The sequence below is a fragment of the Ranitomeya variabilis genome, chromosome 4 (genome assembly GCF_051348905.1).
Source record: "Ranitomeya variabilis isolate aRanVar5 chromosome 4, aRanVar5.hap1, whole genome shotgun sequence".
Classification (NCBI taxonomy): domain Eukaryota; kingdom Metazoa; phylum Chordata; class Amphibia; order Anura; family Dendrobatidae; genus Ranitomeya; species Ranitomeya variabilis.
Window position 1 is genome coordinate 238,132,606 of NC_135235.1, and position 288,358 is coordinate 238,420,963.

General features: G+C 49.1%; 3 protein-coding genes across 12 annotated transcripts; 1 reads left to right on the forward strand and 2 right to left on the reverse strand.

Annotated features, from left to right (window-relative positions):
- Nucleotides 1–81,285: 81,285 nt before the first annotated feature.
- On the reverse strand, nt 81,286–171,380 carry ARHGEF10L (Rho guanine nucleotide exchange factor 10 like). 9 transcript variants are annotated; one of them, XM_077260355.1, is made up of 29 exons: nt 171,281–171,343; nt 168,415–168,480; nt 164,191–164,399; nt 128,775–128,834; nt 128,039–128,224; nt 125,038–125,068; nt 118,340–118,431; nt 117,933–118,013; nt 117,459–117,631; nt 102,848–102,956; nt 99,538–99,644; nt 99,387–99,464; nt 98,845–99,024; nt 98,620–98,736; nt 98,437–98,529; nt 98,191–98,364; nt 97,924–98,069; nt 97,645–97,823; nt 97,460–97,575; nt 97,237–97,370; nt 96,287–96,387; nt 94,815–94,936; nt 91,575–91,661; nt 91,176–91,390; nt 90,664–90,818; nt 87,995–88,137; nt 86,507–86,675; nt 85,603–85,725; nt 81,286–82,932 (listed from the first exon to the last, which is right to left on the reverse strand). In XM_077260355.1, exons 4-29 carry the CDS (start codon nt 128,815–128,817, stop codon nt 82,409–82,411), a joined length of 3,678 nt encoding a protein of 1,225 aa, XP_077116470.1. In that variant the 5' UTR covers nt 128,818–128,834; nt 164,191–164,399; nt 168,415–168,480; nt 171,281–171,343; the 3' UTR covers nt 81,286–82,408. The 9 variants fall into 9 exon arrangements, with proteins under 9 accessions (XP_077116470.1, XP_077116473.1, XP_077116467.1 ...); XM_077260358.1 differs by lacking the exon at nt 128,775–128,834 and having other exon boundaries at nt 164,269–164,399; nt 171,281–171,380; XM_077260352.1 differs by lacking the exons at nt 164,191–164,399; nt 168,415–168,480; nt 171,281–171,343 and adding exons at nt 111,668–111,784; nt 161,878–162,017.
- A 37-nt stretch (nt 171,381–171,417) lies between these two features.
- RCC2 (regulator of chromosome condensation 2) lies at nt 171,418–187,337 on the forward strand. 2 transcript variants are annotated; one of them, XM_077260361.1, is made up of 13 exons: nt 171,418–171,635; nt 180,828–181,102; nt 181,428–181,521; nt 181,656–181,799; nt 182,498–182,629; nt 183,030–183,118; nt 183,194–183,308; nt 183,399–183,565; nt 183,695–183,875; nt 183,948–184,053; nt 184,310–184,382; nt 184,784–184,861; nt 186,310–187,337. In XM_077260361.1, exons 2-13 carry the CDS (start codon nt 180,845–180,847, stop codon nt 186,412–186,414), a joined length of 1,542 nt encoding a protein of 513 aa, XP_077116476.1. In that variant the 5' UTR covers nt 171,418–171,635; nt 180,828–180,844; the 3' UTR covers nt 186,415–187,337. The 2 variants fall into 2 exon arrangements, with proteins under 2 accessions (XP_077116476.1, XP_077116477.1); XM_077260362.1 differs by lacking the exon at nt 171,418–171,635 and adding an exon at nt 171,690–171,807.
- Nucleotides 187,338–187,346: 9 nt separating this feature from the next.
- On the reverse strand, nt 187,347–240,183 carry LOC143770590 (protein-arginine deiminase type-1-like). The gene is made up of 16 exons (XM_077260360.1): nt 239,919–240,183; nt 203,688–203,868; nt 203,435–203,507; nt 203,178–203,239; nt 202,984–203,101; nt 202,780–202,905; nt 202,393–202,553; nt 201,292–201,383; nt 191,814–191,925; nt 191,272–191,379; nt 190,980–191,134; nt 190,075–190,216; nt 189,878–189,971; nt 189,719–189,795; nt 189,436–189,567; nt 187,347–188,407 (listed from the first exon to the last, which is right to left on the reverse strand). The coding sequence occupies exons 1-16, from the start codon at nt 240,035–240,037 to the stop codon at nt 188,174–188,176; spliced, it is 1,986 nt and encodes a 661-aa protein (XP_077116475.1). The 5' UTR covers nt 240,038–240,183; the 3' UTR covers nt 187,347–188,173.
- Nucleotides 240,184–288,358: the final 48,175 nt, after the last annotated feature.

Genomic DNA, 288,358 nt, shown 5'->3' on the forward strand with positions numbered 1-288,358 from the left:
ACCAGGAATCAAATTTATAGCACAATCACAGTCCTTATGAGGAGGAAGGGCACTGGACCTGGCCTCATTAAATACATCCTGAAAGTCTGACAAAAACTCAGGGATCTCAGAAGGAGTAGAAGAAGCAATAGACACCAATGGAGAATCGCCATGAATCCCCTGACACCCCCAACTAGACACAGTCATAGCTTTCCAATCTAAAACTGGATTATGGGCCTGTAACCATGGCAGACCCAAAACGACAACATCATGCATTTTATGCAGTACCAGAAAACGAATCACCTCCTGATGTATAGGAGTCATGCACATGGTCACTTGCGTCCAATACTGAGGTTTATTCTCTGCCAATGGCGTAGAATCAATTCCTCTAAGAGGAATAGGATTTTCCAAAGGCTCCAGGACAAAACCGCAGAGCTTGGCAAACGACAAATCCATCAGACTTAAAGCAGCACCAGAATCCACAAAAGCCATAACTGAGTAAGAAGATAATGAACAAATTAAAGTCACAGACAAAATAAACTTAGGCTGAAAAGTACCAATGGCGACAGGATTAACAATTTTTTTTAAGCGTTTAGAGCATGCTGAGATAACATGTGTTGAATCACCACAGTAGAAACACAACCCATTTTGACGTCTATGATTTTGTCGCTCGGCTCTGGTCAAAATTCTGTCACATTGCATAGAATCAGGTGACCGTTCAGACAGCACCGCCAAAGGATTAACAGATTTGCGCTCCCGCAAACGTCGATCAATTTGAATGGCCAGAGCCATTGAATCACTCAGACCTGTAGGGATAGGAAACCCCACCATCACATCTTTAATGGCTTCAGAAAGACCATTTCTGAAATTTGCAGCCAGTGCACACTCATTCCATTGAGTAAGCACGGACCATTTCCGAAATTTTTGACAATATACCTCAGCTTCGTCCTGACCCTGAGAGATAGCCAGCAACATCTTTTCAGCCTGATTTTCAAGATTAGGCTCCTCAACATTCACCAATGCAGGATCTCCTGGCGCCAGAGAGAAGGCCCAATCTTGAGGGTCGCCGCGCAAGAAGGAAATAACAATCTTAACTTGCTGAGCGGAATCACCAGAGGAACGAGGTTTCAGAGACAGAAACAATTTGCAATTATTCCTAAAATTCAGGAACTTAGATCTATCTCCAAAAAACGGCTCAGGAATAGGTATTTTTGGTTCAGACATAGGGCTATGGATAACAAAATCCTGAATGCTTTGCACCCTAGCAGCAAGCTGATCCACACTAGAAGTCAGAGTCTGGACATTCATATCTGCAGCAGAGTTCCAGCCACTCAGAGAAAAAGGGGATGGAAGAAGCTAGGCAAACTGCAGCAACAAAAAAAAAAAAAAACTCAGAACTTCTTTTTAATCCCGCTTCTGCGATGCAATAAACATTTTCTTTCGGCCTGGCATACTGTTATGATCCCCCAGTGGTAGAGGATCCCTGATATTCCGGCAAGATAGCAAAAACATAAATACTGCTCTAGGGAGGTGGAAACTGGGCTAACCGCATACCTGATCCTAACACACACACAACTAGAAGCAGCCGGTGAACGTGCCTACGTTGGTTCTAGACGTCTCGAGCCAGCCGGAGAACTGACTACCCCTAGAGGGAAAATAAGACCTCACTTGCCTCCAGAGAAATTGAACCCCAAAGATATAGAAAGCCCCCAACAAATAATAACGGTGAGGCAAGAGGAAAACACAAACGTAGAGATGAACTAGATTCAGCAAAGTGAGGCCCACTAGTCTAGATAGACAGAAAATAGACAATGGACTATGCGGTCAGCAAAAAACCCTACAAAAACATCCACGCTGAACATACAAGAACCCCCACACCGACTGACGGTGCGGAGGGAGAATATCAGCCCCCTAGAGCTTCCAGCGAGCCAGAAAATCAAATATTAAGCAAGCTGGACAAAGACACTGAAAAATGCAAACGATCCAAATTATACAAAACGGACTTAGCTTTTCTTGCATGAGACAGACTGAAAGGAATCCGGAGGAGACCATATAGGTCTGGATACAACGATGCCAGGCAAGAGACTGAGTCCGGAGGAGACTTAAATAGGGAACACTCGCTGCTTAACGACACAGCTGGAGCTCAGGCCTGCAACAAGACATGCCTAACACAATACCGTTAGTGACCACCAGAGGGAGCCCAGAAACACAGTTCACAACAATCTCCCTCCAATTGTTCTTTCAGAAGAAGGAGAGGCCCACAGACCTTCTGCTCCCACAAAATGACTTTGCAACTCCCCAATGTCATTTCCAAGGAGGATATCTGCAGGAAGTCCTCCCATAACGCCAATCCAACACAGTTTTTCTCCAAAACCGAAATCCAAACGTACCAAAGCTCTCTGTATATATTTGCGGACACCCCCCGCCAGGACAATAGGAATTCCCGGGCCCTGGTGAATTGCCTCGGGTCAAACCACACGGGGGTCAGCGATAGTCAGGAATGCCCCCGTGTCTCTAAATCCCGACACTTTGTATCCATCAATTAAGACATCCTGCAGGTGGCAAAGCCGATGCTGTGTATTTCTAATGGACAAAGGCCGGAGTCCGTATATTCCAGGAGGGGTAGCTATGGTGCCGTGGTCGGTGGTCCACTCTGGTGGGGGTGGTGGTAGCTCTTCCTCAGGCGGGATGGAGTGCACAAGATGCACTGGACGAGGTGGGGCTGCTTGGGGCTCCCTCCGAATCCTTGAAGGACAGCCAGACTGCAAATGTCCAGGTTGTCCAAACCCGTAACATCTCCTCTCTGTGATACCCCCAGGTCGTGGTCGGAACTGCTGGGGCCCAGGATTGTGAGCTGTGATTGTCATCGGCCTGCGGCTGAGTGGAGGGGCAGATATAATCAGAGGGGGACGGGGCGCAAGAGAAGGTCGTGGTTCATTGTCCAGAAGCCTCCTCCATTGCGGTCGGATAGTAAGGGCTTCATCGGCCAGGGCTGCAGCTCTATCCACGATGCATGGTGTGCGCTCCCGGACCCATTCCAGTACCTCTGCGGGGCACTTGGCAAGAAATTGTTCTATAAGGAACACCTGTATAACATCTTCCACAGTAAAGGCATTTTCTGCTTCCAGCCATCTCCGACATGCCTGAGACATCTTATGTGCATACATCCTAAACGATCCCCCCGTAGTGCATAGGAGGTCTCGGAAATTGGCCCTATATGAGTCTGGGGTGATAGCATGGTAATCCAGGATAGTCCGCTTTACAATGTTATAATCCCGATTCCGCTGTGAGTCAATGGTTCGGTAAGCTTCTGCCACGCTACCGTTCAGGAGTCCCACTAACAAACGCATCCAGCCAGAGTGGGGCACCTCCATCACAGCACACTGCTGCTCAAAGTCCTTGAAGAACCCCTCCACATCTCCGGAAGCCTCATCAAATGGCTTAAAGTCTGTCCGGGTGATCCGTACAGGCTCCCGGATCGTTGGGTTTACATTCCACATTGCGTTACTCCCTCTTTCAAGCTCCATTGCTTCTTGTCTCCGCTGTGCCCGGCGGGCAGCCTCCTCCTTGTACTCCTGAGAGATGCCTGGGCCCAGAACCGCCATCTCTTTTTCGTACCACACCACCCACTGGCTTTTTGGGGTGGGGGTCCTGGTCTCCAGTGCTCGTCCTTCAGACATATGGGAGTAGGTGGTCTGGCTAGCACCCACCAGTAGGTCAATTAAGGCCTCTTTAGTCAGTCCCTGGTAGTTCAGGCCCAGGTCTCTGGCTCTCTCCTGTAAACTGGATACAGTCCAATTTCTGTACTCACTCTGTGTGTGGTTCTCCATTAGGTTACGCTCTGTTGATCCTGCTGCTTGCCACCAGTTGTCACAGGGTCCTACACCAGTATCACACAATCAACAGAGCGAGAGATGAGTGAAAAGATCCAAGAATCTTTATTTAGGCAAAAACACGAAAGGTCCAGATATACGATCCACCACACAAAGGATAAAAAATAGTCCAGAACACGAATGCAGTTCAGTTACAGAATAAAAGTCCAACAATCCAGCACAGAGGATAACAGTCCATATTCCCTTCTTTCTCTCTGATATGCTCTTCACATCATGGTTCCACATCAGACTGATCTCTGTGTCTCACCTCTCTGATATTTACAAGTCTCCCCCCTCATTCACAGGTCAGGAGGGGGAAGGTCACAGGGACTCATTGTTTCAAAAAGCTAGGTCAACATGTCATTAGCATATTAGCAAACAACATTATTCACCTACCCTGTGGAGAGATAACAATACAGAACTGTGGGGAGAATATCAGATGGCAAATAACAATTCATCCTACAAGATACAGTAACACCATGATAATCAGTAAAATAGAAATATACACAAAAATGATACCCCCGTAGCATATCACACCATCACACGCAGTATTATAGTAGTTATATTCTTGTACATAGGGGCAGTATTATAGTAGTTATATTCTTGTACATAGGGGCAGTATTATAGTAGTTATATTCTTGTACATAGGGGCAGTATTATAGTAGTTATATTCTAGTACATAGGGGCAGTATTATAGTAGTTATATTCTTGCACATAGGGGCAGTATTATAGTAGTTATATTCTTGTACATAGGGGTAGTATTATAGCAGTTATATTCTTGTACATAGGGGCAGTATTATAGCAGTTATATTCTTGTACATAAGGGCAGTATTATAGCAGTTATATTCTTGTACATAGGGGCAGTATTATAGCAGTTATATTCTTGCACATAGGGGCAGTATTATAGCAGTTATATTCTTGCACATAGGGGCAGTATTATAGTCGTTATATTCTTGCACATAGGGGCAGTATTATAGTAGTTATATTCTTGTACATAGTAGCAGTATTACAGTAGTTATATTCTTGTACATATGGGCAGTATTACAGTAGTTATATTCTTGTACATATGGGCAGTATTATAGTCGTTATATTGTTGTACATAGGTGCAGTATTATAGTCATTATATTCTTGTACATAGGGGCAGTATTATAGTAGTTATATTCTTGTACATAGGGGCAGTATTATAGTAGTTATATTCTTGTATATAGGGGCAGTATTGTAGTAGTTATATTCTTGTACATAGAGGCAGTATTATAGTAGTTATATTCCTGTACATAGGAGCAGTATTATAGTAGTTATATTCTTGTACATAGGGGCAGTATTATAGCAGTTATAGTCTTGTACATAGGGGCAGTATTATAGTAGTTATATTTTTTACCATAGGAGCAGTATTATAGTAGTTATATTCTTGTACATAGAGGCAGGATTATAGTAGTTATATTCTTGTACATAGAGGCAGTATTATAGAAGTTATATTCTTGTACATAGAGGCAGTATTATAGTAATTATATTCTTGTACATAGGAGCAATATTATATTAGTTATATTCTTGTACATTGAGGCAGTATTATAGTAGTTATAGTCTTGTATATAGGGGCAGTATTATAGTTGTTATATTCTTGTACATAGGGGCAGTATTATAGTCGTTATATTCTTGTACATAGGGGCAGTATTATAGTAGTTATATTCTTGTACATAGGAGCAGTATTATAGTAGTTATATTCTTGTACATAGAGGCAGTATTATAGTAGTTATATTCTTGTATATAGGGGCAGTATTATAGTCATTATATTCTACTTAATCCCATCACCATTGTTTACCTTATCTTGATGTTGGACTGAAAGACCCTGGGTAATTCTAAAAATAGCTTACATGCCTTGGGTATAAAAAGACTCAGAGATCACATCCTGAGAGTCTGAAGTAATACATAGCTACCAGCCAGACATTCTGCAAACCACCCAACAGACAAGAGAAAGGACTGCAGCCAATTCATCATGGCACCATCACGAGGGACCAGTGGCGTAACTACAAAGTTATGGGCCCCGGTGCGAACTTCCAAATGGGGCCCCCCCCGCCATAAAATTCAATGTAACCCCCATAGAATACAATGCAGCCCCCCTCATAGTATAATGCAGCCCCTCCATACAGGGGCAGTGAGAAAGACACGAGCAAATGGTGACGAGGGGGCAGGGGAGAGGGCACAAGGGGGCAAGGAAGACAGGCACAAGGGGACACATGGGGGCTAGGAGGCAGGGGAGAAGGTTACAAGGGGACTAGTGGGCAAGGGAGACTGACACAATGGAGACACACAAGGGGCACACGGGGACAAGTGGGCAAGGGAGACTGACACAAAGGGCACACGGGGACTAGTGGACAAGGGAGACTGGCACACGGGGACACAGGGACTAGTGGGCAAGGGAGACTGACACACGGGGACTAGTGGGCAATGGAGACTGACACAAGGGGACACACGGGGACAAGGGACAAGGACAAGGGAGACAGGCACAAGGGGACACACAGGGACTAGTGGGCAAGAGACTGACACAAGGGGACAAGGGATACAAGCACAAGGGGACACACAGGGACAAGTGGGAAAGGGAGACTGACACACAGAGACTAGTGGGCAAAGGAGACTGACACAAGCACAAGGGGACAAAGGAGACTGACACAAGCACAAGGGGACATAGGAGACAGGCACATGGGGACACACAGGGACTAATGGGCAAGGGAGACTGGCACATGGGGACACAAGCATAAGGGAGACAGGCTCAAGGGGACACACGGCCCCCTGACCTGCCAGAGCCGCTTGCAGCTGCGACCGTGGTAGTTACGCCGCTGCCTCACACACACACATACTACAGATATCACACACACAAACATCATACTACAGATATCACACACACACATACTACAGTTATCACACACACACTACAGATATCACACACACACACACACACACACACACACACACACACACACACACACACACACACACACACACTACAGATATCACACACACACACACACACACACACTACAGATATCACACACACACACACACACACACCAGAGATACCAGCTCATATACACAACTCACAATCTCCTCTCTGGTACAGGGGTGGCTGATGTAAACCGGCTGCAGCTCCTCAGCTTCTCCTGACTAAAGCGGCTCTGTCCCGCACCTCCCCCCTGCTCTCACCTTCTGTCCCGGGGTTATTTTGGCTTTCTCTTAAATACGATCTCATTCAGACGTACATGAGATGTATGAGGGGGGAAAAATACAGACTCTGAAGCTGTCTCATCGTGATGACTGGAGCTGCTTCCTGTCTCTCACGTGCCCCGGCTGCCCCCTTCCCCTAGATACGCCTCGGACTGTTGCCATGCAGGAGGAATCACCTGCACTGCAACATGGTGTTGGGTGCCAACACAGCCCGCACAGTGGTCTATCCAGCACAGCCCGCACAGTGGTATATACAGCACAGCCCGCATCTCTCGCCCCCCCCCCCCCGAGAATACCCCCACAGTCCAGTAAAAAAACAAAAAAACACTCTCCTTACCTTTCCTCTTGCCAGCGTTGCTTCCTGCTCCGGTCTCAGGCTCGGCTGCAGTCTGCCCGGGACACAGCAGGTGCGCGCACCCGCAGTGTCAGAGGCAGAGCGGGGAATGATGGGAGAGGGAGCGTCTGTCATAGACGCCGGTATAGTTGAATGCGACGGCAGGAGGGGTGAGTCGGCGGCGGCGGGGGGAGGCGGATCGAGCGGCCCATGACTGGCACTGGCTCTTCTGGCATTTGCCAGAAGTGACCGATGGCCAGTCCGGCCCTGCCGGCCCCGGGCCCCTGACCTGCCGGGCCCGGTCGCAATGGTGACCGTGGTAGTTACGCCCCTGTCCATACTGTACAATGGCCACACATAGTGCTCTATACTGTACAATGGCAACACATGATGCTCCATACTGTACAATGGCCACACATGATATTGCCTACAGTATAATGGCCACACATAGTTACTCCTACACACGCGGCTCCCCTCCGTACACCTCGTACACACCCGGCTCCGCTCCGTACACCTCGTACACACCCAGCTCCGCTTCGTACACCTCGTACACACCAGGCTCCGCTCCGTACACCTCGTACACACCCAGCTTCGCCTTGTACACCTCATACACACACGGCTCCGCACCATACACCTCATACACACACGGCTCCGCTCCGTACACCTCATACACACCCAGCTCCGCTCCTTACACCTTGTACACACCCGGCTCCGCTCCGTACACCTCGTACACACCCGGCTCCGCTCCATACATCGCATGCACACCCAGCTCCGCCTTGTACACCTCATACACACACGGCTCCGCACCATACACCTCATACACACACGGCTCCGCTCCGTACACCTCATACACACCCAGCTCCGCTCCTTACACCTTGTACACACCCAGCTCCGCTCCGTACACCTCGTACACACCCGGCTCCGCTCCGTACACCTCGTACACACCCGGCTCCGCTCCGTACACCTCGTACACACCCAGCTCCACCTTGTACACCTCATACACGGCTCCGCACCATACACCTCATACACACATGGCTCCGCTCCATACACCGCATGCACACCCAGCTCCGCTCTGTACACCTCATACACACCCAGCTCCGCTCCTTACACCTCGTACACACCCAGCTCCGCTCCGTACACCTCGTACACACCCGGCTCCGCTCCGTACACCTCATACACACCCAGCTCCGCCTTGTACACCTCATACACACACGGCTCCGCTCCGTACACCTCATACACACACGGCTCCACTCTGTACACCTCATACACACACTGCTCTGCTACATCCACACAAACCCCTCCTGACCTCACACAAAAGCTTACCCTCCTCCAGCACGATGACAACCAGCACTGCACTACTGTCCTGCACTGCACTACTGTCCTGCACTGCACTACTGTCCTGCACTACACGGAAGCCCTTGATCATGTGACTCCGACTCCTCCCCTCCTGTGACCTCATCACAGGTCCTGTGCGCACAGAGCAGCTGCAGCCATAGTTGTGGTGTGCGGCTCTCTGCGGTGGAGGGGCTCTGCTGCGGGACAAGTGCAGTCCCACCCGTGATCGCGCATGCACTGAGAGAGTGCACGCGCACCAGGGCCTGTAAAGAAGATTTATTTAAAGGGCCGGCGGCCCATTTTGTAGCTCAGAGTTCTTAGGGGCCCGCCCAGTCTGCTGGACTGGGCGGGCCCCTAAGCACTGCGGGCCCCGTCGCAATTGCGACCCCTGCGACCGCAGTAGTTACGCCCCTGCGAGGGACACTGCTCTATGATTCTATAGGAAACAACCTAGGGGTTTTCGGCTCCGGTTGGAAGGACACAGATCTGATCCAGTGACCATCTCTGAACCATGGATATGTTTGGAGAAAGCCAGGTTTGGGACCCGCTAGTCGCCTGGTTCCATGGAGATGGTCAGATAAGCCAGGTGGTGACTCTCATGTCAACTGGCTTTGGACTTTGTATGGACTCTATGGACAGTTCTTAGTCATCTCCCTATGCTTGTCGTTACCCCTTCTCTGTGCGTTCATCCACAGATGGAGTAGCGACCCTGGGAGCTCTGACATCATGTCATACTGGAAATACGTGGAGACGCAGTGACCTTTTATATGCGCCCATGTAACCAAACAATTCCAGCCATGGTGGGATTGTTCTGTTTGCTATTGTGTGTTGTGGTTCAATAAAGTATTGCCACACTGTTTTACCTTAATTCTGTGTTGTCTGTGTAGTGTATTGCCCACGGGGAGATAGAGCGGGCGTTCAGTGGTATGAGCCGTGGTCCATGCAGTCTTGCTAAAGACAGCCGGGCCTGTGGACGAGAGCACCCACTGAGCCCGTTTCTCCACAGGCAGTATTATAGTAGTTATATTCTTGCACATAGGGGCAGTATTATAGTAGTTATCTAGTTATATTCCTTATTGATCTCTTGTTTTGGTCTCTGTGTACTACACGTACAGTGTTGGTTGCAGCTCTGAGGACAGGAGATTTCTCTTTTCTAGAACTTATTTGTTTTGCTGAGTTGTGAGTAGATTGTGCTGATTCCTGTCTTTTAGATATTATTATCATTATCAGTTATGTCTGGAGCTGAATATTTTTTCCTGTGGACTTTGCGCAGTTTGAGGATTGTGCCGTTCTCATATGTTGTAGTTGGTGTTTCGGAGCGGACAGAGGTGCGGAGGATGGGTGTTGTGGTGACAGATTGGATGTGACAGGGCGCAGTAGTTCAGGGCTCCAGTCCTGGAGGTTGTGTGCCATTATTAATGACTTTCCATCCAATAACAGTGCAGCTTCCGCTCTCCAGTGATCACTTCGTCCCTCGGAGCTGCGCTCTCTGTGCGAACGGTGAGCGCAGGACTCGTCCGCCATCATCTCTATTAATCTCTCCCACTTGTAAAAGTTACAAATAACCAGAACTTATGTTTTATTGATAAACTACAAAGTCGTCCGTGAAGTTCTCACATCTCACGGGTTTAATGAAGACGGCAGAACAGTAGAAGAAATCGCTGATCTCCGGATCCAGTGATGATTCCGACATCGGAGCCATTTTGTGATTCCACTTTGTTCCCGGAAATTTCCGTCCTGGAGTCGTCTCCGGTCATTTAGAGAAAGCAGAATATGACCGAGTGGTGGTCAGCGTCTAGTCCGGGATTCCCCGGCATGTGAAGGCCGGGGGTCATTAATGCCCCCCTAGTCAGGTATACATTTGGGTTTGGTGCCAGTTCTTGTTTTCTGTAGTCGGTTTGGGGGTCGGATGCGTCTCTGCAGTATTGTGTCCCCCATTACCTGCATCCTTGTGATTACCCATCCCCGGCCCATGGAGTAAGGACAACACAAGGTGACGGCTGCAAACAATGGCCGCCAAGGAAGCGTTGACGGCGAGCCCATGATTGAATCTTCAGACGTTCTGCGCCTCGGGCTCCACCTGGGATCGAGGCTTTGCCTGCTTCACTTCAAATCAATTACAGGCTGCGAAGCCCACCAGGACCACCTGGAGAGAAGCATGGCTTATCTCCACAACGCAGCAACCGCGGAAGACGGAGCGAGCAGAGCAGGCGCGGGCGCCGAGCGCAGCCACCGATATTAACCTCTTCATTAACGACACGTCTGCAAGTCTGGATGAACATTTGGTTTGGTAAAATGTAATTTCTCAGGGGGAAGACGACATTATTTGGGGACCAGTACGGCTCCGTCTGCAGAATAGAGCTCGAAACGCGTGGGGATGAGCGAATTTTATCTCTTCCAGGTTCTTGCAGCATCACTGAGGTCCATGGCGACACTTGGGGGTGCAGCTGCCTGGCACGACCCTCCTATTCATCCCCCTTTTGTGGCATTACACCGATTCTAGAACCATTTAATTTTGCTGTACAACTGGGGGTCTTTTCACTTGGGGAATATTGGGGGCCCTTCAGATGCCTCCTATTTATATTATGGCTCTATAGGAACCCCACAGCCCCCCGCCAGGAGTTCTGGGTTTGGGTCTCATAAGATAGTTTGTAAGACGAGAGTAAATGGACTTTATGTACGGTGACAGTTTGTCAAGGTCGGTCCTTGCTGTCAGTGAATGGGAACTTCTTGCTTCCCATGCAGGCCATCCTCTGCACCGTCAGCTCACACCTGTCCCTGGATAGTTTGCTACAATGTATCAGTGCATCAGAATGTATCCGCAGGAATTCTAGAACTGATACATTTGTATCCAACATTTCTGTTCAATGACAGCAAGCAGAGATCGATCGGGAGGAATTACAAAGTGATCACGCGGTATTCACATAAAATCACGAATTCCAGCTAACCTAGTGATCGCCTCCGTCCTCCCGCGTGTCGCAGAATTCGACAATTCAGGCCGTACATCAGAGCGGCAGATATTAAACTCGTCCCACGAGTGGCCGCCAGTAATTAGACAATAATTATAATGGGAGGATATTACGGTCACAGCGAGGGGACATGACATGAAGGGGAGCACAGTCCAGTGATAGCCCCCCTGCAGGAGGAGCAGGATGTATGGCTACTCGGAGGCTCCCTCTATAAGATGCTCATTATTAGAGGTGGGCCATGAATTCCTTGTGGGGTTTCAGTGTTGTCATAATATCCGGCGCTCACATGCACATAGGGGGCCGCTGCAGCGTTATTACATCCATACTAAATACAGAGGATGAACACCCCCCCCCCCCCCCCCCCGTACTTGTGAGATTTCTGAGTCAGGGGAAAAAAAAGTATTTAGTCAGCGACCAATTGTGCAAGTTCTCCCACTTACAAAGATGAGAGAGGCCTGTAATTGACATCATAGGTAGACCACAACTATGAGAGTCACAATGAGAAAACAAATCCAGAAAATCACCTTGTCTGATTTGGTAAGATTTATTTTGCTAATTACAGTATGGTGGAAAATAAGGATTTGGTCAGCTAAAAACATGCACGGTTTCTGGCTCTCACAGACCTGTAACTTCTTCTTTAAGAGGCTCCTCTGTCCTCCTCTCATCACCTATAGTAATGGCTCCTGTGTGACCTTCTTATCAGTATAAAAGACACCTGTCCACAACCTCAACAGTCACACTCAAAACTTCACTATGGTGAAGACCAAAGAGCTGTTGAAGGACACCAGAAACAAAATTGTAGCCCTGCACCAGGCTGGGAAGACTGAATCTGCAATAGGTAAGCAGCTTGGTGTGATGAAATCAACTGTGGGAGCAGTAATAAGAAAATGGAAGACATACAAGACCACTGATAATCTCCCTCGATCTGGGAATCCACGCAAGGTCTCACCATGTGGGGTAAAAATTATCACAAGAACGGTGAGCAAAAAACCCAGAGCCACACGGGGGGCCTAGTGAATGACCTGCATACAGCTGGGACGACCGTAGCAAAGGCTACCATCAGTAACACACTACGCCGCCAGGGACTCAGATCCTGCTGTGCCAGACATGTCCCCCTGCTTAAGCCGGTACATGTCCGTAATCCATTTGGATTATCCAGAAGAGTATTGGGAGAATGTCATATGATCTGATGAAACAAAGGTAGAACTGTTTGGTGGAAACAAAACTCGTCGTACTTGGAGGAGACAGAATGCGGAGTTGCATCCAAAGAACATCATACCTAATGTGAAGCATGGGGGTGGCAACATCATGCTTTGGTTCTGTTTCTCTGCAAAGGGACTAGGACGACTGATCCGTGTATATGAAAGAATGAATGGGGCCATGTTTTGTGAGATTTTGAGTGTAAACCTCCTTGCATCAGCAAGGGCATTGAAGATGAAATGTGGATGGGTCTTTCAGCATGATAAGGAGCCCAAGCACACCGCCAGGGCAACGAAGGAGTGGCTTCATAAGAAGCATATGAAGATCCTGGAGTGGCCTAGCCAGTCTCCAGATCTCAACCCCATAGAAAACCTTTAGAGGGAGATGAAAGTCCGTGTTGTTCAGTGACAGGCCCAAAACATCACTGCTCTAGAGGAGATCTGCATGGAGGATTGGGCCAGTTACCACCAACAGTGTGTGCCAACCTTGGGAAGACTTACAGGAAACGTGTGACCTCTGTCATTGCCAACAAAGGATAGAAAACAAAATATTGAGATGAACTTTTGTTAATGACCAAATACTTAATTTCCACCATAATTTGCAAAATAAATCTTCCAAATCAGACAAGGTGATTTTCTGGATTTGTTTTCTCATTGTGACTCTCATAGTTGTGGTTTACCTATGATGTCAATTACAGGTCTCTCTCATCTTTATTAGTGGGAGAACTTGCACAATTGGGGGCTGACTAAATACTTTTTTTCCCCACTGTAAGTGGGTGCATTACTGAGAACTATGCCCACTTGGATAACATGGCCTCCTCATCCCTGTATATGAACCCACCCTCATCTCAGGAACACAGAGGAACAAGAGCATGAGGAAAACAAACAGCAGGATTTACCCAAGGAAAAAGGCACATAGTGATGGCAAATGGCGGCTCCTCGCCAGTTCGCACTAACCTGCAGCTTAGAGGAAACGTCATCCAAGCACAAACGGCTGTAGACAGAATGAGCTCACTGCCCTCCCACTCATGACCTCACCAGAGACTGTGACCTCACTGCCCTCCCACTCATGACATCACCAGAGACTGTGACCTCACTGCCCTCCCACTCATGACATCACCAGAGACTGTGACCTCACTGCCCTCCAACTCATGATCTCACCAGACTGACCTCACTGCCCTCCCACTCATGACATCACCAGAGACTGTGACCTCACTGCCCTCCCACTCATGACCTCACCAGAGACTGTGACCTCACTGCCCTCCCACTCATGACCTCACCAGAGACTGTGACCTCACTGCCCTCCAACTCATGACCTCACCAGACTGTGACCTCACTGCCTTCCCACTCATGACCTCACCAGAGACTGTGACCTCACTGCCCTCCCACTCATGACCTCACCAGAGACTGTGACCTCACTGCCCTCCCACTCATGACCTCACCAGAGACTGTGACCTCACTGCCCTCCAACTCATGACCACCAGAGGCTGTGACCTCACTGCCCTCCCACTCATGACCTCACCAGAGACTGTGACCTCACTGCCCTCCCACTCATGACCTCACCAGAGACTGTGACCTCACTGCCCTCCCACTCATGACATCACCAGAGGCTGTGACCTCACTGCCCTCCAACTCATGACCTCACCAGAGACTGTGACCTCACTGCCTTCCCACTCATGACCTCACCAGAGACTGTGACCTCACTGCCCTCCCACTCATGACCTCACCAGAGACTGTGATCTCACTGCCCTCCCACTCATGACATCACCAGAGACTGTGACCTCACTGCCTTCCCACTCATGACATCACCAGAGACTGTGAACTCACTGCCCTCCCACTCATGACATCACCAGAGACTGTGACCTCACTGCCCTCCCACTCATGACATAATGACGCCTTCCCCTACAATCCCTGGCAGACGCGGCGGCTCTGATATGATGGGCACACCAGGGTCTCACATCCCCTCCCTTGGATATTTGGGGGTCTGATGTAATGGGGACACATTCACTGTCTTCACTTTTCATGTTTCTGCCAGGTCACCTGCTTGAAGGTGGATGATCCACTGCAGCGTCTCCCCCGATACCAGATCTGAGCATCTTCATCACAGTCATCACTAAACAGTAATTAGTGACCCTCGTAGCTGTAAGGAGCCCCCCGTAGTGACAATATGTCCCCCCCTCTAGGGGTCTGATTAGGATTTATCTTGATATTTCCTACAATTGTTGGAGGTTTTTGTTCTTGTGGGTTTTCTACACATGGAGCCAATGACACGTCATGTACGGTGGGAGTTTTTTCGTCTACGGTGGGAGTTGTGTTCTATTCCCCATTTTTTCTTCTTCCTCTTTCCTTTCCTGAACCCGGATGAGGGCGATGGCTAACATTTTGTTCCTGTCCCACAGATGTTCCCACCAATACAAGTAATTACATCGCGATACCCTAAACATGACGACGACCACCGGGGCTTCTATAGTAGGTGAGGTAGTAGAGCTGGAGATCCAGTGTATCTGACCAGTGCTGGTCAACTATGGGCGTGTTACAGGAACGCGAGTGTGGACGAAACCATCCGGATCCTGGGACCGCAGATGGCCGACACAGAGGTCTCTACAGAGTAAGATCCGTGTATTACTTACAATGATGTAGAAGGGGAAAATGTGTGCAGTCACTGAGTACATAGATTACTGATCCAGTGTTATCCTCCAGAGCTGCACTCACTATTCTGCTGGTGCAGTCACTGTGTACATACATTACTGATCCTGAGTTACATCCTGTATTATACCCCAGAGCTGCACTCACTATTCTGCTGGTGCAGTCACTGTGTACATACATTACATTACTGATCCTGAGTAACACCCTGTATTACACTCCAGAGCTGCACTCACTATTCTGCTGGTGCAGTCACTGTGTACATACATTACTGATCCTGAGTTACCTCCTGTATTATACCCCAGAGCTGCACTCACTATTCTGCTGGTGCACTCACTGTGTGCATACATTACATTACTGATCCTGAGTTAAATTATGTATTATACTCCAGAGCTGCACTCACTATTCTTCTGGTGCAGTCACTGTGTACATACATTACATTACTGATCCTGAGTTACATCATGTATTATACTCCAGAGCTGTGCTCACTATTCTGCTGGTGCAGTCACTGTGTACATACATTACATTACTGATCCTGAGTTACAATCTGTATTATACTCCAGAGCTGCACTCACTATTCTGCTGGTGCAGTCACTGTGTACATACATTACATTACTGATCCTGAGTAACACCCTGTATTACACTCCAGAGCTGCACTCACTATTCTGCAGGTGCAGTCACTGTGTACATACATTACATTACTGATCCTGAGTTACATCCTGTATTATACTCCAGAGCTGCACTCATTATTCTGCAGGTGCAGTCACTGTGTACATACATTACATTACTGATCCTGAGTTACATCATGTATTATACTCCAGAGCTGCACTCACTATTCTGCTGGTGCAGTCACTGTGTACATACATTACTGATCCTGAGTTACAGCCTGTATTATACTCCAGAGCGGCACTCACTATTCTGCTGGTGCAGTCACTGTGTACATACATTACATTATTGATCCTGAGTTACCTTCTGTATTATACTCCAGAGCTGCACTCATTATTCTGCTGGTGCAGTCACTGTGTACATACATTACATTACTGATCCTGAGTAACACCCTGTATTACACTCCAGAGCTGCACTCACTATTCTGCTGGTGCAGTCACTGCGTACATACATTACTGATCCTGAGTTACCTCCTGTATTATACCCCAGAGCTGCACTCACTATTCTGCTGGTGCAGTCACTGTGTACATACATTACATTACTGATCCTGAGTTACATCATGTATTATACTCCAGAGCTGCGCTCACTATTCTGCTGGTGCAGTCACTGTGTACATACATTACATTACTGATCCTGAGTTACATCCTGTATTATACTCCAGAGCTGCACTCACTATTCTGCTGGTGCAGTCACTGTGTACATTTCACGCTCCATCCTCCTCTACACTCTGTCCTCCTCACCCTCCACCATCCGTTCTTTTCCACCCTCCATCCTTCTCCGCCCTCCGTCTTTCTCCATCCTCCATCCTACTCACCCTTTGACCTCCTTCATTCTTTGCCCTGTGTCCTCCTCGCCCTCCATCCTCCTTGCCCTCAGTTTCTTTGCCCTTCTTCCTCCTTTGTCCTTTGTCTTCATCACCCTTTGTCCTCCTGTTCCCTCCGTCCTCCTTAGCTCTGTCCTTCTCGCCTTACACTATCCTCCTCATCCTTTGTTCTCCTCTGCCCTCCATCCTCCTTGCCCTTCACCCTCTGTCCTTCTCCTCATTTCTCACCTTACATCGTCCTTGTCCTCCGTCCTCCTCTTTGCCCTCTGTCCTCCTTGCCCTCCATTACTCCTCTTTCCGTCCTCCCTGCCCTCTGTCCTTCTTGCCTTCTACCCCTCTCGCCCTCATCCCTTGGTCCTTTTTTGCTCTCCATCCTCCTCGCCCTCCGTCCTCCTCGCCCTCCATCCTCCTCCGTCCTCCTCGCCCTCCGTCCTCCTTGCCCTCTTTTTCCTTCCATCCTGTAGATCACAATGAGAAGTTATGTGGGCTCCAGTCCTGAATCATGAATGGCGCGGCGTGTTCATCAGTTCTCGTCTTGCCCCCGGTGAGCACAGTGGACGTGGGATCAGTCTCATCATCTTTCCGTCATTAATCCATCGTCCCACCTAATCAAATTAAGGCTGCGGCGAGTAATGGAGCGGAGGGGAGTCATTACTCTACAAACGTCTCTAACAATTTACGGTGGGCAATAAACGGCTCGGTGTCACCGGCGGCTCCAGATGCAGATAAAAGCACCGCGGCAACATAAAAATAGAGAGGCGCTGCGAGACACCGCAAGGCCTTTATGGCGCGGCCGTCGTCTCCAGACATTCTGATACCGTCACGTCGTCTTCCGGTCAACAGGGGAAAAATCCGATATTATCAGCAATGACGAACACGCCACTAATCGGAACGTCCTATAATCCGCCGGTGAAGGCTGCCATTGTATCTCCTGGAAGTAGTCAGTAAGTGCTAGTACAGGATCACCAATCAGGATGAGCCCCCCACACTCACCGCTGCCCAGCGGGGTCTTGAATCTTCTGCTTCTGTTGCCATTTTTTCTCGGATTTGATTATCTGTGATCAGAAACTGAAAATCCTCGAAGAAAACGGAAAGTGCAGCACGGTGGCTCAGTAGTTAGCACAGCAGCGCTGGAGTCCTGGGTTTAAATCCCACCAAGGACAACATCTGCAAGGAGTTCGTATGTTCTCCCCGTGTCTGCGTGGGTTTCCTCTGGGTTCTCCGGTTTCCTCCCAAATTCCAGAGACATACTGATAGGGAATCTAGATTGTGAGCCCCATCGGGGACAGTGATGATAATGTGTGCAAACTGTAAAGCGCTGCGGAATATGTTAGCACTATATAAAAGCAAAGATTATTATTATTATTTATTAAGTGCAAAGCGTCTACTGCCAGAACGGGTGGGAATCTGCACGCAGACAGTGGGGGAGACGTCACCAGGCGGGTGGCTCAACAACTCGTCCTCCCTCTGGGTACGGGGCGACGCTCCGCACATAATCACCTTCTGGAAACTTCTCTGTCTCTATCCTTCAGTCACCTCCAGAGCTGCACTCACTATTCTGCTGCTATATCATGACTTATCCTCCAGTCACCTCCAGAGTGTGCATTCACTATTCTGCTGTTACATCGTGTCTTATCCTCCAGTCGCCTACAGAGCTGCATTCACTATTCTGCTGTTACATCATGTCTTATCCACCAGTCGCCTCCAGAGCTGCACTCAATATTCTGTTGTTACATCGTGTCTCATCCTCTAGTCAGCTCCAGAGCTGTACTCATTATTCTGCTGTTACATCGTGTCTTATCCTCCAGTCACCTCTAGAGCTGCAGTCACTATTCTGCTGTTACATCGTGTCTTATCCTCCAGGTCTTTTATTAAATAAAATAAAAATACTTTACATGACAATAACTATGATACATTACAAATAAAACACCACAGAACAAAACATAAGAACAAAGCTCCAATCAGACGACAAACAACGACAAAAATCACAAAGAAATAAACCAGAAATGGAACCAAAATGGAGAAAGTTCATGACCTACAAATCAGGGACGAGAAAGAAAAATTCCAACAAAAATAAAGCAAAACTAAAAGACAACAAACAAAATACTCATAACTACATGAATACCCCTGTAAAAATTTTACATAATAAATAGTATAAAATCATATAAGACCCCCGGCCCAGCTTCATTCATACTACTATATACAACCCCAACTACATTCACACCGTCCTATATACAATATTATATACAATATATACAGTATAAACACATTATACTAAACCAAATATTATACAACACCGCAAACACAATAAAACCCTACTGGTCCCACTGCCTTACCTTACAGCCACCCCCTTACACCACCACATTCACCCCACAACAAACCTAAATACAATACAGTGTACAAATTTTTTTTTTTTCTTTTTTTATATATATATATTTTTTTAATTATATTTTCATTTTTTTTTTTTTTTAAATATATATATATATATATATATATATACACACACACACACACACCTACTCTAACTATCCCGCCACCCCTGATCCAGCTCTGGCCACAAAGTTCAGGAATTATCCGAGCTAGGATCAGGCCCCAAAGTTTTTCCCCAGGCGGGGCCTGGGCCAGGCCAGATCAGTCTCTTATCACCGCCGTTGAACCCCCCAATCCCCCCACCCAACCTAACTAAGACCCTCTATTATACACACTATATACAATATATACAATACACTATATACAATATATACATAAACCAACTTCACAGAACACAACCTACATACTCACCACCCAAGGCTCAAGTTCGATGCCTGCAAACCTTCTATTCAGGGAACAGAAATACAAAACAAAAACCTAGGGTGTAAAGATATCAGCCCACCACCAGGATATAGGAGCGCTAACGGACTAAGGCACCCCGAAGGAGAAACCCCTCCAGAGATGGGCCGCCCTCCGGGCACCCAGTCTTTCGCACTCCAGAGAACGCACCTTCACCAGGGCACCTAGGATGCTGCTACAAACTTCATCTACACAGAGGATTTTACTCTGCGTCGTAACTAAAACTCGTGCGTTCCACGTGAAGTACCTGACCACTGCGCTGACTAAGAATAAAGTGACTCGGTCCCTTTTCCCGAGGTCTCTGAACGCTCCATAGGCCCACTCGGCATAGGACAGAGTGGCCAGCCGCGGCCAACCAATGGAAGCGCCCACCCTGTTGTACACCTCTGTATTAAAGGGACAATGAAGCAGGAAGTGCTCCATGCTTTCCAGCATGGTAGCACAAGCCTCACGGGGACAATTCCTGTCCACGGAGCTCCTGTGCTTCAAATTGTCCCTCACATACAACTTACCTTGGAAGCAGCGCCAAGTCAAGTCCCAATACTTCTTGGGGATCCTGCTAGAATTTAACAAACTTAACCCAACCTCTAGATCCCGACTCGGGCAGTCCTTGAGGACCAATGGTCTCTGAAAATGCGAAAGCAAGACCCGCATGTCGAGGAGTTTCCTCGGGAGGGACCTCACTTCCCACATTCCCAGACCCCACCGGCGCATCATCTTCAGAACCGGGGTAACATAAGCCGGGAGATGCCCGTGCGGTGTGCGAAGATCCTTCAATCTTCCCCCTGTCTCCCATTCCTGGAAGAAAGGCTGAAACCATCCCTTGCAGAAGAATACCCACGGAGGAGCCCTCTCTTTCCAGAGGTTTGCCACGTTAACTTTCAAAAAGGTGTTCACTAGGAACACCACGGGGTTTACCATATTCAACCCCCCTAGTCTCCTCGTGCGATAAGTGACCTCCCGTTTGACTAGGTTTAGTCTATTCCCCCATAACATCTGGAAGAACAGACTGTAGACCCGTGTCCAGAGAGGCTCCGGCAAGACACAGACGCTGCCCAGGTAGATTAACATGGGGAGCAGGAAAGCTTTGCACAGGTCAACCCTTTCCCTCAGGGTCAAAGACCAACCCTTCCATTGGTCCACTTTTTGGGCGACACCCTTGATTCTGCCTTCCCAGTTTTTCGTGGGGTAATCACCCTGGCCAAATTCGATGCCTAGGACTTTGGCATGTTCTTGGGGTTCGGGGAGGGTGTCCGGAAGATCAAACGTGGGATCCCCGCCTCCCAGCCAGAGACTCTCACACTTGTCCTGGTTGACCTTGGACCCGGATGCCTCCGAGTAGCTCTCCACTTCTGACATCACCACCATCGCCTCCTCTTGCGAAGAAACAAAGACAGTAACGTCGTCCACGTAGGCCACTACCCTCAGGATAGCCTCTGGCGCCAACCCGCCCATCCTCACCCCCGCCAACGGTCCACAATCAACCCTTCTGAAGAAGGGATCGATCGCAAACGCGTAAAGAAAAAAGGACTAAGAGGGCAGCCCTGGCGGACACCAGATCCCACCCCGAAAGGTTGTCCAATCCACCCGTTTACCAGAGGGAAAGTCTCAGCCCCTGCATACAAGGTCTTAAGCCAGTCCACAAACCCTCCAGGCAGACCATACCTCAAAAGAGTGGACCAGAGGTACTCGTGGTCGACCCGATCAAAGGCTTTTGCCTGATCCAGGGTCAGCAAGAACCCCTTCCAAAGGCCCGCCCTGCCCCGCTCCACGGCCTCTCGGACACCCAGAACAGCACTGAAAGTGCTACGGCCAGGAACGCAACAGTGCTGGGCCTCCGAAAGGAGCCGCGGTGCAAACTTCACCAGCCTATTGAAGAGTATCTTAGCCAAAACCTTCCTGTCCACATTGAGAAGTGATATGGGAGGCCAATTCTCAATGCGTGACGGGTCCTTACCCTTTGACAAAATGATCAAAGCCGACCTCCTTAATGATCTCGGCAGAGTGCCCGAGGAGAGACACTCATTAAACACCTGAGTCAAGAGGGGGACCAAAGAGTCCCTAAAGGTCTTAAAGAACTCGGATGTTAAGCCATCCGGACCTGGCGATTTTTTGGGCCGGAGCCCATCGATCGCCAGTCTCACTTCCTCTTCTTTGATCGCTTCTGCCAAACCGCCCAGCGAGAGGTCAGCCCCTGGCTCAGGAACAGCTTCAGCCAGGAAAGCCGACATCCTGTCACGATCCAGTTCCTTCCTTCCCAAGAGGTGCGAGTAGTATGAACTGACGACCTCCAAGATCCCTGATCTGGACCTTCTCAGGGATCCCGTACTGTCCATCAGCCCTGTCACTATCTTACTATTCACTGACATCTTGCAGCTTCTGTAAGGGTCGGGCAAGTAGTACTTCCCGTAGTCCCTCTCAAAAACCAAAGATGCGTGCCTATCGTACTGACACCTCTTTAGCAAGGATTTCACACTGGAGATTGCCTCGTGGCTACCGCCAGTCGAGACAAGATGCTCGAGTTTCCTCCTCAGGCTCTGATACAGGCGATCCCGGTTCAGGCTTCTGAGGTTCGAGAGTTGCCGGAAGAATCTCGCCACCCGATGTTTGAACATCTCCCACCACTCAGACTTAGTGTTACTTAGGCCCAGCAGCGGTACCTGGCTCTGAAGAAATTCCTCAAAGGACCGTCTTACAGCTTCTTCCTCAAGGAGTGACGAATTCAGCTTCCAATAACCTCTTCCCATCCGAGGAGTCTCTGTAATGCTCAGAGAAAACATAATCAAACAGTGATCGGAGAATTCCACCTCCACAACCGACAAGGGCGAGGAAACGGCCTCCTCCTTCAAATAAAACCTGTCTAACCTAGACCTGCACTGACTACCTCTAAAAAAGGTGAACTCCGAGTGGCCTGTGTTGTGCCGGATGTGGACATCCACCAGGCGTGCCTCACTTACTATCCTATTTAGCGCAACGCAATCGTAAGCCAGCCGGTCTCCGGAACCTCCTCTATCACAGGGTCTCGTGACGTTGTTGAAATCCCCTCCAAAGACCACCTGCCGACTTGAAAATAAGTAAGGTTTGATCTTCATGAAGAGACACTTGCGGTCCCACTTGGACTGGGGACCGTAGATGTTAATGAGCCGAAGCTCCTGTCCCCCCATGGAGACATCTAGGATCAAGCATCTCCCCATTTCTAACTCGATCAATCGTCTGCATTCAACCGCTGCGGTCTTAAAAAGGACCGCCACCCCGCTATACGGCTCGGCCGCAAGAGACCAGTAGGAGGGCCCGTGCCTCCACTCCCTCCTTGCTTTATGCATGGTTGATAGGTCGGTCAACCTGGTCTCCTGCAAAAACAAAATGTCGGCGTCAAGTTGGCCGAGAAAATGAAAGGCCGTGTACCTTGCCGCTTCTGACTTTATGCTGGCAACATTAATGGTTGCCAGCGTCAACGGGGTGGGTGCCGCCATCATGATTGATTGAATTAGATAGCCTTTTTGTTCCCACCCCCAACAGTTTCACCCTCTTCCTCTAACAATGATGGGTTTTTAGTGCGCTTAAGACAAACAGACTCATCCATTCTCTCCTTACATACACTCTGGCACTTGTCTGGTGGTCCTGAGTTAGTCCCCCCCCCCAGAAGGCTTTGTATTTGCCCCCTGAGAAGAAGACCCAGCGACCTCCTGAGCCCCAACAACCTTGTCCGCAACCTCCGGCCCCGGGTCCCCATCGCCCCCCTCTGGAGGGGAGTCCTGGAGGGCCCGGAACTGGTTAGAGAGATCCACCAGAGGGGGGGCGGCTGGACCTTCCAATGGCACCTGGATCAGGGCTACAGAGTCAGAGGGGTCGCACTCCAAGGAGGAGGCTCGAGGCCCGGACCCCCTCTTATCCTTAGTTGTTTTCCTGTTACCCTTTTTCTTTTGCTGTGACCACTCCCCCTCTCCCTCATCCAGACTGTCACCGGATGAAGGTTCCTGGGCAGACATGGCATCCTTTTGCTCCTCCCTTTCAAGTCTCTTGACTTCCTCTGTGCTGTTCAGTTTATTCTGATAGACTTTCAGCCATACATGGACATTTATGTAATAGTAATATACCTAGTTCTATCGTTTATTGTATTTGTTATACTTTGCTGCCATCTACTGGCCATTGCTGTATCACACTGTAATATTCCTTAAGGAACTTTCCCACAATGCCTTTCTGTCTTTAGTTCCTCCTATCTTCTTCCTTCTTTTCCTGTTTTGTACTCTGTGCCATCTTAGATCTCACATGTGCTGCAGAGCTGGAGAAAGGATTCTCTTGTTACCTCTAACCTGGAGCTTCTACTATCTCTATCTGGTGATCCTGTAATACCTCTAACCTACAGTCCTCATCTCACCAAGTACTGTAAATAAAACCTGTTGAATGTATCACTGCATCATCCTTCCGGATCACCACGCACAGCTGATAAGGACTAGGAGCACAGTTAGTGAGTAACGCTGTCCGCCATTGTTTATATAGCGATTTGTGATCACATCCCTCAGACACATCTCATCCACGTATATCGGTGGCAGAATAGTAACAAGAGACCTAAGTCTACAGTGTCTGTGTGCATATGCATTGTCTGCTAGCAAGTCTTAACCATCCACCATCTTAGCTAAAACATGTCCACAAAGGGCACCGTGGACCCATCTGCAAGCGAAGCACATCAGGTTCCCGACACCATAGATGCTGCAGGAGCAGAGTCCACACTTACTACAGAGCAGGATGTACGACCCAGACGTGTAACCAAGCCGACACAAAAGGCCAGAGAGAACTTTGAGACTACTAGAGACGAGTTCCATGATAACCTAGAACATTTATGGGGCAGAGTTAATCACTATTTAGCAGCTCTTCCACGCTATCACAGTGACGCCGCAGGTTTAACCGCCACATTGAAGAGTTTATCTGCCGCCTATGATCGCTACCAGAGACTGTCTGTAAAGTACATCACATTCCTGAGTAACTGTGACATGGAAGATGCCCCAGCAGAACTAACCGAAAGGGAAACTCTTCTCCAAGAAAAGACCTCATTAGTCCGAGATGCTCAGGATAAAGCAGAACTCCGCATCGCTCACCTCCAAGAGGTTAGGTCACATCGCACAACATCGACCAAAATCACAGCTCGGTCTTCCAGATCATCTCACTCCAGGAAGTCAACATTGTCCAACAAGCTACTGGAGATCCGTGCGGCTGCAGAAGAAGCTAGAGTAAAAAGCTCCTTTGCTAAGAGGGAGGCTGAAGTGGAAGTAGAAGCTCAAAGGAAATTAAAAATACTCCAAGCAGAAAGGGAAGAAGCAACAGCCCTTGCTAAACTGAAGGTCCTTGAACAAGCACTGGGACAAGATGATAATTCGGACTGTCTTATTCCAGAAGAAATGGAGGATGCAGCTGATCGCACCACTGACTACGTGCTAAGACATTCAACATCTGCACCAGCGCCACCTCCAGTTTCTAACACGGATGTGCCCGCCAGTCAAGAAATGTCGCCACCTACTGCCGACAAGGTAACTTCCAGCACTAACCCACAATTTAGGCAACAGCCAACAGAACCTTTAGAGACTAAACCGCAGTTTAACCCTTATGCCGCATCATTTCGTCCTGATTTGTCGCAGTCATATAAGCCAGAGAACTTACATCCCCTACGGATACCACAAGTTCATCCTGAAACAATGACCGGGAGATCGGACATGTCTGACTTCGCCAGATACATGATTCGCCGGGAGTTAATAAACATTAGTCTTTCAAAGTTTGATGATCGTGCTGAGAATTATAGAGCCTGGAAATCCACCTTTCAAGCAGTGATCCAAGACCTTAATCTCACCGGCAAGGAAAAACTGGATTTGCTTGTTAACTGGTTAGGCCCTGAATCAGCAGAGCGCATAAAGACAATAAGGGCAGTTCATGTGGACTATTCAGATGCAGGTCTTATTGCAGCCTGGGAGAGACTGGAACAAACCTATGGCAGCTCAGAAGCAATAGAAAGTTCCTTATTTAAAAGACTGCAAACCTTCCCAAAGATAACTAACAAGGACAATAGAAAACTTCAAGATTTGAGCGACCTGCTAAAGGAAATAGAATTGGCAAAATTAGACCCACGTCTTTCAGGACTGAGCTACCTAGATACTGCTCATGGCGTTAATCCAATAGTGTCCAAGTTGCCACACGGCATGCAGGATAAATGGGCAGACCACGGCTCACGGTATAAAAGGCAGTATGATGTGTCCTTTCCCCCCTTTTCATATTTTTCCAGGTTCATCAGTGACCAAGCTCGGAAGAAGAATGATCCCAGCTTCGACTTCACTGAGCCTACTTCACCAGCATCATCATCATCTACAAGGTATGATAACATTGCCAAACGTAGAGATTCAAGGAACACAGTATCTGTGAGAAAGACTGACGTTCCACTAAAGGTACCTTCACACGAAGCGACGCTGCAGCGATAGCGACAACGATGTCGATCGCTGCAGCGTCGCTGTTTGGTCGCTGGAGAGCTGTCACACAGACCGCTCTCCAGCGATCAACTATGCCGAGGTCCCCTGGTAACCAGGGTAAACATCGGGTAACTAAGCGCAGGGCCGCGCTTAGTAACCCGATGTTTACCCTGGTTACCAGCGTAAAATCTAAAAAAAACAAACAGCACATACTTACATTCACGTCCCCCTGCGTCCACTTCCTGACTGACTGAGCGCCGTACAGTGAGAGCAGAGCGGTGACGTCACCGCTGTGCTGCTTTCACTTTCACTTTGCGGCGCTGAGTCAGAGGAGGAAGCAGACTGCAGGGGACGCAATGTGAGTATGTGCTGTTTGTTTTTTTTACATTTTACGCTAGTAACCAGGGTAAACATCGGGTAACTAAGCGCGGCCCTGCGCTTAGTAACCCGATGTTTACCCTGGTTACCAGTGTAAAATATCGCTGGTATCGTTGCTTTTGCTTTCAAACACAACGATACACAGCGATCGGACGACCAAATAAAGTTCTGGACTTTATTCAGCGACCAGCGACATCACAGCAGGATCCTGATCGCTGCTGCGTGTCAAACGAAACGATATCGCTAGCGAGGACGCTGCAACGTCACGGATTGCTAGCGATATCGTTATAATGTCGTTTCGTGTGAAGGTACCTTTACTACACCTGCCTTCACTAAAACAAATAATGTTGCTCCTAAAGTCAGGGACAGTAACCGTATGTGCCCTATCCACAAAAGGCCTCACCCACTCAAAGAATGCTGTGGATTCAGAGCAAGAACTCTGCAGGAGCGTAAAGACACCCTCAAGGAGCTAGGGATATGTTATAAGTGTTGCACCTCCTCAGACCACCTCGCTAAGGACTGTAAGGCCGCCATTAAGTGCACTGAATGCAGCAGTGATAAACACATCACAGCCATGCATCCCACGCCAGCTCCACACAACTCACAACCTTCTGCAGCATCCGACCCTGCTCAAAAGCATGGCGGGGAGCCACAAGTCCCTGACCCAACTGCAACTGCTGTTTCCTCCTCATGTACTGAGGTATGTGGAGAAGGGATCATTCCTAAATGCTGTGCCAAGGTATGTCTGGTTAAGGTCTATCCAGAAGGACAACCCGACAAGGCCTCTAAAATGTATGCCATAATAGATGAGCAAAGTAACCGATCTCTAGCAAGGCCCAAATTCTTTGAGATCTTCAACATAAAGGGACAAACGACTCCATACACCCTCAACACCTGCTCTGGTCGTATTGAGACTTCTGGCAGGAGAGCCTCTGGGTACATAGTCTCTTCAATCAAGGGAAACGTGCATATACCCTTGCCAACCATAATTGAATGTGACCAGATACCTGATAACAGGGAGGAGATCCCCACTCCGGAAGCCGCACTTCATCATCGCCACTTGAGGCACCTGACTAATGAAATTCCTCCTCTGGACATGAATGCTGATATTCTAATCCTACTCGGAAGGGACATTCTGAAGGTCCACAAGGTACGCCAACAATGCAACGGCTCAGATGATGCTCCATACGCCCAAAGACTCGACCTAGGCTGGGTAATCGTGGGCGATGTATGTCTGGATAGGAGTCATAAGGCATCTGAAGTCAACGCCTGTAAAACGTATGTGCTCCAAAATGGTCGCGCAACTCACTTTAAGCCATGCCTTCATCACTACGAAGTGAAAGAAAGGTTCTCTGATTGCATCCAGGAGCCTGACATCATCCCCACTCCCTACGGTGATGACTTAGGGAGAACAGTGTTTCACACAACAAAAGATGATAACAAAGTCGCCTTATCCATAGAAGACAAGGAGTTTCTTAAAATCATGGACAGTGGATTCTTCAAAAATGAATCTGACCTCTGGGTTGCTCCCTTACCCTTCAAGGCTTCAAGGACCAGGCTTCCTAACAACAGAGAACAGGCCTTATCTAGATTCATCTCACTGCAGAGAACATTAAAGAACAAGCCTGAAATGAAGGAACATTTCATAGCTTTTATGGACAAGATATTTCGCAATGATCACGCAGAGCCAGCTCCACCATTGCAAGCTGATGAAGAATGCTGGTATCTACCTTCCTTTGGAGTGTATCATCCAAGAAAGCTGAAACAAATCAGAGTGGTGTTCGATTCTAGCGCCAAACATGACGGCGTATCTCTGAATGACGTTCTCCTCACTGGTCCGAACCTGACTAATAACCTGGTGGGAGTGCTCATGAGATTCAGAAAGGAACCTGTCGCCATTACCGCTGACATCGAACAAATGTTCCATTGTTTCATCGTGCAACAAGATCACAGAAATTATCTCCGTTTTCTATGGCACCAAGACAACGACACCAACAAGGAAATGATTGAATAACGCATGAAGGTGCACGTTTTCGGAAACAGTCCCTCTCCTGCAGTCGCTACATATGGCCTACGTAGGACCGCCTCCGATCGCGCCGCAGAGTTCGGGAAGGATGCCCAACAGTTCGTTGAAAAGGACTTCTACGTGGACGACGGCCTTAAATCCCTGCCTACAGCGGAGGAAGCCATAGATCTGCTCAAACGGACACAAGGTATGCTTTCTAAAGCTCATTTAAGATTGCATAAAATTGCCTCCAATAGTGCTGTTGTCATGAAGGCCTTTCACCCTAATGATCATGCCGCAGAATTTAGGGACTTGAACCTAGGCTCAGACAATCCACCAGTACAGAGAAGCCTAGGCCTGAGGTGGAATTTGCTAAAGGACTCCTTCAGCTTTCAGGTTAATGGTGCAGAAAAACCATTTACTAAGCGTGGGGTTCTGTCAGTGGTGAACAGTCTATATGATCCACTTGGGTTTGTCGCACCCCTGACTATACAAGGCAAGCTCCTGCTGAGACAACTCTCAGAGTGCATTAAGGACTGGGATATACCACTCCCTGCAGACAAACAACTAAGGTGGAAGTCGTGGAGAGAATCTTTTTGCGCCTTGGATAAGATCCACATACCACGTTGTTACACTCCGGCATCCCTAACTACGAGTCAAAGGAAAGAGATTCATGTATTAGCTGATGCCTCCACTGAAGCTATTGCCGCTGTCGCTTACTTGAAGGTTGTAGACTCTAATAATGAAGCCCATGTTGGATTTCTGTTTGGAAAGGCTAAACTGGCTCCTAAACCCGAGCACACCATACTCAGACTTGAGCTCTGCGGGGCTGTACTAGCCATAGAGATTGCAGACTTCATACAGAGTGAACTAGCTATTCACGTGGATGACACAAAATTCTACACAGACAGTAAGGTAGTTCTGGGCCACATATACAACCAGACGAAACGCTTCTACGTCTATGTCAGTAACCAAGTGGAAAGAATCAGGAAATCCTCCAAACCCCAGCAATGGCAGCACGTCCCATCCCATCTTAACCCTGCGGACCTTGCTACTAGACCAGTGTCTATTGGTGCCTTCGCAAGCTCTTCTTGGTTGACAGGACCAGAGTTCCTTCACGAACAGTGCGAAGAGACTGCCGTTGAAGACAGCTTCAGCCTTCAGGATCCAGATGTCGACCCAGAGATCCGTCCTGATGTCAGCACCTTCATCACCAAATCCAAGGAGAAGGTTGGCTTGGACTGTCGGCGTTTTGATCGCTTCTCAAGATGGACGAGACTGGTTCGTGCCATTGCAAGGTTAGTACACGTTGTATAATGCTATCGCAATAAGGACAGTAACACTGATTGTCACGGTTGGCATATCTGCCATAAGCCTCTCTCTGCAGAAGCCATTGCTCTGAGTGATACGCAATGTGCAGCAGAATGTTTTTTCACAAGGAACTTCAACCTTTGGATTACAAATGGGTTGGGGACAGTTTGGCCTAGCGCGGCTTCTCCAATCCGAAGATGGGTTATCCGTTGGATTACTTCAGGAACTCGTTATAGACATTTGTCTATTTTGTTATACAATATGTTATTGTTGCATTGCATGCATTGTTTTTATCTTACAGGTTGAGGTATCCCTCCATGCACTTCTGGTTAACACTCCCAATTCGAGACTTATGGTATAGTGAAATCCAAGGATTTCAGACGGGGAGTGTGCTGTTCAGTTTATTCTGATAGACTTTCAGCCATACATGGACATTTATGTAATAGTAATATACCTAGTTCTATCATTTATTGTATTTGTTATACTTTGCTGCCATCTACTGGCCATTGCTGTATCACACTGTAATATTCCTTAGGGAACTTTCCCACAATGCCTTTCTGTCTTTAGTTCCTCCTATCTTCTTCCTTCTTTTCCTGTTTTGTACTCTGTGCCATCTTAGATCTCACATGTGCTGCAGAGCTGGAGAAAGGATTCTCTTGTTACCTCTAACCTGGAGCTTCTACTATCTCTATCTGGTGATCCTGTAATACCTCTAACCTACAGTCCTCATCTCACCAAGGTACTGTAAATAAAACCTGTTGAATGTATCACTGCATCATCCTTCCGGATCACCACGCACAGCTGATAAGGACTAGGAGCACAGTTAGTGAGTAACGCTGTCCGCCATTGTTTATATAGCGATTTGTGATCACATCCCTCAGACACATCTCATCCACGTATATCGGTGGCAGAATATCCTCATTCAATTCGCCGTCTTTAGGATCCTCAGCTGCGAGTGAAGCACCCGGATCAGAGTTTAGGGTCATTACTCCCTGCCCCCTGTTCCCATGGCGCTGCTCCTGCCGCCTGATATTGGATGGCGGCAGCCTGCTCCTCACCGGTTCCCTGCCTCTGCTGCTCCCTTCACCGGCGAGATTAGTCCCGGCTTTCGCCTGTCCCGCACTCGCCGCTTTCAGGACCGCATTGGCAAAGGAACGCGGACAGCGACTGAACGGGTGACCGAGGTCACCACACAAGTTACACCTAATCCTGCCACAGGTAGCAGCAAGATGGCCGAGGTCCCCACACAGTGCGCATTTCTGGGTGGTACACTGCGCACTGAAGTGTGTGGGGCTGCCGCACCTGTGACAGACCTTAGGCTGCCCGCGGTAGAAAATCAAGATCCTGTCCCTCCCCAAAAATGTTGAGGAAGGGATATGGGTAACGGTGTTTCCTGAAACCTTCAATTTCACCATGAAGGTCCAGGCTCCTGACCATATACCATGCTCGTCGAGGGTCTTTTCAGGAATACCGACGATGTCGCCGTATCGTCCAACCCATGTGGAGATGTCGACACAGGAAAGTGACTCTGTTATGATCCTTAGTGGCTGAGGATCACGAATAGACCAGCAAGTGAATAAACTAAGGACAAGCTCTAGGGAGATGGTAACTGGACTGATCGCAAATCTGAACCTATCCAAAACAACTAGAGGTAGCCGGTGAACGTGCCTAAAAAATTCCTAGACGTCTCAAGCCAGCCTGAGGAACTAGCTACCCCTAAAGAGAAAGAAAGACCTCGCTTGCCTCCAGAGAAATAATCCCCAAAGATATAGAAGCCCCCAACAAATATTAACGGTGAAGTAAGAAGAAGGCACATACGTAGGGATGAAATCAGATTCAGCAAAAGAGGCCCACTAGTACTAGAAAGCAGAAAATAGAGCAGGGGTCTATGCGATCAATAAAAAACCCTTACAAAATATCCATCCTGAGATTTCAAGAACCCACGCACCAACTAATGGTGTGTGGGGAGAAACTCAGTCCACTAGAGCATCCAGCAAGTGAGGGAATCACATTTTAGCAAGCTGGACAAAAAAACATGATAAACACTGCTGATCAAAAAATGAGCAAACAAAACTTAGCTTGTCCTGGATGGACTGGGAGCAAGGTAGTCAGAAGGAATCTGAGTAGCACTGATTACATCGACAGCCGGCAACAAGTGGAAGTAAAAGAGAGCTATATAGGAACCTCCCAGAGGATAACGAACCAGCTGATAGCCAGAGACCAGCAGGATAACAAACAAAGCCACCAGGGGGAGCCCAAAGCAAAAGTCACACCATACCACCAGTGACCACAAGAGGGAGCCCGAAAACAGAGTTCACAACATGACTCGTTACTGGTCAAAACGGTCACCTTCCTGGCCGAATTCTGGCGGGATATTGCTACAGTTTGGAAACCCTGCCATTCGGGGCGGCCCCGAGCCAGCTCATGGCGAGACCAGAAAAGCTCAAGGCCCTCCGGTCTCACGAAGCTGACATCGAAGTAGGAGGTCCCATAGGGATGGATCAAGGCGAAGATGTCATATGCCACGAAGCCCATCCCCAGCAGGAGCTCAGCAACCTTTGACCGATCAGGACAGGCATCCTTGCTTACCCACTGGAGACGGGCCACGTTCCTACGGTTACTCCTCTGCCCCGGGGTCTGCAGAGACCAGACAGTCTCTGGCCCTCTATCTCGGAAGGTGGAAAGACCGTGTCTCTCTATCCAGAAAGACAGATCAACCTCCCTCCCCTCTACATTGATAGAACTCTCCCCTCTCCTCAGGGCGTCCAGGAAGCGCTGTTACAAGTCACCATCCTCAGGGTCACCAGACAAGGGCGCACTACTACCCCCAGCAGTGACAGCTCCTGAATAGCTTGGGGCTGGAGCCCCCGCCACCGCTGGGGGGGCAGCGGGACCACTACCTGCTTCCCCTCCACCAACACCAGTAAAGCTCTCCTTATTCACTCCACCACTACTCCCATCATTGGCAACGTCACTACTCCCATCATTCACTCCACCACTACTCCCACCATTCACTCCACCACTACTCCCATCATTCCCCTCACCACTTCCCATCACTTTATTACCAGTATTCTCACCACCATTTGTCCCAGTGTTCTCTGCACCTTCCACAGTAACATCCATTCCTTCCTCACTTGTGTCTGGCTTCTCTGCACTCACACCTGCTGGACCGGGGGAGGGGTGCAGCACCACACCCGTTTTCCCTTCATTGGTGTTTTGTTGTTTTTCTGAAGCTCCTTGCCCCCCTACTGCAGCAGTTTGTATTTTATTATTCTGGGCCCGCTGCATGTTGGGGGGCACCGCCTGCCCCGCACCCACAGACTTCGGGGTCCTGGTGTCACATTTGGGTGCTGGAGCACTCTGTCCTCCCGTCGCAGCAGGGCGCCCAGTGTTCCCTGCAGCTGATTTTTCCTTTTTTTTTTTTTCTTTTTGGACTCGCTGCTCCCCTATCGCAGCCGCATGCCTCTTCTCTGTTGAGGCACACTGCGCCCCTGTCACAACAGTGCGCCCCCCTTTCGCCGCACCAAGTTTCTCGGACCTGCCCCCCACAGCCCTGGCATCGGCCAGCTCAGCCGTAGTGAGCAGGGATGGAGTCTGCCCACACCGTCCCCCTTTCGCAACGGCGTGGACATCCCCCTCGCTCCCCTCAGCCCCGGTGATAACCGGCTTAGCCGCAGAGGGCAGAGAGGGAAACTCCTCGGGGTCCCCTATGTCCGGCGCCGTGAATACCTCCACAGCCTCGCCCCCTGCACTGTTCCCCGCACAGACGGCAGCACCGCCGGACGTCCTCCTCCTCTCCCCACCTTGCCTATGCCCCGGACCCACTGCAGAGCCCGTGCCTTTAGGTTTGGTGGGGTTTACACAGGAGGTGGTAGGTGTAACATCATCCATCAGTACATATCTGTAACTCACCACCTCCCGTGCGGTCTCCTTCGTTGTCTTCTTCCTCTTCTTTGTTTCCTCTGCTGGCTCGTCCTCACCAAAGGAGAAGCGGTCCAGGTTCACTGGAGACTCCAGCTGTCGGATCTCCTGTAGCAGACCGCCCTCCTCCTCTTCCTCCGCTGACACTCCAGCCTGTGCTGTCGGAGTCCTCTGCCGTGCCGGGAGGCCGCTTCGCTGTTGTCGGCTCTGCGACTCACTCTCCCGGCTGGTTCCAGCTTGTAGGACTCCAGTTACAGCCACGTCGTCATCCTCCTCGTCGCTTAGGACACCGGCTGGCGGCTCTCCTGAGGTATTTAACCCCTTCATTTCTGAGAACCGCCGCTGGTTCTTAAACCTCTCCAGGAAGGGACCTGCGCTTTTCTCAATCCCCTCCCGGAGGAGCACTAACCGGGCCACCTCATCTCTGAGGGCTCTGAACCTCTGGGAGGTCGCAGGTTTCTCCTTGTTAGAGGCACGGGTGTTCAGGATTCGAGCCTCCCGCAGCTTCTCCTTCAGCCCGGTCAGTGCTTTGCCGGCGTCCTCGTACTCACGTAGCATGGCGACCACTCGGGAGGAGAAGGTACTCGTGGACTCGCCGGAGCTCTTCTCCCCCCAGGATGTTCCTGGGCTCTCGTTCCTGGGGCCTGGGGTGCCCCTGTCTCCCTCTCTGGGCAGACGATGAGCCGTCTCAGGGTTGGAGTAGGTGGTTATGGTTTTCTTCACCCGTCCTGACCTCCTCAGTCCCTCTTGGGCCGGTTGCTGCTGCTGCTCTCTGTCCCCCGCCGGCACAGACCGGGGAACAGAAGCCTGGGAAGCCATGCCGGCCTCCCAGGAAGCCTGCCTCTCCCTGGGGAGAAGAGAGGCAGACTCTGGGCCTCCTGCTGGAAGTGCTGGAGCTCACAAGACAGGTGCTGCTCCTAGCAGGGTGTGACTGATTGTGCGCACCTGTCCTCCAGTCACCTCTAGAGCTGCAGTCACTATTCTGCTGTTACATCGTGTCTTATCCTCCAGGTCTTTTATTAAATAAAATAAAAATACTTTACATGACAATAACCAAGATACATTACAAATAAAACACCACAGAACAAAACATAAGAACAAAGCTCCAATCAGACGACAACAAACGAGAAAAATCACAAAAAAATAAACCAGAAATGGAACCAAAATAGAGAAAGTTCATGACCTACAAATCAGGGACGAGAAAGAAAAATTCCAATAAAAATAAAGCAAAACTAAAAGACAACAAACAAAATACTCATAACTACATGAATACCCCTGTAAAAATTTTACATAATAAATAGTATAAAATCATATAAGACCCCCGGCCCAGCTTCATTCATACTACTATATACAACCCCAACTACATTCACACCATCCTATATACAATATTATATACAATATATACACTATAAACACATTATACTAAACCAAATATTATGCAACACCGCAAACACAACAAAACCCTACTGGTCCCACTGCCTTACCTTACAGCCCCCCCTTACACCACCACATTCACCCTACAACAAACCTAATCACAACACAGTGTACAAAATTTTTTTTTTATATATATATATATATATATATATTTTTTTTTAAAATTATATTTTCATTTTTTTTTTTTATTATTATTATTTTTTTTAATTTATTTATTTATTTTTTTAAATATATATATACACACACACACACACACCTACTCTAACTAGCCTGCCACCCCTGATTCAGCTCTGGCCACAAAGTTCAGGAATTATCCGAGCTAGGATCAGGCCCCAAAGTTTTTCCCCAGGCGGGGCCTGGGCCAGGCCAGATCAGTCTCTTATCACCGCCGTTGAACCCCCCAATCCCCCCACCCAACCTAACTAAGACCCTCTATTATACACACTATATACAATATATACAATACACTATATACAATATATACATAAACCAACTTCACAGAACACAACCTACATACTCACCACCCAAGGCTCAAGTTCGATGCCTGCAAACCTTCTATTCAGGGAACAGAAATACAAAACAAAAACCTAGGGTGTAAAGATAACAGCCCACCACCAGGATATAGGAGCGCTAACGGACTAAGGCACCCCGAAGGAGAAACCCCTCCAGAGATGGGCCGCCCTCCGGCACCCAGTCTTTCGCACTCCAGAGAACGCACCTTCACCAGGGCACCTAGGATGCTGCTACAAACTTCATCTACACGGAGGATTTTACTCTGCGTCGTAACTAAAACTCGTGCGTTCCACGTGAAGTACCTGACCACTGCGCTGACTAAGAATAAAGTGACTCGGTCCCTTCTCCCGAGGTCTCTGAACGCTCCATAGGCCCACTCGGCATATGACAGAGTGGCCAGCCGCGGCCAACCAATGGAAGCGCCCACCCTGTTGTACACCTCTGTATTAAAGGGACAATGAAGCAGGAAGTGCTCCATGCTTTCCAGCATGGTAGCACAAGCCTCACGGGGCTTGAAATTGCTGCTTCAAATTGTCCCTCACATACAACTTACCTTGGAAGCAGCGCCAAGTCAAGTCCCAATACTTCTTGGGGATCCTGCTAGAATTTAACAAACTTAACCCAACCTCTAGATCCCAACTCGGGCAGTCCTTGAGGACCAATGGTCTCTGAAAATGCGAAAGCAAGACCCGCATGTCGAGGAGTTTCCTCGGGAGGGACCTCACTTCCCACATTCCCAGACCCCACCGGCGCATCATCTTCAGAACCGGGGTAACATAAGCCGGGAGATGCCCGTGCGGTGTGCGAAGATCCTTCAATCTTCCCCGTCTCCCATTCCTGGAAGAAAGGCTGAAACCATCCCATGCAGGAGAATACCCACGGAGGAGCCCTCTCTTTCCAGAGGTTTGCCACGTTAACTTTCAAAAAGGTGTTCACTAGGAACACCACGGGGTTTACCATATTCAACCCCCCTAGTCTCCTCGTGCGATAAGTGACCTCCCGTTTGACTAGGTTTAGTCTATTCCCCCATAACATCTGGAAGAACAGACTGTAGACCCGTGTCCAGAGAGGCTCCGGCAAGACACAGACGCTGCCCAGGTAGATTAACAAGGGGAGCAGGAAAGCCTTGCACAGGTCAACCCTTTCCCTCAGGGTCAAAGACCAACCCTTCCATTGGTCCACTTTTTGGGCGACACCCTTGATTCTGCCTTCCCAGTTTTTCGTGGGGTAATCACCCTGGCCAAATTCGATGCCTAGGACTTTGGCATATTCTTGGGATTCGGGGAGGGTGTCCGGAAGATCAAACGTGGGATCCCCGCCTCCCAGCCAGAGACTCTCACACTTGTCCTGGTTGACCTTGGACCCGGATGCCTCCGAGTAGCTCTCCACTTCTGACATCACCACCATCGCCTCCTCTTGCGAAGAAACAAAGACAGTAACGTCGTCCGCGTAGGCCACTGCCCTCAGGATAGCCTCTGGCGCCAACCCGCCCTGTTATGGTTCTCAATGGCAAGAGAACATAGCCCAGCAAACATAAGAACTAGCTCTTGGAAGGATGGAAACTAAACTGACCATGAACTAAACCTGCCGCACAACTAACAGTAGCCGGGTAGCGTTGCCTGCGTTTTATCCCTAGACGCCCAGCGCCGGCCGGAGGACTAACTAATCCTGGCAGAGGAAAATATAGTCCTGGCTCACCTCTAGAGAAATTTCCCCGAAAGGCAGACAGAGGCCCCCACATATATTGGCGGTGATTTTAGATGAAATGACAAACGTAGTATGAAAATAGGTTTAGCAAAATTGAGGTCCGCTTACTAGATAGCAGGAAGACAGAAAGGGCACTTTCATGGTCAGCTGAAAACCCTATCAAAATACCATCCTGAAATTACTTTAAGACTCTAGTATTAACTCATAACATCAGAGTGGCAATTTCAGATCACAAGAGCTTTCCAGACACAGAAACGAAACTACAGCTGTGAACTGGAACAAAATGCAAAAACAAACGAGGACTAAAGTCCAACTTAGCTGGAAGTTGTCTAGCAGCAGGAACATGCACAGAAAGGCTTCTGATTACAATGTTGACCGGCATGGAAGTGACAGAGGAGCAAGGCTAAATAGCGACTCCCACATCCTGATGGAAACAGGTGAACAGAGGGGATGATGCACACCAGTTCAATTCCACCAGTGGCCACCGGGGGAGCCCAAAATCCAATTTCACAACAGTACCCCCCCCTCAAGGAGGGGGCACCGAACCCTCACCAGAACCACCAGGGCGATCAGGATGAGCCCTATGAAAGGCACGGACCAGATCGGAGGCATGAACATCGGAGGCAGTCACCCAAGAATTATCCTCCTGACCGTATCCCTTCCATTTGACCAGATACTGGAGTTTCCGTCTGGAAACACGGGAGTCCAAGATTTTTTCCACAACGTACTCCAACTCGCCCTCAACCAACACCGGAGCAGGAGGCTCAACGGAAGGCACAACCGGTACCTCATACCTGCGCAATAATGACCGATGAAAAACATTATGAATAGAAAAAGATGCAGGGAGGTCCAAACGGAAGGACACAGGGTTAAGAATCTCCAATATCTTGTACGGGCCGATGAACCGAGGCTTAAACTTGGGAGAAGAAACCCTCATAGGGACAAAACGAGAAGACAACCACACCAAGTCCCCAACACAAAGCCGAGGACCAACCCGACGCCGGCGGTTGGCAAAAAGCTGAGTCTTCTCCTGGGACAACTTCAAATTGTCCACTACCTGCCCCCAAATCTGATGCAACCTCTCCACCACAGCATCCACTCCAGGACAATCCGAAGATTCCACCTGACCAGAAGAAAATCGAGGATGAAACCCCGAATTACAGAAAAAGGGAGACACCAAGGTGGCAGAGCTGGCCCGATTATTGAGGGCAAACTCCGCTAAAGGCAAAAAAGCAACCCAATCATCCTGATCTGCAGACACAAAACACCTCAAATATGTCTCCAAGGTCTGATTCGTCCGCTCGGTCTGGCCATTAGTCTGAGGATGGAAAGCAGACGAGAAAGACAAATCTATGCCCATCCTAGCACAGAATGCTCGCCAAAATCTAGACACGAATTGGGTACCTCTGTCAGAAACGATATTCTCCGGAATACCATGCAAACGGACCACATTTTGAAAAAACAGAGGAACCAACTCGGAAGAAGAAGGCAACTTAGGCAGGGGAACCAAATGGACCATCTTAGAGAAACGATCACACACCACCCAAATGACAGACATCTTCTGAGAAACAGGAAGATCCGAAATAAAATCCATCGAGATGTGTGTCCAGGGCCTCTTCGGGATAGGCAAGGGCAACAACAATCCACTAGCCCGAGAACAACAAGGCTTGGCCCGAGCACAAACGTCACAAGACTGCACAAAGCCTCGAACATCTCGAGACAGGGAAGGCCACCAGAAGGACCTTGCCACCAAATCCCTGGTACCAAAGATTCCAGGATGACCTGCCAACGCAGAAGAATGAACCTCAGAAATGACTTTACTGGTCCAATCATCAGGAACAAACAGTCTACCAGGTGGGCAACGATCAGGTCTATCCGCCTGAAACTCCTGCAAGGCCCGCCGCAGGTCTGGAGAAACGGCAGACAATATCACTCCATCCTTAAGGATACCTGTAGGTTCGGAATTACCAGGGGAGTCAGGCTCAAAACTCCTAGAAAGGGCATCCGCCTTAACATTCTTAGAACCCGGCAGGTAGGACACCACAAAATTAAACCGAGAGAAAAACAACGACCAGCGCGCCTGTCTAGGATTCAGGCGTCTGGCGGACTCAAGATAAATTAGATTTTTGTGGTCAGTCAATACCACCACCTGATGTCTAGCCCCCTCAAGCCAATGACGCCACTCCTCAAAAGCCCACTTCATGGCCAAAAGCTCCCGATTCCCAACATCATAATTCCGCTCGGCGGGCGAAAATTTACGCGAGAAAAAAGCACAAGGTCTCATCACGGAGCAATCGGAACTTCTCTGCGACAAAACCGCCCCAGCTCCGATTTCAGAAGCGTCGACCTCAACCTGAAAAGGAAGAGCAACATCAGGCTGACGCAACACAGGGGCGGAAGAAAAACGGCGCTTAAGCTCCCGAAAGGCCTCCACAGCAGCAGGGGACCAATCAGCAACATCAGCACCCTTCTTAGTCAAATCGGTCAGTGGTTTAACAACATCAGAAAAACCAGCAATAAATCGACGATAAAAGTTAGCAAAGCCCAAAAATTTCTGAAGACTCTTAAGAGAAGAGGGTTGCGTCCAATCACAAATAGCCTGAACCTTGACAGGATCCATCTCGATGGAAGAGGGGGAAAAAATATATCCCAAAAAGGAAATCTTTTGAACCCCAAAAACGCACTTAGAACCCTTCACACACAAGGAATTAGACCGCAAAACCTGAAAAACCCTCCTGACCTGCTGGACATGAGAGTCCCAGTCATCCGAAAAAATCAAAATATCATCCAGATACACAATCATAAATTTATCCAAATAATCACGGAAAATGTCATGCATAAAGGACTGAAAGACTGAAGGGGCATTTGAAAGACCAAAAGGCATCACCAAATACTCAAAGTGGCCCTCGGGCGTATTAAATGCGGTCTTCCACTCATCCCCCTGCTTAATTCGCACCAAATTATACGCCCCACGGAGATCTATCTTAGAGAACCACTTGGCCCCCTTTATGCGAGCAAACAAATCAGTCAGCAGTGGCAACGGATATTGATATTTAACCGTGAATTATTCAAAAGCCGATAATCAATACACGGCCTCAAAGAGCCATCTTTCTTAGCCACAAAGAAAAAACCGGCTCCTAAGGGAGATGACGAAGGACGAATATGTCCCTTTTCCAAGGACTCCTTTATATATTCTCGCATAGCAGCATGTTCAGGCACAGACAGATTAAATAAACGACCCTTAGGGTATTTACTACCCGGAATCAAATCTATGGCACAATCGCACTCCCGGTGCGGAGGTAATGAACCAAGCTTAGGTTCTTCAAAAACGTCACGATATTCAGTCAAGAATTCAGGAATCTCAGAGGGAATAGATGATGAGATGGAAACCACAGGTACGTCCCCATGTGTCCCCTTACATCCCCAGCTTAGCACAGACATAGCTTTCCAGTCAAGGACTGGGTTATGAGATTGCAGCCATGGCAATCCAAGCACCAGCACATCATGTAGGTTATACAGCACAAGAAAGCGAATAATCTCCTGGTGATCCGGATTAATCCGCATAGTTACTTGTGTCCAGTATTGTGGTTTATTGCTAGCCAATGGGGTGGAGTCAATCCCCTTCAGGGGTATAGGAGTTTCAAGAGGCTCCAAATCAAACCCACAGCGTTTGGCAAAGGACCAATCCATAAGACTCAAAGCGGCGCCAGAGTCGACATAGGCATCCGCGGTAATAGATGATAAAGAACAAATCAGGGTCACAGATAGAATAAACTTAGACTGTAAAGTGCCAATTGAAACAGACTTATCAAGCTTCTTAGTACGCTTAGAGCATGCTGATATAACATGAGTTGAATCACCGCAATAGAAGCACAACCCATTTTTTCGTCTAAAATTCTGCCGTTCACTTCTGGACAGAATTCTATCACATTGCATATTCTCTGGCGTCTTCTCAGTAGACACCGCCAAATGGTGCACAGGTTTGCGCTCCCGCAGACGCCTATCGATCTGGATAGCCATTGTCATGGACTCATTCAGACCCGCAGGCACAGGGAACCCCACCATAACATCCTTAATGGCATCAGAGAGACCCTCTCTGAAATTCGCCGCCAGGGTACACTCATTCCACTGAGTAAGCACAGCCCATTTACGGAATTTCTGGCAGTATATTTCAGCTTCGTCTTGCCCCTGAGATAGGGACATCAAGGCCTTTTCCGCCTGAAGCTCTAACTGAGGTTCCTCATAAAGCAACCCCAAGGCCAGAAAAAACGCATCCACATTGAGCAACGCAGGATCCCCTGGAGCTAATGCAAAAGCCCAATCCTGAGGGTCGCCCCGGAGCAAGGAAATCACAATCCTGACCTGCTGAGCAGGATCTCCAGCAGAGCGAAATTTCAGGGACAAAAACAACTTGCAATTATTTTTGAAATTTTGAAAGCAAGATCTATTTCCCGAGAAAAATTCAGGCAAAGGAATTCTAGGTTCAGATATAGGAACCTGAACAACAAAATCTTGTAAATTTTGAACTTTCGTGGTGAGATTATTCAAACCTGCAGCTAAACTCTGAATATCCATTTTAAACAGGTGAACACAGAGCCATTCCAGGATTAGAAGGAGAGAGAGAGAGAGAAAGGCTGCAATATAGGCAGACTTGCAAGAGATTCAATTACAAGCACACTCAGAACTGAAGGGGGGAAAAAAAAAAAAAAAAAAAAAATCTTCAGCAGACTTCTCTTTTCTCTCCTTTCTCTGTCAATTAATTTAACCCGTTGTGTCCGGTCAAACTGTTATGGTTCTCAATGGCAAGAGAACATAGCCCAGCAAACATAAGAACTAGCTCTTGGAAGGATGGAAACTAAACTGACCATGAACTAAACCTGCCGCACAACTAACAGTAGCCGGGTAGCGTTGCCTGCGTTTTATCCCTAGACGCCCAGCGCCGGCCGGAGGACTAACTAATCCTTGCAGAGGAAAATATAGTCCTGGCTCACCTCTAGAGAAATTTCCCCGAAAGGCAGACAGAGGCCCCCACATATATTGGCGGTGATTTTAGATGAAATGACAAACGTAGTATGAAAATAGGTTTAGCAAAATTGAGGTCCGCTTACTAGATAGCAGGAAGACAGAAAGGGCACTTTCATGGTCAGCTGAAAACCCTATCAAAATACCATCCTGAAATTACTTTAAGACTCTAGTATTAACTCATAACATCAGAGTGGCAATTTCAGATCACAAGAGCTTTCCAGACACAGAAACGAAACTACAGCTGTGAACTGGAACAAAATGCAAAAACAAACGAGGACTAAAGTCCAACTTAGCTGGAAGTTGTCTAGCAGCAGGAACATGCACAGAAAGGCTTCTGATTACAATGTTGACCGGCATGGAAGTGACAGAGGAGCAAGGCTAAATAGCGACTCCCACATCCTGATGGAAACAGGTGAACAGAGGGGATGATGCACACCAGTTCAATTCCACCAGTGGCCACCGGGGGAGCCCAAAATCCAATTTCACAACACCGCCCATCCTCACCCCCGCCAACGGTCCACAATCAACCCTTCTGAGGAAGGGATCGATTGCAAACGCGTAAAGCAAAGGACTAAGAGGGCAGCCCTGGCGGACACCAGATCCCACCCCGAAAGGTTGTCCAATCCACCCGTTTACCAGAGGGAAAGTCTCAGCCCCTGCGTACAAGGTCTTAAGCCAGTCCACAAACCCTCCAGGCAGACCATACCTCAAAAGAGTGGACCAGAGGTACTCGTGGTCGACCCGATCAAACGCTTTTGCCTGATCCAGGGTCAGCAAGAACCCCTTCCAAAGGCCCGCCCTTCCCCGCTCCACGGCCTCTCGGACACCCAGAACAGCACTGAAAGTGCTACGGCCAGGAACGCAACAGTGCTGGGCCTCCGAAAGGAGCCGCGGTGCAAACTTCACCAGCCTATTGAAGAGTATCTTAGCCAAAACCTTCCTGTCCACATTGAGAAGTAATATGGGAGGCCAATTCTCAATGCGTGACGGGTCCTTACCCTTTGACAAAATGATCAAAGCCGACCTCCTTAATGATCTCGGCAGAGTGCCCGAGGAGAGACACTCATTAAACACCTGAGTCAAGAGGGGGACCAAAGAGTCCCTAAAGGTCTTAAAGAACTCAGATGTTAAGCCATCCGGACCTGGCGATTTTTTGGGCCGGAGCCCATCGATCGCCAGTCTCACTTCCTCTTCTTTGATTGCTTCTGCCAAACCGCCCAGCGAGAGGTCAGCCCCTGGCTCAGGAACAGCTTCAGCCAGGAAAGCCGACATCCTGTCACGATCCAGTTCCTTCCTTCCCAAGAGGTGCGAGTAGTATGAACTGACGACCTCCAAGATCCCTGATCTGGACCTTCTCAGGGATCCCGTACTGTCCATCAGCCCTGTCACTATCTTACTATTCACTGACATCTTGCAGCTTCTGTAAGGGTCGGGCGAGTAGTACTTCCCGTAGTCCCTCTCAAAAACCAAAGATGCGTGCCTATCGTACTGACACCTCTTTAGCAAGGATTTCACACTGGAGATCGCCTCGCGGCTACCCCCAGTCGAGACAAGATGCTCGAGTTTCCTCCTCAGGCTCTGATACAGGCGATCCCGGTTCAGGCTTCTGAGGTTCGAGAGTTGCCGGAAGAATCTCGCCACCCGATGTATGAACATCTCCCACCACTCAGACTTAGTGTTACTTAGGCCCAGCAGCGGTACCTGGCTCTGAAGAAATTCCTCAAAGGACCGTCTTACAGCTTCTTCCTCAAGGAGTGATGAATTCAGCTTCCAATAACCTCTTCCCATCTGAGGAGTCTCTGTAACGCTCAGAGAAAACATAATCAAACAGTGATCGGAGAATTCCACTTCCACAACCGACAACGGCGAGGAAACGGCCTCCTCCTTCAAATAAAACCTGTCTAACCTAGACCTGCACTGACTACCTCTAAAAAAGGTGAACCCCGCGTGGCCTGTGTTGTGCCGGATGTGGACATCCACCAGGCGTGCCTCACTTACTATCCTATTTAGCGCGACGCAATCGTAAGCCAGCCGGTCTCCGGAACCTCCTCTATCACAGGGTCTCGTGACGTTGTTGAAATCCCCTCCAAAGACCACCTGCCGACTTGAAAATAAGTAAGGTTTGATCTTCATGAAGAGACACTTGCGGTCCCACTTGGACTGGGGACCGTAGATGTTAATGAGCCGAAGCTCCTGTCCCCCCATGGAGACATCTAGGATCAAGCATCTCCCCATTTCTAACTCGATCAATTGTCTGCATTCAACCGCTGCGGTCTTAAAAAGGACCGCCACCCTGCTATACGGCTCGGCCGCAAGAGACCAGTAGGAGGGCCCGTGCCTCCACTCCCTCCTTGCTTTATGCATGGTTGATAGGTCGGTCAACCTGGTCTCCTGCAAAAACAAAATGTCGGCGTCAAGTTGGCCGAGAAAATGAAAGGCCGTGTACCTTGCCGCTTCTGACTTTATGCTGGCAACATTAATGGTTGCCAGCGTCAACGGGGTGGGTGCCGCCATCATGATTGATTGAATTAGATAGCCTTTTTCTTCCCACCCCCAACAGTTTCACCCTCTTCCTCTGACAATGATGAGTTTTTAGCGCGCTTAAGACAAACAGACTCATCCATTCTCTCCTTACATACACTCTGGCACTTGTCTGGTGGTCCTGAGTTAGTCCCCCCCCAGAAGGCTTTGTATTTGCCCCCTGAGAAGAAGACCCAGCGACCTCCTGAGCCCCAACAACGTTGTCCGCAACCTCTGGCCCCGGGTCCCCATCGCCCCCCTCTGGAGGGGAGTCCTGGAGGGCCCGGAACCGGTTAGAGAGATCCACCAGAGGGGGGGCGGCTGGACCTTCCAATGGCACCTGGATCAGGGCTACGGAGTCAGAGGGGTCGCACTCCAAGGAGGAGGCTCGAGGCCCGGACCCCCTCTTATCCTTAGTTGTTTTCCTGTTACCCTTTTTCTTTTGCTGTGACCACTCCCCCTCTCCCTCATCCAGACTGTCACCGGATGAAGGTTCCTGGGCAGACATGGCGTCCTTTTGCTCCTCCCTTTCAAGTCTCTTGACTTCCTCGCTCAATTCGCCGTCTTTAGGATCCTCAGCTGCAAGTGAAGCACCCGGGTCAGAGTTTAGGGTCATTACTCCCTGCCCCCTGTTCCCATGGCGCTGCTCCTGCCGCCTGATATTGGATGGCGGCAGCCTGCTCCTCACCGGTTCCCTGCCTCCTCCGCCTCTGCTGGTCCCTTCACCGGCGAGATTAGTCCCGGCTTTCGCCTGTCCCGCACTCACCGCTTTCAGGACCGCATTGGCAAAGGAACGCGGACAGCGACTGAACGGGTGACCGAGGTCACCACACAGGTTACACCTAATCCTGCCACAGGTAGCAGCAAGATGGCCGAGGTCCCCACACAGTGCGCATTTCTGGGTGGTACACTGCGCACTGAAGTGTGTGGGGCTGCCGCACCTGTGACAGACCTTAGGCTGCCCCCGGTAGAAAATCAAGATCCTGTCCCTCCCCAAAAATGTTGAGGAAGGGATATGGGTAACGGTGTTTCCTGAAACCTTCAATTTCACCATGAAGGTCCAGGCTCCTGACCAGATACCATGCTCATCGAGGGTCTTCTCGGGAATACCGACGATGTCGCCGTATCGTCCAACCCAGGTGGAGATGTCGACACAGGAAAGTGACTCGTTACTGGTCAAAACGGTCACCTTCCTGACCGAGTTCTGGCGGGATATTGCTACAGCGAGGAAACCCTGCCATTCGGGGCGACCCCGAGCCAGCTCGTGGCGAGACCAGAAAAGCTCAAGGCCCTCCGGTCTCACGAAGCTGACATCGAAGTAGGAGGTCCCATAGGGATGGATCAAGGCAAAGATGTCATATGCCACGAAGCCCATCCCCAGCAGGAGCTCAGCAACCTTTGACCGATCAGGACAGGCATCCTTGCTTACCCACTGGAGACGGGCCACGTTCCTACGGTTACTCCTCTGCCCCGGTGTCGGCAGAGACCAGACAGTCTCTGCCCCTCTATCTCGGAAGGCGGAAAGACCGTGTCTCTCTATCCAGAAAGACAGATCAACCTCCCTCCCCTCTACATTGATAGAACTCTCCCCTCTCCTCAGGGCGTCCAGGAAGCGCTGTTGCAAGTCACCATCCTCAGGGTCACCAGACAAGGGCGCACTACTACCCCCAGCAGTGACAGCTCCTGAATAGCTTGGGGCTGATGCCCCCGCCACCACTGGGGGGGCAGCGGGACCACTACCTGCTTCCCCTCCACCAACACCCGTAATGCTCTCCTCATTCACTCCACCACTACTCCCATCATTTGTAACTTCACTACTCCCATCATTCACTCCACTACTACTCCCACCATTCACTCCGCCACTACTCCCATCATTTGTAACTTCACTACTCCCACCATTCGCTCCACCACTACTCCCACCATTCACTCCACCACTACTCCCATCATTCCCCTCACCACTTCCCATCACTTTATTACCAGTATTCTCACCACCATTTGTCCCAGTGTTCTCTGCACCTTCCACAGTAACATCCATTCCTTCCTCACTTGTGTCTGGCTTCTCTGCACTCACACCTGCTGGACCGGGGGAGGGGTGCAGCACCACACCCGTTTTCCCTTCATTGGTGTTTTGCTGTTTCTCTGGAGCTCCTTGCCCCCCTACTGCAGCAGTTTGTATTTTATTATTCTGGGCCTGCTGCTTGTTGGGGGGCACTGTCTGCCCCGCACTCACAGACTTCGGGGTCCTGGTGTCACATTTGGTTGCTGGAGCACTCTGTCCTCCCGTCGCAGCAGGGCGCCCAGTGTTCCCTGCAGCTGATTTTTCCTGCTTTTTTTTTTCTTTTTGGACTCGTTGCTCCCCTATCGCAGCCGCGTGCCTCTTCTCTGTTGAGGCGCACTGCGCCCCTGTCACAACAGTGCGCCCCCCTTTCGCCGCACCAAGTTTCTCGGACCTGCTCCCCACAGCCCCGGCGTCGGCCGGCTCAGCCGTAGTGAGCAGGGATGGAGTCTGCCCACACCGTCCCCCTTTCGCAACGGCGTGGCCATCCCCCTCGCCCTCCTTGGCCCCGGCGATAACCGGCTTAGCCGCGAAGGGCAGAGAGGGAAACTCCTCGGGGTCCCCTATGTCCGGCGCCGTGAGTACCTCCACAGCCTCACCCCCTGCACTGTTCCCCGCACAGACGGTAGCACCGCCGGACGTCCTCCTCCTCTCCCCACCTTGCCTATGCCCCGGACCCACTGCAGAGCCCGTGCCTTTAGGTTTGGTGGGGTTTACACAGGAGGTGGTAGGTGTAACATCATCCATCAGTACATATCTGTAACTCACCACCTCCCGTGCGGTCTCCTTAGTCGTCTTCTTCCTCTTCTTTGTTTCCTCTGCTGGCTCGTCCTCACCAAAGGAGAAGCGGTCCAGGTTCACTGGAGACTCCAGCTGTCGGATCTCCTGTAGCAGACCGCCCTCCTCCTCTTCCTCTGCTGACACTGCAGCCTGTGCTGTCGGAGTCCTCTGCCGTGCCGGGAGGCCGCTTCCCTGTTGTCGGCTCTGCGACTCACTCTCCCAGCTGGTTCCAGCTTGTAGGACTCCAGTCACAGCCACATCGTCGTCCTCCTCCTCGTCGCTTAGGACGCCGGCTGGCGGCTCTCCTGAGGTATTTAACCCCTTCATTTCTGAGAACCGCCGCTGGTTCTTAAACCTCTCCAGGAAGGGACCTGCGCTTTTCTCAATCCCCTCCCGGAGGAGCACTAACCGGGCCACCTCATCTCTGAGGGCTCTGAACCTCTGGGAGGTCACGGGTTTCTCCTTGTTAGAGGCACGGGTATTCAGGACCCGAGCCTCCCGCAGCTTCTCCTTCAGCCCGGTCAGTGCTTTGCCGGCGTCCTCGTACTCACGTAGCATGGCGACCACTCGGGAGGAGAAGGTACTCGTGGACTCGCCGGAGCTCCTCTCCCCCCAGGATGTTCCTGGGCTCTCCTTCCTGGGGCCTGGGGTGCCCCTGTCTCCCTCTCTGGGCGGACGATGAGCCGTCTCAGGGTTGGTGTAGGTGGGTAAGGTTTTCTTCACCCTTCCTGACCTCCTCAGTCCCTCTTGGGCCGGTTGCTGCTGCTGCTGCTCTCTGTCCCCCGCCGGCACAGACCGGGGAACAGAAGCCTGGGAAGCCATGCCGGCCTCCCAGGAAGCCTGCCTCTCCCTGGGGAGAAGAGAGGCAGACTCTGGGCCTCCTGCTGGAAGTGCTGGAGCTCACAAGACAGGTGCTGCTCCTAGCAGGGTGTGACTGATTGTGCGCACCTGTCCTCCAGTCACCTCCAGAGCTGCAGTCACTATTCTGCTGTTACATCATGTCTTATCCTCCAGTCACCTCTAGAGCTGCAGTCACTATTCTGCTGTTAGATCATGTCTCATCCTCCAGAGCTGTACTCACTATTCTGCTGCTCCATCCTGTCTCATCCTCCAGAGCTGCACTCACTGTTCTGCTGTTACATCGTGTCTTATCCTCGAGTCACCTCCAGAGCTGCAGTCACTATTCTGCTGTTACATCATGTCTCATCCTTCAGTCACCTCCAGAGCTGCAGTCACTATTCTGCTGTTACATCGTGTCTTATCCTCCAGTCACCTCCAGAGCTGCAGTTTGGCAGCACTAGTAGTTATACATGTTGGCGCTGTTTCATCCTCCACGTTCTCCTTTCTGACTACCTGACTAGTGGTGTTAACCCTTCGGTGGCAGAGGACTTCCAGGAGTCGCCAGTAATTTATGAGCTGCTGACACAGACTCGGGCGTCCCGCGGCCATAACATGGAAATTGCTAATATTCCTAGAATTAATGGCGACACCGAGGGACCAATAACCATTACCTGGCGGCGTATATCACACACGCACCTGTAATAAAGAGCGGGGGAGGGGCGGTAAATCAGTGACAAAACCTTTGTCACCAGTGACTGCAGAGCTGCGCTCATCAACAGGCGCCAGCACAGACTCAGGATCTCTGCTTACTGTCAGTGAACGGGAACAATCTGGGCTGAACACTGATCATCACAGCTGAGGGTCTGTTACAGATTGACTCAGTGTAGATAATCCAGGCACCAAAGCAGCAGAATTATAAACACAGCTTTGAATGTAACTGGAGTATTAGATAGAATGTCACAAAAGAATTTATACAGGAGCTCTGGAGGTGACTGGAGGATAAGACCGGATGTAACAGCAGAATAGTGACTGCAGCTCTGGAAGTGACTGGAGGATGAGACATGATACACGTTTCTAGCTGTAGAATGACGTTTTCTGTTGCTGATCTGGATAATAGTTGCGCCTTTGCTTCTGTCCCTTTAATTCGTCGGTCGCTGGCGGATTGCTGTAATGGACGCAGCGGAGATGACGGTTATTATATCAGCAGAGAATTGGCGCCATGGCGGGATACGCAGCCCTCCGAATTCTCAGGCAGCCGAAAGGGGCTCAGTTTTGGCCTCGATTCACCTCAATTTCCGTGCTGATTCCAGCAGTAACATCCCGGACGTCTCGGGCGCCGCCGACTTCTGCGCGGATCATCAGACCGAGCAATTTTACTGTAATCGTCTTGAAACGTCCCCCATTATCTTATCACAAAGTGACAAACAATGAAATTTCCATCTGCTCCGAGCATCAGCCGGGATAAAAGCCTCATTCCGACACGGGGTTATTTTTGGGTCTTTTTTCAGCATTTTCTTGTTGCTGTTTTTTTGTCTTTTTTGTTGACTAAGAAAGAAAAGTGAAAAAGAAAAGAGCCGGAAGATGGAGAGAAGAGAAACAATGTATCTATACTGTACAGAGAGTAGATACAATGCATCTATACTGTACAGAGAGTAGATACAATGTATCTATACCGTACAGAGAAGAGATGCAATGTATCTATACCGTACAGAGAGCAGATACAGTGCATCTATACTGTACAGAGAGCAGATACAATGTATCTATACCGTACAGAGAAGAGATGCAATGTATCTATACCGTACAGAGTGGAGATACAATGCATCTATACCGTACAGAGAGCAGATACAGTGCATCTATACCGTACAGAGAGGAGATACAATGCATCTATACCGTACAGAGAGCAGATACAGTGCATCTATACCATACAGAGAGCAGATACAATGCATCTATACCGTACAGAGAGTAGATACAATGCATCTATACTGTACAGAGAGTAGATACAATGCATCTATACTGTACAGAGAGCAGATACAATGTATCTATACCGTACAGAGAAGAGATGCAATGAATCTATACCGTACAGAGAGCAGATACAATGCATCTATACCGTACAGAGAGCAGATACAGTGCATCTATACCGTACAGAGAGGAGATACAATGCATCTATACCGTACAGAGAGTAGATACAATGCATCTATACCGTACAGAGAGCAGATACAATGCATCTATACCGTACAGAGAGTAGATACAATGCATCTATACCGTACAGAGAGTAGATACAATGCATCTATACCGTACAGAGAGCAGATACAATGCATCTATACCGTACAGAGAGTAGATACAATGCATCTATACCGTACAGAGAGTAGATACAATGCATCTATACCATACAGAGAGCAGATACAATGCATCTATACCGTACAGAGAGTAGATACAATGCATCTATACCGTACAGAGAGTAGATACAATGCATCTATACCGTACAGAGAGAAGATACAATGCATCTATACCGTACAGAGAGTAGATACAATGCATCTATACCGTACAGAGAGTAGATACAATGCATCTATACCATACAGAGAGCAGATACAATGCATCTATACCGTACAGAGAGTAGATACAATGCATCTATACCGTACAGAGAGTAGATACAATGCATCTATACCGTACAGAGAGCAGATACAATGCATCTATACCGTACAGAGAGTAGATACAATGCATCTATACCATACAGAGAGCAGATACAATGCATCTATACCGTACAGAGAGTAGATACAATGCATCTATACTGTACAGAGAGTAGATACAATGCATCTATACTGTACAGAGAGCAGATACAATGTATCTATACCGTACAGAGAAGAGATGCAATGTATCTATACCGTACAGAGAGCAGATACAATGCATCTATACCGTACAGAGAGCAGATACAGTGCATCTATACCGTACAGAGAGGAGATACAATGCATCTATACCGTACAGAGAGCAGATACAATGCATCTATACCGTACAGAGAGTAGATACAATGCATCTATACCATACAGAGAGCAGATACAATGCATCTATACCGTACAGAGAGTAGATACAATGCATCTATACCGTACAGAGAGTAGATACAATGCATCTATACTGTACAGAGAGTAGATACAATGCATCTATACCGTACAGAAAGTAGATACAATGCATCTATACTGTACAGAGAGTAGATACAATGCATCTATACTGTACAGCAGAGGTCCCCAACCTGTAGCTCGGGAGCCACATGTGGCTCACGATCCCATGAATTGTGGCTCGCGGCTGTCTGTCAGCTTGCTGCATTAGCTCCAGTTGTAGCAAAAAGTTATGAAGAGCACATCTGAAAAGGGTGAATTTTGTGAGCAGCCCTGCGCAGAAGAGCAGATCTGGATGCACATATACCATACCTCCCAACTTTTGAAGATGGGAAAGAGGGACAAAGTTTGCGGCGCGCAACGCGTGCCGCGGCAAATTTTAGGCCACTTCTCTGACCACACCCATTCATAAATAGTCACACCCATATCCACGTCCCAACCACACCCATTTAGCACTGCTGATCACACTGTTTCATATACAATATTTAAACAAAAAAATATGGCCACACAGTGCTCCATACTGTATAATGACTGCACATGATGCTCCATATTGTATAATGGCCGCACATGACGCTCCATATTGTATTATGATCGCACATGATGCTCCATACTGTATAATGGCCACACATGATGCTCCATACTGTATAATGACCGCACATGAGGCTGCATACTGTATAATGGCCACACATGATGCTCCATACTGTATAATGACCGCACATGATGCTCCATACTGTATAATGGCCACACATGATGCTCCATACTGTATAATGACCGCACATGATGCTCCATATTGTATAATGACCGCACATGATGCTCCATACTGTATAATGGCCACACATGATGCTCCATACTGTATAACGACCACACATGATGCTCCATATTGTATAATGACCACACATGATGCTCAATACTGTATAATGGCCACACACAGTTCTCCATACTGTATAATGATCCCACATGATGCTTAATACTGTATAATGACCCCCCCGCCTCCTGTATGCATGGCTCATCTCCCTCCCATCCCATATACATGGCTCATATTCCCCCCCTGTATGCATGGCTCATATTCCCGCTCCTGTATGCATGGCTCATATAACCCCCCCTGTATGCATGGCTCATATAACCCCCCCTGTATGCATGGCTCATATTCCCGCTCCTGTATGCATGGCTCTTATTCCCCCCCTGTATGCATGGCTCATATTCCCCCCCCCCCCCCCGTATGCATGGCTCATATCCCCCCCCTCCCTGAATGCATGGCTCATATTCCCCCTGGATGCATGGCTTATCTCTCCACCCCCCACGCCCCCGCGCCCGCTCCCTCATCTATACCGTACAGAGAGCAGATACAATGCATCTATACTGTACAGAGAGCAGATACAATGCATCTATACTGTACAGAGAGCAGATACAATGCATCTGTACTGTACAGAGAGCAGATACAATGCATCTGTACTGTACAGAGAGCAGATACAATGCATCTGTACTGTAGAGAGAGCAGATACAATGCATCTATACCGTACAGAGAGTAGATACAATGCATCTATAACGTACAGAGAGTAGATACAATGCATCTATATTCCACATATAATAGATACAATGCATCTATATTGCACAAGGGGGAGAGATACAATGTATCCATATTGACACAATGTGTTATGACCACTAAGAGTCACCCAACAAACCCACGAGGGTCACACAACTATCACATAACCCAATGAGACATAATGATAAAGATTAAAAAAATACAAAAAAAAGAAAACCGTGCATGAGTGTAAAGGGACAAGTGCTTACCCCTAAAGTAAAGTCCCTGTGTACGACTGCAACCTTAGTGCACGTTTCGCCTGGGCTTCCTCAGAGTGTCTGACTCGCGTCTGACTGATTCATTGTAGCAGACCATCAGGGCCGGACAGGTTTAGTGCGGAGCGAATAGAATATTGTCTTGATAAATCAATGAATCCTATAAAAAGTATTGTAATTAGCGGTAGAGATTTTCAACCCCTTCACGCTGCAACAAATTACCATTTTTGGGTTTCCAATTTTTGCTCCCCTTCTTCCCAGAGCCATAACTTTAATTTTGTTTCCACAGTGACATATCAGGGCTTGTTGTTTGCGGAAATAGTTATACTTTAGAATGACACCATTCATTTTACCACATTGCGTACTCAAAAATGGGGAAAAAATTTCAAGTGTGGTAAAATTATGAAAAAAAAACAATGATGACATTGTTTTTTGGGTATAGTTTTGATTGCGAACATTTTATGATAAAAATGACCTTGCACTAGGAGTCTCCTCATCAATACGAATACGGCAATACCAAACATGCCCAGTTTTTCTATTATTATTTTAGTGGAGAAAAAAAAATCAGAAGTTTGTAAAAAATAACAAAAACAACACATTTTTGGAGGTTGTGTCACCATAGTCCAAGACCTGTAACATTTTTATTTTTCACCCGATGGTGAAAAATAAATAGAAAAAAGAATCTCAGTTGTCATGTTGCCCACTAGAGGGCAGTATTCGGGGCTCATAGCTGGAGGACTGTGGATCCCAAACTCGTCATCTCTCCATTTATCACAAGCAGCAAATGCAGAAGAACATAAGAAAAACAAAACAAAAACATTCAGAATTGGAGTCTTAGATAACAAGTCTGCACTAATGAAACGGCTCCATTGAAATCACTAGAAAAATGAGGCTGCCAGAGAATGTTTTTCTCAATAGTCGCCTGAAAGATCTTCATAATTAAGATGCTATTCACTGCGCAGACGGAGGGGGGAGGGGAGCGGAGGAGATGAGCGACACCGGGACAAGAACGGCGATCACATATATCTACTATACTACCAATCTACTGTGTGAGCCTACAGCCCCTATGTAAAAAGGAAAATGACCCAATGCAAAAGTTTGGGCACCCTTTGAGATTTGTGTGCAAAGATAAATTTGACCAAGGTTTCAGACCTTAATTAGCCTGTTAGGGTTATGGCTCGTTCACTATCATCGTTAGGAAAGGCCAGATGATGCAAATTTCCCAGCTTTATAAAAACCCAGCCTCCTCTAACCCTGTGCCAAAAAGCAGCAATGAGTTCTTTTAAGCAGCTGCAGAGCACTCTGAAAATGGTGGAGGCCACAAAGCAGGAGAAGCTATAAGAAGAGAAAGCATTTTCAAGTCCCGTTTCCGCAGTTCAACTTGTAATTAAGAAATGGCCATTACCAGTAACAGTGGAGGTCAAGATAAGGTCTGGAAGACCAAGCAAAATGTCAGTGAGAGCTGCTTGTAGGATTGCTAGAGAGGAAAATCAGAACCCCCACTTGACTGCAAAAGACCTTCAGAAAGATGTATCAGACTCTGCAGTTGTGTTACGTTGTTCTACTGTTCAGAGATACCTGCACAAATATGGCCTTCATGGAAGTGTCATCAGAAGAAAACCTCTCCTGCATCCTCACCATAAAATTCAGCATCAGAAGTATGCAAAAGAACATCTAAACAAGTCTGATGCATTTCTGCAACAAGTCCTGTGGATCGACAAGAGTAAAAAAGAGATCTGGTCATGAGGATCACAGGTATGTGTGAAGAAAAAAGGGCACAGAATTTCAGGAAAAGAACATCTCACCAACCATTAAGCATGGGGGTGGATTAATCATGCTTTGAGGTTGCATTGACTCCAATGGCAGGTGGAACATTTCACGGGTAAAAGGAAGAATGGATTCAATGAAATTTAAGTAAATTTTTGATGGAAATATGACACCATCTGTAAAAAAGCTGAAAGTGAAAAGAGGAAGAGGATGGCTGCTACAAATGGATAATGACCCTAAACACAAGGCAAAATCCACAATAGATTACTTCAAAAACCGCAAGCTGAAGGTTTTACAATGGCCCTCACAGTCCCCTGATCTGATCATCATTGATAATCTGTGGCGAGACCTCAAAATAGCAGAGGATGGAAGACGCCCCAGGAATCTCACAGAACTGGAGGAATTCTCCAAGGAAGAAAGGAGGAAAATCCCTCAAAGAAGAACTGAAAGACTCTTGTCTGGATACAAAAAGCATCTACAAGCTGTGATACTTGAAAAAGGCGGCGCTACTGGGTACTAACCATGCAGGGTGCACAGACTTTAGCATAAGCACATTTCCCTTTTGAAATATTTTAAAATGTAAAATATGAAAATATCTTTATTTCCTAAAATACAAAGGAAATGTGTAATCTGTAACTTTAGGCCTTTTTGATCATTTCATCTTCAACTTGCTGAACTGTTAACAATAACAGGAATGTTGACCAGGGGTGCACAAACTTTCCATGCCTCTGTATCACTATTATAATACTTTCTCCTATGTGAAAGAATATAACTACTACAATACTGCTCCTATGTACAAGAATATATCTACTATAATACTGCTATGTACAAGAATATAACTACTATAATACTGCCCCCTATGTACAAGAATATAACTACTATAATACTGCTCCTATGTACAAGAATATAACTACTATAATACTGCCCCTCTGCACAAGAATATAACTACTATAATACTGCTCCTATGTACAAAAATATAACTACTATAATACTGCTCCTATGGTCAAGAATATAACTACTATAATACTGCTCCTATGTACAAGAATATAACTACTATAATACTGCCCCATGTGCAAGAATATAACTACTATAATACTGCTCCTATGTACAAGAATATAACTACTATAATACTGCCCCTATGTACAAGAATATAACTACTATAATACTGCTCCTATGTACAAGAATATAACTGCTATAATACTGCCCCCATGTACAAGAATATAACTACTATAATACTGCTCCTATGTACAAAAATATAACTGCTATAGTACTGCCCCCTATGTACAAGAATATAACTACTATAATACTGCTCCTATGTACAAGAATATAACTGCTATAATACTGCCCCCATGTACAAGAATATAACTACTATAATAATGCCCCTATGTACAAGAATATACTAGAATACTGCCCCTATATACAAGAATATAACTACTATACTACTGTCCCCTATGTACAAGAATATAATTACTATAATACTGCCCCTATGTACAGGAATATAACTACTATAATACTGCCCGTATGTACAAGAATATAATATAACTATTTTGTCAGTTATTAGTTCTGCACTGGATCTGATTTTTCAGAGACGTGATAACAATCTTATCTTTCCTTGATGGGTTGTGTGTTAGTTATGAATGATGATTGTTGTTTTTGTTGATTATTGTTTTTCTTGGTGGTGATATGACTATTGGGGTTATTATGATCTCCCGTTGCAGATCGGACACTTTTATTCCTAGTGTTACTGGTTTTTTAAATTTTGTAACATTGTAGCTGTCTGTATTATTTTTCTAGATTGGAGATAAAACAGTGAGTCTGTGACAACAGTGTCACCTGCAGCATGGACGGGGAACAGCAGGAACAGCTTGAGACAGAAAATAGGAGAGCAACAATGTAAGGCAAATCACAGGAGAAATGTATGTGACGCTTTCAATAAAGAACTGCCAGCAGTGGGCATTGGAGTAATAATCTGCAGGGTATATCACTGTGTATCTGTCAGGAGGTGGAGGAGCGATGCTCTGCAGAGAGGTCAGTGGTGTAATAATCTGCAGGATATATCACTCTGTATCTGTCAGGAGGTGGAGGAGCGATGCTCTGCAGAGAGGTCAGTGGTGTAATAATCTGCAGGATATATCACTGTGTATCTGTCAGGAGGTGGAGGAGCGATGCTCTGCAGAGAGGTCAGTGGTGTAATAATCTGCAGGATATATCACTGTGTATCTGTCAGGAGGAGGAGGAGCGATGCTCTGCAGAGAGGTCAGTGGTGTAATAATCTGCAGGATATATCACTGTATCTGTCAGGAGGAGGAGGAGCGATGCTCTGCAGAGAGGTCAGTGGTGCAATAATCTGCAGGATATATCACTGTGTATCTGTCAGGAGGTGGAGGAGCGATGCTCTGCAGGTAATTTGCAGCATACACCATCAGGTCTTGGTTACAGGTCTCGCACGGTATAGATTGACACTGGTTCCCCGAGGTCTTGTCGCCCGCCCGATGCCCCTGCCGGCACACGTGGCAGTAGCAGAGGCTTGTGTGTCTGATGCCCGCAGGCTCCGGCCTATTTCTGGCCCCTCGGTCGGTGAGCCGTTGGGGCGTTTGGGGCCCCAGGTGCTGCGCTCGTCTCCATCTGGCACTCGCAGTTTTGGGCCTCATGTTGCGCTGATCGCATGTGAATATTTCATAAGGATAATCTCTCACCCACTCCGTGTTCCCGGGGAGGAGCTTTGTCTCGTAGCCGACGCTAGCTCCTCGCCAGAGTTTATCCTGTTTTCAGGAACATTATAAATCTGGATGGAGAATTTACCGCTAAATTATTTAGTAATCAGATTTATTAACGTAGGAAAAGGCAAACGCCATCCCCGGACCCCCGCCCCTGTGATCGCCCTCATGTGAGTGGATCCATTTTTTTCTCATAGACTTGTATGACTGTTAGAGACTTGTAGACATGTTTCATCCGTCGTTCGCCGGATCCATCGAAAATTGTTGATCCGGCGGCCGGAGACAACGGACAAAGTAACGTTTTTTGTCTCTGTCAGCGACTGATCATGCTATGATTTTTTAGGATCCAATTAGCCGGATCAGCTAGTCGGATCTGGCGAAAAAACGGATCCGACGGATCAGTTGCTCGGTCGAGCCAACGGATTGCGACTGGTGGCAAAAAAATGATGTGTGAAAGGGGCGTTAGAAAGGTGCACATCTAATCCTCCAGTCACCTCCAGAGCTGCACTCACTATTCTGTGGTTATATCTTATCCTCCAGTCACCTCCAGAGCTGCACTCACTATTCTGTGGTTACATCTTATCCTCCAGGTCTTTTATTAAAGGGAACCTGTCACCTCGTTTTTTCGGTATGAGATAAAAATACTGTTAAATAGGGCCTGAGCTGTGCATTACAATAGTGTATTTTGTGGACCCCGATTCCCCACCTATGCTGCCAAAATACGTTACCAAAGTAGTCGTTTTCGCCTGTCAATCAGGCTGGTCAGGTCAGATGGGCGTGGTGTCTTCCCCCAGATCTTGCGTAGTTTTCCGTTGGTGGCGTAGTGGTGTGCGCATGTCCAAGGTCCCGAATCCTGCACAGGGGTGTGAAAATAGCAGCGATGTCCGTTATTCCATTGGTGGTCGGTGGGCGCGGCCATCTTGCTTTGGCCGCGCGTGCGCAGAAGCGGCGCTCTGCTGGCCGCGGCTTCAGGAAAATGGCCGCCGCGATAGCCATCTGCGCACGCGCGGATACCCGTGGCCATTTTCCTGAAGCCACGGCCAGCAGAGCGCCGCTTCTGCGCACGCGCGGCCAAAGCAAGATGGCCGCGCCCACCGACCACCAATGGAATAACGGACATTGCTGCTATTTTCACACCCCTGTGCAGGATTCGGGACCTTGGACATGCGCACACCACTACGCCACCAACGGAAAACTACGCAAGATCTGGGGGAAGACACCACGCCCATCTGACCTGACCAGCCTGATTGACAGGCGAAAACGACTACTTTGGTAACGTATTTTGGCAGCATAGGTGGGGAATCGGGGTCCACAAAATACACTATTGTAATGCACAGCTCAGGCCCTATTTAACAGTATTTTTATCTCATACCGAAAAAACGGGGTGACAGGTTCCCTTTAAATAAAATAAAAATGCTTTACATGACAATAACCAAGATACATTACAAATAAAACACCACAGAACAAAACATAAGAACAAAGCTCCAATCAGACGACAACAAATGACAAAAATCACAAAGAAATAAACCAGAAATGGAACCAAAATGGAGAAAGTTCATGACCTACAAATCAGGGACGAGAAAGAAAAATTCCAATAAAAATAAAGCAAAACTAAAAGACAACAAACAAAATACTCATAACTACATGAATACCCCTGTAAAAATTTTACATAATAAATAGTATAAAATCATATAAGACCCCCGGCCCAGCTTCATTCATACTACTATATACAACCCCAACTACATTCACACCGTCCTATATACAATATTATATACAATATATACACTATAAACACATTATACTAAACCAAATATTATACAACACCGCAAACACAACAAAACCCTACTGGTCCCACTGCCTTACCTTACAGCCACCCCCTTACACCACCACATTCACCCCACAACAAACCTAAATACAATACAGTGTACAAATTTTTTTTTTTTTTTAATTATATTTTCATTCATTTATTTTATTTTTTATTTATTTATGTTTAAAATATATATATATATATATATATATATATATATATATATATATATATATATATATATATATATATATATATATATATACGCACACCTACTCTAACTATCCCGCCGCCCCTGATCCAGCTCTGGCCACAAAGTTCAGGAATTATCCGAGCTAGGATCAGGCCCCAAAGTTTTTCCCCAGGCGGGGCCTGGGCCAGGCCAGATCAGTCTCTTATCACCGCCGTTGAACCCCCCAATCCCCCCACCCAACCTAACTAAGACCCTCTATTATACACACTATATACAATATATACAATACACTATATACAATATATACATAAACCAACTTCACAGAACACAACCTACATACTCACCACCCAAGGCTCAAGTTCGATGCCTGCAAACCTTCTATTCAGGGAACAGAAATACAAAACAAAAACCTAGGATATAGGAGCGCTAACGGACTAAGGCACCCCGAAGGAGAAACCCCTCCAGAGATGGGCCGCCCTCCGGGCACCCAGTCTTTCGCACTCCAGAGAACGCACCTTCACCAGGGCACCTAGGATGCTGCTACAAACTTCATCTACACGGAGGATTTTACTCTGCGTCGTAACTAAAACTCGTGCGTTCCACGTGAAGTACCTGACCACTGCGCTGACTAAGAATAAAGTGACTCGGTCCCTTCTCCCGAGGTCTCTGAACGCTCCATAGGCCCACTCGGCATAGGACAGAGTGGCCAGCCGCGGCCAACCAATGGAAGCGCCCACCCTGTTGTACACCTCTGTATTAAAGGGACAATGAAGCAGGAAGTGCTCCATGCTTTCCAGCATGGTAGCACAAGCCTCACGGGGACAATTCCTGTCCACGGAGCTCCTGTGCTTCAAATTGTCCCTCACATACAACTTACCTTGGAAGCAGCGCCAAGTCAAGTCCCAATACTTCTTGGGGATCCTGCTAGAATTTAACAAACTTAACCCAACCTCTAGATCCCGACTCGGGCAGTCCTTGAGGACCAATGGTCTCTGAAAATGCGAAAGCAAGACCCGCATGTCGAGGAGTTTCCTCGGGAGGGACCTCACTTCCCACATTCCCAGACCCCACCGGCGCATAATCTTCAGAACCGGGAGTAACATAAGCCGGGAGATGCCCGTGCGGTGTGCGAAGATCCTTCAATCTTCCCCCTGTCTCCCATTCCTGGAAGAAAGGCTGAAACCATCCCTTGCAGGAGAATACCCACGGAGGAGCCCTCTCTTTCCAGAGGTTTGCCACGTTAACTTTCAAAAAGGTGTTCACTAGGAACACCACGGGGTTTACCATATTCAACCCCCCTAGTCTCCTCGTGCGATAAGTGACCTCCCGTTTGACTAGGTTTAGTCTATTCCCCCATAACATCTGGAAGAACAGACTGTAGACCCGTGTCCAGAGTGGCTCTGGCAAGACACAGACGCTGCCCAGGTAGATTAACAAGGGGAGCAGGAAAGCTTTGCACAGGTCAACCCTTTCCCTCAGGGTCAAAGACCAACCCTTCCATTGGTCCACTTTTTGGGCGACACCCTTGATTCTGCCTTCCCAGTTTTTCGTGGGGTAATCACCCTGGCCAAATTCGATGCCTAGGACTTTGGCATGTTCTTGGGGTTCGGGGAGGGTGTCTGGAAGATCAAACGTGGGATCCCCGCCTCCCAGCCAGAGACTCTCACACTTGTCCTGGTTGACCTTGGACCCGGATGCCTCCGAGTAGCTCTCCACTTCTGACATCACCACCATCGCCTCCTCTTGCGAAGAAACAAAGACAGTAACGTCGTCCGCGTAGGCCACTACCCTCAGGATAGCCTCTGGCGCCAACCCGCCCATCCTCACCCCCGCCAACGGTCCACAATCAACCCTTCTGAGGAAGGGATCGATCGCAAACGCGTAAAGCAAAGGACTAAGAGGGCAGCCCTGGCGGACACCAGATCCCACCCCGAAAGGTTGTCCAATCCACCAGTTTACCAGAGAGAAAGTCTCAGCCCCTGCATACAAGGTCTTAAGCCAGTCCACAAACCCTCCAGGCAGACCATACCTCAAAAGAGTGGACCAGAGGTACTCATGGTCGACCCGATCAAAGGCTTTTGCCTGATCCAGGGTCAGCAAGAACCCCTTCCAAAGGCCCGCCCTTCCCCGCTCCACGGCCTCTTGGACACCCAGAACAGCACTGAAAGTGCTATGGCCAGGAACGCAACAGTGCTGGGCCTCCGAAAGGAGCCGCGGTGCAAACTTCACCAGCCTGTTGAAGAGTATCTTAGCCAAAACCTTCCTGTCCACATTGAGAAGTGATATGGGACGCCAATTTTCAATGCGTGACGGATCCTTACCCTTTGACAAAATGATCAAAGCCGACCTCCTTAATGATCTCGCCAGAGTGACCGAGGAGAGACACTCATTAAACACCTGAGTCAAGAGGGGGACCAAGGAGTCCCTAAAGGTCTTAAAGAACTCGGATGTTAAGCCATACGGACCTGGCGATTTTTTGGGCCGGAGCCCATCGATCGCCAGTCTCACTTCCTCTTCTTTGATTGCTTCTGCCAAACCGCCAAGCGAGAGGTCAGCCCCTGGCTCAGGAACAGCTTCAGCCAGGAAAGCCGACATCCTGTCACGATCCAGTTCCTTCCTTCCCAAGAAGTGCGAGTAGTATGAACTGACGACCTCCAAGATCCCTGATCTGGACCTTCTCAGGGATCCCGTACTGTCCATCAGCCCTGTCACTATCTTACTATTCACTGACATCTTGCAGCTTCTGTAAGGGTAGGGCGAGTAGTACTTCCCGTAGTCCCTCTCAAAAACCAAAGATGCGTGCCTATCGTACTGACACCTCTTTAGCAAGGATTTCACACTGGAGATCGCCTCGCGGCTACCCCCAGTCGAGAAAAGATGCTCGAGTTTCCTCCTCAGGCTCTGATACAGGCGATCCCGGTTCAGGCTTCTGAGGTTCGAGAGTTGTCGGAAGAATCTCGCCACCCGATGTTTGAACATCTCCCACCTCTCACACTTAGTGTTACTTAGGCCCAGCAGCGGTACCTGGCTCTGAAGAAATTCCTCAAAGGACCGTCTTACAGCTTCTTCCTCAAGGAGTGACGAATTCAGCTTCCAATAACCTCTTCCCATCTGAGGAGTCTCTGTAACGCTCAGAGAAAACATAATCAAACAGTGATCGGAGAATTCCACCTCCACAACCGACAACGGCGAGGAAACGGCCTCCTCCTTCAAATAAAACCTGTCTAACCTAGACCTGCACTGACTACCTCTAAAAAAGATGAACCCCGCGTGGCCTGTGTTGTGCCGGATGTGGACATCCACCAGGCGTGCCTCACTTACTATCCTATTTAGCGCGACGCAATCGTAAGCCAGCCGGTCTCCGGAACCTCCTCTATCACAGGGTCTTGTGACGTTGTTGAAATCCCCTCCAAAGACCACCTGCCGACTCGAAAATAAGTAAGGTTTGATCTTCATGAAGAGACACTTGCGGTCCCACTTGGACTGGGGACCGTAGATGTTAATGAGCCGAAGCTCCTGTCCCCCCATGGAGACATCTAGGATCAAGCATCTCCCCATTTCTAACTCGATCAATCGTCTGCATTCAACCGATGCGGTCTTAAAAAGGACCGCCACCCCGCTATACGGCTCGGCCGCAAGAGACCAGTAGGAGGGCCCGTGCCTCCACTCCCGCCTTGCTTTATGCATGGTTGATAGGTCAGTCAAAGACCCATCTGGGTCGAAACGTTGCATCGTGGCTAATAAAGAAATTCGTTTTTGAACACTTTCACCTGGACTGGATGCTGTCCTTCCTTTTCTATATGGTATGTGTATCTTCCATGGGGGTCCAGTGGAACTAGGACGTGCATCCACTTATCTGCTGTGCTGTCGGTCAGCTGTTATATTTCTAAGGTCAGTCAACCTGGTCTCCTGGAAAAACAAAATGTCGGCGTCAAGTTGGCCGAGAAAATGAAAGGCTGTGTACCTTGCCGCTTCTGACTTTATGTTGGCAGCATTAATGGTTGCCAGTGTCAACGGGGTGGGTGCCGCCATCATGATTGATTGAATTAGATAGCCTTTTCTTCCCACCCAACAGATTCACCCTCTTCCTCTGACAATGATGAGTTTTTGGTGCGCTTAAGACAAACCGACTCATCCATTCTCTCCTTACATACACTCTGGCCCTCGTCTGGTGGTCCTGACGTAGTCCCCCCCCAGAAGGCTTTGTATTTGCCCCCTGAGAAGAAGACCCAGCGACCTCCTGAGCCCCAACAACCTTGTCCGCAACCTCCGGCCCCGGGTCCCCATCGCCATCGTCCTGGAGAGCCCGGAACCGGTTAGAGAGATCCACCAGAGGGGGGGCGGCTGGACCTTCCAATGGCACCTGGATCAGGGCTACGGAGTCAGAGGGGTCGCACTCCAAGGAGGAGGCTCGAGGCCCAGACCCCCTCTTATCCTTAGTGGTTTTCCTGTTACCCTTTTTCTTTTGCTGTGACCACTCCCCCTCTCCCTCATCCAGACTGTCACCAGATGAAGGTTCCTGGGCAGACATGGCGTCCTTTTGCTCCTCCCTTTCAAGTCTCTTGACTTCCTCGCTCAATTCGCCGTCTTTAGGATCCTCAGTTGCAAGTGAACCACGCGGGTCCGAGTTTAGGGCCATTACTCCCTGCCCCTTGTTCCCATGGCGCTGCTCCTGCCACCTGATATTGGATGGCGGCAGCCTGCTCCTCACCGGTTCTCTGCCTCCTCTGCTGGTCCCTTCACCGGCGAGATTAGTCCCGGTTTTCACCTGTCCCGCACTCACCGCTTTCAGGACCGCATTGGCAAAGGAACGCGGACAGCGACTGAACGGGTGACCGAGGTCACCACACAAGTTACACCTAATTCTGCCACAGGTAGAAGCGAGATGGCCGAGGTCCCCACACAGTGCGCATTTCTGGGTGGTACACTGCGCACTGAAGTGTGTGGGGCTGCCGCACCTGTGACAGACCTTAGGCTGCCCCCGGTAGAAAATCAAGATCCTGTCCCTCCCCAAAAATGTTGAGGAAGGGATATGCGTAACGGTGTTTCCTGAAACCTTCAATTTCACCATGAAGGTCCAGGCTTCTGACCAGATACCATGCTCGTCGAGGGTCTTCTCGGTAATACCGACGATGTCGCCGTATCGTCCAACCCAGGTGGAGATGTCGACACAGGAAAGTGATTCGTTACTGGTCAAAACGGTCACCTTCCTGACTGAGTTCTGGCGGGATATTGCTACGGCGAGGAAACCCTGCCATTCGGGGCGACCCCGAGCCAGTTCATGGCAAGACCAGAAAAGCTCAAGGCCCTCCAGTCTCACGAAGCTGACATCGCAGTAGGAGGTCCCATAGGGATGGATCAAGGCGAAGATGTCATATGCCGCGAAGCCCATCCCCAGCAGGAGCTCAGCAACCTTTGACCGATCAGGACAGGCATCCTTGCTTACCCACTGGAGACGGGCCACGTTCCTACGGTTACTCCTCTGCCCCGGGGTCTGCAGAGACCAGACAGTCTCTGCCCCTCTATCTCGGAAGGCGGAAAGACCGTGTCTCTCTATCCAGAAAGACAGATCAACCTCCCTCCCCTCTACATTGATAGAACTCTCTCCTTTCCTTAGGGCGTCCAGGAAGCGCTGTTGCAAGTCACCATCCTCAGGGTCACCAGACAAGGGCGCACTACTACCCCCAGCAGTGACAGCTCCTGAATAGCTTGGGGCTGAAGACCCCGCCACCGCTGGGGGGGCAGCAGGACCACTACCTGCTTCCCCTCCACCAACACCAGTAATGCTCTCCTCATTCACTCCGCCACTACTCCCACCATTCCCCTTACCACTGCCACCACTTCCCGTCACTTTATTACCTGTATTGTCACCACCATTTGTCCCAGTGTTCTCTGCACCTTCCACAGTCACCTCCATTCCTTCCTCACTTGTGTCTGGCTTCTCTGCTCTCACACCTGCTGGACCGGAGGAGGGGTGCAGCACCACACCCGCTTTCCCTTGATTGATGCTCTGTTGTGTCTCTGGAGCGCCTTGCCCCCCTACTGCAGCAGTTTGTACTTTATTATTCTGGGCCTGCTGCCCTTCGGGGGGCGCCGCCTGCCCCGCACCCACAGACTTCGGGGTCCTGGTGTCACGCTTGGTTGCTGGAGCACTCTGTCCTCCCGCCACAGCAGGGCGCCCAGTGTTCCCTGCAGATGATTTGTCCTGATTTTTCTGTCCTTTTAGGACTCGCTGCTCCCCTGTCGTAACCGCGTGCCTCTTCTCTGTTGAGGCGCACTGCGCCCCTGTCACAACAGTGCGCCCCCCTTTCGCCGCACCATGTTTCTCGGACTTGCTCCCCACAGCCCCGGCGTCGGCCGGCTCAGCCGTAGTGAGCAGGGATGGAGTCTGCCCACACCGTCCCCCTTTCGCAACGGCATGGACATCCCCCTCGCCCTCCTTGGCCCCGGTGATAACCGGCTTAGCCGCAGAGGGCAGAGAGGGAAACTCCTCGGGGTCCCCTATGTCCGGCGCCGTGAGTACCTCCACAGCCTCGCCCCCTGCACTGTTCCCCGCACAGACGGCAGCACCGCCGGACGTCCTCCTCTCCCCACCTTGCCTATGCCCCGGACCCACTGCAGAGCCCGTGCCTTTAGGTTTGGTGGGGTTTACACAGGAGGTGGTAGGTGTAGCATCAGCCATAGGTACATATTTGTAACTCACCACCTCCCGTGCAGTCTCCTTCGTCGTCTTCTTCCTCTTCTTGTTTTCCTCTGCTGTCTCGTCCTCACCAAAGGAAAAGCGGTCGAGGTTCACTGGAGACTCCAGCTGTCGGATCTCCTCTAGCAGACCGCCCTCCTCCTCTTCCTCCGCTGACACTGCATCCTGTGCTGTCGGAGTCCTCTGCCGTGCCGGGAGGCCGCTTCCCTGTTGTTGGCTCTGCGACTCCCTCTGCCGTGTCGGGAGGCCGCTTCCCTGTTGTTGGCTCTGCGACTCACTCTCCCGGCTGGTTTCAGCTTGTAGGACTCCAGTCACAACCACATCGGCGTCCTCCTCCTCGTCGCTTAGGACGCCGGATGGCGGTATTTAACCCCTTCATTTCTGAGAACCGTCGCTGGTTCTTAAACCTCTCCAGGAAGGGACCTGCGCTTTTCTCAATCCCCTCCCGGAGGAGCACTAACCGGGCCACCTCATCTCTGAGGGCTCTGAACATCTGGGAGGTCACGGGTTTCTCCTTGTTAGAGGCTCGGGTGTTCAGGATCCGATCCTCCCGCAGCTCCTCCTTCAGCCCGGACAGTGCTTTGCCGGCGTCCTCATACTCACGTAGCATGGCTACCACTCGGGAGGAGAAGGTACTCGTGGACTCGCCGGAGCTCTTCTCCCTCCAGGATGTTCCTGGGCTCTCCTTCCTGGGGCCTGGGGTGCCCCTGTCTCCCTCTCTGGGCGGACGATGAGCCGTCTCAGGGTTGGAGTAGGTGGGTATGTTTCTTCTCACCCGTCCCGACCTCCTCCGTCCCTCTTGGGTCGGTTGCTGCTGCTGCTCTCTGTCCCCCGCCGGCACAGACCGGAGAACAGAAGCCTGGGAAGCCATGCCGGCCTCCCAGGAAGCCTGCCTCTCCCTGGGGAGAAGAGCGGCAGACTCTGAGCCTCCTGCTGGAAGTGCTGGAGCTCACAAGACAGGTGCTGCTCCTAGCAGGGTGTGACTGATTGTGGGCACCTGTCCTCCAGTCACCTCCAGAGCTGCACACTATTCTGTGGTTACATTTTATTTTATCCTCCAGAGCTGCAGTCACTATTCTGCTGTTACATCATGTCTCATCCTCCAGAGCTGCAGTCACTATTCTGCTGTTACATCATGTCTTATCCTCCAGTCGCCTCCAGAGCTGCACTCATCTTACTGCTGGATTGTTGTTGCTGCCCCCTGCAGGTTGTATCTGCCAGATACTGATTAGAGGTGGCCAGCAGGACTGTGGCCTCAGCTTTGGATGTGACTGGAGTATAACATGGCTGTCTGGGCTCTCGGTGGCTGTGATTGACAGCCTCTAGGGCTGCAGACTGTTTCTCCCCCGACGCGGACGTCTCGCATTGGTCTTATCGGTTGTCGGCTCGTGTTCTCCAGGCAGTAAAGCAGGTGTAAGAACATGAAGGGGGAGGGGAGCTGACAACACACGGATCACTCACCGTCCATCCACTCAGAATAATTACCAGCGAGGAAAGTCTCTCAATTCATTTATCATTTTAATTGAGATTTAATGGCGGCGCGCGGAGCCGGGGATCATCCATCACTCGCACGAGACGAGGCGCCGCTGCTGCTGGGATTTACAGGTAATCGCATTGTCAGGTGCAGGGACAAGTGCTGCAATGGCCGCAGCGTCAACCACCCCCATAGCGTCCTTCACCCCACTGCGACACCTACCCCACAGCGTATTCCATCCCGCGTTGTCCCCCATACCGCGGCGTCACCCTCCCCACAGCATCCCTCACACCACGTTGTCCCTCACCCCACGGTGTCCTCTTGGATTTGTGGTGTACAGTGCCGGGCGTTACCGCTCTCTTTATGTCGCAGAGCGCTCGCCCTTTGATGCCTCCACCGTCGCTCTCACGTCTGAACTTATCCCAAGAGCGCAACCTCCAAAGGCCGACAGAAAGGTGCGCGCTCTCCCCGCACTGCATCGCTCAGCCGGGAGCCACTTTGTTGTTTTTTTTTTTAATGCCGGGTTTTGAATCTGTCTCTAGATCTGCCAAGAAATCCTCAGCGACGAATAAAACATTCAAGAGCGACGTGCCAGCTGTCTGCACAGAGCCGCGCCAGCGAGAGCAGCATGTGCCGCTGTGCCGGGAGATACAGGCGCGGGTGACATGCACTGCCCAAACGGCAGCGGCCAAGAGCACAGGTGCCATAGGGGCCGAGGAGAGCAGGGGCCGCTCCGATTCTGCCCGTCACCCCGAGTGGGAAAAGCCTGAAGCTCCTCATCCTTCCCAGGGGTGTAGGGGTGACCACCACCAGCCGAGGGTCCCCTGCACAACATGCTCCACAGCCCAGACTCCGATGGCCCTGACTCTGACGGCCCCCACACACTTTTTTTTCCAGTTAGATGCAACATTTTTCACTCTACAAATGTAGAATATTTTTTGTCCACATGGAAACCATCAGCAAGCTGCTGTTGACAGTATCTATTCTTCATCCCGAGGCGCACTGCAGGGGTTAGTATCAGACAAATAGGTTGTTGGGCCGAGCTTCTTTGGGTACTCACAGATCCTTCAGCAGCATCTGCCCTGCTTGTTGATTATTTCCAGCGTCTAAGGACATTGAGATCATGTTATTTTCTTTGCTTCCTCACATTTAGCTGACTTGTGTGGATTTGTCTTTTTGCTGCCTCCTCTCCTCGTCCCTTCAGCAGATGTTCTCTTTGAAGAAGCAGCCAGGCGCCCATGTTTTATCATAAATGTTTCAGTCCTGTTTTCTATGAGAAGGAGCCCAAGATTGGCCCGAAGCCAAGAAGGAAGAGGAGAGATCCACGTCCACGAAGGATCCGGCTTCAACCAGTGTCAGATATGTGAGGATCTGGTGGAAGCACAAGGCTATGAAGGACCCTCTCTGCAATGTTCTGGGCCTTGGGATCTGACTGATCTTGTCCTAAATAATCCCAGGTAAACATGATCTCTTAGAAAACCCTGTGATTTCTGACCTCCAAAAAATTGTGGTTTATGCAGGGTCTCTGACTGCCTAGAACTTGTGATCTCCGCTGTGTATCTGACCTCCTAGAACTTGTGGGCTCTGCAAGGTCTCCAGCCTCCGAGAATTTGTGATCTCCTCAGGGTCTCCAGCCTCCAAGAACTTGTGGGCCCTGAGCTCCTAGAACTTGTGATCTCCGCTGTATCTCTGGCCTCCTATAACTTCTGATCTCCGCTGTGTCTGTGACCTCCTAGAACTTGTGATCTCCGCTGTGTCTGTGACCTCCTAGAACTTGGGATCTCAGCTGTGTCTGTGACCTCCTAGAACTTGGGATCTCCGCTGTGTCTGTGACCTCCTAGAACTTGGGATCTCCGCTGTGTCTGTGACCTCCTAGAACTTGGGATCTCCGCAGGGTCTTCGGCCTCCTAGAACTTGGGATCTCCGCAGGGTCTTCGACCTCCTAGAACTTGGGATCTCCGCAGGGTCTTCAGCCTCCTAGAACTTGGGATCTCCGCAGGGTCTTCAGCCTCTTAGAACTTGTGATCTCCACCGGGTCTTCAGCCTTTTAGAACTTGTGATCTCCGCAGGGTCTTCAGCCTCCTAGAACTTGTGATCTCCGCAGGGTCTTCAGCCTACTAGAACTTGTGATCTCTGCAGGGTCTTCAGCCTCCTTGAAGTTGTGATCTCCGCAGGGTCTTCAGCCTACTAGGACTTGTGATCTCCGCAGGGTCTTCAGCCTCCTAGAACTTGTGATCTCCGCAGGGGCTTCAGCCTCCTAGAACTTGTGATCTCCGCAGGGTCTTCAGCCTCCTAGAACTTGAGTGGAGAAGGAATTTGCAGTTGGTCTAGGAATAATTATTAATAAGCAGCCACTGAGGGCTCAGCCGGTGCACGTTGCAGATAGATGAGGTGTCGGTGCTGCAGACGAATGCAGTGAAGACGAAGGAGATACATAATTAAATAAACATAGGTGTCTGCGTGTGATCACAATTTACCATGTTCACAGTGCGAAAAGCTTCCATAAAACTCCAATTCTCCATCATCACTTTCCTGAGGCAGGAGGGGGACGATGCGCCCCGCACAATATTCCTGCAGACCCCCCATCATGCATGGATTCTGGAGTGACTGCCTTCTCGTGGCCAGGACCTCGTGGTTTTTTAGAGGAGGTTTCCCTTTTATAACCGTTAATAAACTCGAATTGTTGCAGAGCTTATTTCTCTTGCGAGCAGAAAATCAGAAGCTATAACCGGGGTCAGCGCCACATGCCGCGGTGGCAGCATTGTTACACCGCCGCCGCCTTAATCGTGGAATGGGAGTTTAATCATTGCAGCGATATCTTGTTTAGATCAAACGCACAGCAGAAAACGCTACCTGAGGATTTATTTGCTGCTGAGCATAATGTAATACAATGAAGAGAAGATGAAAGTGGAACATTATACATAAGAGAAGGCGCTGAATGGAGGAGCCGCCAGGAGCCCGGATCTGAGAGGTTATTTATTGAGAATATTGAGGCTTGGAATGAGTCCCTGAAGAGTCCTCGCTATATCCACCATTGATTAGTGAATGTATTGCCATTTACAAGGAGGGTTGTTCCACTCCCACCAAATGCACGCGCTCTACTGCTCCTTATACATAAAGGCTATGGTCACACAGTCAGTATTTGGTCAGTATTTTACATCAATATTTATAAGCCAAAATCAGGAGTGGGACAATCAGAGGAAAAGTGTATTAGCAACCAGTCACCACTTCTGTATTATCACCCACTCCTGGTTTTGGCTTACAGATACTGATGTGAAATACTGACCAAATACTGAAAGTGCACTTGGCCTTAGAAGTCTCTGGACAAAAATGAAGTCAACCGGCTGTGGGGAAATAAAAATCGGAATTATGTACATGTGGAAAAACTGTGGTGGATGTCACAGATCGTCCCCAGGAGAGCAAAGCATGAACATTATGATCCAAGGACCACGAAAGAAGGGAACATGGATAAAGCTCAGGATGGACAGAAATGTGTCCAGAGATTAGGAGGGATGGAACATGAAACATCTTCAAAGGCTAGGGGAGACAGGAAGAAGCTCAGAGACCTGGAGAGATGGGAACATCTCCGTCGAACGGGAGTGATGGGAACCGTTCCAGTGACAGCGGATCACGGGGAAATCAAAATCTAAACAAAGTGATCGAGAGACCAGAAGAAATGGGAATATGCCAAAAGACCGAGAGCAATGGAAGCATCTCCAGAAATCAATAGTAACAGAAATGTCTCCATAGGCCAAGAGTGACAGCATGATCTCCAAGATCAAGGAGTGACAGAAAGGTCAGCATAGGCCAAGATTGACCGCAGCATCTCCAAGAACTAGGAGTGAGAGAAAGGTCTCCATAGGCCAAGAGTGACCGCAGCATCACCAAGAACTAAGCGTGACAGAAAGGTGTCCATAGGCCAAGAGTGACCGCAAGATCTCCAAGAACTAGGAGTGACAGAAAAGTCTCCATAGGCGAAGAGTCACCACAGCATCTCCAAGAACTAGGCGTGACAGAAAGGTGTCCATAGGCCAAGAGTAACCGCAAGATCTCCAAGAACTAGGAGTGATAGAAATAACTCCATAGGCCAAGAGTGACCGCAGCATCTCCAAGAACTAAGAGTGACAAATGTCTCCATAGGCCAAGAGTTATACACAGCATCTCCAATAACTAGGAGAGACAGAAAGGTCTCCATAGGCCAAGAGTGACCACAGTGTGGTGAAATGTGTATATATATCTATATGTGTGTAGTGACATGTCTAGGGTTATATGTGTGACTAGTGATAATGTAACATCTGTCCTGAAGGCAAGTTGCACCTAGGTGTTAATAGGTACTTCTTTAGGACTAGTAGACATTGTGCCTCCAGGTCTCACCAGGAGGTCTGGCTAGGGCCAAGAAGAAAGGTAACATTTGGCACCTCCTAGGTCTTGGAGGGGAGATGTTAATTGCGGCCTGGGGGTATCTATTCCTGAGAACTTTTTCACAAGTGTCTCAAGAGAAAAATAATATATTCATTAGTAGCGCGGCTGTGGCCAATCAAAAAGCCAGCAATTATGATATTAACCTGAGGGGCCGGTCTAGAAACCTGACCTCCACACCAAAGTTATAAATTTAGGCTGCAGAGAATTGTGTTCACATGGTGGGGGCAGCCTGAGAAGCTGATGTGATCCAATCTACATTCGTCCTACCCTCAGGGAGCAGAAAGCAACTACCACTTAGATAATTTCTATGAGTTTCTCCTCTTTATTTTGATACTGTTTTGCATAAGTTGTATGTCTTTTTATTATCATATTTTTATACCTTTTTCTTATTGTAAGCATTGAACCTTTTGTTATTTAAGTATAAAACTTTAACAAGTTGAACCTTGAATGTTCTAAAAGAATCCATAGCCTAAGGTGTGTGAGCCTTGAGTGATAGACATTATTAGTATTCTTAGTTCCGGGACTCATCGCCCATGTATTCGATGAGTGGTGCCAGCGTGTATGAGCGGGTGTGTGGCCTGGGTCGGTGTGTGTGATTTATGCTCCCATTACAGCATAGGACAGAGGTTGAATGCTGGACTGAGAGTGGGGAGATAGATTAACCCTTGCAGGCACAACCCCAAGTCACGTGTGAGAGCAGGCACTTGACGAATAAGTGACACCACGGAGAAGGGATCCATGACACACAGCATCTCCAAGAACTAGGCGTGACAAAAATGTCACCAGAAAACAAGAATTACCTAAACATCTCCAGAGTCTAGAAGTGGCAGCAATGTTTCCAGAGAGCGGGATAGATAGAAATGTGCCCAGCCACCAATCGTAATGGAAACGTCTCCGTAGACCAGGAGAGACAGACGTTTCTGTCACCCTTGGTCTATGGAGAGGTTTTCACTTCTGTTGGTGTCGGGAATTGTAGCCTTCACTTTTGGTACAGAAACCTTTTTGTCACTCTAGTTTTCTGGAGACATCTTCAGAGACCAGGAAAGACTGGAAAATCTCAAGAAGTCAAGAGTGAAAGGAACAACTCCAACCATCGGGAATGATGGGAATGTCTAAAAAGAAATGCAATATTTAAAGAGATTGGTAGTGGCTGAATTGTCTCCAGGGATGGGAACATCTGAAGTGACCAAAAGTGCTGGAAATGCCAACATGGTGTTACGAGAAGCTCACTGGAGGCATAGCGCTTCGTCCGATGCACAGCGCTGCAGAACGTCTTTTCAGATGTATTTGCACTTTTGAGATTTTCCATATTTTGTGGGGGGTGAAGAACATTAAATGTAAAACTACTGCACTAAGTAAGAGGAGATGAGCGGAGACAGGAGTGAACGATCGTCCCCAGAGCAGAGTTGCGGGGGTCCTGGTTGCAGAACTGCCATGCTCGGAGTCCCCTGCTCATGCAGGCTTGAAGGTATCGCCCTCTGCGAGGTGGCGGTGGATGAGTGGGTGTCGAGTCCCTGCAGGGCGGTGTAGATGTCTTCAGTTCTCCAATACCCTGTAATTACTCATATTCCACCAATGCTACACAATAGAGTGCAGTCTAACAACCAGGCACCTGGGCTGATCTCCCTCTCTCCTCAATGTATGAACAACTGGGGGAAAAGGGGTTAAAAATCCAACAGCAAAGTCTGAAGAGGAAAATATTGCGGCGGCGTTGCTGACAATGTGTTACTAGGGATTATTTATAACAAGTCAATGAGATGCTGGGGCTGCCACGTCTCTGCTCGGAGCGTGCAGCATGGTGGGGGTTATCCATCAGCACAGCGTGTACCGCACAGTTCTTACCTGCAATATGTATATGAACCAGGAGGAACTGGATGAGCAGTCTAAGGGCTTCAGTTACCAGTGGCTACAATCAAAGTGTATGTGGAGGGGATACAGAAGTAGCAGTCGCCCCTGGATACCCATCGATGCTGGAGACCCCGTGTCATACAAGAAAACAGAATTATAAATGGTGGGTGAAGTCTTGCAAAAGGGCCCAAAAATTCAAGTTTTGTCTCTAGTTATAATCTTTGGGCGACGCTAGTGGGAGATACTGAGCTGTTAACCATCAGAGGAGGTAAGATGCCGAAATCCTGGCTCTCACTGGACTTGTGGACCTCTGATCGCACGTGATCGATATCGGTCTTGTAATAGAAGAGACTCCAGCGCCACCTGCTGAAGGGCACAGGTTACTACATGGAGTGCTGCCGAGGAAGCGGAAAAACGCGTTAGTGGGGCAGTTATGTTGGGATCCACTGTTATTCACTGCCTGAGTATAACCCTCCCTGTGGTCAGAGCAGCATCCTCTGGCCAAGGTTTTATGGCTCTACAGACATAAGAATGGGCCGTCACACCCTACTTATGATGCGGGATACGGCTCCGATGCAGGTGATAGCACTGACATACGAAGCACATAACGGAGCACACTGGATGCTCACCTTGGCCTCCAGGACATGTCCTCTCTCCTCATGTACCAGTCCTGACTTGTATTGTTTAAGATTATTGTACTTGTTTTTATTATGTATACACCTCCTCACATGTAAAGCGTCATGGAATAAATGGCGCTATAATAATAATAATAATATATATATATGTATATATACATACACACACACATATATACACCAGGGGTATATAGACGACGTTCTCGGCACCTGTGCAAGGTATTTTCAGGCTGACATTCCTTTTGAGTAATTAATAGTTCCCATCGTACTGTAATTAAAGGCTGGAAAAGGTCGATGATTTGTGAGCAGGTGTGTGTGGAGGAGCGGTAATCATACGAGAGCGCGCTGGCACATTACAAAATCGGCTTTCGCAGGCGGAGGAGCAGAACTTACCCCACATGTAGCACATAGTGCCTATAAGTCGGCTTGCTCAGTGATGGCACTGCAGCCTGGCAATGCTGGTGCTTTTTCTGTTCTAGGCCAGATCAGTCAGGGCACCAGATACTGCTCCGTATCTTTCCTTACTCCTGGCACCACAGGCGGGCATATAGATTAGCCTTGGCACCAGATACTGCTCTGTATCTCCCCTTACTCCTGGCACCACAAGTGGGCATATACATTAGCCTTGGCACCAGATGCTGCTCCGTATCTCCTCTTACTCCTGGCACCACAGGCGGCCATATAGATCAGCCTTGGCACCAGATACTGCTCCGTATCTCCCCTTACTCCTGGCACCACAGGAGGGCATATAGATTAGCCTTGGCACCAGATACTGCTCTGTATCTTCCCTTACTCCTGGCACCACAGGCGGGCATATAGATTAGTCTTACCAGATACTGCTGTGTATCTCCCTTACTCCTGGCACCACAGGCGGGCATATAGATTAGTCTCGGCACCAGATGCTGCTCCGTATCTCCCCTTACTCCTGGCACTACAGGCAGACATATAGATTAGCCTTGGCACCAGTTACTGCTCTGTATCTCCCCTTACTCCTGGCACCACAGGAGGGCATATAGATTAGCCTTGGCACCAGATACTGCTCCGTATCTCCCCTTACTCCTGGCACCACAGGCGGGCATACAGATCAGTCATGGCACCATATATTGCTCTGTATCTCCCCTTACTCCTGGCACCACAGGCGGGCATATAGATTAGTCTCGGCACCAGATGCTGCTCTTTATCTCCCCTTATTCCTGGATTCACAGGCGGGCATATAGATTAGTCTTGGCACCAGATACTGCTCTGTATCTCACCTTACTCCTGGCACCACAGGCGGGCATATAGATTAGCCTTGGCACCAGATACTGCTCTGTATCTTCCCTTACACCTGGCACCACAGGCGGGCATATAGATTAGTCTTACCAGATACTGCTGTGTATCTCCCTTACTCCTGGCACCACAGGCGGGCATATAGATTAGTCTCGGCACCAGATGCTGCTCCGTAACTCCTTACTCCTGGCACCACAGGCGGGCATATAGATTAGTCTTGGCACCAGATACTGCTCTGTATCTCTCCTTACTCCTGGCACCACAGGCGGGCATATAGATTAGCCTTGGCATCAGATGCTGCTCCGTATCTCCCCTTACTCCTGGGACCACAGGCGGGCATACAGATTAGCCTTGGCACCAAATGCTGCTCTGTATCTCCCCTTACTCCTGGCACCACAGGCGGGCATACAGATTAGCCTTGGCACCAGATGCTGCTCCTTATCTCCCCTTACTCCTGACACCACAGGTGGCCATATAGATTAGCCTTTGCACCAGATACTGCTGTGCATCTCCCTTACTCCTGACACCACAGGCGGGCATATAGATTAGTCTCGGCACCAGATGCTGCTCCGTATCTCCCCTTACTCCTGGCACCACAGGCGGGCATATAGATTAGCCTTGGCACCAGATACTGCTCTGTATCTCCCCTTACTCCTGGCACCACAGGCGGGCATATAGATTAGCCTTGGCACCAAATGCTGCTCTGTATCTCCCCTTACTCTTGGCACCACAGGCGGGCATATAGATTAGCCTGGCACCAGATACTGCTCCGCATCTCCGTTTACTCCTGGCACCACAGGCGGGCATATAGATTAGTCATGGCACCAGCTACTGTGCTGTATCTCCCCTTACTCCTGGCAACACAGGTGGGCATATAGGATTAGTATTGGCACCAGATACTGCTCTGTATCTCCCTTTACTCCTGGCACCACAGGCAGGCATATAGATTAGCCTTGGCACCAGATACTGCTGTGCATCTCTCTTACTCCTGACACCACAGGCGGGCATATAGATTAGTCTCGGCACCAGATGCTGCTCCGTATCTCCCCTTACTCCTGGCACCACAGGCGGGCATATAGATTAGTCTTGGCACCAGATACTGCTCTGTATCTCCCCTCACTCCTGGCACCACAGGCGGGCATATAGATTAGCCTTGGCACCAGATGCTGCTCTGTATCTCCCCTTACTCCTGGCACCACAGGTGGCCATATAGATTAGCCTTGGCACCAGATACTGCTCTGTATCTCCCCTTACTCCTGGCACCACAGGCGGGCATATAGATTAGCCTTGGCACCAGATGCTGCTCCGTATCTCCCCTTACTCCTGGCATCACAGGCGGGCATGTAGATTAGCCTTGTCACCAGATACTGCTCTGTATCTCCCCTTACTCTTGGCACCACAGGCGGGCATATAGATTAGCCTTGCACCAGATACTGCTCCGTATCTCCCCTTACTCCTGGCACCACAGGCGTGCATATAGATTAGTCATGGCACCAGCTACTGTGCTGTATCTCCCCTTACTCCTGGCACCACAGGTGGGCATATAGATTAGCCTTGGCACCAGATACTGCTCTGTATCTCCCCTTACTCCTGGCACCACAGGCGGGCATATAGAATAGCCTTGGCACCAGATGCTGCTCCGTATCTCCCCTTACTCATGGCACCACAGGCGGGCATATAGATTAGTCATGGCACCAGCTACTGTGCTGTATCTCCCCTGACTCCTGGCACCACAGGTGGGCATATAGGATTAGTATTGGCACCAGATACTGCTCTGTATCTCCTCTTACTCCTGGCACCACAGGCGGGCATATAGATTAGCCTTGGCACCAGATACTGCTCTGTATCTCCCCTTACTCCTGGCACCACAGGCGGGCATATAGATTAGCCTTGGCACCAGATGCTGCTCCGTATCTCCCCTTACTCCTGGCACCACAGGCAGGCATATAGATTAGCTTTGGCACCAGATACTGCTCCGTATCTCCCCTTACTCCTGGCACCACAGGCGGGCATATAGATTAGCCTTGGCACCAGATGCTGCTCCGTATCTCCCCTTACTCCTGGCACCACAGGTGGGCATGTAGATTAGCCTTGACACCAGATACTGCTCCGTATCTCCCCTTACTCCTGGCACCACAGGCAGGCATATAGATTAGCCTTGGCACCAGATACTGCTCTGTATCTCCCCTTACTCCTGGCACCACAGGCGGGCATATAGATTAGCCTTGGCACCAGATGCTGCTCCGTATCTCCCCTTACTCCTGGCACCACAGGCGGGCATGTAGATTAGCCTTGGCACCAGATACTGCTCTGTATCTCCTTACTCTTGGCACCACAGGCGGGCATATAGATTAGCCTTGGCACCAAATGCTGCTCTGTATCTCCCCTTACTCCTGGCACCACAGGCGGGCATATAGATAAGCCTTGGCACCAGATGCTGCTCTGTATCTCCCCTTACTCCTGGCACCACAGGTGGCCATATAGATTAGCCTTGGCACCAAATGCTGCTCTGTATCTCCCCTTACTCCTGGCACCACAGGCGGGCATATAAATTAGCCTGGTACCAGATACTGCTCCGTATCTCCCCTTACTCCTGGCACCACAGGCGGGCATATACACTCACCGGCCACTTTATTAGGTACACCTGTCCAACTTCTTGTTAACACTTAATTTCTAATCAGCCAATCACATGGCGGCAACTCAGTGCATTTAGGCATGTAGACATGGTCAAGACAATCTCCTGCAGTTCAAACCGAGCATCAGTATGGGGAAGAAAGGTGATTTGAGTGCCTTTGAACGTGGCATGGTTGTTGGTGCCAGAAGGGCTGGTCTGAGTATTTCAGAAACTGCTGATCTACTGGGATTTTCACGCACAACCATCTCTAGGGTTTACAGAGAATGGTCCGAAAAAGAAAAAAAATCCAGTGAGCGGCAGTTCTGTGGGCGGAAATGCCTTGTTGATGCCAGAGGTCAGAGGAGAATGGGCAGACTGGTTCGAGCTGATAGAAAGGCAACAGTGACTCAAATCGCCACCCGTTACAACCAAGGTAGGCCTAAGAGCATCTCTGAACGCACAGTGCGTCGAACTTTGAGGCAGATGGGCTACAGCAGCAGAAGACCACACCGGGTACCACTCCTTTCAGCTAAGAACAGGAAACTGAGGCTACAATTTGTACAAGCTCATCGAAATTGGACAGTAGAAGATTGGAAAAACGTTGCTTGGTCTGATGAGTCTCGATTTCTGCTGCGACATTCGGATGGTAGGGTCAGAATTTGGCGTAAACAACATGAAAGCATGGATCCATCCTGCCTTGTATGGAGCATCTTTGGGATGTGCAGCCGACAAATCTGCGGCAACTGTGTGATGCCATCATGTCAATATGGACCAAAATCTCTGAGGAATGCTTCCAGCACCTTGTTGAATCTATGCCACGAAGAATTGAGGCAGTTCTGAAGGCAAAAGGGGGTCCAACCCGTTACTAGCATGGTGTACCTAATAAAGTGGCCGGTGAGTGTAGATAAGTCTTCGTAACATAATGACTGGTGCCGTTTTTCTCGGATTAGTCCTGGCATCAGCTGCTATGCTCATCACTCCTGGACTACGGGTATCTAGCGCATGTACCGGAGCAGCTCTGCACCATTGTCCTTGGTGCTGGACGTTGCTCTGTAGCCCGTTCTTCTCTCCGCCATGTTCAGCGCATACGTTTGTGCAGTGGATGTTGATTCTTCTCCATCTTGATATGTTAGTTTTGGTAGTGGATGTTGATTCGTCTTGGCACCAGCTCCATCTCTGCTCATCACTTTAGGTCTAGCACCAGATGTTGGCATGGATTTGGTGGCAGCTCCATCTCTGCCCATCTCATTAGTTTGGTGCCAGTTGTTGGTCTGGAGATTACTCTTGGCGCAGCTTAATCCACAGCTTTCCTTCATGCAGAGGCCGGACCGACCCCGGACATTGGTGCACGTTCTCTTCCAGTCCTTTCTTCTTTCGATTCTTTATGTCTCCTGCTATAAAACAGAACAATTTCCCAAAGCCGAGAGGGACGAGTGCAGCCGCGCAGACCCGGCTTATGCTACATCAAAGCCACAGAAACATTGATGCAAAAAGTAATTTGGCCGCTTTCCAGGTAATTCGCTGAGCAATTTACAAAGAGATTACACAGAACAACAGGAGGACCTACCTGACGCACATAACAATGGCGTTTAGCAAACAATATCCGCCTTCTGCAGCCCCCACTCCCTGCGCAATACAAAGAGGGTCCCCGCGGCGAAGGATCTAATGTATGAAGTGCACATTAGACAGTAAATGGCGATGTGGCAGTACCGCCGCTGGCTGCACGTCATCACCCAGGACATCAGGCACACAGAGAGGGTCCTGGACATTGGGAGCGGACAAATCACCGGCAATAAACCATCCCTCTAACATGGTTAATGCCCAGAAGAGCGGCGCATGTCGCATTTCAGTTTTATTTCTGTAAATCCTCTTGATGGTGAAGGGAGAAGGATGCAGAGACGCCATTCACCTCTTCCAGCCGCTCGGCGAGGGGGCAGGAGGGAGATGGAGCTGAAGCGCAGACCCCGATGTGCCTCGTCCATTGTATCTAGAATCCAGATCGGCAGCAGGAAGCTGAAGCCACGAGAGCCCCAGCGCCGTCCTTACAGGGAAAGCTGGGTAACAATATGGCCCCATCCCTCCCTCACGGACTCCGGAGCGGCACATCTGCCCACACAGAACGATCAGTTTCAGGTTTATTGGAGTGATATTACACACAGTCCCCCGGGACGAGCAGCGGACCCCGGGATTGCAGCCTCGTGGGCGATATATACATTTGTACATGTAGAAATCTGTATATTTACACTCACATATGTACAGGACTGGGGAACAGCTGCTCGGTACAATCACATCTGCACACGAGCTGCTAATTGCGTCTCCGTCTCTTCCCTCCCGCTGGGTCACATGGGGCCACTGCTGAACACATGACTAACCCTTCCGCCACCAGCCTGCTTATCCATAGGAGTCAGCGGTCCACGTGCCAGTCCTTAGTGCACTTACTGGATCAAGTCTTCAGGAAGCTTCTAGAACGTTACAGGCAACGACGTAACAGACGAGTCCCGTATTGCTCCCTATCCGCTTTCACGTGACGCTGTGATGCACGCACTCCTGCCAGCTCATAGGATCTGTATACAGCTCTGCAGATATTCTACTGTATCTAGTACTGACCTTATCCTCCAGAGCTGCACTCACCATTCTGCTGGCTGCCACACTACTGCTCTGCACTGCAGTGCACAGACCCAGGTGGAATCCTGAGAGCTAACAGGAAAGCAGCCACAGCAAACACTGGATCCAAAACTGTATGAAGAAATTCTACACAACCCTCGTAGTGTGAACAACACGCAGATCTATGGGCGTAGCAGCACAGGAGGCGTCCTCACGGTGGCGGATGGACACCACGGGCATCTGCAAGGCGCAGCCGGCCACCACTTTACCTGTGTCATTAGTTTACAGGGTCCGGACGTATGCCCAGTGTATACTATGACCTGGGGTGATGGGGTCCGGGCCTCATTCCTGCAGCTGCTGACCCCCATGCAGATGTGCGCTGCGGCATTAGATGCATTCCTGTAGGAGTGTATCCGAGAACTGGTGCAGGGAATATAACACTATACTGTATATATACTCAATAAATATCAGCTGACGGGTCACCTCCGGGGATGACAGACCCATCCACCTGCCTCCCTGCTCCACTGTGACGTCTCCTTCACCTGTGGCGCTCATCCTCAGAGGGGGTCCTGCAGCTAGAGGAGTGTAAACATGACCCCTGGTACCAGCATAGAGGGGGGCACTAGTGACGTCCCCCAGGGCTATAGGATGAGCGGCAGCTGCCACATGAGCAGAGAGCTGTCTGTGTCGCCCCCACACTGGGCATCCGCAGGGTTGAAGTTCCGATATCCCGGACCCCCTGATATGATGACCACAGAGGTGATCTCCTTACGATGAGCGTCCCTGGCACAAGGTCGGCTTCTGAACCACACGTCCGGGTCATCCGTCATCTCGTAGATCGAACCGTCCTCCTCCGTGGTCTCAGAAGTGTTGTCCGATCTGGAGCCTTCCCTGGCGGAGAGGTGGTGGCCGGGGAGGTGAGAGGTGCCGCGCAGCCGGTACTGGAGAAGGATCCCTTTAAGGCGTGATGGGGGGAGGTTCTCAGCAGGGGGGTCCTGCGATGGACCATTGGACGTGTCTTTAGCTTCTGCTGCCCCCTCACTTTCCCGGACGTCTTCTGATGACCCCTGCTCTGTCCTCAGGGCTTCAGGAAACATTGTACTGCAGGCCACCATGAGGAACTGCACCGGCCCACAATGCCCATTCAAAGAGACCATGCCCTTCCCTGGTGGAAAAGAGAAAGTCAGAGCAGCCAGAGGGGTCCGCACTGCCGAGCAAATTTCAGGAGTGCTATATGGGAGGGATGCAGGCATTGTGGGAGGTGGGCCATGCAGTAGTGCATTGTGGGAGGTGGGCCTTGCAGTGGTGCATTGTGGGAGGTGGGCCATGCAGCGGTGCATTGTCATTGTTGGTGGTGGGCTATGCAGCAGAGCATTGTGGGAGGTGGGCCATGCAGCGGTGCATTGTCATTGTGGGTGGTGGGGCATGCAGCCGAGCATTCTGGGTGGTGGGCCATGCAGCAGAGCATTGTGGGAGGTGGGCCATGCAGCGGTGCATTGTTATTGTAGGAGATGAGCCATGCAGTGGAGCATTATCGGAGGTAGGCCATGTAGCGGTGCATTGTGGGTGGTGGGGCATGCAGCGGTGCATTGTCACTGTGGGTGGTGGGCCATGCACCGGAGCATTGTGGGAGGTGGGCCATGCAGCGGTGCATTGTTATTGTGGGAGGTGAGCCATGCAGCGGAGCATTGTGGGAGGTGGGTCATGGAGCGGTGCATTGTCATTGTTGGTGGTGGGCCATACAGCGGAGCATTGTGGGTAGTGGGCCATGCAGCGGTGCATTGTCATTGTGGGAGGTGAGCCATGCAGCGGAGCATTATGGGAGGTAGGCCATGTAGCTGTGCATTGTGGGTGGTGGGGCATGCAGTGGTGTAGTGTCATTGTGGGTGGTGGGCCATGCAGCGGTGCATTGTGGGAGGTGGGCCATGCAGCGGAGCATTGTGGGAGGTGGGCCATGCAGCGGAGCATTGTGGGAGGTGGGCCATGCAGCGGAGCATTGTGGGAGGTGGGCCATGCAGCGGAGCATTGTGGGAGGTGGGCCATGCAGCGGAGCATTGTGGGAGGTGGGCCATGCAGCGGTGCATTGTGGGAGGTGGGCCATGCAGCGGTGCATTGTGGGTGGTGGGCCATGCAGCGGTGCATTGTTATTGTGGGAGGTAAGCCATGCAGCAGAGCATTGTGGGTGGTGGGCCATGCAGCGGAGCATTGTGGGTGGTGGGCCATGATGGCGGAGCATTGTGGGAGGTGGGCCATGCAGCGGAGCATTGTGAGTGGTGGGCCATGCAGCGGTGCATTTTGGGTGGTGGGCCATGCAGCGGAGCATTGTCATTGTGGGTGGTTGGCCATGCAGCGGTGCATTGTTATTGTGGGAGGTGAGCCATGCAGCAGAGCATTGTTGGTGGTGAGCGATGCAGCGGAGCATTGTGGGTAGTGGGCCATGCAGCGGTACATTGTCATTGTGGGAGGTGAGCCATGCAGCGGAGCATTATGGGAGGTAGGCCATGTAGCTGTGCATTGTGGGTGGTGGGGCATGCAGTGGTGTAGTGTCATTGTGGGTGGTGGGCCATGCAGCGGTGCATTGTGGGAGGTGGGCCATGCAGCGGAGCATTGTGGGAGGTGGGCCATGCAGCGGAGCATTGTGGGAGGTGGGCCATGCAGCGGAGCATTGTGGGAGGTGGGCCATGCAGCGGAGCATTGTGGGAGGTGGGCCATGCAGCGGAGCATTGTGGGAGGTGGGCCATGCAGCGGTGCATTGTGGGAGGTGGGCCATGCAGCGGTGCATTGTGGGTGGTGGGCCATGCAGCGGTGCATTGTTATTGTGGGAGGTAAGCCATGCAGCAGAGCATTGTGGGTGGTGGGCCATGCAGCGGAGCATTGTGGGTGGTGGGCCATGATGGCGGAGCATTGTGGGAGGTGGGCCATGCAGCGGAGCATTGTGAGTGGTGGGCCATGCAGCGGTGCATTTTGGGTGGTGGGCCATGCAGCGGAGCATTGTGGGAGGTGGGCCATGCAGCGGAGCATTGTGGGAGGTGGGCCATGCAGCGGAGCATTGTGGGAGGTGGTCCATGCAGCGGAGCATTGTGGGAGGTGGGCCATGCAGCGGAGCATTGTGGGAGGTGGGCCATGCAGCGGTGCATTGTGGGTGGTGGGCCATGCAGCGGTGCATTGTTATTGTGGGAGGTGAGCCATGCAGCAGAGCATTGTGGGTGGTGGGCCATGCAGCGGAGCATTGTGGGTGGTGGGCCATGATGGCGGAGCATTGTGGGAGGTGGGCCATGCCGCGGAGCATTGTGGGTGGTGGGCCATGCAGCGGTGCATTGTTATTGTGGGAGGTGAGCCATGCAGCAGAGCATTGTTGGTGGTGAGCGATGCAGCGGAGCATTGTGGGTAGTGGGCCATGCAGCGGTACATTGTCATTGTGGGAGGTGAGCCATGCAGCGGAGCATTATGGGAGGTAGGCCATGTAGCGGTGCATTGTGGGTGGTAGGGCATGCAGTGGTGCATTGTCATTGTGGGTGGTTGGCCATGCAGCGGTGCATTGTTATTGTGGGAGGTGAGCCATGCAGCGGTGCATTGTGGGTGGTGGGCCATGCAGCGGTGCATTGTCATTGTGGCAGGTGAGACATGCAGCGGAGCTTTGTGGGAGGTAAGCCATGCAGCGGAGCATTGTGGGTGGTGGGGCATGTAGCGGTGCATTGTCACTGTGGGTGGTGGGCCATGCAGCGTTGCATTGTGGCTGGTGGGCCATGCAGCAGAGCATTGTGGTTGGGGGGCCATGCAGCGGTGTATTGTGGGTGGTGGGCCATGCAGAGGTGCACCCACTAGTCATCCGTACCTGTGATTTTGGGGATGCCCTCCAGCTTCGGCACAGGTAAGGTGATGAGGATGCCCAGGTGCGTGCCCACCCACAGCAGCCCCTGGCAGATCAGCAGGCTGGTGACCCGCGGATTCTTCTGTCCTGTGGGGACATTCACACGATGGATTAAAATCGAGACTTCACAAACATCAGACGACACGAGACGCTCGGCCGCATCAGGGAGTGACATGTGGAGGGCTTCGGCTCGGATTAGACTCACCGGCCACTGAGGCGGGAGCCGGAATATGAGCTATAGATCATTAGTGGAGCCCCCTGTCCATGCAGCCTGCGGCCCACCCATCACAGTACCGCTCATCCCAGCTCTGACATCTCTGCTAATTACCGCTCCTCATACACAGACACAAAACATCTGCCTCCTGTGCGGAGGTTACATAATATGGGGGACACGGACCACCACAGGGGAGGCTGCGTCATTAACCTGACTGATGACATCTCCGTACTGACCAGTGAGCCACTGCAGGCGATAAAGGGAACCCCACCTGTACTGAGCCGAAGCCGCATCTCTTCACCTCCAGAGCTGCACTCACTATTCTGCTGTTACATCGTGTCTTATCCTCCAGTCACCTCCAGAGCTGCAGTCATTATTCTGCGGTTACATTGTGTCTTATCCTCCAGTCACCTCCAGAGCTGCATTCACTATTCGGCTGTTACATTGTGTCTTATCCTCCAGTCACCTCCAGAGCTGCAGTCACTTTCCTGCTGTTATATCATGTCTTATCCTCCAGTCACCTCCAGAGCTGCACTCACTATTCTGCTGTTACATTGTGTCTTATCCTCCAGTGACCTCCAGAGCTGTTTCTTTGCAGCTGTTGTAAGTATAGAGAAGAGCCATTGTTCTGCTCGGGGGTCCGCAGGTCGGTACCTGGCAGTAGCAGGGTGCGGGTGGAAATATTAATTTCTTGCAGCAGTTCCAGGGTCTCCGTGTGGAAGAGACGAATAGACGAGCCCTCGGAGAACGCCATCCAAACGCCTCCGCCGGCCCGGATCATGTGAGTGACACTCACACCCTCGTCCTGAATGGCCTCAAAACTCTGCGGGAACAGAACAGAAGAAAAAGTCAGAACGAGCCGAGAGCTCAGAGATGGAGAAGAAAATCCAAGAGAAAGTTGGAGAAACTCGGAGATTGCGCTCATTAACATAAATGTGGCCCCCGATATTGTACAGCGCCGTGTTCTTCGTGCAGCCGCCCCCGGGAACCAGGAAAGCAACTGCGGGCGACATTAGTTAATCCCCCCACCGTGCAGCTAATCAATACTTATAATTAAATCCTGGGTACAATTGTTACTGCGGTAAAGTGTGAACGCGTCATTAGCGGCAGAGGCATCAGAGCGGCGCCCTTCCTAGAGCGGGCACTGAGCACGACGCAACCAATCGCCAAAAAGATGAAAGGGAGGCGGCTGGAAAATCCAAGTGAGCGGAGACGAGCACGGGAGACCGAGGGTCAAAGGGGAACATTCATTAAATTCAGGTTTACAGATTATTTGCACTTGTAATTGAAGACGTAATGATACCACATGCAAATGGGCAACACCACCACACCTCAGCAGAGGGGTGACCATCCACCCAGACCTCAGCAGAGGGGCGACCATCCACCTAGACCTCAGCAGAGGGGTGACCATCCACCTAGACCTCAGCCGAGGGGCGACCACCCACACAGACCTCAGCAGAGGGGCGACCACCAACCCAGACCTCAGCAGAGGAGCGACCACCCACGCAGACCTCAGCAGAGGGGAGCCCACCCACACAGACCTCAGCAGAGGGGCGCCCACCCACCCAGACCTCAGCAGAGGAGCGCCCACCCAGACCTCAGCAGAGGGGCACCCACCCACCCAGACCTCAGCAGAGGGGCGCCCACCCACCCAGACCTCAGCAGAGGGGCGACTCCCCACAGATTGCAGCCCCGTAACCTGCTCTGCTTATTGCGGAGCTGCGGCGCTCTCTGGCCTCGCCATCTGTGCAGCTATGAGCACGGTTTCTTGCAGACAGGCCGAGCAGGTGACCGCTGCCACATCTGCTCTTACCCGCCATGACGTGCGCTCGCTGCATATTTTACGCGGCGGGCAGAGCGAGTGTGCGGCTCCGATAACGCCGCCCGATGTATTATTCATCATGAAGCGTCGCGCTGCGTTATGAGCGTTAATAGATGCAAACTTCGTTTGGACGGTAAAATATGCAAATGAGGGACGGAGGTAAATAATGGAGCGAGCGGCAGCAGAGGAGCGCCCAGGGGAGGGGGCCGCCACCAGCACAATGTTAACTCACTGCTGGCCGCCTCAGTACAATGGTCTCACTGACCGCAATGACCTTCAGGGTCAGAGACGGTGATGTGTCGGGGAAAGGCTGTGGTTACCTGGACTTTGAGGGGATCAGTCTCCAGCACAGTCACCCGATTCCTGCAGCTCGCCCACAAACAGTCATCTAGGGCCAACAGCGCCCGCACAGGACTGGTGCCAACACGAACTGTGGAGGGGTTCTCAGGGTCCACAAGACCACCTGGTGAGAGAACAAGATTCTTGTCAGTGCTATCATTCAATCCCCCAAGTGTCAGCATCACCGTCCCACCCCCGAGCAAAAGCATCACCATCCTGTCCCCTGAGCATCAGCATCACCATCCCGTCCCCCGAGCATCAGCATCACCATCCCGTCCCCCGAGCATCAGCATCACCATCCCGTCCCCCGAGCATCAGCATCACCATCCCGTCCGAGCGTCAGCATCACCATCCCATCCCTCGAGCGTCAGCATCACGACCCCTTCCCCCGAGTGTCAGCATCACCATCCCGTCCGAGCGTCAGCATCGCCATCCCGTCCCCCGAGCGTCAGCATCACCATCCCGTCCCCCGAGCATCCACATGACCACCCCGTCCCCCGAGCGACTGCATCACCATCCCGTCCCCCGAGCGTCAGCATCACCATCCCGTCCCCTGAGCGTCCGCATCACCATCCCGTCCCCCGAGCGTCCGCATCACCATCCCGTCCCCAGAGCGTCCGCACCACCACCCCGTCCCCCAAGTGTCACCGTCATTATACTGTACCCTGACTGTCAGCGTCATTATACTCTTCCATGAGGGTCAGCGTCATGATCATGTCATTACCCCACACACCGAGCGTCAGTATCACCATCCCATCCGCCCGAGCATCAGCCTCATTATCCTGTACCTCAAGCGTCAGCCTCATTATCATGTCCTCTGAACATCAGCGTCATAATCCCGTTCCCCGAGTGTTAAGTGACACTATAAAGTACTCCAAGCGTCAGTGTCATCATCCTGTAATACAAGCGTCAGTGTCATCATCCAGTCCAAGCGTCAGCATCACCATCCCGTCCCCCGAGCGTCAGCATCACCATCCCGCCCCCCGAGCATCAGCATCACCATCCCATCCCCCGAGCATCAGCATCCCATCCCCCAAGCATCAGCGTAATTATCCAGTACTCCGAGCATCAGCATCACCATGCCGTCCCCCGAGCATCAGCATCACCATCCCGTCCCCCGAGCGTCAGCATCACCATCCCGTCCCCCGAGCGTCAGCATCACCATCCCGTCCCTCGAGCGTCAGCATCACGACCCCTTCCCCCGAGCGTCAGCATCGCCATCCCGTCCCCCGAGTGTCAGCATCGCCATCCCGTCCCCCGAGCGTCAGCATCACCATCCCGTCCCCCGAGCGTCAGCATCACCATCCCGTCCCCCGAGCGTCAGCATCACCATCCCGTCCCCCGAGCGTCAGCATCACCATCCCGTCCCCCGAGCGTCAGCATCACCATCCCGTCCCCCGAGCGTCAGCATCACCATCCCGTCCCCCGAGCATCAGCATCCCATCCCCCAAGCATCAGCGTAATTATCCAGTACTCCGAGCATCAGCATCACCATGCCATCCCCCGAGCATCAGCATCACCATCCCGTCCCCCGAGCATCAGCATCACCATCCCGTCCCCCGAGCATCAGCATCACCATCCCGTCCCCCGAGCATCAGCATCACCATCCCGTCCCCCGAGTGTCAGCATCGCCATCCCGTCCCCCGAGCGTCAGCATCACCATCCCGTCCCCCGAGCGTCAGCATCACCATCCCGTCCCCCGAGCGTCAGCATCACCATCCCGTCCCCCGAGCGTCAGCATCACCATCCCGTCCCCCGAGCGTCAGCATCACCATCCCGTCCCCCGAGCGTCAGCATCACCATCCCGTCCCCCGAGCGTCAGCATCACCATCCCGTCCCCCGAGCGTCAGCATCACCATCCCGTCCCCCAAGCATCAGCATCCCATCCCCCAAGCATCAGCGTAATTATCCAGTACTCCGAGCATCAGCATCACCATCCCGTCCCCCGAGCATCAGCATCACCATCCCGTCCCCCGAGCATCAGCATCACCATCCCGTCCCCCGAGCATCAGCATCACCATCCCGTCCCCCGAGCATCAGCATCACCATCCCGTCCCCCGAGCGTCAGCATCACCATCCCGTCCCTCGAGCGTCAGCATCACGACCCCTTCCCCCGAGCGTCAGCATCACCATCCCGTCCCCCGAGCATCGCCATCCCGTCCCCCGAGCGTCAGCATCACCATCCCGTCCCCCGAACGTCCGCATCACCACCCCGTCCCCCAAGTGTCACCGTCATTATCCCGTATCCCAAGTGTCAGCGTCATTATACTGTACCCTGACTGTCAGCGTCATTATACTGTTCCATGAGGGTCAGCGTCATGATCATGTCATTACCCCACACACCGAGCGTCAGTATCACCATCCCATCCGCCCGAGCATCAGCCTCATTATCCTGTACCTCAAGCGTCAGCCTCATTATCATGTCCTCTGAACATCAGCGTCATAACCCCGTTCCCAGAGTGTTAAGTGACACTATAAAGTACCCCAAGCGTCAGTGTCATCATCCTGTAATACAAGCACCAGTGTCATCATCCAGTCACCCAAGCGTCAGTGTCATCATCCAGTCACCCAAGGGTCAGCGTCACTATACCATACCCTGAGTGTCAGTGTCATCATCCCGTCTCCCGAGTATCGTTATCCTGTGACTTACCTTTGTTTTGGGGGTACAGAGCTAAGGTGCCGTCTTGCAGACCTGCACACAGGTAGCTGGGGCTGAGCCGGAGGCACAGGACGGGCTGCAGGTCTGGACTCCTCAAGGCCATGAGACAGGTGGAGCCGGTGTCCACGCTGCTGTACACCAGGATACTGTGGAGAGAAAGCGGTGACCGCAGGTCTTAGAGGAGCGGATAATGGAAGCGTGAGAAGCCCAGTGATGGTGGCCAAGGGAACATCAGACACTTCAGAGCGGCCATAATCATACATAATATAATCACACACTGAGCTGCGGAGGATGATGGTAACAATCACACACTGAGCTGCGGAGGATGATGGTAACAATCACACACTGAGCTGCGGAGGATGATGGTAACAATCACACACTGAGCTGCGGAGGATGACCACGGCACCTGGTAGAATCAGGACGTCATAGGACAATCACTCTCATACTCCGCAGGAGTATTATCCACCCAAACCCTAATGTCCAGTGGTGTCGGTGCCCCTCACCTGCCGTCAAGGAGCCCCACGCACACGGCAGGCTGCACCGGAGAGGATGTACAGACCTCCTGGTTCTCGTCATCCTCGGCACTCGCTTTACTGCACACGTTTTCCACACACAGCACACGGGACGGCAATGGGAACGCCTTCAGCATCCGAGGAGTCGTGTGGTTCAAAGAGAAGATCTGAATCTGACCTGCGCCGTCCTCCTGACCCCCGCCAACCTAGACAGAGAGACGATGCCGTCATGTAAGCGGAATCCTCACCTTATTACTCCAGTTACAACCAGAGCTGCATTCACAAGTCCAATGGCTGTCATGGAATTTTGCACATCTGGATGTGACTGGAGCAGAAGACATGAGAGATAATGAGACTAAAAATATTACAAACGGAAGGAAGGAGACCTACCCATAAGTATCCCTGAGGAAGCGAGGTGCTGACAGAAGAGAAGCCCAGGAGCGAGCTCTGTACTGGGGTGTGAACAGCGCCACCTAGCTGCAAAAACAGACGAAAAACCTCCAGTGAAATCAGTCACATATGTAATGTCTGGAGGTTGTATCAGTACTGGAGCGTTCTAAGAGGGGCTGATATCAGTCACATATGGTGTAATGTCTGGAGGTTATATCAGTACTGGAGCGTTATAAGAGGGGCTGATATCAGTCACATATGGTGTAATGTCTGGGGGTTATATCAGTACTGGAGCGTTATAAGACGGGCTGATATCAGTCACATATGGTGTAATGTCTGGAGGTTATATCAGTACTGCAGCGTTATAAGAGGGGCTGATATCAGTCACATATGGTGTAATGTCTGGGGGTTATATCAGTACTGGAGCGTTATAAGACGGGCTGATATCAGTCACATATGGTGTAATGTCTGGAGGTTATATCAGTACTGCAGCGTTATAAGAGGGGCTGATATCAGTCACATATGGTGTAATGTCTGGAGGTTATATCAGTACTGGAGCGTTATAAGAGGGGCTGATATCAGTCACATATGGTGTAATGTCTGGAGGTTATATCAGTACTGCAGCGTTATAAGAGGGGCTGATATCAGTCACATATGGTGTAATGTCTGGAGGTTATATCAGTACTGCAGCGTTATAAGAGGGGCTGATATCAGTCACATATGGTGTAATGTCTGGAGGTTATATCAGTACTGGAGCGTTATAAGAGGGGCTGATATCAGTCACATATGGTGTAATGTCTGGAGGTTATATCAGTACTGCAGCGTTATAAGAGGGGCTGATATCAGTCACATATGGTGTAATGTCTGGAGGTTATATCAGTACTGGAGCGTTATAAGAGGGGCTGATATCAGTCACATATGGTGTAATGTCTGGGGGTTATATCAGTACTGCAGCGTTATAAGAGGGGCTGATATCAGTCACATATGGTGTAATGTCTGGAGGTTATATCAGTACTGGAGCGTTATAAGAGGCTGTTACTATTATACACATGGGTTTCAACACTGGATCTTGGAGGGTAAGGAGGTTTCTCTCACCAGACTGAAATGGCTGATAACAGGGAGCAAATGATTTCTTTCACATGCTCAGTAAATGACAATAAGAGAATTACAGATAGTTGGTGCCAGTCCAGGGATGGGCCCGGGATACCGGGGGCGCAGGGCAGCCGCGGTTTGGGTGGTACGAAGCAGAGGAGTCTAAACTTTTTGCAGAACACACAATAGGTCAGTAGCTTATAAATAAGTGACGCTGGGATATGTGTTGTTTTGTGCCCCACGCTCTGCCACACAGCTTCTGGCAGCATTTCTACAGGGCAGGGAAAACCATGGAGGGAAATTAAAAAACTTTACAGACATCCTTGTTGGATTCCATGAGTGTTGTACACCCGTCAACGGGGCGCAGAGGATCTGCCGCTCAGGACCAGAACCTCTCCGCGGACCTGTGCCAAATGACCAGTCACATCCCAGCTGTTACCAGGCATGGCGGTCCGAGGAGCGATGCCTCCCCGCAGCATAGGGAGAAACCCTTCTGTGTGTGCACACGATGCATATGGGTCCAGGTATAGTGGGAGGTGGGGGGGTATAGCGGCAGGTGCAGAAGGTGTTGCGGGAAGGGCAAGGGTGTAGCAGGAGGCGCAGAGGGTGTACAGGGAGGCACGGGAGGTGTACACGGAGGCGCAGGGGTGTACACGGAGGCGCGGGGGGTGTACACGGAGGCGCGGGGGGTGTACACGGAGGCGCGGGAGGTGTCCTCGGAGGCACGGGAGGTGTACACGGAGGTGTACACGGAGGCGCGGGGTGTGTACACGGAGGCGCGGGGTGTGTACACGGAGGCGCAGGGGTGTACACGGAGGCGTAGCGGGATGAGCTGAATGTCCATTTGAGAATAATGGATAATATTGCTCCTCTCCTTCCTCCATCGCGGCCCCCGGGATTACACCGCTCTGGATCTGCGGCTGCTCGTTTCCTCCTTCCATCTCATTTACTGCACATTACATCAGATTGGCCGCTGTCAGGTAATTACAATTTGCATTCATTTTTCCCCTCTTAAGAAGATGAGAGACGGATTTAACCTTGTCAGGATGTGAACCTGGAAACCGTGGAACGTGATGGAGGCTCAGTCCTCAGCCAATGTCACCACAATACAGTATGACACGAGCTGCAGGACCCCAAGATTTCAGAGAAGGAGCTCATGTGATGCTCATCAGAAATCCTCTCTCTGATAGACAAGTACTGAGAAGTCTGCAAATATGGAGGGAACCTGCCTGGAATGAGGGGGATCTGCCGGGCAAGGATGACCAGGCCATGCTAGGAGAGACCTCCCGAGATATAAAGGACCAAGCTGAGGGCGAACAAAGATAGGAGGAACCTGCCTAGATAAGCAGACAGGACAAAGTATGGAGGATCTACCGAGATAGGAACCATGCCAAAATATGGAGGGACCGCCCATGAGAGGAGAACCGGCCACACTGGGAGATACAGGGGACATTGCAAGTGAGGGGGTCCGGCCTAGAGAAGGAGGATCTGCAGAAAGATAAGATATGGGGGAGCTGCTGACATATGGGGAATCGGGGAATGGATGGATGCTCCTTTCTGAGGTAAGAGGAACCTGCTGATACATGGTGACCCTTGCTGAGATAGGAAGGACCTTCCAGGGTAGAGGGGGACATACTGAGGTACGTGATGGTGTCACACAGGACCTGCTATTAAGTAGGAACATGCGGTTATAATGACCAAAAAACAAAGAATGAAGAAAAAGAGCATGGCCGGCACCTCCAAAAATTAATGCGTTGATCTAATGCCGCTAGGCAAAACATATATAACTGAACATGAGGTTCTTGGTTTAACATTCCGACCAGACTGTATGAAGCCCACTGCCACGTCACGGCGAACCTCTCAGTGGGTCCTTATCGCCATAACGGAGCGGCGGCGTGTGCTAACCACCGCCGCAGTGAGAATGTAGTGGTCAGCGCACGATGCCGCTCCTTTAAGAAGTTCGCTGTGACGTGGCAGTGGGCTTCATACAGTCTAGTCAGAATGTTAAACCAAGAACCTCATGTTCAGCTATATATTTTGCCTGGCGGCATTGGATCACCGTGTGGTTTTCGGAGGTGCGGGCCATGCTCTTTATCAGCATATTGCATGAGCGGTTATAGTCGTCTGCACCCTCTCTTCCTGACTGACCTGTAAGTCGGAGGCCTTCGAGGAGAAAGCGGGGAGGCGACACACCAGTGTGGGAGACCAGAATGGGATTTTGGTTTTCCTCTCCTCCTCGGGGCACAGCCAGCCCGGCTGGTTCTCATCTCCTGGGAACAGGGAAGAGTCAGACAATCAGCAGGGAATCGTGTGTGCGGTAAACCCTGCTCCTCCAGCCAATCACAGCCCTTACTGGTGTCACATGACCTCGGTGCGCTTCCCGCCTGCTCTTTTGACTGCAGTGCGAGAACTTCTGGGCCAATCAGATTACAAGCTACGGCCGGTGCGGACCCGTTGCCGAGATCTCATTGATATTCCTCCTGCGTTTCTGCGGGGCCGGCTGTCTAATGTCCGCCGCGGAGCCCTGCTAGCGGCGGGATCACGAGACTCCTCTCCTGGGGGGACGTTCATTAATTAGCCGCTTTGTGAGTCATGTATAAATTATAATTAAAACCAAAATTTGGAAATTTGATCTTTAGAAAACGTCCGGAGATGAGTAAAATAGTATGGACAGGGAGGAGAGGCGACGCAGACGGCGTTAACCCATGCAGGGCCGGGGCGTGGGGACGGAGCGTCACAGCGGAGCCTCGAATGTGCGGAGTTACCAATCAAGCAGAAAAAAGCAATTTCTCCCCATTAGAGCTGAATGGGCTTTTTAACGAGTCGCTCTTCTCTTCTCTCTGGCTTTACAGATAAAAAAAAAAAAAAAGAGGAGTTAAGACCACGGCGCGCAATCATCCGGCGCTGAGACATCGGGGCATTAAGAAGTGCGTCTTCGGGATGATTTCAAACAAATTTCCTGCCATTTAGCTTCTTGGCGGCATCTGCGGGAGCCGAGAGGAAGATAACGATGAGCCGTGCGGGGCCAGAATCTTCTAGAAAGCCCTGATGAGGCAGCGGAGCGCAGGAGGCGCCCATTCACAGTGCCGACGCCTCGCTCGTTAGTGTGGAGGTGCGCGCTCGCCAAACGCTAAAACGCTTTCACAGTTGAAAACCTCTTTGTCCTTGCAATTTTCCGGAGAAGCCTCCGACTCCTCTCTGCTTTCTGAAGGGTCTTTTAAAGAGAGAACAAGCCACCTACTTGAGATTACGCCAGCAAAAGAAAAAAAAATCATAATTACTTTCCCAGGAGCGAGTTATTTAAAGGGGAGCTCGCGCTCCGGAGATGTCCTGACTCTCCTCCCCCAGCGACAGAGTATAGCTGCAAATATCCGCCAGAATTACTGCCCCGAAGACCCCAGAACATGTAGGATGGATGGATTATTAAAGGTGGTGAATTGTGGTGGTGGTCTGCGGGGGCGAGGGGCCCGGTCCTGGAAACGAGAAGCATTGCAGCCCCCTCAGGATGGGCCTGAGGGGAGGATGAGGGCACTTGTGTCACTTTTCTGCCCCCTTATGTGCACGCGCTTTAATGAGCAGTAACCCCTTATTTATAAGCGATTCATGGAGTCTCCACTTACTGAGAGCTATCTTGGCCAAGTGCATACGGTTCACCCAGGAAATCTTACTCAAGGGATTTGGTGTGAGGAAAAGGACCATGAAACTCATCGGACGTCCAGACCTGGGGGAAACAAAATACGAGTCAGGCGGCAGCAGCTAAACTAAGTGTTAATAAGAGAGGCTACACTAATGTACAAGCCTGGAGGACTGATGGCGTGGAGGAAGGACGGTGTGGAGGATGCAACCAGAGGGGCACAGAATGAAAAAGAAGGGTGGACAGCGCCACCTAGAGGCTGGATCAGTAGAGGCTGCGACTGCTGCGCGCTGATTGCAGGACAGCCCCCGGCAGCCCCACACTGCGCTCCCTCATGTAACCCCGGCCCCAGTTGCTAGGGCCACATCGTCATATTGAAGGACCACGTAAAAAAAAAAAAAAAAGTAAGATATTATCATCAGAGACAATAATAGCAAATTCATTGTGCATTGTGGGTGATGGGTGTATAGATGGCCGCCGCTGGGTTATATGCTGCTTTCTGCAGGACCACGCATTCTCCTGCTACATGGGGGACCACAGAGGTCTACACAGTTCCCCATGGGACCTTACCTCCGTCCGCTCACGGGCAGCTCCTCACACACAGAAGTATTTCTGTGCCCAGACGGTCGTGGGCCACACACACTGGAATTGCCGGCCACATCTGGTCCCCGGTGGGGAGTTCTGCACCCATCTTATGGGTCTCCTCTAGATGATACTTTGCGGTACGCCCTCACATACTGACTCCTGCATTGAGCAGGGGGTTGGACATGATGACCCCGGAGGTCCCTTCCATCTCTGCCATTATAAGATTCTATGATGTATGCTCTGTATGTGCAGGCGACACGTGGACTTCACCTTGGGTCTTACCAGACACTATCCTTACTAAACCCACCGGATCAGTTGCCACCTGGCCGCCATCACTTGCCCCAGACTCACTTATCGGATTTCCTCGGCATCTGCAGCTGGAGACGGAGGTGACATTTATTTGCAGACTGGATTTCCTCTTCTTTCAGTCGGATGAGTCTCTGTAAACCCAAACACCAATCCTGAGCCACCGTCATGTTCAGATTCTAGGCGAGGGAAGGAGGCGACACCGTGAGACGCAGAGTAAAGATTGTAGGGAAACTGTCAGCAGGGAGATGGGTAACATGATGATCACCTGATAGGTGCCGTGCAGGGTGCTGATGAGCTGTGTGATCTGCTCCACAACGTCTAGGTCTTTCTTTACATCCTGCAGCTCCTGGTAGAGGCGCGGGGACCCCAGAGACACTTTATCTAGGGGGCAGACAGGATTACAAAGACGCTTCTTCATATATAGACCCCCCCATGATTGACAGCACTCACTTTGTCCTGCAGAGGGCGACTGTTTCTTGCTGGCGGACTGTGGCCCCCCGGCTGCTTCCTTCTCATACACATTTCCGTCCTGACCAAACTCAGCCACTTGCAGCTGGGGTAAGGCAGCGTTCCACTTTAGCACATAGCGAGGCCCGAGAGGAACAAGGTTCCCAATATCCGGCTGCCCCCTGGTAAAAGGATAGTTCCTGAGACATTAGTGGTCTGGGCCACGGGTCACAATGTGCTTGTAGCCCCCTATTCTAGCACAGACCCCGCAGAGACACTCACTTGAAGTTGATGTTGGCGCACACGAGCACGTCATTGAGCAGGAAGAGCTTGCGCTCCTTGGATTTCAGCAGCTGCCCCTTCTCCCCGTACACCATCTCTGTAAGGGTCTCACATATGAGGAGCTGGTGCAGACCGGAGCTCAGATTCTGCAAGAAGAAGGAGAACAATCACATCCTGACCGTCACCCATCTTCAGTATCTCCTGGCCCCCAGACGGGGTGGTGTCATGAGCCCCCTTAATGTATGTACACCCCTTTCCTGTACCCACCTTGTACAGCGTGCTGCGGTCATTGATGCTCTTGCACAGCTGCTGGATCTCGGCCACTTGGTCGGCGACTCGCTTCTGCTCGTTCAGCTTCTCTGCCAGGGTCTCCAGTTCTGTGAGCGCCAGCTGGAGAGACAAGCGGTCCTGGTGTCCCCGAGGCGTGTTCTTCAACATGTCCTGGGGCACACAAGGGTCAATGATGGGTGGGGGGGATGGAGAAGATATTGGGGCAGGAGGGGCGACACTTACCTGTAATAGAAGAATGAACTGGGGAAAACGCTGGATCGGCTTCACCATCAGCCCGTAGAGCGTCACCCGGTCCGGACTGGCCGCCTGCTTCTTCTGCAAGACATGGAGGATTCTCCAGAGGTTGGGAAACTACAACTCCCAGCATCCTCCAGTTAGGAGGACACAATCAGGTGCGGCTCTCACCTTCAGGAACTCCAAGAAGGCCGGCTTGGTGAGACACGCTTTCTTGATCAGCGTCATGGCGTTGGTGAAGTTATTCACATAGTCGCTGTAGACATCGAGCACCATGGACTTAGAGAACTGGAGGAGAAAGGCGGGATTCAATGTGTATCTAATCCCATCCTGTGTGATACTGTCTGCTGAGCCGTGTAGCTAAGCCCCCAGCACAGGCTGCCCCCCGTCACTCACTGAGGCCACAAACAGGTCTCCGATCTTCTCGGTGGAGTCCCACTCTGCGACGCGGGAGGATAGTGCGATCTGGAAGATGGAGTGGCAGTGCAGGATCTCCTTCACCCGGGAGAACACCAGCTGACACTTCCGAGCGCTCAGGAGTTTGGGCTCCATCTCCAGCAGGGGGTTGCGGTAATCCTAGAAGATGATGAGGATGATGATGATGACGAGGATGACTAGATCAGTCCTTGCAGCATCCGCCGTACAAGCAGGAATCAAAACTCAGAAATGTGCTGACGCCGACATTCTCACTTCTGTTTTTTCGTGTCTCATATTCTCCACCCATCTCACTTCATTCTCTCCACCACCAATTGCTGCCATTACATGGGGGCCCAGCCAGCGACCCCCGGGGCAGGACACAAAGTCCCATCCTCTCTGACCCTTCTCTCCCTCTGTCCTTACCCTGGATTTCAGAACCAGGAGGATCAGGCTGAGCAGCGCCCCCTATAGACAGGTTGGAGCTAGAGTCCAGGACATCACTAATAGTGAAGAGGACTCACCTGCAAAACCCGCTGTAAGGACTCCACATAGCTGCACTCGCTCTGTACGATGGAGGACAGGATGTGACGCCGCAGGACCTGCGAGATGCACAAAGCTGCAATATCTGACCCGGCTCACAGCGCACCACGTCCGCCATAACGCAGCTCGTACCTGCTGGGCACTCAGCCCCTCTGGCATCGGCCCCAGCTCTGACGGTGGAGGGGTCATATCCAGATCACTCACTTCCAAGAAGCCCATCTCCTCTTCCTCCGAGTCTCCTAAAAGACGAAAGATTGCGTGAAGCAGGAGGAGATGGAGAGGGGCACCAAAACAGAAACAGGGGGGGGGGAAGCGGAACAGAAGAGGCCGAGGGGGAGAGAGTGGAACAGAAGAGGCTGAAGGGGGCAGCGGAGCAGAACAGGACCAGGAGGAAAGGGAAACAGAAGAGGCCGAGGGGAAGAAAGTGGAACAGGAGAGGCCGAAGGGGGCAGCGGAGCAGAAGAGGCCAAGGGGGGCAGCGGAACAGAAGAGGCCGAGGGGGAGAAAGTGGAACAGAAGAGGCCGAAGGAGGCAGCGGAGCAGAACAGGACCAGGGGGAAAGCGAAACAGAAGAGACCGAGGAGGAGAAAGTGGAACAGAAGAGGCCGAGGGGGCAGCGGAACTGAAGAGGCCAAAGGGGGGCAGCGGAACAGAAGAGGCCAAAGGGGGCAGCGGAACAGAAGAGGCCAAAGGGGGGCAGCGGAACAGAAGAGGCCAAAGGGGGGCAGCGGAACAGAAGAGGCCAAAGGGGGGCAGCGGAACAGAAGAGGCCAAGGGGGGAAGCGGAACAGAAGAGGACCAGGGGTAGAGCAGAAAAGGACAAGGGGGAGAGCGACCAGGGGAGAGCAGAACAGAAGAGGCCAAGGGGAAAAGCGGAACAGAAGAGGCCGAGGGGGAGAAAGTGGAACAGAAGAGGCCGAGGGGGTCAGCGGAACAGAAGAGGCCAAGAGGGCAAGCGGAACAGAAGAGGCCAAGGGGGCAAGAGAAACAGAAGAGGCCAAGGGGGCAAGAGGAACAGAAGAGGCCAAGGGGGCAAGCGGAACAGAAGAGGCCAAGGGGGCAAGCGAAACAGAAGAGGCCAAGGGGGCAAGCGGAACAGAAGAGGCCAAGGGGGCAAGCGGAACAGAAGAGGCCAAGCGGAACAGAAGAGGCCAAGGGGGCAACCGGAACAGAAGAGGCCAAGGGGGCAAGCGGAACAGACGGGGCCAAGGGGGAAAGCGGAACAGAAGACGCCAAGGGGGAAAGCGGAACAGAAGAGGCCAAGGGGGAAAGTGAAACAGAAGAGGCCGACGGGGACAGAGGAACAGGACTGGGGGGAAAGCGGTCAAGACCAGGGGGAACGTGGAACAGAAAAGGCCTAGGGGGGTAGTGGAACAGAAGAGGCCGAGGGGGAAAGTGGAACAGAAGAGGCCGAGGGGGGCAGCGGAACAGAAGAGGCCGAGGGAGCAGCAGAACAGAAGAGGCCGAGAAAGAAAGCGAAACAGGATCAGGGGGCGAGCGGAAGAGGCCGAGGGAGCGAGCAGAAGAGGCCGAGCGGAAGAGGCCGAGCGGAAGAGTCCGAGGGGGAGAGCGGAACAGGAAGAACAGAAGAGGCCAGAGAAAGATGGAAAGGAAGGTTAGTGGGGAAGCAGAGGAGGATGATGGAGGGGAGCAGACAAGCAGCGGGGGTAGGTCCTAGGGGGAAGATGGCGAGGGATGACAGTTACCCGAGGAGATGCTCTCGTCCGTATTGGTGTCGCTCTCTGACATGAGCTTTTTAGAGCGTGACTTCTGGAACCATGTTGTGGGTCTGACCATCCTGTGTCCCAGACTGAGCCTCAGAGCCATATTACTAGTGTGGGTCTTGGCGTCCATGGCTGGGTGTGACTACGGCACTGACTGAGGACACAGGGCTTGGGTGTCAGTGTCTGGAGAGGGGAAGAGGAGGAGGAGGCGTCCTGGATGCTGACAGCTGAGGTTTACACTGTGACTCACACATCACTTCCCTGTCCATAGAGAGATGTGGCAGATAATACCCGGTGTGTGCCAGCTGATACCACTGATGCCCACAGCCCCCTGGTATTAATCTAGAGTCCAAGGGTGTCTCCAGGATTAGAAAACCATTGGTGCTTTTTTCCATAAACAGCGCCACCCGTTGCTGCAGGTAGTGGCGGCTATTCCAGATCAGCTTCACTACAATGAGTGGAGCAAGCAGCAATACCCGACATAACCTGCGGGCAGGGGTGGTGCTGTTTTCAGAAGAAAGCTTCCATGCTAACAGAAAAAAAAAACCTTTAAATCTTATACTCAAGTTACAAGCGGAGCTGCAGTAAGAATTTGGTCGTGTGACACCGTGTACTTAAGTTCTTAGGGAAAATGTGGCTCTGGATGATGGTGACACAGGGGCCTAGAATTCACTGTGAGGCACAGGGGGCCCAGAATTGGTGAAAGGGGACACAGGGACCCAATAGGGGAACATGAGGACCCTGTAGGGAAAGGAAGACCCCGGGACCCCATAGGGAGAGGAGGACCCGGTAGGGAGAGGAGGACCCTGGGACCCGGTAAAGAGAGAAGGACCTCTGGACCCGGTAGAGAGAGGAGGACCCCAGGACCCCATAGGGAGGAGAGGAGGACCTCTGGACTCGGTAGAGAGAGGAGGACCCCTGGAACTGGTAGAGAGAGGAGGACCCCGATAGGGAGAGGAGGACCTTGGGACCCGGTAGAGAGAGGAGGACCCCTGGAAGTGGTAGAGAGAGGAGGACCACGGGACCCCATAGGGAGGAGAGGAGGACCTCGGGACCCGCTAGAGAGAGGAGGACCCCTGGACCCGGTAGGGAGAGGAGGACCCCTGGAACTGGTAGAGAGAGGAGGACCCCGGGACCCCATAGGGAGGAGAGGAGGACCTCAGGACCCGGTAGAGAGGAGGACCCCGGGACCCGGTAGGGAGAGGAGGACCCCTGGACCTAGCAGAGAGGGGAGGACCCCGGGACCCCATAGGGAGGAGAGGAGGACCTCGGGACCCGGTAGACAGAGAAGGACCTCTGGACCCGGTAGAGAGAGAAGCACCTCTGGACCCGCTAGAGAGAGGAGGACCCCTGGACCCGGTAGAGAGAGGAGGACCCCGGTAGAGAGAGGAGGACTCCTGGAACTGGTAGAGAGAGGAGGACCCCGGGACCCCATAGGGAGGAGAGGAGGACCTCAGGACCCAGTAGAGAGAGAAGGACCTCTGGACCCGGTAGGGAGAGGAGGACGCCTGGACCTGGTAGAGAAAGGAGGACTCCGGAACCCCATAGGGAGGAGAGGAGGACCTCGGGACCCGGTAGAGAGAGGAGGACCCTGGGACCCGGTAGGGAGAGGAGGAGCCTGGGACCTGGTAGCGAGAGGAGGACCCCGGGACCCAGTAGGGAGAGGAGGACCCCGGGACCCGGTAGGGAGAGCTTGGCCTGGAATCAGAGTCTTGTACCTGTGGTTTCTTTGCGCTGCAGGAAGGTCACTTTCCGCATGACGGCGATCCGCGTCTTCTCGAGTCCGTCCTTTGTGCCGCTACGAGCCGCCTTCATCAGCTGCGTCATCTGAAAAACACACTGAAAACTCCATATACAGATCGGTGCTGTGTAAGGGTGAGAACACGACAAGATGGTGAATAATGAGACACAATCCATGGGTATGAGACAGCACACGGGACATAATGTATGTGTACAGATGGAGGGGCAGCACGCGCACCGCCGGGGGACACGGATCTCCCAGGTCCGCAATTAACGATCACGACCATCAGTGACGGATCATTACATTATTAAATTAGGTTTCACTTGTCAGACCCAACACCGAGGGAATGTGCCACCCAGGACCGGAGCGGACGCTCCACCCGGCACAGAGTGCTAACAAGATGAGCACAGGAGGGTGGCAGAACACAGCAGTGCACCCGGCCCCCAATAACTGTACACCCCCATAATCACCCACCGTAAAAGAAGGATTCCACCTGAATATAAATCTTCCTGTCCTACATATATTATATACAGACGATGCCTAGGTTATACCAGCTGTAAATATACCATCATACACTCCCTGACAGAAGTTATGTCGCTTATCCATGTTATGTAAATAAAAGCTTATAACCTGACGTTAAGTTCATCCGTTGGTTGTATAAATTATTCTTTTGAAAGATGAAACCCTTCGAAATGTGGTTTAGGTTAAGAAAATAAATTGGCATCAATGCAGAAATATTGATCAGTTAATGGACACAGAATGGTCAGATTTTGGCAAGACAAAAGTTTTGTTGCCCGATCATATAATGTACCCAATCCTAGTTTCATCCTCACCTGTGCTCAGTGAATGATCGGTTAATTAGTGTGTGTGTATAAAAAGAAACCCAGCACCCCAGACCTTCACTTGAACTGCAACTTGAGCTCTGACAACATGCCAAAAATCCACCCTGCGACCAAAGCCTGGATTATCAAGAGACTGAAGACCAGATCCACTGTAGAGGTGGCTGGCACCTTTAATGTGTCTCAGCATCAAAGAATTAAAAAAAGATTTGAGGAGACTGGAGGTGTGTTTGACAAGCCCAGGTCCAGCAGACCCCGCAAGACAACTGCTCAGGAGGAACGTTTGTTGGTTAGAAAATCCAAAGCAAGCCCCTCTTCCACTGCAGCAGAGCTCCAACAGGCCTGGTCACCTCAAGTCCCTGTGTCAACTAGAACAGTTTGTAGGATTCTGTCTGGAAATGGCCTCCATGGTCGAATCAGTGCCCAGAAGCCAGCACTAAACAAAAGGCAAACAAAAAACCGTGTGGCATTTGCAAAGTCCCACAGCCTGCTAAACAGGTGGATGCTAGAAAAGTGGCAGAAGGTGGATTTCTCTGAGGAATCTTCAGTAGAATTACACCACAGCCACCGCAAATACTGCAGGAGACCTACTGGAGCCCGTATGGATCCAAAATACACCCAGAAAACAGTTACATTTGGTGGTGGAAAGATCATGGTCTGGGATTACATTCAGTATGGGGGTGTGCGAAACATTTGCATGGTGGAAGGCAATATCAATAGCGCAGTGAGCGCTGCCAGTCTGTCCTCATATGCAGTCTAGCTGACTACGCCTGTGCGGCCGCCCTGCCTGTGAATCCCAGCCCTGTAGTATGAATAAATAAGAAGACACTGCGGGGCTGGGATTCACAGGCAGGGCGGCCGCACAGGCGCAGTCAGCTAGACTGCATATGAAGACAGAGGACGGGCAGCGCTCCCTGCGCCTGCCCAAAGCAGGAGAAAAGAGCGCAGGCGCCGGCTGATTTCAAAACAGTGGTGAGGAGGCGGCGCCCGGCGCCAAGAAGACATGACTGACGGCTGTGCGGCGTCTGCAGCAGGGGGGAAAGGCCTGCCTCCTTGACTGAAGAAAAGGTATTTTGGACAAATAACAAAACTGATTATTTCGGCAGTTACAGCACCCAGAACTAAAAGAGCCACCTTGTCAGAATGCAGCATTAGTGCTGCACAAGTTGGCTCTTTTAGTTCAAAATGCCTGGGGGGGGGTGACAGGTTCCCTTTAAGTTAATTATTTGTTTCAATATCACATTACTTTCTGTGGGCGACAAAACTTTTGCCTTGCCAAAATCTGACCATTCTGTGTCCATTAACTGATCAATATTTCTGCATTGATGCCAATTTATTTTCTTAACCTAAACCACATTTTGGAGGGTTTGAGCTTTCAAAAGAATAATTTATACAACCAATGAATGAATTTAACGTCAGGTTATAAGCTTTTATTTACATAACATGGATAAGCGACCCAGGTTATACCGGCTGTACATATATAATTATATACAGGAGATGCCCAGGTTATACCAGCTGTACATATATAATTATATACAAGAGATGTCCTGGTATACCAGCTGTACATATATAATTATATACAGTAGATGCCCAGGTTATACCAGCTGTACATATATAATTATATACAGGAGATGCCCAGGTTATACCAGCTGTACATGTATAATTATATACAGGAGATCCCCAGGTTATACCAGCTGTACATGTATAATTATATACAGGAGATCCCCAGGTTATACCAGCTGTACATATATAATTATATACAGGAGATGCCCAGGTTATACCAGCTGTATATATATAATTATATACAGAAAATGCCCAGGTTATACCAGTGTCATGTCGGACGCTGTTCACACTAGGGCGTCCGACAGACAGCAGTAATTCCACTTACGTCCACTACACGCTCAGTGGTGTCGGCTAGATTTTATCCAGCTTGCTCGGGGTTAATCTAGCTGGTAATCAGGTTGGAGGCTGGGTCACGCCCACGGCTTTTAAATAGTCGCTCTGGACTTTGGGCGTCGCCGATTATAGCTTGTGCTTTATGCCTGGTGATTCCGGTCTGGAGTGGTGGTCTTGTTGCAGGAATATCGTATCTGGTGGTGTATAATCCTTTGTCATATTCCTCCTTCCTATTTGTATTTGTTTTGCCCTGTGCACATTATAGTGTATTCCTGTGTGTCTGCGGCGTGGTGCATTTTTCAGTTCTCCCTGTCTGTGCTTTCTGTGGGGATTGGTGTGTGGTCTCTTCACTGGGTGGCGGGTAGTGGTTTCAGCTTAGGGCTGAAACAGGAGTCAGGGTCAGGCCTGGCGGCCCAGACATGCACACCTTTACTGTAACTTATGGGAAAGGGACAGACAAGGTTTCCCTAGCCTGAGGGATATCGCAGGGGCCTGGGTAACCAACCTTAGTCTACCCAGTTCCCCCGTGACATTATAATCGGCCCCCCCCCCAAAAAAAAAAAAATATATATATTTTTTTGTATGTCATGGATCCCATGACTTCCATAAACCGCCAGTTGAGGGCGCTGTTTTTACAGGTCACTGAATTGAAGGGGGCAGTTCAGCAACAGGGTCTTGTGGTATCTAATGTGCAAGTGGAAACTGCAGGTAGAGTTGCAGAGCCAAAAATCTCTTTACCTGAGAGGTTTGCTGGGGAACGCAGTAAATTTGTTGTTTTCCGTAAAGCTTGCAAATTGTATTTTCGTATGCGCCCGCTTTCCTCAGGTAATGAGGCTCAGCGTGTGGGCTTGGTTTTGTCATTACTGAACGGAGACCCCCAAGCATGGGCGTTTTCATTACCTTCTGATTCAGCTGCATTTAACTCAGTAGAGATTTTTTTCTGCTCTTGGACTCATATTTGATGATCCTGACAGATTGGCTCTAGCAGAATCTAAAATACGCGCTCTCCGCCAGGGGGAGCGAATGGCGGAGGATTACTGTTCTGAATTTCACCGCTGGGCGGTGGACACACAATGGAATGACCCGGCGCTGCGGAGTCAGTTTGTATATGGGGTTTCGAGAAGGGTTAAACAAGCCCTTCTGATGTATGAGACTCCTGCTTGTCTAGAGTCTGCCATGAGTCTTGTTGTCCGCATTGATCGCCGTTTGTGTCAGGGGGCGCTAGAGACGCTGCCTATGGGGGAGGTTGTAGGTGCACGTGAGGTTGATGCAGGTGAGCCCACGGAGCCTATGCAAATCGCAGGGGTGTCACGTCATCAAGCCCCCTCGCTCAGGAAGCAGGGACTCTGTTTTTGCTGTGGTAAAAAGGGGCATGATGTAAATGCTTGTCCCCTATTTTCTAAAAAAAGCGCAACGGCGGAAATCTACTAAGCTCAGAGGGTGTGGAGGAGGCCAAACTGAGCTTATGCATATCCTCCATGGTGGGCTCTCAATGTATGCTCCCTGCCAGAGTTATGGTCGCTGGCAGAGAGCTGCCAATCACTGTTTTTGTGGATAGTGGTTCGGCCACTAATCTCATTGATGAGGAGTTTGCGCGCACGGCCAGGTTCACGGTCGAAAAATAGCCTCATCCTATCCGGGTGGTCACCCCTCTCCTACAGGGGGAGATTACGGAGTTTGTGGCTGAGGTTAAACTCCACATTGGGGTCCTACATTCTGAGCAGGTTACATGTAGGGTGCTCAGTAATCTTCCTGCACAAATGGTTCTGGGTTTTCCATGGTTATCTATGCACAACCCGGTTATTGACTGGAAAACTCAGGACATAATTCAGTGGAGCGGATTTTGCCAGGAGAATTGCCTGGCCACATGTGTGTCCGCTGTGACTCCAAGCATTCCTGAGTCACTGCTGGATTTCGCGGATGTGTTCTCAGAGAAGGGTTGCTCAGAATTGCCACCACATCGCCCCTATGACTGTACTATTAGGTTTAAACCAGGGGCTAAATTGCCGAAAGCAAGGATGTTCAACATCTCTGGTCCTGAGAGGCAAGCTTTAAAAGATTACATTGCTGAGAGTCTGAGCAAAGGGCACATCAGGCCGTCATCCTCGCCGGTGGCAGCGGGGTTCTTCTTCATTAAAAAGAAAGATGGCGGACTACGCCCGTGTCTGGATTTCAGGGAGTTAAACCAGATTACGGTTCGTGATCCATACCCTATGCCACTGATACCTGATTTGTTCAACCAGGTGGCTGGTGCTAAGTGGTTTTCCAAGCTTGACCTCAGGGGGGCTTACAACCTCATAAGAGTCCGTCAAGGTGATGAGTGGAAGATGGCTTTTAATACTCCTGAGGGTCATTTTGAAAATTTGGTAATGCCATTTGGGTTGACAAACGCGCCTGCAGTTTTTCAACATTTCATAAATGATGTATTCTCGCATGTTCTGGGGAAATTCGTTACTGTGTACACAGATGACATTCTCATTTAATCATGCGACCGTGATACTCATTTAGAGCATGTGAGGCAGGTATTACAGCTTCTCAGGGAAAATAAGCTCTATGCAAAACTTGAGAAATGTGTATTTTCGGTTCAGGAGTTGCCTTTCTTGGGTTATATTGTGTCTGCTTCAGGGTTTAAAATGGACGCCGCTAAGGTGCAAGCGGTGCTGCATTGGGAACGGCCTGACAACCTAAAAGCACTCCAGCGGTTCCTTGGATTTTCTAATTATTATAGAAAATTTATCAAAGATTTTTCTACCATTGCTAAACCGCTTACTGACATGACGAAAGAGGGTACCAATTTCTCTGCCTGGCCTCAGGCTGCTGTGCGCGCATTTGAATTTCTGAGAACAGTTTTGCTTCGGCCCCCATTCTGGTGCAACCGGACGTATCAAAACCATTTACCGTGGAAGTCGATGCGTCTGAGGTTGGAGTAGGGGCGGTGCTGTCACAAGGCTCATCCTTGGGCGAGTTGCGTCCTTGCGCCTACTTTTCCAAGAAGCTGTCGTCTGCCGAACATAATTACGATATCGGCAACAGGGAGTTGTTGGCTATCAAGTTGGCTTTTGAGGAGTGGCGACACTTTTTGGAGGGGTCGGTCCATCAGGTTACAGTTATCACCGACCATAAAAATCTGCTGTATTTGGAGTCAGCCAAGCGTCTGTCCCCCAGGCAGGCTCGCTGGGCATTGTTTTTCACGCGGTTCAACTTTTTTGTTACGTACCGACCGGTGTCTAAGAACACTAAAGCGGATGCTTTGTCCAGGTGTTTTCCGGGGGGGAGAACCTCGGGAAGATCCGGTACCCATCCTCCAAAAGGGTGTAGTGGTCTCGGCTCTCACGACCGAGGTTGAGGCTGAGATTGCCGAGGCTCAGGTGGAGGTACCACCAGAGCTTCCCATTAACAAATCGTTTGTACCGCTCCATCTTCGCCTAAAGGTGTTGGGTGAGCATCATGATGCTGTCCTGGCTGGCCATCCAGGGGTTAGGGGTACCTTGGAATTGGTGTCACGTCTGTTTTGGTGGCCCAAAATCCGACAGGACGTGGTCTCATACGTATCAGCATGTACCACGTGCGCTAGGGCTAAGACGTCCCGCTCTCGTCCTGCTGGCACACTACATCCTCTCGGGGTACCCAGTAGGCCATGGACGGAGATTTCCATGGATTTTATCACAGATTTGCCCTTCTCTGCTGGGAACACAGTCATTCTGGTGGTTGTTGATCGGTTCTCAAAGATGTCGCACTTTGTGTCTTTGCCTTCGTTGCCTAACGCTAAGACTCTGGCTCAGGTTTTTGTGCAGGAGGTGGTCAGACTTCATGGGGTCCCGTCTGACATCGTGTCTGATAGGGGTACTAAGTTTGTGGCAAAATTTTGGAAAGCTTTTTGCTCACGGCTGGGGATCAAGTTGTCGCATTCTTCTGCGTTTCATCCTCAGTCAAATGGTCAGACCGAGCGTATGAACCAGAATTTGGAGCAGTACTTACGCTGTTTTGTTTCTGACAATCAGGAGGAGTGGTCAACGTTCCTTCCTTTGGCTGAGTTTGCTATAAATAATCACCGTCAGGAATCGTCTGGGGAGTCCCCGTTCTTTTGTGTTTACGGGCTCCATCCTCAGTTTTATACTCTGCATCAGGGGGGCTCTACTGGCGTCCCGGAGGAGGACCAGTTAGGAGCACAACTGTCATCCGTTTGGAGGAGAGTGAAACAGCGCTTGTTAAGCGTAGGTGCAAGGTACAAATGAGTGGCTGACAGTAAACGTGTGACAGGTCCGGACCTGAGTGTGAGTGACTGGGTGCGGTTGTCCACAAAAAACATAAAACTCAAGATTCCATCCTTGAAATTGGGTCCAAGGTTTATTGGTCCATTTAGGGTTGCCGCCATCATTAACCCGGTAGCCTACCGTTTGGCGCTCCCTACGGTATATAAAATACACAACGTGTTCCACAGATCTTTATTAAAAAAGGTGGTGGGTTCTGTGGACACGGCGCCTATGCCACCTCCAGTCTTGGTGGATGGCAATTTGGAGTTTGAAGTCTCCAAGGTGGTTGACTCTCGTGTAGTGCGCCGCACATTACAGTACCTGGTACACTGGCGGGGTTATGGGCCGGAAGAGAGGTCCTGGGTACCAGCCCCAGACATACATGCGGACCGGCTGGTCAGTATGTTTCACCGCCGCCATCCGGACAAGCCGGGTCCTATAAGTCGTGAGGGCCCTGGGGTCCCTCGTAGAAGGCGGGGTACTGTCATGTCTGACGCTGTTCACACTAGGACGTCCGACAGACAGCAGTAATTCCACTTACGTCCACTACACGCTCAGTGGTGTCGGCTAGATTTTATCCAGCTTGCTCGGGGTTAATCTAGCTGGTAATCAGGTTGGAGGCTGGGTCACGCCCACGGCTTTTAAATAGTCGCTCTGGACTTTGGACGTCGCCGATTATAGCTTGTGCTTTATGCCTGGTGATTCCGGTCTGGAGTGGTGGTCTTGTTGCAGGAATATCGTATCTGGTGGTGTATAATCCTTTGTCATATTCCTCCTTCCTATTTGTATTTGTTTTGCCCTGTGCACATTATAGTGTATTCCTGTGTGTCTGCGGCGTGGTGCATTTTTCAGTTCTCCCTGTCTGTGCTTTCTGTGGGGTAATTTAGTATGTGGTCTCTTCACTGGGTGGCGGGTGGTAGTTTCAGCTTAGGGCTGAAACAGGAGTCAGGGTCAGGCCTGGCGGCCCAGACATGCACACCTTTAGTGTAACTTCTGGGAAAGGGACAGACAGGGTTTCCCTAGCCTGAGGGATATCGCAGGGGCCCGGGTAACCAACCTTAATCTACCCAGTTCCCCCGTGACAACCAGCTGTACATATATAATTATATACAGAAGATGCCCAGGTTATACCAGCTGTACATATATAATTATATACAGAAGATGCCCATGTTATACCAGCTGTACATATATAATTATAAACAGGAGATGCCCAGGTTATACCGGCTGTACATATATAATTATATACAGGAGATGACCAGGTTATACCAAGATGTACATATATAAATTATATACAGACAATGCGCAGGTTATACCAGCTATACATACAGCTTTATATTCAGGTGATGTCCAGGTTATACCTGCTGTACATACAGCATTATATACAGGAAATGCTCAGGTTATACCAGCCATATACATATCTATACCATTATTTACCCAGGTTATACCAGCCATACATACAGCATTATATACAGGAGATGCCCAGGTGATACTAGCCATACATATACCATTATATACAGATGATGCCCAGGTTATGCCAGCTGTACATACAGCATTTTATGCCCAGGTTATACCAGTTGTACATGCAGCATTTTATGCCCAGGTTATACCAGCTGCACTTGCAGTATTTTATGCCCAGGTTATACCAGCTGCACTTGCAGTATTTTATGCCCAGGTTATACCAGCCGCACATGCAGTATTTTATGCCCAGGTTATACCAGCGTGCCCCATATCACTACACGGTGTATTAGTTTTCGGGTGCCTCTGGCGTGTGATGGCTGCAGGATGGAGGATGGACACAGAGCATTGTACCTTGCTGTCGTATCTGTGTTTCAGTTCGCGGACATCTCTTTTCCTGACCCTCAGAGCCAGGAGGTCTCGCTTAGTTTGGCTGTACCTCTCCTTTAGTCTATTAAGATCTGGCGAAAGCTGCAGGTGGAAGCAAGACAAGCAGGGAGAGGCCAGCATAAGCCGAGCGGTGAGCACATAGCGACAGAGCGCCCCCATGGTTAGTAAAGAGTTAACCCAGCTACACCAAAACAACACGTAACATGCAGAGAACATAGACATGTAAGTCCCCCTGCACCAATATCTGGGGACCTTCAAAGATGGGGCCAAACTGCAGCGTCTGAGGGGACTGACGGTGTCTGGGGTACTGTCTCTTGCCATTTTCAGGTCATGTAAGTATTATATGTAGAGGGAAACGGTCAGCTGCCCCGGTTCCAAAAACGTCCCCCATGGCTCTACCCCCCACTATCCCGGCTTTGTAACTACTCCCTACTTATGGCTCTGATCTCTATATACCGTCAACATCAAGTTCTATCCTATGTTTACAAGGGACTAGTCGGGCAGGGGGACGATATCGCTGGATTAGTCCTTCCTTCCATAGTAGCGGTGATTTTCCAGGACTAGTCCCGCCTCTCACATTGGTGGTGATTTCCCCAGGACTAGTCCTGCCTCCCATATTGGTGGTGATTTCCCAGGACTAGTTCTGCCTCCCATATTGGTGGGGATTTCCCAGAACTAGTCCTGCCTCCCATATTTGCGGTGATTTCACAGGACTAGTCCCACCTCCCATATTGGCGGTGATTTCCCAGGACTAGTCCTGCCTCCCTTATTGGTGGTGATTTCTCTGGACTAGTCCTGCCTCCCATATTGGTGGTGATTTCTCTGGACTAGTCCTGCCTCCCATATTGGTGGTGATTTCCCAGGACTAGTCCTGCCTCCCATATTGGCAGTGATTTCCCAGGTCTAGTCCTGCCTCCCATATTAGCAGTGATTTTTCTGGACTAGTCCTGTCTCCCATATCAGCACCGATTTCCATGGACTAGTCCCGCCTCCCATATTGGCACAAAATTCTCTGGACTAGTCCTGTTTCCCATATTGGCGGTGATTTCCCAGGACTAGTTCCGCCTCCCATATTGCCAGTGATTTCCCAGGACTAGTCCTGCCTCCCATATTGGCGGTGATTTCCCCAGGACTAGTCCTGCCTCCCATATTGGCGGTGATTTCCCCAGGACTAGTCCTGCCTCCCATATTGGCGGTGATTTCCCCAGGACTAGTCCTGCCTCCCATATTGGCGGTGATTTCCCCAGGACTAGTCCTGCCTCCCATATTGGTAGTGATTTCCCAGGACTAGTCCTGCCTCCCATATTGGTAGTGATTTCCCAGGTCTAGTCCTGCCTCCCATATTGGCACGAATTTCTCTGGACTAGTCCCGCCTCCCATATTGGCACGAATTTCTCTGGACTAGTCCCGCCTCCCATAATGGTGGTGATTTCCCAGGACTAGTCCTGCCTCCCATATTGGCGGTGATTTCCCCAGGACTAGTCCTGCCTCCCATATTGGCAGTGATTTCCCAGGTCTAGTCCTGCCTCCCATATTGGCAGTGATTTTTCAGGACTAGTCCCGCCTCCCATACTGGCACGAATTTCTCTGAACTAGTCCTGTCTCCCATATTGGTAGTGATTTCCCAGGCTAGTCCTGCCTCCCATATTGGTAGTGATTTCCCAGGGCTAGTCCTGCCTCCCATATTGGCAGTGATTTTCCCAGGGCTAGTCCCGCCTCACCCATTGGCAGTGATTTTTCTGGACTAGTCCCGCCTCCCATATTGGCACGAATTTCTCTGGACTAGTCAAGTCTCCCATATTGGTAGTGATTTCCCAGGGCTAGTCCCACCTCACCTATTGACAGTGATTTTTCTAGACTAGTCCCGCCTCCTATATTGGCACGAATTTCTCTGGACTAGTCCTGTCTCCCATATTGGTAGTGATTTCCCAGGGCTTGTCCCGCCTCCCATATTGGCAGTGATTTTTCTGGACTAGTCCTGCCTCACTTAATATGAAAACACCCGCCGCTCTATGTGCGACTTATATAATTTGCAATATTAACATCACTGTCGTCTCTCTGCAAATGGGACGCATGGGTGCGGTGTTCTGCACCCTTGTAATGCGCAGTGGAGCCGGGTGTATGCTGATGGGGGTTGTTAGAAAGCAGGAAAAGCGTGGAGCACAGCCAGGGTGGCGGTTTAGGGAATGTATTATATATAAGTATTGCTTGTAAGGTGTATGTCAGGCAAATGTGCAGCACCACCAGTCACCACTAGGGGGCAGACATGTTATACACTCATTATCGCCATTCACCCAAATGTTCGTTCCTTCCATACAAACCACTGAGCTGAGTGGAGCAGTCTGCATTAATAATAACACCCAGGCCACCAACCTAAATCATCACTCCACCAGCAGACGTACGGATTTCAGCACTCTCCATCCAAATAAAAGTGACAGTCACAGAAGACTCTGCAAGAAATCATCTGTGTGTGAACATATCCTTAGTTCCTGTCCACTAGTGATCTATGGGGATTATCTACGAGTACAGAGGAAGAAGGACATGGTGGCGGCACATTCACACTAACGTTAGAGGTCGCTGTGCCTGGGATCCACAGAGCGTCTGCTGTCCTCATAGGATATGACAGGAAATTCCTCAGCAACTGCCAATGTGTCCTGTGCGGAATTCCCACCTCTTCTGTGGGGTGGCAACCAATATGGCGGCCTCCAGGGTTGTCACCGAACTGCCCTGAACTCTCAATGGCCAACTGTGCAGAGATGAAGCAGCAGAGGATCGGGCCAGGGCTGGAATCGCTCACAGCACTTTGCAGTTTTGTTTATGGCGGGTTTTTTTTTTTGCATACACCACATGCAGTGCTTGCTGGTCTGTGGCGGTTTTTCTTGCACACGTCCCATAGGCATTAACAAACTTGAAAGAAAGTGGGGTGTTTGTAAATGCAGAAGAATAGCGTTAAGGAGGTCGCTGGGTGGTGTGCATGACGGACAGCGTGGAGCCAACGGCCGCACTGTAAAGTCGCGCACATGTTACTGCCCACCGTCCTGGTTTCACAGCTTCTTCCACCATTTAACCTGTAGTTGTGCCAAAAAAAACGCAGCAACTCAGGGGAAAACAAGGACAAAATTCGGGGATTAAAAAAAAAGTGCAAAAACACACATACGGTTCTTTGAAGTCTTCATACCCTGTGAACTTTTCCAATCTGAGAAGTGTGAGGTGCATTAGTATTCAGCCCCCTGTACTCCAATGCCCCTAAATAAAATTCTGAGTGGCCATCGCCCCCAGAAGTCACATAATTAGTACATTCTGTCCCCCTGGGTGTGATTTCTTCAGTATAACTACAGCTGTTCTGTGAAGACCTCAGAGGTTTGTGTGAGAACATTAGGATCAAACAGCATCAAAACCAAGGAGCCCACCAGATAGGTCAGGGATAAAGTTGTGAAAAAAAAAGGAAAGCCGGGATTTGTTATAAAAAATAGCCCAAGCTCTGAACATCTCATGGAGCTCTGATCAATGCATCATTAAAAAATGGAAGGATTATGGCACAACTGCAAACCTACCGAGACATGGCCGTCCACCTAACCTGACCTCTCAAGACATGGCCGTCCATCTAACCTGACCTCTCAAGACATGGCCGTCCACCTAACCTGACCTCTCAAGACATGGCCGTCCACCTAACCTGACCTCTCAAGACATGGCCGTCCACCTAACCTGACCTCTCAAGACATGGCCGTCCACCTAACCTGACCTCTCAAGACATGGCCGTCCACCTAACCTGACCTCTCAAGACATGGCCGTCCACCTAACCTGTCCTCTCAAGATACGGCCGTCCACCTAACCTGACCTCTCAAGACATGGCCATCCTCCTAACCTGACCTCCCAAGACATGGCCGTCCACCTAACCTGACCTCTCAAGACATGGCCGTCCACCTAACCTGACCTCCCAAGACATGGCAGTCCACCTAACCTGACCTCTCAAGACATGGCCGTCCACCTAACCTGACCTCCCAAGACATGGCCGTCCACCTAACCTGACCTCCCAAGACATGGCCATCCTCCTAACCTGACCTCCCAAGACATGGCCATCCACCTAACCCGACCTCCCAAGACATGGCCATCCTCCTAACCTGACCTCCCAAGACATGGCCGTCCACCTAACCTGACCTCCCAAGACATGGCCGTCCACCTAACCTGACCTCCCAAGACATAGCCGTCCACCTAACCTGACTTTCCAAGGAAGGAGAGCACTAATTAGAGAAGCAGCCGAGAGGCCCATGGTCACTGGAGGAGCCGCAGATCCACAGCTCAGGGGGAAAATCTGCCTACAGGACGACTATTAGTCGTGTACTCCACAAATCTGCCCTTTATGGAAAACCAGAAAGAAAGTCATAAGAAGTCCCATGTAGGGGGGGCAAAGCGAGGATATGGAAGAAGTGGCTCTGGTCAGATGAGAGCAAAGGAGAACTTTGTGTGCCAAATGCTATGTGTGGCAGAAAACTAACCCTGCACATCACCTTGAAACACCATCCCCACTGTCACACATGGTGGTGGCAGCATCCTGCTGTTGGGAGGCTTTTCTGTAGCAGGGGATGGCAAACTGGTCAGAGTTGATGGGATGATGAATGGAGCTAAATACAGGGTAATCCTGGAAGATAATCTATCAGAGGCTGCAGAAGACTTGAGCCTGGGGCCTAGATTCACCTTCCAGCAGGACAACAACCCTCAACATCATGCCAAGCTACAATGGAGGGTGTAGATCAGAGCATACTCCTGTGTGTGAACAGCGCAGTCACTGTCCAGACCCAAATCCCAGAGAATCTGTGGCAAGACGTGAAAATTACTGATCACAGACGTCTCCATCCAATCTCACAGAGCGAGGGGGCAAAAAAGGGACAAAAATGTCACCTCTAGATGTGCAAGAGACAGACCCCAAAGGACTGCAGCAGTAACTGCAGAGAAAGGTGGTCCTACAAAGTTCTGACTCACGGGGATGAACACTAATGCACCTTACAAATAAACAGATTTATATTTTTACAATAATTAGTACACCTCTGCATCATTTGCTTTCCAAGTCACAAATACTTGTTACTTACTGTTTGTAACACAGAAAATTCCAATAAAATACATTTATGTTTGTGGGTGTAATGTGATAAAGTTCATTAGGTATGAAGACGCTTTCAAGTCACCATACACTTTTGCAATCTTTTATAGCCGTTTTTATGTCCTGTACAGAAGCCTCCAGAAAAGGACGCCAGACCCAGAAGAGGCCGCATGCTGGAAGAAAAACACCACTAACAAACACTGTAAAACAATCAGTCCCCATAGACTTAAGGGTACTACTGTCCCAGTCGGCAAACACAAGAATGCTGTAAACCGCTGCGTGAATCCAGGCTAAAGGCACTTGGCTCAGACCCTGGGACACGTAGAGACTGCAGTAAGGGACCGATTACACCGGCCGATTACTGCCCATGACCGAGCAATTATATACCAAGTGATCGGCGCCCAATTAATGATCCCGGTCACACGGGATGATGCACCCAGTAGGGGAGCAGGAGGATCGCTAATACCGGAGGTCTGTCGCCTTCAGCGTCTTCTCGGCAGCACATCCTGATTACAGCGGGTGATGTGCTGCCGACAATGAGAGTTTAATAGCCGTATATACAACTCATTCGCCAGCTGATCAGTGACAGGTTTACCCCGGCTGACGATCACAAATGAGCTGCCCAATTATCACTGCCTGTAGCGGCCGATATTCAGGTACCTTGGGCTGGAAAGCCACAAATGGTTTTGCGGGTTTCGTTTTCCTCGCCGCCGTCTCGGCCTCGGAGTCTTCACTGTAACTCTCAAACTCACTGGAGCTCCAACCGGTGTCCTCGAAGTCGCCAGCGCAGCCGTCACGCTCTATGTTCTCATAGATCAGGTGGTGTCCCAGCCCTACAAAATAATGAGCCTGTATGAGCCCCAGGGGAAATAGAGGGGCTGCTAGAGATGCCCCCACAACACCATTATCTGAGCCGCGCCGTATTATGGTCAGATATACGGAGATTCCAATAATCCAGAAACCATGGGTTTAGTCCGGCGCGGTCTGATCAGGGCTGATCTCCCCCGGGGGATCCTCTGTGCATCTTCCTGATAACCCTGCACCTCCGGCCCGGTCGCTGTAAATCCCACACCTCCCAGATCTAGGACCAATGTCCGTCCGTCTGTGCTGCCATTATCACATCGGGGCTCTCACCATCCTTGGCGGCGGCGTGTTCGCAGGGAACGTCGTCGTAAATAACGCCGTCTTCAGTGCTGTGCGAACCGAAGGAGAAACCTGCAATAAAGGAAATACACAGGAAAATGGGGACCGGCCTGATACATACACTCATCCACTATATACAGGAGGGCGATACATACACTCATCCCTTATATACAGGAGGGCGAGACCCCGTCCTTATATAAACACAGATAGCCTGATAATATTACATGGCTATACAACTCCCAGGGGGTGTCCGTCTGCACTAATGGGGGCGTCCTTCTGCACTAATGGGGGCGTCCGTCTGCACTAATGGGGGGGCATCCGTCTGCACTCCCGGGGGGGGGGCGTCCGTCTGCACTCCCGGGGGGGGGGTTCTGTTTGGGGAATCCGTCTGTACTCACGTTTGTGGCTCAGGCTCTTCTTGATGCTGTATTTATGGACCTCCAGCAGCCTCGGACCACCGCGCTCTTCATTACCGGCACTGGACACGGACCTGGGATAATAGAGAGTACGAGTGACCAATACTGAAGCATCTCCTTGAACACCGACCAGCGGGAGCCCTGGGGCCCGTAATGTCCTGACACACCAGATTCAGAGAAGTTCAGCTCAGTACAGTCATCCTGTCTGAATATACATATATCCCCCCCTGTATACACGTGACCTTGTCTGCAGCCCCCAGAGAGACCTCCCCACTTCTCTGAATGACCCCAATACTTTAGGGGGATTCACAAACGTCACACAATGGGGGCTCTGTCTGCAGTCTGAGGATGAGTACTCTGGGGTTCGGCGGTTTCTGCACAGCTGTGATCATCACTCTCATCATTCATTCCTGGGGGGGTTACATGCAGACTGTAGTGATTCTGCAGGGTGACTCGTTACACTGTAGCAGCGCAGGAGGATGTACAAATGGTTACAATGTAGCAATGTGATGGCCTAGTAACAATCCCACCGCCCTGCCCACAATTACCTGCGCTTAACCCCTGACAGACCACAGCCCAGCCAATCCCTCCGCTGCCATAGATGTGTCCAGCAGGAAGTGCTGCAGCCTCCAGCAGTGGTCCCGGCCTCGCTCTCACTGCCCCCTCCCTCCTTCTCACTGCGGCCCCCTCCCATGTCTGCCTCTCCCAGAACTCGGCTATAGGGTGACAACAATCTGCATGTGAATGGTCCGAGCTGGAGCCCGAGGAGGCCCCCAAATATCCCACCAGCAGAACCTGCACTCAGTGGCTGCAAGAAAACTTCCCATCGAGTGTCCCGGAGCGAAGCGGATCCGTGTGATGGAAGCCCCAAATATCTCCAGAACCCTCCGTCTCTGCGTCTTCTCCTGTGGATCCACGTCAGGTGTGAACATGATCCACCCAAAAGCCAAACCCCGCCCTGACCTCACAGTGGACATGACACTGACACACTGTAACAAACTGCCAGGACTGCAGCGGATTTGTGCTGAGATACGTCACAGCTGGATATGAGAGATGGTCCAGGGGCCACATCTGCATGGACTGGATGCTGCGGACCGCCCGCTATCTCCCGCATCTTCTGATTGGTAGGCAGGAGTGACGTCATGCATGTGTCATACCGCAAAGATGATGTCACGCTGGGCCTACCAATCAGAAGAGGCGCCCGGGAGGTCCGCAGGGCTCTGGTTTGGTCGCCACACATCCCTGACCTGGCCGCTTCTCCGCGATCCGGAGAATCTTTTTGCTCAATTCTACTGATGACTGGGAGAACGAACAACCTCCAGCTGACGGCGACAAAGGCGGGAGATTCCAGAGGGACAGCGGAGGCCAAAGACATCCCCAGTACACATGGTGAAGGAGGATTATACCGTCACACCATGGTCTGATGGACTGGCTGAGCTGCAGAACATCGCACCTATCTGCAGATTATTACACCACTGCCCTCTCTGCAGAGCATCGCTCCTCCACCTCCTGACAGATACATAGTGATATATCCTGCAGATTATTACACCACTGACTTCTCTGCAGAGCATCGCTCCTCCACCTCCTGACAGATACATAGTGATATATCCTGCAGATTATTACATCACTAACTCCTCTGCAGAGCATCGCTCCTCCACCTCCTGACAGATAGTGATATATCCTGCAGATTACACCACTGACCCCTGCAGAGCATCGCTCCTCCACCTCCTGACAGATACAGTGATATATCCTGCAGATTACACCACTGACCTCTGCAGAGCATCGCTCCTCCACCTCCTGACAGATACATAGTGATATATCCTGCAGATTATTACACCACTGACCTCTCTGCAGAACATCGCTCCTCCACCTCCTGACAGATACACAGTGATATATCCTGCAGATTATTACACCACTGACCTCTGCAGAGCATCGCTCCTCCACCTCCTGACAGATACAGTGATATATCCTGCAGATTATTACACCACTGACCTCTCTGCAGAGCATCGCTCCTCCACCTCCTGACAGATACAGTGATATATCCTGCAGATTATTACACCACTGACCTCTCTGCAGAGCATCGCTCCTCCACCTCCTGACAGATACAGTGATATATCCTGCAGATTACACCACTGACCTCTCTGCAGAGCATCGCTCCTCCACCTCCTGACAGATACATAGTGATATATCCTGCAGATTATTACACCACTGCCCTCTCTGCAGAGCATCGCTCCTCCACCTCCTGACAGATACATAGTGATATATCCTGCAGATTATTACACCACTGACCTCTCTGTAGAACATCGCTCCTCCACCTCCTGACAGATACATAGTGATATATCCTGCAGATTATTACACCACTGACCTCTCTGCAGAGCATCGCTCCTCCACCTCCTGACAGATACACAGTGATATATCCTGCAGATTATTACACCACTGACCTCTCTGCAGAGCATTGCTCCTCCACCTCCTGACAGATACATAGTGATATATCCTGCAGATTATTACACCACTGACCTCTCTGCAGAGCATCGCTCCTCCACCTCCTGACAGATACACAGTGATATATCCTGCAGATTATTACACCACTGACCTCTCTGTAGAGCATCGCTCCTCCACCTCCTGACAGATAGTGATATATCCTGCAGATTATTACACCACTGACTTCTCTGCAGAGCATCGCTCCTCCACCTCCTGACAGATACACAGTGATATATCCTGCAGATTATTACACCACTGACCTCTCTGCAGAGCATCGCTCCTCCACCTCCTGACAGATAGTGATATATCCTGCAGATTATTACACCACTGACCTCTCTGCAGAGCATCACTCCTCCACCTCCTGACAGATACAGTGATATATCCTGCAGATTATTACACCACTGACCTCTCTGCAGAGCATCGCTCCTCCACCTCCTGACAGATACATAGTGATATATCCTGCAGATTATTACACCACTGCCCTCTCTGCAGAGCATCGCTCCTCCACCTCCTGACAGATACATAGTGATATATCCTGAAGATTATTACACCACTGACTTCTCTGCAGAGCATCGCTCCTCCACCTCCTGACAGATACACAGTGATATATCCTGCAGATTATTACACCACTGACCTCTCTGCAGAGCATCGCTCCTCCACCTCCTGACAGATACAGTGATATATCCTGCAGATTATTACACCACTGACCTCTCTGCAGAGCATCGCTCCTCCACCTCCTGACAGATACAGTGATATATCCTGCAGATTATTACACCACTGACCTCTCTGCAGAGCATCGCTCCTCCACCTCCTGACAGATACATAGTGATATATCCTGCAGATTATTACACCACTGACCTCTCTGTAGAACATCGCTCCTCCACCTCCTGACAGATACATAGTGATATATCCTGCAGATTATTACACCACTGACCTCTCTGCAGAGCATCGCTCCTCCACCTCCTGACAGATACACAGTGATATATCCTGCAGATTATTACACCACTGACCTCTCTGCAGAGCATTGCTCCTCCACCTCCTGACAGATACATAGTGATATATCCTGCAGATTATTACACCACTGACCTCTCTGCAGAGCATCGCTCCTCCACCTCCTGACAGATACACAGTGATATATCCTGCAGATTATTACACCACTGACCTCTCTGCAGAGCATCGCTCCTCCACCTCCTGACAGATAGTGATATATCCTGCAGATTATTACACCACTGACTTCTCTGCAGAGCATCGCTCCTCCACCTCCTGACAGATACACAGTGATATATCCTGCAGATTATTACACCACTGACCTCTCTGCAGAGCATCGCTCCTCCACCTCCTGACAGATAGTGATATATCCTGCAGATTATTACACCACTGACTTCTCTGCAGAGCATCGCTCCTCCACCTCCTGACAGATACATAGTGATATATCCTGCAGATTATTACATCACTGACTCCTCTGCAGAGCATCGCTCCTCCACCTCCTGACAGATACACAGTGATATATCCTGCAGATTACACCACTGACCTCTGCAGAGCATCGCTCCTCCACCTCCTGACAGATACATAGTGATATATCCTGCAGATTATTACACCACTGACCTCTCTGAAGAACATCGCTCCTCCACCTCCTGACAGATACACAGTGATATATCCTGCAGATTATTACACCACTGACCTCTGCAGAGCATCGCTCCTCCACCTCCTGACAGATACAGTGATATATCCTGCAGATTATTACACCACTGACCTCTCTGCAGAGCATCGCTCCTCCACCTCCTGACAGATAGTGATATATCCTGCAGATTATTACACCACTGACCTCTCTGCAGAGCATCACTCCTCCACCTCCTGACAGATACAGTGATATATCCTGCAGATTATTACACCACTGACCTCTCTGCAGAGCATCGCTCCTCCACCTCCTGACAGATACAGTGATATATCCTGCAGATTATTACACCACTGACCTCTCTGCAGAGCATCGCTCCTCCACCTCCTGACAGATACAGTGATATATCCTGCAGATTATTACACCACTGACCTCTCTGCAGAGCATCGCTCCTCCACCTCCTGACAGATACACAGTGATATATCCTGCAGATTATTACACCACTGACCTCTCTGCAGAGCATCGCTCCTCCACCTCCTGACAGATACAGTGATATATCCTGCAGATTATTACACCACTGACCTCTCTGCAGAGCATCGCTCCTCCACCTCCTGACAGATACAGTGATATATCCTGCAGATTATTACACCACTGACCTCTCTGCAGAGCATCGCTCCTCCACCTCCTGACAGATACAGTGATATATCCTGCAGATTATTACACCACTGACCTCTCTGCAGAGCATCGCTCCTCCACCTCCTGACAGATACATAGTGATATATCATGCAGATTATTACACCACTGACCTCTCTGCAGAGCATCGCTCCTCCACCTCCTGACAGATACATAGTGATATATCCTGCAGATTATTACACCACTGACCTCTCTGCAGAACATCGCTCCTCCACCTCCTGACAGATACATAGTGATATATCCTGCAGATTATTACACCACTGACCTCTCTGCAGAGCATTGCTCCTCCACCTCCTGACAGATACACAGTGATATATCCTGCAGATTATTACACCACTGACCTCTCTGCAGAGCATCGCTCCTCCACCTCCTGACAGATACAGTGATATATCCTGCAGATTATTACACCACTGACCTCTCTGCAGAGCATCGCTCCTCCACCTCCTGACAGATAGTGATATATCCTGCAGATTATTACACCACTGACTTCTCTGCAGAGCATCGCTCCTCCACCTCCTGACAGATACAGTGATATATCCTGCAGATTACACCACTGACCTCTGCAGAGCATCGCTCCTCCACCTCCTGACAGATACAGTGATATATCCTGCAGATTATTACACCACTGACCTCTCTGCAGAGCATCGCTCCTCCACCTCCTGACAGATACACAGTGATATATCCTGCAGATTACACCACTGACCTCTCTGCAGAGCATCGCTCCTCCACCTCCTGACAGATACACAGTGATATATCCTGCAGATTATTACACCACTGACCTCTGCAGAGCATCGCTCCTCCACCTCCTGACAGATAGTGATATATCCTGCAGATTATTACACCACTGACTTCTCTGCAGAGCATCGCTCCTCCACCTCCTGACAGATACACAGTGATATATCCTGCAGATTACACCACTGACCTCTGCAGAGCATCGCTCCTCCACCTCCTGACAGATACAGTGATATATCCTGCAGATTATTACACCACTGACCTCTCTGCAGAGCATCGCTCCTCCACCTCCTGATAGATACAGTGATATATCCTGCAGATTACACCACTGACCTCTCTGCAGAGCATCGCTCCTCCACCTCCTGACAGATACATAGTGATATATCCTGCAGATTATTACACCACTGACCTCTCTGCAGAGCATCGCTCCTCCTGACATACATAGTGATATATCCTGCAGATTATTACCACTAACCTCCACAGGTCTGCAGCTCATTGCGCTCAGTGCTACTTCTGCAGAGCGTCTCAGTATTGGAATAACTGCACTGCGCCTTCACCTTTCTCCAGCAGACCCCATCGGACCCAGGTGACATTTAGCATTTGCCCCCCGCTCTCCTCTCTGCTCCTATCAGATATTGGAGTAGATATTTCTTTGCTCTGTCGTTCCGGATAATTCCTTGTAAGACCACGCTGCGGCAGCGGGACCCTTGTAGGATGATGACAGACTCCCCCGAGACATCTACAAATATCTGAGTCTGGAATATCTCTGTTATTTTAATCTGTGGCTCCCAGGATATGTTTCCTGCTCTCAGCCTCCAGAAGGTTCATGGATGGAGGAGTGAACCGAGTATGAGGCCTGCACAGCGAAGCAATAGGACAAGTGCGGGGTCCCGGAGCGAACAGCCTGTGCCCCTCGACATCTGTCCACAGGTGAATAGTGGGGCGCTATCAGAACTATGGATTACTATGGATGTCTGTCTGCAGGATGTCTGACATTTACCTGCAATACCAGACCCCACCACAGGCAAGGGAGGTGCTGCTCAAGGAAAATACATATATATATATATATAAATATAATTTTTTTATTTTATTTGACTATTTCCAGAGAACCCCTTTTGCCCCAGCATGCAGGAGATACCGATCTATGGTCTTCACTTACTTCTTTGATGGCCGCGCGGGAGGAGTTGGTTCTGTGAAAAGAAGAAAGGCGGAATTAAAAAGAAAATCCTACAATTTATTTACAGCAGGAAATTTCTGCAATCTGCGACCTATCAACACATAGGTCGTGACATCACAGTTCAGGGCACAGCGGAGTACACGAGGGTCCACAGAGAGCAGAGAGGGACCCTCACACCGCAGAGAGGGGGTCACAATGCTCCGCTCATCAATACCACCATTGTGTATGGGTCACTCCCCGAGGGTCATGTGACCATGAGATCATGGATTGATGGCTGAATAGTAATCTAGAGCAATATTTCCCGACACAGTGTGGGGCTTGTCCTGTATCGGAGGCCTCACTGCGTGACAAGCGGTCTGGCAGGAGATCTGCAGAAATGCGCATCTGTCCCGTCTGGTAAGAAGAGAGACTTGTACACACGCAGAATGAGCAGCGCCCCCAGTGCCAGTCCTTCAATCCAACGTCTCCACGTATTCCACATTATCAGATGGGCCCCTAACTTTCCTCTCCATGAGTCTCGGAGCTTTTCATCTCTAGCTCGTGGCTCTGGGGCGCCCATACTTCCCATCCCGTGGCTCTGGGACGCCCTTACTTCCCATCCCGTGGCTCTGGGGCGCCCATACTTCCCATCCCGTGGCTCTGGGGCGCCCTTACTTCCCATCTTGTGGCTTTGGGGCGGCCTTACTCTGCTCCCCGTGGCTCTGGGGCGCCCTCAGGTTAAGTTCACACAGGGCGTCTTTGTTGCTTTTTTTTTCTGCAGCAAAACCTGATCTGCTTGGCAGGAAAGAAGCTGCGTCAAAAACACAGGTTTAGGTGCGTTTTTTTGGTTGCATTTTTTTTTCTCTTTGTCAATGCTAATGTCCTTGGATTTTCAGCAGCAAATAATGATACCTGCGTTTTTGCTGTGTTTTTTTCAAAACCCATTCAAGTCAATGGGTGAAAAAAAGCAGCAAAAACGCTGAAAGAAGTGACATGCTCTATGTCCAAAAAACGCAGCAAAACACAAAATCCTGATCACACAAAAAAACAATGTGTGTGCATGAGATTTCTGAAATCTCATAGGCTTTGCTGGTATTGTAAAAAGCAGCTGAAAATTAGCATTAAAAAATGCAGCAAAAATGTCCTGTGTTAACTTACCCTCACTCCCCGTGACTTTGGGGCATCCACACTCTGCTTCCCGTGGCTCTGGGGCGCCCTTACTCTGCTCCCTGGGGCGTATCCTCACTCTGCTCCCCATGGCTCTGGGGTACCCTTACTCTGCTCCCCATGGCTCTGGGGCATCCTCACTCTGCTCCCCGTGGCTCTGGGGCGCCCTTACTCTGCTCCCCGTGGCTCTGGGGTGCCCTTACTCTGCTCTCCAGGGCTCTGGGGTACCCTTACTCTGCTCCCCGTGGCTCTGGGGCACCCTTACTCTACTCCCCGTGGCTCTGGGGCATCCTCACTCTGCTCCCCGGGGCTCTGGGGCGCCCTTACTCTGCTCCCCGTGGCTTTGGGGCGCCCTTACTCTGCTCCCCGTGGCGCCCTTACTCTGCTCCCTGTGGCGTCCTTACTCTGCTCCCCGTGGCTCTGGGGCACCCTTACTCTGCTCCCCGTAGCTCTGGGGTGCTCTTACTCTTCTCCCCGGGGCACCCTTACTCTGCTCCCAGTGGCTCCGGGGTGCCCTCACTCTGCTCCCCGTGGCTCTGGGGCATCCTCACTCTGCTCCCTGGGGCGCCCTTACTCTGCTCCCCGGGTCTCTGGGGTGCCCACACTCTGCTCCCTGTGGCTTTTGGGCGCCCACACTCTGCTCCCCGTGGCTCTGGGGCGCCCACACTCTGCTCCCCGTGGCTCTGGGGCGCCCACACTCTGCTCCCCGTGGCTCTTGGGCGCCCTTGCTATGGGGCGCCCTTACTTTGCTCCCTGTGGCTCTGGGGTGCCCTTACTCTGCTCCGCGTGGCTCTGGGGCGCCCACACTCTGCTCCCCGTGGCTCTGGGGCGACCTTACTCTGCTTCCCGTGGCTCTTGGGCGCCCACACTCTGCTCCCCGTGGCTCTGGGGCGCCCACACTCTGCTTCCCGTGGCTCTGGGGCGCCCTTACTTTGCTCCCTGTGGCTCTGGGGTGCCCTTACTCTGCTCCCCGTGGCTCTGGGGCGCCCACACTCTGCTCCCCGTGGCTCTTGGGTGCCCTTACTCTGCTCCCCCCCGTGGCTCTGGGGCACCCACACTCAGCTCCCCGTGGCTCTGGGGCACCTTTACTCTGCTCCCCGTGGCTCTGGGGCACCCTTACTCTGCTCCCTGTGGCACTGGGGCGCCCTTACTCTGCTCCCTGGGGCGTCCTCACTCTGCTCCCCATGGCTCTGGGGTGCCCTTACTCTGCTCTCCGGGGCTCTGGGGTACCCTAACTCTGCTCCCCGTGGCTCTGGGGCACCCTTACTCTGCTCCCCGTGGCCCTGGGGCACCCTTACTCTGCTCCCCGTGGCTCTGAGGCATCCTCACTCAGCTCCCCGGGGCTCTGGGGCGCCCTTACTCGCTCCCCGTGGCTCTGGGGCATCCTCACTCTGCTCCCCGGGGCTCTGGGGTGCCCTTACTCTGCTCTCCGGGGCTCTGGGGTACCCTTACTCTGCTCCCTATAGCTCTGGGGCATCCTCACTCTGCTCCCCATGGCTCTGGGCGCCCTTACTCTGCTCCCCGTGGCTCTGGGGCACCCTTATTCTGCTCCCTGTGGCGCCCTTACTTTGCTCCCCGTGCCTCTGGGGCACCCTAGTTCTGCTCCCCATGGCTCTGGGGCGCCCTTACTCTGCTCTCCGGGGCGCCCTTACTCTGCTCCCCGTGGCTCTGGGGCGCCCTTACTCTGCTCCCCGTGGCTCTGGGGCGCCCTTACTCTGCTCCCCGTAACTCTGGGGCGCCCTTTCTCTGCTCCCCGGGTTCTGGACCAGTGATACAGTGAAGCAATATCAGAACTATGTGCAGCACTGATGTGAGGGAGGATACGAGTAGCAGTTACCTATGTTGGGATTGCTGTGTTCCTGTATATCCGAGAGGCTGTTGGAAGACAACTGCAGGTCATTTAACCCTTTAGAGGTGCCAGGATCCTCGGTTTCCCCATCACTGTCAAAGTCAAAGAATTCCCCCTCATCATCAGCGTCGTCCTGTTGGTGGCGGCCACCGCTGTTCTCCGAGGGGTCATTATCTGACAAAACAGCAGATCACATATATGTAACATTACTTATCACACACACTCGGGCGGTCAGAGACGTCACACACTAAGGGGCGTCAGGAATATCACATCACACACTGAGGGGGGTCAGAGATATTACAGTACATATACCACCATATCACACTCTGGGGGGGGGGTCAGAGATTTCACTTATCACACACTGGGGGGGTTCAGACATATTACATATCACACACGGGGTTAAGAGATACCACATCACACACTGAGGGGGTCAGAGATATTGCAGTACATATCACCATATCACACACTGTGGGGGGTTTCAGAGATTTCACATATCATGCACTGGGAGGGGGGGTCAGGGATATCACACTCACTGGGGGGGGTCAGAAATATTACATATCACACACTGGGGAGGGTCAGAGACATCACATGCCACACACAGGGGGGGGGGGGGGGGGAGAGATCAGACATATCACACACTGTGGGTTCAGGCTGTGTTTGATTTTAGTGAGCCGCATCCAGGGAGTTAGTGAAGGGGAATGGAGAGGTTGTGAAGGTACTGTACCTAGTGAGTGGAGGTGAAACCAGGAACTCTCTGCAGAATCCATGTTTCCTGGGGTTGGACCTGAAATACATGGACAGACTAAGCACCTTCCCCTGACCGGTCAGGATTCTCACCCCTGGGAAATGTCCTGGACCTGCGGTAAGCACAAAACTCACAAGTCCTGAGCCAAGGACAATTCTATAGCAACATAACACCCACACCTCACCCTGCACCACAACACAACCTGCTCTCCCAGAGCACCTACCACCTGTCACCTCATGATCAGCTCCACCCCGCCATACTGGGCGTTATTCCGTCTAAACACTGCACAGTATCACTTCTCCTGTATATATACACCGCACAGTGCCGCTCCTCCTGTCCTGTATATATACACCGCACAGTACCACTCCTCCTGTCCTGTATATATACTGCGCAGTACCACTCCTCCTGTCCTGTATATATACACTGCTCAGTACCACTCCTCCTGTCCTATTTATATACACTGCACAGTACCACTCCTCCTGTATATATACACCGCACAGTACCACTCCACCTGTATATATACACTGCACAGTACCACTCCTCCTGTCCTGTATATATACTGCGCAGTACCACTCCTCCTGTCCTGTATATATACACTGCACAGTACCACTCCTCCTGTCCTGTATATATACACTGCACAGTACCACTCCTCCTGTCCTGTATATATACACTGCACAGTACCACTCCTCCTGTCCTGTATATATACACTGCACAGTAACACTCGTCCTGTATATATACACTGCACAGTACCACTCTTCCTGTCCTGTATATATACACTGCACAGTACCACTCCTCCTGTGTATATATACACTGCACAGTACCACTCCTCCTGTATATATATATATATATATATACTGCACAGTACCGCTCCTCCTGTCCTGTATATATACACTGCACAGTACCGCTCCTCCTGTCCTGTATATATACACTGCACAGTACTACTCCTCCTGTCCTGTATATATACACTGCACAGTACCACTCCTCCTGTATATATACACTGCACAGTACCACTCCTCCTGTCCTGTATATATACACTGCACAGTAACACTCCTTCTGTATATATACTGCACAGTACCACTCCTCCTGTCCTGTATATATACACTGCACAGTACCACTCCTCCTGTATATATACACTGCACAGTACCACTCCTCCTGTCCTGTATATATACACTGCACAGTACCGCTCCTCCTGTCCTGTATATATACACTGCACAGTACCGCTCCTCCTGTCCTGTATATATACACTGCACAGTACCGCTCCTCCTGTCCTGTATATATACACTGCACATTAACACTCGTCCTGTATATATACACTGCACAGTACCACTCTTCCTGTCCTGTATATATACACTGCACAGTACCACTCCTCCTGTATATATACACTGCACAGTACCACTCCTCCTGTATATATATATATATATATATATATATATATATATATATATATATATATATATATATATATATATATATATACATATACACTGCACAGTACCGCTCCTCCTGTCCTGTATATATACACTGCACAGTACCGCTCCTCTTGTCCTGTATATATACACTGCACAGTACTACTCCTCCTGTCCTGTATATATACACTGCACAGTACCACTCCTCTTGTCCTGTATATATACACTGCACAGTACCACTCCTCCTGTATATATACACTGCACAGTACCACTCCTCCTGTATATATATACACTGCACAGTACCGCTCCTCCTGTCCTGTATATATACACTGCACAGTACCACTCCTCCTGTCCTGTATATATACACTGCACAGTACCACTCCTCCTGTATATATACACTGCACAGTACCACTCCTCCTGTATATATACACTGCACAGTACCACTCCTCCTGTATATATACACTGCACAGTACCACTCCTCCTGTATATATACACTGCACAGTACCACTCCTCCTGTCCTGTATATATACACTGCACAGTACCACTCCTCCTGTATATATACACTGCACAGTACCGCTCCTCCTGTCCTGTATATATACACTGCACAGTACCACTCCTCCTGTCCTGTATATATACACTGCACAGTACCACTCCTCCTGTCCTGTATATATACACTGCACAGTAACACTCCTCCAGTATATATACACTGCACAGTACCACTCCTCCTGTCCTGTATATATATACACTGCACAGTACCACTTCTCCTATATATATACACTGCACAGTACCACTCCTCCTGTCCTGTATATATACACTGCACAGTACCACTCCTCCTGTCCTGTATATATACACTGCACAGTACCACTCCTCCTGTCCTGTATATATACACTGCACAGTACCACTCCTCCTGTCCTGTATATATACACTGCACAGTACCACTCCTCCTGTCCTGTATATATACACTGCACAGTACCACTCCTCCTGTCCTGTATATATACACTGCACAGTACCACTTCTCCTGTCCTGTATATATACACATGTATAATAAATATATATATACAGTACAGACCAAAAGTTTCTACACACCTTCTCATTTCAAGATTTTTCTGTATTTTCATGACTATGAAAATTGTACATTCACACTGAAGGCATCAAAACTATGAATTAACACATGTGGAATTAAATACTTAACAAAAAGTGTGAAACAACTGAAATTATGTCTTATATTCTAGGTTCTTCAAGTAGTCACCTTTTGCTTTGATGACTGCTTTGCACACTCTTGGCATTCTCTTGATGCGCTTCAAGAGGTAGTCACCGGGAATGGTTTTCACTTCACAAGTGTGCCCTGTCAGGTTTAATAAGTGGGATTTATTGCCTTATAAATGGGGTTGGGACCATCAGTTGTGTTGTGCAGATGTCTGGTGGATACACAGCTGATAGTCCTACTGAATAGACTGTTAGAATTTGTATTATGGCAAGAAAAAAGCAGCTAAGTAAAGAAAAACGAGTGGCCATCATTACTTTAAGAAATGAAGGTCAATCAGTCCGAAAAATTGGGAAAACTTTGAAAGTGTCCCAAAGTGCAGTGGCAAAAACCATCAAGCGCTACAAAGAAACTGGCTCACATGAGGACCTCCCCAGGAAAGGAAGACCAAGAGTCACCTCTGCTTCTGAGGATAAGTTTATCCGAGTCACCAGCCTCAGAAATCGCAGGTTAACAGCAGCTCAGATTAGAGACCAGGTCAATGCCACACAGAGTTCTAGCAGCAGACACATCTCTACAACAACCGTTAAGAGGAGACTTTGTGCAGCAGGCCTTCATGGTAAAATAGCTGCTAGTAGGAAACCACTGCTAAGGACAGGCAACAAGCAGAAGAGACATTAGACCAGTGGAAATCTGTGCTTTGGTCTGATGAGTCCAAATTTGAGATCTTTGGTTCCAACCACCGTGTCTTTGTGTGACGCAGAAAACGGTGAACGGATGGACTCTACATGCCTGGTTCCCATCGTGAAGCATGGAGGAGGAGGTGTGATGGTGTGGGGGTGCTTTGCTGGTGACACTGTTGGGGATTTATTCAAAATTGAAGGCATACTGAACCAGCATGGCTACCACAGTATCGTCCAGCGGCATGCTATTCCATCCGGTTTGCGTTTAGTTGGACCATCATTTATTTTTCAACAGGACAATGACCCCAAACACACCTCCAGGCTGTGTAAGGGCTATTTGACCAAGAAGGAGAGTGATGGGGTAAGCCAGATGACCTGGCCTCCACAGTCACCAGACCTGTACCCTGACTGCAGAGTGAAGGCAAAAGGGCCAACAAGTGCTAAGCATCTCTGGGAACTCCTTCAAGATTGTTGGAAGATCATTCCCGGTGACTACCTCTTGAAGCTTATCAAGAGAATGCCAAGAGTGTGCAAAGCAGTCATCAAAGCAAAAGGTGGCTACTTTGAAGAACATAGAATATAAGACATAATTTCTGTTGTTTCATATTTGTTTTGTCAAGTATATAATTTCCACATGTGTTAATTCATAGTTTTGATATCATCAGTGTGAATGTACAATTTTCATAGTCATGAAAATACAGAAAAATCTTTAAATGACAAGGTGTGTCCATACGTTTGGCCTGTACTGTATATATGTGTATATATATATATATATATATATATATATATATATATATATATATATATATATATATATATATATATATATATCTATCTTTCTTCCTTACCTGACCGATCTATCGCAATCAATGACATCATGCTTTCCCCCGTACCGGAAGTCCGCTGCCTCGGAGTAACCCTCGACTCTGCCCTGTCCTTCAAACCGCACATCCAAGCTCTGTCCACCTCCAGTCGCCTCCAGCTCAAAAATATCTCCAGAGTCCGTCCTTTCCTCAACCGTCAATCTATTAAAATACTTGTGCATGCCCTCATCTCCCGCCTCGACTACTGCAACATCCTCCTCTGTGGCCTCCCTGCTAACACCCTTGCACACCTCCAGTCCATCCTTAACTCTGCTGCCCGACTAATTCATCTCTCTCCTCGCTACTCCTCCGCTTCCCTCCTCTGCAAATCTCTTCACTGGCTCTCATTCCCTCAGCGTATCCAGTTCACATTACTAATACTGACCTACAAAGCCATCCATAACCTGTCTCCTCCATATATCTCTGACCTAATCTCCCGATATCTTCCCTCACGTAATCTCCGGTCCTCCCAAGACCACCTCCTCTTATCCACACTTATTCGCTCCTCACCCAACCGCCTCCAAGACTTCTCCCGAATATCCCCCATCCTCTGGAACTCTCTGCCCCAACACGTCCGACTATCAACCACATTCGAATCCTTCAGGCGGAACCTGAAAACCCATCTCTTCAGGAAAGCCTACAGCCTGCACTGACCCCGCTGCCTCACCAACACCGGAGCTACCGCCTCACCAACACCGGAGCTACCGCCTCACCAACACCGGAGCTACCGCCTCACCAACACCGGAGCTACCGCCTCACCAACACCGGAGCTACCGCCTCACCAACACCGGAGCTACCGCCTCACCAACACCGGAGCTACTGCCTCACCAACACCGGAGTTACCGCCTCACCACTACCGGAGCTACCGCCTCACCAGCACCGGAGCTACCGCCTCACCAACACCGGAGCTACCGCCTCACCAACACCGGAGCTACCGCCTCACCAACACCGGAGCTCCTGCAACCCTCAACCTATTGTCTCCGTCCCCACCATCCTGTAGAATGTAAGCCCGCAAGGGCAGAGTCCTCGCCCCTCTGTATCAGTCTGTCATTGTTAGCTTGCTGTAAGTGATATCTATAATTTGTATGTAACCCATTCACATGTACAGAACCATGGAATCAATGGTGCTATAGAAATAATATATACTTTTATATATATTTTTTATGTATATATATATATATATATATATATATATATATATATATACATACATACATACATACATACATACATACATACATACATACATACAGTGCCTACAAGTAGTATTCAACCCCCTGCAGATTTAGCAGGTTTAATAAGATGATTTATTAACAGATGCATAAATCTTACAAACCAAAAAGTTTTGTTGCTCAGTTAAATTTTTATAAATTTTAAACATAAAAGTGTGGGTCAATTATTATTCAACCCCTAGGTTTAATATTTTGTGGAATAACCTTTGTTTGCAATTACAGCTAATAATCGTCTTTTATAAGACCTGATCAGGCCGGCACAGGTCTCTGGAGTTATCTTGGCCCACTCCTCCATGCAGATCTTCTCCAAGTTATCTAGGTTCTTTGGGTATCTCACGTGGACTTTAATCTTGAGCTCCTTCCACAAGTTTTCAATTGGGTTAAGGTCAGGAGACTGACTAGGCCACTGCAACACCTTGATTTTTTGCCTCTTGAACCAGGCCTTGGTTTTCTTGGCTGTGTGCTTTGGGTCGTTGTCTTGTTGGAAGATGAAATGATGACCCATCTTAAGATCCTTGATGGAGGAGCGGAGGTTCTTGGCCAAAATCTCCAGGTAGGCCGTGCTATCCATCTTCCCATGGATGCGGACCAGATGGCCAGGCCCCTTGGCTGAGAAACAGCCCCACAGCATGATGCTGCCACCACCATGCTTGACTGTAGGGATGGTATTCTTGGGGTCGTATTCAGTGCCATCCAGTCTCCAAACGTCACGTGTGTGGTTGGCACCAAAGATCTCGATCTTGGTCTCATCAGACCAGAGAACCTTGAACCAGTCAGTCTCAGAGTCCTCCAAGTGATCATGAGCAAACTGTAGATGAGCCTTGACATGACGCTTTGAAAGTAAAGGTACCTTACGGGCTCGTCTGGAACGGAGACCATTGCGGTGGAGTACGTTACTTATGGTATTGACTGAAACCAATGTCCCCACTGCCATGAGATCTTCCCGCAGCTCCTTCCTTGTTGTCCTTGGGTTAGCCTTGACTCTTCGGACAAGCCTGGCCTCGGCACGAGAGGAAACTTTCAAAGGCTGTCCAGGCCGTGGAAGGCTAACAGTAGTTCCATAAGCCTTCCACTTCCGGATGATGCTCCCAACAGTGGAGACAGGTAGGTCCAACTCCTTGGAAAGGGTTTTGTACCCCTTGCCAGCCTTGTGACCGTCCACGATCTTGTCTCTGATGGCCTTGGAATGCTCCTTTGTCTTTCCCATGTTGACCATGTTTGAGTGCTGTTCACAAGTTTGGGGAGGGTCTTAAATAGTCAGAAAAGGCTGGAAAAAGAGATAATTAATCCAAACATGTGAAGCTCATTGTTCTTTGTGCCTGAACTACTTCTTAATACTTTAGGGGAACCAAACAGAATTCTGGTGGGTTGAGGGGTTGAATAATAAATGACCCTCAGAAAAAACTTTTCCCAATTTAAAAAAAAAATAAACAAAGAAATAACATTATTTTTTGCTGCAGTGCATTTCACACTTCCAGGCTGATCTACAGTCCAAATGTCACAGTGCCAAGTTAATTCCAAATGTGTAAACCTGCTAAATCTGCAGGGGGTTGAATACTACTTGTAGGCACTGTACATACATACATACATACATACATACATACATACATACATACATACATACATACATACATACATACATACATACATACATACATACATACATACATACATACATATATATATATATATATACACACACACGCACACACAGTGCACAGCACCACATGGAGATGCAGAAACTGTCATATCTCCCCCAAGAGTCTCCGTTTCCTTCTCGCAGTACTGCAGACTCACGGAGGGGGCGTCCAAACCCTGTAACCCTTGTTACAGCGCCTGATTGGAAGCAGAGGATGGGGGTCCACAAGACAAGCTATATAAGAATATATTTTTTTTCTATAGCGCCAACATATTCCACAGAACTTTACATTTTCTGCAGAATATATTGATTTCTGATATCAGATGTGGGGAGGTCGGGAGGGGGGACTTCACATCATAAAATCACCATGAAAGCTAGTCAGAAAATGAGCCCTCTACAGTGTAAGAGCCCCCAGCTCAGAGGTGCAGGCACCCCCAATCATTCCCTACAGCTGCACCCATCTGATTTTGCGCAGTGTAGAGGATTTCAGCAGTCAACTCTATGTATCCACTGACAAGAAAATACAGCACAGAGGATTTTTGTGCATATTTGTAAGGTCCCTAACACAAATTATATTGCAGAGCAGCTCCATAGCGCACCCCATAGAGGGCGAAAGGGTCAGGGCGAGAGGGTCAGGGCGAGACTCGGACATTCCACAAATGTTCACATCAGTCTAGTAAGTAAAAAGTCCTGAACAGGCGCAGACGCTGCTAAAATTAGCCAAGAGGAGCTCCATGAAATCCCAGTCACTGTCACCCATTCATCAATGGTCCCATCTTCCAGAATGGCAGGAAGAATTTTCCTAAGTTTTGCATTAGTTCGAATGGTCGATTGTATTATAAATAAAAATATCATAAATATATTAACAAAATAGATGATAACTGAACAAAAGTCGAATGCGACCTTCCCCCACATCAGCCGGTAGAGATCTGCCCCCAAACACTGCAGGAGCCGCTAAGTTCAGTGATTAGCGGCAGCGCTTTAGACATGACATCAGATACTTAAAGCAGTGAAGGAGACTTATGCTGGACCCGGGGAGGGTGATTAAAGCACTCATGTTTATTTTTAAACAAACTGCGCCTGGGACCGGGGTTTTTGCTGCAGTGAATCAAGTGAATTATGCCATGTACTACCCATACAGTGAGGTTGGGGGCCCATACAGTGAGGTTGGGGGCCCACCGGGTGATTCCCCTGTTCCTCTTTGGGCCAGTCCGAGCCCAGTCCCCAACCTCCCTAGCTCTTTATTAGGGGTACTCACAGGCCTCAGACATGGCAGCCATCACCATCGAGCAGCTTGAGACCCCCGAACACGCAGGTCTCTTAACAAAAGACGATGGTCTACCAGAACCAAACCGTGGTGACCCACGTCTGTCCCCAGAGCTTCAGATCACATGGCAGTACACGGAGATAGGCTTTCAGCAGCTCTGGATGTGACTGGAGTAGATGTTCCTCAGGGTCACAGGTAGCGGCGTTCTCTGCAGAGTGACCCGAAATAATGGGTTCTATGCACCATAAGGACCAGGCCGGGGAATGTCAGAGATCGCATGATTCCCGGGGTTATGGATATCCGAGTCCTGACTCGTTTCTCTACCGTCACGAGCAGCCGCAGGTGAAATAACGAGAATATCTGAGACGGCTCATCAACCTTCGAGTTCTGCAGGAATCCTGACAACCAGGAAACACGAGTGCAGGTAATGTGTCACTAAACCATCATGCCACGGTCCGGCTGGGTGACACAGCTTTCAATGGGCAATTAGTTAAGATCACATCACTAATTAGTGATGTCATTAGCAGGGGGCAGGGCTGTTAACCTCTCTGACAGGATATACAGGTTGGTTGTCAGCTGGTAGACGTCTTACACTACGTAATGCACAGGTGACTGCCGTGGGTGAGGAGTTTTGGGTGGAGATACCCTTTGATAATAAAACACGGCCATGAGTCAGGTATACACTTGTGTCCAGCCTGTGTTATATGCAAGGACTTATCACAAGCCTATCGGCTAGTGACACAATCATGGATCCCATAGGGGTAGTAGCTTTTCCAGAATTTGGACATCTCTATATACAGCCCCCTGTGTATAGGGCGCCATATACCGTAGATTCATGTAGAAAAGCCGCGGAGACACCATCACGTGTTTCTCAATGCAAGCAATGAATAGCCAGGTCTTTCACCGGTAAGGAACAACCACGGGAAGGGCAGCATCCAATAAAGGAAAACCACCTATGCCAAAACATGGTATCCATCCACAGACAGCTGTTTCGGGGTATTTGCCCCTCATCAGTGTGGAGCAGGAAACTGGCTATTAGGAGCAGTGCCTGGTGAAAAGACTATAAACATAAGGGTGAATGACCTCTGGGAGATCAAAACATCCAACACCACGGAGACACCATCACGTGTTTTTCAACGCAGTGATCCAGAACACTGCCCCCATCCCTAATGGGAAATATGCAAATGCATGTAGAAAAGCAGCGGAGACACCATCACGTGTTTCTCAACGCAAGCAATGAATAGCCAGGTCTTTCACCGGGAAGGAACAACAACGGGAAGGGCAGCATCCAATAAAGGAAAACCACCTATGCCAAAACATGGTATCCATCCACAGACAGCTGTTTCGGGGTATTTGCTCTTCCCGTGGTTGTTCCTTCCCGGTGAAAGACCTGGCTATTCATTGCTTGCGTTGAGAAACACGTGATGGTGTCTCCGCGGCTTTTCTACATGCATTTGCATATTTCCCATTAGGGATGGGGGCAGTGTTCTGGATCACTGCGTTGAGAAACACGTGATGGTGTCTCCGCGGTGTTGGATGTTTTGATCTCCCAGAGGTCATTCACCCTTATATTTATAGTCTTTTCACCAGGCACTGCTCCTAATAGCCAGTTTCCTACTCCACACTGATGAGGGGCAAATATCCAGAAACAGCTGTCTGTGGATGGATACCATGTTTTGGCATAGGTGGTTTTCCTTTATTGGATGCTGCCCTTCCCGTGGTTGTTCCTTCCCGGTGAAAGACCTGGCTATTCATTGCTTGCGTTGAGAAACACGTGATGGTGTCTCCGTGGCTTTTCTACATGCATTTGCATATTTCCCATTAGGGATGGGGGCAGTGTTCTGGATCACTGCGTTGAGAAACACGTGATGGTGTCTCCGCGGTGTTGGATGTTTTGATCTCCCCGAGGTCATTCACCCTTATGTTTATATACCGTAGATTGTCATCCAGGCAGTCCTCCACAGTGTTATGGTCCCCTGCCCCATTAAACGAGCGTCTGCCCTAATATTAGTTTTCTATTTGGGAGAATATCTCCTCAGTATAAATAAACACGACCTGCATAATTAGAAAGTGATAATTATAGAAAATTACTAAATACATCAGAATGACAGCTCATCCTAAGTGTACACCCCACCCCAGACCGGCACAACATGTCCCAGATCACCAGTGTTACTCTGCCGTCATGTATGAGACGAGCAGAAAGGATTCTGATGGGAATTGTGGCTCCAGAAATATCATCCGCACAATAACAGGACAACATAAGACGGACGCTAAGCACACAGGATACAGCATACGGGGATATACAGTCATGGCCATAAGCATTGGCACCCTATAAATTGTTCCAGAAAATTAAGTATTTCTCCAAAAAAAATTATTGCGATTACACGTTTTATTATACATGTTGATTTCCTTTGTGTGTATTGGTAAAACACAAACAAAACTAAGAAAAAAAAAAGGCAAATCGGATATACAGTTAGGTCCATATATATTTGGACAGAGACAACATTTTTCTAATTTTGGTTATAGAAATTACCACAATGAATTTTAAACAAAACAATTCAGATGCAGTTGAAGTTCAGACTTTCAGCTTTCATTTGAGGGTATCCACATTAAAATTGGATGAAGGGTTTAGGAGTTTCAGCTCCTTAACATGTGCCACCCTGTTTTTAGAGGGACCAAAAGTAATTGGACAATTGACTCCAAAGCTATTTCATGGACAGGTGTGGGCAATCCCTTCGTTATGTCATTCTCAATTAAGCAGATAAAAGGCCTGGAGCTGATTTGAGGTGTGGTGCTTGCATTTGGAAGGTTTTGCTGTGAAGTAAACATGCGGTCAAAGGAGCTCTCCATGCAGGTGAAACAAGCCATCCTTAAGCTACGAAAACAGAAAAAACCCATCCGAGAAATTGCTACAATATTAGGAGTGGCAAAATCTACAGTTTGGTACATCCTGAGAAAGAAAGAAAGCACTGGTGAACTCATCAATGCAAAAAGACTTGGGCGCCCACGGAAGACAACAGTGGTGGATGATCGCAGAATAATCTCCATGGTGAAGAGAAACCCCTTCACAACAGCCAACCAAGTGAACAACACTCTCCAGGAGGTCGGCGTATCAATATCCAAATCTACCATAAAGAGAAGACTGCATGAAAGTAAATACAGAGGGTTCACTGCACGGTGCAAGCCACTCATAAGCATCAAGAATAAAAGGGCTAGACTGGACTTTGCTAAAAAACATCTAAAAAAGCCAGCACAGTTCTGGAAGAACATTCTTTGGACAAATGAAACCAAGAGCAACCTCTACCAGAATGATGGAAAGAGAAAAGTATGGCAAAGGCGTGGTACAGCTCATGATCCAAAGCATACCACATCATCTGTAACACACGGCGGAGGCAGTGTGATGGCTTGGGCATGCATGGCTGCGAGTGGCACTGGGTCACTAGTGTTTATTGATGATGTGACACAGGACAGAAGCAGCCGAATTAATTCTGAGGTATTCAGAGACATACTGTGTGCTCAGATCCAGCCAAATGCAGCCAAACTGATTGGTCGTCGTTTCATAGTACAGATGGACTATGACCCAAAACATAAAGCCAAAGAAACCCAGGAGTTTATTAAAGCAAAGAAGTGGAATATTATTGAATAGCCAAGTCAGTCACCTGATCTCAACCCAATGGAGCATGCATTTCACTTGTTAAAGACTAAACTTCAGACAGAAAGGCCCACAAACAAACAGCAGCTGAAAACCACCGCAGTGAAGGCCTGGCAGAGCATCAAAAAGGTGGAAACACAGCGTCTGGTGATGTCCATGAGTTCAAGACTTCAGGCAGTCATTGCCAACAAAGGATTTTCAACCAAGTACTAGAAATGAACATTTTATTTAAAATTATTGAATCTGTCCAATTACTTTTGGTCCTTTTAAAAACAGGGTGGCACATGTTAAGGAGCTGAAACTCCCAAACCCTTCATCCAATTTTAATGTGGATACCCTGAAATGAAAGCTGAAAGTCTGAACTACAACTGCATCTGAATTGTTTTGTTTAAAATTCATTGTGGTAATGTCTATAACCAAAATTAGAAAAATGTTATCTCTGTCCAAATACACTCACTGGCCACTTTATTAGGTACACCATGCTAGCAACGGGTTGGGCCCCCTTTTGCCTTCAGAACTGCCTCAATTCTTCGTGGCATAGATTCAACAAGGTGCTGGAAGCATTCCTCAGAGATTTTGGTCCATATTGACATGATGGCATCACACAGTTGCCGCAGATTTGTCGGCTGCACATCCCTGAACCGTTGATACAAGGCAGGATGGATCCATGCTTTCATGTTGTTTACGCCAAATTCTGACCCTACCATCCGAATGTCGCAGCAGAAATCGAGACTCATCAGACCAAGCAACGTTTTTCCAATCTTCTACTGTCCAATTTCGATGAGCTTGTGCAAATTGTAGCCTCAGTTTCCTGTTCTTAGCTGAAAGGAGTGGTACCCGGTGTGGTCTTCTGCTGCTGTAGCCCATCTGCCTCAAAGTTCGACGCACTGTGCGTTCAGAGATGCTCTTAGGCCTACCTTGGTTGTAACGGGTGGCGATTTGAGTCACTGTTGCCTTTCTATCAGCTCGAACCAGTCTGCCCATTCTCCTCTGACCTCTGGCATCAACAAGGCATTTCCGCCCACAGAACTGCCGCTCACTGGATTTTTTTTCTTTTTCGGACCATTCTCTGTAAACCCTAGAGATGGTTGTGCGTGAAAATCCCAGTAGATCAGCAGTTTCTGAAATACTCAGACCAGCCCTTCTGGCACCAACAACCATGTCACATTCAAAGGCACTCAAATCACCTTTCTTCCCCATACTGATGCTCGGTTTGAACTGCAGGAGATTGTCTTGACCATGTCTACATGCCTAAATGCACTGAGTTGCCGCCATGTGATTGGCTGATTAGAAATTAAGTGTTAACAAGAAGTTGGACAGGTGTACCTAATAAAGTGGCCAGTGAGTGTATATATGGACCTAACTGTAAGGTCACACAAACTTCATCGTAATATTTGGCTGCACCCTTTGGAATGAATCCCTGCAATCCATCGCTTCCTGTAACCATCCACAGGCTTCTTGCGCCTCTCAGCTGGAGTTTTGGACTCGTCCCTTTTTTTGTAAACTGCCCCCGGTCTCTCGTATATGAAGGCGCCTTCTCCCAACAGTAATTGTAAGATCTCTCCACAGGGGATCAATAGGTTTTAGATCATTGCTGCCACTTCAGAACTCTCCAGCATTTTGTTTGCACCCATTTCTGGGGGCTTCTTGAAGTATGTTTGGGGTCATTGTCCTGTTGCAAGACCCATGACCTAGAACGCAAACCCAGCATTCTGACACAGGGCACTAAATGGCCACACAAAATTCTCTGGTAATCTTCAGAGTTCATGATGCCTTGCACACAATCAAGACACCAAGTGCCAGAAGCAGCAGAACCCCAACACATCTCTGACCCTCCACTATGTCTGACTGTAGGTACTGTGTTCGTTTCTTTGTAGGCCTCACTCCGTTTTCGATAAACAGCAGAATGATGTGTTTTTCCAAAAAGCTTTATCTTGGGCTCATGTGTCCACAAGTCGCTTTCCAAGAAGGATTTTGGCTTTCTCACATACATTTTTGCAAACTGCGGTCTCGCTTTTTTTTGCCTCTGTGTCAGCAGTGGGGTCTTCCTAGGTCTCCAGCCATAGCACTTAATTTCATTCATATGTGGACAGCCTGCTTTTTTTTTGGAACTTGATTGAGGCTGCTTTTTAAACTCTTTTTATTGAAAGATTTCACAAAATGATATAACAGGCATGTGACATTGCAGTATAAAATCAGAATCCATCAAATCATCTGAATGAGGCTGCTTATCCACCTCCAGATCATCTTGCATTGCAATCTTTCAGCATTTTCCTCTGCCGTCGAACATCCAAGGAGATTATCTACAGTGCTATGGGTTGTAAACTTCTTGATTATGTTGAGCACCATGGACAAATTAATATCAAGATGTCTGGAGATGGACTTGTAACCTGAAGATTGTTTATATTTTTCAACAATTTTGGTTCTCAAGTCCTCAGACAGTTCACTTCTCTTTCTGTTCCCCATGCTTAGTTTGTCACAGACAGACACACACTGCATGGATTGAGGCAACTTCTTTCCTTTTATGTGGCTTCAGGTGTGATGTTCATATTGGCCACAACTGTTACTTGCCACAGGGGAGTGTGAACGAGCATCACATGCTTGAAACAAAGTTGAGTACCCACAATTTTGTCTAGCCTTTTTGTTTTTTCTTGGGGGGGAGGGGGGGGGTTGGTTGAAATTAAGTCCAACTTGCCATTTTTCCTTTTTTTTGTGTGTGTTGTTCCAATACACACAAAGGAAATAATCATGTGTATAACAAAAATTTTCTTCACTCTCCTTGAGTGACGGTTATCTCCCTTAGGGCAGACACACTGCCGTATTTCTCGTGCGAGAATCGCATCGTAAAACTCATACTGGCTTTGGCTCTAGTGACCTGAGCTTGACAGTTGCATAGTAATCCATCATGCTGTCTTGCTCAGGTCAGGAGAGGTACCAGGCCAGTCGGTGCAGTGCGATGCGACTATCACACGAGTTAGAGTTATACGGCCGTCTGACTCTGCCCTTGGTGCGTGTATATAGTGAGACCTGTCAGTCATTCGAAGTCGGTGGAAACTACCAGGGAGCGGCCTTTTTCACTAGTCACCAATGTTGCTTTGTCCAAAAATCGGCATTTAATTAAAGAAAATTTTTCTCTGGAAAGGCACAGCATTTCAGAATCACATATACCTGGCTGAAACCATACAGTCAGTGTCTAATACATAATGCCCGCTGATTAGTTTCTATATATCAGTTGTCAGATTCTCTTTAAATATTAAATCTTTTAATTTAGAATAGCCATCACGTTGATTTTTATTCCACAAAATTTGGTGCCGAAACCCGGGTCTTGAAAGCGATGATAAACTGAATCAGAATGTCCGCTGAAGACCGAAAAGCAGAAATGGGCCCATTAATATAGTGAGGGTTTTTTTTTAACTCTTTGGATCTACTTCCTCTGATCTCAATCCCTCTCTGTACTGTTGTAAGTACAAGTCTTAAGAACCTGAAACAGCTATTTGTCACGGACGTCTTCGGATATGCTTGTGTGAGTGAATTTGGATGTTCGTATAATAACCACATCAGAGTAAAAGAGGTCCTTCATAATAGAGTGAGTAAACTGCCTCAATACACTTGTCTATGGAGAGAGCAGCGATGTGATAACTAAGAGGACTCTACTGTCAAGTATCATGACACTAATCACTTCTGAAACAGATAAAGCAAGTGAAAGGTTCTGTGTAATTGAGTGTAGTGTCCCAACTCTATTACCTTGGTTTGTTGGTATAGATCCATGGGTAACCACTATCCCTTGCCTTTGGACAACTTTGGTTAAGTTCAGCTTTAGTCCATAGTGCCTATTCATTGGATGATATACTTGGATTATAATAGAGGACAGATCGTTTTTGGGATTCTCGTATTCCTGTCTGTCATTTCAAAATTTGGAGAGATCAAAAGTGGGACTATATAATGTGGGATTTTCCATGACATACGCCATAGATTAGTGCTGCGAACAAACAGAGAGAGAGAGAGAATAGTCCTCTGCATCATAAGCTAGGCTTATGCGAAAGAGTCACAGCAGGATTCGATCTGGCTGATCACCAGATCAGTGTTATGGGAATCCAGACCTCCTTTTGTCCCGACAAGAAGGGATGAATTTAGAGTTAAAACACTTGGGTCGGCAGACATTTACAGAAATGGTGTAAACTCACTAGGGGAATGGGTTTCAGTATTCACAAAATTGTAAACCTAGATCTGGCCGGAAAGAAGCTGCGTCAAAACCGCAAGTTTAGGTGCATTTTTTGTTGGGCTTTTGTTGCGTATTTGGTGCTTTTTTATTTCTCTTTGTCGATGCTAATGTTCTTGAATTTTCAGCAGCAAAAACGCAGCAAATAATGACACCTGCGTATATATTTTAATGAAAACCAAACTAAACAAGGTTTTAATGTAACGCTGAGAATTACACCCACTATATAGGACGGGAGAAGTGGTACTATGCAGTGTATATATATAAAGGACAAGAGGAGCGGTACTGTGCAATGTATATATACAGGACAGGAGGAGCGGTACTGTGCAGTGTATATATACAGGACAGGAGAAGTGGTACTGTGCAGTGTATATATACAGGACAGGAGGAGTGGTACTGTGCAGTGTATATATACAGGACAGGAGGAGTGGTACTGTGCAGTGTATATAAACAGGACAGGAGGAGCGGTACTGTGCAGTTGCAGCGCCCCAGAGTCCTGGTCGTTGCAGTACTATGGCTCCGCCACTAAGGGGAGCTATGGTGCGTCTGATGGCACTGAAGGAGTTCATCTGATCAGGTATCACAGACACCAATACATTTCACAGTCGGGCCTCCGGGGGGAGCTAAGGGTTCTATTCATTAGGCCACTCCCCACCATAGTGGGTAAACTGGGGGTCAGGCAGGAAGTTAGATCAGAAAGCTGACTGGGTTGGAACCAGGCAACACCTTGTGGCAGAGGGTGTTGTGGGGAAGATACAGTAGGGTCTCTGTCAGGGGTGGGATCCTGACAGAGGCTTGGCAACTTGAACGAACGCAACGGGACCGTGCCTGCTCCGGGTAGCGGCGGTGCCCAAGGAAGGATTAGAAGAGAGATAGATTGTGCTGAGTGAGAAACGAGATCACGCAAAAGGAGAAATACCAGTAGGAGTCGTGCTGAAAGACCGAGGCAACATCCTACTGAGGCGCACAACCGGTGGCCGGAACGCCGAGGGAGTATTATAACATTCAGCTTCAAGCAATACTCCAAACAGCGGCAGGACAGTCAGTCTAAGGCGGGCTGTCTAACTTTAATCACCTATGCAGTCTTGGGGGGCAACTTGTGGAGAGGGGCGACTCTAGGGTCCCGGAAGAGCTCCGAGCCTACCCGTCAAACGGGTGCCGTCCCAACATGAACACCAGGGAGGGACGGAGGATTAGCAGAAGATCATCTACTCGAGTTGTGAGGGAACTTAAGAAACAGACACAACAGTTGTGGGGACTTTCCGTAAGCACAGCAGGGAAGGACCACAACACATAGCGCTAGAAGGAAGGCACCGATTTCCACCTGTGAAGAGAACTCTGGAGGTGCCATTGGACCGGCCGGACTTGCGCAGCCTGGTGAACCGTATTCTGGACTGAGGACCCAGAGATCTTCAGTAAAGAGGTAAAGAGACTGCAACCTGGTGTCCTCGTTATTTACTGCACCGCACCACTACAGCCTCATCACCACCATCTACATCATACCCATCACTGTACGCCCCTCAGCAGGGTCACGGACCGGGCCTAGCCACCGTGACAACCCCAGAGCAGAGACTCAGAGGCCCGGTACCGGGTACCCCTCGGCCCTGCAGCAGTGGGGGCGCTACACAGTGTATATATACAGGACAGGAGAAGTGGTACTGTGCAGTGTATATATACAGGACAGGAGGAGTGGTACTGTGCAGTGTATATATACAGGACAGGAGGAGTGGTACTGTGCAGTGTATATATACAGGACAGGAGGAGTGGTACTGTGCAGTGTATATAAACAGGACAGGAGGAGCGGTACTGTGCAGTGTGTATATACAGGACAGGAGGAGTGGTACTGTGCAGTGTATATATACAGGACAGGAGGAGTGGTACTGTGCAGTGTATATATACAGGACAGGAGGAGTGGTACTGTGCAATGTATATATACAGGACAGGAGGAGCGGTACTGTGCAGTGTATATATACAGGACAGGAGAAGTGGTACTGTGCAGTGTATATATACAGGACAGGAGGAGTGGTACTGTGCAGTGTATATATACAGGACAGGAGGAGTGGTACTGTGCAGTGTATATATACAGGACAGGAGGAGTGGTACTGTGCAGTGTATATAAACAGGACAGGAGGAGCGGTACTGTGCAGTGTGTATATACAGGACAGGAGGAGCGGTACTGTGCAGTGTATATATACAGGACAGGAGGAGTGGTACTGTGCAGTGTATATATACAGGACAGGAGGAGTGGTACTGTGCAATGTATATATACAGGACAGGAGGAGCGGTACTGTGCAGTGTATATATACAGGACAGGAGAAGTGGTACTGTGCAGTGTATATATACAGGACAGGAGGAGTGGTACTGTGCAGTGTATATATACAGGACAGGAGGAGTGGTACTGTGCAGTGTATATATACAGGACAGGAGGAGTGGTACTGTGCAGTGTATATAAACAGGACAGGAGGAGCGGTACTGTGCAGTGTGTATATACAGGACAGGAGGAGCGGTACTGTGCAGTGTATATATACAGGACAGGAGGAGCGGTACTGTGCAGTGTATATATACAGGACAGGAGGAGCGGTACTGTGCAGTGTATATATACAGGACAGGAGGAGCGGTACTGTGCAGTGTATATATACAGGACAGGAGGAGTGGTACTGTGCAGTGTATATATAGAGGACAGGAGGAGTGGTACTGTGCAGTGTATATATACAGGACAGGAGGAGTGGTACTGTGCAGTGTATATATACAGGACAGGAGGAGTGGTACTGTGCAGTGTATATATACAGGACAGGAGGAGTGGTACTGTGCAGTGTATATATACAGGAGGAGAGGTACTGTGCAGTGTATATATACAGGACAGGAGGAGTGGTACTGTACAGTGTATATATACAGGACAGGAGGAGCGGTACTGTGCAGTGTATATATACAGGAGGTGTGGTACTGTGCAGTGTATACAGTGCCTACAAGTAGTATTCAACCCCCTGCAGATTTTGCAGGTTTAATAAGATGCAAATAAGTTAGAGCCTTCAAACTTCAAACAAGAGCAGGATTTATTAACAGATGCATAAATCTTACAAACCAAAAAGTTTTGTTGCTCAGTTAAATTTTTATAAATTTTAAACATAAAAGTGTGGGTCAATTATTATTCAACCCCTAGGTTTATTATTTTGTGGAATAACCTTTGTTTGCAATAACAGCTAATAATCGTCTTTTATAAGACCTGATCAGTCCGGCACAGGTCTCTGGAGTTATCTTGGCCCACTCCTCCATGCAGATCTTCTCCAAGTTATCTAGGTTCTTTGGGTGTCTGTGGACTTTAATCTTGAGCTCCTTCCACAAGTTTTCAATTGTGTTAAGGTCAGGAGACTGACTAGGCCACTGCAACACCTTGATTTTTTGCCTCTTGAACCAGGCCTTGGTTTTCTTGGCTGTGTGCTTTGGGTCGTTGTTTTGTTGGAAGATGAAATGACGACCCATCTTAAGATCCTTGATGGAGGAGCGGAGGTTCTTGGCCAAAATCTCCAGGTAGGCCATGCTATCCATCTTCCCATGGATGCGGACCAGATGGCCAGGCCCCTTGGCTTAGAAACAGCCCCACAGCATGATGCTGCCACCACCATGCTTGACTGTAGGGATGGTATTCTTGGGGTCGTATGCAGTGTCATCCAGTCTCCAAACGTCACGTGTGTGGTTGGCACCAAAGATCTCGATCTTGGTCTCATCAGACCAGAGAACCTTGAACCAGTCAGTCTCAGAGTCCTCCAAGTGATCATGAGCAAACTGTAGACGAGCCTTGACATGACGCTTTGAAAGTAAAGGTACCTTACGGGCTCGTCTGGAACGGAGACCATTGCGGTGGAGTGCGTTACTTATGGTATTGACTGAAACCAATGTCCCCACTGCCATGAGATCTTCCCGGAGCTCCTTCCTTGTTGTCCTTGGGTTAGCCTTGACTCTTTGGACAAGCCTGGCCTCGGCACGGGAGGAAACTTTCAAAGGCTGTCCAGGCCGTGGAAGGCTAACAGTAGTTACATAAGCCTTCCACTTCCGGATGATGCTCCCAACAGTGGAGACAGGTAGGCCCAACTCCTTGGAAAGGGTTTTGTACCCCTTGCCAGCCTTGTGACCCTCCACGATCTTGTCTCTGATGGCCTTGGAATGCTCCTTTGTCTTTCCCATGTTGACCATGTATGAGTGCTGTTCACAAGTTTGGGGAGGGTCTTAAATAGTCAGAAAAGGCTGGAAAAAGAGATAATTAATCCATGTGAAGCTCATTGTTCTTTGTGCCTGAACTACTTCTTAGTACTTTAGGGGAACCAAACAGAATTCTGGTGGGTTGAGGGGTTGAATAATAAATGACCCTCTGAAAAGACTTTTCTCAATTTAAAAAAAAAATAAACAAAGAAATAACATTATTTTTTGCTGCAGTGCATTTCACACTTCCAGGCTGATCTACAGTCCAAATGTCACAATGCCAAGTTAATTCCAAATGTGTAAACCTGCTAAATCTGCAGGGGGTTGAATACTACTTGTAGGCACTGTATATACAGGACAGGAGGAGTGGTACTGTGCAGTGTATATATACAGGAGGAGTGGTACTTTACAGTGTATATATACAGGACAGGAGGAGCGGTACTGTGCAGTGTATATATACAGGAGGAGTGGTACTGTGCAGTGTATATATACAGGACAGGAGGAGTGGTACTGTGCAGTGTATATATACAGGAGGAGTGGTACTGTGCAGTGTATATATACAGGAAGAGTGGTACTGTACAGTGTATATATACAGGACAGGAGGAGTGGTACTGTGCAGTGTATATATACAGGACAGAAGGAGAGGTGCTGTGCAGTGTATATATACAGGACAGGAGGAGCGGTACTGTGCAGTGTATTTACTGGATAGGAAGAGTGGTACTCTTCAGTGCATATATACAGTAGGAGCGGTACTGTGCAGTGTATATTTACAAAGGACAAGAGGAGTGGTACTGTGCAGTGTATACATACAGGACAGGAGGAGTGGTACTGTGCAGTGTATACATACAGGACAGGAGGAGTGGTACTGTGCAGTGTATATATACAGGACAGGAGGAGTGGTACTGTGCAGTGTATATACAGGACAGGAGGGGGGGTACTGTGCAGTGTATATATACAGGACAGGAGAAGTGGTACCGTGCAGGGTATATATACAGGACAGGAGGAGTGGTACTGTGCAGTGTATATATACAGGACAGGAGGAGTGGCACTGTGCAGTGTATATATACAGGACAGGAGGAGTGGCACTGTGCAGTGTATATATACAGGACAGGAGGAGTGGCACTGTGCAGTGTATATATACAGGACAGGAGGAGTGGTACTGTGCAGTGTATATATATAGGACAGGAGGAGTGGTACTGTGCAGAGTATATATATATATATATATATATATATATATATATATATATATATATATATATATATATATATATATATATATATATATATATATACATACATACATACATACACACACACACACACACAGGACAGGAGTGTATATATATATATACAGTGGTGTTCAAAAGTCCTGCATAGGATAAATTGAATTTTCAAGTTTTAAACGTTTTCTGTCAAATATCTTCGATGCTAATATGACATATTATATATGGTTTTGTTCAGAATACAATTTTGCATTCTCTCCCTGTAATATTTTTAGCTTTTGAAGCAGTTTTGCCCGAAATTATTGCAAAAATATGGGAGTTGAAAGCACAACTAAATATTGTACAGCTTCAGATCCAAAATTAGCCAATCACAGATGAGGTTCTTGTGACCAATCATAACCTGGATATGGCAGCCAATCACATTGCATTACATTGCATCATATCTGCTGCTTTGTTTGTTTGTTTTATCTGTTGGTCTATCTAGTGAATCATACTGTAGAGTTTTATGATGGGAGCCTTCAGATTTTTGTCAGTGGAGGATCGTGGGCATTGAAATATTAAAAATGGAGGAAGGAGGAGTGGGAAAAAGTGCTATTTAGTGATGAAAGCACTTTTTGCATTTTAGGAAATGATGGCAAGTCTTATGTGAGAAGGTTCCCACATGAAGAGTACAAGCCAGAGTGTTTGAGCTTCTCTGTGAAACATCCGATGAAAGCAATGGTCTGGGGCTGTATGGCAGCCAATGGTGTTGGAAGGCTTCATATTGTGGAGGGTATGGTTAATGCAAAAAAATGCATAGACATCCTTAATAAAAAAAATGCTGCCTTCTGCTCAACACCTGTTTTCAGGGGATTATATCTTCCAGGATAATAATGCTCCTTGTCACAGAGCTAAGACAGTAACGGAATGGAAAAAAAAGAACAAGGTGGCTACTATTGACTGGCCAGCTCAGTCCCCGGACCTCAATCCAATAAAAAATTTGGGGCACAAGGTATCATTAGAGATATCTAGAAAACAGCCAAGGACCAAGAGTGAGTTGATTGAGGCTCTGATACAGGCCTGGAACCACATCATCACTCGTGAACATCTGCAGAAGCTTGTTCACTCAATGCCACAGAGATGCAAGCTGGTGCTCAAGAGCAGAAGCTGGCCAATAAAGTATTAGAAGCTAAAGATGCACTCAGAAGGCCCTTTTCAGGACTCTGAATTAAATAAAAAATAATAAATCTTAAAAAGTAAAACTTAAGTCTGTGTGAACGTGCATTGGAAGTTAATGAACTTAGAAACCTGTTCACCATTCTACACACTGTACTGGTGTAGGTATGGTTATGCTGTAAAAAAAATTATCAAAAATGCGCATACCATAACAATTTATACACTTGGGACATTCAAAAATGAGTATGGCATACAATGAGGGATTACAAAAACATATATGTTCCACCAGTTTCACTGTAGAGATGCAGACGTATGAAACAGTTCTCTTCACGCCTATGCAGGACTTTTGAATATATATATATATATATATATATATATATATATATATATATATATATATATATATATATATATATATATATATATATATATATATACACATACACAGTCATGGCCAAAAGTATTGCCACCCCTGCAATTCTGTCAGATAATACTCAGTTTCTTCCTGAAAATGATTGCAAACACAAATTCTTTGGTATTATTATCTTCGTTTAATTTGTCTTAAATGAAAAAACACAAAAAGAATTGCCCTAAAGCCAAATTGGATATAATTCCACACCAAACATAAAAAAGGGGGTGGACAAAAGTATTGGCACCGTTTGAAAAATCATGTGATGCTTCTCTAATTTGTGTAATTAACAGCACCTGTAACTTACCTGTGGCACCTAACAGGTGTTGGCAATAACTAAATCACACTTGCAGCCAGTTTACATGGATTAAAGTTGACTCAACCTCTGTCCTGTGTCCTTGTGTGTACCACATTGAGCATGGAGAAAAGAAAGAAGACCAAAGAACTGTCTGAGGACTTGAGAAACTAAATTGTGAGGAAGCATGAGCAATCTCAAGGCTACAAGTCCATCTCCAAAGACCTGAATGTTCCTGTGTCTACCGTGCGCAGTGTCATCAAGAAGTTTAAAGCCCATGGCACTGTGGCTAACCTCCCTAGATGTGGACGGAAAAGAAAAATTGACAAGAGATTTCAACGCAAGATTGTGCGGATGTTGGATAAAGAACCTCGACTAACATCCAAACAAGTTCAAGCTGCCCTGCAGTCTGAGGGTACAACAGTGTCAACCCGTACTATCCATCGGCATCTGAATGAAAAGGACTGTGTGGTAGGAGACCCAGGAAGACCCCACTTCTTACCCCGAGACATAAAAAAGCCAGGCTGGAGTTTGCCAAAACTTACCTGAAAAAGCCTAAAACGTTTTGGAAGAATGTTCTCTGGTCAGATGAGACAAAAATAGAGCTTTTTGGGCAAAGGCATCAACATAGAGTTTACAGGAGAAAAAAAGAGACATTCAAAGAAAAGAACACGGTCCCTACAGTCAAACATGGCGGAGGTTCCCTGATGTTTTGGGGTTGCTTTGCTGCCTCTGGCACTGGACTGCTTGACCGTGTGCATGGCATTATGAAGTCTGAAGACTACCAACAAATTTTGCAGCATATTGTAGGGCCCAGTGTGAGAAAGCTGGGTCTCCCTCAGAGGTCATGGGTCTTCCAGCTGGACAATGACCCAAAACACACTTCAAAAAGCACTAGAAAATGGTTTGAGAGAAAGCACTGGGGACTTCTAAGGTGGCCAGCAATGAGTCCAGACCTGAATGCCATAGAACACCTGTGGAGAGATCTAAAAATGGCAGTTTGGAGAAGGCACCCTTCAAATATCAGGGACCTGGAGCAGTTTGCCAAAGAAGAATGATCTAAAATTCCAGCAGAGCATTGTAAGAAACTCATTGATGGTTATCGGAAGCGGTTGGTCGCAGTTATTTTGGCTAAAGGTTGTGCAACGGTTAACTGTAGAAATATATATACTTAAGGGAAAAATACTCGTTTAACAAAATAGACCCCCCATATAAAACTTTGATGCTTTATTATTAAATACAAATAACCCCACATATAAGAAACAAACCCTATCAAAAAAGGTCAGCTCAAAAAAGGGGGAGTAAATACCCCCCACAGATTATAAATATGTAATTAGGTAGTACACATCATACAAAAAATGTCACACATTAGCGGTGATTAGCACACGTGACAACTGATATTTGCTAGAAGGGTGTATAGATATACGTGGACTATCCCTTCAAACTGCAAAAAATACACCCTAGAATTCAATCTGCCTAGGTGCGGAGGTTGGCACCCTAAGAGGTAGCGAGAATGGCGCCCCCGCTCGTGCGATGGCTGCCCCTAATCTCCTACCTTTTCCCTATAAGACAATAGGGCAGAAACAGAAGGCCAGATGGCTGATATTAACTTGTAGCAGTATGTGAACAATCTACATTACATCTCAGGCCCTCCCCCTCCAATGTGCTGTAAGACAGAAAGATAGGGATTCTATATACACTCAGTATATTAAGCACAATATTTAGGGTAAAGCAAGAAAAAATATGAATGTGCACCTAATCCTAATATGAAGCTGACTGATGACAATATAGTATAAAAGATATATTTGCCATAAATATGCTAAGGTGCCACCACGTCTATCTAGAAAAGATAATGACTAAACACAGCAGGATAGCCCAATGCCATAATTACAGATACACACTCAATTGATAATATACTCATCTGCTGTATTCATAGTCCCTAGATGGATGACTAGTCCCGATACCGTGGCTCAGACACCGGTTAGTAAATGAAGAAACCTTCAGAAACACTCTCGACGCGTTTCCCCCACATATCTGGGTTCATCAGGAGAGACTGGATAGAGATATGGCAGTATGGAGTTGTCCACGAAAATAAGGCTGCATTTCATTACCTCTGGGTCCCACTTAAATATCCGCGCACACATGTCCTAACTTCCTGTTTAGTGATAAATATAATACCTCCATCTTAATCCTACAGAGAGGCCAAGAAAGCGCAATCCCCGCACACGGCATCGCCATGATGGTGAAGTCCATATATGCCCCCACACAGACCAAACATACTCACATGCACTAGCCGCCGTAAAAAGCGGAAGTACGGCACATAGCCGATTGGCAGAGCGCATGCGCCAATCAATAAAGGGCTGGTGAGACGGCAAGTCACTACCGCGCACGCGCAGCCAACTCATCTATGAAGAGAGGAAGATTAGTATAACGCGCACGCGCATAAAGCAAATGCGCAAGGAAAGATGAACCAGGGCGCAAGCGCACAGCAGCCATCTACACAGAAGGTGCTACGGTATACAATGCTACTAGCGCATGCGTGAACATGATGGGATAATATATATGGTACATGTATTACCCAATTCAATCACCAAAAGGCAGGGGACTTCGCAAAATTCTTTTGGCATATTAATAAGTCTAACAGGAACATACATAGATAGACACATGTAATGACACAAAGTGTCAGATGAAAGATAGTCTACACCATATTACATTCTGATTACCCAAGGCGGACTATTGCATTAACAGCATATAAAAAGTTAAGACCCAATCGGGGCTACAGAAATACATATACAATATATGATAAAAATAAAAAATAAGTGATGAAAGGGACCGGGATAAAATACCTCGGTTATAAGGTCTGGCTAGTGATAATGGATTACTGAATCATAGAAAACAGCAAAAGTTTTGCTGTTCATTCAGACCATCCGGTACAAGAGTTCGCAGTTTGAAAATCCATTGACACTCTTTTTGAAGAAGCAATTTATTTAAATTGCCACCCCGTGGGTTGCGCCGCACAACTTCAAGGACGCAAAAAGAGATGGCTCGATTATCATTCAGGTGGGACAATCTGATATGCTTAGCCACCGGTGTATCCCGCTTATGCTTTATATCACCCAAATGCTCGCCAATGCGTCTCCGTAACTCCCTTTTAGTTTTCCCAATGTAGTTAAGGGGACATAAGCAGGTGGCCATGTATACCACTCCCTCTGTTTTACAATTCGCGAAATCCCTCATATAGTAGATTCTAGCTAGTGTGGTACTCTGCGGCGCAACCCACGGGGTGGCAATTTAAATAAATTGCTTCTTCAAAAAGAGTGTCAATGGATTTTCAAACTGCGAACTCTTGTACCGGATGGTCTGAATGAACAGCAAAACTTTTGCTGTTTTCTATGATTCAGTAATCCATTATCACTAGCCAGACCTTATAACCGAGGTATTTTATCCCGGTCCCTTTCATCACTTATTTTTTATTTTTATCATATATTGTATATGTATTTCTGTAGCCCCGATTGGGTCTTAACTTTTTATATGCTGTTAATGCAATAGTCCGCCTTGGGTAATCAGAATGTAATATGGTGTAGACTATCTTTCATCTGACACTTTGTGTCATTACATGTGTCTATCTATGTATGTTCCTGTTAGACTTATTAATATGCCAAAAGAATTTTGCGAAGTCCCCTGCCTTTTGGTGATTGAATTGGGTAATACATGTACCATATATATTATCCCATCATGTTCACGCATGCGCTAGTAGCATTGTATACCGTAGCACCTTCTGTGTAGATGGCTGCTGTGCGCTTGCGCCCTGGTTCATCTTTCCTTGCGCATTTGCTTTATGCGCGTGCGCGTTATACTAATCTTCCTCTCTTCATAGATGAGTTGGCTGCGCGTGCGCGGTAGTGACTTGCCGTCTCACCAGCCCTTTATTGATTGGCGCATGCGCTCTGCCAATCGGCTGTGTGCCGTACTTCCGCTTTTTACGGCGGCTAGTGCATGTGAGTATGTTTGGTCTGTGTGGGGGCATATATGGACTTCACCATCATGGCGATGCCGTGTGCGGGGATTGCGCTTTCTTGGCCTCTCTGTAGGATTAAGATGGAGGTATTATATTTATCACTAAACAGGAAGTTAGGACATGTGTGCGCGGATATTTAAGTGGGACCCAGAGGTAATGAAATGCAGCCTTATTTTCGTGGACAACTCCATACTGCCATATCTCTATCCAGTCTCTCCTGATGAACCCAGATATGTGGGGGAAACGCGTCGAGAGTGTTTCTGAAGGTTTCTTCATTTACTAACCGGTGTCTGAGCCACGGTATCGGGACTAGTCATCCATCTAGGGACTATGAATACAGCAGATGAGTATATTATCAATTGAGTGTGTATCTGTAATTATGGCATTGGGCTATCCTGCTGTGTTTAGTCATTATCTTTTCTAGATAGACGTGGTGGCACCTTAGCATATTTATGGCAAATATATCTTTTATACTATATTGTCATCAGTCAGCTTCATATTAGGATTAGGTGCACATTCATATTTTTTCTTGCTTTACCCTAAATATTGTGCTTAATATACTGAGTGTATATAGAATCCCTATCTTTCTGTCTTACAGCACATTGGAGGGGGAGGGCCTGAGATGTAATGTAGATTGTTCACATACTGCTACAAGTTAATATCAGCCATCTGGCCTTCTGTTTCTGCCCTATTGTCTTATAGGGAAAAGGTAGGAGATTAGGGGCAGCCATCGCACGAGCGGGGGCGCCATTCTCGCTACCTCTTAGGGTGCCAACCTCCGCACCTAGGCAGATTGAATTCTAGGGTGTATTTTTTGCAGTTTGAAGGGATAGTCCACGTATATCTATACACCCTTCTAGCAAATATCAGTTGTCACGTGTGCTAATCACCGCTAATGTGTGACATTTTTCGTATGATGTGTACTACCTAATTACATATTTATAATCTGTGGGGGGTATTTACTCCCCCTTTTTTGAGCTGACCTTTTTTGATAGGGTTTGTTTCTTATATGTGGGGTTATTTGTATTTAATAATAAAGCATCAAAGTTTTATATGGGGGGTCTAAAGGTTGTGCAACCAAGTATTAGGCTGAGGGTGCTAATACTTTTGTCTGGCCCACTTTTGGAGTTTTGTGTGAAATGATCAATGTTTTGCTTTTTGTGTCATTCTCTTTTGTGTTTTTTCATTTAAGACAAATTAAATGAAGATAATAATACCAAAGAATTTGTGTTTGCAATCATTTTCAGGAAGAAACTGAGTATTATCTAACAGAATTGCAGGGGTGTGAATACTTTTGGCCATGACTGTATATATATACACAGGAGGAGTGGTACTGTGCAGTGTATCAGGACAGGAGGAGTGTTACTGTGAAGTGTAAATACACAGGATAGGAGAGGTGGTACTGTGCAGTGTATATATACAGGAGAGGTGGTACTGTGCAGTGTATATATACAGGAGAGGTGGTACTGTGCAGTGTATATATACAGGAGGAGTGGTACTGTGCAGTGTATATATACAGGAGGAGTGGTACTGTGAAGTGTATATATACAGGAGGAGTGGTACTGTGCAGTGTATATATACAGGACAGGAGAGGTGGTACTGTGCAGTGTATATATACAGGAGGAGTGGTACTGTGTAGTGTATATGTACAGGAGGTGCGGTACTGTGCAGTGTATATATACAGGAGGTGCGGTACTGTGCAGTGTATATATACAGGAGGTGCGGTACTGTGCAGTGTATATATACAGGACAGGAGGAGTGGTACTGTGCAGTGTTTATATACAGGACAGGAGGAGTGTTACTGTGCAGTGTAAATACACAGGACAGGAGAGGTGGTACTGTGCAGTGTATATATACAGGAGAGGTGGTACTGTGCAGTGTATATATACAGGAGGAGTGGTACTGTGCAGTGTATATATACAGGAGGAGTGGTACTGTGCAGTGTATATATACAGGAGGAGTGGTACTGTGCAGTGTATATATACAGGAGGAGTGTTACTGTGCAGTGTATATATACAGGAGGAGTGGTACTGTGCAGTGTATATATACAGGTGGAGTGGTACTGTGCAGTGTATATATACAGGAGGAGTGGTACTGTGCAGTGTATATATACAGGAGGAGTGTTACTGTGCAGTGTATATATACAGGACAGGAGAGGTGGTACTGTGCAGTGTATATATACAGGAGGAGTGGTACTGTGTAGTGTATATGTACAGGAGGTGCGGTACTGTGCAGTGTATATATACAGGAGGTGCGGTACTGTGCAGTGTATATATACAGGACAGGAGGAGTGGTACTGTGCAGTGTTTATATACAGGACAGGAGGAGTGTTACTGTGCAGTGTAAATACACAGGACAGGAGAGGTGGTACTGTGCAGTGTATATATACAGGAGAGGTGGTACTGTGCAGTGTATATATACAGGAGGAGTGGTACTGTGCAGTGTATATATACAGGAGGAGTGGTACTGTGCAGTGTATATATACAGGACAGGAGAGGTGGTACTGTGCAGTGTATATATACAGGAGGAGTGGTACTGTGTAGTGTATATGTACAGGAGGTGCGGTACTGTGCAGTGTATATATACAGGAGGTGCGGTACTGTGCAGTGTATATATACAGGACAGGAGGAGTGGTACTGTGCAGTGTATATATACAGGACAGGAGGAGTGGTACTGTGCAGTGTTTATATACAGGACAGGAGGAGTGGTACTGTGCAGTGTAAATACACAGGACAGGAGAGGTACTGTGCAGTGTATATATACAGGACAGGAGAGGTGGTACTGTGCAGTGTATATATACAGGAGAGGTGGTACTGTGCAGTGTATATATACAGGAGGAGTGGTACTGTGCAGTGTATATATACAGGAGGAGTGGTACTGTGAAGTGTATATATACAGGAGGAGTGGTACTGTGCAGTGTATATATACAGGACAGGAGAGGTGGTACTGTGCAGTGTATATATACAGGAGGAGTGGTACTGTGTAGTGTATATGTACAGGAGGTGCGGTACTGTGCAGTGTATATATACAGGAGGTGCGGTACTGTGCTGTGTATATATACAGGAGGTGCGGTACTGTGTAGTGTATATATACAGGACAGGAGGAGTGGTACTGTGCAGTGTTTATATACAGGACAGGAGGAGTGTTACTGTGCAGTGTAAATACACAGGACAGGAGAGGTGGTACTGTGCAGTGTGTATATACAGGAGAGGTGGTACTGTGCAGTGTATATATACAGGAGGAGTGGTACTGTGCAGTGTATATATACAGGAGGAGTGGTACTGTGCAGTGTATATATACAGGACAGGAGAGGTGGTACTGTGCAGTGTATATATACAGGAGGAGTGGTACTGTGTAGTGTATATGTACAGGAGGTGCGGTACTGTGCAGTGTATATATACAGGAGGTGCGGTACTGTGCAGTGTATATATACAGGACAGGAGGAGTGGTACTGTGCAGTGTTTATATACAGGACAGGAGGAGTGGTACTGTGCAGTGTAAATACACAGGACAGGAGAGGTACTGTGCAGTGTATATATACAGGACAGGAGAGGTGGTACTGTGCAGTGTATATATACAGGAGAGGTGGTACTGTGCAGTGTATATATACAGGAGGAGTGGTACTGTGCAGTGTATATATACAGGACAGGAGGAGCGGTACTTTGCAGTGTATATATACAGGACAGGAGGAGCGGTACTTTGCAGTGTATATATACAGGACAGGAGGAGAGGTACTGTGCAGTGTATATATACAGGACAGGAGGAGTGGTACTGTGCTGTGTATATATACAGGACAGGAGGAGTGGTACTGTGCAGTGTATATATACAGGAGGAGTGGTACTGTGCAGTGTATATATACAGGACAGGAGGAGTGGTACTGTGCAGTGTATATATACAGGACAGGAGGAGAGGTACTGTGCAGTGTATATATACAGGACAGGAGGAGTGGTACTGTGCAGTGTATATATACAGGACAGGAGGAGTGGTACTGTGCAGTGTATATATACAGGACAGTAGGAGAGCTACTGTGCAGTAGAACCCGTTGAGGACTAGGCAGGGCAGGCAGTGATTGCTGGCGTCTATAACTATTTCTAGTCCAGTTCCATCACTCAGCCCGGCCATCCTGCGGTGTCATGGATGGACGTCACATAGAACATGTATGATGCTCCCAGCCTCCTCCTGACTCAGGGCCGATGCTTTGTTAGGAAACATACCACTCTCAGGGTGTAACAGAGACTATTACGCTCGTCTCTCGCCCGCCAGTTACTGACTAACATTCTATATTGGGAAACACCTCGTGTACAGACTGGGGCTGGTGAGGACAGGGAGATCACGGCTTTCTTGCAGAGCAGGAGTATAACCCCCAGCCTGCCTGCTTTGTGGTGGCACAATTCTTACTAATACGATCATCTATAACTGCATGGCTCTCGGATCTATAAATCTATGCTTGCTGTCACTTGCAGTGCATCCGATCTGTCTTGGTCATGTGATGGACACACAGGTGCAACACTCGTTACAGCCCAGTCTGACATCCCAGCACAGATCGCATCCGCTGCAATGTAAGAACTGAAGGCTCCATTCATTTGCAGCAAGCCGAGGTCCTGAAACTGCTGCAGAATTAACATATAAAGTCCAATACACAAATGCCATTTATTTGCTCACAATGGGAAGCCCTGCGTGGTCATTATGAAAGCAGGGATGTAACTAAAAAGTTTAGAAAGCAAATACGGCCAAAGGAAAATTACGAAAATGGCGCAATGAGTAATCTGCCGTCATGGCGCAGTGATGTGTGCCCACTGCCCACCACTCTGCTGACGCCACTTATTTGGCAGAAAATAAATTTGAAAAAGTCGCAAGTTGCACAAAGTTTATCAAAAGTTGTAAAAGTGGCCGTGGATTGTCAGAAGGGGTGCGACCAATGAACCTCTGGCCAGAGGACGGCGCAGAAACCGATTCCATCCTCTGCATTTAACTGCGCGGCTTTGAATACATTTGCGCCATGGAGCAAACAAACCGCGTGGCCCCTGAGAGCAAAGCCACGAAGGAGAAGACGAGGGGGCCCATACAACCAATCAGATTGCTGCTTTCATTTTCTACTCTAGCTGAATGTGGATTGGCTGACATGGGCCTCAGCATGTGATCTGTACTTCCTGTGCTCTCTTCAATAAGCTTTATTTACACACAGCTGGAGAACAACTCACAAAACTCAACTTTTTGAATGAGTTTTAGCTTAAAAAGAAAATACGAAACAAACCTGACAAATGAAATATGATCAGAGGTTTCTGACAGTGGCGCCGTAATATCCCTCCGAAGTTGGGTTTTATATACTGGCAGCATCGCTATACATATGTACACCTCTATATGACGGTATAGCAGAGCCGGGTATGTGCAAGAAACACACAACAAAGGGGCAGCAAGCAGAACAATACTGTGCAGGGCTGTATCTGTCCCACTCACCCCCTCGTGTTGTCCCCTGTACTGACTATTGTGCAGTCAGACCCCCGTTTCCAGGATACGAAGACCCCTCTATTATGGCATGGGATGGGATTAATGGGGTAGGGGGAGGAGATTGAAAGGCAAGTCTGGCAGCAGCAGGCGCTCCGAGCGGCCACGTACCCACCTCAGCCTCCGTTCTCCCCGGCTCTGCTGCCGTCCATTCTGCTCCGTCCCGATGTCGTGTGGACGACGCACCTGCCAGTGTCAGGCACCGAGCATGCCCGCCCCGAGCCACCCTCCTGCCCGATCAATGGCACCGAGACTGCCTTCTTCTATTCTCAGCATACAGGGCGACCAATCACACCGCCAGCGCCCACCCCACACATCCAGGGTCTGCCCGCAAATACCCACAGCTCAGGTTCCCCCGCCAGACGTCAGCGCCACACAGCCAGCTGTCCCACATCTCAGGGGACCGGCCGCCGGGGGGAGGCAGGACTCCGGGACAGTATCACTCATGATGGGATTAGATACACGGCTCAGCAGTCAGTATCACACAGGAGAGGATTAGATACACAGCTCAGCAGTCAGTATCACACAGGAGAGGATTAGATACACGGCTCAGCAGTCAGTATCACACAGGAGAGGATTAGATACGTGGCTCAGCAGTCAGTATCACACAGCAGAGGATTAGATACACGGCTCAGCAGTCAGTATCACACAGGAGAGGATTAGATACGTGGCTCAGCAGTCAGTATCACACAGCAGAGGATTAGATACACGGCTCAGCAGACAGTATCACACAGGAGAGGATTAGATACACGGCTCAGCAGACAGTATCACGCAGGAGAGGATTAGATACGTGGCTCAGCAGTCAGTATCACACAGCAGAGGATTAGATAGACGGCTCAGCAGACAGTATCACACAGGAGAGGATTAGATACACGGCTCAGCAGACAGTATCACACAGGAGAGGATTAGATACACGGCTCAGCAGACAGTATCACACGAGAGGATTAGATACACGGCTCAGCAGACAGTATCACGCAGGAGAGGATTAGATACACAGCTCAGCAGTCAGTATCACACAGGAGAGGATTAGATACACAGCTCAGCAGTCAGTATCACACAGCAGAGGATTAGATACGCGGCTCAGCAGACAGTATCACACAGGAGAGGATTAGTTACACGGCTCAGCAGACAGTTTCACGCAGGAGAGGATTAGATACGTGGCTCAGCAGTCAGTATCACACAGCAGAGGATTAGATACACGGCTCAGCAGACAGTATCACACAGGAGAGGATTAGATACGTGGCTCAGCAGTCAGTATCACGCAGGAGAGGATTAGATACGTGGCTCAGCAGTCAGTATCACGCAGGAGAGGATTAGATACGTGGCTCAGCAGTCAGTATCACACAGCAGAGGATTAGATACACGGCTCAGCAGACAGTATCACACAGAAGAGGATTAGATACACGGCTCAGCAGACAGTATCACACAGAAGAGGATTAGATACACGGCTCAGCAGTCAGTATCACACAGGAGAGGATTAGATACACGGCTCAGCAGTCAGTATCACACAGGAGAGGATTAGATACACAGCTCAGCAGACAGTATCACACAGGACAAGTTTAGATAAATGTTTTTTGTTAAACATAGCAAGGCAAAAATCCCTGGTTGGTTCTAGTTAATTGTGTGACTTTAAATGCTTTTGTTTTTGGTCTTGGGATGTTTCACAAACATATTTTTGTTCACACGTTCAGTGTTTAACATCAGTATTTATAAACCAAAATCAGGAGTGGAACAATCAGAGGACAAGTAGAATAGAAACAAGTCACGTCGTCTGTATTTATCACACACTCCTGGTTTTGGCTTATGTCAAATACTGGCCAAATACTGAACGTGTGAACGTGGCCTTAGTGAACTGCTTTTCCTTGATTTTTGTATGCTTTCTTCGTGTGTGCAGGGTTTCGACTCCATTTATTCATTTTTCTATTATTCTGGTGCTGGCCCTTTAGTGTTTGTCTAATGGAGCAAACACAGCAGAGCACAAAATATAAGATACAAATCTCACGTACTCGTTCTTTATATTTCCACAGCGGCCTGCGGATCAGGTTTTAAAATTGAGATTTTACCCAAAGACTTCAAACAAATGCTTTGGGGCTGATCTTCTCTACCCGATCCCGGCCTATACTATAATACTCAGCTTCTACCCAGATTTCCTGCAATAAGTGATCACTTCCTTGGTCTTTGTTAGTTTTCCCTAGATCACATCTCATCTGTAATCAGACCTGGTATCCCCCTAACAAGTCTCCGAGGTGTAGAAGTGCGAGTGTCCATATGTAAACCAGAACTGTATCTAATTCTACCCTGTGTGATACTGTGTCAGCTCAGACACAAAGAATGAAAATAATATCTGTGCAAGCAGTGATATACCGTAGTCAGTGATGGCCCAGAAGATCACTGTCCCATAAAAACGAAGCAACATCCCCCTACTCACCGCAGCGGTGTATCCCAGAGTCTGCCACACAATCCAGAAGTGGAGAGAACCAAAAACTCCTAATAACAGAACTACTACCTGACTGTAACCGGGACAAGATCAGACAGGAACCGACAGCCCCAGCTCCTGTCACCAACCTGGGCGGCTGCAAATGGTGAGGAGCTCAGCTGTGAGCAATTCAAGGCATTCACTCAGCCGGGCAATGACAACTGTAGGAAGCCATGAAAAAGAACAGAATGAGCAACAATGAATGAGCAAATATCAACACAAAGGACTAGTAACACTTACGTAGGGGCAGTATTACAGTAGTTATATTCTTGTACATAGGGGCAGTATTATAGTAGTTATATTCCTGTACATAGGAGCAGTATTATAGTAGTTATATTCTTGTACATAGGGGCAGTATTATAGCAGTTATATTCCTGTACATAGGAGCAGTATTATAGTAGTTATATTCTTGTACATAGGGGGCAGTATTATAGTAGCTATATTCTTGTACATAGGGGACAGTATTATAGTAGTTATATTCTTGTATATAGGGGCAGTATTATAGTAGTTATATTCTTGTACATAGGAGCAGTTTTATAGTAGTTATATCCCTGTACATAGGGGCAGTATTATAGTAGTTATATTCTTGTACATAGGAGCAGTATTATAGTAGTTATATTCTTGTACATAGGAGCAGTTTTATAGTAGTTATATCCCTGTACATAGGGGCAGTATTATAGTAGTTATATTCTTGTACATAGGAGCAGTATTATAGTAGTTATATTCTTGTACATAGGGGCAGTATTATAGCAGTTATATTCCTGTACATAGGGGCAGTATTATAGTAGTTATATTCTTGTACATAGGGGGCAGTATTATAGTAGCTATATTCTTGTACATAGGGGACAGTATTATAGTAGTTATATTCTTGTATATAGGGGCAGTATTATAGTAGTTATATTCTTGTACATAGGAGCAGTATTATAGTAGTTATATTCTTGTACATAGGGGCAGTATTATAGCAGTTATATTCCTGTACATAGGGGCAGTATTATAGTAGTTATATTCTTGTACATAGGGGGCAGTATTATAGTAGCTATATTCTTGTACATAGGGGACAGTATTATAGTAGTTATATTCTTGTATATAGGGGCAGTATTATAGTAGTTATATTCTTGTACATAGGAGCAGTATTATAGTAGTTATATTCTTGTACATAGGGGCAGTATTATAGTAGTTATATTCTTGTACATAGGGGGCAGTATTATAGTAGCTATATTCTTGTACATAGGGGACAGTATTATAGTAGTTATATTCTTGTATATAGGGGCAGTATTATAGTAGTTATATTCTTGTACATAGGAGCAGTATTATAGTAGTTATATTCTTGTACATAGGAGCAGTATTATAGTAGTTATATTCTTGTACATAGGGGCAGTATTATAGCAGTTATATTCCTGTACATAGGGGCAGTATTATAGTAGTTATATTCTTGTACATAGGGGGCAGTATTATAGTAGCTATATTCTTGTACATAGGGGACAGTATTATAGTAGTTATATTCTTGTATATAGGGGCAGTATTATAGTAGTTATATTCTTGTACATAGGAGCAGTATTATAGTAGTTATATTCTTGTACATAGGAGCAGTATTATAGTAGTTATATTCTTGCACATAGGAGCAGTATTATAGTAGTTATATTCTTGCACATAGGAGCAGTATTATAGTAGTTATATTCTTGCACATAGGAGCAGTATTATAGTAGTTATATTCTTGCACATAGGAGCAGTATTATAGTAGTAATATTCTTGTATATAGGTGCAGTATTATAGTAGTTATATTCTTGTACATAGGGGCACTATTATAGTAGTTATATTCTTGTACATAGGGGGCAGTATTATAGTAGTTATATTCTTGTACATAGGGGCAGTATTATAGTAGTTATATTCTTGTACATAGGGGCTGTATTATAGTATATTCTTGGACATAGGGGCAGTATTATAGTAGTTATATTCTTGCTCATAGGGGCAGTATTATAGTAGTTATATTCTTGTACATAGGGGCAGCATTATAGTAGTTATATTCTTGTACATAGGGGCATTATTATAGTAGTTATATTCTTGTACATGGAGCAGTATTATAGTAGTTATATTCTTGTACATGGGGCAGTATTATAGTAGTTATATTCTTGTACATAGGGGCAGTATTATAGCAGTTATATTCCTGTACATAGGAGCAGTATTATAGTAGTTATATTCCTGTTCATAGGAGCAGTATTATAGTAGTTATATTCTTGTACATAGGGACTGATGATTGTACTTTTTCTCATAGTAACTGAGTACAGAGGCTTCAGTTCCAGTTTTCCTTCTTTACTTGATCCTTAGCTGATGACTACCAGAGTTTGAGCATTTATATAATAACAGAGCAGCAATTTAATCTATTAGTAGCAACTAAGAGAATGAAAAATGTTCAGTCTGAAATCTCAGTGAGGGTGGGGTAAGGTTTTGATATCTGGAACAGAACATTCTCATCAGACAATAAGATCAAAGGGAAGTGGTTTAAAAAAAAAAAAAGAAAAATATCCTCTTTATGGATTAACTGAATTAGTACGATTCTTAGTGGTACCACCTGTGGCATGTTGCAGACAAAAATCATAGCTTGGTGATGACACCAAGTCAGTGTTAGGCTAAGTGCACACGTCCGGAATTGCCGCGGAAATTTCCGTGGCAATTCCGGAACTCCCTGCCGCGGGAAAAACGCATGCGGAATTGACATGCGTTTTCCCGCTAAACACTAGCGTTTTACAAGCGTTGTAAGCTTGCAGAATCCTAGCGTTTTCCAAGCGATCTGTAGCATCGCTTGGAAAACTGATTAACAGGTTGGTCACACAAACAGTGTTTGACAAGTGTGACCAACTTTTTACTATTGAGGCTGCCTATGCAGCATCAATAGTAAAAAGATAGAATGTTAAAAATAATTAAAAAAATAAAAAATCATTATATTCTCACCTTCCGGCGTCAGCGGCAGCCTTTCCCGCTCCTCGCGACGCTCCGGTCCCAATAATGCATTGCAGCAATGACCCCAGATAACATAGCAGTCTCGCGAGACCGCTACATCACAGGTCATTAACGTGAGGCATTACTGGGAACGGGAGCATCGCAAGGAGCGGGAAGACTGCCGGGGACGCCAGAAGGTGAGAATATCACAATTTATTATTTTAATTCTTTTTTTTTTTTTAAACAATTATATGGTTCCCAGGGCCTGGAGGAGAGTCTCCTCTCCTCCACCCTGGGTACCAACCGCACATGATCTGCTTACTTCCCGCATGGTGGGCATAGCCACATGCGGAAAGTAAGTGGATCAATGCATTCCTATGTGTGCAGAATCCCCGCGATTCCACACAAAGAATGAACATGCTGCGTTTTTTTCCGGAATGCGATTCCGCTGCGGGAGAAAACACAAAAATTGCGTTTGCATTCTAATAATAGGATGCTTAATGTATGCGTTCTTATAGCGAAAAACCCTGAAAGTGTGCACACAGCCTTATGGGTATAAGGGCTCATACTCACCTGCCAGAAACTTGGATGAGTCTCGCACGTCAATACCTGGTGCTGCTGCCGGCACTCAGGAGCGGAGCGTGCGGCTGCATGTATTTCTATGTGGCTGCACGCTCCAATCTGAGCGCTGGGTATTAACATATGAGACTCATCCGAGTTTCTCGCAGGTGAGTATGAGGCTGCCGTCACACTATCAGTATTTGGTCAGTATTTTACATCAGTATTTGTAAGCCAAAACCAGGAGTGGAACAATTAGAGGAAAAGTATAATATAAACATATGCACCACTTCTGCATTTATCACCCACTCCTGGTTTTGGCTTACAAATACTGATGTAAAATACTGACCAAATACTGCTAGTGTGACGGCAGCCTGAGCCCTAAGCCTGAAACCACGTATACTGAGGACATCTGCTGGACTGTTAATGTAACTGCACTTGTGGCACACTGGCTGTAACACTACTTACTGCAGAGGTTCCTGTTCTAAGAAGTGAACTAGATGCTTTTTTTTTTTTTACACTAAACGGGTAAGAAAATAAAATAGAGAAATGTGGTTATATAATTGATAATAAAAGTAAAAGTTTGAGCTCTGCGGATTTTATATGGCACTTTCAATTTAAAATCTATAACTCTGTCAGACCTCAAAGAAATGAGTAATTACACGTATGATAACTACTTACGGTAATTTGTATGCTCAAACCATGACAGCAAACATGGAAATAAATGGAACCTCCTTCGTTATCTTCCTAAACATCAAAAAAAAATTTCTGAGAAAATTGAACTGTTTTTTAATATAATCCACCCCTTGACAATGGCAGTGCGGAGGAGGGGACAATGGCAGTGCGGAGGAGGATGATGTGAGAAGGGGACAATGGCGGTTCGGAGGAGGCGATGATTGCGGTGCAGAGGATGATAGAGGATAGGAGGGGACGATGGTGGTGCGGAGCATGACGGAGGTGAAGAGGGGATGATGGAGGTGCGGAGATGATGGTAGTATGGAGGAGAGAAATGGTACAGAGAAGGATGATGGAGGTGTAGAGGAGGGGACCAGGTTGTGTAGAGGGGACAATGGCGATACACAGGGGATGAGGCTGAGTAGAGGGGACAATGGCGGTACACAGGGGATGAGGCTGTGTAGAGGAGGGGACAATGGCGGTACAAAGGGGAAGATGACGGTGTAGAGAAGGGGACGATGACGGTGTAGAAGAGGGGACGATGACGGTACAGAGGGGATGAGGTTGTGCAGAGGAGGGGATGATGGTGGTACAGAGGGGACGAGGCTGTGTAGAGGAGAGGGTGATGGCGGTACAGAGGGGACGAGGCTGTGTAGAGAAGGAGGCAATGGCGGCAAAGAGAGGATGAGGCGATGTAGAGGAGGGGATGATAGCGGTACAGAGGGGATGAGGCGGTGTAGAGGAGGGGACACTGGCGGTACAGAGGGGATGAGGCTGTGTAGAGGAGGGGATGATGACGGTACAGAGGGGATGAGGCTGTGTAGAGGAGGGGATGATGACGGTACAGAGGGGACGAGGCTGTGTAGAGGAGGGGATGATGGCGGTACAGAGGGGATAAGGCTGTGTAGAGGAGGGGACGATGGTGGTACAGAGGGGATGACGGTGTGTAGAGGAGGGGACACTGGCGGTACAGAGGGGATGAGGCTGTGTAGAGGAGGGGATGATGGCGGTACAGAGGGGATGAGGCTGTGTAGAGGGGACACTGGCGGTACAGAGGGGATGAGGCTGTGTAGAGGAGGGGATGATGGCGGTACAGAGGGGATGAGGCTGTGTAGAGGGGACACTGGCGGTACAGAGGGGATGAGGCTGTGTAGAGGGGATGATGGCGGTACAGAGGGGATGAGGCTGTGTAGAGGAGGGGACACTGGCAGTACAGAGGGGATGAGGCTGTGTAGAGGAGGGGACACTGGCAGTATAGAGGGGACGAGGCTGTGTAGAGGAGGGGATGATGGCTGTACAGAGGGGACGAGGCAGAGGGGATGAGGCTGTGTAGAGGAGGGGATGATGACGGTACAGAGGGGACGAGGCTGTGTAGAGAAGGAGGCAATGGCAGCACAGAGAGGATGAGGCGGTGTAGAGGAGGGGATGATAGCGGTACAGAGGGGATGAGGCGGTGTAGAGGGGACACTGGCGGTACAGAGGGGATGAGGCAGTGTAGAGGAGGGGACACTGGCGGTACAGAGGGGATGAGGCTGTGTAGAGGGGATGATGACGGTACAGAGGGGACGAGGCTGTGTAGAGGAGGGGATGATGGCGGTACAGAGGGGATAAGGCTGTGTAGAGGAGGGGACGATGGTGGTACAGAGGGGATGACGGTGTGTAGAGGAGGGGACACTGGCGGTACAGAGGGGATGAGGCTGTGTATAGAGGAGGGGATGATGGCGGTACAGAGGGGATGAGGCTGTGCAGAGGGGACACTGGCAGTGCAGAGGGGATGAGGCTGTGTAGAGGGGATGATGGCGGTACAGAGGGGATGAGGCTGTGTAGAGGGCATGATGGCGGTACAGAGGGGATGAGTCGGTGTAGAGGGGACACTGGCGGTACAGAGGGGATGATGGCGGTACAAAGGGGACGAGGCTGTGTAGAGGAGGGGACACTGGCAGTACAGAGGAGATGAGGCGGTGTAGAGGGGACGAGGCTGTGTAGAGGAGGGGACGATAGCGGTACAGAGGGGACGAGGCTGTGTAGAGGAGGGGACACTGGCGGTACAGAGTGGACGAGGCTGTGTAGAGGAGGGGATGATGGCGGTACAGAGGGGATGAGGCTGTGTAGAGGAGGGGACACTGGCGGTACCGAGGGGATGAGGCTGTGTAGAGGGGATGATGGCGGTACAGAGGGGATGAGGCTGTGTAGAGGGGATGATGGCGGTACAGAGGAAACGAGGCTGTGTAGAGGAGGGGATGATGGCGGTACAGAGGGGATGAGGCTGTGTAGAGGGGACACTGGCGGTGCAGAGGGGATGAGGCTGTGTAGAGGGGATGATGGCGGTACAGAGGGGATGAGGCTGTGTAGAGGGCATGATGGCGGTACAGAGGGGATGAGTCGGTGTAGAGGGGACACTGGCGGTACAGAGGGGATGATGGCGGTACAAAGGGGACGAGGCTGTGTAGAGGAGGGGACACTGGCAGTACAGAGGAGATGAGGCGGTGTAGAGGGGACAAGGCTGTGTAGAGGAGGGGACGATAGCGGTACAGAGTGGACGAGGCTGTGTAGAGGAGGGGACACTGGCAGTACAGAGAGTACAGAGATGAGGCGGTGTAGAGGGGACGAGGCTGTGTAGAGGAGGGGATGATGGCGGTACAGAGGGGATGAGGCTTTGTAGAGGAGGGGATGATGGCGGTACAGAGGGGACGAGGCTGTGTAGAGGAGGGGACACTGGCGGTACAGAGTGGACGAGGCTGTGTAGAGGAGGGGATGATGGCGGTACAGAGGAGATGGGGCTGTGTAGAAGAGGGGACACTGGCGATGTAGAGGGGACACTGGCGATGTAGAGGGGACACTGGCGGTATAAAGGGGATGAGGCGGTGTCTACCCTGCTGCTCTGGTAGTTGCTGAAAGGGAATGTGAGGTTTAGGCGGGAAGATTCCGCCAGTGTCTGTGAGTGAGGCAGGGTCACGTGACTGCGCTCCTGCCGCTCAGGGATTAGCTGACTGCGCTCCTCCCGCCTGTAGGGGTCGCTGTGAGTTTCTGCCGCTCCTCCGCGTAGCAGTGCGCTCCTCCCGCCTCCAGTGGTCGCTATGGCAGTCTGGTCCGCTCTAGCCGAGCTCGTCTCGTTGCTCTCCATGTGCCTGTGTTTGGTGTTGTGCCGGGCGGTCGTGTCGTGACTGGAATTTCCGCAGTCGGGACTGACAGACTATCGGTGTGACGTGCCGCCGGTGCTGAGTCAGGTGAGCGCCGTCGCCTCGGTCCCCGGGGCTCTGTGTGGCTGGGGGGAGGGGACGTGGGGGCGGATCCACGTGGTGCCGGAGCGCAGACACACAGCCCATTGTTCACAGCAGTCACCGGCGGCTCCGGACAAAGGGCCGCGCTCTCCCCGGACCGAGGACACCGCGAGCGCACGTGAGGGGCCACACCGGGGACGGGACTGTGCTAGTGGGGTCGGTAATACCGGGGGCTGGCCGGGATAATTACAAAGGTAGTAAATCTTTGGGGTCCGGCCCCGGTTGAGGTGTAGCCGGATTATTTGGGATCCCTTCACATCGGATGTCCCCGTTTTTCGATTGTTTTTCTGCTTCTATAATGAGGGGTGTGGGGGGCGCGGCTCAGTATTGGGGGTTACAGAGGAGTGGTGCTGTACTGTGTAGTGGTGGGAACCAGAGGTTGTTATTGGGGGTGACATGGCTGTATACAGTGAGGTCGGGTGATTCTCTGGAGCTCTCTGGCTGTACACAGTGAGGTCAGGTGATTCTCTGGAGCTCTCTGGCTGTATACAGTGAGGTCGGGTGATTCTCTGGAGCTCTCTGGCTGTATACAGTGAGGTCAGGTGATTCTCTGGAGCTCTCTGGTTGTATACAGTGAGGTCGGGTGATTCTCTGGAGCTCTCTGGCTGTATACAGTGAGGTCAGGTGATTCTCTGGAGCTCTCTGGCTGTATACAGTGAGGTCGGGTGATTCTCTGGAGCTCTCTGGCTGTATACAGTGAGGTCAGGTGATTCTCTGGAGCTCTCTGGTTGTATACAGTGAGGTCGGGTGATTCTCTGGAGCTCTCTGGTTGTATACAGTGAGGTCAGGTGATTCTCTGGAGCTCTCTGGCTGTATACAGTGAGGTCGGGTGATTCTCTGGAGCTCTGGTTGTATACAGTGAGGTCAGGTGATTCTCTGGAGCTCTCTGGCTGTATACAGTGAGGTCGGGTGATTCTCTGGAGCTCTCTGGCTGTATACAGTGAGGTCGGGTGATTCTCTGGAGCTCTCTGGCTGTATACAGTGAGGTCGGGTGATTCTCTGGAGCTCTCTGGTTGTATACAGTCAGGTCGGGTGATTCCTTGGAGCTCTCTGGTTTTATACAGTGAGGTCGGGTGATTCTCTCGAGCTCTCTGGCTGTGTACAGTGAGGTCGGGTGATTCTCTGGAGCTCTCTGGTTGTATACAGTGAGGTCGGGTGATTCAATTGAGCTCTCTGGTTGTATACAGTGAGGTCGGGTGATTCTCTGGCTGTATACAGTGAAGTCGGGTGATTCTCTGGAGCTCTCTGGCTGTACACAGTGAGGTCGGGTGATTCTCTGGAGCTCTCTGGCTGTATACAGTGAGGTCGGGTGATTCTCTGGAGCTCTCTGGTTGTATACAGTGAGGTCGGGTGATTCTCTGGAGCTCTCTGGCTGTATACAGTGAGGTCGGTGATTCTCTGGAGCTCTCTGGCTGTATACAGTGAGGTCGGGTGATTCTCTGGAGCTCTCTGGTTGTATACAGTCAGGTCGGGTGATTCCTTGGAGCTCTCTGGCTGTATACAGTGAGGTCGGTGATTCTCTGGAGCTCTCTGGCTGTATACAGTGAGGTCGCGTGATTCTCTGGAGCTCTCTGGCTGTATACAGTGAGGTCGGTGATTCTCTGGAGCTCTCTGGCTGTATACAGTGAGGTCGGGTGATTCTCTGGAGCTCTCTGGCTGTATACAGTGAGGTCGGGTGATTCTCTGGAGCTCTCTGGCTGTATACAGTGAGGTCGGGTGATTCTCTGGAGCTCTCTGGTTGTATACAGTGAGGTCGGGTGATTCTCTGGAGCTCTCTGGTTGTATACAGTGAGGTTGGGTGATTCTCTGGCTGTATACAGTGAAAGGGTGATTCTCTGGAGCTCTCTGGCTGTATACAGTGAGGTCAGGTGATTCTCTGGAGCTCTCTGGCTGTATACAGTGAGGTCGGTGATTCTCTGGAGCTCTCTGGCTGTATACAGTGAGGTCGGTGATTCTCTGGAGCTCTCTGGTTGTATACAGTGAGGTCAGGTGATTCTCTGGAGCTCTCTGGCTGTATACAGTGAGGTCGGTGATTCTCTGGAGCTCTCTGGCTGTATACAGTGAGGTCGGTGATTCTCTGGAGCTCTCTGGTTGTATACAGTGAGGTCGGTGATTCTCTGGAGCTCTCTGGCTGTATACAGTGAGGTCGGTGATTCTCTGGAGCTCTCTGGTTGTATACAGTGAGGTCGGTGATTCTCTGGAGCTCTCTGGTTGTATACAGTGAGGTCGGGTGATTCTCTGGCTGTATACAGTGAGGTCAGGTGACTCTCTGGAGCTCTCTGGCTGTATACAGTTAGGTCGGGTGATTCCTTGGAGCTCTCTGGTTGTATACAGTGAGGTCGGTGATTCTCTGGAGCTCTCTGGCTGTATACAGTGAGGTCGGGTGATTCTCTGGAGCTCTCTGGTTGTATACAGTCAGGTCGGGTGATTCCTTGGAGCTCTCTGGTTTTATACAGTGAGGTCGGGTGATTCTCTCGAGCTCTCTGGCTGTATACAGTGAGGTCGGGTGATTCTCTGGAGCTCTCTGGTTGTATACAGTGAGGTCGGGTGATTCAATTGAGCTCTCTGGTTGTATACAGTGAGGTCGGGTGATTCTCTGGCTGTATACAGTGAAGTCGGGTGATTCTCTGGAGCTCTCTGGCTGTACACAGTGAGGTCGGGTGATTCTCTGGAGCTCTCTGGCTGTATACAGTGAGGTCGGGTGATTCTCTGGAGCTCTCTGGTTGTATACAGTGAGGTCGGGTGATTCTCTGGAGCTCTCTGGTTGTATACAGTGAGGTTGGGTGATTCTCTGGCTGTATACAGTGAAAGGGTGATTCTCTGGAGCTCTCTGGCTGTATACAGTGAGGTCAGGTGATTCTCTGGAGCTCTCTGGCTGTATACAGTGAGGTCGGTGATTCTCTGGAGCTCTCTGGCTGTATACAGTGAGGTCGGTGATTCTCTGGAGCTCTCTGGTTGTATACAGTGAGGTCAGGTGATTCTCTGGAGCTCTCTGGCTGTATACAGTGAGGTCGGTGATTCTCTGGAGCTCTCTGGCTGTATACAGTGAGGTCGGTGATTCTCTGGAGCTCTCTGGTTGTATACAGTGAGGTCGGTGATTCTCTGGAGCTCTCTGGTTGTATACAGTGAGGTCGGTGATTCTCTGGAGCTCTCTGGTTGTATACAGTGAGGTCGGGTGATTCTCTGGCTGTATACAGTGAGGTCAGGTGACTCTCTGGAGCTCTCTGGCTGTATACAGTTAGGTCGGGTGATTCCTTGGAGCTCTCTGGTTGTATACAGTGAGGTCGATGGTTCTCTGGAGCTCTCTGGTTGTATACAGTGAGGTTGGGTGATTCTCTGGAGCGCTCTGGCTGTATACAGTGAGGTCAGGTGATTCTCTGGAGCTCTCTGGCTGTATACAGTGAGGTCAGGTGATTCCTTGGAGCTCTCTGGTTGTATACAGTGAGGTCGGGTGATTCTCTGGTTGTATACAGTGAGGTCGGGTAATTCCTTGGAGCTCTCTGGTTGTATACAGTGAGGTCGGGTAATTCCTTGGAGCTCTTTGGCTGTATACAGTGAGGTCTAGTGATTCCTTGGAGCTCTCTGGTTGTATACAGTGAGGTCGGTTGATTCCTTGGAGCGCTCTGGTTGTATACAGTGAGGTCGGTTGATTCTTTGGAGCTCTCTGGTTGTATACAGTGAGGTCGGGTAATTCCTTGGAGCTCTTTGGCTGTATACAGTGAGGTCTAGTGATTCCTTGGAGCTCTCTGGTTGTATACAGTGAGGTCGGTTGATTCCTTGGAGCGCTCTGGTTGTATACAGTGAGGTCGGGTGATTCTTTGGAGCTCTCTGGTTGTATACAATGAGGTCGGGTGATTCCGTGGAGCTCTCTGGTTGTATACAGTGAGGTCAGGTGATTCCTTGGAGTTCTCTGGTTGTATTCAGTGAGGTCGGGGGATTCCTTGGAGCTCTCTGGCTGTATACAGTGAGGTCGGGTGATTCTCTGGAGCTCTCTGGTTGTATACAGTGAGGTCAGGTGATTCTCTGGAGCGCTCTGGTTGTATACAGTGAGGTCGGGTGATTCTCTGGTTGTGTACAGTGAGGTCAGGTGATTCCTTGGAGCTCTGGTTGTATACAGTGAAGTCAGGTGATTCTGTGGAGCTCTGGTTGTATACAATGAGGTCGGGTGATTCCTTGGAGCTCTCTGGCTGTATACAGTGAGGTCGGGTGATTTCTTGGAGCTCTCTGGTTGTATACAGTGAGGTCGGGTAATTCCTTGGAGCTCTTTGGCTGTATACAGTGAGGTCTAGTGATTCCTTGGAGCTCTCTGGTTGTATACAGTGAGGTCGGGTGATTCCTTGGAGCTCTCTGGTTGTATACATTGAGGTTGGTTGATTCCTTGGAGCGCTCTGGCTGTATACAGTTAGTTTGGGTGATTCCTTGGAGCTCTCTGGTTGTATACAGTGAGGTCGGGTGATTCTCTGGCTGTATACAGTGAGGTCGGGTGATTCCTTGGAGCTCTCTGGCTGTATACAGTGAGGTCGGGGGGTTCCTTGGAGCTCTCTGGCTGTATACAGTGAGGTCGGGGGGTTCCTTGGAGCTCTCTGGTTGTATACAATGAGGTCGGGTGATTCCGTGGAGCTCTCTGGTTGTATACAGTGAGGTCATGTGATTCCTTGGAGTTCTCTGGTTGTACACAGTGAGGTCGGGGGATTCCTTGGAGCTCTCTGGTTGTATACAGTGAGGTCGGGTGATTCTCTGGAGCTCTCTGGTTGTATACAGTGAGGTCGGGTGATTTCTTGGAGCTCTCTGGTTGTATACAGTGAGGTCGGGTAATTCCTTGGAGCTCTCTAGTTGTATACAGTGAGGTCGGGTAATTCCTTGGAGCTCTTTGGCTGTATACAGTGAGGTCGGGTGATTCCGTGGAGCTCTCTGGTTGTGTACAGTGAGGTCAGGTGATTCCTTGGAGCTCTGGTTGTATACAGTGAAGTCAGGTGATTCTGTGGAGCTCTGGTTGTATACAATGAGGTCGGGTGATTCCTTGGAGCTCTCTGGCTGTATACAGTGAGGTCGGGTGATTTCTTGGAGCTCTCTGGTTGTATACAGTGAGGTCGGGTAATTCCTTGGAGCTCTTTGGCTGTATACAGTGAGGTCTAGTGATTCCTTGGAGCTCTCTGGTTGTATACATTGAGGTTGGTTGATTCCTTGGAGCGCTCTGGCTGTATACAGTTAGTTTGGGTGATTCCTTGGAGCTCTCTGGTTGTATACAGTGAGGTCGGGTGATTCTCTGGCTGTATACAGTGAGGTCGGGTGATTCCTTGGAGCTCTCTGGCTGTATACAGTGAGGTCGGGGGGTTCCTTGGAGCTCTCTGGCTGTATACAGTGAGGTCGGGGGGTTCCTTGGAGCTCTCTGGTTGTATACAATGAGGTCGGGTGATTCCGTGGAGCTCTCTGGTTGTATACAGTGAGGTCATGTGATTCCTTGGAGTTCTCTGGTTGTACACAGTGAGGTCGGGGGATTCCTTGGAGCTCTCTGGTTGTATACAGTGAGGTCGGGTGATTCTCTGGAGCTCTCTGGTTGTATACAGTGAGGTCGGGTGATTTCTTGGAGCTCTCTGGTTGTATACAGTGAGGTCGGGTAATTCCTTGGAGCTCTCTAGTTGTATACAGTGAGGTCGGGTAATTCCTTGGAGCTCTTTGGCTGTATACAGTGAGGTCTAGTGATTCCTTGGAGCTCTCTGGTTGTATACAGTGAGGTCGGGTGATTCCTTGGAGCGCTCTGGCTGTATACAGTTAGTTTGGGTGATTCCTTGGAGCTCTCTGGTTGTATACAGTGAGGTCAGGTGATTCTCTGGCTGTATACAGTGAGGTCGGGTGATTCCTTGGAGCTCTCTGGCTGTATACAGTGAGGTCGGGGGGTTCCTTGGAGCTCTCTGGTTGTATACAATGAGGTCGGGTGATTCCGTGGAGCTCTCTGGTTGTATACAGTGAGGTCATGTGATTCCTTGGAGTTCTCTGGTTGTACACAGTGAGGTCGGGGGATTCCTTGGAGCTCTCTCGCTGTATACAGTGAGGTCGGGTGATTCTCTGGAGCTCTCTGGTTGTATACAGTGAGGTCGGGTGATTCTCTGGAGCTCTCTGGCTGTATACAGTGAGGTCGGGTGATTCTCTGGTTGTATACAGTGAGGTCGGGTGATTCTCTGGTTGTATACAGCGAGGTCGGGGGATTCCTCGGAGCTCTCTGGCTGTATACAGTGAGGTCGGGGGGTTCCTTGGAGCTCTCTGGTTGTATACAGTGAGGTCGGGTGATTCTCTGGTTGTATACAGTGAGGTCGGTTGATTCCTTGGAGCTCTCTGGTTGTATACAGTGAAGTCGGGTGATTCCTTGGAGACCTCTGGTTGTATACAGTGACGTCGGGTGATTAATTGGAGCTCTCTGGTTGTATACAGTGAGGTCGGGTGATTCTCTGGTTGTATACAGTGAGGTCGGGTGATTCCTTGGAGCTCTCTGGTTGTATGCAGTGAGGTCAGGTGATTCCTTGGAGCTCTCTGGCTGTATACAGTGAGGTCGGGTGATTCTCTGGAGCTCTCTGGTTGTATACAGTGAGGTCAGGTGATTCCTTGGAGCTCTCTGGTTGTATGCTGTGAGGTCGGGTAATTCCTTGGAGCTCTCTGGTTGTATACAGTGAGGTCGGGTAATTCCTTGGAGCTCTTTGGCTGTATACAGTGAGGTCTAGTGATTCCTTGGAGCTCTCTGGTTGTATACAGTGAGGTCGGGTGATTCCTTGGAGCTCTCTGGTTGTATACAGTGAGGTCGGGTAATTCCTTGGAGCTCTTTGGCTTTATACAGTGAGGTCGGGTGATTCTCTTGCTGTATACAGTGAGGTCGGTTGATTCCTTGGAGCTCTCTGGTTGTATGCTGTGAGGTCGGGTAATTCCTTGGAGCTCTCTGGTTGTATACAGTGAGGTCGGGTAATTCCTTGGAGCTCTTTGGCTGTATACAGTGAGGTCTAGTGATTCCTTGGAGCTCTCTGGTTGTATACAGTGAGGTCGGGTGATTCCTTGGAGCGCTCTGGTTGTATACAGTGAGGTCGGGTAATTCCTTGGAGCTCTTTGGCTGTATACAGTGAGGTCTAGTGATTCCTTGGAGCTCTCTGGTTGTATACAGTGAGGTCGGTTGATTCCTTGGAGTGCTCTGGTTGTATACAGTGAGGTCGGGTGATTCCTTGGAGCGCTCTGGTTGTATACAGTGAGGTCGGGTGATTCTCTTGCTGTATACAGTGAGGTCGGTTGATTCCTTGGAGCTCTCTGGTTGTATACAGTGAGGTCGGGTAATTCCTTGGAGCTCTTTGGCTGTATACAGTGAGGTCTAGTGATTCCTTGGAGCTCTCTGGTTGTATACAGTGAGGTTGGGTGATTCCTTGGAGCGCTCTGGTTGTATACAGTGAGGTCGGGTAATTCCTTGGAGCTCTCTGGTTGTATAAGGTACCGTCACACTAAGCGACGCTGCAGCGATAGCGACAGCGATGCCGATCGCTGCAGCGTCGCTGTTTGGTCGCTGGAGAGCTGTCACACAGACCGCTCTCCAGCGACCAACGATGCCGAGGCCCCCGGGTAACCAGGGTAAACATCGGGTTGCTAAGCGCAGGGCCGCGCTTAGTAACCCGATGTTTACCCTGGTTACCAGCGTAAAAGTTAAAAAAACAAACAGTACATACTCACCAGCGCGTCCCCCAGCCTCTGCTTCCTGACACTGACTGAGCTCCGGTCCTAACAGCACAGCGGTGACGTCACCGCTGTGCTTTCACTTTCAGTTTAGAGCCGGCGATCAGTAAGAGTCAGGAAGCAGAGGCTGGGGGACGCGCTGGTGAGTATGTACTGTTTGTTTTTTTACATTTTACGCTGGTAACCAGGGTAAACATCGGGTTACTAAGCGCGGCCCTGCGCTTAGTAACCCGATGTTTACCCTGGTTACCAGTGTAAAATATCGCTGGTATGGTTGCTTTTGCTTGTCAAACACAGCGATACACGGCGACCTAGCGACCAAATAATGTGCAGACCTTCTAGCAGCGACCAGCAATTTCACAGCGGGATTCTGATCGCTGCTGCGTGTCAAATACAGCGATATCGCTCCCTAGGACGCTGCAACGTCACAGATCGCTGGCGACGTTGCTTAGTGTGACGGTACCTATACAGTGAGGTCGGGTGATTCCTTGGAGCTCTCTGGTTGTATACAGTGAGGTCGGGTAATTCCTTGGAGCTCTTTGGCTTTATACAGTGAGGTCGGGTGATTCTCTTGCTGTATACAGTGAGGTCGGTTGATTCCTTGGAGCTCTCTGGTTGTATGCTGTGAGGTCGGGTAATTCCTTGGAGCTCTCTGGTTGTATACAGTGAGGTCGGGTAATTCCTTGGAGCTCTTTGGCTGTATACAGTGAGGTCTAGTGATTCCTTGGAGCTCTCTGGTTGTATACAGTGAGGTCGGTTGATTCCTTGGAGTGCTCTGGTTGTATACAGTGAGGTCGGGTGATTCCTTGGAGCGCTCTGGTTGTATACAGTGAGGTCGGGTGATTCTCTGGTTGTATACAGTGAGGTCGGGTGATTCCTTGGAGCGCTCTGGTTGTATACAGTGAGGTCGGGTGATTCTCTGGTTGTATACAGTGAGGTCGGGTAATTCCTTGGAGCTCTCTGGTTGTATACAGTGAGGTCGGGTAATTCCTTGGAGCTCTTTGGCTTTATACAGTGAGGTCTATTGATTCCTTGGAGCTCTCTGGTTGTATACAGTGAGGTCGGGTAATTCCTTGGAGCTCTTTGGCTTTATACAGTGAGGTCGGGTGATTCTCTTGCTGTATACAGTGAGGTCGGTTGATTCCTTGGAGCTCTCTGGTTGTATACAGTGAGATCGTGTGATTTTTGGGGGCTTTCTGGTTGTATACGGCGAAGTTCGGTGATTTTTGTGGCGTGCTGGTTGTAAGGCGAGTTCGGGTAATTCTTTGGATTGTGCTGATTGCGTATGACAAGGTCAGATGAATTTTGTGCTGTGCTGGTTGCTTACTGCGAGGTCGGGTGATTTCTGGGACGTGCGCGGTGATTTTTGGAGCGCTCTGTTGTGTATAGTGGAGTTATCTGGATGTCTCACCCTATGTCTCTTGCTCCCAACAGTGAACCCCTCGTTCATCATGCCAAGGAAGAAGGTGACAGATGGAGCTGGACCTGGGAATGGTGCTGCCCGTCCCGGGGGCAGGAAGAAGCCGGCAGGCAGGAAGAGAGACCGTGACGAGTTCAGCAGCGATGACGACGACCTGGACGGAAGCCCGGGCTCTGATGGATTCCAGGGGCCGAACAGCAAACGTGGAGCCGGTGGAAAGGGCGGAAGCAAATCTCCTGCAACAGCGGCCGTCGTAGTCAACGAGCCCGAGCACACCAAGGAGAAGATCGTAAGGATTAATGTTACGTGGGGGCGTCTAATCTGACAGGGGCTCAGTTTGGGGAAAGCTGAGTCATGTGTTATGTCTGCGCTATTACGGCCTCTAAGTAGTTATAATCCTCAGTAATGGACGGATTAGATCCAGTTTTGTGCCTTGCTGGAGATTGTCCTCTGCCGCCCCAGTGCTGATGATGGACCTCTTCCTCCGATGTGTCGCCATGTAAACACAGTGGGCCGTCCTGTCTCTCGTGGTCCCGCGGCGGCTGTTTGCCCTCTCCTTTCCTCCTGGAGGTGTCAGTCGGATGTGTTCTGATTTCTATTTTTTTTTCCTCCAGAAACTTGAAGGCTCTAAAGCAAATGGTCAATTATTGATTTTTGGAGCCACCAATTGGGATTTGATTGGACGGAAAGAAGTGCCTAAACTGCAAGGTGAGCCAATCAGACCCCAGATCACCGGTGCAAGGTTTATATTTGTAGGGAGGGCAGACGCAGGGGTCTTGGCAGCCTCCACCAGGAGGGGGCGCTTCATTTCGTCTTACATACAGGTGTTTTGTGTTCTTTAGCTGCTTATCGTAACTTGGGCCAGAACCTGTGGGGACCTCACCGATACGGCTGCCTGACGGGTGTGCAGGTCCGGACTGTGGCCTCTGGGCCCTGCTCTGCTCACAGTATACTTATCACCACAGAGGGGAAGATATGGAGCTGGGGTGAGTACCACGGTCACACTGCACCTGGGGTCCGTCTCCTGCTCGGTCCAGTAACGTGAAGGGGGGACGGTGCACACCTGCAGAAGATGTCTACGGCCACGTGTACATTACACCGTCTGTCTCTGGTTGGCTCTTATATTTACCCACACAATCATGAAGAATAGCTCCACATTTAATGCCCTTATGTCACGACTGGTGCAGGTGCGGAGCATTGGCTTATGGCGGTCCCTGACTTCTTGTGCATGCTCTGCCCCCTCAGGTTCTGCACGCCAGCCACTTTTAGGAGGAAAAGGGGGCTGCCTCTACATAAAGACCCTTTTACCCCCTTCTAACACATCACAGGTCTCTGTTTGGCTTCCTTTTTTTTCCCCCATGTTCTTTACACTCACATATCTGCGGATCTGTGCGAGGCCCCCACCAATAAAGGCGTGCTCAGAGCAGCGCGCAGACCTGAAGACTTAGTATTGAGCCCAATCACCGCTGTGTGCGTCCTCATGCAGGAGCCGAACAGTTATTTAGGTAATTGATGTAGGGGTCTCAGACTCAGTGTACTCTTAGGAACATGCTGGTAGCTGAAAGAAAGAGTCCAGAACGATGGGGTCTTGTCGCTTCCCGCAAGCAGAGTTGCCCTATAACCCTCGCCTGATGAACGCTGATCAGGATATGTCCTGCTTCTATAAAGTATTGTTTCATCGCAGGGCGAAATGAGAAGGGTCAGCTGGGGCACGGAGACATCAAGAGGGTGGACGCCCCCAAACCCATCGAGAGCGTAAAGGATGAAGTGTTTGTGTACGCCTCCTGTGGCAGGAATCACACGCTGGCGCTCACAGGTACGTGACACGGGATCGGCAGGTTTGAAGGGTGACTGCACAGAACGCGGGGTGTGTACATGTAAGGCTACGTTCACATTTGCGGTGTGCGCCGCAGCGTCGCCGCCGCAACGCACAGCGCAAATGTGAACACATGCACAACGCTGCTTTTTGCGCCGCATGCGTCCTTTTTTCCATTGATTTTGGACGCAGCAAAAATGCAACTTGCTGCGTCCTCTGCGCCCCGACGCGGGCGCCGCAGGGACGCATGCGGCGCAAAAAGCAAGTGCACCGCATGTCCATGCGCCCCCATGTTAAATATAGGGGCGCATGATGCATGCGGCGCCGCTGCGGCGCCCGACGCTGCGGCGCTAGCCGGAAATGTGAACGTAGCCTAATCGGCATATCATGCTCTCTGCAGAGAACGGATCTGTCTATGCGTTCGGAGAAAACAAGATGGGTCAGCTCGGCCTGGGTAATAAGACAGACGCCGTGTCCAGCCCGGCTCAGGTGAGTGCCCAGCGCTAGGTGACTCCCGGCTGCCTGTGACGTGGTGTAACGACCGGTGCGTGCTTCCTTCCCCAGATCCTGTATAACGGGCAGCCAATCACCAAGGTGGCGTGTGGAGCGGAGTTCAGCATGATCATGGACTGCAAAGGGAACCTGTATTCTTTTGGAAGCCCCGAGTACGGACAGCTGGGTAAGTCGCCGGTATTGAGCTACTTCCCTCATCGATTGCTCCTAGTGGGGTCATATCTTACATTGGAAATCTCCATTTATCCCCAAACAGGCCACAACTCAGACGGCAAGTACATAGCACGGGCGCATCGGATCGAGTACGACTGCGAGCTGATCCCACGACGGATCGCCATTTTTATTGAAAAGACAAAGGACGGACAGGTTCTTCCGGTGACCAATGTGGTTGTGAGAGACATCGCCTGCGGCATCAACCACACGGTGAGACGCCAGCTGTGAATTGTGCTCTGTCCCGAGCTGCAGCAGAGGGACCTGCGCTATTAACCCTCAAGCAGTATGAAGTTTTGTACGTTTTATTTTGGGCTCCTCGACATTTTTTTGCATTTACAGCTGGTGCTGGACTCTCAGAAACGTGTCTTCACCTGGGGGTTCGGCGGATACGGGCGGCTGGGGCACACTGAGCAAAAAGACGAGATGGTCCCGCGACTTGTGAAACTGTTTGATTTCCCCGGACGCGGAGCCTCCCAGATCTACGCCGGATCCACCTCCTCCTTTGCCGTCAGTGAGATGGGTGAGTGCCGCACGGAGGTGCAGGAGGGACAGAACGCTTACCTGGGGTTTCTGACCAGAATGTGGTTTCTAGGTGGTCTGTTCTTCTGGGGAGCAACAAACACATCCCGGGATTCCACCATGTACCCCAAAAGTGTTCAGGATCTATGCGGCTGGAAAGTTCGGAGTTTGGCCTGTGGGTGAGTTCCCGAGTGGTTGCTGAGATCCATGGAGGGGACTCCACCGCAATGTTAAGCAGTTCACCTCCAGTCATAATGATCCCAAAAACAACTAGTCCCAGTATGTCCCGTTAACTGTCGTCATCCGCTGGAGAGATAAGTGGTGATCGAAGCTAAGACCGACCAGTTCTTCCAGTGTAACGAGGCGTCGCTATATGGCTCGTTATATAATCATCTGACCTGTGGACTAATTCTGTTCACGTCTTTGTTTCTGTAGCAAAAGCAGTGTTATTGTGGCAGCCGACGAGAGCACCATAAGCTGGGGACCCTCGCCCACCTTTGGGGAGCTGGTGAGTCCGTCGTCCTCGTGCCATTAACTGTAAATTCACATTATCTTATCCTCCAGAGCTGCAGTCGCTATTCTGCGGTTGCATGGTCTTACGCCTGTTACCCCCTGTGCAGTCAGATGCTGACCACCTTGATCTGTGCTGCCCTCTGCCTGGTGCAGACATGGATAGCGCCACACGCCGCCCTCTGTACTCACACCGGCCCTATAGGGGGCAGCAGTGAGACATGGCTCTGAAGGTTGTGTATAGGTCCCGACTTATCTCACATCTGGTGATGTGATCGGATGTCTCCCCGGCACCTCGTAACATTGAGGTTTTCTTCACTGCCTCCTTATTCAGCCTCCAAAACCGCTGCCACCATCAGAGCTGCGTCCTGGCCTTTTTCTAATGTCTGTTCTCTACAGGGTTATGGTGACAACAAGGCCAAGTCCTCGACCACCGCTCAGGAGGTGAAGACGCTTGACGGCATCTACTCTGAGCAGGTAAGTCAGTCTCGCCCAGTGCTGCTGTGACCCCAAACTTGGGGTGCGCCCATTTTCCTTTCATAATCCCACCCACCTGAATGTTGGCCACTTATTTTCCCCTGATGCCGCCTGATTGTCTTCTCTCCCCTCTCTTAATGCTGCTCTTTTGTTTTTGGCTGACACCGCCTGCCTGTTTTCTCTCCCTGCCCTTGACACCACTTCATTTCCCTAATTCCTGCGTGTTTCATCTCACCTGATGCCACCTGCCCGTGTTTGGTTTTTTTTTCCTCTCCCCTCTTTTGATGCCACTTTCCTTTCTTCCTTCCCCTGACGCCGCCTGCCCGTGTCCGCACTCCCTTCCCCTGATGCTGCCTGCCCGTGTCCACACTACCTTCCCCTGCCGCCGCCTGCCTCTTTCCTCTCCCTTCCCCTGACGCCGCCTGCCTTTTTCCTCTCCCTTCCCCTGACGCCGCCTGCCTCTTTCCTCTCCCTCCCCGACGCCGCCTGCCTGTGTCCGCACTCCCTTCCCCTGACGCCGCCTGCTTCTTTCCTCTCCCTTCCCCTGACGCCGCCTGCCTGTTTCCTTCCCCTGACGCCGCCTGCTTCTTTCCTCTCCCTTCTCCTGACGCCGCCTGCCTGTTTCTTCTCCCTTCCACTGACGCCGCCTGCCTGTTTTCTCTCCCTGCCCTTGACACCACTTAATTTCCCTAATTCCTGCGTGTTTCATCTCACCTGATGCCACCTGCCCGTGTTTTTTTTTCCTCTCCCCTCTTTTGATGCCAATTTCCTTTCTTCCTTCCCCTGACGCCGCCTGCCCGTGTCCGCACTTCCTTCCCCTGATGCTGCCTGCCCGTGTCCACACTACCTTCCCCTGACGCCGCCTGCCTTTCCTCTGCCTTCCCCTGACGCCGCCTGCCTCTTTCCACTCCCTTCCCCTGATGCTGCCTGCCCGTGTCCACACTACCTTCCCCTGACGCCGCCTGCCTCTTTCCTCTGCCTTCCCCTGACGCCGCCTGCCTCTTTCCTCTCCCTTCCCCTGACGCCGCCTGCCTCTTTCCTCTCCCTTCCCCTAACGCCGCCTGCCTCTTTCCTCTAACTTCCCCTGACGCCGCCTGCCTCTTTCCTCTCCCTTCCTCTGACGCCACCTGCCTCTTTCCTCTCCCACCCCGACGCCGCCTGCCCGTGTTTGCACTCCCTTCCCCTGACTCTGCCTGCCCGTGTCTGCACTCCCTCCCCCTGACGCCGCCTGCCTATTTCCTCTCCCTCCCCCTGACGCCGCCTGCCTGTGTCTGCACTCCCTTCCCCTGACGCCGCCTGCTTCTTTCCTCTCCCTTCCCCTGACGCCGCCTGCCTGTTTCCTCTCCCTTCTGAGGCCGCCTACCTGTTTCTTCTCCCTTCCACTGACGCCGCCTGCCTCTTTCCTCTCCCTTCCCCTGACTCTGCCTGCTTCTTTCCTCTCCCCATAGGTGGCCATGGGCTACTCTCATACCTTGATTGTGGCGCGGGATGAAACGGAGCAAGACAAGGAAAAGTTGAAGAAGCTCCCGGAGTACAACCCTCGCACTCTGTGAAACTTAACGGCCCCTTCCTGACTTGGGAGGAGACAGAACAACCACTCCTCTCGTCCTCCCCTAGTGACCCCTGCAGTGCCCTCCGCTGTGGCAGGCAGTGCCAGCACTGAGAGGGGTGAGGCAGCTGAACCCAACCCCAGGGGACCTGAAACCATTCACAAACATTCCTCCACTTTTCCAGGAAAAAAACTAACAAACACAAAAGACTATCTGCTGTTTCAATGGCGGCCATGTTTCTTTGACAATGCGAGGGCCAGAAGTCCAGGCCCGGACTGTCCCTTCCTTACTCTGCCATATGCTGCTTCCTCAGTCTCCCCCTCTCCGCTTCACCCTCCGGCGCCGGCCTGCGCTCCGGACTCCTCGCGCGTTTCCGATGATCGGTGCCTTGTGATGATACGAGTGTTCCTGGCAGCGTGAGCGGCTCTGATCCAGCAGCGCTGCACTATTGGTGCCTTCACTTACACGTGCGTGTGGTTGGCGCGCGGTGCCGCCCGCGCTCCACCAGCCTTGTTACAGAGAAAGCTCATTGTTATTTTAGATTTTTGTTAGATATAAAGTATAAAATGGGGGGGAAACGTTCCGTAAAGTATAGAAAGAGTTAATGTCTCCTCCCTGTCGGCCGCCGCTTTGTATGAAAGTTTAGGGGTTCCCACACATGGCAATAAAGCAACGTTTGTTCTCCCCACGTCCTGCGTTCCTAGTCCGAACACTTGTGGCCATTCCACGACCAGCGGACGGCGGCAGTGAGTTCTGCCCGCGGCTTATGATTTGCGTCCGGTGCTGTCTGAACGTTACCTGTACAGTTTTATCTTTGATTTGACCCCTCCCTGTGACTGCGATGCTCGCGGGCTCCATGTCGTATCTTTCGTTTTTTTTGCGTTTTATATTTCTTAAGGTCATTGTTTAATAAAAAATAAAATAAGTCTTTGTGTAAGAGTATGAACTTTATCTAGAAGAACAAAAAGAAAACCAGAGACCCCCGGTGGCCCCCCGCAGCTGCGCTTGTGAGAGGTCCAGGAGCGAGAGCTGGGTATTGTACAGCTGGAGTGTGTAATACTCATTATGTCCACAAGATGGCGCACTGACCCCAAGTTCTTCAGATCTGGGTCCAGCAGCTTCATGTAATTGGCAGAAAGGGTTAAGTTAGGTCAGAGGTTGTCAGATCAGGAAGTTGTCGGTTACATTGTTTCTTTATTTGATACATTCTAAATGACTGGTGTAGCATGACCAGCAGGGGGTGTGAGCGAGTAAGTAAAGCAGCGTCCGTAGTGTACTGTCGTGTGACTGCGGCTATGACCATTCACATTGGGAACCCAGATCAGTCATCCGGGATATCACATTTCAGGGACTAATCACAGGTAGAAGGAAGATCCCTAATTATTATATGTGGCCTTTATAGGGCTACTGTGGTCATGGGCCGCTGGGTCCAACCTGCGAGCTCTGCAGCTGCCGGACACGAAGGGAGGTGAATCCAGAGGACCCTTATAGGTTGAGGAGACGAGGAGATCCCGAGATGTGGGTATCACAAGAAGATCCTGGAGCTTTGGGGAGGCCGATATTTGGATCTAATGCCCTTTGGTTATGTAGAAAGTGCTAGATTCCCCCGCGGCCCCAGGACCCTCGTGTGGCCCGTATCTGGGGGCAGTGTTTGCTCTTAGCTTCTTCCTCAGTCCACACCTCTAGTCAGGGTCAATAACTTCATGGATCAGTCAGGGCCCTTACTGCAGCCATTGTTACAGTTCACCCTGAAGACCCCGTGTTACATGTCGCATTCCCACCAATTGATGGAGAATGGCTTCCTGACCACGTTGGTGCCGCAGTGAACCTCCCCCAGGTTTTTGTGGTATGTGGCAAAATCATCAAGGAAGGTGCAGCGCAGTCCCAGGGGCTCCAGCAAGGACCGCACCTTCTCCTCCAGGCAGCAGGAGCCAGAGATTCGGGGGCCAAATGGTTTCGGGATTCCCAGATACTTTCCCAGGACGAGCATGTTCACCTGGAGAGAAGAGAAGGGTCAGACGCTCCCACACAAGCCAAGGGTCAGACGCTCCCACACAAGCCAATGAGCCGAGAGCTGGAGGACACACATGCTCAGTCAACTCCACCTGATTAGCCGAGTGCTGGAGGACAAACACGCACAGTCACCTCCACCTAATGAAAATGCCGGAGGACACACGCTCAGTCACCTCCACCTGATAAGCCAAGTGCCGGAGGACACGCTCAGTCACCTCCACCTGATGAGCCTAGTGCAGGAGGACACACACGCTCAGTCACCTCCACCTGATGAGCCGAGTGCAGGAGGACACACACGCTCAGTCACCACCACCTGATGAGCACAGTGCCGGAGGACACACACGCTCAGTCACCTCCACCTGATGAGGCGAGTGCTGGAGGACACACACTCAGTCACCAGCACCTAGTGAGCCGAGTGCCGGAGGACACACATGCTCAGTCACCTCCACCTGATGAGCCGAGTGCTAGAGGACACACACGCTCAGTCACCTCCACCTGATGAGCAGAGTGCCGGAGGGGAGAGACGCTCAGTCACCACCACATGATGAGCAGAGTGCTGGAGGACACACGTTCAGTCACCTCCACCTGATGAGCAGAGTGCCGGAGGACACACATGCTCAGTCACCTCCACCTGATTAGCTGAGTGCTGGAGGACGCACACGCTCAGTCACCTCCACCTGATGTGCTGGAGGATACACACGCTCAGTCACCTCCACCTGATGAGCAGAGTGCCGGAGGACACACGCTCAGTCACCTCCACCTGATGAGCAGAGTGCCGGAGGACACACGCTCAGTCACCTCCACCTGATGAGCAGAGTGCCGGAGGACACACGCTCAGTCACCTCCACCTGATGAGCCGAGTGCAGGAGGACACACGCTCAGTCACCACCACCTGATGAGCTCAGTGCTGGAGGACACACACGCTCAGTCACCTCCACCTGATGAGCCGAGTGCTGGCATCAGATACTTGGGGACACCTGTATGTAGAGGGGCATCGCCCGGATGTCTCACCATGTTGGGGAAGAAGGACTCGGCGCACTCCATGGAGGAGTCGCACTTGTAGAGGATGGGGATGTCTATGATGTCGTCTTCGGAGAGGCCCAGCTCCTTCTTCATGATCTTCCTGTTCAGGTCGATACTTTCCTGGAGGAGAAGACGACACAGAAGAATCAACAACTGTGCGTCATCCTCGGGTGTCTGGGGTGAGGAGAGCCCCCACGGGTTGTGGTTGGAGCCTATTGGTTGCAGCTGGGGGGGGAACTATGGGTTGTGGCTGAGGGTCCCCTCGGGTTACCTGGCAGGTCTCTGACGACTGCTTCAGGGTTTCATCTGCCAAGATGTCGTCTATGGTGTATTCTTTGGTCTCCAATCCTGCGAGAAGCAGATATCGTCAGACCCCGGGGGTCCCATCATACGATGTCGGAGTCTACAGACCCCCGGCGGCTGCACCCACCTTCAAACATGACCGCATCCCCGTGCCCTTCCTTCTGTTTCTGTGTAAGGACCTGCAGACAGGAGCGAGGACTCGCCAGGAGCAGCCGGAACCCCTGAGATAACAACATGGAGCGTCACCGTGTTAGGCGGGGGGCTGCACACAGGGAGGTGGAGCGCCCCCTCAGGAGGGTCTCGTATGTGTGTGCCGGCTCTTACCTTCCTGTCCGGCGCCGGCACGAAACTCATGAACTCATCAATATGTCCTACATAAAGCCATGTAGAGAAGAGGAAGACGGGGGGCTGCACCTGCTGAGCCCCCAGGAAGTCGCGCACCACCTGGCTCATCCGCATGTTACCCCTGCAGATAACAGAGAGTAAAGCCGGGAGCAGACATGATGGGTATCACAGGAGAGGATTAGATACGGCTCAGCAGACATGATGGGTATCATAGGAGAGGATTAGATACACGGCTCAGCAGACAGTATCACACAGGAGAGGATTAGATACGGCTCAGCAGACATGATGGGTATCATAGGCGAGGATTAGATACACGGCTCAGCAGACAGTATTACACAGGAGAGGATTAGATACACAGCTTAGCAGACTATATCACACAGGAGAGGATTAGATACGGCTCAGCAGACATGTGTATCATAGGAGAGGATTAGATACCCGGCTCAGCAGACAGCATCACACAGGAGAGGATTAGATACGGCTCAGCAGACATGATGTGTATCATAGGAGAGGATTAGGTACATGGCTCAGCAGACAGTATCACACAGGATAGGATTAGATACACGGCTCAGCAGAGACTATCACACAGGAGAGGATTAGATACACAGCTCAGCAGACAGTATCACAGGAGAGGATTAGATACACGGCTCAGCAGTCAGTATCACACGGGAGAGGATTACATACACGGCTCAGCAGACTATCACACAGGAGAGGATTAGATACACGGCTCAGCAGTCAGTATCACACAGGAGAGGATTAGATACACAGCTCAGCAGACAGTATCACACAGGAGAGGATTAGATACATGGCTCAGCAGATGGTATCACACAGCACAGGTTTAGATACATGGCTCAGCAAACGGTATCACACTCGGTAGCATGTAGTACATGTGTAGACTGTCTCCGATCAGGATCCTGCCCAGCGGGTAGCTATTTCCTCCCGCGGTCACCGGCGGACTGACTTCCAGATTTCCAAAGGAATCTAGTGTGTTCACGGTGTTGCGGTCTCCCGGCTCCCGTGTCACGTATCCAAAGTCCGGGCCCTGAGAAATTATGAAAACGTAAAATCACAACGTGCCAGATATAGAAGCATCAGCAGAGCCTGGAAGGAGGCGTCCAGCAGCACAGAGTGTTTCAGCAGAGGGGAATACACAGCAATATATTCCTATACGGCACCGACCAGAACTTCTGACACCGGGAAATTCTTCAGTCCTCGATTCCTCGGTGAATCCAAAACAACAGGAAAACGCTTGTGAGGAGCCTCAGTGTATCCGAACTCCATCTCATCCTGCAAGACACGATCATCAGAGACTGTGACAACTGTATCTAATCCTATCCTGTGTGATACTGTCTGCTGAGCTGTGTATCTAATCCTTTCCTGTGTGATACTGACTGCTGAGCCGTGTATCTAATCCTTTCCTGTGTGATACTGACTGCGGAGCCGTGTATCTAATCCTATCCTGTGTGATACTGACTGTTGAGCTGTGCATCTAATCCTATCCTGTGTGATACTGTCTGCTGAACCGTGCATCTAATCCTATCCTGTGAAACTGTTTGCTGAGCCGTGTATCTAATCCTATCCTGCGTGAAACTGTTTGCTGAGCCATGTATCTAATCCTACCAGTGTGATACTGAGGCAGGGTGATAGGGCGGGCAGGGAGTAGCTCAGCAAACAGTATCAGTGGATTCTCAGCTCCTCGCCCCGATGCCCCCGTATCTCACCTGTATCCACTGGTCCCCGCGGTTCTCGCTGTACGTCACCTTGTTCAGGGGGCAGCGCGTCTTCTCCACAAAGTCTGACAGAAGTTTTATAAACTCTGAGTTGGTTTTCACACTGGAAAAAAAGATAATAAAAAAAAAAAAATAAGAGAAAGAATGACATAGTGCTGACATATACTGCAGCGCTGTACACTAAGCGGGGTCTTGTACAGACAATAGAGACATCACAGAGTAACACAGACCACCCAATACAGGAGGAGTGAGAGTCCTGATCACAGACTACAATCCATGAGGAGGTGGGGGGCACAGGAGGCAGAACGTGTCATGTACGCTCCATCCATCAGTATAATAAATAGGTATTTTCATATAAAGCTGCAGGATCCGTCATCACCCGGTATCTGGATATGTATATGTATGATCCATCATCAGCCAGTATCTGTATATGTACATGTATGATCCGTCATCAGCCAGTATCTGTATATGTACATGTATGATCCGTCATCAGCCGGTATATGTACATGTATGAGCCATCATCAGCCGGTATCTGTATATGTACATGTATGATCCGTCATCAGCCGGTATCTGTATATGTACATGTATGATCCGGTCATCAGCCAGTATCTGTATATGTACATGTATGATCCGTCATCAGCCAGTATCGGTATATGTACATGTATGATCAGTCATCAGCCAGTGTCTGTATATGTACAAGTAAGATCCGTCATCAGCCAGTATCTGTATATGTACATGTATGATCCGTCATCAGCCAGTATCTGAATATGCACATGTATGATCCGTCATCAGCCAGTATCTATATATGTACAAGTATGATCCGTCATCAGCCAGTATCTGTATATGTACATGTATGATCCATCATCAGCCAGTATCTGTATATGTACATGTATGATCCATCATCAGCCAGTATCTGTATATGTACATGTATGATCCATCATCAGCCAGTATCTGTATATGTACATGTATGATCTGTCATCAGCCAGTATCTGTATATGTACATGTATGATCCGGTCATCAGCCGGTATCAGTATATGTACATGTATGATCCGGTCATCAGCCGGTATCTGTATACATACATGTATGATCTGGTCATCAGCCAGGACCTGTATATGTACTGTACATGTATGAACCAGTCATCAGCCCGTATCTGTATATGTACATGTATGATCCGTCATCAGCCAGTATCCGTATATGTACATGTTTGATCCGTCATTAGCCAGTATCTGTATATGTACATGTATGATCCGTCATCAGCCAATATTTGTATATGTATGATCCGTCATCAGCCCGTATCTGTATATGTACATGTATGACCTGGTCATCAGCCGGTATCTGTATATGTACATGTATGATCCGTCATCAGCCAGTATTTGTATATGTACATCTATGATCCGTCATCAGCCAGTATCTGTATATGTACATGTATGATCTGTCATCAGCCAGTATCTGTATATGTACATGTATGATCCGGTCATCAGCCAGTATTTGTATATGTACATGTATGATCCGTCATCAGCCCGTATCTGTATATGTACATGCATGACCTGGTCATCAGCCGGTATCTGTATATGTACATGTATGATCCGTCATCAGCCAGTATTTGTATATGTACATCTATGATCCGTCATCAGCCAGTATCTGTATATGTACATGTATGATCTGTCATCAGCCAGTATCTGTATATGTACATGTACATGTACGATCCGGTCATCAGCCGGGATCTGTATACATACATGTATGATCTGGTCATCAGCCAGGACCTGTATATGTACTGTACATGTATGAACCAGTCATCAGCCCGTATCTGTATATGTACATGTATGATCTGGTCATCAGCCAGGACCTGTATATGTACTGTACATGTATGAACCAGTCATCAGCCCGTATCTGTATATGTACATGTATGATCTGGTCATCAGCCTGTTTATGTACATGTATGACCTGTCATCAGCCGGTATCAGTATATGTACATGTATGATCCGGTCATCAGCCGGTATCTGTATACATACATGTATGATCTGGTCATCAGCCAGGACCTGTATATGTACATGTATGATCCGTCATCAGCCAGTATCGGTATATGTACATGTATGATCCGTCATCAGCCAGTATCTGTATATGTATGACTTGGTCATCAGACGGTATCTGTATATGTACATGTATGATCTGGTCATCAGCCAGGACCTGTATATGTACTGTACATGTATGATCCGTCATCAGCCAGTATCTGTATATGTACATGTATGATCCATCATCAGCCAGTATCTGTATATGTACATGTATGATCCATCATCAGCCAGTATCTGTATATGTACATGTATGATCCGGTCATCAGCCGGTATCAGTATATGTACATGTATGATCCGGTCATCAGCCGGTATCTGTATACATACATGTATGATCTGGTCATCAGCCAGGACCTGTATATGTACTGTACATGTATGAACCAGTCATCAGCCCGTATCTGTATATGTACATGTATGATCTGGTCATCAGCCTGTTTATGTACATGTATGACCTGTCATCAGCCAGTATCCGTATATGTACATGTATGATCCGGCCATCAGCCAGGACCTGTATATGTACATGTATGATCCGTCATCAGCCAGTATCGGTATATGTACATGTATGATCCGTCATCAGCCAGTATCTGTATATGTATGACTTGGTCATCAGCCGGTATCTGTATATGTACATGTATGATCTGGTCATCAGCCAGGACCTGTATATGTACTGTACATGTATGATCCGTCATCAGCCAGTATCTGTATATGTACATGTATGATCCATCATCAGCCAGTATCTGTATATGTACATGTATGATCCATCATCAGCCAGTATCTGTATATGTACATGTATGATCCGGTCATCAGCCGGTATCAGTATATGTACATGTATGATCCGGTCATCAGCCGGTATCTGTATACATACATGTATGATCTGGTCATCAGCCAGGACCTGTATATGTACTGTACATGTATGAACCAGTCATCAGCCCGTATCTGTACATGTATGATCCGTCATCAGCCAGTATCCGTATATGTACATGTATGATCCGTCATTAGCCAGTATCTGTATATGTACATGTATGATCTGGTCATCAGCCAGGACCTGTATATGTACTGTACATGTATGAACCGGTCAGCCAGTATCTGTATATGTATGTATATGTACAATAATAATCTTTATATAGCGCTAATATATTTCGCAGCGCTTTACAGTTTGCACACATTATCATCGCTGTCCCCAATGGGGCTCACAATCTAAATTCCCTATCAGTATGTCTTTGGAATGTGGGAGGAAACCGGAGTGCCCAGAGGAAACCCACGCAAACCCGGAGAGAACATACAAACTCTTTGCAGATGTTGTCCTTGGTGGGGCTTGAACCCAGGACTCCAGCGCTGCAAGGCTGCTGTGCTAACCACTGCACCACCGTGCTGCCCTTACATGTATGATCCGGTCATCAGCCGGTATCTGTACACTGTGTTCCAAATTATTATGCAAATAATATTTCCTCATATTTTCTCTAAATTACCTATCTGAATTGCAGTCATTGTTATTTTCCTGTCATCTACTATTCTAGTATAATTGCAATGTTTTGGAACAAACTGCCTATGAAAACAGTATCTTTTTAAAAAAAATAAACACTCAAAATGCATGTTCCAAATTATTATGCACAGCAGAGTTTTCAACCTTTTTTATTTTATTTTCAACAAAAAAATGGTCAATTGTGAAGTTATAAGCATTATCAGCTTATTACAAAATGAAATAAAAAAGATTTCAAGTGAAAACTTTATTCTAGGTGATGTTATATTTGCACATAGGACCCCTTGTTCGAAAGAAGCTTCTGAACTCTCTCGTCCATTGAATTTGTCAGTTTTTGGATGGCTTCTGCTTCAATTGTTTTGCATGTGGACAGAATACCCTCCCAGAGCTGTTGCTTAGATGTGAACTGCCTCCCGCCATCATAGACACTCCTTTTGATGATGCTCCAGAGGTTCTCAATGGGGTTGAGGTCAGGGGAAGATGGTGGCCACACCATAAGTTTGTCCTCTTTTATGCTCATAGCAGCCAGAGATGCAGAAGTGTTTTTTGCAGCATGAGACGGTGCATTATCATGCATGAAAATGATCTTGCTGCGGAAAGCACGGTTCTTCCTCTTGAACCATGGCAGGAAGTGTTTTTAGAAACTCCACATAGATTATGGAGTTCATCTTTACCCCTTCAGGGATCATAAAGGGGCCGACAATCTCTCTCCCCATGATTCCAGCCCAAAACATTACTCCACCTCCTCCTTGTTGGCGCCTTTGCCGTGTTTTCATGGGGTGTCCATCAACCAGCCATCCTCCACTCCATCCATCTGGACCATCGAGCGTTGCACGCCACTCATCGGTGAACAAAACAGTTTTGAAGTCAGTCTTCATGTATCGTTTGGCCCACTGGAGCCATTTCTGCTTGTTGCAGTGGATAGAGGTGGTCGACAGGATGGCTTACGCACAGCTGCAAACCTCTGAAGGACCCTACATCTTGTTGTTCTGGGGACGTTGGAGGCACCAGCAGCGTCAAAAACTTGTCTGCTGCTATGACCAGGCATTTTTGCAGCTGCTCTTTTAACCTTACGCAATTGCCTGTTGGAAAGGGTCCTCAATTTTTCCTTATCAGCACGCACACGTGTGTGCTGGGAATCAGCTACATACTTCTTGATTGTGCGATGATCACGATGAAGTGTCTTGGCAAATGTTGATTGTAGTCATGCCTTGACCTAAATACTCCACAATTTGTTGCTTCTCAGCAGCCGACACATCCTTTTTCTTTCCCATTTTGGCCAAAAATGTAGGTTGCTTAATAATGTGGAACAGCCTTCTTAAGTAGTCTTGCCTTTATTTGGACACACCTGCCAAACTAATTTGCACATGTATCTGCAATTGCTTTCAGTGATATAAAGAGCCCTGACACACATCACCATCAATGAGTTTAAATGACAAACAAAAAAATTCTAACCTTATCACTCCTAAACTCTTTGTGCATAATAATTTGGAACACAGTGTATATGTACATGTATGACCTATCATCAGCCAGTATGCGAGTATGTACATGTATGATCTGTCATCAGCCGGTATCTGTATATGTACATTTATGATCCGGTCATCAGCCGGTATCTGTATATGTACATGTATGATCCTGTCATCAGCCGGTATCTGTATACGTACATGTATGATCCGGTCATCAGCGAGGACCTGTATATGTACTGTACATGTATGAACCGGTCATCAGCCGGTATCTGTATATGTACATGTATGATCCGTCATCAGCCAGTATCCGTATATGTACATGTATGATCCGGTCATCAGCCGGTATCTGTATATGTACATGTATGATCCGGACATCAGCCGGTATTTGAATATCTACATGTATGATCCGGTCATCAGCCAGGATCTGTATATGTACATGTATGATCCGGTCATCAGCCAGGACCTGTATATGTACTGTACATGTATGAACCAGTCATCAGCTGGTATCTGTATATGTACATGTATGATCTGGTCATCAGCCAGTATCCGTATATGTACATGTATGATCTGTCATCAGCCAGTATCTGTATATGTACATGTATGATCTGTCATCAGCCAGTATCCGTATATGTACATGTATGATCTGTCATCAGCCAGTATCTGTATATGTACATGTATGATCCGGTCATCAGCCGGTATCTGTATATGTACATGTATGATCTGTCATCAGCCAGTATCTGTATATGTACATGTATGATCTGTCATCAGCCAGTATCCGTATATGTACATGTATGATCTGTCATCAGCCAGTATCTGTATATGTACATGTATGATCCGGTCATCAGCCGGTATCTGTATATGTACATGTATGATCCGTCATCAGCCAGTTTCAGTATATGTACATGTATGATCTGTCATCAGCCAGTATCTGTATATGTACATGTATGATCCGGTCATCAGCCGGTATCTGTATATGTACATGTATGATCCGGTCATCAGCCGGTATCTTTATATGTACATGTATGACCTGTCATCAGCCAGTATCCGTATATGTACATGTATGATCCGGTCATCAGCCGGTATTTGTATACCTACATGTATGATCCGGTCACCAGCCCGGATCTGTATATGTACATGTATGACCTGTCATCAGCCAGTATATGTACATGTATGATCTGTCATCAGCCAGTATCTGTATATGTACATGTATGATCCGGTCATCAGCCGGTATCTGTATATGTACATGTATGATCCTGTCATCAGCCGGTATCTGTATACATACATGTATGATCCGGTCATCAGCCAAGACCTGTATATGTACTGTACATGTATGAACCGGTCATCAGCCGGTATCTGTATATGTACATGTATGATCTGGTCATCAGCCGGTATCTGTATATGTACATGTGTGATCCGTCATCAGCCAGTATCTTTATATGTACATGTATGATCCGTCATCAGCCAGTATCTGTATATGTACATGTATTATGCGGTCATCGGCCAGGATCTGTCTATGTGCAGTCACCAAGTGCTACTGGGTGTAAGGAAGCTGTGGAGACATATGAACAGGGGAACGCAGGTTCTGATAAAAAAATATAGAAAGAGGGAACAGGGAAGAGTTAGATTTCTGAGGGGATAAGTCTGTTTAAAGAGATGTGTTTTTAAAGTACGCTTAAAAATGAGGGGGCTACATATTAGATCGTCCGGGGTGGTGCATTCCAGAAATCTGGGCAGCACGAGAGAAGTCTTGGATACAGAGGTGGGAGGCTCAGATTATGGAGGAAGTTAGTCTTAGATCACTTGCAAAAATGCAGAACGGAGAGAACAAGTAGGGAGGACAGATGAGGAGGAGATGTGGGTTGGTGCAGAACTGTGGAGAGCTGTGTGGGTGAGATATGTTTGTATTGTATTCTGTAACAGATGGGTAACCAGTGCAATGACTGGCACATGGTGGAGACATCGGTGTAGTGGCTGGTGCAGTACTGTGGAGAGAATTTGTAGGGTGGTAGACAGAGATTAGGAGATGTAGTATGGTGCAGCATTGTGGAGAGCTATGTGGGTGAGTTATGTTTGTACTGGATTCTGGAGTGGATGGGTAAACAGTGCAATGACTGGCACAGGGTGGAGGCATCGGTGTAGTGGCTGGATAGAAATACGACCCTGACTGCCGTGTTCAGGACAGATTGTAGAGGAAACAGTTTGGTTAAAGAGAGACTGATCAGTAGAGAGTTGCAGATGTCCAGACAAGAATGAATAAGAGCTATAGTCAGAGACTTTGCATCTTCAAAGGTGAGAAAACATCAGATTCTGGAGATATTTTTTAGATGCAGGTAACATGAGCAAGTGATCGGATTTAGGAAATAAAGGAAAGTTATGTGTGACATCTGACACCAAGGCAGCGAGCATGCTGCTGTGGAGTTATGGAAGAATAACACACAGAGATGGTAATGGGGTATAGGAAGATTAGTAAAGGAGGAAACACGACAAGTTCAGTTTGTGACAGATTCAGTTCTAGACAGAGGGAGGACATGATGTTAGAGACAGCTAAAAGACAATCAATGGTATCTTCAGTAATGTGTGGTGATGTCAGGAGACGAGGTGTAGAATTGGTGTCATCAGCAGAGAGATGGGACTGAAAATCTAAACTACTGATGGTTTGCCCAATGGGGCGGTGTATAGAGAGGAGTGGGCCTAGGACTGACCCTGAGGACCACCAACAGTAAGAGGAGGGGGCCTAGGAATTATTCTTGAGAAACTCTGACAGTAAAGGTACCTTCACACTGAGCGACTTAACAACGATATCGCTAGCAATCCGTGACGTTGCAGCATCCTGGATAGCGGTATCGTTGTGTTTGACACGCAGCAGCGATCAGGATCCTGCTGTGACATCGTTGGTCGGAGCTAGAAGGCCAGCACCTTATTTCGTCGCTGGATCACCCGCTGACATCGCTGGATCGGTGTGTGTGACACCGATCCAGCGATGTCTTCACTGGTAACCAGGGTAAGCTGAGGCCGGGGGACAGACACAGGAATGTAAGTATGTACTGTTTGGTTTTTTTTACATTTACAATGGTAACCAGGGTAAACATCGGGTTACTAAGCGCGGCCCTGCACTTAGTAACCCGATGTTTACCCTGGTTACCTGGGGACTTCGGCATCGTTGATGTGTGACAGCTCTCCAGCGACCACACAACGACGAAACAGCGACGCTGCAGCGATCGGCATCGTTGCCTATATCGCTGCAGCGTCGCTTAATGTGACGGTACCTTAAGAGGAGTGGAGCTAGGACTGAGCCCTGAGGATCCCCAACAGTAAGCAGAGAGGTTCTAGGACTGAACCCTGAGGAACCCAACAGTAAGAGGAGAGGACCAGAGACTGACCCTGAGGAACAGCAACAGTAAGAGGGGTGGAGCTAGGACTGAGCCCTGAGGCACCCCAACAGTAAGAGGAGAGGATCTAGGACTGAACCCTGAGGAACCCAACAGTAAGAGGAGAGGATCTAGGACTGAACCCTGAGGAACCCAACAGTAAGAGGAGAGGATCTAGGACTGAACCCTGAGGAACCCAACAAACAGAAAGAGGAGTGGAGCTAGGACTGAGCCCTGAGGAACAGCAACAGTAAGAGGGGTGGAGCTAGGACTGAGCCCTGAGGCACCCCAACAGTAAGAGGAGAGGATCTAGGACTGAACCCTGAGGAACCCAACAGTAAGAGGAGAGGATCTAGGACTGAACCCTGAGGAACCCAAAAGTAAGAGGAGAGGATCTAGGACTGAACCCTGAGGAACCCAACAAACAGAAAGAGGAGTGGAGCTAGGACTGAGCCCTGAGGAACCCCAATTGTAAGAGGAGCGAACCTAGGACTGAACACAGAGGAACCCCAACACTAAGACGAGCGAACCTGGGACTGTCAGTGATCAGGGGGTCTCCCGGACAGGGGCCCTTTTTACAGCATGAGCCAATACCCGGGTGGGCCCCTGTGATCTACTCTGGGGGCTGTGCTGGGGATCTCAGATTAGAGCAGTGGGGGTGGGGGTCCCAGAACCTCTGACAGTGGTCTGGGCTGAAAAACCCTCATAAATCTGTACGCCCGTATATTGGGCACACCAGCTGGAAGCTGCTGCGGCACCTCTTTTCATCTTCTTATTAGTTATTCCTCAGATCAGGTTTGTGGAGATGTCACCCAGATCCTGTCAGGTGAGACTTTAATATCAGCCGCCATAAATCACCTAGGGCCAGTGTCAGCATTTACGCCCTGCGCTGCATTGAACCTGCGAGCTCTGCACCGCTCACAGATGTGCCAGAATCCTCAGCAGGTACAAAGACTGCTGGCTGTCAGTGAATGGGGACATTACACTGATACATTGTAACGGATCAGGAGCTCTGAGCTTCATTCCACCTGGATTCCATGGGATTGCTCATGTGGGGTCCTCATGTCTCAGGGGTGCAGCACTTACTTGCAGACATAAACCTCCAGAGGCTTCTGAGTGTTCGGAGTCATGATCCATGGAGCCATCCTGAAGACCACCCTCTCCGAGAAGATCTGGCTCTAATAGGGGGGGCACAAACTTATCAGTCTGCAAATTCTACAGAGCAATGAGCAGTCAGACGTCTCTCCTGCTGCCGAGATCTGACACATGATTAACAGCTGTCAGTCACAAGCCCCTCACACACTGGCTGGTGGTCATAGCACTGGTATTATAGTGTGGTACTATATGGCAGTAGTATTACTGGGCGTCATATGGTAACGTTATTGCTTGTGATTCATGCTGCAAAAAGGAGTCTGATGCCCGATGTCCCCCTTTAAGATCTGTCAGCCTGGAGCTGCGGTGTGCTGACTACACTGATGCATGGCAACAAACTGCCAATGTGTTGTACTATTATTTTTGACCCTATATGGTAGTATTATTACTGTTTGTGGCAGTATTATTTTTGACACTATATGGTAGTAGTATTACTGGGTGTGTGCTGCAGTATTATTTTGGGCACTGTATGGAGTATTATTACTAGGTGTGTGTGTCAGTACTATTTTGGGCATCATATGGTAGTAGTATTACTGGGTGTGTGTGACAGTATTATTTTTGGGCACTATATGGGGTATTATTACTCGGTGTGTGGGAGTATTATTTTTGGACGTGATATGTAGAATTATTTCTGGGTGTGTGGCAGTATTATTTTTGGGCACTATATGGTAGTATTACTGGTTGTGCGGCAGTTTTATTTTGGGCACTATATGGTAGTATTACTGGGTGTGTGGCAGTATTATTTTTGGACACGATATGTAGTATTATTTCTGGGTGTGTGGCAGTATTATTTTGGGCACTATATGGTAGTATTACTGGGTGTGTGGCAGTATTATTTCTGGGCACTATATGGTAATATTATTACTAGGTGTGTGACAGTATTATTTTTGCAGAAATCGGTATTTTGGGGGGTCTGTGTGACAGTAATATTTTTGCGCACTATATGGAGTAGTATTACTGGGTTTGTGTGGCAGTATTATTTTTGAGGCACTATCTTGTTACACTGTTCCTCTCCCAGTCACCCCCATCACTTACTTCATCTTTCTTCTGGAATATGAGGTCTATATAAACTAGACCTGAGAAATCAGCATCTGGGAACTGGAGACCCTCCACGAAGAAGGGGATTTCATCCAGGTTGTCTCTGTTCACCTCATAGGAGACTTTACTCTTTCCTAAGACATGAACGTACTGATACCCTACAAGAAAGACCCCAAAATATCACCATCCCTCCTACTGAAGACAATAATGATGTAATGATGGGCGGTAAGGGCATCTGGTTATAGTCTGACCCTCAGAGCGCTTGTGCGGGTCCATAAGCATTCAGGGTGACAGGTGTGGGGGCACCTGATCACTACACACTTAGGGCGACCATTCTTAGACCCTCAGGTCAAGGTATCTTTGTATCATCGTATAGGCACATACTTCTCTTCTGATAGACCCGCAGTCGGTTGGCGTCCGAGGAGGAGATCTGCAGGATCACCTTGTGGTCATCAAAGATCTCATCAGGCCCCTCCGCAGTAAGGATCATGGGAGACATGTCCTTCACATCTGTGGGGAGACACATGTAAGACCCCGTCCATCTTAGTTTGAGGGTAAAGCAGTGAGTATGATGATGATGGGCAGTACCGGCACCGTTGGGCGCTCCATCGTCTTCACTGTCGGTAACGCCAGAGATGTTCCGGTCACTGTCACAGTTCACCAGCAGAATGGCGCCTTTACCACCATGTCCCCAAGACCAAGTGTCCTACAGAAGAGGACAGGAGACGATGAGACGGCGTGTGTTAGATTATACGCAAATCTGGGGAGTGGGGGCACAATACCTTGTCTCTGACCCCGAGGGTCACCGATCCAGTGCGGAAGATGTCCACGTCCAGAGAAAGTGCTGAGGACACAAGTTATATGAATAAACCATGTCAGAGCATCATCATAGGAGGTCTTCTGAGCCCACCTCACCCCCAACATCATCAAAAGTGACCCAACATCATCCATAGTGACCCAACATCATCAAAAGTGACCCAACATCATCCATAGTGACCAGACCCCAACATCATCTATAGTCCTCACAGTCCGCACTTACCAACATTGGTCAGGTACAACATGGCGCTACCCAGGAGATCTTTACCTTGGGATCCATAATAGGAAACCTTCACCTGAGTCATAAAATAATCACTAATTATCAAAAGTAAATCCTGCAGATTATTAAACCACTGACCTCTCTGCAGAGCATCACTCCTCCACCTCCTGACAGATACATAGTGATATATCCTGCAGATTATTACACCACTGTCCTCTCTAGAAAAGATGATATAAGATAATATGTTTGGGGTCACCTTGCTGTCATTGAGATTTGAGCTGGCTTTTTGGGGGGAGACCACGACTTTCTTGACTTTATTTAGTGGCCATTTTTCTCCCTTCTTGGGTTTATCTACAGATCTTGGGTCATAAACAATGAAGACGTCCAATGAGCTTGAACCCCGGACATCAAACGAAACAGCTCCACGAGGGGCCGAACTGAAAGAGAAAGATCAGAACAGGAGATGGTGAAGCGGTTAGTTATGGGGAGCAGTGTCGGAGACAGTCAGTTATGGGGAGCAGTGTCGGATGCAGTCAGTTATGGGGAGCAGTGTCGGAGGCGGTCAGTTATGGGGAGCAGTGTCAGAGGCGGTCAGTTATGGGGAGCAGTGTCGGATGCGGTCAGTCATGGGGAGCAGTGTCGGAGGCGGTCAGTTATGGGGAGCAGTGTCGGATGCGTTCAGTCAAGGAGAGCAGTGTCGGATTCGGTCAGTTATGGGGAGCAGTGTCGAAGGTGGTCAGTCATGGGGAACATTGTCGGAGGTGGTCAGTCATGGGGAACAGTGTCGGAGGCCATCAGTTATGGGAAGCAGTGTCGGAGGCGGTATGTCATGGGGAGCAGTGTCGGAGGTGGTCAGTTATGGGGAGCAGTGTCAGAGGCGGTCAGTTATGGGGAGCAGTGTCGGAGGCGGTCAGTCATGGGGAGCAGTGTCGGAGGCGGTCAGTCATGGGGAGCAGTGTCGGAGGCGGTCAGTCATGGGGAGCAGTGTCGGAAGCGGTCAGTCATGGGGAGCAGTGTCGGATGCTGTCACAATTCCCACCGTGCTGACACCAATAGGTCACGGATTGTGGGTGACCTTTGGCCAGCACACGGCTATCACATGTGCAGGGGGGCTTATCTTAGTTATCCCTCCACTGCTACAATGTGACGAAAATACAAATAAAGCTATTGACCTATCAATTTACCGCAGGGGCTTATTTTAGTTATCCCACTGCTGCTACAATACAACATGAACTGCAGGGATTTATGTATATCCCGCTTTCCAGTTCCGCTTCGGAACTTGCAGCTCTCCGGCGCCCCGCTTACCCTCAGGTCAGTCAGGGAACTACACCTGGGATAATTAGTCGCCGGACGGGCCACTTCACTGTGGACTGGCTATCAGGCACGCTGCAGCGAGGGAATTATAAATGCTCAGGCCGCAGCAGGACAATAGTTTATAAAACCCTGTTCCGTCGCTGCCAGCTGTACCAACTAACCCAGAACACACTTCGCTGCCACCAGCTCAGATTTCTCACAGAGAGGGGTTCAAACCAACCCAAATTAGTAGCGTAATTACTTCAGGTACGTGAAAAATAGGCATAGAACATGAAGAAGACGAACTAGTAGTTTTATAGTTTACACCAACAGATTAGGCAGTGTTTATAAAAGGTATATAAAGATGTTACAATATGAGGCAAATTATATACAAGGCAATCACAAAATAAACAGGGATTAAAACAGAAATTAACACTTACATGTGCTCAGATCATCATAGCTAACCATGCTGGTAGGCGGAGCCAAATATCCCAGTGCATCAGGAGGTCTTTTTGTAGTAAAATCACAAGCATGAATGAAGGCTGGGTTGAGTGCAGTAACTTATACCTGCAGGCTTGTGACATCACTAGAGGGGCTGGTTTGCCTGTCCCCTCCCATCTCCTCAAAGTTACAGATTGTACCAGCAATACTTATCATTCTCATAGCTTGGCTCGTGAGTCTAGCAGAGTCAACACATGCATCATTCATCTAATATTCAAATTAGCTTTCTATTGATACCAAATTCATAGTAGTTGTTCCACAGGATTCCGGAGAAATCCGCACTTTGTACTCGTTGTGTTTAGCTGCTAACGCCTACAGTGGCTGACAGATCTACCGATGGAAACTCGCAATATGTACTCATTATTTTTCTAGCCCAAATCGGTGGCCCAATATCTTACTATAATAGAACAAAGAACCTCATGTCTTTTGAGAGAGACTAGACCAGTTTCAGCTGGTACTAGATGGGACAATTGTCTACCGCAGCTACAGGAGCAATAAACATTCCTTTGGTCCTGCAATTCCAAGAGGTTTGGGATTCACACACACACATATCAGCAGGCAGAAGTACAGAGAGAAGGGGGGCCAGAGCCCACAGCATGTGTGCTAACAGGGAAAATGAAAAATCATATTATGCATTATCGTCACAGATGCTGTCAGGAATCCCACCGTGCTGCCACCAATATGTCACGGTTCACAGGGAAGATACATTTATCATCCCCACCACTCACACCAATTTGTCATGAACCGGGGGTTGTTTGGTTGCCCCTGGTTCTTTCTGAAGGGAATTTATCTATATACCACTTCCCAGTTCCGGTTTGGAACTTGCAGCTCTCTGGCGCCCCCCTTACCCTCAGATCAGTCAGGGTACTGCACCTAGGGTAATTAGTCACCAGAAAGGCTGTCTGCTATGTACTGGCTATTGGACACGCAGCAGCGAGGGTGATATAACTACTCCCACTCAGAGGGGAACAATAATTATCAATGCTGCCAGTCGCTGCAAAGACTCCCAATTGCACAGGACAAATTCTGCTGCCACCAGCTCTGATTTCTTAATTATTAACGGGTCCAGAGCCAACCCAGATTAGTAGCATAATTCATTTCAGAGGACACGACAGTTCATTATAGAGCAAGGTGTGACAAGCTAATACATTTTATTTTACTCCAAAAAAGGTAGGCAGTGTTTACAGAGGTAAAAAAAGATGTTATAAAGAAGACAAATATCATATGTACAATACAATTACAAATAAAATGGGAGTAAAGTTGAAAAAGATCACTTACATTTCTTTATGTTATCTTATCTCATGGCTGACCGTGTGCTGGTGAGGAGGGGCCACATCTAGATGCATAGCATGCATCTGTACAGCAGTTTGACCCCGGAAAAAGACACTGAAGACTGCTTGCTTCTCTTACTTATTTCCTAGCCTAAACCCAAACACTGTGGTGACCTCACTTAGAGGCTGAAACCTCCCCTTTTCTTAGCATTATGAAAACAATTTTTCTACCTAGCTCGCTGTATGAATCTCGTATATGAAATACACGATGATCAGAGATGATCAGAATGTGCCCCACATCATAGGGATTCTTTTAAGTGTAAACACGGAGTAAGTACATGACCCATGACTCACTCTTTGCACTCGTTGGGATTAGCCTCTAGCGATTTCAGAGAGTTATAGATCCCTCGATGGACTTTCGGAATATATAATTCTTATATCTCTAGCCATGATCGGTGCCAATATATATAACCTTGAAAGAACAATAGAAGCTCAGGATTTCTGCACCAGTTTTAACCAGTACCAGGTGGGAGGGGGGAATGAGTAGGGTAGGTAGACTGGTCTGCCCGCAGCAAAGAACCATATAAATTCTTGAGGGAGGGGTGAAGTGAGGGGTTTAGGATTCACACACACACAGGCAGAGTGGGAAGAGGGGGGTCGGAAGGCCCACCGCGTGTGTCTGGAAGCGATGGAACATTTAGGGTGATACTCAAACATGGCATATTCCCATTATCGTTACAGCTGCGGTCTGTCATGGGGAGCAGTATCAGAGGCGGTCAGTTATGGGGAGCAGTGTCAGAGGCGGACAGTCATGGGGAGCAGTGTCAGAGGCGATCAGTTATGGGGAGCAGTGTCGGAGGTGGTCAGTTATGGGGAGCAGTGTCGGAGGTGATCGGTCATGGGGAGCAGTTTCGGAGGCAGTCAGTTATGGGGAGCAGTGTCGGAGGCGGTCAGTTATGGGGAGCAGTCAAAGAATAAACAATTCACAGCACCTCATCTACTATAAAATTGTCTAAGGGTCACTTCCATCTGTCTGTCTGTCCTTCTTTCTGTCTTTCTTTCTGTCAGGGATATTCATTGGTCGCGGCCTCTGTCTGTCATGGAATCCAAGTCGCTGATTGGTCGTGGCAAAACGCCCACGACCGCTGCCACGACCAATCAGCGACGCGCACTGTCCGGAAGAAAATGGCCGCTCCTTACTCCCCGCACTCAGTGCCCGGCGCCCGCAAACACCCCTCCGGTCACCGCTCACACAGGGTTAATGCCGGCGGTAACGGACCGCGTTATGCCGCGGGTAACGCACTCTGTTACCGCCGCTATTAACCCTGTGTGACCAAGTTTTTACTATTGACGCAGCCTATGCAGCGTCAACAGTAAAAACATCTAATGTTAAAAATAATAAAAAAAATAAAAAATCATTATATACTCACCTTCAGCCGCCTTTCCCGCTCCTCGCGATGCTCCAGCCGGTCCATGCAAGCGGAACGTTCCGGTAGCAAGGATGGTTTGGGAGAAGGACCTGCCATGACGTCACGGTCATGTGACCGTGACGTCATCACAAGTCCTGCACGCCTGTGCGAGAAGGACCTGCCGTGACGTCATGGTCATGTGACCGCGACACAGTCATGTGACCGCGACGTCATCACAGGTCCTGCGTGAGAAGGACCTGCCATGACGTCATGGTCACGTGACCGCGACGTCATCACACCCTGGGACCGGAAGCTGCCGCCTGCACCCAACACAGGTGACAGAACTACAACGCGCCTGCGGAAGGTGAGTATATGTTTATTTTTTATTTTTTGAACCTGTGACATACGTGGCTGGGCAATATACTACGTAGCTGGGCAACATACTACGTGACTGCCCAATATACTACGTGGCTGGGCAATATACTACGTGGCTCTGTGCTGTATACTATGTTGCTGTGCAATATACTACGTGGCTCTGTGCTGTATACTACGTCACTGGGCAATATACTACGTCACTGGGCAATATACAACGTCACTGGGCAATATACTACGTGGCTGGGCAATATACTACGTGGCTGGACAATATACTACATCGCTGGGCAATATACTACATGGCTGGGCAATATACTACGTGGACATACATATTCTAGAATACCCGATGCGTTAGAATCGGGCCACCATCTAGTAGCAAATAAAAGGTTAACTATTACCCACAAGAGAGGCGCACGTCAATTCCAGAAAGTCTTTCCAGGAAAACATCCAAACATTCAAATAGAGAATGAAGACAGTGCCTCATATGTTGGTGAAAAATCGCAGTTCCTTTATTCTGCCCTCTGTGGCGACGTTTCGATCTACATGATCTTTTTCAAGCAGTGCCGGAGGTGGTCAGTCATGGGGAACAGTTTCAGAGATCGTCAGTTATGAGGAGCAGTGTTGGAGGTGGTCAGTTATGGGGAGCAGTGTCGGAAGCGGTCAGTTATGGAGAGCAGTGTCGGAGGAGGTCGGTCATGGTGAGTGGTTTTCCTTTGGTAATAGTGTGCAGGGTCGGATGCACGTAGTCGCCGCTCTCGTTTACATCTCATTATCTGTAATCAGCCCTGTAGCAGAGCCCATAAAGAGTGAGCAGAGTCAGGACCAGAGCACATAAAGAGTGAGCAGTGAGGAGCAGAGCGCATAAAGAGTGAGCAGAGTCAGGACCAAAGCACATAAAGAGTGAGCAGAGTCAGGAGCAGAGCGCATAAAGAGTGAGCAGAGTCAGGAGCAGAGCATATAAAGAGTGAGCAAAGACAGGAGCAGAGAGCATAAAGAGTGAACAGAGTCAGAAGCAGAGAGCATAAAGAGTGAGCAGTCAGGAGCAGAGAGCATAAAGAGTGAGCAGGAGTTACAAACAGGAGATGGTCTGTGACTGTCCTCGATGGAGGAGGCTGCGCCCCCCTGTAAGGAAAAGCTCAACCCCGAGAAGGCAGATTGTGGGGGCACAGAGAACAGAGAGAACGACTGTCTGCACCCTGAAGAGTCAGAGAAGAGTGAGGAGACACCAGGGAAGAGACAGGACAGTATCACACAGGATTAGATACATGGCTCAGCAGTCAGTACCACACTGGAGAGGAATAGATATACGGCTCAGCAGTCAGTACCACACAGGAGAGGATTAGATACACGGCTCAGCAGTCAGTATCACACAGGAGAGGATTAGATACATGGCTCAGCAGACAGTATCACAGGAGAGGATTAGATACACGGCTCAGCAGTCAGTATCACACAGGAGAGGATTAGATACATGGCTCAGCAGACAGTATCACAGGAGAGGATTAGATACACAGCTCAGCAGTCAGTATCACACAGGAGAGAATTAGATACACGGCTCAGCAGTCAGTATCACACAGGATAGGATTAGATACACGAGTCAGCAGACAGTATCACACAGGATAGGATTACATACAAAGCTCACCAGACAGTATCGCACAGGAGAGGATTAGATACACAGCTCAGCAGACAGTATCACACAGGAGAGGATAAGATACACAGATCAGCAGTCAGTATCACACAGGAGAGGATTAGATACACAGCTCAGCAGACAGTATACACAGGATAGGATTAGATACACAGCTCAGCAGACAGTATTACACAAGATAGGATTAGATACACAGCTCAGCAGACAGTATCACACAGGGGAGGATTAGATACAGGGCTCAGCAGACAGTATCACACAGGAGAGGATTAGATATATGGCTCAGCAGACAGTATCACAGGAGAGGATTAGATACACAGCTCACCAATCAGTATCACACAGGAGAGCATTAGATACATGGCTCAGCAGACGGTATCACACAGGAGAGGATTAGATACACGGCTCAGCAGATGGTATCACACAGGAGTGGATTAGATACATGGCTCAGCAGACAGTATCACACAGGATTAGATTCAGTTCCTCACACGGTGGCTCGTCTCTGTTGCCTGAGATTCTCCATTATTATTTAGACTTTTCCACAGACATTTTGAGGACTGGGAGCGACAAGTATCCGTCATCAGTCCGCACTCCTCCTATAAAACCGCCAGATAATAGGAAGCAGCAAGCGATTACAGCACAATGAAAGTAATTCTATGTCATAAACCCCTGATGGTTTATGTAAGAAACCTGCCATTACCGGATACTGGGAGTAACACCCAGTGCAGTTTACTGTTATGTGCTGCAATGTGAAATGTGATATATAATGTGATGTATAATGTAAATAGTGTCATGTGTTAATGAGGTGTGTAGTTTGACCGTAGGAATGGTTGAAGTTAATATTTGGGACTAGCCCACAGTGGGAGGGGCGAGTTGAAGGGAAAGTGACAATTTCCCTTTAGAGAGTCAGATAGCGCCCGGAGCACATCACCTGCCGCCTGCACTATAAATAAATAAATAAATGGCATGGGTTCCCCTGTATTTTCTATAACCAGCCAGGCAAAACTCACCGCTGGGGCTGCAACCCTCAGCTGTCAGCTTCAGCAAGGCTGGTTATCAAGAATATAGGGGTCCCCATGTTGTTGTTTTTTTAATTATTTCACTTCACAGCAGATCACTGTGAGCATTTTTCATGGTATCTGCTGTGAAGATGTAACACCCCAGGTAACCGGTTGTTACAGTGATGTTGCCTTCATTTCGCAGAGGGCAATATCACGCGTGGAGGAAGGAGGATTCTCTTTACCAGGTAAGCACACGCATTCAACACATTCTGAATCCAGGCCAGGAGGGGGAGCTCAGGACCCAGATTCAGGGGAGCTTCCCCAGCTTTAAGGATCCTGGTCTGGAGGAGGAGTGAGCCAGTTGGAGGGAGAGAGTGGAGGAAGCGAGTTGGTCCAGAGAGACCTAGGAGAAGGAAGTCTGTGAGGCGGACAGCGGAGCCGTGCAGCCAGGACTGTGCTGCGGCTCCTGGGAAGAGGAGAACCTGAAAGGTTATTGCGTGCAGTGGAGCATTGAGGAAAGGAGCACAGGAGTGGAACATGGCTCAGAGGGGAACTGTGACCGGGCACCCTCTGAACCAAAGTGCAGAAACCGGGTACCGGGGCCCGAGGTTTTTGTGGAACTTTAAAGGGCCACTGTCACCCCCTCCAGCCGTTATAAACTAAAAGTGCCACCTTGTGCAGCAGTAATGCTGCATTCTAACAAGGTGGCTCTTTTAGGTTTTGGTGCATGTATTCCCAAAATAAAGCGTTTTATAACTTCTCCAAAATACCTGTCTTTCGCCAGGGAGGCAGGTCCTCACCCCCCTGCTTGAAACGCCACACTGCCGTCACTCAAATCTTCAGGGGCGCCGGGCGCCGCCCCCTCCGCACTGTTTTTGCATGAAATCCGGCGCCTGCGCTGTGTAGTACTGTCTGGTGCAGGCGCAGTGAGCTCTGGCCGTCTGACCTCACATGCAGTCTTGCAGACTGTGCCTGCCCCAGCCAGTACTAAACAGCGCAGGCGCCGGATTTTATGCGAAAACAGCGCGGAGGGGGCGGCGCCCGACAACCCTGAGTCCTCTGTTATTTACCGGCAACACATCATCCCTGCCATATATCTTGGGAGCCCTGGGGACCCCGCTTCACCTGTGGGAAGCGTCACTATCCAGCCTCCATACCATCACCCCAGAGGACCCCTTTAAATGGCGTCTGTCCCTACTGACCGAGAACCACAGGTGGCGTCACGAAAATAGACTCTTACAATACCCCTTAAAAGACCATTCCCCTTTAATTCAGTCCCAGGGCCACAAACCAGGTCGCAGCCACCGTCACATCCCCTTTAAGACCGGACCCGGTACCGAGTACTCCACGGCCCTGGTAGGGCGACTCAAAGACACTGAGCTTGAACTGCAGTGACCTCATCACTGACTTTCTCACGATGCTGCCGGGGATCTCACCGAGGTCACCGCAGTTCATTGGCCTTGCTAGGAACGCAGCCACAGTGACCGGAGGTAACCTTGATTATGTCACCACTCGTCACTTGTGCTACGCTCGCAGCAGTTTAGTCACCAGTGGTTCTCAGCCTGGACGGTCGCATCTTGGCACCATCCAGGTTGAAAACTGTTTTTCCCCCAGACATGGATTACGGCATGGGGCAGAAAAACGGACAGGTAAGGGATATTGTTGTTTTTTATTTTAGTTTTATTACAGGAGACAAGGGCTTCGGTGGAATAGGCATTAGATGAGTATAGCTCTTTGTTATTTTTAAATAACAATGGAAAACTGTGTTTTGGTTTATTTCTAATAAACGATCTTATTCTGGCTGTGTCTTTATTTACCATATAACTATATGATTAGTAATGGATAGGTATCTTACAGACGCCTCTCCGTTACTAAACCGTGGGCTTGATGTCACCTGACAATACAAAGGTGACATGAACCCCACAAATATAAACCCAACTTGCCACCACTACAGGGCAAAAGGGAAAAGCCGGGCAAAGCGAAAAATTGGCGCATCTAATAGATGTGCCTTTTCTGGGCAGCTGCGAGCTGCTATTTTTAGGCTAGAGAGAAGGCAATGTCCATGGCCCCTTACCGGCCTGAAAATACCAGTCTCCAGCTGTCTGCTTTAGCAAGGCTGGTTGTCAAAAATAGGGAGGACCCCTCTATTCTTGATAACCAGCCTTGTTGAAGCTCATAGCTGTGAGTTTTGTCTGATTGGTTATAAAAAATTACAGGGGAATCCATGCAATTTTTTTTTCATTTATTTAATTATTTATATACATGCAAGGCAGCAGCTGATGAATACTCCGATCATCCGCTTCTGCTGTCACTGTTTTTAGTGGAAGCAGGTGTAGGCTAATCGGAGTAATAGTCTCATCAGCCGCCGCCTGCTGTTATTGTTATCACTTGAATCTAACTCTCATCTTTCTCCCCTGCTCGCGCTGATCGCCGGCAGAACAGGGAAGAATGATGAGAGCCGTCTTTATCACCCGGCACCGGGGAACAGCGCTGACTGTAACGCTGTTTCCCTGTTTCCCGTCCTTGAGGTACTGATGCGGCACAGGGTTGCCACACATGTGCCGCCAGTATTACACACACTGACATCTCCAGTACCGGAAACATCAGGACGTGTGAAACCAGCTTAAGACTGTGCACTCGCTATCCCTGGTACATAACCCTTTCCTGGTCTCCCTCACTAAACTGTGAAACATCTGGTCCTGGAAACCAGCAACATCGGTTACATGCTGTGTGCACGGGGTGGAGCCCCCACAACAAAAGTCCACACACTCAGCCAGTACCCCCGCCTTCATGTAAGGGGCCAGGGCGCAAGAGTAGAGTACCTCACCGACGACTATCACCCCACACCATGTGATAAAGGGTGCCGGATACGTGGTACTGTGCAGTGTATATATACAGGACAGAAGGAGTAGTACTGTGCAGGGTATATATACAGTACAGGAAGAGCGGTACTGTGCAGTGTATATATACAGGAGTAATGGTACTGTGCAGTGTATATATACAGGAGGAGTGGTACTGTGCAGTGTATATATACAGGACAGGAGGAGAGGTACTGTGCAGTCTATATATACAGGACAGGAGGAGTTGTACTGTGCAGTGTATATATACAGGACAGGAGGAGTGGTACTGTGCAGAGTATATATACAGGGCAGGAGGAGTGGTACTGTGCAGTGTATATATACAGGAGGAGCGGTACTGTGCAGTGTATATATACAGGACAGGAGGAGTGGTACTGTGCAGTGTATATATACAGGACAGGAGGAGTGGTACTGTGCAGTGTATATATACAGTACAGGAGGAGCGGTACTGTGCAGTGTATATATATACAGGAGTGGTACTGTGCAGTGTATATATAGAGGAGTGGTACTGTGCAGTGTATACAGACAGGACAGGAGGAGTGGTACTGTGCAGTGTATATATACAGGACAGGAGAGGTACTGTGCAGTGTATATACACAGGACAGAAGGAGTGGTACTGTGCAGTGTATATTTACAGGACTAGAGGAGTGGTACTGTGCAGTATATATATACAGGAGGAGTGGTACTGTGCAGTGTATATATACAGGACAGGAGGAGTGGTACTGTGCAGGGTATATATACAGTACAGGAAGAGCGGTACTGTGCAGTGTATATATACAGGAGTAATGGTACTGTGCAGTGTATATATACAGGAGGAGTGGTACTGTGCAGTGTATATATACAGGACAGGAGGAGAGGTACTGTGCAGTCTATATATACAGGACAGGAGGAGTTGTACTGTGCAGTGTATATATACAGGACAGGAGGAGTGGTACTGTGCAGAGTATATATACAGGGCAGGAGGAGTGGTACTGTGCAGTGTATATATACAGGAGGAGCGGTACTGTGCAGTGTATATATACAGGACAGGAGGAGTGGTACTGTGCAGTGTATATATACAGGACAGGAGGAGTGGTACTGTGCAGTGTATATATACAGTACAGGAGGAGCGGTACTGTGCAGTGTATATATATACAGGAGTGGTACTGTGCAGTGTATATATAGAGGAGTGGTACTGTGCAGTGTATACAGACAGGACAGGAGGAGTGGTACTGTGCAGTGTATATATACAGGACAGGAGAGGTACTGTGCAGTGTATATACACAGGACAGAAGGAGTGGTACTGTGCAGTGTATATTTACAGGACTAGAGGAGTGGTACTGTGCAGTATATATATACAGGAGGAGTGGTACTGTGCAGTGTATATATACAGGACAGGAGGAGTGGTACTGTGCAGTGTATATAAACAGGACAGAAGGAGTGGTACTGTGCAGTGTATATTTACAAGACAGGAGGAGTGGTACTGTGCAGGGTATATGTTGTGAATTCCGTTCTTGAACTCCCTCCTGTGGTCATGAATGATACTTCGGCGAGTTCTGTCCATGGACTCCCTCTGGTGGCTGTGAGTGGAACTGCTGGTTCTGAGGTTGCCTCCTCAGCTGCCCTCGTTTGCGGCTGGGTTGGCTTCTCTATTTAACTCCACTCAGATCGTTACTCCATGCCAGCTGTCAATGTATTAGCACTGGTTCAGATCTCTCTCTCGGATCTTTCTGATGACCTGTCTACTCCAGCAGAAGCTAAGTCCCTGCTAGTTCATTTGTTGTTCATTGTGTACTAAATATATTTCTTAGTACTTGCTAAGTTCTAGTCCAGCTTGCTAACATGATATTGCCTTGCTAGCTGGAAGCTCTGGGTGGCAGAGTGGCACCTCCGCACCGTGAGTCGGTGCGGGGGTCTTTTTGCACACTCTGCGTGGCTTTTTGTAGTTTTTTGTGCTGACCGCATAGATCCCTTCCCTATCCTCAGTCTATCTAGTAAGTCTGGCCACCTTTGCTGAAACCTGTTTCATCCCTGTGTTTGTGACTTTCCTCTTAACTCACAGTTAATATATGTTGGGGGCTGCCTGTACCTTTGGGGAATTTTCTCTGAGGCAAGGTAAGGCTTATTTTCCTATCTTTAGGGGTAGTTAGCTCTTAGGCTGTGAAGAGGCGTCTAGGGAGAGTTAGGTACGCTCCACAGCTATTTCTAGTGTGTGTGTGTTATAGGATTAGGATTTGCGGTCAGCAGAGTTCCCACTTCCCAGAGCTCGTCCTGTCTTCTAGTTTAACCATCAGGTCATTCCAGGTGCACCTAACCACCAGGTCAATAACAGTACAGCTGGCCCACAAAGTGTTAATGCATCTCAATAGAGGGATAAGAGAAGTTCTGAGACCATTTTTTTTTCTCTGCAGTGTGTTTTGTCTTTCTTTTCCCCTTAACCTCTGGGTGGTTCAGGACTCAGGTGTAGATATGGACATTCAAGGTCTGTCCTCTTGTGTTGATCACCTCACTGCGAGGGTACAAAGCATTCAAGATTATGTAGTTCAGAATCCTATGTTAGAGCCTAGAATTCCAATTCCTGATTTGTTTTTTGGAGATAGATCTACATTTCTGAATTTCAAAAATAATTGTAAACTGTTTCTTGCTTTGAAACCCCACTCCTCTGGTGACCCCATTCAGCAAGTAAAAATCATTATTTCTTTGTTACGTGGCGACCCACAAGACTGGGCATTCTCCCTTGCGCCAGGAGATCCTGCATTGCTTAATGTGGATGCGTTATTTCTGGCGCTTGGATTGCTTTATGACGAACCTAACTCTGTGGATCAGGCAGAGAAAATCTTGCTAGCTTTGTGTCAAGGTCAGGATGAAGCGGAGGTATATTGCCAGAAGTTTAGAAAGTGGTCTGTGCTTACTCAATGGAATGAGTGTGCCCTTGCAGCAATTTTCAGAACAGGTCTTTCTGAAGCCCTTAAGGATGTTATGGTGGGGTTTCCCACGCCTGCTGGTCTGAATGAATCAATGTCCTTGGCCATTCAGATCGATCGGCGCTTGCGTGAACGCAAGGTTGTGCGCCATTTGGCGATGTCCTCTGAGCAGAGGCCTGAGCCTATGCAATGTGATAGGACTTTGACCAGAGCTGAACGGCAAGAACACAGACGTCAGAATGGGCTGTGTTTTTACTGTGGTGACCCCACTCATGCTATCTCTGATTGTCCTAAGCGCACTAAGCGGTTCGCTAGGTCCGTCACCATTGGTACTGTACAGCCTAAATTTCTTTTGTCCGTTACTCTGATTTGCTCTTTGTCGTCCTACTCTGTTATGGCATTTGTTGACTCAGGCGCTGCCCTGAATTTGATGGACTTAGAGTTTGCCAGGCGCTGTGGTTTTTTCTTGGAGCCCTTGCAGTATCCTATTCCATTAAGGGGAATTGATGCTACGCCTTTGGCCAAGAATAAGCCTCAGTACTGGACTCAGTTGACCATGTGCATGGCTCCTGCACATCAGGAGGATGTTCGCTTTTTGGTGTTGCATAATTTGCATGATGTGGTCGTGTTGGGTTTGCCGTGGCTACAGGTCCATAATCCAGTATTGGATTGGAAATCAATGTCTGTGTCCAGTTGGGGTTGTCAAGGGGTACATGGTGACGTTTCGATGTTGTCAATTTCACCTTCTACTCCTTCTGAAGTCCCTGAGTTTTTGTCGGATTACCGAGATGTATTCGATGAGCCCAAATCCAGTGCCCTACCTCCTCATAGGGATTGTGATTGTGCTATTAATTTGATTCCTAGTAGTAAATTTCCTAAGGGACGACTTTTCAATTTATCTGTGCCGGAACACGCCGCTATGCGGAGTTATATAAAGGAGTCCTTGGAGAAAGGGCATATTCGCCCGTCGTCGTCACCGTTGGGAGCAGGGTTCTTTTTTGTGGCCAAGAAGGATGGTTCTCTGAGACCTTGTATAGATTACCGCCTTCTCAATAAAATCACGGTCAAATTTCAGTACCCTTTGCCTCTACTGTCTGATTTGTTTGCTTGGATTAAGGGGGCTAGTTGGTTCACCAAGATAGATCTTCGAGGGGCGTATAATCTGGTGCGTATTAAACAGGGCGATGAATGGAAAACAGCATTTAATACGCCCGAGGGCCATTTTGAGTACCTGGTGATGCCATTCGGGCTTTCTAATGCTCCATCTGTGTTTCAGTCCTTTATGCATGACATCTTCCGAAAGTATTTGGATAGATTCATTATTGTATATTTGGATGATATTTTGGTCTTTTCGGATGATTGGGAGTCTCATGTGAAGCAGGTCAGAATGGTGTTCCAGGTTCTTCGTGCTAATTCTTTGTTTGTGAAGGGGTCTAAATGTCTCTTCGGAGTTCAGAAGGTTTCCTTTTTGGGTTTCATTTTTTCCCCTTCTACTATCGAGATGGATCCTGTTAAAGTTCAGGCCATTTATGATTGGACTCAGCCTACATCTGTGAAGAGCCTTCAGAAATTCTTGGGCTTTGCTAATTTTTACCGTCGCTTCATCGCTAATTTTTCTAGTGTGGTTAAACCGCTGACTAATTTGACCAAGAAAGGTGCTGATGTGGTGAATTGGTCCTCTGCGGCCGTTGAGGCTTTTCGGGAGTTGAAACGTCGTTTCTCTTCGGCCCCTGTGTTGTGTCAGCCAGATGTTTCGCTCCCTTTTCAGGTCGAGGTTGATGCTTCTGAGATTGGAGCAGGGGCTGTTTTGTCTCAAAGATCTTCTGATGGCTCTGTGATGAAGCCATGTGCTTTCTTTTCTAGAAAGTTTTCGCCTGCTGAGCGTAATTATGATGTTGGCAATCGGGAGTTGTTGGCTTTGAAGTGGGCGTTCGAGGAGTGGTGACATTGGCTTGAGGGAGCCAAGCATCGCGTAGTGGTCTTAACGGATCACAAAAATCTGACTTATCTCGAGTCTGCTAAGCGGTTGAATCCTAAACAGGCTCGATGGTCGCTGTTTTTCTCCCGTTTCAATTTTGTGGTTTCATACCTTCCGGGTTCTAAGAATGTGAAGGCCGATGCCCTTTCAAGGAGTTTTGTGCCTGATTCCCCGGGAGTTCCTGAGCTGGCTGGTATTCTCCAAGAGGGGGTAATTCTGTCTGCCATCTCACCTGATTTGCGGCGGGCGCTGCAGGAGTTTCAGGCTGATAGACCTGACCGTTGTCCAGCAGAAAAACTGTTTGTCCCTGATAGATGGACTAGTAGAGTTATCTCTGAGGTTCATTGTTCGGTGTTGGCTGGTCATCCTGGGATTTTTGGTACCAGAGATTTGGTGGCTAGGTCCTTTTGGTGGCCTTCCTTGTCACGGGATGTGCGTTCTTTTGTGCAGTCTTGTGGGACTTGTGCTCGGGCCAAGCCCTGCTGTTCTCGTGCCAGTGGGTTACTTTTGCCCTTGCCAGTCCCGAAAAGGCCTTGGACGCATGTTTCCATGGATTTTATTTCAGATCTCCCTGTCTCTCAAAGGATGTCGGTCATCTGGGTGGTTTGTGATCGCTTCTCTAAGATGGTCCATTTTGGTACCCTTGCCTAAATTGCCTTCCTCCTCTGATTTGGTTCCACTATTTTTCCAGCATGTGGTTCGTTTGCATGGCATTCCGGAGAACATCGTGTCGGACAGAGGTTCCCAGTTTGTTTCAAGGTTTTGGCGGTCCTTTTGTGCTAAGATGGGCATTGATTTGTCTTTCTCTTCGGCTTTCCATCCTCAGACAAATGGCCAAACCGAACGAACTAATCAGACTTTGGAGACCTATCTGAGATGCTTTGTTTCTGCTGATCAGGATGATTGGGTGACCTTCTTGCCATTGGCTGAGTTCGCCCTTAATAATCGGGCCAGTTCGGCTACCTTGGTTTCGCCTTTTTTTTGTAACTCTGGTTTTCATCCTCGTTTTTCTTCAGGGCAGGTTGAGCCTTCGGACTGTCCTGGTGGTGGATTCTGTGGTGGACAGGTTGCAGCAAATTTGGACTCATGTAGTGGACAATTTGACATTGTCCCAGGAGAAGGCTCAGCGTTTCGCCAACCGCCGTCGGTGTGTTGGTCCCCGACTTCGCGTTGGGGATTTGGTTTGGTTGTCGTGTCGTCATGTCCCTATGAAGGTTTCTTCTCCTAAGTTTAAGCCTCGTTTCATTGGTCCTTATAAGATTTCTGAAATTCTCAATCCTGTGTCGTTTCGTTTGGCCCTTCCAGCTTCTTTTGCCATCCATAATGTGTTCCGTAGGTCGTTGTTGCGGAGATATGTGGCGCCTATGGTTCCCTCCGTTGACCCTCCTGCCCCGGTGTTGGTCGAGGGGGAGTTGGAGTATGTGGTGGAGAAGATTTTGGATTCTCGTATTTCGAGACGGAAACTTCAGTACCTGGTCAAATGGAAGGGCTATGGTCAGGAGGATAATTCCTGGGTTTTTGCCTCCGATGTCCATGCGGCTGAGTTGGTTCGTGCCTTTCATTTGGCTTGTCCTGATCGGCCTGGGGGCTCTGGTGAGGGTTCGGTGACCCCTCCTCAAGGGGGGGTACTGTTGTGTATTCCGTTCTTGAACTCCCTCCTGTGGTCATGAATGATACTTCGGCGAGTTCTGTCCATGGACTCCCTCTGGTGGCTGTGAGTGGAACTGCTGGTTCTGAGGTTGCCTTCTCAGCTGCCCTCGTTTGCGGCTGGGTTGGCTTCTCTATTTAACTCCACTCAGATCGTTACTCCATGCCAGCTGTCAATGTATTAGCACTGGTTCAGATCTCTCTCTCGGATCTTTCTGATGACCTGTCTACTCCAGCAGAAGCTAAGTCCCTGCTAGTTCATTTGTTGTTCATTGTGTACTGAATATATTTCTTAGTACTTGCTAAGTTCTAGTCCAGCTTGCTAACATGATATTGCCTTGCTAGCTGGAAGCTCTGGGTGGCAGAGTGGCACCTTCGCACCGTGAGTCGGTGCGAGGGTCTTTTTGCACACTCTGCGTGGCTTTTTGTAGTATTTTGTGCTGACCGCATAGATCCCTTCCCTATCCTCAGTCTATCTAGTAAGTCTGGCCTCCTTTGCTGAAACCTGTTTCATCCCTGTGTTTGTGACTTTCCTCTTAACTCACAGTTAATATATGTGGGGGGCTGCCTTTACCTTTGGGGAATTTTCTCTGAGGCAAGGTAAGGCTTATTTTCCTATATTTAGGGGTAGTTAGCTCTTAGGCTTTGAAGAGGCGTCTAGGGAGAGTTAGGTACGCTCCACAGCTATTTCTAGTGTGTGTGTTATAGGATTAGGATTTGCGGTCAGCAGAGTTCCCACTTCCCAGAGCTCGTCCTGTCTTCTAGTTTAACCATCAGGTCATTCCAGGTGCACCTAACCACCAGGTCCATAACAGGTATATATACAGGACAGAAAAAGTGGTACTGTGCAGTGTATATATATACAGGACAGGAGGAGTGTGTCATGACTCACATCGTGACCGTCACCTGTACGTCACGGATCGGGGTGACTTAAGGCCAACAGACGGCTATCACATGTGCAGGGGGCCTTATCTTAGTTATCCCTCCTCGGCTACAATGTGATGAAAAACACACACAAGGCTATTGACCTCTTAGTTTACAGCAGGGGCTTATTTTAGTTATCCCACTGCTCTTCAATATACCATGAACTGCAGGGATTTATGTATATCCCGCTTTACAGTTCTGCTTGAAATTGCAGCTCTCTGGCGCCCCCCTTACCCTCAGATCAGACTAGGTACTGCACCTAGGGTAATTAGTTGCCAGAAAGGCTGCCTGCTTTGTACTGGCTATTGGGCACGCTGCAGCGAGGCAATATAACTACTCCCACTCAGGCAGGAAAGATAATTAACAACGCCGCCGTTGCTACAACGTCTCCCAAAGGCACAGAGCAAAGGTATGCTGCCACCAGCTTCGATTAAACGGGTCCGAAGCTAACCCAAAACAGTAGCGTAATTCCCTTCAGAAGACTTAGGGTACGTTTTAGAACAGGAGAACGAATCTAGTATTTTAAATATTTTACTCCATTAAAGATTAAGGCAGTGGTTATAAAAAGGTATAAAAGATGTTACAATATGAGACAATTGAAAATATGTGCAAGGTAATTATAAAAAAAACAGGGACTACATGAGAAATCAACACTTAAATGTGTTCAGGACATTGCAGGCAACCAGGCTAGTGGGCGGAGCTCCCAAATGTCCCAATGCATCAGGGATGGCAGTGAGGGCTCCTCTGGTGAGGCTCAGACAGACTCTGAAGGCTGGGTAAAGTGGAGTCACTTAAATAACCACAGCCTTGTGACATCACTAACAGGGCTGGTTTCCTCAGACCCTCTTATCTCTTCAGTCTTACTAAATTTCACACAAGTTTGTCTAATGCCTGTATCTCCGCTACAGAACATGTCAGAATCATAACACACCCAGCATTCATCTTGTATTAACATTGGCTTTCTAATTAAACCAAATTTGTCCTAGTTGGGGCACACAGTTCCAGAGAAATCTGTATTTTTACCTGATGGAGTTAGAGGCTCATGCTTACCATGGCTGAAAAATCCGTCGATGGAGATTCACAAACTGGACTTATTATTTTTCTAGCCTAAACCGTTGGCCCATATCTCACTATAAGGGTATGTGTCCACGTTAAGGATTGCCTCAGGATTTGGTCAGGATTTTATGCAGGTAAAATCCTGACCAAATCTGCACCTGAGGTCACTGGCAGGTCACCTGCGTTGTCCTTGCGTTGTTTCAGCATTGTAAGAACATGCTGCGTTCTTCAAAGACGCGCCGCATGTGAGTTTTCGCGGGTATGCCACATGCGTCTTTTACTACATAGTGGAGACGGTATTTCATGAAATCCCCTCCACTATGCTGTAACATCTGGATGCTGCGTTTTTGATGCTGCGGCTCAATGCAGCGTCAAAAACACAGCATTTCCTGAACGTGGAAACATACCCTAACAAAACAAAGAACCGCATGTCTTTGAGAAGGATATCAGACCAGTTTCAACTGGAGGAAGAATGAGCCGACACAAGAGATCGTAAAAATTCTTTTGGAAGGGGCATGAGGAGTAAGTTGCTCAAAGTCAGGAATTTGCAGCAAGGAGCAATAAAAGCTCTTCTACACCCATTGAAAAGAAAAGCTAAACCCTGATGTAAAGGGGGGTCAATGCCCACCCTATAGGTGCTGGCAATGAGAGACTAAAACTTATATTATGCATTTCATACAATATCGTGACAGAGTGGTACTGTGCAGAGTATATATACAGGACAGGAGGAGTGGTACTGTGCAGTGTATATATACAGGACAGGAGGAGTGGTACTGTGCAGTCTATATATACAGGAGGAGTGGTGCTGTGCAGTGTATATATACAGGACAGGAGGAGTGGTACTGTGCAGTGTATATATACAGGAGGAGTGGTGCTGTGCAGTGTATATATACAGGAGGAGTGGTACTGTGCAGTGTATATATACAGGAGGAGCGGTACTGTGCAGTGTATATACAGGAGTGGTACTGTGCAGTGTATATATACAGGAGGAGTGGTACTGTGCAGTGTATATATACAGGAGGAGCGGTACTGTGCAGTGTATATAGGAGGAGTGGTACTGAGCAGTGTATATATACAGGAGGAGCGGTACTGTGCAGGGTATATATAGGAGGAGTGGTACTGTGCAGTGTATATATACAGGACAGGAGGAGTGGTACTGTGCAGTGTATATATACAGGAGGAGAGGTACTGTGCAGTGTATATACAGGAGGAGTGGTACTGTGCAGTGTATATATAAAGGAGGAGCGGTACTGTGCAGTGTATATATACAGGAGGAGTGGTGCTGTGCAGTGTATATGTCATGTCCCACGACTTGGGAAATCATTCAATGTTTGCATTGTTTGTGTTTTATCCTTCTTTCTAGGCAGAAGTTTGCTTTTCCCTGTATTTTGTCCCAACTCTCTCACTGTAGTCCTGTGATGTATGTTTGTTCACGCCCTTATTCTCCATTTTGTCATCATCACCATATCTGTATGCATCCTACTGCATGTACTCTGTTGAATATTCCTTTTTACCTGCTACTTTCATCATAATACAAGAATTTCGGTTAAAGCAATCCTCTTTTCCTGGAGTCTTCTTACATGAGATCGTGGCTGAGTTAAGCTATCTGATAAATCGGTATGAACGTGAGTACAGGTCAATACGGAAGCGCCCAAAAGAAAGGCCTATCCAGGCACCACTGCGTTCTACATATCCATGAGTCAGAATAGTAAAAAGGAATATCCTGCCTTCAGAGACAGTAACTCAAGGTCTGTGCTGAACCCCAGTGGAAAAGGACATTTCCCAGATACACAGTAACCCAGTTCCCAGCCAGACCCCAGCGTGCATAGAAGCACACACTGCAGATAAACAGTGAGAAGTATAACCCTCATCATCCACTCATCCTGCCTGCAAACAAATCATGTCTGAAGCGAGGTATACAATGTCCCTACCAGACTTACAAACACAGGAAAGAGACCTAGATCCCCATCCACCAGCTAGTGAAAGAGGAAAACGTACAGTTAAACCTACATGGAAAGTCATGGAGAATTTAGAGACTGAAAAATGTGTTGTATATAGTGATGTGTCTTCACTATGGGAGAAAGTGCTGAGTCACATAGACACTGTATCAAGGCCTGCTTCTCATGAGTTACCACTAGAGGGAGTCCTAGAACAATTATGCACAGCATACCAAAGGTATATGGAGAAGACTGACCAATACATTATTCTCCTGAAGAAACTGAATCTGCCAGAGACTTTAAAAGAATTGCAAAGTTTCCAGCAGCTTAATTCTGAAAGGGACTGCACCGTACGTGACATTAAAACCAAGATAGAGGCTAAAATTGCACGGACACCAGATGCATCATCTCGCTCATCCAAATCGTCTAAGCACTCAAAACGCTCATCTAGGTCAAGTTCATCAAAATATTCCACTCTCAGCCAGCAGCTTATAAGGGCACGTGCTAAGGCAGAAACGTCTAAGATACAAGCAACCTTTGCGCAAAGGAGAGCAGAAATGGATGCAGCCACAGCACAAAAGAGAGCAGAAATAGAAGCAGCCAGAGCAGAAATGGATGCAGCCACAGCACAAAAGAGAGCAGAAATGGAGGCAGCCACAGCACAAAAGAGAGCAGAAATGGAGGCAGCCACAGCACAAAAGAGAGCAGAAATGGATGCGGATGCAGCACGCAAGGAAGCTCTGGAGAAGGAATGTGAGCACGCAACAGCCATGGCGGAGTTAAGGATCCTGGAGCGAGCTATCAGTGGGAGTCAAAGAGACAGCATCAGTTTGTGTGAAGTGGAGGCGGAGGACCCTATTGAACGCACAAGAGACTACGTGCTAAGCCAAAATGGCGAACAGCAGATCATCACTAACACTCCTGATGGCGTTCATGCTTCTCCAGGACACCAGGATGCCGATCCACTTACAGAACCCTACACTCAAGGTCAGTACAATGCTCCCAAACTTGAACTTCCTTCGTATTCCAGTATGCGCCAAGACCATGCATCTCATCAAACTCCACAGGCTATTATCTACACGCAACCCAATATACCGGCAGGTCATTATACTCTCGACAACCGCACAGTACCAGCTCCGCATGTAGCAGAGACTATACCCACCAAACCGGTTGCTGGACTAAATGCATATGCCACTCCATACTTACCCACATTTCAAGGCCAAGACGTCTCCACTCCTATGTACAACACCGCTCAGCCCACATTCGTGCATCCTAAGTCAGAAAGAACAGACATGTCCGACTTCGCAAGGTACATGATTCGCCGCGAACTTACTAAAACCGGTCTCACAAGGTTTGACGACCAACCTGAAAATTACAGAGGTTGGAAAAATGCCTTTAGAACCGTAACTAGTGACCTCGGCATCACTGCTGCCGAAGAGCTGGACCTGCTAATCAGATGGCTAGGACCACAATCCACCGAGCGTGTCAAGAGACTCAGGTCTGTACATATCAGTAATCCAACGGCTGGTCTCATGGCTGCATGGGAAAGACTAGAGAAAAACTTTGGCAGTCCAGAAGCCATAGAGGACGCACTGTTCAAGCGATTACAGAGTTTTCCAAAGATATCAAGCAAGGACAGTTCAAAGTTCCTGGAGCTCAGTGACTTGCTGTTAGAGCTCCATCTGGCCAAGGCAGACACCCACCTACCTGGCCTCAGCTATCTGGACACTGCTCGTGGAGTAAATCCCATTATCTCCAAGCTACCGTACAACGTACAAGAAAAGTGGACTACACTAGGGTCAAAATACAAGAAAGACCATCAAGTGTCATTTCCTCCGTTCTCCTACTTCTGTGAGTTTATAAAAGATGTGGCAGAGCGCAAGAACGACCCAAGCTTTTCCTACCAAGAATCCAGTGGCCCAGCTTCACCTCCTTCTAAATACGTCAGCGCACGCTCGAACGACAGAAACCGCAGGGGTCCAGTGTCAGTGAAGAAGACGGATATTCTTCCCTTACCAACACCAGCCCCAGACAAGAGTAACAAAGGTGAAAAGATAGAGAACCCAAATCGTGAATGTCCCATCCACAAGAAGCCACATCCCTTAAAAAAGTGCATCGGCTTCAGGAAGAAACCGCTCCTAGAACGCAAGGAGCTTCTAAAGAAGTTCGGGGTATGCTACAGATGTTGTGCTTCTACTGAACACCTTGCTAAAGACTGTAAAACTACAATTAAGTGCATGGAGTGTGACAGTGAGGACCACGTACAAGCACTCCACCCATTCCGTCCTGACTCTACACTTACTCCTTCCCCCACCACGAGCCATGGCGGGGAGGACGCAGCTCAAACTGCAAGCCATACCACAATATCTTCTTCATGCACAGAAGTCTGCGGAGAAGACCTCTGGGACAAGTCCTGTGCGAAGATTTGCCTGGTGAACGTATATCCCAACGGTCACCCAGAGAAAGCCGTGAAGGTGTACGTCCTTCTGGATGATCAGAGCAACCGATCACTTGCAAGGTCAGAACTCTTTGATATGTTTAACTTAAAGGGAAATGCCTACCCTTACACCTTAGGTACCTGCAGTGGTGTTACAGAGGTTTATGGGAGAAGGGCCAGTGGTCTTACAGCGACATCTCTCGAGAACACCGTCGAGATACCGTTACCTACACTGGTCGAGTGCAACCAGATTCCATCCAATCGAGAAGAGATCCCAACGCCAGAGGCTGCTCTTCATCACCAACATCTCAAGGGGATAGCAAACAAGATACCAGCCCTCAACAACAGTGCAGATATCCTGATTCTGCTTGGCAGAGACATTCTCCGGCTGCACAAGGTGCGTCAGCAAATTAATGGACCACACGATGCACCATTTGCCCAACGCTTAGATCTAGGCTGGGTAATCATAGGCAATGTTTGCATACACAAGATGAAGAGACCTAACAACATCTCCTCTTACAAGACACACATCTTGTCAAATGGTCGCAGCACCCATTTCCAACCATGCCCACATCACTACTGGGTGAAAGAGAAAGTGAGCAACACCAAGTGGCAACAGGAATCCTTCAACAACATGAACACACTCCAGTCCTGGGAAGAAAACCTCGGGTCATCAGTGTTCGATTCCACAAGTAATGACAACAAGTTGGCACCCACAAGGGAAGATAAAGAATTTATAAAGGTTATGGATAAAGAATTTGTTCAAGACGACTCCAACAGTTGGGTAGCTCCTTTACCCTTTTGTTTCCCAAGAGTGAGGTTGCCGAACAACCTGCAGCAAGCAACTGCAAGGTTCTCATCCTTAAAGCGTACCCTAAAGAGGAAACCAGAGATGGAGAAGCATTTCATTGACTTTATGCAGAACATCTTTGACAGAAATCATGCTGAACCTGCGCCACCACTGAGGGAGGGAGAAGAATGTTGGTATCTTCCATCCTTTGGTGTCTATCACCCTCGCAAGCCTAATCAGATCAGAGTGGTGTTTGACTCCAGTGCTCAGTTTGAAGGCCTCTCTCTCAATAACCTGCTCCTAACTGGGCCCAACCTGAACAACAGCCTCCTTGGAGTATTGATCCGCTTCAGACAAGAACCTGTTGCCATAATGGCCGACATTCAGCAGATGTTTCATTGCTTCATTGTGAAAGAAGACAACAGAAACTATCTTAGGTTCCTATGGCACAAGGACAACAACGTCAACAATCAGGTCATAGACTACCGGATGAAGGTCCATGTCTTCGGCAACAGTCCCTCACCTGCTGTGGCGATCTATGGACTGAGACGGACAGCCCAGGAAGGTGAGAGAGAGTACGGTTCCGATGCTCGGCAATTTGTAGAGAAGAACTTCTACGTGGACGATGGGCTCAAGTCCTTGCCCACAAGCGAAGATGCAATTGACCTACTCTCCAGAACACAGGAAATGCTATCCACATCAAACCTCAGACTCCACAAGATTATCTCTAACAGTCAAGAGGTAATGAACGCGTTTCCATCTGAGGACCATGCCTCAAACCTAAAGGACCTCATCTTGGGTTCCGATGTTCCTCCAACACAGCGCAGCCTTGGTCTACTGTGGGATATCAAACGGGACACCTTCACTTTCCAAGTGTCACCCTATGACAAACCCTTTACCAAACGAGGAGTCCTATCTGTCATAAATAGCATCTATGATCCTCTCGGGTTCGTAGCACCCATCACTATTCAAGGCAAGATACTGTTAAGACAGCTTACGGCCGAGAACACGGATTGGGACACCCCGCTCCCAACTCAGAAACAGCAAAGGTGGGAGGCGTGGAAGAAGTCTCTGAAGTTCTTAGAGCAACTCCAAGTCCCACGTTGTTATTCTCCAAGATCACCTTTGACTGCAATCAGAAGAGAAGTTCATATTTTCTCTGACGCATCTACAGAAGCCATAGCCGCAGTAGCTTATCTGATGACCTTAGGAGCTAACAAGGTACACTGTGGTTTCATCCTGGGTAAAGCCAAGTTAACTCCAAAGCCTGCACACTCTGTACCCAGACTCGAGCTTTGCGCTGCGGTATTGGCAGTAGAAATTGCTGAAGTTGTACAAGACGTAATGAACGCGTTTCCATCTGAGGACCACGCCACAAACCTAAAGGACCTCAACTTGGGTTCTGATGTTTCTCCAGCCACACTTCTCACACAGAAGATTGGAGCTGCTACAGTTCCGCCTGGGAACTTCGATAATAAGGACATTTACAGACGTCAGTGGAGGCAAGTACAACACCTGGCTAACGTGTTTTGGCATCGATGGAAGACCAAATATTTACACTTGCTTCAAAACCGTCACAAATGGCAGACGCCCAGACCCAATCTCCAAGAAGGAGACCTTGTTCTCTTAAAGGATACAGAGGCTCATCGTAATGACTGGCCAATGGGACTTATCACCAAGGTCCTACCCAGTGAGGACGGAAAGACTCGTAAGATAGAAGTTAAGGTGACAAAAGGGGGCTCTACCCGAACCTTCTTCCGCCCGGTCACTGAACTCGTGCTGCTTCTACGTAAGGAGGATACCACATGAACTGAACATGCTCCTGGACGTTGTTCACGGCGGGGAGCGTTCCTCCTCATTCCCCAGTTTATTGAATGTTGACATTTTCCATTGGATTGAACCCTTAACATTCCCATTGGATTCTGGGTTGGTGGAAGAGTTTGCATGTTTGCGGCTTCCCCAATCTGAAGATGGGTTTTATATACTTGAACTTATCTTTCGGTGTGATCTACGGGTCAACAACAACGAGTTGGACTTAAAAATCTTTTATGTTTTATTATTGCATGCACGTTTTTCTTCCTCTTGTTTTTTCAGGTTCGAACGACTTCGAAGAATTACGGACATCGTGAAATCCAAGGATTTCAGACGGGGAGTGTCATGTCCCACGACTTGGGAAATCATTCAATGTTTGCATTGTTTGTGTTTTATCCTTCTTTCTAGGCAGAAGTTTGCTTTTCCCTGTATTTTGTCCCAACTCTCTCACTGTAGTCCTGTGATGTATGTTTGTTCACGCCCTTATTCTCCATTTTGTCATCATCACCATATCTGTATGCATCCTACTGCATGTACTCTGTTGAATATTCCTTTTTACCTGCTACTTTCATCATAATACAAGAATTTCGGTTAAAGCAATCCTCTTTTCCTGGAGTCTTCTTACATGAGATCGTGGCTGAGTTAAGCTATCTGATAAATCGGTATGAACGTGAGTACAGGTCAATACGGAAGCGCCCAAAAGAAAGGCCTATCCAGGCACCACTGCGTTCTACATATCCATGAGTCAGAATAGTATATATACAGGAGCGGTACTGTGCAGTGTATATATAGGAGGAGTGGTACTGTGCAGTGTATATATACAGGAGGAGTGGTACTGTGCAGTGTATATATGGGAGGAGTGGTACTGTGCAGTGTATGTATACAGGAGAAGTGGTATTGTGCAGTGTATATATACAGGACAGGAGGAGTGGTGCTGTGCAGTGTATATATACAGGAGGTGTTGTACTGTGCAGTGTATATATACAGGAGGAGTGGTACTGTGCAGTGTATATATACAGGAGGAGTGGTACTATGCAGTGTATATATACAGGAGGAGCGGTACTGTGCAGTGTATATATAGGAGGAGTGGTACTGTGCAGTGTATATATACAGGAGGAGCGGTACTGTGCAGTGTATATATAGGAGGAATGATACTGTGCAGTGTATATATACAGGACAGAAGGAGTGGTACTGTGCAGTGTATATATACAGGAGGAGTGGTACTGTGCAGTGTATATATACAGGAGGAGCGGTACTGTGCAGTGTATATATACAGGAGGAGTGGTACTGTACAGTGTATATATACAGGAGGAGCGGTACTGTGCAGTGTATATATACAGGAGGAGTGGTACTGTGCAGTGTATATATACAGGAGGAGTGGTACTGTGCAGTGTATATATAGGAGGAGTGGTACTGTGCAGTGTATATATACAGAAGGAGTGGTACTGTGCAGTGAATATATACAGGAGGAGTGGTACTGTGCAGTGTATATATACAGGAGGAGTGGTACTGTGCAGTGTATATATATATATACAGGAGGAGTGGTGCTGTGCAGTGTCATGATCTGTACTTCCTCTCCAGGGGTCTGCGTTTTGCAGTTTGGGGGGCAGGGGCCCTGTGACCCCGTTTTCGTCCGTACTCCAGGCTATAATTCCCCACAGGAGGCTGTGATTGGTGGATAATAATTATCTAGATACAAAGTGTCACCGCACATGATAATGGTAAATATTTAATCTTCTCGTCATCCTCTTCGTGTCGAGCAGTTTCCTCTTGACATGGAGATGATTTTTCCGAGTCTGGTGCACAGAGTATTTCACCGCACTTCATGGAGATTTTCGCCTTTTATCGGATTCATCGCTACATTTCTGACAGACGCTTCTGTGAACACTTCTCAATCACTGACTTTACATAATAAAATCACAAAGATAAAAAAAAAAGCATGGCTGATGTTCTGCGCAATTCATGAAGCGCGTGCACCATTTTGGGGGCCTGAGAGTTACACAGTGAATGGAGCAGGGTCTCCCAGCAGCACAGAGTATTTCAGCAGAAGGCTAGAGAGCCTTACAGGAAAAAGGTAAAGTCCTCCTGATTGACGGCGGGGTGGATCCGCTCCGGTGACATTTCCACACCTGTCACATTGTTGGTGACTGAAGTCAGAGCTGTTAGAATAATCTTATAATCACTGGCCTCCCTGACTCATCGTGACCCACAAATCTTCAAAGAAGCCGTCCGCTCTGCCCCCGCCGGTCACTGGTCATTACACGGTAGTGCCCCTCACTGCGAGACACCGGTGCACTCCCCCTCCCCAGGTCCTCCACATTATACATATACACGTTTATCACAGGGAGACCCCAGAAGCACCGAATATTCCTACTAGGCCTTGTGCTTCCATCGCTCCTCTTTTTACATCTCTGCTTGCTGTCAGTGAATGGCCACATTCATAGTTTGCATCAGCGAATCAAAACCCCATAGAGACCTAGCACTTCTCACAGCTGAGGGTTCGTCACAATATGTCCAGTCCTCTGTGCTATAAACACCCTGTAATCTAGACTGATACATTGTAACAGAATCCCACAGACCCCCCAGCTAAGGCTAAAGAGAAGGGGCGCCAAAGTCAGGGGTCCCCTCACTGTAGGCATTGGTGGGTGTCCCGGCTCACAGACCCCCGTAAGACAGAAAAATACACCCTTTTGTTCACCGTTGTCTTGGCGGACGACTTCTGGTTACGCGGAGTGTCGCCTCCTCTCATGCCCGGCAGTAAGTCCCTATAATCCGGCCATTGTCACCTGTCAGTCACCCGTCCGGCCGCAGTCTGAGTCACCGGCTCCTGTCAATCACCCATCCGGCCACAGTCTAAGTCACTGGCTCCTGTGTGAAGGAAGCCCAGTTGCTCCCACGTCACCAATCCGTGACATCACTACACAGGCACAGCTCTCCGGCGCCCCCTTTGTCTCTCAGGTCAGTAAGGGAACTGCACCTAGAGAAAATGGCCGCCGGGGAGACTGCCCTGTTACCCACGCTGGGCATTCTAAGATTCGCAATCAGAGTAAAAGGATCAGCCCAAAATTAATTTATGAGTTAATTGCCTTAAGGGCGCACTAGGTAATTACAAGAAATATACAGTCAAAATATATCAAGAGTTACAGTCAGAGTAAAATATAACAATCATAAGACAAGGCTTAGAGGTATAAAGCTGGAGGTCAATTTACCAGGTTGAAGGTCGCTTGTGGAAGCCGGGGGGCTGAGCGTTCCGCAGGTCCAAGACTTAGTTGCCGGCAGCCCCCAGAAAGCGTGTGCTTGCTCCCCTCTGGCTGGCATATGCCCTGTTCCTTAGTTCCTTAGTTAGTCATCTTCCTCTGTTCTGACCCACTCTCCAAGTGTCCCAGCTCTTAACCCTGCTGTGTCCCTCCCCCTGTAGCTGGGTGGGCTTAGCAATCTCCACCCCTCTGCATCCCTGCAAGATTTATTCCAATATCTAATAAATGGGATAACTTCTCTCAGGATGATCGGATCAGTACACGGGCAGTACCAGCGCATGTGGTTTGTTCTGCCGGTCGTACAGTGATCAAACTTGGACCCATTCGGTCGCTGTGGGAGGCTGATCTCTATATCTTGGGTTTCAGAACTCCCACGGACCCGAGAGTCGCACTGTCAGATGCGCAATTTCTTTAGGGTGAGGGGGATATTTGTTATGAGCCGGTACCTCGGACGATGCGTCCATAATTCACGATTCCATGTTGGAGACGGTTCGACTGGACGGCCATAATAGATGTGTATCCTGTGGCCACTTGACATGCGTGCTTTAATTAAGCCCCTCAGGCACCTCTATGTCCCCTGCTGGTGTGGCTTCCTCACTCAGGCTTTGAAATGCCATCTGCCTGCTACACTGTGCTCATTCCATTACCATACTAAAAGGAACTTTATTCATTAGAAAAGGTGGGGGCCAGGAGCACTCCTCTCCCGAGACCTGTGACCAGGAGACAAAATGGAGTCACGCCAATCTCTGTTAGCATGCCCGTCTAAGATGGCAGCTGTTCCCTCATCACAGCCATTGTCGCCTGTCAGTCACCCGTCCGGCCACAGTCTGAGTCACGGACTCCTGTCAATCACCCGTCCGGCCACAGTCTGAGTCACCAGCTCCTGTCAATCACCCATCTGGCCACAGTCTAAGTCACTGGCTCCTGTCAATCACCCGTCCAGCTGCAGTCTGAGTCACCGGCTCCTGTCAATCACGCGTTCGGCCACAGTCTGAGTCACCGGCTCCTGTCAATCACATGTCCGGCCACAGTCTGAGTCACCGGCTCCTGTCAATCACCCGTCCAGGCACAGTCCGAGTCATCGTCTCCTGTCAATCACCCGTCCGGCCACAGTCTGAGTCACCGGCTCCTGTCAGTCACCCATCCGGCCACAGTCTAAGTCACTGGCTCCTGTCAATCACATGTCCGGCTGCAGTCTGAGTCACCGACTCCTGTCAATCACCCGTCCGGCCACAGTCTGAGTCATCGTCTCCTGTCAGTCACCTGTCCGGCCGCAGTCTGAGTCACTGGCTCCTGTCAATCACCCATCTGGCCACAGTCTAAGTCACCGGCTCCTGTCAGTCACCCGTCCAGCTGCAGTCTGAGTCACTGGCTCCTGTCAGTCACCCGTCTGGCCGCAGTCTGATTCACCGGCTCCTGTCAATCACATGTCCGGCCACAGTCTGAGTCACTGGCTCCTGTCAATCACCCGTCCGGCCACAGTCTATGTCACCGGCTCCTGTCAATCACCCGTCCGGCCACAGTCTGAGTCATCATCTCCTGTCAATCACCCGTCCAGCCGCAGTCTGAGTCACCAGCTCCTGTCAGTCACCTGTCTGGCCACAGTCTGAGTCATCATCTCCTATTAATCACCCGTCCGGCCACAGTCTAAGTCACCGGCTCCTGTCAGTCACCCGTCCAGCTGCAGTCTGAGTCACTGGCTCCTGTCAGTCACCTGTCCGGCCGCAGTCTGATTCACCGGCTCCTGTCAATCACATGTCCGGCCACAGTCTGAGTTACTGGCTCCTGTCAATCACCCGTCCGGCCACAGTCTATGTCACCGGCTCCTGTCAATCACCCGTCCGGCCACAGTCTGAGTCATCATCTCCTGTCAATCACCCGTCCAGCCGCAGTCTGAGTCACCAGCTCCTGTCAGTCACCTGTCTGGCCACAGTCTGAGTCATCGTCTCCTATTAATCACCCGTCCGGCCACAGTCTAAGTCACCGCATCCTGTCAATCACCCATCCGGCCACAGTCTAAGACTGGCTCCTGTCAATCACCCGTCCAGCTACAGTCTGAGTCATCGGCTCCTGTCAATCACCCGTCCGGCCACAGTCTGAGTCATCGTCTCCTGTCAATCACCCGTCCAGCTACAGTCTGAGTCATCGGCTCCTGTCAATCACCCGTCCGGCCACAGTCTGAGTCATCATCTCCTGTCAATCACCCGTCCAGCCGCAGTCTGAGTCACCAGCTCCTGTCAGTCACCTGTCTGGCCACAGTCTGAGTCATCGTCTCCTATTAATCACCCGTCCGGCCACAGTCTAAGTCACCGGCTCCTGTCAGTCACCCGTCCAGCTGCAGTCTGAGTCACTGGCTCCTGTCAGTCACCTGTCCGGCCGCAGTCTGATTCACCGGCTCCTGTCAATCACATGTCCGGCCACAGTCTGAGTTACTGGCTCCTGTCAATCACCCGTCCGGCCACAGTCTATGTCACCGGCTCCTGTCAATCACCCGTCCGGCCACAGTCTGAGTCATCATCTCCTGTCAATCACCCGTCCAGCCGCAGTCTGAGTCACCAGCTCCTGTCAGTCACCTGTCTGGCCACAGTCTGAGTCATCGTCTCCTATTAATCACCCGTCCGGCCACAGTCTAAGTCACCGCATCCTGTCAATCACCCATCCGGCCACAGTCTAAGACTGGCTCCTGTCAATCACCCGTCCAGCTACAGTCTGAGTCATCGGCTCCTGTCAATCACCCGTCCGGCCACAGTCTGAGTCATCGTCTCCTGTCAATCACCCGTCCAGCTACAGTCTGAGTCATCGGCTCCTGTCAATCACCCGTCCGGCCACAGTCTGAGTAATCGTCTCCTGTCAATCACCCGTCCACCTGCAGTCTGAGTCACCGGCTCCTGTCAGTCACCCGTCCGGCCACAGTCTGAGTCACCGGCTCCTGTCAATCACCCGTCCACCTGCAGTCTGAGTCACTGGCTGCTGTCAATCACCCGTCCAGCTGCAGTCGGAGTCACTGGTTTCTGTCAATCACCCGTCCGGCCACAGTCTGAGTCACCAGCTCTTGTCAATCACATGTCCGGCCGCAATCTGAGTCACTGCCTCCTGTCAGTCACCCATCCGGCCACAGTCTGAGTCACCGGCTTCTGTCAATCACATGTCCGGCCACAGTCTGAGTCACCAGCTCCTGTCAATCACCTGTCCGGCCACAGTCTGGGTCACCGGCTCCTGTCAATCATCCATCCAGCTGCAGTATGAGTCACCGGCTCCTGTCAGTCACCTGTCCGGCCGCAATATGTGTCACCGGCTCCTGTCAATCACCCGTCCGGCCACAGTCTGAGTCACCGGCTCCTTTCAGTCACCCGTCCGGCCACAGTCTGAATCATCATCTCAAATCAATCACCTGTCCGGCCGCAGTATGCGTCACAGGCTCCTGTCAATCACCTGTCCCCGGCCACAGTCTGAGTCACTGGCTCCTGTCAATCACTCGTCCGGCCGCAGTCTGAGTCACCAGCTCCTGTCAATCACCTGTCCGGCCACAGTCTGAGTCACTGGCTCCTGTCAATCACATGTCTGGCCACAGTCTGAGTCACCGGCTCCTGTCAATCACCCGTCCAGGCACAGTCCGAGTCATCGTCTCCTGTCAATCACCCGTCCGGCCACAGTCTGAGTCACCGGCTCCTGTCAGTCACCCATCCGGCCACAGTCTAAGTCACTGGCTCCTGTCAATCACATGTCCGGCTGCAGTCTGAGTCACTGACTCCTGTCAATCACCCGTCTGGCCACAGTCTGTCATCGTCTCCTGTCAGTCACCTGTCCGGCCGCAGTCTGAGTCACTGGCTCCTATTAATCACCCGTCCGGCCACAGTCTAAGTCACCGGCTCCTGTCAGTCACCCGTCCAGCTGCAGTCTGAGTCACTGGCTCCTGTCAGTCACCCGTCCGGCTGCAGTCTGATTCACCGGCTCCTGTCAATCACATGTCCGGCTGCAGTCTGAGTCACCGACTCCTGTCAATCACCCGTCTGGCCACAGTCTGAGTCATCGTCTCCTGTCAGTCACCTGTCCGGCCGCAGTCTGAGTCACTGGCTCCTGTCAGTCACCCGTCCGGCCGCAGTCTGATTCACCGGCTCCTGTCAATCACATGTCCGGCCACAGTCTGAGTCACTGGCTCCTGTCAATCACCCGTCCGGCCACAGTCTATGTCACCGGCTCCTGTCAATCACCCGTCCGGCCACAGTCTGAGTCATCATCTCCTGTCAATCACCCGTCCAGCCGCGGTCTGAGTCACCAGCTCCTGTCAGTCACCTGTCTGGCCACAGTCTGAGTCATTGTCTCCTATTAATCACCCGTCCGGCCACAGTCTAAGTCACCGGCTCCTGTCAGTCACCCGTCCAGCTGCAGTCTGAGTCACTGGCTCCTGTCAGTCACCCGTCCGGCCGCAGTCTGATTCACCGGCTCCTGTCAATCACATGTCCGGCCACAGTCTGAGTCACTGGCTCCTGTCAATCACCCGTCCGGCCACAGTCTATGTCACCGGCTCCTGTCAATCACCCGTCCGGCCACAGTCTGAGTCATCATCTCCTGTCAATCACCCGTCCAGCCGCAGTCTGAGTCACCAGCTCCTGTCAGTCACCTGTCTGGCCACAGTCTGAGTCATCGTCTCCTATTAATCACCCGTCCGGCCACAGTCTAAGTCACCGCATCCTGTCAATCACCCATCCGGCCACAGTCTAAGACTGGCTCCTGTCAATCACCCGTCCAGCTACAGTCTGAGTCATCGGCTCCTATCAATCACCCGTCCGGCCACAGTCTGAGTCATCGTCTCCTGTCAATCACCCGTCCAGCTACAGTCTGAGTCATCGGCTCCTGTCAATCACCCGTCCGGCCACAGTCTGAGTCATCGTCTCCTGTCAATCACCCGTCCACCTGCAGTCTGAGTCACCGGCTCCTGTCAGTCACCTGTCCGGCCACAGTCTGAGTCACCGGCTCCTGTCAATCACCCGTCCACCTGCAGTCTGAGTCACTGGCTGCTGTCAATCACCCGTCCAGCTGCAGTCGGAGTCACTGGCTTCTGTCAATCACCCGTCCGGCCACAGTCTGAGTCACCAGCTCTTGTCAATCACATGTCCGGCCGCAATCTGAGTCACTGCCTCCTGTCAGTCACCCATCCGGCCACAGTCTGAGTCACCGGCTTCTGTCAATCACCAGTCCGGCCACAGTCTGAGTCACCAGCTCTTGTCAATCACATGTCCGGCCACAGTCTGAGTCACCAGCTCCTGTCAATCACCTGTCCGGCCACAGTCTGGGTCACCGGCTCCTGTCAATCATCCATCCAGCTGCAGTCTGAGTCACCGGCTCCTGTCAGTCACCTGTCCGGCCGCAATATGTGTCACCGGCTCCTGTCAATCACCCGTCCGGCCACAGTCTGAGTCACCGGCTCCTTTCAGTCACCCGTCCGGCCACAGTCTGAATCATCATCTCAAATCAATCACCTGTCTGGCCGCAGTATGCGTCACAGGCTCCTGTCAATCACCTGTCCGGCCGCAGTCTGAGTCACTGGCTCCTGTCAATCACTCGTCCGGCCGCAGTCTGAGTCACCAGCTCCTGTCAATCACCTGTCCGGCCACAGTCTGAGTCACTGGCTCCTGTCAATCACCTGTCCGGCCACAGTCTGAGTCACCGGCTTCTGTCAATCACCAGTCCAGCCACAGTCTGAGTCACCAGCTCTTGTCAATCACATGTCCGGCCACAGTCTGAGTCACCAGATCCTGTCAATCACCTGTCCGGCCACAGTCTGGGTCACCGGCTCCTGTCAATCATCCATCCAACTGCAGTCTGAGTCACCGGCTCCTGTCAATCACTCATCCGGCCACAGTCTGAGTCACTGGCTCCTGTCAATCACCTGTCCGGCCGCAGTCTGAGTCACCAACTCCTGTCAATCACCTGTCCGGCCCCAGTATGCGTCACAGGCTCCTGTCAATCACCTGTCCGGCCGCAGTCTGAGTCACTGGCTCCTGTCAATCACTCGTCCGGCCGCAGTCTGAGTCACCGGCTCCTGTCAGTCACCAGTCCAGCTGCAGTCTGAGTCACTGGCTTCAGTCAATCACCCATCCGCCACAGTCTGAGTCACCAGCTCCTGTCAATCACATGTCCGGACGCAGTCTGAGTCACCAGCTCCTGTCAATCACCTGTCCGGCCACAGTCTGAATCATCGTCTCCTATCAATCACCCGTCTGGCCACAGTCTGAGTCACTGGCTCCTGTCAATCACCTGTCCGGCCGCAGTCTGAGTCACCGACTCCTGTCATTCACCTGTCCGACCGCAGTCTGCGTCACCGGCTCCTGTCAATCATCCGTCCAGCTGCAGTCTGAGTCACCGGCTCCTGTCAGTAACTTGTCCGGCCGCAGTATGTGTCACCGGCTCCTGTCAGTCATCCGTCCGGCCACAGTCTAAATCATCGTCTCCTATCAATCACCCGTCTGGCCACAGTCTGAGTCACTGGCTCCTGTCAATCATGTGTCCGGCTGCAGTCTGAGTCACCGACTCCTGTCAATCACCCGTCCAGCTGCAGTCTGAGTCACCGGCTCCTGTCAATCACATCGGTATGAAGGGTTCATCCCTCAAAATGCAATGATTTAGAGAAATCCTGGAACGTATGCAGCTATGGAGACGGGCGATCCGTGGAGATCTGTGGAGATCCGTTGCGATCTGTGGATACGACAGACTGAACGGCCAATGTTCAAACCATTTACATTAGGAGACTAGACTGTCAGCTCTATGGGTCAGGGCTGTGTCCAATCCTGGAGCCCCTATGATGGCGTTAGGGCCCGGAGCAGAGGACCCACTTTCTGGATCACACAACCACAGGGAAGTTCTGTCCTAAAGCCAAACTATCAGCAGGTGATGCCAGGACAGTCGGACCCGTCATCACAGAACAGAGTATTTCAGGATGGAGTTTTCTGACAGTAAAACTTGTAACAAACTTCATCTCTACAACTTTCTAACAGAGTTGGACCTTTGTTTCTTCCTCGTTTCCAAGATCTCTCCTTGCTGTCAGTGAATGAAAACATTCTTCCTTACATCTAAACCCGCCCTGATCTAAGACTCCTCACAGCTGAGGGTTTGTTACAATTGTATCCATTCTGTAGAATCCTCCGGACCAATCACTGAGCTCCTTCTTTACAAATTACAAACTTTCACCTCTTTGTGACTTCAGTCAAATCTAGAGAAAAAAACCCAGAAAGATGTCCCCCGGCTATAGATCTAGGAGGTCCCTAGGACGGCGGGAGAGCCAAGATCAGGGTTTACAGACAAAAAGGGGCGACATTTATACAGGAGCGACATTTATACAGGGGGGATGTCCGATTGTTCGGAATACGAAGTAATAGAAGAAAATGAATGTATCTGTTGAACGCACCTGTGAATGTCGATGGCCGTCTCTATCCCGACCACGCAGACATGGTAGGTCGCCCTCCGGTGGGTGACGGGGATGACCCTGGCCTCAGACATGGTCTCCTCTCTGTTCCTGGGTTGCATGTGACGGGAAGGATTCAGTGACGGCTTCACCTCAGCAGGACGGGGTCATTAGTGGAGGCGTCTGCCGGCGTCAGTCACCAGGGCGGGAGGCTTCTCGTACACCTGGAGCTATGCTCACCTGTTTTCCTGCAGGAGGTGGCAAGTTCTGTGGCTTCTGTCCAAAGCTAATATATATGTACAGAAGTCAGGGGCGGGAACGAGCCAATCAGAGGGAACCTGGTGTCAGGATAGACAGACATTGCATCCAACCGTGCAGAAAACGGACAGATGCGACTGGATCTGGTGAGAAGGATCGTGTGAGATCCATCACATCACCACCTCCGATCAGTGCGATCCCTGGAGCGATAATAATCTGCGCCAAGGTCATCAAACTCTTGGTAATGAGGCCACAAGACCCTAGAATAAGGGAAAGACGCCGCGACCAGAGACGAGCGAACCCGGACATTAACGTTCGGTGCGATGCTGAACCCCGGACACCAGAGACGTGTCCGACGTCTATAGGGTTCGGAAGAAAGTACGGTCAAACCTGGACATCCAGGGGTCCGCTCATCCCTAGGGGTCCGCTCATCCCTAGGGGTCAGCTCATCTCTAGGGGTCCGCTCATCCCTAGGGGTCCGCTCATCTCTAGGGGTCCGCTCATCCCTAGGGGTCCGCTCATCTCTAGGGGACCGCTCATCCCTAGGGGTCCGCTCATCTCTAGGGGTCCGCTCATCCCTAGGGGTCCGCTCATCTCTAGGGGTCTGCTCTTCCCTAGGGGTCCGCTCATCCCTAGGGGTCCACTCATCTCTAGGGGTCCGCTCATCCCTAGGGGTCCGCTCATCTCAAGGGTCTGCTCATCCCTAGGGGTCCGCTCATCTCAAGGGTCCGCTCATCCCTAGGGGTCCGCTCATCCCTAGGGGTCCGCTCATCTCTTGGGGTCCGCTCATCCCTAGGGGTTCGCTCATCTCTAGGGGTCCACTCATCCCTAGGGGTCCGCTCATCTCTATGGGTCCGCTCATCCCTAGGGGTCCGCTCATCCCTAGGGGTCCGCTCATCTCAAGGGCCCGCTCATCCCTAGGGGTCCGCTCATCTCAAGGGTCCGCTCATCCCTAGGGGTCCGCTCATCTCAAGGGTCTGCTCATCCCTAGGGGTCCGCTCATCTCAAGGGTCCGCTCATCCCTAGGGGTCCGCTCATCCCTAGGGGTCCGCTCATCTCTTGGGGTCCGCTCATCCCTAGGGGTCCGCTCATCTCTAGGGGTCCACTCATCCCTAGGGGTCCGCTCATCTCTAGGGGTCCGCTCATCCCTAGGGGTCCGCTCATCCCTAGGGGTCCGCTCATCTCAAGGGTCCACTCATCCCTAGGGGTCCGCTCATCTCAAGGGTCCGCTCATCCCTAGGGGTCCGCTCATCCCTAGGGGTCCACTCATCTCTTGGGGTCCGCTCATCCCTAGGGGTCCGCTCATCTCTTGGGGTCCGCTCATCCCTAGGGGTCCGCTCATCTCTAGGGGTCTGCTCATCCCTAGGGGTCCGCTCATCCCTAGGGGTCCGCTCATCTCTTGGGGTCCGCTCATCCCTAGGGGTCCGCTCATCTCTTGGGGTCCACTCATCCCTAGGGGTCCGCTCATCTCTAGGGGTCCGCTCATCCCTAGGGGTCCGCTCATCCCTAGGGGTCCGCTCATCTCAAGGGTCCGCTCATCCCTAGGGGTCCGCTTATCCCTAGGAGTCCGCTCATCTCTAGGGGTCCGCTTATCTCTGAGGGTCCGCTCATCCCTAGGGGTCCGCTCATCTCTAGGGGTCTGCTCATCCCTAGGGGTCCGCTTATCTCAAGGTTCCGCTCATCCCTAGGGGTCAGCTCATCTCTAAGGGTCCACTCATCCCTAGGGGTCCGCTCATCCCTAGGGGTCCGCTCATCCCTAGGGGTCCACTCATCTCAAGGGTCCGCTCATCCCTAGGGGTCCGCTTATCCCTAGGAGTCCGCTAATCTCTAGGGGTCCACTCATCTCTAAGGGTCTGCTCATCCCTAGGGGTCCGCTCATCCCTAGGGGTCCGCTCATCTCAAGGGTCCGCTCATCCCTAGGGGTCCGCACATCCCTAGGGGTCCGCTCATCCCTGAGGGTCTGCTCATCTCTAAGGGTCCGCTCATCCCTAGGGTCCGCTCATCTCAAGGGTCCGCTCATCTCTAAGGGTAAGGTCATCTCTAAGGGTTCGCTCATCTCTTGGGTCCGCTCATCCCTAGGGGTCCGCTCATCCCTAGGGGTCCACTCATCTCTAAGGGTCCACTCATCCCTAGGGGTCCGCTCATCTCTAAGGGTCCGCTCATCTCTAAGGGTCCGCTCATCCCTAGGGGTCTGCTCATCTCTAAGGGTCCGCTCATCCATAGGGGTCCGCTCATCCCTAGAAGTCTGCTTATCCCTAGGGGTCTGCTCATCCCTAGGGGTCCGCTTATCCCTAGAGGTCCGCTCATCTCCAAGGATCCGCTCATCCCTAGGGGTCCGCTCATCTCTAAGGGTCCGCTCATCCCTAGGGGTCCGCTCATCTCTAAGGGTAAGGTCATCTCTAAGGGTCCGCTCATCTCTTGGGTCCGCTCATCCCTAGGGGTCCGCTCATCCCTAGGGGTCCACTCATCTCTAAGGGTCCACTCATCCCTAGGGGTCCGCTCATCTCTAAGGGTCCGCTCATCTCTAAGGGTCCGCTCATCCCTAGGGGTCTGCTCATCTCTAAGGGTCCGCTCATCCCTAGGGGTCCGCTCATCCCTAGAAGTCTGCTTATCCCTAGGGGTCTGCTCATCCCTAGGGGTCCGCTTATCCCTAGAGGTCCGCTCATCTCCAAGGATCCGCTCATCCCTAGGGGTCCGCTCATCTCTAAGGGTCCGCTCATCCCTAGGGGTCCGCTCATCTCTAAGGGTCCGCTCATCCCTGGGGGTCCGCTCATCTCTAAGGGTCCGCTCATCTCTAAGGGTCCGCTCATCTCTAAGGGTTCACTTATCCCTAGTCACAACCTGCAAATTACCTGGACATGTGTGTTACAGCGGCATCAACTTTACGCAGAATATGGCGCCATACAGCACAGCGATATTTGGATGTGCGATGTTTGTTCTGGTCCCAACCTGATGATTAAGTAATCGCTGACTTTACCCTGCGCCAATTCCATCGCTGACAGTCGCCGCCATTACCGTCCGCACATTCCGCCATTTACCCTCATAGCAGTGCAGTGAATGCTGCATGTGAACGGGGTCACAGAGGATCCAGTTGGTTACAGCTCTTGGTGCGACTCACTATGCGACCCCCAATCTCCTGCGTCCTGGGTCGTGGCCATACAGTAGTCGTGGTGTAGCCGCTGCCGGCTCCAGCGCTCGTTCGGTAATCCAGTGATTGTGGCTGGATCCAGACTCGCTAGTGTAAGATTCTGAGTCCGGGGCGTCCACAGACACCTGCGCTCACACGGGTCAGATACGTTTTTTGCAAAACTTCCCACGAGGTGAAAGGCGCCCCGGCCATCCGCCTAAGGCCGGTTTCACACGTCAGTGATTCCGGTACGTGAGGTGACAGTTTCCTCACGTACCGGAGACACTGACACACGTATACCCATAAAAATCAATGCATCTGTGCAGATGTCATTGATTTTTTGCGGACCGTGTCTCCGTGTGCCAAACACGGAGACATGTCAGTGTTCGTGGGAGCGCACGTTTTACACGGACCCAATAGAGTCAATGGGTCCGCGTAAAACACGGACCTCACACGGACATTCTCCGTCTGGGGTCCGTGTGCGTGCAGGAGACAGCGCTACAGTAAGCGCTGTCCCCCCCACATTGTGCTGAAGCCGCGATTCATATCTTCCCTGTAGCAGCGTTTGCTATCGAGAAAATATGAAGAATAGTGTTAAAAATAAAGATCCATGTGTCCGCCGCCCCCCCACCCCCTGTGCGCCCCCCCGCTGGTCAGAAAATACTTACCCGCTCCCTCGCTCCTTCCTGGTCTGGCCGCGCCTCCTACTGTATGCGGTCACGTGGGGCCGATCATTTACAATCATGAATAGTCGGCTCCGCCCCTATGGGAGGTGGAGCCAGGGCCGGACTTAGCCCAAAAGGCGCCCTGTGCGAGACTGCAGGACGGCGCCCCCCCCCCTCCAAACTTTGAAAGAAAACAATAACTCTTTAATATTCACAACACGTTTACTTAGAAAACTTGTGTTTCCCTGCAAAACACTTGAAGAAACACTAATATTGCAATAACGGGAATTATAAAGTGCTTTAAAGCGGACCAAAAGGAAAAAATGACGCTTGGTCCAAAGCCATATGGGCTGACAGCCAATCAGAGTGCAGAGCGGCGGCCTGCAAGGCCAAACACCGCCACACCATGACCAGATGACATATTACCACCACAGTGATCGAATAATATCAAATACAAGGAACGAATACCACAACATCATGACCAGACCACATATTACCACCACATAGTGACTGAATACTACAATACTGATCAATAACAAAAAAAACCACAATACTATCACCATAAGTGCCATTATACACAGGAGATCTGTACTTAGTATGCAGCGTCTGTGTATAGGTAATACAGTGATCACCGGTGACATACACAGGACCTCAGTATATAGTATACAGTGTCAGTGTATAGGTAACACACTGACTCACCAGTGACATCTCTAGGTGAAGTCCTTCATCTTTCATCCCGCACAGACCGCCATCACTTCATCCAGCCAGGACTCGTCTCTGCAGGAAATAACACAGTTATCTCGAGTTCCACTTGCAGAACACATTACTTAATTTTCCCAACTTCTACATTACACCACATGAAGAAGGCGACATAGTGTCACTCTACACAGTAATAGGACCGCCCCTCCATTTAAAACAGTATACTAAAAAAATAAAATAAATACATCACTGCAGTAATAATATCCCTTAATTAGCCCCTATGGTAATAATATTCGCCATCCTGGCCCCCGTGTGTCTCATTCCTGGCGTCAGCCATATATTCTCCCATCCTGCCCTAATGAGTATCTATCCTGCCCCATATGATCTTCCCATCCTGCCCCATCTGTCTCCATCGTATCCATCCTGCCCCATCTGTCTCCAATCCTGCCTCCAGTGTCTCCAGTCATGACGCCATGTCTGTCATCCTGCCCCGTGTCTCCATTCTGCCCGTGTCAAGCATTCTGCCCGTGTCCAGCATTCTGCACCAGTGTCCAGCATTCTGCACCAGTGTCCAGCATTCTGCACCAGTGTCCAGCTTTCTGCCCCTGTGTCCAGCTTTCTGCCCCCTGTGTCCAGCTTTCTGCCCCAGTGTCCAGCTTTCTGCCCCAGTGTCCAGCTTTCTGCCCCCCCCTGTGTCCAGCATTCTGCCCCAGTGTCCAGCGTTCTGCCCTCGTGTGCAGCGTTCTGCCCCAATGTCCTTTCTGCCCCCCTGTGTCCAGCTTTCTGCCCCCCCCTGTGTCCAGCTTTCTGCCCCCCAGTGTCCAGCTTTCTGCCCCCCCCTGTGTCCAGCATTCTGCCCCAGTGTCCAGCTTTCTGCCCCCCAGTGTCCAGCTTTCTGCCCCACAGTGTCCAGCTTTCTGCCCCCCAGTGTCCAGCTTTCTGCCCCCCCGTGTCCAGCGTTCTGCCCCAGTGTCCAGCTTTCTGCCCCCCAGTGTCCAGCTTTCTGCCCCCCCCCTGTGTCCAGCTTTCTGCCCCCCAGTGTCCAGCTTTCTGCCCCCCCCTGTGTCCAGCGTTCTGCCCCAGTGTCCAGCTTTCTGCCCCCCAGTGTCCAGCTTTCTGCCCCCCCCTGTGTCCAGCGTTCTGCCCCAGTGTCCAGCTTTCTGCCCCCCTGTGTCCAGCTTTCTGCCCCCCTGTGTCCAGCTTTCTGCCCCCCAGTGTCCAGCTTTCTGCCCCCCAGTGTCCAGCTTTCTGCCCCCCAGTGTCCAGCTTTCTGCCCCAGTGTCCAGCTTTCTGCCCCAGTGTCCAGCTTTCTGCCCCAGTGTCCAGCGTTCTGCCCCAGTGTCCAGCGTTCTGCCCCAGTGTCCAGCGTTCTGCCCCCGTGTCCAGCGTTCTGCCCCAGTGTCCAGCGTTCTGCCCCCCGTGTCCAGCGTTCTGCCCTCGTGTGCAGCGTTCTGCCCCAATGTCCTTTCTGCCCCCCTGTGTCCAGCTTTCTGCCCCCCTGTGTCCAGCTTTCTGCCCCCCAGTGTCCAGCTTTCTGCCCCCCTGTGTCCAGCTTTCTGCCCTGGGCCCCCCCCCCCGATCGCCGCTCTCAATAAAAAAAAAAACAAAACAAGTTCTTCTTACCTGACCGCGATCCTGCTCTGTCTGGTTATCGGTGGGGGCGGCCATCTTCCTGAGGCCGCGCGTGCGCAGGTGGAGTGCTCTGCTGCCTGGGGCTTCAGGAAAATGGCCGCGGGATGCCGCTCATGCGCAGATGGAGATCGCGGCGGCCATTTTTCTGAAGCCGACATGCGAACAGGTAAATTCTGCGCCGCCGGCGACCCGCCCCCCGCATTGTGCCGCCCCCCGCATTGCGCCCCCCTTCCTACGCCACTGCTTGGCGCCCTGTGCGGCCGCACAGGTCGCACAGGGCAAAGGCCGGCCCTGGGTGGAGCCACATATTCATGACTGTAAATGATCGGGCCCACGTGACCGCATGCAGGAGAAGCCGCGGCCAGACCAGGAAGCAGCGAGGGAGGCGGGTAAGTATTTTCTGACCAGCGGGGGGGGGGCGCACAGGGGGTGGGGGGGTGGGGGGGCGGCGGACACATGGATCTTTATTTTAAACACTATTCTTCATATTTTCTCTACAGCAAACGTTGCTGCAGGGATGATATGAATCGCAGCTTCAGCACCATGCAGAGTGGGTACCACACGCTCCGTGTGGTACCCACTCGCCATACGGACGGCACACGTGTGCCGCACGTATGGCCTCCGTGAGTTCCCAGGCACACGGACGGATAACTCCGGTACCGATTTATTCCGGTACTGGAATTATCTGGACGTGTGGGACAGCCCTAAAGACGTGCGCCTCCCTCCTACCCTGGATACAAAGCTCCGCAGCGATGCTGCATTTGATGTTTTCCTTCCTTCCTTGCGTTTGCTGCAATTTTCCAAAAACAAAGTAAAACTGACGCATTTTTGCACCATGACGCGATCCCTCTATTTGCAGCGTTCTGATTGGACGGGATGTAATTTAGAGAAGTTTCTCTTTTTTCCATCAAGTGTTAGAGAAAATGCTCAAAAACTGCTCATGTGCCACAGAAATAAACTGCAAGAGGATTCACACAAAAAAACACTTTTACTCCTCAGTGAGGGTTTACGCAAAGAGTTTTTCAGGGAGTTTGTGGAGAGGAAATTCTCCAACTCATAAAACTTCTCAAAAATTATATACAGTACAGTGCTAACCACTGAGCCACTGTGCTGCCCTATATACAGTACAGTACTGACCACTGAGCCACTGTTCTGCCCTATATACAGTACTGACCACTGAGCCACTGTGCTGCCCTATATACAGTACAGTTCTGAACACTGAGCCACTGTGCTGCCCTATATACAGAACAGTACTGACCACTGAGCCACTGTGCTGCCCTATATACAGTACTGACCACTGAGCCACTGTGCTGCCCTATAAATAGTACAGTACTGACCACTGAGCCACTGTGCTGCCCTATATACTGTACAGTACTGACCACTGTGCTGCCCTATATACAGTATAGTACTGACCACTAAGCCACTGTGCTACCCTATATGCAGTACAGTACTGACCACTGAGCCACTGTGCTGCCCTATATGCAATACAGTACTGACCACTGAGCCACTGTGCTGCCCTATATACAGTACAGTACTGACCACTAAGCCACTGTGCTGCCCTACATATAGTACAGTACTGACCACTGAGCCACTGTTCTGCCCTATATATAGTAGAGTACTGACCACTGAGCCACTGTGCTGCCCTATATATAGTACAGTACTGACCACTGAGCCACTGTGCTGCCCTATATATAGTATAGTACTGACCACTGAGCCACTGTGCTGCCCTATATATAGTACAGTACTGACCACTGAGCCACTGTGCTGCCCTATATATAGTACAGTACTGACCACTGAGCCACTGTGGTGCCCTATAAACAGCCTAACCACCATACTGCCTTAAAATTCCTCCACCCTGGGTGATTCATTGGCGACATCACAAAACTGGATCCAACTGCCACAAAAATAATAGTTATAACCAATCACTGAGAATTATAAGTGCGTTAATTACCGGGACATTATCATATGTAATGATATATCAGCGACGAAGTATCCAAGCTCATCATGTGTAATAGATACTGACTGCTGAGCTGTGTATCAAATCCTCTCCTGTGTGATACTGACTGCTGACCTGTGTGTCTAATCCTCTCCTGTGTGATACTGTCTGCTGAGCCGTGTATCTATTCCTATCCTGTGTGGTACTGTCTGCTGAGCCGTGTATCTAATCCTCTCCTGTGTGATACTGACTGCTGAGCCATGTATCTAATCCTCTCCTGTGTGGTACTGTCTGCTGAGCCGTGTATCTAATCCTATCCTGTGTGATACTGTCTGCTGAGCCGTGTATCTAATCCTCTCCTGTGTGATTCTGTCTGCTGAGCCGTGTATCTAATCCTCTCCTGTGTGATACTGACTGCTGAGCCATGTATCTAATCCTATCCTGTGTGATACTGTCTGCTGAGCCGTGTATCTAATCCTATCCTGTGTGATACTGTCTGCTGAGCCGTGTATCTAATCATCTCCTGTGTAATACTGACTGCTTAACCGTGTATCTATTCTTCTCCTTTGTGATACTATCTGCTGAGCTGTGTATCTAATCCTATCCTGTGTGATACTGACTGCTTAACTGTGTATTTAATCTTCTCCTATGTGATACTGTATGCTGAGCTGTGTATCTAATCCTATCCTGTGTGATACTGTCTCCTGAGCCATGTATCCAATCCTATCTTGTGTGATACTGACTGCTGAGCCGTGTATCTAATCCTCTCCTGTGTGATACTGTCTGCTGAGCCATGTATCTAATGCTCTCCTGTGTGATACTGTCTGCTTAGCTGTGTATCTAATCCTCTCCTCTGTGATACTGACTGCTCAGCCGTGTATCTAATCCTATCCTGTGTGATATTGACTGCAGAGCCATGTATCTAATCCTATCCTGTGTGATACTGTCTGCTTAGCTGTGTATCTAATCCTGTCCTGTGTGATACTGACTGCTCAGCCATGTATCTAATCCCATCATGAGTAATACTGACTGCTGAGCCGTGTATCTAATCCTCTCCTGTGTGATACTGTCTGCTGAGCCATGTATCTAATCCTATCCTGTGTGATACTGTCTGCTGAGCTGTGTATCTAATCCTCACCTGTGTGATACTGTCTGCTAAGCCGTGTATCTAATCCTCTCCTGTGTGATACTGTCTCCTGAGCCGTGTATCTAATCCTCTCCTGTGTGATACTGACTGCTGAGCCGTGTATCTAATCCTCTCCTGTGTGATACTGTCTGCTGAGCCGTGTATCTAATCCTCTCCTGTGTGATACTGTCTGCTGAGCCATGTATCTAATCCTATCCTGTGTGATACTGTCTGCTGAGCCGTGTATCTAATCCTCTCCTGTGTGATACTGTCTGCTGAGCCGTGTATCTAATCCTCTCCTGTGTGATACTGTCTGCTGAGCCATGTATCTAATCCTATCCTGTGTGATACTGTCTGCTGAGCTGTGTATCTAATCCTCTCCTGTGTGATACTGTCTGCTGAGCCATGTATCTAATCCTATCCTGTGTGATACTGTCTGCTGAGCTGTGTATCTAATCCTCACCTGTGTGATACTGTCTGCTAAGCCGTGTATCTAATCCTCTCCTGTGTGATACTGACTGCTGAGCCGTGTATCTAATCCTCTCCTGTGTGATACTGACTGCTGAGCGGTGTATCTAATCCTCTCCTGTGTGATACTGTCTCCTGAGCCGTGTATCTAATCCTCTCCTGTGTGATACTGACTGCTGAGCCGTGTATCTAATCCTCTCCTGTGTGATACTGTCTGCTGAGCCATGTATCTAATCCTATCCTGTGTGATACTGTCTGCTGAGCTGTGTATCTAATCCTCACCTGTGTGATACTGTCTGCTGAGCTGTGTATCTAATCCTCACCTGTGTGATACTGTCTGCTAAGCCGTGTATCTAATCCTCTCCTGTGTGATACTGACTGCTGAGCCGTGTATCCAATCCTCTCCTGTGTGATACTGACTGCTGAGCGGTGTATCTAATCCTCTCCTGTGTGATACTGTCTGCTGAGCCATGTATCTAATCCTATCCTGTGTGATACTGTCTGCTGAGCTGTGTATCTAATCCTCACCTGTGTGATACTGTCTGCTAAGCCGTGTATCTAATCCTCTCCTGTGTGATACTGACTGCTGAGCCGTGTATCTAATCCTCTCCTGTGTGATACTGACTGCTGAGCGGTGTATCTAATCCTCTCCTGTGTGATACTGTCTCCTGAGCCGTGTATCTAATCCTCTCCTGTGTGATACTGACTGCTGAGCCGTGTATCTAATCCTCTCCTGTGTGATACTGTCTGCTGAGCCATGTATCTAATCCTATCCTGTGTGATACTGTCTGCTGAGCTGTGTATCTAATCCTATCCTGTGTGATACTGTCTGCTGAGCCGTGTATCTAATCCTCTCCTGTGTGATACTGTCTGCTGAGCCGTGTATCTAATCCTCTCCTGTGTGATACTGTCTGCTGAGCCATGTATCTAATCCTATCCTGTGTGATACTGTCTGCTGAGCTGTGTATCTAATCCTCACCTGTGTGATACTGTCTGCTGAGCCGTGTAGCTAATCCTCTCCTGTGTGATACTGACTGCTGAGCCGTGTATCTAATCCTCTCCTGTGTGATACTGACTGCTGAGCGGTGTATCTAATCCTCTCCTGTGTGATACTGTCTGCTGAGCCATGTATCTAATCCTATCCTGTGTGATACTGTCTGCTGAGCTGTGTATCTAATCCTCACCTGTGTGATACTGTCTGCTAAGCCGTGTATCTAATCCTCTCCTGTGTGATACTGTCTCCTGAGCCGTGTATCTAATCCTCTCCTGTGTGATACTGACTGCTGAGCCGTGTATCTAATCCTCTCCTGTGTGATACTGTCTGCTGAGCCGTGTATCTAATCCTCTCCTGTGTGATACTGTCTGCTGAGCCATGTATCTAATCCTATCCTGTGTGATACTGTCTGCTGAGCCGTGTATCTAATCCTCTCCTGTGTGATACTGTCTGCTGAGCCGTGTATCTAATCCTCTCCTGTGTGATACTGTCTGCTGAGCCATGTATCTAATCCTATCCTGTGTGATACTGTCTGCTGAGCTGTGTATCTAATCCTCACCTGTGTGATACTGTCTGCTGAGCCGTGTAGCTAATCCTCTCCTGTGTGATACTGACTGCTGAGCCGTGTATCTAATCCTCTCCTGTGTGATACTGACTGCTGAGCGGTGTATCTAATCCTCTCCTGTGTGATACTGTCTGCTGAGCCATGTATCTAATCCTATCCTGTGTGATACTGTCTGCTGAGCTGTGTATCTAATCCTCACCTGTGTGATACTGTCTGCTAAGCCGTGTATCTAATCCTCTCCTGTGTGATACTGACTGCTGAGCCGTGTATCTAATCCTCTCCTGTGTGATACTGACTGCTGAGCGGTGTATCTAATCCTCTCCTGTGTGATACTGTCTCCTGAGCCGTGTATCTAATCCTCTCCTGTGTGATACTGACTGCTGAGCCGTGTATCTAATCCTCTCCTGTGTGATACTGTCTGCTGAGCCATGTATCTAATCCTATCCTGTGTGATACTGTCTGCTGAGCTGTGTATCTAATCCTCACCTGTGTGATACTGTCTGCTGAGCTGTGTATCTAATCCTCACCTGTGTGATACTGTCTGCTAAGCCGTGTATCTAATCCTCTCCTGTGTGATACTGACTGCTGAGCGGTGTATCTAATCCTCTCCTGTGTGATACTGACTGCTGAGCGGTGTATCTAATCCTCTCCTGTGTGATACTGACTGCTCAGCCATGTATCTAATCCTATCATGTGTGATACTGTCTGCTGAGCTGTGTATCTAATCCTCACCTATGTGATACTGTCTGCTGAGCCATGTATCTAATCCTCTCCTGCCCGTGGCTGGTGCGGTGCTCAGATATGCTGTGGCTCCGCAGTGCAGGAATTTATAATTGCGCCGGTGACTCGCGCCGTCACTCACATTCCGGATTAATGATCGGATGTCGCCCCAATTACAGGCAGTGATGACAGAGGTGTCAGCTGCACATCACCGCCCCTCCCGCCTCTGTATCGGGGTCACGGTGTATTGGGGTGTCAGGGTACAGGTACACCCGCCTGTGGCCTCGGAGCGGATTGTTTCCCAGAGTTGGGGTGACCGTGGGGTGTCATGTTCTGTATGGACGCCCCATGTCCTGGAGCAGCAGAGGTTAATGATAGGTGATACATCTCTGATTGCTGGGCCCCACCATCAGTACAGCGCGGTACGACCACAATCAGTACACCGTGGTACGACCACAATCAGTACACCGCGGTACGACCACAATCAGTACAGCACGGTACGACCACAATCAGTACAGCGAGGTACGACCACAATCAGTACAGCGCGGTACGACCACAATCAGTACAGCGTGGTACGACCACAATCAGTACAGCGAGGTACGACCACAATCAGTACAGCGAGGTACGACCACAATCAGTACAGAGCGGTACGACCACAATCAGTACAGCGCGGTACGACCACCATAAGTACAGTGCGGTACGACCACAATCAGTACAGCACGGTACGACCACAATCAGTACACCGCGGTATGACCACAATCAGTACAGCGAGGTACGACCACAATCAGTACACCGCGGTACGACCACAATCAGTACACCGCGGTACAACCACAATTAGTACACCGCGGTACGACCACAATCAGTACACTGCGGTACGACCACATTAAGTACAGCGCGGTACGACCACAATCAGTACAGCGTGGTACGACCACAATCAGTACAGCGCGGTACGACCACAATCAGTACACTGTGGTACGACCACATTAAGTACAGCGCGGTACGACCACAATCAGTACAGCGTGGTATGACCACAATCTGTACAGCGCGGTACGACCACAATCAGTACAGCACGGTACGACCACAATCAGTATACCGCGGTACGACCACAATCAGTACACCGTGGTACGACTACAATCAGTACAGCACGGTACGACCACGATCAGTACAGCGCGGTACGACCACAATCAGTACAGCGCAGTATGACCACAATCAGTATACCGCGATACGACCACAATCAGTACACCGTGGTATGACCACAATCAGTACAGCACGGTACGACCACAATCAGTACAGGGTGATACGACCACAATCAGAATAGCGCAGTACGACCACAATCAGTACAGCGCGGTATGACCACAATCAGTACAGCGCGGTACGACCACAATCAGTACAGCGCAGTACGACCACAATCAGTACACCGTGGTACGACCACAATCAGTACAGCGTGGTACGACCACAATCAGTACACCGCGGTATGACCACGATCCCTCCGTATGGGGCGGTCACGTAAGTGTACAGTATATGAGGCAACTTAGGTGCCGCTGATCCTGTCTATAGGGCCCCCAGAACATGTTCAGGGGCGTGGGGACATGGAAGGGACCCCAAATATTCCTGGCCCATCATTACTGCGCTGGTACTGCAGTACACAAAACGACGGAGCGGAGACTCAGATAACCCGGGGTGAGTAACTGGAATCATCACCTGCAGCCTCCACATCATCCCGCAGCCTCCACATCATCCCGCAGCCTCCACATCATCCCACAGTCTCCAAATCATCGTGCAGCGTCCACATCACCCTGCAGCGTCCACATCACCCCGCAGCCTCCATATCACCCCGCAGCGTCCATATCACCCTGCAGCGTCTGCATCACCCCACAGCCTCCATATCACCCCGCAGCCTCCATATCACCCGCAGCCTCCATATCCCCCCGCAGCGTCCATATCACCCCGCAGCCTCCATAGCACCCTGCAGCCTCCATATCACCCCCTCAGCCTCCACATCACCCCTCAGCGTCCATATCACCCCGCAGCCTCCACATGGCCCTGCAGCCTCCACATCACCCCCTCAGCCTCTATATCACCCCTCAGCCTCCACATCACCCCTCAGCCTCCACATCAGCCCACATTACCGGGGTACTCCTTACTAATGAGCCTGCGGAGCTGTCACTGGATACAATGTTGTCATTTTGCAGGAATTATCCCGATAATTCCACTCATTGTATCAGGATCAAACCTGCGAGTAATCCGACCGTGACACAGCGAAGGCAACACGTCACGACCGCCCGCCTGAACCTCCGCACCGATCCCTACATGCAATAATACCCACTGACCTACCAACACCGCCCAACCCAGAGAGATGCGAAAGAGGGAAATGTGCAAAGTGCCCGACCTCGCCCCTCAGTGGCATGTAAAAGTCTGGGCACCCCTGGTCAAACTTCCTGTTATTGTGAACAGTTTAGCAAGTTGAAGATGAAATTATCTAAAAGGCCTAAAGTTACAGACGACATATTTACTTTGTATTTTAGGCAAAAAACATATAGTTTCAAAATGACAAAAAGGAAAATGGCTGATGTAAAAGTTTGGGCACCCTTGGAGATTTGTGTGCTCAGATAACGTTGACCAAGGTTTCAGACGGGTCATGGCTTGAGTTGTGCGAATGTGTTCAGAATCGGTCGCCGAATCTGAATTTGTCATGTTCGTGCCATATTGGAACCTATTCATGCCGAATTTATGTTTGATGATCGGCTCCGAACATATTCGTTCACTTCTCCTCCCATTGACTCCAATGACGTTCGGCTGTGTTTGGCAAATATTGCAAAAACAATATTCATCGACGGTCATAATCGGAACAGAATTTTTTAAAAATTCGCTAAACTATAGTCATGCTCCTTCACTATCAATAGGAAAGGCCAGGTGATGCAAATTTCCAGCTTTACCAAAAACCCAGCCTCCTCTTTGTACCAAAAAACAGCAGCCATGGGGTCTCTTAAGCAGCTGCCAAGCAATTGGAAAATGGTGGAGGCCACAAAGCAGGAGAAGCTATAAGAAGATAAAGCATTTTCAAGTTGCCCTTTCCTTAATTCGAAATGTGATTAAGAAATGGCCGTTACTAGGAACAGTGGAGGTCAAGATAAGGTCTGAAAGACCAAGCAAAATGTCAGTGAGATCTGCTTGAAGGATTGCTAGAGAGGAAAATCAACCCCCGCTTGACAGCAAAAGACCTTCAGAAAGATTTAGCAGACTCTGGAGTTGTGGTACATTGTTCTACTGTTCAGCGACACCTGCACAAATATAGACTTCATGGAAGAGTCATCAGAAGAAAACCTCTCCTGTGTCCTCACCATAAAATTCAGCATCAGAAGTATGCAAAAGAACATATAAACAAGCCTGATGCATTTTGAAAACAAGTCCTGTGGGCTGATGAGGATAAATTAGATCTCTGTGGCCACAATGATCACAGGAAATTGTGGAGAAAAAGGGCACAGAATTTCAGGAAAAGAACATCCCGCCAACTATTAAGCATGGGGGTGGATCAATCATGCTTTGGGGTTGTGTTGCAGCCAATGGCAGGGAAAACATTTCACGGGTAGAGGGAAGAATGGATTAAATTACATTTCAACAAATTCTTGATGCAAACATAAAACCATCTGTAAAAAGCTGAAGGTGAAAAGAGGAAGAGGAAGAGGATGGCTGCTACAAATGGACAATGATCCACAATCCACAGTAGATGACCTCAAAAGCTGCAAGCTGAAGGTTTTACAATGGCCCTCACAGTCCTGTGATCTGAGCATCATTGAAAATCTGTGGCTAGAGCTCAAAATTGTTAAGGATGGAAGACAACCCAGGAATCTCACAGAACTAGAGGAACTCTCCAAGATGAATGGAAGAAAATCCCTCAAACAAGAATTGAAAGACTCTTGTCTGGCTACAAAAAGCGTTTACAAGCTGTGATACTTACGCACTTCATCCCTGCTCTCCTGCTGTTGATGTCCAGGGTGCGCACACAGTGAGCAGATCCCCGAGTATCGTGCTTAAGACATGTGCTCCCTCCTTCTTAAAGGGACCATCCTAAAGTGTTCCCAGCCAATGGCTGGGAGACAAGAACTATTTAAGGCACCTCCATCTGCATGGAGGTGCTTGTGCAATGTGGCTTATGCTGCATGGCTTGAGGTTGTTGTTGGTTGCTAATGGAGAAGGTGTTTGGTGGATTTATCTACGACTGTTGCTAGGTTTTGAGTGTGTGATAATTCCTTTTCTTCTCCTACTTTGGTTTAATCCCATCCACCACTCCGCGATACATTCCTCTGTTACATGTGTGAGTGTATTTGTATATTTGGTATTTTTTTTCGTCACCCCTGTTCATATTATCTTGTTAGTCTGGTTGGTGTATTACGGTACACTACTACTCCTCTTTTTCTTGGGGGAAGAGTATAGACTGAGGGCAGATTCAGGAGCTAAGGCTAGGTACGTGGCCCCGGCATCTTCACCATCAGAAATAATCTGAGGAACTGTACGAGCTAGGGAGTCCCTAGCGTTAGGGACAGGGAAGAAGCCCTTGGTCCCGGGACACCCGACAACAGCGTCATGACATGTACACTACACTTCGAACTCTTGACCTATCAGTTGATTTCAGATTGGGCCAAGGTGGCCTTCATTATGTCACATCTCACTAGCGAGGCTTTGGCATGGGATAGCGGTGATCCACTAGTGTCAAACCTTCAGCACTTTCAGGCCTTCCATTAGGTCTTCAAGGAGTCAGTGCCTGTTTCCTCTGCAGCATCTTTCCTCCTCCGACTGCGCAAGTTGAACCTCACAGTGGGCCAGTATGTTCTACGTTTCCGCACCCTGACGTCTGAACTCGCCTGGAAGAAAGATGCTTTGGTAGCCACGTTCTGGGAAGGCTTGTCAGGTCAAATGAAGGATGAGCTGGCCGGTCGTGATATTCCCTCCTCACACGCATTGACATCAGATTTCAGGAGCGCTCCAAGGAGGTGAGCCACGAGAGAAAACTTGTACGCCTGGCTCCAACCTTTCAGAGACCAGTCATGAAGCAAGCTGTTGTGGATTCTGTTTGTGGGCTCCCTCTGGTGGTTACTGCTGGTACTGGGTGACGTTGGTGGGTTGCGGCCTTTGGTTTCCACCTGTCCATCAGAGGCTGGGTGTTTCCTATTTTACCTGGCCTTTCTGTCATTCCCTTGCCGGCTATCAATGTATTCAGATGTGCTCTGTTTGGTTCCTGCCTACCTGCTCCCAGATCTTTCAGGATAAGCTAAGTGCTGATTTTCAGTTGTTTGGTTTTTTGTCCAGCTTGCTTATTATGTCTCTATGCTAGCTGGTAGCTCTAGTGGACTGAGGTTCTCCCCATGTGCCATGAGTTGGCACATGGGTTCTTGTAATCTCAGGATGGTTTTTTGATTAGGGTTTTTTGCTGACCGCTCAGACCCCTTTTGTATCGTTCTGCTTTCTAGTTTACAGCGGGCCTCAATTTGCTGAACCTATATATCATCTCTATGTGTGTGCCTTCCTCTCATTTCACCGTCAATACATGTGGGGGGCAACTATACCTTTTGGGGTTCATTCCTCTGGAGGCAAGTGAGGTCTTTATTTTCTCTGCAGTACTAGTTAGCTCTTAGGCTGGTGCGTGGCGTCTAGAACCAACGTAGGCACGCTTCCTGGCTATCTCTAGTTGCGTTTGTCAGGCGTAGGGCAGCGGTCAGCCCAGGTTCCATCACCCTAGAGCTCGTCCGATATTTTGTATTACTTTGCTTGTCCCTTGCTATCCCTAGCCATTGGGATTCATGACAGTATAGCCGGCCCACAAAGTGTTAATTGTTTGGGCTGAAGCAGGAGAAAAAGAAGTGTTTAAGGGAAATTTTTTTTTTTTTTTTCCCTTCAGAGTTTTGCTGCCTAGCCCTTAATTGCTGTCTAGCTGCTTCTTACCTCCTCTTAACCCTTGAATGGCTCTGATCTTAGCTGTTTAACATGGATGTCCAGAGTTTGGCTTCCAGCCTGAGTAATCTCGCGGCAAAAGTTCAAAACATACAGGATTTTGTTGTTCACACTCCCATGTCTGAACCTAGAATTCCTATTCCAGAGTTATTTTCTGGAGATAGATCTACCTTCCTGGATTTCAGGAACAATTGTAAATTGTTTCTTTCTTTAAAATCTCACTCCTCTGGAGACCCTGCTCAACAGGTCAGGATTGTAATATCTTTCCTGCGGGGCGACCCTCAGAATTGGGCATTTGCATTGGCACCAGGGGATCCTGCATTGCTCAGTGTGGATGCGTTTTTTCTGGCATTGGGATTGCTCTATGAGGAACCTAACCTGGAGATTCAGGCTGAAAAGGCTTTGTTGGCCCTCTCTCAGGGGCATGATGAAGCGGAAATATATTGTCAAAAATTTCAGAAATGGTCGGTGCTTACTCAGTGGAATGAGTGCGCCCTGGCTGCAAACTTCACAAATGGTCTTTCTGAGGCCATTAAGGATATTATGGTGGGGTTCCCTACGCCTACAGGTCTGAATGAGTCTATGGCTATGGCCATTCAGATTGATCGGCGTTTACGGGAGCGCAAACCCGTGCACCAGTTGGCGGTGTCTTCTGAACAGGCACCTGAGACTATGCAATGTGATAGAATTCAGTCCAGAAGTGAACGGCAAAATTATAGGCGGAAAAATGGATTATGTTTTTATTGTGGTGATTCAGCTCATGTTATATCAGCATGCTCTAAACGCACAAAAAAGCTTGATAAATCTTTTGCCATTGGTACTCTGCAGCCTAAGTTCATTTTGTCTGTGACTCTGATTTTTTCACTGTCTTCCATTTCCGTCGATGCCTATGTGGATTCGGGCGCTGCCCTGAGTCTTATGGATTGGTCATTTGCTAAACGCTGCGGTTTTAGTCTGGAGCCTCTGGAAGTTCCTATTCCTCTGAAGGGAATTGACTCTACACCATTGGCTATGAATAAACCGCAGTATTGGACACAAGTGACCATGCGCATGACTCCCGTTCATCAGGAGGTGATTCGCTTCCTTGTACTGTATAATTTACATGATGTACTAGTGCTGGGTCTGCCATGGTTACAAACTCATAATCCTGTCCTGGACTGGAAAACAATGTCTGTGCTAAGCTGGGGATGTCAGGGGGTTCATGATGATGCACCTCCGATTTCAATCGCTTCATCTACTCCTTCTGAGGTCCCTGCGTTTTTGTCTGACTATAGGGATGTTTTTGAGGAGCCTAAGCTCAATTCGCTCCCTCCTCATAGAGATTGTGACTGTGCTATAGAATTGATTCCTGGCAGTAAGTTCCCTAAGGGTCGTTTATTTAATCTGTCACTGCCAGAGCATACTGCTATGCGGAATTATATTAAGGAGTCCTTGGAAAAGGGACATATTCGTCCATCTTCGTCCCCTCTGGGAGCAGGTTTTTTTTTCGTGGCAAAAAAGGACGGTTCCCTGAGGCCTTGTATAGATTATCGCCTTCTGAATAAGATTACAGTCAAATATCAGTATCCATTGCCATTATTGACTGATTTGTTTGCTCGCATTAAGGGGGCTAGGTGGTTCACTAAGATAGATCTTCGCGGTGCGTATAATCTGGTGCGGATAAAACAGGGTGATGAGTGGAAAACCGCATTTAATACGCCTGAGGGCCATTTTGAGTATTTGGTAATGCCTTTTGGACTCTCCAATGCTCCGTCAGTCTTTCAGTCCTTTATGCACAATATTTTCCGTGAATATCTGGATAAGTTTATGATTGTGTATTTGGATGATATTTTGGTGTTTTCTGATGACTGGGAGACCCATGTTCTACAGGTCAGGAAGGTGTTTCAGGTTCTGCGGGCCAATTCTCTGTTTGTGAAGGGCTCAAAGTGTCTCTTCGGAGTCCAGAAGATTTCTTTTTTGGGGTACATTTTTTCTCCTTCTACTATTGAGATGGATCCCGTCAAGGTTCAGGCGATTTGTGACTGGACACAACCTACATCTGTTAAGAGCCTTCAGAAGTTCTTGGGGTTTGCTAATTTTTATCGTCGGTTCATTGCTAATTTTTCCAGTATTGTTAAACCTTTGACTGATTTGACTAAAAAGGGTGCTGATGTTGCTGATTGGTCTCCTGCGGCCGTGGAGGCCTTTCAGGAACTTAAGCGCCGGTTTTCTTCTGCTCCTGTGTTGTGTCAACCAGATGTTTCACTTCCTTTTCAGGTTGAGGTTGATGCTTCCGAGATTGGAGCGGGGGCGGTTTTGTCACAGAGAAGTTCTAATGGCTCGGTGATGAAGCCATGTGCATTCTTCTCTAGAAAATTCTCGCCCGCCGAGCGCAATTATGATGTGGGTAATCGGGAGCTTTTGGCCATGAAGTGGGCATTTGAGGAGTGGCGTCATTGGCTTGAGGGTGCTAAACATCGTGTGGTGGTCTTGACTGATCACAAGAATCTCATTTACCTTGAGTCTGCCAGGCGTTTGAATCCTAGACAGGCTCGTTGGTCGTTGTTTTTTTCTCGTTTCAATTTCGTGGTTTCATACCTGCCAGGTTCAAAGAATGTGAAGGCAGATGCTCTTTCCAGGAGTTTTGTGCCTGACTCTCCTGGAGACTCTGGGCCTACTGGTATCCTTAGGGATGGGGTGATATTGTCCGCCGTATCCCCAGACTTGCGACGTGCATTGCAGGAGTTTCAGGTGGATAAACCGGATCGTTGTCCACCAGAAAGACTGTTTGTTCCGGATGATTGGACCAGTAGAGTCATCTCCGAGGTCCATTCTTCTGTGTTGGCTGGTCATCCTGGAATATTTGGTACTAGAGACTTGGTGGCCAGGTCCTTTTGGTGGCCTTCCTTGTCTAGGGATGTGCGTACCTTTGTGCAGTCTTGTGAAGTGTGTGCTCGAGCTAAGCCTTGCTGTTCTCGGGCCAGTGGGTTGTTGTTATCCTTGCCCATCCCGAAGAGGCCTTGGACGCACATTTCCATGGATTTTATTTCTGATCTCCCGGTTTCACAGAAAATGTCCGTTATCTGGGTTGTGTGTGACCGCTTTTCTAAGATTGTTCATTTGGTGCCCTTGCCTAAGTTGCCTTCCTCCTCTGAGTTGGTCCCTTTATTTTTTCAGAACGTGGTTCGTTTGCATGGGATTCCGGAGAATATCGTTTCTGACAGGGGATCCCAGTTTGTGTCTAGATTTTGGCGGACGTTTTGTGCCAAGATGGGCATTGATTTGTCTTTCTCGTCTGCATTCCATCCTCAGACGAATGGCCAGACGGAGCGAACTAATCAGACCTTGGAAACTTATTTGAGGTGTTTTGTTTCTGCTGATCAAGATGACTGGGTTGCTTTTTTGCCACTGGCCGAATTTGCTCTTAATAATCGGGCTAGTTCTGCCATGTTGGTCTCTCCTTTTTTTTGTAATTCGGGGTTTCATCCTCGTTTTTCCTCTGGTCAGGTGGAGTCTTCAGATTGTCCTGGAGTGGACGTGGTGGTGGACAGGCTACATCAGATTTGGAATCAGGTGGTGGACAATTTGAAGTTATCTCAGGAGAAGACTCAGCAGTTTGCTAATCGCCGTCGCCGCGTGGGTCCCCGACTTCTTGTTGGGGATTTGGTGTGGTTGTCTTCTCGTTTTGTCCCTATGAAGGTCTCTTCTCCTAAGTTCAAGCCTCGGTTCATCGGTCCTTATAGGATCTCGGAGATTCTTAACCCTGTATCTTTTCGTTTGGATCTCCCAGCATCGTTTGCTATTCATAATGTGCTCCATCGGTCGTTGTTGCGGAGGTATGAGGTGCCCGTTGTTCCTTCGGTTGAGCCTCCTGCTCCGGTGCTGGTGGAGGGAGAATTGGAGTATGTTGTTGAGAAGATCTTGGATTCTCGTGTTTCCAGACGCAGACTCCAGTATTTGGTTAAGTGGAAGGGTTATGGTCAGGAGGATAATTCCTGGGTGGTCGCCTCCGATGTTCATGCGACTGATTTGGTCCGCGCCTTCCATAGAGCTCATCCTGATCGCCCTGGGGGTTCTCGTGAGGGTTCGGTGACCCCTCCTCAAAGGGGGGGTACTGTTGTGGATTCTGTTTGTGGGCTCCCTCTGGTGGTTACTGCTGGTACTGGGTGACGTTGGTGGGTTGCGGCCTTTGGTTTCCACCTGTCCATCAGAGGCTGGGTGTTTCCTATTTTACCTGGCCTTTCTGTCATTCCCTTGCCGGCTATCAATGTATTCAGATGTGCTCTGTTTGGTTCCTGCCTACCTGCTCCCAGATCTTTCAGGATAAGCTAAGTGCTGATTTTCAGTTGTTTGGTTTTTTGTCCAGCTTGCTTATTATGTCTCTATGCTAGCTGGTAGCTCTAGTGGACTGAGGTTCTCCCCATGTGCCATGAGTTGGCACATGGGTTCTTGTAATCTCAGGATGGTTTTTTGATTAGGGTTTTTTGCTGACCGCTCAGACCCCTTTTGTATCGTTCTGCTTTCTAGTTTACAGCGGGCCTCAATTTGCTGAACCTATATATCATCTCTATGTGTGTGCCTTCCTCTCATTTCACCGTCAATACATGTGGGGGGCAACTATACCTTTTGGGGTTCATTCCTCTGGAGGCAAGTGAGGTCTTTATTTTCTCTGCAGTACTAGTTAGCTCTTAGGCTGGTGCGTGGCGTCTAGAACCAACGTAGGCACGCTCCCTGGCTATCTCTAGTTGCGTTTGTCAGGCGTAGGGCAGCGGTCAGCCCAGGTTCCATCACCCTAGAGCTCGTCCGATATTTTGTATTACTTTGCTTGTCCCTTGCTATCCCTAGCCATTGGGATTCATGACAGCAAGCCTCAGCTCCTTTACCCTCTCCTGAGTCCACGCAGGTAGACCAGATGAAGATGACCAAGCATTGTCAGGAGGTCCACCAGTGTCCGAGGGAAGGTGGTTCTATTGTGGCAGTCCTGAGCATGTAATCTGCTCCGGCCCGGTGAGACCGGGAAACGCCTGGCCTAGGGTTTGCTGGAGAGGTCACCCTGGGTGAAAATCACTCCTCTCATTGCTGACTGTCAGTGTCTGTGTCCCGTGGCAACATCTGTTTTGTCGAGCCTACCTGGACTCCTGTTTCGCAGGTAATCTCATTCAACAGGCCATTGTGGAAAGATATCAGATTCCGGTCCAATGTCTTCCCGATTCATTGGTGGTTTCTTCAGTGGATGGAAAATCCCTATCTGAAACCATCCTACTCAATACTGAGCCTGTAGAACTTCGAGAAGGAATGCTGCACTCGGAGAGGGTTAGACTCTATGTGCTGTCGGGTCTGTCTCACCCTCTGCTTCTAGGTCTGCCATTGCTGCATAAACATGAACCAGTCTTGGATTGGAGATCTGGAGAAGTACTTTGTTGTGGTCTGGAGTGCCACAAGAGACACTTAGTTCACATTCGTCCTGCTAGACCTCCAACTTCTCCATCTAATTAACCTGGCTCGAATACTGCATACTGGACTTACAGTTACGTAATTGATAAAAAGGAGGCTGAGACTCTACCACCTCAAAGGACATATGACTGACCTATCGACCCTCTACCAGGCAGGTCTCCTTTATGGGGCCGAGTCTACCCCTGTCGCAGACTGAGACCTGAGCCGAGTATACTGAGGAGAATCTTGCCAGGGGATTTATCTGGAAATCTACTTCTCCGGCTGGAGCTGGTTTATTTTTTTGTGAAGAAAAGGGATGGTTCTCTGCAACCCGGTATCGATTACAGAGGTCTCAACCAAATCACAATCAAGAATAAGTTCCCTCTGCCTCTCATCTCCGAGTTGTTCTATCGTCTTAAAGGTGCTTGAGTTTTCACGAAGCTCAACCTTCACGGGGCATACAACCTGAGCCGAATACATGTCCAAAAAGGGTTTGATACAAATAGAAAAAAAGGACCAGTACATCTAAGCTAGTGTGAACAAGTACCAACCAAAAAACATAACTAAGTATTTCTGACTCAAGGTACCATCCTATAAACCGGATCTTCGCTACATCGGACCTTTCGAGGTTCTAAAACAGATCAATCCAGTACCCTACAAGCTCAGACTTCCGGCCTCTTTACAGATCCCCAATTCTTTCATGTGTCCCTCCTCAAGCCAGTTGTTGAACTGAGGACATTTTTGAAGGAACATTCTGCCACCAAGTAGGTAAGAGGAAAGACCTTTTTTGTATTGGAAGAGGTTTGGTCCTGAGGAGAGGTCCTGAGAGCCCAGGGAGAACATCCATGCCCCCTCCTCCTAGAGAGATTCCTTGTGGGCTTGAAAAAGAAGAACCGTAAAGAAGGGGGTACTGTAGTGCCGGCGTCTCTTCACTCTGCCTCCTTTCCCTGGGAGAGACGCCGACTCGCTCACTGCCGTGATCCCGCACTTCATTGCTCCTCTCCTGCTGCTGATGTCCAGGGCACGCGCACAGTGTGAAGATACCGGGACCCTGTGCTTAGGGCACGCACGCTCCCTCCCTCTTGAAGGGGCTTCGCATGCACTGTCTTAAAGTGTCCCTAGCCAATCACTTGGAAACAAGTACTGTTTAAGGCACCTCCACCTGCATGGAGCTGCCTGTCCAACATTGTAAACTGTGTCTAACACACTTGCTAGTTCTCAAGTCCCAGTGCTCGTATAACTGTCCCGTATATCAGCCGTGCTCGCCTGTCTATCAGCCGTGCCCACCTGCACCTGCTTGCCAAGATCCCAGTCGTGCACACCAGTACCTGCCTGTTTGTGTGTCTGTTGTGTCAATCACTATACCAGTTGTGTCAGTCGGTACTTGCTAAGTCTACCATTCCTGGCGGTTCCTGCCTCCTGTCCCTTGGGGGTCAGCTGCCAAGCACCCAAGGTCAGTCCTGGTGTAGCACCTGGTTCGGTCTCCCTCGTCCCCCCTCGTATCACGGTATTGTCAGCCGCTGTGCATCCGAGGTCGGACTTGGTGCGGCATCTAGTCACGCAATCACGCCCTTCCAGGCTCTCCTTGGATCTCGGCACAGTGGTTCCACCACCCAGTCAGTTAGAGACAGCAGTGGTCATAGACAATAGGCTGCTAGAGACAACGTGAGCCTGTTAGGCCATGTTCACACTTTGCGTTTTTTACCGCGGATCCGCGGCGATTTTGATGCTGCGGGACCGCAGCAGTTTCCATTGCGTTTACATTAACATGTAAACCCTATGGAAACCGCAAACCGCAGTGCACATGCTGCGAGAAAAACCGCGCAGAAACGCAGCGGTTTACAACCCGCAGCATGTCACTTCTTTGTGCAGAATCGCTGCGATTCTGCACCCATAGGAATGCATTGAACCGCTTACTTCCCGCATGGGGCTGTGCCCACGTTGCGGGAAGTAAGCGGATAATGTGCGGGTGGTACCCGGGGTGGAGGAGAGGAGACTCTCCTCCAGGCCCTGGGAACCATATTTGGGGTAAAAAAAAGAATTAAAATAAAAAATCATGTTATACTCACCTCTCAGCGCTGCACGCGGCCGGCCGGTCAGAGTTGCAATGCGAGCAGGACCTGCGGTGATGTCGCGGTCACATGACCGTGACGTCGCGGTCACATGACCGTGACGTCACGAAGGGTCCTTCTCGCACATCATCTTTGGAACCGGAGCGCCGGGTGCAGCGCCGAGGAGATCGAGACGTCAGAGGGTGAGTATATAAACTTTTTTTTTTATTTTAACATTGCTATTGATGCTGCATATTGCTGCATATGCAGCATCAATAGTATAGGTGGAAACCCGCAGCGGAAACCGCGGAACAAACCGCGATAAATCTGCAGGGATAACCGCAGCGGTTTTGCCCTGCAGATTTATCAAATCCGCTGCAGGAGAACCCGCAGAGGTCACCCGCAAAGTGTGAACATGGCCTTACATGGGGCAGTGGATTGCCATAGAATCCTTTTGTGCGAATCTGTCTGTCAGCCTGGGAACCTTGAGATTACTGATGAGCGAATGTGCTGGGATAAGGTGTTATCTGATCACAGCAACAAAGGGAAAGCGTTCCGGCTCCATAAAACAATGTTTCTTTATTCTTTCTTTAAAATTCCTTCAATTCCATAATTCCTTGCTATTATGCAAATGCTTAGGTACAAAAAAATATGCGACGCGTTTCAATCGTATCAGATCTTAGTCAATGCATAATCCTAACAGGCATATACTGATTCTTTTATATTGTGCTTGGACCAATGCCAAGAACAGTCCAAGTCACCTGACTGGAACTGCAGGTCCTAAACAGCAATTCTACCCCTTGCATATAAATATAACAGTTAATTTGTACAAAACTATCTAGTAAATTCACAAAGATTAAAATTTGACAATAATAATATATTATTTTAATTGTTCGCTTGAAATCTAATAAATATCTGATTTTTTTTTATTTTTTTTATTTTTTTATGTGTTGCTTGGACCAATGTCAGAGGCAGTTCAAGTCACCTGACTGGAGCTGCAGGTCCTAAACAGAAATTCTTTCTTTTGCATATATAAATGTAGATATAACACTTCATTTTGTACAAAACTATTAGCTCAATTTACAAAAGTTAAAATATAAACACATAATGCAATTTAACAATAGTGATACATTATTTCAGTTTTTCGGTTGAGACCTAATGGATATCTAGTTTGTAAATTGTATATCCAGAAGGCTTCTCTAGTGAGAAGCCGTCTTTTGACATCACCTCCACGCTGCAACATTTTAACATGTTCAATTCCTTGAATCCTCATACTAGACGTGCTTCCTGCGTGATGTATAGCAAAGTGTTTGGCAACTGCTGATATATTACGATTTCCGGCATTAATATTTGCCATATCCCTCAAGTGCTCTGATATTCTCACCTTTAATTTTCTGGTGGTGCATCCTATATAAGAGACATTACAGGCGATACAATCAATCTTATAGACAACATTATTGGTATGACAGTTAATAAAATCCTTGATAAAGTAGGATTTTGTTTCCTCTTTATTTTGGAAACTATTTTTTGTTACAGCATTACGACAGGTGCTGCATGCTGTGACACCACATTTGAAAAAACCCTTACAATCCAGCCAGGTTTTCGATGTCACCTGGGGAATATGAGAGCTAGGAGATAATGTACTGCCAATTGTTGGGGCTCTCCTTGCCACTACATTCAGGCCATCTTTTAAAATTTCGGAAAGCATGTCATCCTCCTGTAAAATGGGTAATCTTTTTAAGATTATATTTTTTATATCAGAGAATTGAGGACTATATTGGAAACAGACATATGGTTTATTTTTATTCTTCTCTTTACCTTCATTATTTTCTACATTTGTTCTAAGAAAATTGTCTCTAGATTTACTGCGTACTATTTTATGTGCCCTATCCTGTTGTGAATTCCGTTCTCGAACTCCCTTCTGTGGTCATGAATGGTACTTCGGAGAGTTCTGTCCGTGGACTCCCTCTGGTGGCTGTGAGTGGAGCTGCTGGTTCTGAGATTCCTTCTCCAGCTGCCCTCGTTTGGGGCTAGGCTGATTCTCTATTTAACTCCACTCAGATCGTTACTCCATGCCAGCTGTCAATGTTCTAGTACTGGTTCAGATCTCTCCTGGATCTCTCTGAGGACCTGTCTACTCCAGCACAAGCTAAGTTCCTGCTTGTTCATTTGTTACATATGGTTTTTCTTGCTAAGTTCTAGTCCAGCTTGCTATCATGAAACTACCTGGCTAGCTGGAAGCTCTGGGGGTGCAGAGTGGCATCACCGCATCGTGAGTCGGTGCGGGGGTATTTTTTGCACACTCTGCGTGGTTTTTGTAGCTTTTTGTGTTGACCGCAAAGATCCCTTTTCTATCCTCATTCTGTTTAGTTAGACTGGCCTCTCTTTGCTTAAACCTATTTCATCCTGTGTTTGTGATTTCCTCTTATCTCACAGTCAATACTTGTGGGGGGGGCTGCTTTTACCTTTGGGGAAATTTCTCTGAGGCAAGTAAGGCTTTGTTTCCTTTCTTTAGGGGTAGTTAGCTCTTAGGCTGTGAAGAGGCGTCTAGGCAGAGTCAGGCACGCTCCACGGCTGTTTCTAGTTGTGTTGATAGGAGTAGGGTTTGCGGTCAGCAGAGTTCCCATTTCCCCAGAGCTTGTCCTGATTCCGTGTTTAGCTATCAGGTCATTCCTGGTGCACCTAACCACCAGGTCCATAACACTATCCAGGGTCCAATTGGGGTACTCCCGCTTCTTTAATTTTGTCCTCAATTGATGAAATTCTTCTTCTCTATCTGTTTCCCCACTACAATTCCTTTTTAATCTGGTATACTCCCCCACCGGGATAGAGTTTATCGTATGTCTTGGATGACTACTCCTTGCGTGTAATATGGTATTACCACTTTGGGGTTTTACATGGGTTCTACTTCCAATTATTTTATTCGTTACCCCCATCAGATCCAAATCCAAGAATGACATTTTATTAGCATCCCATCTGTGGGTAAATCTGATTCCATATTCATTAGCATTGATATAATTTATAAAATCTGGTACGGCAGACACATCGCCCCCCCAAATAATTAGGGTGTCGTCGATGTATCTGCCGTACCAGACAAGAGCCTCAACAAAGGGATTATCCACGTTGTAGATGTATTTACGCTCCCAATACGCCATGGTCAAATTTGCTAGCGACGGGGAGTATTTGGCTCCCATAGGAACTCCTGTTCTCTGTTCATACACCACAGTTTCAAAAGAAAAGATGTTATGCTTTAGGAGGAAAAAAAAAACAAAAAAAACCCAGATATTTATTAGATTTCAATCGAACAATTAAAATAATATATTATTATTGTCAAATATTAATCTTTGTGAATTTACTAGATAGTTTTGTACAAATTAACTGTTATATTTATATGCAAGGGGTAGAATTGCTGTTTAGGACCTGCAGTTCCAGTCAGGTGACTTGGACTGTTCTTGGCATTGGTCCAAGCACAATATAAAAGAATCAGTATATGCCTCTTAGGATTATGCATTGACTAAGATCTGATACGATCGAAACGCGTCGCATATTTTTTTGTACCTAAGCATTTGCATAATAGCAAGGAATTATGGAATTGAAGGAATTTTAAAGAAAGAATAAAGAAACATTGTTTTATGGAGCTGGAACGCTTTCCCTTTGTTGCCGTATCTTCTCTCGTCGTGGTCCTGGACGAAGTTCCGAGCACCTGCGTCTGATCGGTGAGCTGGCTGAGGTTTATATAACCACAACCCTTTTTTTTTTCTTTGCTTATTGTTATCTGATCACGCTCGTGTGCTGAGTGTCTTTGGCGTGATCAAAAAATATGTTTGAGGCCCCCCTGGTTGCAAGTCTCATGGCAGTTCGACAGACGTAACATATGTAGGGATTGCCTAACAAATAAGGTGCTAGAGCGTGCAGAAGCAACACTTCGCCCGCGACTACGTCGCTCTGGCACCTTACAGCTCCACCAATGGTGTGACTACCGCCATATAGCAGCTGAAGAGCACTAATCGTGTGTCCGCCACTTCACCAGCTGTAAAGACCGCTGGCATCAGGCTGAGCTGTGGTGTGGCGAGTGCTGCCATTCCACACTGCAGACCGCACACCCACACTCCGGGTTCGTCCTGTGTGACCTTCCACAGAGGTTCGCTGGTTATTATAGTTCGTGTTTCCGCTGAGTCACCCATGAAGTGTCAGATAATGATCCATCATTACCCACGCTGCGATGGAGAAGGTCACATTCAGTCTACATGACTGACACATACATACAAGAGCGACACGGCCGGATACTGTACAGGAACGTGCAAAGAGAAACACAGAATACTGGCAGGACATGCTGGGAGTTGTAGTTTCACAGCAACTGGAGAAATGCAGGTTGAAGAACTCTGTTGTAGAGATACAGATCCTGAATGTAAGAAATCCGTGTGATGATAAGGTCTAGGAGAAGAAATGGCGGCAACAGATAAAATAATAGAAGACGGATGGTATATAATAGGTCAGATTATATGATATAATTGTCAGCAACGACAAAGATAAATCACCTGATAGAGGATAATCCACAGAATCAACTACAGGTCCTGACAGCGCAGAACTGCAAGACCCGACCTGCAGCAAGACAGCAAGAAACATCACCTGCCAGAGGCATCCTGCGCATGAGAACACTGCACAGTACCACTGCTCCTATATATACACTGCACAGTACACCTCCTCCTGTCCTGTATATATACATTGCACAGTACCACTGCTCCTATATATACACTGCAGAGTACCACTGCTCCTATATATACACTGCACAGTACCGCTCCTCCTGTCCAGTATATATACACTGCACCGTACCACTGCTCCTGTATATATACGCTGCACAGTACCACTCCTCCTGTATATATACACTGCACCGTACCACTGCTCCTGTATATATACACTGCACAGTACCACTGCTCCTATATATACACTGCACAGTACCGCTCCTCCTGTATACATACACTGCACAGTACCACTCCTCCTGTATATATACACTGCACAGTACCACTGCTCCTATATATACACTGCACAGTACCACTCTGTCACGACTCCGCACCTCTGCCACCAATATGTCACGGATTCACACCGTGACCGTCACCCCTACGTCACGGATCGGGGTGACTTTAGGCCAACAGACGGCTATCACATGTGCAGGGGGCTTATCTTAGTTATCCCCCCACTGCTACAATGTGATGAAAAAACACACACAAGGTTATTGACCTCTTAGTTTACAGCAGGGGCTTATTTTAGTTATCCCACTGCTCTTCAATATACCACGAACTGCAGGGATTTATGTATATCCCGCTTACAGTTCCACTTGAAACTTGCAGCTCTCTGGCGCCCCCCTTACTCTCAGGTCAGATTAGGTACTGCACCTAGGGGAATTAGTCGCCAGAAAGGCTGCCTGCTATGTACTGGCTATTGGGCACGCTGCAGCGAGGCGATATAACTACTGCCAAACAGGCAGGAGCAATAATTATCAACGCCGCAGTCGCTACAACGACACCCAAAGGCGCCGCACATGATATGCTGCCACCAGCTTCGATTAAACGGGTCCGAAGCTAACCCAAAACAGTAGCGTAATTCCCTTCAGAAGACTTAGGGTACGTTTTAGAGCATGAAGAACGAAACTAGTACTTTAGATATTTTACTCCTTAGATAAGGCAGTGTTTATAGAAATATATTACAAGGATGTTACAAAAGAGACAATTGAAATATACAAGGTAATTATAAAATAAAGGGATTAAATGAGAAAAGGTAACACTCACATGTTCTCAGGACATTGCAGGCAACCAGGCTAGTGGGGGGAAGTTCCCATATGTCCCAGTGCATCAGGAGGTCTGGATAGAAACAGCTCCTCCAGTAAAACTCTGCTGACTGCCCCAGGCTGGGTTAAGAGTAGAGACTTATATACTCTAGCCTCCGGGCATCACTAAAGGGCTGGTTAATTATATTCACTGAGGTCAGAGATGTTTACGTTCTGAGACTCTGGAGACAAAGGCATTCCTGACTGAGAAGGGAGGGACCACAGGTGGCTTTGCAGGATTGGTCACCTGCAGTTTAAAGCCACACCCAGCTCACACACTAGCTTCAAATTATCCAGTGTCTGCCATGTGTTTTTGAGACCATGGTCAGAAGTGCAAAAATCCGTCAGCTATGGTTTTTACATTATCGTGACATACATTTTCCTCACACCTCCCCCTTCTGGTGTGCACTACGGAGGCAGGACCGCTCGGTGCTCCTCCATGCGCACCTCAGCAGGTTCACCCGGCGGGAAAGTCCATCTGCATTACCATGCTCCCTGCCTGTTTTGTGTTCAATGGTGAAGTCAAACTGCTAAAGGGCAAGGCTCCAGCGTAGCAACCTGCCGTTGGTTCCGCACATGGCGTTTAGCCAGCGCAGAGGGTTGTGGTCGGTCATCACGGTGAAGGTGCGACCATACAAGTAGGGCTGCAAGTGGTGCAGGGCCCAGACTATGGCCAGGCACTCCTTCTCGATGGTGGAGTAGGCCACTTCCCTCGGCAAAAGTTTCTGGCTCAGGTGCTCTTGGTCCTCCGAGTCAACCTGGCTGAGCACAGCACCAAGGCCAAACTCGCTGGCGTCGGTCTGTACCAAGAACGGTCGACTGCTGTCGACTGCTTTCAACACAGGGGCATTGCACAGTGCTGTTTTCAACGCCTGGAAGGCCCCCTCACAGCCATCGATCCAGTTGACGATGTGGGGTAGCTTCTTCTTGGTGAGGTCCGTCAAAGGTTTTGCCAGGCTACTATAGTGCTGTACGAAGCACCTATAGTACCCTGCAGTGCCCAGGAAGGACATCACCTGTTTCTTGGTCCTGGCAGTGGGCCAGTCCACGATCGCTCCCACTTTCTCAGGCTCTGGCTTTAGGGTGCCTCCGCCTACCCGGTGCCCCAGGTAGTGGACCTCCCTCATGCCCATCTGGCACTTTCCCAGCTTGATAGTCAGCCCAGCTTGGTGAATTCGCCTGAGCACCTCCTTGAGATGCTGCAGTTGTTTCTCCCAGGAGGAACTGAAGATGGCAATGTCATCCAAGTACGCCACGGCGTACTCCTCCAGTCCTTGAAGCAGGAGGTTGAACATCCGCTGGAATGTGGCAGGGGCATTCTTCATGCCGAAGGGCATGACCATGGACTCGTACAGTCCAAAGGGTGTGATAAAGGCGGACTTCTCCTGCACCTCGGGGTTCAGGGGAATCTGCCAGTATCCTCAACTCAGATCCATTATTGTCAGGTATTTTGCGCCAGCTAACCTCTCAAGCAGCTCCTCGATGCGCGGCATTGGGTGCGCGTCAGAGGTTGTGATGGCGTTGAGCCCCCTGTAGTCCACGCAGAACCAGGTGGTCCGGTCCTTCTTTGGCACGAGAACTACAGGTGAGGCCCACGCGCTCTTTGACCGTCGAATCACCCCCAGCTGTAACATCTCATCGATCTCCTGGCGCATAACCTGCTGCACCTGGTCAGAGATTTGATAGGGTGTTTGCCGTAGTGGGGCATGATTCCCGATGTCCACCTCGTGGACTGCTAACTCAGCCCTTCCAGGTTGGTTGGAGAACACGACCTGGAAGGGTTCCAGTGTGGTTTGCAACTGCAACCGCTGTGGTTCAGTTAGCGAGGCGCTTACCTCCACGTCCTCAATGGACCCACCGGACTTGGCTTGGGCCAGCATGTCCAGGAGGGTGTCTTCCTCCCCGTCTTCGGGCAAGCTGCAGACCGGTAGGACGAAAGGTTCAAGTTCGTGATGAGCCTTCATCATGTTGATGTGAAAGGCCTTTCGCCTACCCCGAGCGTGGTCAAGTGTGACCACGTAGGTGACCGGGTTGAGCTGTTGGTGGATGACGTACGGGCCCTCCCAGGCTGCCTGAAGCTTATCCGTTGGCACGGGGACCAGCACCCACACCTTTTGACTGCGTCAAGGTCTGCATCTTGTCACAGAAGCGCATGACATACTCCACTATGGACACTACAGAAGGGTTCGGCTCCTCTTCCCAGGACTCTCTGGCCAACCCAAGGGGTCTCCGTACTCGCCTGCCGTACAGGAGCTCGAAGAGGGAGAACCCCGTCGAGGCCTGCGGAACCTCTCGGTAAGCGAACAGCAGGTGTGGGAGGTACCGCTCCCAGTCGCGCCCTTGTGTCTCAACCAGCATGCGTAGCATCTGTTTGAGGGTACCATTGAAGCGTTCACACAAGCCATTGGTCTGTGGGTGATACACACTCGATACCAGGTGCTTCACCTGCATTCTCTTACAGAGAGCCTCCATTAGGCGAGACATGAATTGGGTCCCTTGATCAGTAAGCATCTCCCTGGGAAATCCTACACGTGAAAAGATAGCCATTAGGGCATCCGCCACCTTATCCGCCCTAGTTGAAGACAGAGCTACTGCCTCTGGGTACCGGGTAGCGTAGTCTACCACAGTAAGGATGTATTGCTTGCCAGAGCTGCTGGAGACGGCCAGCGGGCCCACAATGTCCACCGCGATTCTCTGGAAAGGCTCCTCTATCACTGGCAAAGGGATCAGGGGACCCTTAAGAGCAGGCCCCGCCTTCCCCACTCTTGGACAGGTGATACAGGAGCGGCAGTAGTTTGACACATCTGTCCCCATCTTAGGCCAATAGAAGTGTTGAGACAGCCGGGCCTTAGTTTTGCTGATCGCCAAGTGTCCAGCTAGCGGGATCTCATGGGCAATCTGTAACAACTCACCCCAGAATTGCTGCGGGACGACCAGCTGTCTTTCCCTCAACCACTCCTTTTGCGATTTTCCGGTTACTGTCTCCCGGTACAACCTTCCTCGTTCCCAGAACACCCTCTCCTTATCAGTCACGGAGGTGGGCGTCTCGGCGAGTTGTCTCAAACTCTCTAGGCTCGCATCTGTGTGCAGAGCGGCCTGAAACTCCTGGCTAGGGGAAGCCAGAAGCGACATCAGGGTCCCTTCCCCACGGGAACCCTCTGGGACCTGCTCTGGGTCCACCTCTGGTTCATTCACAATGATGACTGAGGAGGGTCCGGAAGGCAGACAGTTATCTGCGTTCCGGGCACTCTGACTGCGGGTGACGGCAGCTACGTAGGATGTCTCCCCGGGGATTTCTACAAACCCATCAGCCGACGCTGCTACGGGTTCTACCTCCCCATCCACCCCCATTACCTCAGGAGCAGTGCTACTTATGGGCCAGTTACCATCCTCTGTGGCACTGGTCAATTGCATGGCATCACGGTTCCCATGTATCTCCCCATAATAATAATAATCTTTATTTTTATATAGCGCTAACATATTCCGCAGCGCTTTACAGTTTGCACGCATTATCATCACTGTCCCCGATGGGGCTCACAATCTAAATTCCCTATCAGTATGTCTTTGGAATGTGGGAGGAAACTGGAGTACCCGGAGGAAACCCATGCAAACATGGAGAGAACATACAAACTCTTTGCAGATGTTGTCCTGGGTGGGATTAGAACCCAGGACTCCAGCGCTGCAAGGCTGCAGTGCTAACCACTGCGCCACCGTGCTGCCCCCCAAGTGTCCAGCTAGTGGGATCTCATGGGCAATCCGTAACAACTCACTCCGGAATTGCTGCGGGATGACCAGCTGTCTTTCCCTCAACCACTCCTTTTGCGATTTTCCGGGTACTGTCTCCCGGTACAGCGTTCCTCTTTCCCAGAACACCCTCTCCTTATCAGTCTCGGAGATGGGCGTCTCGGCGAGTTGTCTCAAACTCTAGGCTCGCATCTGTGTGCAGAGCGGCCTGAAACTCCTGGCTGAGGGAAGCCAGAAGCAACGTCAGGGTCCCTTCCCCACGGGAACCCTCTGGGACCTGCTCTGGGTCCACCTCTGGTTCAGTCACAATGATGACTGAGGAGGGTCCGGAAGGCAGACAGTTATCTGCGTTCCGGGCTCTCTGACTGCGGGTGACAGCAGCTACGTAGGCTGTCTCCCTGGGGATTTCTACCGACCCATCAGCCAACGCTGCTATGGGCTCTACCTCCCCATCCACCCCCATTACCTCAGAAGCAGTGCTACTTATGGGCCAGTTACCTTCCTCGGTGGCACTGGTCAATTGCATGGCATCACCTTCCTCACGGTTCCCATGTATCTCCCCATTTCCTGTAGCACCGACACTTGCCCCTGCTAGGGGATCCTCAGCCGTCTCACTCCGCAGAGCGACGTGGCTGAGCACTCCTGTACCTATGGACACATCAACTTTCACAGAAAAATCATTATCAGGTTCAGTTGGCACAGGTACAACATTTTCACCATCAATCCTCATGCCCTCTCCTGATCCCACCTGCTAACACTTTCTCTGCTCCTTCTCACTGCTGGTGATATCTCTCCAAATCCTGGTCCTCCTCACCGCATTCCCACAGTCATTTCTACCTCCCATCCATGCTCTATCACAAACTTCCGTAACCTCTCTAACCTTATACCCATTCGCCCAGCCCCCGCTTCCCCAGTCCCACTAACAGGAGCTCTGTGGAACGCTCGCTCTGTCTGCAACAAGCTTTCCTACATCCATGATCTTTTTGTTACTACCAAACTTTCATTCCTCGCCATCACCGAAACCTGGCTCACCCCTTCTGACACAGCCTCCCCTGCTGCACTCTCTTACGGTGGCTTCCACCTTTCTCACACACCCCGCCCCAGCAGCAAACATGGCGGAGGAGTTGGTTTTCTCCTGTCAGTGTCACGGGGAGACTAGGTGAGCGAGAGCTAAAAACCCGGGCCCCTGCAGTTTCCCTCAGACTAGGGAAATCTTGACTGACCCTCTAACTGGAGTTTACACTGATAGTGTGCATGTCCAGGCCTCGAACCTCACCCTGACTCCTGTTTTAACCCTAGGCTGATACCTCCGCCCTCCACCCAGTGAAGAGGTAATATTCCAATACCCACAGTTAGCACAGACAAGGATAAAGGAAAATATACACCACGCCGCAGTCACTCAGGAATACACTATAAATGTGCAGGGCAAAATAAATACAAATATAGGAAGGAGTAAATAAGACAGAGGAAAATACACCACCAGCAACAAATCTCCAACAACCAGCTCTCCACTCCAGACCGAGATAACAACACACAAGACAGAAGCTATAATCGGTGACGCCCAATGAACAGGAGAACTATTTAAAGGCCATGGGAATGGCCCAGCTTCCAATCCGAGGATTAGGTAAATTAACCCCGGAACAGCTAGATAAAATCTAGCAGACGCCAATGAGCAAATAGTGGTCAAAAGCGGAATTACCGCTGTCTGTCGGACGACCTGGTCTGAACAGCGTCCGACATGACAGTCAGAAAACTGCTCCTTCACCCTGTCATGATCTCCATGGCCAGAGAACTAGCATAAGCCTCTATAGGAACAAGCTCTTGGAAGATGTAACTGTACTGACCATGAACTAAACCTACCGCATCATCTAGAAGTAGCCAGGTAGCATGTCCTACTTTTTATCCCTATATGCCCAGCGCCGGCCGGAGAACTAAATAATGCTAGCAGAGGGAAATATAAGACCTGACTCACCTCTAGAGAAATGCCCAAAAGGAGACAGAAGCCCCCCACATATATTGGCGGTGATATGAGATGAAACAACAAACGCAGCAGGAAAATAGTTTTAGCAAATTTGAGGTCCGCTTTCTAGATAGCAGAAGACAGAAAGCATACTTTCATGGTCAGTAGAAAACCCTAACAAAACACATCCAGAAATTACTTTAGGACTCTGGCATTAACTCATAATACCAGAGTGGCAATTCCTGATCAACAAGAGCTTTCCAGACACAGTAACGAAACTGCAGCTGTGAACTGGAACCAAAATACAAAAACAAAACATGGACGAATGTCCAACTTATCTAGTAGATGTCTGGGAGCAGGAACAAGCACAGAGAGGCTTCTGATAACATTGTTGACCGGCAAGCATCTAACAGAGAAGCCAGGTTATATAGCGACACCCAGATCTAATCAGAACAGGTGAACAGGGAAGATGATGTCACAAGTTCAATTCCACCAGTAGCCACCGGGGGAGCCCAGAATCCAAATTCACAACAGTACCCCCCCCTTAAGGAGGGGGCACCGAACCCTCACCAGAACCACCAGGGCGATCAGGATGGGCCCTATGAAAGGCACGAACCAGATCAGAGGCATGAACATCAGATGCAGTGACCCAAGAATTATCCTCCTGGCCGTATCCCTTCCACTTGACCAGATACTGGAGTCTCCGTCTGGAAACACGGGAGTCTAGGATTTTTTCCACAACGTACTCCAACTCACCCTCAACCAACACCGGAGCAGGAGGCTCAACGGAAGGCACAACCGGTGCCTCATACCTGCGCAATAACGACCGATGAAAAACATTATGAATAGAAAAGGATGCAGGGAGGTCCAAACGGAAGGAAACAGGGTTAAGAATCTCCAATATTTTATACGGACCGATGAACCGAGGCTTAAACTTAGGAGATGAGACCCTCATAGGGACAAAACGAGAAGACAACCACACCAAATCTCCAACACAAAGCCGAGGACCAACACGACGGTGACGGTTGGCAAAAAGCTGAGTCTTCTCCTGGGACAACTTTAAATTGTCCATCACCTGCCCCCAGATATGATGCAATCTCTCCACCACCGCATCCACTCCAGGACAATCCGAGGATTCCATCTGACCGGAGGAAAATCGAGGATGGAACCCCGAATTACAGAAAAACGGGGAAACCAAGGTGGCAGAGCTGGCCCGATTATTGAGGGCGAACTCCGCCAATGGCAAAAAAGCAACCCAATCATCCTGGTCAGCAGACACAAAACACCTCAGATATGTCTCCAGGGTCTGATTAGTCCGCTCGGTCTGGCCATTAGTCTGAGGGTGAAAAGCAGACGAAAAAGACAAATCTATGCCCATCCTAGCACAAAATGCCCGCCAAAATCTAGACACAAATTGGGTTCCTCTGTCAGAAACGATATTCTCAGGAATACCATGCAAACGAACAACATTTTGAAAAAACAGGGGCACCAACTCGGAAGAAGAAGGCAATTTGGGCAGGGGAACCAAATGAACCATCTTAGAAAAACGGTCACACACCACCCAGATGACAGACATCTTCTGAGAAACAGGCAGATCTGAAATAAAATCCATCGAGATGTGTGTCCAAGGCCTCTTAGGAATAGGCAAGGGCAACAATAATCCACTAGCCCGAGAAGAACAAGGCTTGGCCCGAGCACAAACGTCACAAGACTGCACAAAGCCTCGCACATCTCGTGACAGGGAAGGCCACCAGAAGGATCTTGCCACCAAATCCCTGGTACCAAAAATTCCAGGATGACCTGCCAACGCAGAAGAATGCACCTCAGAGATGACTTTACTGGTCCAATCATCAGGAACAAACAGCCTATCAGGCGGACAACGATCCGGTCTATCCGCCTGAAACTCCTGCAAGGCCCGCCGCAGGTCTGGAGAAACAGCTGACAAGATAACTACCTCCTTAAGAATACCTGTGGGGTCAGAGTTGCCAGGTGAATCAGGCTCAAAACTCCTAGAAAGGGCATCCGCCTTAACATTCTTAGAACCTGGTAGGTACGATACCACAAAATTAAACTGAGAAAAAAATAATGACCAGCGCGCCTGTCTAGGATTCAGGCGCCTGGCGGTCTCAAGATAAATCAAATTTTTGTGGTCAGTCAATACCACCACCTGATGTCTGGCCCCCTCGAGCCAATGGCGCCACTCCTCAAACGCCCACTTCATGGCCAAAAGCTCCCGATTCCCAACATCATAATTCCGCTCAGCGGGCGAAAATTTACGGGAAAAGAAGGCACAAGGCCTCATCACGGCGCAGTCAGAACTTTTCTGCGACAACACTGCCCCAGCTCCGATCTCAGAAGCGTCGACCTCAACCTGAAAAGGAAGAGTCACATCAGGCTGACGCAACACAGGGGCAGAAGAAAAACGGCGCTTAAGCTCCTGAAAGGCCTCCACAGCATCAGGGGACCAATTAGCAACATCAGCACCCTGTCTAGTCAAATCGGTCAATGGCTTAACGACATCCGAAAAACCAGAAATAAATCGACGATAAAAGTTGGCAAAGCCCAAAAATTTCTGAAGACTTTTAAGAGAAGAGGGCTGCGTCCAATCACAAATAGCTTGAACCTTGACAGGATCCATCTCAATGGAAGAGGGAGAAAAAATATATCCCAAAAAGGAAATTCTCTGAACCCCAAAAACGCACTTAGAACCCTTGACACACAGAGAATTAGACCGCAAAACCCGAAAAACCCTCTTAACTTGCCGGACATGAGAGTCCCAGTCATCCGAAAAAATCAGAATATCATCCAGATACACTATCATAAATTTATCCAAAAAATCGCGCAAAATATCATGCATAAAGGACTGGAAGACTGAAGGGGCATTAGAAAGACCAAAAGGCATCACCAAATACTCAAAGTGGCCCTCGGGCGTATTAAATGCGGTTTTCCACTCATCCCCCTGCCTGATCCGCACCAAATTATACGCCCCACGGAGATCAATCTTAGAGAACCACTTGGCCCCCTTTATGCGAGCAAACAAATCAGTCAGCAACGGCAATGGGTATTGATATTTAACCGTGATTTTATTCAAAAGCCGATAATCAATACATGGTCTCAAAGAGCCGTCTTTTTTTGACACAAAGAAAAAACCGGCTCCTAAGGGAGATGACGATGGACGAATATGTCCCTTTTCCAAGGACTCCTTTATATATTCTCGCATAGCAGTATGTTCAGGCACAGACAGATTAAATAAACGACCCTTTGGGTATTTACTACCCGGAATTAAATCTATAGCACAATCGCACTCACGGTGCGGAGGTAGTGAACCCAGCTTGGGTTCTTCAAAGACGTCACAATAATCAGACAGGAACTCAGGGATTTCAGAGGGAATAGATGATGAAATGGACACCAAAGGTACGTCCCCATGAGTCCCCTTACATCCCCAGCTCAACACAGACATAGCTCTCCAGTCAAGGACTGGGTTGTGAGACTGCAGCCATGGCAATCCCAGCACCAAATCCTCATGTAGATTATACAGCACTAGAAAACGAATAGTCTCCTGGTGATCCGGATTAATACACATAGTCACTTGTGTCCAGTATTGTGGTTTATTATTAGCCAATGGGGTGGAGTCAATCCCCTTCAGAGGAATAAGAGTTTCCAAAGGCTCTAAATCATACCCACAACGATTGGCAAAGGACCAATCCATAAGACTCAAAGCGGCGCCAGAGTCGATATAGGCGTCAGTAGTAATAGATGACAAAGAGCAAATCAGGGTCACAGACAAAATAAATTTAGACTGTAAAGTGCCAATGGAAACGGATTTATCAAGCTTTTTAGTACGCTTAGAGCACGCTGATATAACATGAGTAGAATCCCCACAATAGAAACACAACCCATTTTTCCGTCTAAAATTCTGCCGCTCGCTTCTGGACAGAATTCTATCACACTGCATGCTTTCTGGCGTCTTCTCAGTGGACACCGCCAGATGGTGCACAGGTTTGCGCTCCCGCAGACGCCTATCGATCTGAATGGCCATTGTCATGGACTCATTCAGACCCGCAGGCACAGGGAACCCCACCATAACATCCTTAATGGCATCAGAGAGACCCTCTCTGAAAGTAGCCGCCAAGGCACACTCATTCCACTGAGTAAGCACAGACCATTTACGGAATCTTTGGCAGTAAATTTCAGCTTCATCTTGCCCCTGCGATAGGGACATCAAAGTTTTTTCTGCCTGAAGTTCCAAATGAGGTTCCTCATACAGCAAGCCCAAGGCCAAAAAAAACGCATCCACATTGCGCAACGCAGGATCCCCTGGTGCCAATGCAAAAGCCCAGTCTTGAGGGTCGCCGCGGAGCAAGGAAATCACAATCCCAACCTGCTGTGCAGAGTCTCCAGCAGAACGAGATTTCAGGGACAAAAATAGCTTACAATTATTTCTAAAATTCTGAAAGCTAGATCTATTCCCTGAGAAGAATTCCGGCAAAGGAATTCTCGGCTCAGATACCGGAGCATGAATAATAAAATCTTGCAAATTTTGTACTTTCGTGGTGAGATTATTCAAACCTGCAGTTACACTCTGAAGATCCATTATTAACAGGTGAACACAAAGCCATTCAAAGATTATAAGGAGAGAGAAAAAAAAGAAAGACTGCAGCATAGACAGACTGGCAAGTGATCCAATTAAGAGCACAGAGAAAAAAAAAAAAAAAAAAACTCTCAGCAGACTTCTTATTTCTCTCCTTTCTCAGCCAAGGATTTTAACCCTTTAGTGGGCCGGTCAAACTGTCATGATCTCCATGGCCAGAGAACTAGCATAAGCCTCTATAGGAACAAGCTCTTGGAAGATGTAACTGTACTGACCATGAACTAAACCTACCGCATCATCTAGAAGTAGCCAGGTAGCATGTCCTACTTTTTATCCCTATATGCCCAGCGCCGGCCGGAGAACTAAATAATGCTAGCAGAGGGAAATATAAGACCTGACTCACCTCTAGAGAAATGCCCAAAAGGAGACAGAAGCCCCCCACATATATTGGCGGTGATATGAGATGAAACAACAAACGCAGCAGGAAAATAGTTTTAGCAAATTTGAGGTCCGCTTTCTAGATAGCAGAAGACAGAAAGCATACTTTCATGGTCAGTAGAAAACCCTAACAAAACACATCCAGAAATTACTTTAGGACTCTGGCATTAACTCATAATACCAGAGTGGCAATTCCTGATCAACAAGAGCTTTCCAGACACAGTAACGAAACTGCAGCTGTGAACTGGAACCAAAATACAAAAACAAAACATGGACGAATGTCCAACTTATCTAGTAGATGTCTGGGAGCAGGAACAAGCACAGAGAGGCTTCTGATAACATTGTTGACCGGCAAGCATCTAACAGAGAAGCCAGGTTATATAGCGACACCCAGATCTAATCAGAACAGGTGAACAGGGAAGATGATGTCACAAGTTCAATTCCACCAGTAGCCACCGGGGGAGCCCAGAATCCAAATTCACAACATCACCCCAATCCCACTGCCACCCTCTGTTACCCTCCCTTCCTTTGAGGTGCACTCTATGCGCATCTACTCCCCCTCCAACTGGCTGTCATTTACCGCCCCCCAGGGCCAGCCACCACCTTCTTTGACCACTTCACCACCTGGCTACTTCATTTCCTTTCCGCGGACATCCCCACTATCATCATGGGCAACTTCAACTGTTGTGAATTCTGCTTTTGGGTTCCCTCCGGTGGTGGTAGGTGGTAATGCAGTTGTCCCTGAGTTGCAGTCCTGGTCAGGTGATTCTGCTGATTGCAGTTCTGACTGGGGTATTTAGGTGTGCAGGATCCATTAGTCCTTACCAGTTGTCAATTGTTGTTGGGAGGTGTTGGACCTCTGCCTGGTTCCTCCTGCCTTTCTGCCAAATCAGCAAAGATAAGTGTCTGTTTTTTTTTTTCTGTGGCACACATGCTGTGTGCTTCATGATTCAGTGCTATTCTTCTGTGTTTTCTTGTCCAGCTTAGTTTGTGTCAGTATTTTCTCAAGTCTTGTTGGATTCTCGGGGGTTGCAGATATTCATTCCACGTCTTTAGTTAGATTGTGGAATTTTTTGTATTATCTGCTGTGGATATTTTTTGAAGGGTTTTAATACTGACCGCCTAGTATTCTGTCCTATCCTTTCCTATTTAGCTAAAGTGGCCTCTTTTGCTAAATCTTGTTTTCTGCCTGCGTGTGTCTTTTCTTCTCCTACTCACAGTCAATATTTGTGGGGCCTGCCTATCCTTTGGGGTTCTGCTCTGAGGCAAGGTAGTATTCCTATTTCCATCTATAGGGTATTTAGTCCTCCGGCTGTGTCAAGGTGTCTAGGGTTTGTTAGGCACACCCCACGGCTACTTCTAGTTGCGGTGTTAGTTCAGGATCTGCGGTCAGTATAGTTTCCACCTACTCCAGAGAAAGTTTCATGTGGCTCCAAGGTCACCGGATCATAACAGTACAACTGGCCAATAATGAGCTAAATGCATCTCAGAAGAAGGGAAGAAAGGTGTTGAGCCATTTTTTTTTCTGCAGTCTGTTTTGTCTTTTTTTCCCTCTTTATCTATGGGTGGCTGAGGAGTCTTGTGCTAGCATGGATGTTCAGGAATTAGCTTCTCGTGTAGACCAGCTTGCTGCTAGGGTACAGGGTATTTCTGATTATATTGTTCAGACTCCTGTTTTAGAACCGAAGATTCCTACTCCTGATTTGTTTTTTGGTGACAGGTCCAAATTTTTGAGTTTTAAAAACAATTGTAAACTGTTTTTTGCTTTGAGACCTCGATCCTCCGGTGATTCCATTCAGCAGGTTTAAATCGTCATCTCCCTGCTGCGTGGTGATCCACAGGATTGGGCATTTTCCCTGGAATCTGGGAATCCTGCTTTGCTTAATGTAGACTCCTTTTTTCAGGCTTTAGGATTATTATATGATGAACCGAATTCTGTGGATCAAGCGGAGAAGACCTTGTTGGCCCTGTCTCAGGGTCAAGAGGCGGCAGAATTGTATTGTCAGAAATTCAGAAAATGGTCTGTGTTGACTAAGTGGAATGATGATGCTTTGGCGGCAATTTTCAGAAAGGGTCTTTCTGAATCCGTTAAAGATGTTATGGTGGGGTTTCCCACGCCTTCCTGTCTGAGTGATTCTATGTCTCTGGCCATTCAGATTGATCGGCGTTTGCGGGAGCGTAGAACTGTGCGCGCTGTGGCGTCGTCCTCAGAGCCAATTCCTAAGCCAATGCAGTGTGATAGGATTCTGTCTAGGACAGAACGACAAGGACTCAGACGTCAGAATAGGTTGTGTTATTATTGTGGCGACGCTTGTCATGTCATTTCAGTCTGCCCTAAGCGGACAAAAAGGATCGCTAGTTCATTTACCATCAGTACTGTACAACCTAAATTTCTGTTATCGGTGTCCTTGATCTGCTCATTGTCATCATTTTCTGTCATGGCGTTTGTGGATTCAGGCGGCGCCTTGAACTTAATGGATTTTGAGTTTGCCAGGCGTTGTGGTTTTCCCTTGCTGCCTTTGCAGAACCCTATTCCTTTAAGGGAGATTGATGCTACACCTTTGGCTAAAAATAAGCCTCAGTTTTGGACACAGGTGACCATGCACATGGCGCCAGCCCATCAGGAAGATTGTCGATTTCTGGTGATAAATAATTTGCATGATGTTATCGTGCTGGGTTTTCTGTGGTTGCAGGTACATAATCCTGTGTTGGATTGGAAGTCTATGTCTGTGACTAGTTGGGGTTGTCAGGGGGTTCATAATGATGTTCCTTTGATGTCAATCTCCTCTTCTTCCTCTTCTGAAATTCCAGAGTTTTTGTCTGATTTTCAGGATGTATTCGATGAGCCCAAGTCCAGTTCCCTTCCACCGCACAGGGACTGTGATTGTGCGATTGACTTGATTCCAGGCAGTAAGTTTCCTAAGGGCCGACTTTTCAACCTGTCTGTGCCTGAACATACCGCCATGCGGAGTTATGTTAAGGAGTCTTTGGAGAAAGGGCATATTCGGCCATCTTCTTCACCGTTGGGAGCGGGATTTTTTTTGTTGCTAAGAAGGATGGCTCCTTGAGACCCTGTATTGATTATCGCCTCTTGAATAAGATCACTGTCAAGTTTCAATACCCTTTACCTTTGCTTTCCGATTTGTTTGCCAGGATTAAGGGAGCTAGTTGGTTTACTAAAATTGACCTTCGGGGGGGGGGGGCATATAATCTTGTTGGTATTAAGCAGGGTGACGAATGGAAAACTGCATTTAATACGCCCGAAGGCCATTTTGAATACCTTGTGATGCCATTCAGGCTCACTAATGCTCCATCGGGTTTTCAATCCTTCATGCATGATATCTTCCGGACTTATATTGATAAATTCTTGATTGTATATTTTGACGATATTTTGATTTTTCCGATGATTGGGAGTCTCATGTGGAACAGGTCAGGATGGTATTTCAGATCCTTCGTGACAATGCTTTGTTTTTGAAGGGGTCTAAGTGCCTCTTTGGGGTGCAGAAGGTTTCTTTTTTGGGCTTCATTTTTTCTCCCTCATCTATGGAGATGGATCCGGTTAAGGTTCAGGCCATTTATGATTGGATTCAACCCGCATCTGTGAAGAGCCTTCAGAAATGTTTGGGTTTTGCTAATTTTTATCGCCGTTTCATTGCTAATTTCTCCAGCGTGGTTAAACCCTTGACCGATTTGACGAAGAAAGGCGCTGATGTGACAAATTGGTCCTCTGCGGCTGTCTCTGCCTTTCAGGAGCTTAAACGCCGATTTACTTCTGCTCCGGTGTTGCGCCAACCGGATGTTTCCCTTCCGTTTCAGGTTGAGATTGACGCCTCTGAGATTGGGGCAGGGGCCGTTTTGTCTCAGAGGGATTCTGTGGGTTCCTTGATGAAACCGTGTGCCTTCTTCTCCTGCAAGTTTTCGCCTGCTAAACGCAATTATGATGTCGGTAATCGGGAGTTGTTGGCTATGAAGTGGGCGTTTGAGGAGTGGCAACATTGGCTTGAGGGAGCTAAGCATCGTATTGTGGTCCTGACTGATCATAAGAATCTGATTTACCTCGAGTCTGCCAAACGGCTGAGTCCTAGACAGGCTCGATGGTCCTTGTTTTTTTCCCGTTTTGATTTCGTGGTTTCGTATCTTCTGGGTTCTAAGAATATTAAGGCTGATGCCCTTTCTAGGAGTTTTTTGCCTGATTCTCCTGAGGTCCTTGAACCGGTCGGCATTCTGAAAGAAGGGGTGGTCCTTTCTGCCATTTCCCCTGATTTACGGCGGGTTCTTCAGGAATTTCAGGCTGACAGACCTGACCGCTGTCCTGTGGGGAAATTGTTTGTTCCTGACAGATGGACTAGTAGAGTGATTTCTGAGGTTTACTGTTCCGTGTTGCCTGGTCATCCTGGTATTTTTGGTACCAGAGATTTGGTTGGTAGGTCCTTTTGGTGGCCTTTCGTTGTCGCGTGATGTGCGTTCTTTTGTGCAGTCCTGTGGGACTTGTGCGCGGGCCAAGCCTTGTTGTTCCCGTGCTAGTGGGTTACTTTTGCCATTGCCGGTCCCTGAGAGGCCCTGGACCCATATTTCTATGGATTTTATTTCTGATCTTCCGGTTTCCCAGAGGATGTCGGTTATCTGGGTTGTTTGTGACCGGTTTTCTAAAATGGTTAATTTGGTGCCTTTGCCTAAATTGCCTTCCTCCTCTGATTTGGTTCCGCTGTTTTTTCAGCATGTGGTTCGTTTGCATGGTATTCCGGAGAATATTGTGTCCGACAGAGGTTCCCAGTTTGTTTCTAGGTTTTGGCGGGCCTTTTGTGCTAGGCTGGGCATTGATTTGTCTTTTTCTTCGGCCTTCCATCCTCAGACGAATGGCCAAACCGAACGAACTAATCAGACCTTGGAAACTTATCTGAGATGTTTTGTTTCTGCTGATCAGGATGATTGGGTAACTTTTTTGCCATTGGCTGAGTTCGCCCTCAATAATCGGGCTAGTCCTGCTACTTTGGTTTCGCCTTTTTTTTGTAATTCTGGTTTTCATCCTCGTTTTTCCTCAGGTCAGGTTGAGCCTTCTGACTGTCCTGGTGTGGATTCTGTGGTGGATAGGTTGCAGCAGATTTGGAACCACGTAGTGGACAATTTGACGTTGTCACAGGAGAAGGCTCAGCGCTTTGCTAATCGCCGTCGCTGTGTGGGTCCCCGACTTCGTGTGGGGGATTTGGTATGGTTGTCATCTCGTTATGTTCCTATGAAGGATTCCTCTCCTAAGTTCAAACCTCGTTTCATCGGTCCTTATAAGATTTCAGAAATCCTCAATCCTGTGTCTTTTCGTTTGGACCTCCCAGCATCTTTTACCATTCATAATGTGTTCCATAGGTCATTGTTGCGGAGGTATGTGGTGCCTGTGGTTCCTTCTGTTGATCCTCCTGCTCCGGTGTTGGTCGAGGGAGAATTGGAGTATGTGGTGGAGAAGATCTTGGATTCTCGTATTTCGAGACGGAAGCTTCAGTACTTGGTTAAATGGAAGGGCTATGGTCAGGAGGATAATTCCTGGGTTGTTGCCTCTGATGTCCATGCTGCCGATTTGGTTCGTGCCTTTCATTTGGCTCGTCCTGATCGGCCTGGGGGCTCTGGTGAGGGTTCGGTGACCCCTCCTCAAGGGGGGGTACTGTTGTGAATTCCGTTCTTGGGCTCCCTCCTGTGGTCATGAGTGGTACTTTGTGAGTTCTGTTCATGGGCTCCCTCTGGTGGCTTTGAGTGTTACGGCTGGTCTGTAGCTGGACTCCAGCTGCCTCGTTTCCTGCTAGGCTTGCTGCCTATTTAACTCCATCTGGACCTTTACTTGTTGCCTGCTGTCGTTGTATTCAGTACTGGTTCAGATCTCTCTTGGACTTCCCTTGTGACCTGTCTCCTCGTGGAGAAGCTAAGTTCATACCAGTCCATTTTTGCTCATTGTTTTTTGAAAATGTTTCTCAGTATATGATGAGTTCAGTCCAGCTTGCTTATATGCTATTTTATTGCTAGCTGGAAAGCTCTGGGGTGCAGAGTTGCGCCCCTCACATCGTGAGTCGGTGTGGGGGTCTTTTTGTATTCTCTGCGTGGATAATTTTTGTAGTATTTTATACTGACTGCACAGATTCCTTACTATCTTCTGACTATTTAGTTATTAGCGGGCCTCATTTGCTAAAACCTGTTTTCATTTCTATGTTTGTGTTTTCCCCTTAACTCACCGTTATTATCTGTGGGGGGCTGCCTACACTTTAGGGAAAATTTCTCTGAGGCAAGTGAGGCTTTGTTTC

Coding starts and splice junctions, on each gene's coding strand:
- ARHGEF10L (XM_077260351.1), bottom strand. CDS start 137,108: ATGGTGATGGCTGCCATGTCTGAGGCCT. Junction 99,645..102,847: donor GCAGCGCAAAGAAACCACAG/GTACAAGACTCT, acceptor TTCGTCTTTTAG/GAGACTCGGAGGAAGAGGAG. Junction 91,391..91,574: donor TTCCTCAGGGATACTTATGG/GTAGGTCTCCTT, acceptor CTCTCTGTCTAG/GTTGGCGGGGGTCAGGAGGA.
- RCC2 (XM_077260361.1), top strand. CDS start 180,845: ATGCCAAGGAAGAAGGTGACAGATGGAGCTGGACCTGGGAATGGTGCT. Junction 183,566..183,694: donor CCTGCGGCATCAACCACACG/GTGAGACGCCAG, acceptor TTGCATTTACAG/CTGGTGCTGGACTCTCAGAA. Junction 184,862..186,309: donor ACGGCATCTACTCTGAGCAG/GTAAGTCAGTCT, acceptor CTCTCCCCATAG/GTGGCCATGGGCTACTCTCA.
- LOC143770590 (XM_077260360.1), bottom strand. CDS start 240,037: ATGCAACCCAGGAACAGAGAGGAGACCATGTCTGAGGCCAGGGTCATC. Junction 202,554..202,779: donor GCGGGTCTATCAGAAGAGAA/GTATGTGCCTAT, acceptor TCTTTCTTGTAG/GGTATCAGTACGTTCATGTC. Junction 191,380..191,813: donor GCGGGGACCAGTGGATACAG/GTGAGATACGGG, acceptor CGTGTCTTGCAG/GATGAGATGGAGTTCGGATA.